This window comes from Melanostigma gelatinosum (assembly GCF_949748355.1).
Source record: "Melanostigma gelatinosum genome assembly, chromosome: 22".
Classification (NCBI taxonomy): Eukaryota; Metazoa; Chordata; class Actinopteri; order Perciformes; family Zoarcidae; genus Melanostigma; species Melanostigma gelatinosum.
The window spans coordinates 14,442,953-14,731,310 of NC_136655.1; the positions used below are offsets into that span (position 1 = coordinate 14,442,953).

The 288,358-nt window shown below is 45.0% G+C and overlaps 8 protein-coding genes and 1 long non-coding RNA gene across 16 annotated transcripts; 4 read left to right on the plus strand and 5 right to left on the minus strand.

The window, feature by feature from the left end:
* The first annotated feature begins 3,362 nt into the window (after window positions 1-3,362).
* LOC306795964 (NXPE family member 3-like) lies at window positions 3,363-12,648 on the plus strand. Of its 2 annotated transcripts, XM_079294704.1 has the most exons (7): window positions 3,363-3,415; window positions 5,960-6,070; window positions 6,705-7,151; window positions 7,389-7,687; window positions 9,208-9,278; window positions 10,301-10,504; window positions 10,587-12,648. In XM_079294704.1, the coding sequence occupies exons 2-7, from the start codon at window positions 5,969-5,971 to the stop codon at window positions 11,138-11,140; spliced, it is 1,677 nt and encodes a 558-aa protein (XP_079150830.1). In that variant the 5' UTR covers window positions 3,363-3,415; window positions 5,960-5,968; the 3' UTR covers window positions 11,141-12,648. The 2 variants fall into 2 exon arrangements, with proteins under 2 accessions (XP_079150830.1, XP_079150831.1); XM_079294705.1 differs by lacking the exons at window positions 3,363-3,415; window positions 10,301-10,504 and adding an exon at window positions 4,611-4,751.
* Window positions 12,649-30,921: 18,273 nt separating this feature from the next.
* Window positions 30,922-42,218, plus strand: LOC306795626 (NXPE family member 3-like). 4 transcript variants are annotated; one of them, XM_079294189.1, is made up of 7 exons: window positions 30,922-30,974; window positions 33,345-33,455; window positions 34,090-34,536; window positions 34,774-35,072; window positions 37,006-37,070; window positions 40,118-40,321; window positions 40,404-42,218. In XM_079294189.1, the coding sequence occupies exons 2-7, from the start codon at window positions 33,354-33,356 to the stop codon at window positions 40,946-40,948; spliced, it is 1,662 nt and encodes a 553-aa protein (XP_079150315.1). In that variant the 5' UTR covers window positions 30,922-30,974; window positions 33,345-33,353; the 3' UTR covers window positions 40,949-42,218. The 4 variants fall into 4 exon arrangements, with proteins under 4 accessions (XP_079150315.1, XP_079150314.1, XP_079150313.1 ...); XM_079294188.1 differs by lacking the exon at window positions 30,922-30,974 and adding an exon at window positions 31,747-31,834; XM_079294187.1 differs by lacking the exon at window positions 30,922-30,974 and adding an exon at window positions 31,996-32,136.
* Window positions 42,219-42,559: 341 nt separating this feature from the next.
* LOC306795790 (uncharacterized protein) lies at window positions 42,560-50,623 on the plus strand. 4 transcript variants are annotated; one of them, XM_079294419.1, is made up of 9 exons: window positions 42,560-42,852; window positions 43,488-43,690; window positions 43,810-43,908; window positions 44,094-44,189; window positions 44,296-44,406; window positions 47,203-47,326; window positions 47,431-48,571; window positions 48,722-48,816; window positions 49,165-50,623. In XM_079294419.1, exons 1-9 carry the CDS (start codon window positions 42,819-42,821, stop codon window positions 50,430-50,432), a joined length of 3,171 nt encoding a protein of 1,056 aa, XP_079150545.1. In that variant the 5' UTR covers window positions 42,560-42,818; the 3' UTR covers window positions 50,433-50,623. The 4 variants fall into 4 exon arrangements, with proteins under 4 accessions (XP_079150545.1, XP_079150546.1, XP_079150547.1 ...); XM_079294420.1 differs by having other exon boundaries at window positions 48,722-48,774; XM_079294421.1 differs by having other exon boundaries at window positions 47,479-48,571.
* A 62-nt stretch (window positions 50,624-50,685) lies between these two features.
* Window positions 50,686-53,944, minus strand: apex1 (APEX nuclease (multifunctional DNA repair enzyme) 1). The gene is made up of 5 exons (XM_079294423.1): window positions 53,841-53,944; window positions 52,625-52,756; window positions 52,346-52,509; window positions 52,057-52,249; window positions 50,686-51,640 (listed from the first exon to the last, which is right to left on the minus strand). Exons 2-5 carry the CDS (start codon window positions 52,683-52,685, stop codon window positions 51,126-51,128), a joined length of 933 nt encoding a protein of 310 aa, XP_079150549.1. The 5' UTR covers window positions 52,686-52,756; window positions 53,841-53,944; the 3' UTR covers window positions 50,686-51,125.
* A 206-nt stretch (window positions 53,945-54,150) lies between these two features.
* On the plus strand, window positions 54,151-60,306 carry osgep (O-sialoglycoprotein endopeptidase). Its single transcript, XM_079294417.1, has 12 exons — window positions 54,151-54,275; window positions 55,323-55,442; window positions 55,538-55,657; window positions 56,123-56,298; window positions 56,427-56,522; window positions 56,624-56,673; window positions 56,748-56,826; window positions 57,018-57,083; window positions 57,590-57,680; window positions 58,921-58,996; window positions 59,606-59,704; window positions 59,974-60,306. Exons 2-12 carry the CDS (start codon window positions 55,328-55,330, stop codon window positions 60,011-60,013), a joined length of 1,008 nt encoding a protein of 335 aa, XP_079150543.1. The 5' UTR covers window positions 54,151-54,275; window positions 55,323-55,327; the 3' UTR covers window positions 60,014-60,306.
* On the minus strand, window positions 60,208-64,454 carry LOC306795788 (uncharacterized protein). Its single transcript, XM_079294418.1, has 4 exons — window positions 64,330-64,454; window positions 62,633-63,412; window positions 62,492-62,524; window positions 60,208-61,064 (listed from the first exon to the last, which is right to left on the minus strand). The coding sequence occupies exons 1-4, from the start codon at window positions 64,343-64,345 to the stop codon at window positions 61,015-61,017; spliced, it is 879 nt and encodes a 292-aa protein (XP_079150544.1). The 5' UTR covers window positions 64,346-64,454; the 3' UTR covers window positions 60,208-61,014.
* Window positions 64,455-65,682: 1,228 nt separating this feature from the next.
* Window positions 65,683-66,949, minus strand: LOC306796126 (uncharacterized protein; the record flags this gene model as incomplete). Its single annotated transcript, XM_079294901.1, has 1 exon — window positions 65,683-66,949. Exon 1 carries the CDS (start codon window positions 66,745-66,747, stop codon window positions 65,683-65,685), a length of 1,065 nt encoding a protein of 354 aa, XP_079151027.1. The 5' UTR covers window positions 66,748-66,949.
* A 9-nt stretch (window positions 66,950-66,958) lies between these two features.
* On the minus strand, window positions 66,959-68,897 carry LOC306795789. Its single transcript, XR_013773009.1, has 3 exons — window positions 68,787-68,897; window positions 68,050-68,173; window positions 66,959-67,144 (listed from the first exon to the last, which is right to left on the minus strand). It is a non-coding gene; the product is annotated as an uncharacterized lncRNA (long non-coding RNA).
* Window positions 68,898-71,182: 2,285 nt separating this feature from the next.
* Window positions 71,183-201,332, minus strand: nav3 (neuron navigator 3; the record flags this gene model as incomplete). The annotated part of the gene is made up of 41 exons (XM_079294902.1): window positions 71,183-75,285; window positions 76,431-76,634; window positions 77,718-77,836; window positions 78,029-78,225; window positions 78,771-78,842; window positions 79,033-79,187; window positions 80,478-80,713; window positions 80,935-81,103; window positions 81,798-81,893; window positions 81,995-82,092; window positions 83,747-83,933; window positions 84,781-84,934; window positions 85,497-85,583; window positions 85,804-85,970; window positions 86,382-86,405; window positions 88,720-88,844; window positions 89,585-89,696; window positions 90,757-90,840; window positions 101,327-101,404; window positions 101,584-101,607; window positions 103,084-103,107; window positions 104,401-104,453; window positions 104,887-105,081; window positions 105,590-105,747; window positions 108,478-108,519; window positions 109,312-109,737; window positions 110,931-111,714; window positions 111,989-112,307; window positions 113,761-113,884; window positions 128,476-128,592; window positions 130,540-130,947; window positions 137,819-137,927; window positions 145,483-145,598; window positions 149,597-150,707; window positions 158,555-158,697; window positions 164,635-164,703; window positions 172,381-172,555; window positions 177,307-177,379; window positions 198,564-198,616; window positions 201,059-201,176; window positions 201,327-201,332. The coding sequence occupies 41 exons, from the start codon at window positions 201,330-201,332 to the stop codon at window positions 75,166-75,168; spliced, it is 7,131 nt and encodes a 2,376-aa protein (XP_079151028.1). The 3' UTR covers window positions 71,183-75,165.
* Window positions 201,333-288,358: the final 87,026 nt, after the last annotated feature.

The following is a 288,358-nucleotide window of genomic DNA, read 5'->3' on the forward strand; positions in this document are numbered from 1 at the left end:
CACCGGAAAAAATCGTTGGTTTTTGGTCACCTTTTATGAAAAATGAAGACAATAACATCGAAAATTATCCGGTTCAAACTACAATCATTGTTGGAAACTGCATCCTGTCTGCTTGTGAACTGTTTCCTGTAGAAGGGGGGTCAATCCACCATGGGCGAGTGGTCAGACTTCCGGCGAACGGAAATTTACGCTCGGGGAGACAGTTCTTGCAACTTTACTCGCTGAAACTTCTGTCAATCAACACCCGCTTCGACGCCAGCCTTCCTGAGACTCTGACGCGTCGAAGGCGGGCTCATTGACTGAAATGCACCGATGATAGGCTGAGCTACAGCCCCATACACACACAGGAACTGAGAAAATGCTATGGATGACAGCCAGAAACAGGCTCTGAGCGCACCCTTGCTGTCAAAATGATTTATAACGGCTGTATTTGGATGTATTGAATAATATGAGTGATAAAAAAGTGAAATATATAGTTATATAGCATATAAAAGTACAATGTAAGAGCTGCAACAGCTGGTTCGAAAATTATGACCTTGCGTCACCTCTCTGTACTAAAGCCTCTTATTCTTCACTTTATCCCAGCCAACCTTTGTTCAACAACTTCTGATTGGTTGTGCTATGATTTGGGAGAGTTGTTAGGCAGCCAGCTGCATTATTTCAAAAACATAATATCAATAAAAGTGCTTTTTTTTCCAGGCGAACCTGATTATTTTCAATTTGAGCTGCTGTGTAATATCTTCATGCACTATATTAACCAGCAACATATACACAATATTTACCCATCTGAACAATCTCAAAGTGTTGTCTGATTATAGCATCAACAATTATTAAAATAGACCTTGTAGTAACAGAACTGTGGTCTCCTTAGTATGGGTATGCCATTTTCGAGCAGAGGCCTACAAATAGGGCCCGAGCTTAAGAGGTTAATTGTTGGAATGCTGTTAAGCATTCCAACAAGCTACAGAAACCTAAGCTACAGAAACCGTTCAACTATTAAAATGTGCAGCTCTTTCACCAGAGGTGTGCTATGACTTTTTATATTGCTAACCTTTAAACTTTTTGAATCATTAAACCTTTCATTTTTTCAATAGGATCTCTATGGAGAATATTTTCAAATGGCTTCAGGCACACAGGTGTTCGCGATTAAGCCAATTAGTGATGTTGATAAACACACAGACTCACAGACACACGCGCACATACACTCCTCTCTCTCTCTCTCTGTGTCTCTCTCTCATACAGTCATTCAGGTCTTAGGGATCTTCAGAGGTCGTTACCCCCTCCTCCACCCCCCCCCCCACACACACACCCACCCACCCCATTTTAAAATAAAAGCCGCACACACATGATTTGTTGCAGCTGTTACATGTTACAGCTCGGCCAATCAAATATGAGGATTCTGATAAGTTTCCTGATTCGAGTGACATTTACACACACCGCGCCACAAGAGGGAGAGACGAGGAAAGACATGGCAGAGCAGGACAATAGTCATGTAAGCTGTAAAAGATAAAACATAGTACAATCTCCAAATGAGAAAGTTTGCCTCCTCTCCCTCTCTCCCTCTCTGTGTCTCTCATACAGTCATTCAGGTCTTGGGGATCTTTAGAGGTCTTTCACCCTCCACCCCCCCCCCCCCCCCCCCCACACACACACACACCATTTTAAAATAAAGCCCCACAGAATGAATCCTAACTGAAATGCTTGTGATGAGCCTGTCATTTAATAACCGGTTTGTGTTTATCTAACATTATGATTCTGTCTCCTCTCCCCTTCTTCACTAATTCCCCCTCTCTCTCTCTCTCTCTCTCTCTCTCTCTCTCTCTCTCTCTCACTAATTCTTTCCCCTCTCTCTCTCTCTCTCTCTCTCTCTCTCACTAATTCTTTCCCCTCTCTCTCTCTCTCTCTCTCTCGCTCGCTCTCTCTCTCGAGCTTCAACATTTTTCAAACACATAGTCTCCCATTTCTTAATTTTCAGCAATTTTTTCACAATTAATTTCAGCTTTCAGCATTCCAACGCATTTTCAGCAGGAAATGCTTTTTCTAGTTAAACTCTAGTTTTATATTTGATTCGTTTTCTGATTCACCATCTGGTTTAAATATATGTTCATTGCAGGTCGAAATAACAAAAGGACCACAAACAACTTTCTTAATTTGTTAGAAAGATTTGTCTTGTCATGATCTGTTATTTCCCTCAATAACTTGTATTATGGATATTATGGATATTATGGATTATGGATTATGGATTATGGATTAAAAGTCAGAAAGAGCTTTTTACATCATTTATCATCATTTCATTCAGTCACGTGAGGCTGATCATTCCTGAGTGTCGGGTTTGATGAGTTATATAATTTCAATTTAACCTGAAAAATGAAGCCTAATAAATACATTCCAGTATTATAATTCGCAAGTAATTCATAAATAAATGAATCGCATTCCGTCGGTAGAAATCGATCCTGCACTTATAAACAGGACAGTTTGTTAAAGAGGTAACAGGCTACAGAGAGAAACACCTCTACAGTGATGATTACTGTGTCTTCATTAGTTATTAGTATTATTAGTTACTATTATAGGCTGAGGTGATCATGTGTACAGACACAAACTTCTCAAAAGTCTCTGCAGCTGTTAAAGCCGACTGACAGCTGTGATCAGCGGCCGCCGTCATCAGAAACAGACGTCGCTTCATTTGACGCAACTGAGGAAAGGACGTCTCATAGTCATATCTCTTAAAACATATTTCCTCGTTTCCTCGCATGGAAAGGACGCAAGTGAGGGAAACGGGGAACGAAGAGACTTTGGATGTAGTCTGCAGAAATGCTGATTTACGGAAAGGGTTCATAAAGGGATTAAAATGTCTGCGAGAGAGCCCTCAAACACTCGATGATTTGACAGTGGGACAGCCTTAAACCCTCACAGATTTTGCGAGAGCACGCCTCAAAGTCCGTGAGTTTGCTGTAGCGCGTCTCAAACTCAAAGTCCGTCGGTCAGTGAGTGTGGAGATTGGGATTGGGCTGTGGACAGCATTCTTTTTTTCTTACATATAATAATGATTTTTTTTTGTCTCAGTAAATAAATGTTTTTTTCATGAATTTCATCAAATGACATGAATTTTCAATTAAACTTTACTATTAAAATGTTTCTTATTTGTATTTTATTTTTCATTTACAGCCTGTAAAAGACACTCTGGGGCAGCTCTTCCGGCACATGAGTGTTAACAGAAATTAGCTCATCAACATCCTGAGTTACTGTTTGTTTGATTCAAACGGATTCAGGATACAGTGCTGTGGGTGGTAGCCACCCTTAAATACAAAACCTGGAAGTCAAACAATGAGAACACAGCTTCCAGTAAACCAGAGAGGGATAAAGTGACGGATCACACTGAGATTTCATCACTGTGATACAATGAATCTCTGCTGAGGTAAGACACATGAAACACTTCAACTAAGTTTATTTCAATTTTCATTTAAAAATGAAAACTAAATGTTGCCAGTAACCATTCGAATATACTGTACATGTGTACAATTTTGAGGTACTTGTATTTTACTTCTACTACTTCTGCTTCATGCTGTACTCCATTACTACTTTGTACTCCATCACATTTACTCGACTGTAGTTACTGGATACTTTGTTGATTACATCAAGTTAAAAACATGATCAGTCTATAAAAGGCAGGTCAACGTGCAAAAGTATCAGCGTCATGATATACTTCAAGTAACTAAAGTAGAAGTAGGCCTACGCATTGTGCAGAATAATTCTATATTTCTGAGTTATATTTTCAGTATCTGAAAGCTGAACTAAACTGAACTTCATCCGTCTGTTTGTTCTTGGCACATCGCCATAGTTTAACAGTTTAACAGGACATTTTTCACAAGATTTGGGATTTACAAAGAAATTGTATATATATCTATATATATCTATATATGTGTGTATCAGGCAATGAGATGATAAACTGGTGCCTTTAATACAACCCCAACGACTGCATTACAGGTGAAAATGGGAGAAATGAGAAATAAGAAGAACTCAGTTAACATTGAATTGTTACAGGGCCACCGTAAAGAGCACCCAACACAGGACACTTTAAAACCTTGCTGGGAAAAGGAGAGGAGGGAGACAAGAAGCTTTTGGATGCACAAAAAAAGTAACAGAACTTAACATTAAATGTCAGTCCTAAAGTTCCAATGGCAGCGATAGCACCGTGGATACTTCCTGGTGCAAAATAAGACTTTTTATTTTTTAAATGGGGGAAAAAGATAGAGGGGTTATTTCCGTATGTTGACATTAACCACACTTACTGTATGTCCGGGTTCTCAGATGTATCAAAGAGTTCCGCAAACAAGGTAGGAGTAGCAGTTATTGTTGCACAATTTAATGTCAAAATAGTTTAAATGATTCACGGGGAAAATGCTGGCAATAAGGTTAGATTTATAGTGGATAGAGGACTCAAGACCATCGAGGGTAATGGTTTCTTAAGATTCAAGTTCTTCATTAGCCATCTTCAGACATCCCTGTTTCTGCACGACACACATACAGAATTCAAACAGACGCGTTGCTAACGCGGCGCCGGCTCCGGGTGTGGCTGTGTCAAAGGAAATGAACTGGGAGATAAAGCGGCACTCATTTTGCAGTCCGCTTCAGTGCATCATAGACCAAAAGCAATATTTAACGGAGGTCGAAAGGAAAAGTGGCGGATGCAATAGGAGGAAGAAAGAAAAGCGAGAAGGTTTAACCGAGTCCAGAGGAAACGAGGGAAATGAGTGAGCGAAGTTAAAGTATAACGTTATCATGATGTGTTCACATGTAATCTCGTAAAATGTAGTGTTGGTGAGAAACTTGTCTGAATGCGCTTGTATGAAGGAGACGTTTTCACAACAATATAAATAGATATTCGAGATGAATTATGAGCTATTTGACTTCCTAACACCAGCTCCAGGCAGCGTATAATACATCATTACAATTTGTTTAAACCAAACATACAATCTTTTATTTCCTTTCTTTTATTATCATTTGCATTATGTGTTTTTATGAAGAAAAAAACCTCACTATAAATTACTACAACAGAGTAAAGGGATAACATTTAGAATTTGTGGTGGTTTACACTGACTTCAGAGTCGTTGAAATGAACTTCCTTCTCTGTGCAGAGTAGGGCTTAAAACTCCGACTCTGCTTCTTTAATAAAAGTGAAACTGATATTTTTCAAATAATAATTGGAAAGCTGGCGGTGTCACAATAGTTGTATTGAGATGACTTCACAATGGAGTTCAAGTTTTAACAAATAATATTATTTAGCATTACAAGGTGCCAGCTACCCCTTTGTTTTTTTACTTTCTTTTTTAATTTAGTGGTAGAAAATGATTTTACCCGCTGTTGAGTCTTTTTAAACTGAAATATAGAATATCGTCAAACAGAACTTCTCTTTTAAAAGTAATTATTCTTGCAAGAAGAGGCACAGTTACACAGAGTCACAGAGTCACAGAGAGTCTGTAGAAGTGTGCGCTACCACGTTAATGTCGCACAGAGTTATAAAGAGAGTGATCAGGCGTGGGGGCCTGTGTACTGCAACATCCTGTTTCAGGCCATCAAGGCTGTGGCAGTTAATCTAGTTATCTATGTAGACACACAGATACATATCTTGTATCCTTGGAGCATAGAACATGTGACTTTATACTTGTTCTCCAACACAGAGAAGAAGAGGATATGTGTGCAGGCAGTCAGCTGCTGCATGGATCACAAGTTACATGATGCAAGCTTATGATATCTTGCTGGAAAACAAGTTGTACAACAGTTTACTGATAAGAATATAAAATACTTATAAGAATATTTCCATTACCCAACAGCAAGATACATTTGAGCATGTATGTTAACACAAAGGGTGAAGGTGGACTGAGTTCAGAGCAAAAGTACAAGTGATTATAGGCATTTACACACGTAGAAATATATACTAAGTATAAATTTACCATTACAGTACCAGATCATGAAGGCCACAGCTTGTTTAAGAAGGGAGTACGGCGCCCTCCTCCTCTGTCTGGCTGCCTTTGTCGTCATCTTTGTGCTACGATACATGGACAATCTGGAGGTGAGAACTTTTAAGTTTTAGTGGGATCTGATTGAAGGGTGGACCCTGTTTGAAATGTTTGATATTCGTCTGTTTCTGGATATTTTCAAATCCAATGGAGCCTGGCAAGTTAATGCAGTTAAATGATGTTGTCAATCTCAATCCTGCATCTCCTCCAGTTAAAGGATAAAGCTGGCAGTATTCTATACTTTACACAACCTGCTTCCCATTCGTTCTTACTGAAGACCTAAAGACCTTAAGAAATGGGTCGCAAATAGTTTATAAAAAGCCACGAGATGCCCCAAAACAGCTGGCCACTAAAGGGAGGACTTTGAGGTTTAATGGCTTGAATTCTCTCATCAGTGGTGTTTGTGACACGACTAATTGTCTCTTTTGTACCGTTAGTGGTTCAATCCATTTTATATGCATTAATTATTCAATACATCTTTCCGCTATGAAAGTATTCCACTGTATTGTTACACCATTGGGCATGAAACATCCTCAAGTGCTTCTTGGCCAATGACACAACATATCCCAAAATATGAATTTCATTTAAAAAGACCTTGAAAACCTTGAAGATTTTGCACTTTTGCTGCATTTAGTTAATTACTTGTTGCATCTTTGACACCATCTGTCTCTCTCAACCCCCTGCCAGTTTCAGCCTAAATCCACCATCATCATGGTGGATCATCAGCCAGTCTCCACTCATCCTCAAATGAATCGCAGCTTCTGCACCTTCCAGCCACTGTCCCCTGAGGACGCTCTGGAGGAACGTCTCATACTGGACTCCACTGCTTGGCCTGAAACTCCACTTTTGCCAGCTCCTATTTCCCTGGAGCAGATCAGTGATCCAGCTCACAGCAACTTCACCATTCTACCAGGGAGGAAAGGGGGAGAGTGGCATGTAGGGGATCAGCTGGAGGTCATGATACAAACCTCTGACTTCCAGGGTCGTCCCAAGAAGTCTGGGGGGGACTTCCTACTCGCCCGGCTGCACAACCGGAAGCTTGAAGCAGGTGTGGTTGGGCAAGTGGTGGATCATCTGAATGGGAGCTACGCTGCTGTATTCTCTTTACTCTGGGAAGGAGACGCACAGGTTGAGGTACCGAGATGTTTCAAACGTTTTTTTTACTGATTGTCCGTGAAGCCCCGCCCACCTTTAGTTAGTTCAGAGGAGTGTTTAAGTGAATGGAAAATTCTCCAGCGATTATTCTCTGCGATTTATCTGGTTCACGACTTGAAGACGTGAACCTTTAAAAGTGTGGCGCTTCAAGTAGTATTACTGATATGACTGAACATGATTGGACTTGGTGAAAACTCTGGTTCTCTGTCCAATCAGGTGACTCTGGTTCACCCTGGTGAGGCCATCTCAGTGCTGAACAGGCTGAACAGAGAACAGCCCGACAGGATGTACTACAAGAGCCTCTTCCGCTCAGGCTCACTCTCTGAAACCACCCTCTGTCACGTCTGCCTACGGCCAACCCCGCAGCTGCTGTGCAACTACACTGACCTCCGTACAGGCGAGCCGTGGTTCTGCTACAAGCCAAAGAAACTGAGCTGTGATGCCAGGATCAACCACTTCAGAGCAGGATCCAAAGAAAACTTGCTTAATGCCAATGAGGAGAAGCTCTTTCAAAGGTGAGGAGGCAGAGAGACTGGAATTTTGTGTGACTTCTAAATATGCAGATCCAGTGTTACCTTTGTATCTCCTTGGTGGAATGTTTCTGAAGTTTGTAACTACATGCAGTTAAGATTGAATATAAAGATCATTTAAAGGTAATGCAAATCAAACAAACCGGTCTGAATCATGGTTCATTTTTGTTTTATTGTAAATTCATTGTGATGTCATATTATTTTAGTTGTAGTTTTTTCCTAAACTTAAAGATGCACACTTATTATTTTATTATATGATCACCTTGTAAAGTAGATATGGCTAAAATGTGAGCAAACACATTTGCATTCATTTGGACTTGTGTCATATATTTCTTCTCCTTTTAGCTGTATTTTGGTCTTCACCAACTCCAGAGGGAAATATCTGCTTTAATCTAAATGTGGTGGTTTGGTCAACCTGCTGGTCGCTAACATTGTCTGCCTGCTGTTTAGTGGTTTTTAATGCACAATTGACCCTTCACTTAGCCCCGCCCCCCCGCTGATACAAAATGTCAGAGCTACCATGGAGCCCACACTGTCACTAACTGCACTCACTGAATACATAATATCAAATTTTTGCAATATGTGTTTGAAGGATGTATCAGGATGCAGAGTGAATCAGCAGTAAAACTGTTTAGAAAGATAAATATATAAGCTAAAGCCTACAGATCACAGTGTAGAAGTGGAAATTAAGTACATTAAGGTACAGCACTGTTCCTGTATAGCTAGGTATGTTGTTATTCAAAGTTGCAATCATTACAAAGCAAAAGCAGCATGTGTATACATTCAGTTAACCTTTAGTAGCTAGCATAGCGTATGTAGTAACCCGAGTTAATGATGTGCTAAACTACTCTGCTGTTGTTAGCTCCACACGTTTTAATGTAGAAACGTGACATTTTAGAAATGCGTATCTCCTTTCAACTTCTCCAGGCAACGAGTTTCACTATTACCCAACGTTTAACCAGGACTAGCTCCAGATCCACTATAGCCTACCAGCCTGACAATAAAGTAAATCTGAAAGGTTTGCATTAGAGTTTATATAGCCGGATAGTTGTCAGACCCTGGTCAGAGTTGGCCAAACCTACACTTTGATTGACCAGTCTGCGTTGGATTGGCAGGACTAACCAACGGGTCAATTAGTTCATCAGCTTTCCGGCATGAAACAGCTGCATCCATAAAATATGTTGATGAGAACAATGAGACTCAACCAAAACATTTTAGTTTGCCAGCCATAAAACCAAAACGATGAAATTAAAGATGCTAAAATGTTCTGTAGATAGTATAGTATCTCTGGGTTCATCACTGCCAGTGGCACCTTGCACCTTATACAGTTATTGGACCCATTGCTTATATGAACATTTGAATTGGTGCCATTGAATTTAAAAAGTGGATTTGCAGTTCTTCCCATTTTTGTGCTTGAGTTTGATTAATTTATTTCAAATGTTTGTTCTCTTGTATCTATGTCCTTTAATGTTTAGCTGTATTGAAGAGATATGTTGTGTCTTCAGCGGTGTTAACTTGAAAGTCTACATTTGGGCATCAGGACCTACTAATGTCACTGTGTTGCCACAAAAAGAAGGTAAAGCATGATATTGAATTTTAATTTATTACTGTTACTGCCACCACTGTCTAACAATAATTCAAATCAGAATGTATTTCAGACAATGGTCCTCATGCAAGAACCACTTGTACAGATTTGTTCTTTAGTGGCTTGTACGAGTTTATGTTCAACAGTGTCCCAGACCTGTCGTCAATATTGAGTCTTAAATACCTGTATAAATTACACTTAATAATTATGTTAACATTTTACTCTGCGATTTTAAATTATAGGCTAATATAGTTCTAAATGTATTCATACAGCATAACTATATCATCATTCATTTGTACTGGTTTTTGATGCTATTGTATAACTCTCCATTATCAATGTGACCATCTCACACTGCAAAACAACGTAAATTATTTGACCCCTTCCCGTTGCAGTCTCGCTGTGGTGGGACATTTCTCATGTGGAATAATGTTTTCTTTATTTCAGTCACACTGCGACCCTCAGGTGACACGGCAATGACATTAATCTTTATTGTTCTCCATCCCTTGACTTTAGCAGGTCCTTTAATTCCGCTGCTGACTCTGTTAAAAATTAGAGACTTTTCTTTGTGGATCTCTGAATGCAGGACTTCAATATAGGACATATGAGACAGGACACGCAGCCCTATGGTATTATTGGGGTTACTTATGCTAATTTCAAATTATCATGAATGCACACTCATTTATGCATAGGTGGCATTCATCATGTTTACACTAGTGCGTTTGCTGAATCTGTTGTGGCACACTCGTACGCGTTTACCAATCGAAGAAAAGTAAGAGAAAAAGCGTACTACATTCTTCCGTTCTCCGGAAGAGAGATTAACAGTATTCAGCCAAATTTCAAAACAGAGCTGGGAGCATGCAGCACTAGGCTAAAAGTTCATGAATGTTGCTCTTCCTATATTTATAGTCTCTCAGGAGTAAGGATAATACTGAAGAGGTTCATACAATCACTTTATACCTTGGTTTTGTTTTTTCATGGGATAACCCCAACCTTATTCTTTAACTTCCTCTCAGGTCAACCACAGGTGAAGAACAGCAATGTGACATCTGGACCCTCTGGTTATTACTACCAGGGTGTGTGGCGAGCACTAGGTGGCACCACAGTCCACAAATTCAATGCGTCTGCCATCAGTCAGTGTCTGAAAGGCAAGGTGGTCCACATGTATGGAGACTCCACCATCAGGCAGTGGTTTGAATTCCTCAACGCAACTCTACCAGGTAGCTGATCCACAGGGATTTCTGGCAACAGATGATTTTGTTCCCACTGCAGCTTAATGTGTTCCCCCTGTCATACTTTCAGGTCTTAAGGAGTTTGACCTGCACAGCCTGAAGAGAAGTGGACCTTACATGTCCTTGAACAATGCAAACAACATGTTGGTGACGTACCGCTGCCACGGTCCTCCTATCTATTTTCACCCCATCTCAACTAGAGAGCTTCGTTACATTGCTAATGAGCTAGATGACTTAGTGGGAGGCCCCAACACTGTCGTAGTCCTTGGCATCTGGGCTCACTTCTGCACTTTCCCCATGGAGATCTACATCAGGAGGCTGCAGAGCATCCGCAAGGCGGTGGTGCGGCTGCTGGACAGGGCTCCAGACACGCTGGTCGTCATCCGGACAGGGAACCCCAGAGCTTTAAACCTTTTTGTGTCGCTAACCAACAGCGACTGGCACACGCTGCAGTTTAACAAGGTGCTCAGAGCCATGTTCAAAGGACTGAATGTTCATCTGATCGATGCCTGGGAAATGACCCTGGCCCACCATCTGCCACATGACATCCACCCACCACCTCCCATTATTAGGAATATGATAAACCATGTAGTGTCCTCCATATGTCCTCAAAATGGCGGCTAGATGTTTGTGTCTTGGGGGAGAGGAATGTGGATTCAAGCACACGTTGAGTTTACATGTTATGTATGTGTTTCCACCAAGTGCTGCATTTTTCCTTCAGCAGTCCATGTTCAGACCAGACTAACAAGCTATTTCTAAAAAAAAAAATTTTAGGAGCTGCCATTGTTTAGATCAAAAACTCCCCTCTCACACTTAACCAACTCTGTTAGAAAAATTCACTCGAGACTGGTGTAAAAATCATTCATCATTCATCATACTAATTAGTCATTTTGATTTTTCCCAACAAACTCCCATAGCTGCCAATAGCTGCTTACAGGATGCTGATTGGTTTGTGCTCTGGCACACAAACACCTTAACATTAATCTATACCCTTACCTTAACAGCCATATATTTATGAAATTCTCCCTCAAGATAAATAAATGTGTTTAATGGCTCAAAAGAACGGAAACCATGATCATTTCTATCATGTAACAATAATATGTCAACTTTTGATATGAAGTTTACAAGGGTATTGATGCCACACATTGTTTACAGAAAGGTCCTCATGTAGTAATGAAGTGTACTCATTGTTAATCAAATGGTGGGATTTTCTGTCAGGAATTTTAAAAAAAATACACAAATCAGGGGTTCTGCAAACAAATATGTACCGTACTTTTCGGACTATAAGCCGCTACTTTTTACCCCACGCTTTGAGGCGTCGGCTTATAGTCCGGTGCGCTTTATATATGGATTTTTCCTTAGCTTTTCTCCGCCACAACAACAACCGCAACTTCCGGTTCCGGTCTAACAGCAGCAAGCCAGTTAGCCGTAAATGCTATTCAGAGCTATGAGCAGAGAAGATCAGCTTTTTCTCAAGTCTGCCAGTGGATCCTAACAGCTCGGAACAGTGTGAAAGAATCCACCTTCACCAACGGGTTCAGAAAGTCTGGGATAGTACGAGATGAAGGGGACAGCGCAATGAGGAGGACAACACAAGCTCAGGGGCGGATTTGCCCCGGTTCATGATGTGGTGTGTTCAACTACCCAAATGCAGACTCGTTTTTTTTTTTTTCCAGTTTGTTTTTTCCAGTTCTACAAAACTTGTTCTACAAAACTTGTTCAAGAGTTTTTTTGTGTGCGTGTTTTTGAGTGAGAGAAATAAATGTTTTGTATGATCTTAGTTCATGTATAATTGTGTTTACAATGGCTGGTATGATGATGTTGCGCGGCCTTTTTTTTCTGGAAGATATCTAGAAGATTTGCCACAATTGTGGCCAACAATCTACGAACTATGATCGCTGTATGGCGCCGTCTCACCACGGCGCATATGGGGGATGAATACATAACACACCTGTATTCGCACTGGGCGGAGCCGATCGCACACGGCGGATGAATGCATGCTCGTGATTTGACCCCGGACGGATAAAAGCGTGTCCAGCCACTGTGAGTTTTATTCATTCCACGCATCTCGCCATGGAGAAAACCGGTACACGAAGAAATGCGTATGATGCTGCTTTTAAGTTAAAAGCGATCCGCCTGGCTGTCGAAGAAGGAAATAGAGCTTCTGCACATTCGCTCGGCGTCAGTGAATTGATGGTGAGACGCTGGAGACGCCAGGCCGAAGAACTGAGCTGCTGCAAAAAGACGACAAATCCTTCAGAGGCAGGAAAAGCAGGTGGCCTGATCTTGAAAACACTCTTGAGGATTGGGTGAACACACAGAGAGCAGACGGTCGAGGTGTTTCCACCGTGCAAATCCGACTGAAGGCTAAAGCCCTCACCACCGAAAAGAACATTGGAGATTTCAGAGGTGGACCGTCTTGGTGTTTCAGATTCATGCAACGAAAGGGCCTGTCGATTAGAACACGGACGACCGCTGGTCAGCAACTCCCTCCCGACTTCAAGGAAAAAATGACAAACTTCAGCGAATACACGCAAAGACATATAACCGAAAATTCCATTGGACCAGACGACATCATAAATATGGACGAAGTACCTTTGACGTTTGACCTCCCTCTCACTAGGACTGTTAACAGAAAGGGTGAGTCTTCCATCACGCTCAAAACAACTGGCCATGAGAGAACGCATTTCACGTGTGTTCTGGGCTGCACAGCATCCGGACAAAAGCTTCCACCCATGGTGATTTTTAAGCGGATGACAATGCAGAAAGAAAAATTCCCGAAAGGAATCGCCGTGAAAGTGAACAAGAAAGGGTGGATGATAGGAAGCGTAATGAAGGAATGGCTGACGGAATGCTACGCGAAGCGAACAGGGGGATTTTTTTCACAGAGAAACGGCATTGCTAGTTTTGGACAGCATGAGAGCCCACATAACGGATTCTGTTAAAGCAGCCATCAAGACGACAAACTCTATTCTAGCTGTGATTCCTGGGGGCACAACAAAGTATTTGCAGCCCCTTGACATTAGTGTGAACCGTTCATTTAAGTTGGCACTCCGAGTTCAGTGGGAGGCTTGGATGACTGACGGAGAGAAATCCTTCACAAAAACTGGCCGCATGCGAAGAGCAACTTTCTCTCAAGTCTGCCAGTGGATCCTAACAGCGTGGAGCAGTGTGAAAGAATCCACTATCACCAACGGCTTCCGAAAGGCTGGACCACTGCGAGAAGATGACAGCGCAAGGGCGGATTTGCCTCGGGAGCAAAGTGACACTGACAAAAGATTGACTGAAAGCACGAACGAAGCAATTCTGAGGCTGTTCAATTCCGACACTGAAGAAGATGACTTTGATGGTTTTAGTGCACAGGAGGACGAAGGCGACAGCGACAGCGATCAATAGCGATCCTGTGTATCCAGCCACTTTCCGGCTCGGATCAGAGGGATTACCGTAAGCCACTTCCCGGCTTGGACCTGTGCAGAGCACGTGGAGACGCCTCCTAGTTGACTTACGGTAGTACAGTTTTTTCCAGTTTTTTTTTTTTTTTACAGTTCTACAAAACTTGTTCCAAGAGTTTTTGTGTGTGCGTGTTTGAGTGAGAAATAAATCATCTTGGTTTGCAATAGAACTCTGCTGTCCTGCGTCTGCATTTGGGTCCTTCAACACACCACATCATGAAACTGTAGGTACCGTACATGTCCGACTTGCTAGCTTCTAAGCTAATTTTAACATTACGGCCAATGGGGAAATGCTAACCGCGATTAGCATTAGCGAATATAATATATCTTCGTACATCTTTTCATGCAGACATACTTACAGACTAAGGTCTCTCAAGGCTACCAAACAGAAGAAGTGAAACGAAGCAGCGTGTCTTCTTATTAGAATCTAAAAGCAACGAGGCAATAACTTGTTTCTCGTAGCAGTCAGCCGTAAATGCTATTCAGAGCTATGAGCAACGTAGACACGCACGCTGCATGAGAAGATCAGCTTTTTCTCAAGTCTGCCAGTGCAGCGCGGAACAGTGTGACAGAATCCACCATCACCAAGGGCTTCCGAAAGTCTGGGATAGTACTAGATTAAGGGGACAGCGTAATGCGTGTTTTTGTGTACGTGTTTTTGAGGTTTGCAATATAACTGCTGTCCGGAGTCTGCATTTGGGTCCTTGAACACACCACATCATGTAACGTTACCGGTACCTTCATGGCTGAATAACAACGAATGGCTGAGATAAAGCAGACTATGAAAACACACATATTACTCGCATGCTGTGGGGTGGGGGGGGGGGGGGGGGTACAGTTAGGACAATGTTTAGAAAAGTGTAGCATTCAGTGTGTTGTTGAAATCATTTGTCACGTGACAAATGCTTTCAACAACACGCTGAGAGACAGATAACATACTACAAACCTAAAGCCCCCCACCTAAGCCTGCCAGACGAGCTGAACGAGTTCTACTGTTGCTATGAAAGCCAATGGGACAGTACTGACCCATCCCCCATGGCTTCATCAACCGGCCTTCTTGGAGTCGGTGGGAGGGGTCCTGGAAAGGGCGCCGCCTACCGACTCCATAGTTCTGCTGGGGGACTTCAACGCTCACGTGGGCAATGACAGAGAAACCTGGCAGGGGGTGATTGGGCGGAACGGCTTGCCCGATCTGAACCCGAGTGGTGTCTCATTATGGACTTCTGTGCTAGTCACATTTCGAACATAAGGTGGCTCATAAGTGTGCCTGGTACCAGAACACCTTAGGCCGGAGATCAATGATCGACTTTGTAATGTTGAACACGGTGGAGGTTTTGCGAAGTCGTGATGTCTCTACCAGCAAAGCCGTTGTTTAAATCAGGCATATGACTCTGAGGCTCTGAGGCGGTGAAGATTGCACCGGTTAGACAGACAGGCTTCTGTTGTCCAAAACCCTCCGTTGCACTGAAGTGTACGGTGGGACACATACACACATACACACATACACACACACACACACACCCTCACCCCCCAGGCGTGCTTCTTGGTTCATGGGAAGTCCAAGAGTTGAGTCAGCAAATTTACACAAAGAACAAAGATGGCGGCTTGGAATTCCCCGGGAGATGAAGGAGGGGGGGGGGGGCAGCCATCGCACCCCCGTGAAGTCCGGGAAGCCGGAGGCGGTGTGAGCCATGAGAATAGAGGTCATTAGTCTAGAGAAGAAAGAAGGGAACTTCCAGACAAAGTCAAAAAGACCGAGTCAGCAGTTCTAGGAAGCTGGTAGGGCGTTAAGGTCATTAATTAAGCCTCGGGGTACATATAAATAAACCTACCCTTGACAGTGGCGTCGCTAAGGATGCTGAGGAGCTCATATGGACCACGAAGGCAGACCTGGCTTTCAAAGATTACGCTGAAGTAAGGGTTTTTGTGTCATCAATCAAGTGATATGTAGGAATCCGTTTGAAGTCAGAGATCTGAGCCCCGGACGAGTATATAGGGGCAGTTTTGAAACAGCAGAAGAGTTCTGAGTTGAAGTTGGGAGGAGTTGGAGTTCGGAGTTGGAAGGAGTCTCGAACCCCGTGCGGGCTTCTGCCTGCACGGAGGTGAAACTTTAACTTTTTGCAGAATCTCCGGACTTTGAGAGTCAGAGTTTTTAAGAATACTTAGAAGATTTTTTGAAGTCAAGTCAGGAGAGAAAGCTTACTCTGTCCAGTCCTGCGCTGGGTGAATCATTAACTTTTTCCTCCGTAGGCTATACAGCCAGCCCTTCTGCTGGCTGAGTCAGTGCTTTTTAAGATCCTTTGTCTGTAAACTACTCTGAAGGGGTTTTTGAATACTTAAGTGATTTTTTCGTATATTTTTCAGTTAACGATTTTTTCTCTGTATTTTGGACCAAGAGACTACACTTTGATTTCAATGCAAATAAATAAATAACGAATTAGTTTCTTCGACCAAGTCCTTTTCTTCATATTTTCATGAGAAGCCAGCCCTGGAGAGGGGTTACGCCTCAGCAGATCCCCTTCAGCCCCTGAGGTAAGTTGTGTTTGATCCAGCTCGGTACATTACTGATGGCATTCTTTACATGCTCCAAACCACACTGATACTTATTCTAATAATAAAAATAAAAAAAATTAAATTAATTAATTAATTTTTCAATTTTTTTTATTATCGAATTAAAAATCGTGAGGGGTCACCCCCCAGATATCACGTAACAGTAATCGTATCATCTGATTTGCGGCCGTATGTCTTTGACAGCAGAGCTGTCAACTGATCACCACCTGGTGGTGAGTTGGATCAGATGGCGGGGGAACCGGTTGGAAAGACCTGGCAAGCCCAAACGTGTAGTGAGGGTGAACTGGGAACATCTGGCAGAGGACCCTGTCCGGGAGGTCTTTAACTCCCACCTCCGGAAGAACTTCTCACACATCCCGAAGGAGGTTGGGGACATGGAATCCGAATGGACCATGTTCAAAGCCTCTATTGTGGATGCTGCCACTAGGAGCTGTGGCCGGAAGGTCATCGGTGCCTGTCGTGCCAGCAACCCGAGAACCTGGTGCTGGACACCGGCGGTGAGGGAAGCCGTCAAGCTGAAGAAGGAGACCTTCAAGGCCTGGTTGGCCCAGGGTTCCAGCTGAGGTCCTAAATCTGACCAACATGTCCTCTGCAGAAGAGGCAGCACCTGAAGACCTACGGCGGGGTGCACCCATATCCCTGGCAGAGGCCGCTAAGGTAGTTAAAAAGCTCCTTGGTGGCAAGGCGTCGGGGGTGGATGAGATCCGCCCTGAGATGCTGAAGGTGCTGGACACGGTTGAGCTGTCTTGGCTGACACGCCTCTTCAATGTCGCATGGGGGTCAGGATCAGTGCCCTTTGACTGGCAGACCGGAGTGGTGGTTCCCATCTTCAAAAAGGGGGGCCGGAGAGTGTGCTCGAATTACCGGGGTATCACACTACTCAGCCTCCCGGGGAAGGCTTATGCCAGGGTGCTGGAAAGGAGGCTCCGACCGTTTGTCGAACCTCAGATTCAAGAGGAGCAATGCGGATTCCGTCCCAGCCGTGGAACAGTGGACCAGCTCCTTACCCTCGCAAGACTACTGGAGGGGTTCTGGGAGTTTCCCCAACCAGTCTCCATGTGCTTTGTGGACTTGAAGAAGGCTTTCGACCGGGTCCCTCTGGGTTCTTGTGGGAGTATGGGGTGCCGGACCCGTTGCAACGGGCGATCCGGTCTCTGTACGACTGCAGTAGGAGCTGTGTCCGCAGTCTCAGCAATAAGTCAGACACGTTCCCGGTGGGTGTTGGCCTCCGCCAGCTCTGCCCTTTGTCACCGGTCCTGTTTGTGACTTTCATGGACAGGATATCTAGGTGCAGCCTGGGGGCAGAGAACGTCAAGTTCGGGGGTCTCGGATCGCCTCTCTGCTGTTTGCAGATGATGTGGTCCTGTTAGCCTCCTCGGATCGTGATCTCCAGCATTCACTGGGGCGGTTTTCAGCCGAGTGTGAAGCGGCGGGGATGAGAGTTAGCGCGACCAAATCTGAGGCCATGGCGCTCTGCCAGAAACCGGTGGATTGCTCCATCCAGGTGGGGATGGAGTACCTACCTCAAGCGAAGGAGTTCAAGTATCTCGGGGTCTTGTTCACGAGTGAGGGTAAGATGGAGCGGGAGATCGACAGGTGGATCGGTGCGGCTGCAGCAGTAAAGCAGGCGCTGCACCGGAACCGTCTTGGTGAAGAGGGAGCTGACCCGGAAGGCGAAGCTCTCAATTTACTGGTCGGTCTACGTTCCTACCCTCACCTATGGTCACGAACTCTGGGTCATGACCGAAAGGACAAGGTCGTGGCTACAAGCGGCCGAAATGAGTTTTGCTCCGTAGGGTGGCCGGGCTCAGCCTTAGAGATAGGGTAAGGAGCTCGGTCATCAGGAGGGAACTTGGAGTCGAGCCGCTACTCCTTCGCATTGAAAGGAGTCAGCTGAGGTGGTTCGGGCATCTAATTAGGATGCCTCCTGGACACCTCCCACTGGAGGTTTTCCAGGCATGTCCAACTGGGAAGAGACCACGGGGAAGACCCAGAACACGCTGGAGGGATTATATCTCCCAGCTGGCCTGGGAATGCCTCGGGATGCCCCAGAATGAGCTGGAACATGTTGCCGGGGAGAGGGAAGTCTGGGTCAGCCTGCTTGGCCTGCTACCACCGCGACCCGCCCCCAGATAAGCGGAGGAAAATGGATGGATGGAAGCAGCCGGCCCAAACTCTGTTTCCCCTCCAACCTGAAGCATTGTGCTGATCAGCTGTCTCTGGTGTTCACTGACATTTTCAACACCTCCCTGTGGTCATGAAGTCTTTTGAATGCCTGGTCCTGTCCCACCTCAAAATCCTCACTGACCCACTCCTGGAACCCCTGCAGTTCGCCTACAGAGCCAACAGGACTGTAGACGACGCAGTCAACATGGCCCTTCACTTCATCCTCCAGCATCTGGACTCCTCGGGCCTGGTGATTTATTAGGTTGATCATTTGTTATCTCTAGGATCCTGATTGTGGACTTCAGCTCTGCTTTCAACATCCCGTCTCTGCTACATGTCAAGCTCTCTCAGCTGCATGTGCCTGACTCCACCTGCAAGTGGATCACAGACTTCCTGTCTGACAGGAAGCAGCACGTGAAGCTGGGAAAACACATCTCAGCACCGATTCCCCCCAAGGCTGCGTTCTTTCCCCTCTGCTCTTCTCCCTGTACACGAACAGCTGCACCTCCAGTCACCAGTCCGTCAAGCTTCTGAAGTTTGCGGATGACACCACCCTCATTGGACTCATCTCTGGTGGGGATGAGTCTGCCTACAGGTGGGAGATTGACACTCTTGTGACCTGGAGCTCAATGCTCTAACGACAGTGGAGATGGTTGTGGATTTCCGGAAGAATGCACCAATACCTGCCCCTATCACCCTGTGTGACTCCCCCGTCGATGCTGTGGAGTCCTTCCGCTTCCTGGGCTCGACCATAACCCAGGACCTCAAGTGGGAGTTTAACATCAGCTCCATCCATCTGTTGATTGCTGTTGAATGTTATGCACCTCCCGTCATGTCAAATTCCTTGTATGTTCAACATACCATGGCAATAAACGGTTCCGATTCTGATTCTGATCACCAAGAAGGCTCAGCAGATGATGTACTTCCTGAGGCAGGTGAAGAAGTTCAACCTGCCAAAGACAATGATGGTGCACTGTTATGGGAAAATATGTCAGTCTACTGCTTTAGGGTTAAAGAATGTAAGTTTTAGAAGTGCAGGTACTAAACCTTGTTTATCTTGTTATCTGTTTGTTCCTGTGCATTGTTTCTGTCTTTAAAGACGGGGAAACACACAGAGGCCTTGATTGCGGTATTTCCCTTGATGGGCATCAGTTGAAGGGCATGACCCTCTGCAGGCATATATGATGGGTGATGATTCACAGGCTTATTCCGTCTCTGCAATACTGTGACTTAACTCTTTGACCAGGTCACAGTGACATCAAAGGACGCATCTGGCTGGGTGTATCCATGGTTTATTGTGGGGCAAACTGATAACAAAGGGATTTGTAAACAGGCCATAAAAGCGCCTTCAGGTTATCGGAAAGACAGGACACTGTGCTTCAAAGAAAAACATCTGCCTTGACTGGTTTCCTTCTTCTGTTTATTCTTGTTTGCGAACCAAGATAACAGCATGCTGGCTGGGTATAAATGTCCATGCATTTGAATGTGTCGTCAGAGCACCTCTTGCAGATGACGGTGATGTATCTGTGAGACTGTGTTCTCTTTGCTTGCAAGCAAATAAATTGACTATTACAACTTTGATCGTTCATCCAGACTCTGTTTCATTTGATTTCATTTGATTTGATAACACTTTGACACTCTTCTCCCGACTATTCATAGAAATATTCCACAACAATTTGGCGTTGTCGGCAGGATTCGCTGACTGTATATCAGAGCTCCAGAGGGACTGACCGGGGGAAAGAGGCCTCTCCCAGGAATCCACAACTGAAGTTTCCTGTCTTATACCTCATTAGACAAGAGAGAGAGAGAACTGGCAGACGTAAGGGAGTTTCTGATTGACGGCACGCGAATCCAACGAAAAAGAATTCATTTCTACAAACTGGTAAGAAAGTTAAAATTCCAATTGTAAAAGTAATGGTAAAATTATACGAGGGCGGATTGATCATCACCACGAAAAGGAAGGTAAAATCACAGGCACCGGGCGAAGGAGATCCCCGGTTAGTACAGACCCCTGTATGGATCTTTGACATTGTTTGAAACGGCATTGCGCTGTACACGCAGCAGTGGGCTGCTCTGAGGATTATACTGTATCGCATTCAAGTCTTTGTCGATTGTGTGGACTTTCTATAACTTCATGCACATCGAAGGAAAATATTAAAGCTCCACTTTCCATGTGATCACGAGTGTGTTGTGTGGACAAACAGGCTGTGCGCACGCTCTCAACATAGTGCAGCACAAGTGGAAGCGCCTCTCATAAAATGCTAAATCTGAGTGCCAAGACGACATTAATCCTGCAGACAGTGTGTCTAATGTGTCAAGCAAAAGGTCAAGCAGAAGAAATAAAAGTAAATCATCTGTTTCAAGTGTTTCTTCTGCATGTATAAAGGCAAAGGCAGAGAAAGCAGCTTTAATTGAGCAAGTTGCTGCTCTGCAAAAGAGACATGACCTAGAGGCACAAGAGGAGAAACTCAGACTAGAAAAAGACAAGCTGAGGAAAATGAAGGAACAACTGGAGCTCGATACACAGATAGCCGCTGCTGCTGCAAGACTTTCTGTGTTGGAAGGCAGTGATGTTGGAGGAAAGGCCCATTCAAATGGAATGAGTTCCTATGTGAGCAAAGGACTAAAAGAGCAAAGACTTGAATTCAAATGCATTTGTGCCAAAAATGAACACTCTGACTTCGGATCAAGACTCAAGAGCGCCACCTTTTTCATCTACACGTGTTGCGTTACCAAAAGTAAATATACAAACAGATTTACAGGACCAAGTACAACGGCATGGAACCTCACAAACAAAGGACATCACTCCCAGGCTACAGTCGCAACCAAATACCGGACTGTCCCACACAAGTACTCTTAGGCAGGAGCCTCAGAATGTGTACACAGCCTCCACAGCTGCATCACTCAGAACGGTAGCTACGCAGGAACAAGATCTACGCAGGCTTCTATCTGCACAGAACACTTCACCAGTGCAACATACAGTTGACCAGGATGCAATTTGTGAAATCATGCAAAGGCAGAATGAAATCACCACAATGCCTGTGCAACAGCAAATGTCAGCTTTACCACAAAGACACATAATCATATTTGATGATGATCTGTTGAAGTATATTTCCTTCATTAGAACTTTTGAACATTGTATTGAAGAGAGAACCAGCAGTTATCAATATTGCTTGTATTTTCTGGACCAGGGGTCAGCCTAGAGAGCTGGTGCGAAGCTGCCTACATATGACACCACAACAAGGATATCAAAGAGCAAAATAACTTTTGAAAGAACACTTTGGCAATGAACACAGAATAGCAACAGCTTATATGGACAAAGCATTTGGATGGCCTGTTGTTAAGACTGAGAATGTCCAGACACTGCAGGAATTTGCGCTGTTTCTAAGAGGGTGCTGCAACGCTATGACGGAGATAAAATACATGGAGGAGATGAACATTCCATCAAATATGAGGCACGTCATAATGAAGTGGCCATATAAACTAGATGAAGATTAAGGTCTGCAGCTTGCAAGATAGAAGAATGACAAGGTTACAGATATGGTGATTTTTCTGGAGAAGCAAGTCAAAATCTTGTCTCATCCACTTTTTGGCGATATTTCCGATGCACGACCAAACACCTTAATAACGGCTATAAATAGGAGCAAATTGCTACCCGGGGATGACATCAAAAGAAGCAGCTTTGCAACAACCATCACAGCTACCAACCAAACTGTAACTCCGAAACCCATAGTGCATGGTGTAAATACGAATGGGACTTTGCTGCAACATATCATCTTTCCATGACAACATAAAACCATTTATGTATAACTGTGGGTATTTATTTGATACTTTTTATTACCTGATTTGAATGTCTTCCAGGCTCCTTCCTCACAAGATGAGAGATAATTTCATATCATCTATTTACTCATTTTTGTCAAAAAAGCTTCAATGACAAAATTAAATATTTGATGAATAAATAAATAAATATCATCCTCCTTTTTTTTGGTTCCATCTTTAACCATTAATGTTTCTGAATACATTTAATATGACGGGCTGAACACACGTGAGCCGTCCTCTTTGCGTGTTGGTGTTGTGAAGGCCGTTTTATGCCTGTCATCCTCATGTACTGCAACCTGATGGTACCCGCTACTAGCAAGGTCGATAGTCGAAAATAATCTCGCACCGTCTGGGCATCAAAACATTCGTCAATGCGAGGCAAAGGAAAAGCGTCACGTCGGGTCTTTGAGTTTAATTTCCTGTAGTCCACACATAGCCGTAGACTACCATCAGATTTTCTGACTCAAACCACTGGTGAAACATATGCACTTGTGGTTTCATGGGTAACACCCTGCTTTAGAAGCTTAGTGATGTGCTCCCTGACCTCGCTATACTGTGTAGGGGGTATACGGCGGGAGGGCTGTGCTACGGGTATGTCATCTACCAGATGGATCTCATGTTTAACCCGGTCTGTGTAACCTAGGTCCTCATCCTGGAAAGCAAACACTTCTGCATACTGAGCTAAGAGCATGGCTAGCTTAGCCTGCTCTTCCTCTGTACCACCTATGTGTATAGACTGTGGCAACAGAACCAGCTGGTACGTGTCTGTAGCTGCAGACATTTTCTCTGCTACCTCACATGTCTGTGCACGCTGAAATACTTCCCTCCAGTCTGGATCAAGCTCTCCCCTAAGCTTAGGTGCGGGGAACATATCCTAGGTGCTGCCTGAAGAGGGATTACGAAATAGTGCTAACCTGACTCCCTGTACCTGTCAACTTCGCGGGAGCACGCCTCAAAGTCCATGAGTCCGTAAGTTTGGAGATGTAAAAATAAGGGTAAACAAAGAGGACGGCTCACGTGTGTTCAGCCTGGAATATTAAATGTACTCAGAAACATTAAGGGTTAAATATGGAACAAAACAACACATGAAATCAGAGGATATTTATTTATTCATTCATCAAATATTTGATTTTGTCATTGAAGCTGATTTGACAAAAACGAGTAAATAGATTACATGAAGTTACCTCTCATCTCGTGAGAAAATAGCCTGGAAGACTTTCAAATCCTCGCAGTCTCCTCGCAGTCTCTGACACTCAACCACTTACCACGTGACGTCAGTAAGTCCCTGAGGGTTCAGGGTTTGAAGCTTTAGGGGGGACATTGGGATTGGGCCAAAGTCTCTTGTTCGTCATTTCCTCGATCCTCACTTGAACTGAAAGTTGTTCTGCACCGCCATATTGACGGCCGTCCCAAAGCTCTTATTTCTGATCTGAGGAGCGAGGATCGAGAATCTCCGAGGGATCTCTGAGGAGCCATGAGCAAGGACGCACGAGAACAGCATTCCAGGAAGTGTTTTTATGGCCAACACGCCCCCTCATTGTTCATCAGTTATGTGATTGGACGCTGCAGACGATCAGACTGACTGACTGGAGTTTCATACCAGATTGAAGACAGACGACGCCCCCGAATTTGGGGGCTCTCGGGCTCAGCACCCCTGAAAATATTGTTCGGAAAATGGCCTTATTCTTCGGTAATATTGTGGATTTGTACATTTGTTTTACTGGATTAAACAGCAACGTATGGGCAACACTATCATATAACTCACTTTTTACACACTCCAAACACAACTATAGACTACTAATATAAGCATCTAGAAAATGTGGCATAAAAGCATGAAATCCTGGGCAAAAACGCCGTTATGTGTACTGCAAATCAATATTCCATCACGAAGCTAGTGGCTATGCGGCTAATCCGCATAGCATTAGCATTAGCACATTAGCATTCGACACAGAACGCATAAATACCTTCGGTTTTTCTCTTCGTGAAATCAGTAGAAAGCTGTGAGTGGACAACGGTACCATGGCAGTGCCCTTCACCGGAAAAAATTGTTGGTTTTTGGTCACCTTTTATGAAAAATGAAGACAATAACATCGAAAATTATCCGGTTCAAAGCTACAATGATTGTTGGCAACTGCATTCTGTCTGCTTGTGAACTGTTTCCTGTAGAAGGGGGGTCAATCCACCATGGGCGAGTGGTCAGACTTCCGGCGAACGGAAATTTACGCTCGGGGAGACAGTTCTTGCAACTTTACTCGCTGAAACTTCTGTCAATCAACACCCGCTTCGACGCCAGCCTTCCTGAGACTCTGACGCGTCGAAGGCGGGCTCATTGACTGAAATGCACCGATGATAGGCTGAGCTACAGCCCCATACACACACAGGAACTGAGAAAATGCTATGGATGACAGCCAGAAACAGGCTCTGAGCGCACCCTTGCTGTCAAAATGATTTCTAACGGCTGTATTTGGATGTATTGAATAATATGAGTGATAAAAAAGTGAAATATATAGTTATATAGTATATAAAAGTACAATGTAAGAGCTGCAACAGCTGGTTCGAAAATTATGACCTTGCGTCACCTCTCTGTACTAAAGCCTCTTATTCTTCACTTTATCCCAGCCAACCTTTGTTCAACAACTTCTGATTGGTTGTGCTATGATTTGGGAGAGTTGTTAGGCAGCCAGCTGCATTATTTCAAAAACATAATATCAATAAAAGTGCTTTTTTTTCCAGGCGAACCTGATTATTTTCAATTTGAGCTGCCGTGTAATATCTTCATGCACTATATTAACCAGCAACATATACACAATATTTACCCATCTGAACAATCTCAAAGTGTTGTCTGATTATAGCATCAACAATTATTAAAATAGACCTTGTAGTAACAGAACTATGGTCTCCTTAGTATGGGTATGCCATTTTCGAGCAGAGGCCTACAAATAGGGCCCGAGCTTAAGAGGTTAATTATTGGAATGCTGTTAAGCATTCCAACAAGCTACAGAAACCTAAGCTACAGAAACCGTTCAACTATTAAAATGTTCAGCTCTTTCACCAGAGGTGTGCTATAACTTTTTATATTGCTAACCTTTAAACTTTTTGAATCATTAAACTTTTCATTTTTTCAATAGGATCTCTATGGAGAATATTTTCAAATGGCTTCAGGCACACAGGTGTTCGCGATTAAGCCAATTAGTGATGTTGATAAACACAGACTCACAGACACACGCGCACATACACTCCTCTCCCTCTCTCTCTGTGTCTCTCATACAGTCATTCAGGTCTTAGGGATCTTCAGAGGTCTTTACCCCCTCCTCCACCCCACCCCACCCCCCCCACACACACACATACACACACACACCCACCCCATTTTAAAATAAAAGCCGCACACACATGATTTGTTGCAGCTGTTACATGTTACAGCTCGGCCAATCAGATATGAGGATTCTGATAAGTTTCCTGATTCGAGTGACATTTACACACACCGCGCCACAAGAGGGAGAGACGAGGAAAGACATGGCAGAGCAGGACAACAGTCATGTAAGCTGTGAAAGATAAAACAGTACATTCTCCAAATGAGAAAGTTTGCCTCCTCTCTCTCTCTCTCTCTCTCTCTCTCTCTCTCTCTCTCTCTCTCTCTCTCTCTCTCTCTCTGTGTGTGTCTCTCATACAGTCATTCAGGTCTTGGGGATCTTTAGATCCCCCCTCCTCCTCCACACACACACCATTTTAAAATAAAAGCCCCACAGAAAGAATCCTAACTGAAATGCTTGTGATGAGCCTGTCATTTAATAACCGGTTTGTGTTCAGCTAACATTATGATTCTGTCTCCTCTCCCCTTCTCCCCCACACCCCATTTCAAAATAAAAGCTAAATGAAACAAAAGAATGTCATCACGCCGACTTGTTCGCTTCTTTGTGTATACTCATGCAACAAGGGTGTAGTTTGTTAAAAACGTTATAGGCGTTTTACTTTCTGGTAAACATCCATTGTCTTCTTGTACAGGGAGGGATCCAGTGGATGCCTACTTCCTGGCTCGCCTAAAAGTGTGTCATCTTTTTGGGAACCACACCTTTTGTTATTCTCAAAAAACAATCGTAGCATTGTATCAATGACACACAGACCAGGTAAACATAATTGCAATGCCAGGCAACATCTTGGATTTAACATTGTGGACTGTAAATGATGACAATCTGGACTTTAAACACCTGTACTGTGTGCATTAGGCTGATACAACTGCATCCACCTTACTGTTAGGCTCTATACTCAAAAATATAATATTCCTTTATTTGTAAGCAACTAGCAGAGGCCATTAGATCGTCTGCTCTGCAGTTCTGTATGCTGAATTCTCTTAGTGATCGTATAATTGTAATCTGTTGTCTGTATCAGCATCCATTCTGTGTAAATGATGAGAAAATCAATACTAAGAAACTGCACTTCCCTCCCACGTGTCTAATAATTGAAAAAGCAGCAAAACAACGTCTGATGAAAATCAATCCAAAGGGTTGAGGTTTAAAAGTTGTAGTTTGCAACAAATGCAATGATGATAAAACTGTATTTTTGTGTGGATCGGCTGAGCTTCTGTTTCTGAGATTAAACGAGTAGAAAGCAGCTTTCAAAACTGTCCCTGACTACTGCTGGTTTTCTGTCCTTCCACTCACTTAATTACCGTTAATTACAGTTAATTGCAGTTGTTTGGGATCACCTTGTGTACATCACTCCCTGATGAGAACCAGCAGGACTCCCGACTCCCGATTATTGAATCCGATAGTGACTCATACCAGTTCAAACACTTTCTGTGCACTTTTAAAATCGACAGAGACTAAATTGTTTTGTATTTGGAAAGATAATGCATCGTTTTTTGATAGGTGGCATTTAAAAAATCTAATTCAATGGTTAGTAAACCTTATTAACAGAATAAGTAGTGTGTCAGCGGAGTGATACCTGTATGATTGAATTTGACACACATCGTTGAGCAATATATCAGATATTAAAGCAATATATCGATCAATTAAGTATAGAAGAGAGAGCTCTGACTCGCACTGTTTAATAAAAAAAAGACTAACACTGCACAAGCTGTTGAGACACAGTCAAATCTTCTTTCAAGTTCCTGCAAACCATTTTAAAATACAAAATTCAGACAAGACATCGCGTTCTGTGACATTGCACAGCTTACTGAACCTGGGGTGCGACAATCACTTTCCAGAGATCTTCTGAATCATGTGAGATGAAGCAGGGTAAAAGCCCTTCGTGGCTTCATGCACTTTCAGTTCCCTTGTCTCAAAGTCAGTGTTTTTGTTTTAATCTATTTTTGGTTACATGAAATAAAATCTTTGGTTAATACAAGCTTAAGAAATGCTACCCTTTTTTTCTATGATATAAAATAAATACCCTTCTCATGAATTTTGAAGCCTCTTGAGTCTTAAAGATGCGGTTTCTGTCAAGTGCCGCAATGAAACAAAAGAATGTCATCACGCCGACTTGTTCGCTTCCTTGTGTATACTCATGCAACAAGAATGTAGTTTGTTAAAAACATTTTAGGCGTTTTACTTTCTGGTAAACATCCATTGTCTTCTTGTACAGGGAGGGATCCAGTGGATGCCTACTTCCTGGCTCACCTAAAAGTGTGTCATCTTTTTGGGAACCACACCTTTTTTTATTCTCAAAAAACAATCGTAGCATTGTATCAATGACACACAGACCAGATAAACATAATTGCAATGCCAGGTAACATCTTGGATTTAACATTGTGGCCTGTAAATGATGACAATCTGGACTTTAAACACCTGTACTGTGTGCATTAGGCTGATACAACTGCATCCACCTTACTGTTAGGCTCTATACTCAAAAATATAATATTCCTTTATTTGTAAGCAACTAGCAGAGGCCATTAGATATTCTGTTCTGCAGTTCTGTATGCTGAATTCTCCTAGTGCTGTTAATGCTGTTAAGCCGTTAATTGAGAGGAAAACCAACTTTCTGCTCCATAGAGACCAATGTTAAATTTTGCTTCAAAAACATCTTCCACAGAACACGGTACCCCATTTCTAGATCGCCAGTTAAGCCACATTTTTTACACTACAGACACAATTTTTACAGGATCTGTTTCTCAAGTCATCCTTCCTCTCAATTATTAACATCGGAGCAATAGGAGCTACGGTTATGGGAGTTTTGATGATTTGTTTGAGAGGTGTTTCCCTGTTTTATCTCCATGAAATGGCTTCAGGCACACAGGTGTTCGCGATTGAGCCAATTAGTGATGTTGATAAACACACAGACTCACAGACACACGCGCACATACACTCCTCTCCCTCTCTCTCTCTCTGTGTCTCTCTCTCATACAGTCATTCAGGTCTTAGGGATCTTCAGAGGTCTTTACCCCCTCCTCCACCCCCCCCCCCCCCACACACACACACACACACACCCCATTTTAAAATAAAAGCCGCACACACATTCTGATTCTGATAAGTTTCCTGAATCGAGTGACATTTACACACACCGTGACACAAGAGGGAGAGACGAGGAAAGACATGGCAGAGCAGGACAACAGTCATGTAAGCTGTAAATGATAAAACATAGTACAATCTCCAAATGAGAAAGTTTGCCCCCTCTCTCTCTCTGTGTGTCTCTCATACAGTCATTCAGGTCTTAGGGCTCTTTAGAGGTCTTTCACCCACCCCCCCCCCCCCCCCCCACACACACACCATTTTAAAATAAAAGCCCCACAGAATGAATCCTAACTGAAATGCTTGTGATGAGCCTGTCATTTAATAACCGGTTTGTGTTTATCTAACATTATGATTCTGTCTCCTCTCCCCTTCTTCACTAATTCGATCCCCTCTCTCTCTCGCTCTCTCGCTCTCTCTCTCTCTCTCTCACTAATTCTTTCCCCTCTCTCTCTCTCTCTCACTAATTCTTTCCCCCCTCTCTCTCTCGCTCTCTCTCTCGAGCTTCAACATTTTTCAAACAGATAGTCTCCCATTTCTTAATTTTCAGCAATTTTTTCACAATTAATTTCAGCTTTCAGCATTCCAACGCATTTTCAGCAGGAAATGCTTTTTCTAGTTAAACTCTAGTTTTATATTTGATTCGTTTTCTGATTCACCATCTGGTTTAAATATATGTTCATTGCAGGTCGAAATAACAAAAGGACCACAAACAACTTTCTTAATTTGTTAGAAAGATTTGTCTTTTCATGATCTGTTATTTCCCTCAATAACTTGTATTATGGATATTATGGATATTATGGATTATGGATTATGGATTAAAAGTCAGAAAGAGCTTTTTACATCATTTATCATCATTTCATTCAGTCACGTGAGGCTGATCATTCCTGAGTGTCGGGTTTGATGAGTTATATAATTTCAATTTAACCTGAAAAATGAAGCCTAATAAATACATTCCAGTATTATAATTCGCAAGTAATTCATAAATAAATGAATCGCATTCCCTCGGTAGAAATCGATCCTGCACTTATAAACAGGACAGTTTGTTAAAGAGGTAACAGGCTACAGAGAGAAACACCTCTACAGTGATGAATACTGTGTCTTCATTAGTTATTAGTATTATTAGTTACTATTATAGGCTACAGTGATCATGTGTACAGACACAAACTTCTCAAAAGTCTCTGCAGCTGTTAAAGCCGACTGACAGCTGTGATCAGCGGCCGCCGTCATCAGAAACAGACGTCGCTTCATTTGACGCAACTGAGGAAAGGACGTCTCATAGTCATATCTCTTAAAACATATTTCCTCGTTTCCTCGCATGGAAAGGACGCAAGTGAGGGAAACGGGGAACGAAGAGACTTTGGATGTAGTCTGCAGAAATGCTGATTTACGGAAAGGGTTCATAAAGGGATTAAAATGTCTGCGAGAGAGCCCTCAAACACTCGATGATTTGACAGTGGGACAGCCTTAAACCCTCACCGATTTTGCGAGAGCACGCCTCAAAGTCCGCGAGTTTGCGAGAGCACGCCTCAAAGTCCGTGAGTTTGCTGTAGCGCGTCTCAAACTCAAAATCCGTCGGTCAGTGAGTGTGGAGATTGGGATTGGGCTGTGGACAGCATTCTTTTTTTCTTACATATAATAATGATTTTTTTTTTTTGTCTCAGTAAATAAATGTTTTTTTCATGAATTTCATCAAATGACATGAATTTTCAATTAAACTTTACTATTAAAATGTTTCTTATTTGTATTTTATTTTTCATTTACAGCCTGTAAAAGACACTCTGGGGCAGCACATGAGTGTTAACAGAAATTAGCTCATCAACATCCTGAGTTACTGTTTGTTTGATTCAAACGGATTCAGGATACAGTGCTGTGGGTGGTAGCCACCCTTAAATACAAAACCTGGAAGTCAAACAATGAGAACACAGCTTCCAGTAAACCAGAGAGGGATAAAGTGACGGATCACACTGAGATTTCATCACTGTGATACAATGAATCTCTGCTGAGGTAAGACACATGAAACACTTCAACTAAGTTTATTTCAATTTTCATTTAATAATGAAAACTAAATGTTGCCAGTAACCATTCGAATATACTGTACATGTGTACAATTTTGAGGTACTTGTATTTTACTTCTACTACTTCTGCTTCATGCTGTACTCCATTACTACTTTGTACTCCATCACATTTACTCGACTGTAGTTACTGGATACTTTGTTGATTACATCAAGTTAAAAACATGATCAGTCTATAAAAGGCAGGTAAACGTGCAAAAGTATCAGCGTCATGATATACTTCAAGTAACTAAAGTAGAAGTAGGCCTACGCATTGTGCAGAATAATTCTATATTTCTGAGTTATATTTTCAGTATCTGAAAGCTGAACTAAACTGAACTTCATCCGTCTGTTTGTTCTTGGCACATCGCCATAGTTTAACAGTTTAACAGGACATTTTTCACAAGATTTGGGATTTACAAAGAAATTGTATATGTATATATATATATATATATCTATATATATATATATATATCTATATATATATATATCTATATATATCTATAGATATCTATAGATATATATCTATATATATATATATATATATATATATATATATATATATATATATATGGCAGCGATAGCACCGTGGATACTTCCTGGTGCAAAATAAGACTTTTTATTTTTTAAATGGGGGAAAAAGATAGAGGGTTTTTTTCCGTATATTGACATTAACCACACCATGTCCGGGTTCTCAGATGTATCAAAGAGTTGCGCAAACAAGGTAGGAGTAGCAGTTATAAATGATTCACGGGGAAAATGCTGGCAATAAGGTTAGATTTATAGTGGATAGAGGCCTCAAGACCATCGAGGGTAATGATTTCTTAAGATTCAAGTTCTTCATTAGCCATCTTCAGACATCCCTGTTTCTACACGACACACATTATACAGAATTCAAACAGACGCGTTGCTAACGCGGCGCCGTCTCCGGGTGTGGCTGTGTCAAAGGAAATGAACTGGGAGATAAAGCGGCACTCATTTTGCAGTCCGCTTCAGTGCATCATAGACCAAAAGCAATATTTAACGGAGGTCGAAAGGAAAAGTGGCGGATGCAATAGGAGGAAGAAAGAAAAGCGAGAAGGTTTAACCGAGTCCAGAGGAAACGAGGGAAATGAGTGAGCGAAGTTAAAGTATAACGTTATCATGATGTGTTCACATGTAATCTCGTAAAATGTAGTGTTGGTGAGAAACTTGTCTGAATGCACTTGTATGAAGGAGACGTTTTCACAACAATATAAATAGATATTCGAGATGAATTATGAGCTATTTGACTTCCTAACACCAGCTCCAGGCAGCGTATAATACATCATTACAATTTGTTTAAACCAAACATACAATCTTTTATTTCCTTTCTTTTATTATCATTTGCATTATGTGTTTTTATGAAGAAAAAAACCTCACTATAAATTACTACAACAGAGTAAAGGGATAACATTTAGAATTTGTGGTGGTTTACACTGACTTCAGAGTCGTTGAAATGAACTTCCTTCTCTGTGCAGAGTAGGGCTTAAAACTCCGACTCTGCTTCTTTAATAAAAGTGAAACTGATATTTTTCAAATAATAATTGGAAAGCTGGCGGTGTCACAATATTTGTATTGAGATGACTTCACAATGGAGTTCAAGTTTTAACAAATAATATTATTTAGCATTACAAGGTGCCAGCTACCCCTTTGTTTTTTTACTTTCTTTTTTAATTTAGTGGTAGAAAATGATTTTACCCGCTGTTGAGTCTTTTTAAACTGAAATATAGAATATCGTCAAACAGAACTTCTCTTTTAAAAGTAATTATTCTTGCAAGAAGAGGCACAGTTACACAGAGTCACAGAGTCACAGAGAGTCTGTAGAAGTGTGCGCTACCACGTTAATGTCGCACAGAGTTATAAAGAGAGTGATCAGGCGTGGGGGCCTGTGTACTGCAACATCCTGTTTCAGGCCATGAAGGCTGTGGCAGTTAATCTAGTTATCTATGTAGACACACAGATACATATCTTGTATCCTTGGAGCATAGAACATGTGACTTTATACTTGTTATCCAACACAGAGAAGAAGAGGATATGTGTGCAGGCAGTCAGCTGCTGCATGGATCACAAGTTACATGATGCAAGCTTATGATATCTTGCTGGAAAACAAGTTGTACAACAGTTTACTGATAAGAATATAAAATACTTATAAGAATATTTCCATTACCCAACAGCAAGATACATTTGAGCATGTATGTTAACACAAAGGGTGAAGGTGGACTGAGTTCAGAGCAAAAGTACAAGTGATTATAGGCATTTACACACGTAGAAATATATACTAAGTATAAATTTACCATTACAGTACCAGATCATGAAGGCCACAGCTTGTTTAAGAAGGGAGTACGGCGCCCTCCTCCTCTGTCTGGCTGCCTTTGTCGTCATCTTTGTGCTACGATACATGGACAATCTGGAGGTGAGAACTTTTAAGTTTTAGTGGGATCTGATTGAAGGGTGGACCCTGTTTGAAATGTTTGATATTCGTCTGTTTCTGGATATTTTCAAATCCAATGGAGCCTGGCAAGTTAATGCAGTTAAATGATGTTGTCAATCTCAATCCTGCATCTCCTCCAGTTAAAGGATAAAGCTGGCAGTATTCTATACTTTACACAACCTGCTTCCCATTCGTTCTTACTGAAGACCTAAAGACCTTAAGAAATGGGTCGCAAATAGTTTATAAAAAGCCACGAGATGCCCCAAAACAGCTGGCCACTAAAGGGAGGACTTTGAGGTTTAATGGCTTGAATTCTCTCATCAGTGGTGTTTGTGACACGACTAATTGTCTCTTTTGTACCGTTAGTGGTTCAATCCATTTTATATGCATTAATTATTCAATACATCTTTCCGCTATGAAAGTATTCCACTGTATTGTTACACCATTGGGCATGAAACATCCTCAAGTGCTTCTTGGCCAAAGACACAACATATCCCAAAATATGAATTTCATTTAAAAAGACCTTGAAAACCTTGAAGATTTTGCACTTTTGCTGCATTTAGTTAATTACTTGTTGCATCTTTGACACCATCTGTCTCTCTCAACCCCCTGCCAGTTTCAGCCTAAATCCACCATCATCATGGTGGATCATCAGCCAGTCTCCACTCATCCTCAAATGAATCGCAGCTTCTGCACCTTCCAGCCACTGTCCCCTGAGGACGCTCTGGAGGAACGTCTCATACTGGACTCCACTGCTTGGCCTGAAACTCCACTTTTGCCAGCTCCTATTTTCCTGGAGCAGACCAGTGATCCAGCTCACAGCAACTTCACCATTCTACCAGGGATGAAAGGGGGAGAGTGGCATGTAGGGGATCAGCTGGAGGTCATGATACAAACCTCTGACTTCCAGGGTCGTCCCAAGAAGTCTGGGGGGGACTTCCTACTCGCCCGGCTGCACAACCGGAAGCTTGAAGCAGGTGTGGCTGGGCAAGTGGTGGATCATCTGAATGGGAGCTACTCTGCTGTATTCTCTTTACTCTGGGAAGGAGACGCACAGGTTGAGGTACCGAGATGTTTCAAACGTTTTTTTTACTGATTGTCCGTGAAGCCCCGCCCACCTTTAGTTAGTTCAGAGGAGTGTTTAAGTGAATGGAAAATTCTCCAGCGATTATTCTCTGCGATTTATCTGGTTCACGACTTGAAGACGTGAACCTTTAAAAGTGTGGCGCTTCAAGTAGTATTACTGATATGACTGAACATGATTGGACTTGGTGAAAACTCTGGTTCTCTGTCCAATCAGGTGACTCTGGTTCACCCTGGTGAGGCCATCTCAGTGCTGAACAGGCTGAACAGAGAACAGCCCGACAGGATTTACTTCAAGAGCCTCTTCCGCTCAGGCTCACTCTCTGAAACCACCCTCTGTGACGTCTGCCTACGGCCAACCCCGCAGCTGCTGTGCAACTACACTGACCTCCGTACAGGCGAGCCGTGGTTCTGCTACAAGCCAAAGAACCTGAGCTGTGATGCCAGGATCAACCACTACATGGGAGGATCCAAAGCAAACTTGCTCAATGCCAATGAGGAGAAGCTCTTTCAAAGGTGAGGGAGCAGAGAGACTGGGATTTTGTGTGACTTCTAAATACGTACATCCAGTGTTACCTTTGTATCTCCTTGGTGGAATGTTTCAGAAGTTTGTAACTACATGCAGTTAAGATTAAATATGAAAATGTTTTAAAGGTAATGCAAATCAAACAAACCAGTCTGAAACATACTAGTTGACTTTCATTTGGAACATTAGATAGTATTTGCTGTTTGACTTTAAATTGAATTATTGTAAAGTCATTTTATTTTGGATGTCGTCTTTTCTAAACTTTCAGATGCACACTTATTATTTTTTGCCACTTGGAGGCAGCACAACAAGCTATTATTATGCACCTTGTAAAGTGGATATGGCTAAAATGTGAGCAAACACTGGCCTATTTGATACCAGTTGACATGGAGGCACATTAACATTCATTTGGTCTTGTGTCGTATAATTCTTCTCCTTTTAGCTGTATTTTGGTCTTCGCCAACGTCAGAGGGAAATATCTGCTTTAATCTAAATGTGGCGCTTTGTTCAACCTGCTTGTCGCTGATATTGTCTGTTTGCTGTTTAGTGGTTGGTAGAGCACAATTGACCCTTCACTTAGCCCCGCCCCCCGCTGATACTCCGTCAAAATGTCAGAGCTACCATGGAGCCCACACTGTCACTAACTGCACTCACTGAATACATAATATCACATTTTTGGGAAAACAGAGACAGACGACGAAGTATATTCACTGTTACAATCATTAAAAAAAACAAAAGCAGCATATATATACCTTGAGTGTCTAGCGTAGCAAAGAAGTTGTAACGCTATGATGTGCTAACGTACTCTGCTAATGTCAGCCCCACAGGTTTTCTCATGGAAATGTAACGTTTAAACATAAATCTCCTTTCAACTTCTTCAGGCAACGAGTTTCACTATTCCACAACATTTAACCAGGACTAGCTCCAGATCCCCAAAACTAGCCTGAAAATGAAGTAAATCTGAAAGGTTTGCATTGGAGTTTATATAGCCGGATAGTTGTCAGACCCTGGTTAGAGTTGGCCAAAGCTACACTTTGATTGACCAGTCTGCGTTGGAGTGGCAGGACTAACTAACGGTTCAATTCGTTCATCAGCTTTCCGGCATGAAACAGCTGCAGCAATAAAATATGTTGATGAGAACGGTGAGGCTCAACCAAAACAGTTTAGTTTGCCGGCCGTAAAACCAAGAATATGAACTGAAAGATGCTAAAATGTTCTGTAGATAGTAATCATTATCTCTGGGTTCATCACTGCGAGTGGCACCTTGCACATTACGCAGTCATTGGACCCATTGCTTATATGACAATTATATAAATTAGTGCTGCTTTAATTCACAAAATGTATTTTTAGGGGTTACGTTTTTTGTGATGTTGAATGAACTTTCAAGCAGTTGTTTCTCTTTTTAGGGCTAGATTTTTCTAATTTTAATTTCATTCCAACTATTGTCATCCTGTTTCTTTATTGTTGGAATGCTGTTAAAATACTACGACCACTACTACAGCTATTACTACGACGACTGATACTACTACTTCTTCTAATTACTAATACTTCTACTACTACTGCTACTACAAATATCACTACTGCTACAGCTAGTACTTATTCAAATGCTACTAATACTTATACTGCTAATAATACTTTTACTACAACTTCTACTACTACTACAACAAATATCACTGCTGCTGGAATTCTTTTAAGCTACAGAAACTGTTCGAATCTCAAAATGTTCAGCTCTTTCAGGAGAGGGGTGACATGACTTCATATTTGTAATCTTTCAACTTTTTGAATTATTAAGCTTTTTGCAATTTTTTAAAAATTGGATATCTATTTTCAGCAATGTTTTTGAGATTAATTTCAGCTTTCAGCATTCCAACGCATTTTCAGCAGGAAATGCATTTTCTCTTTACTGTGTGTGCTTTTCTTCAGGGGTGTTAACTTGAAAGTCTCCATTCGGGCGTCAGGACCTGCTCGTGTCACCGTGTTGCCACAAGGTAGATCACAACATTTTATTTGATATGTATGACTAAAACTAACTAGAGCGAGACTTTTTTTATATGGAACCATTTCTTCTTTATTTCAGTGGCCGTGCAATTACATCATTCTTTATTGTTCCCCATCCCTTGACTTTAGCAGGTCCTTTAATTCTGTTGCTGACTCTTGTGATGGCTAATTTCCACTGGACTTATCTATCTGTTTTTATTGTCTGACCACTCAGTATTTTGACCCGTTTGACGGCAGTAAAAATACCCTAAATGTCATTCTTTTAGCCTGAAATTTGATGACTTTTCCTAAAGTGACCCAAAATACACAAAGATTTAACATTTTAAAATGTTACACTTTTGTACATGGTGCTACAAGTTTTTATAGACTGAGGCTGTTTTGGGTCAAATTTGACCCGTATCTATTGAGATGGATTTTAAATCTACCAGTGTGGGTCAAATTAAGGAAAATTGTGGTTTTAGGAAATCTTGAAACTGTGAAACTGTACAGGCCATGTTTGTGTGTATTTGTTATGGGACTGAGTTCAAGGGCGACCTCGACACTGTCACGAGAACTGTCTGTGTTCCACCAACACTTGCGTTCCACCAACACTTGCCCAGGTTCCCGCAGTGACAGACACCTGCTGGTCTTTGAAGGGGCATGGGGGAATCTCGAAACAGTGAAATAGTAAAAGAGCACAGGAGTGATCATGGTGCACAAAGGGGTCAGAGGGTGCCTTGTCACAGACACAAGATCTGCACCTGCAAGGTGGTGGTCGGGGGGGGGGGGGGTCATAACATTATTATCATTGACTAGTTTATAATAAGCATTTTATTATGTAATGTTTTGTGTTCTAAGAGGTAAATGTTGAATTAATATTGATAATTATGATTTCTTATGATATAGCAGTGAGGGCAGCGTTTAATGGTTGCAATGATTAAACATCGTTATATTATCAATTCCAACACTTCCAGAATGTTCATGCCATTTTCAAATTCAAAACAAAATATTTAAATCATTATGGCTTTAATGTTGTTGTGTCTTATGTAAAACAGGACATGATAATGTGTAATAGTCGATGTTTTTCTCCAAAAACAAATGTAAAACATAAAAAATACACTCTCCCTGCTCTCTGAAACATTTATTATGGATTAATCATACATTTATTACTGAGGCATGGGCTATTTAGACATTCTAAATAGAATTGTAGTTTAAAATTAGGTATAGACAATTACTATGAGGGAATTCTTGGTCTGGGTCAAAATATAAACAGTATGTAAGGGTTAACAAAGTTAATCAATGTCAGACATGGTGAGTGAGGGTCCACTCAAGTTGAGTAATATTGTGTGTGTGGGTGTGTGGGGGGTTAATCAAGGTCAAGGACATGACATTGTCAACTTAGATAAGGGGCTGAATGGGGATGCAGTCGGTGGACCAATCACTGATTAACCATTCAATGGTTAATCAGTGAATGGCAACTGTTGTCCAGATGTCCTCGTGATGAACTACCCCACCATGTGCTCAATGCCTTTATAAGTCGTACACAACCAACACTCTGGGTTCTTCCTCCTTCCTGCAGAAAGCTGCAGCTGATTCAGAACGCTGCAGCTCGAGTCCTCACTAAGACCAGGAGGGTGGATCACATCACTCCAGTTCTGAGGTCTTTGCACTGGCTTCCTGTCCAACAAAGAATTGACTTTAAAATCCTGCTGTTGGTTTACAAAGCACTGAATGGTTTAGGGCCAAAATACATCTCTGATCTGCTGCTACCTTATGAACCATCCCGACCCCTCAGGTCGTCTGGGACCGGTCTACTTTCTGTTCCCAGAGTCAGAACTAAACATGGAGAAGCAGCGTTCAGTTTTTCTGCTCCACATATCTGGAACAAAGTCCCAGAAAGCTGCAGGTCTGCTGAGACCCTCAGCTCATTTAAATCAAGATTGAAGACTTTTCTGTTTGCTGCTGCCTTTAATTGAACCACATTCAATTCATATATTCATCAATTTCCTGCATTTCTGCATTTTACTACTGCATTTTATTTCTTACACTGTTCTTAATTGCTGTTAAATCTCCTTTTCTTTTGCCTTATGTTTTGATGCTTTTAATGGTTTTAAAAGGACTGCACAATATATCGCCATTTCCTCCGGGACCGAGTTCGTGCAAGGCGTACACTATAAAACGCAGATCGGCAGAGATCTTTTCCAGACGTGGTTTGTGTGCGAGTAGTTGCGGAGTTGCGGCAGTGTATGGTTGATTGCATGCAGCGTAATGTCTCAGGGAGACATCAATTATTGTTTCAATGTATGTTTTAAATCTCCTTTACTTTTGCCTTTATGCTTTTAATGGTTTCATGTGAAGCACTTTGAATTACCTTGTTGTTGAAATGTGCTATACAAATAAACTTGCCTTGCCTTGCCTTCAGACCGCATTGCATTCTGTATGACGATTGAACCTTCTCTGCGCAGAGAATGAATACTTTAAAGACAAACTTGTTTTCTCAATGTTTCTTAATTTCAGTATCATAGGACTCACTCGGTACGATTGAATCGTTTTTTTCCACCACACTGTTAAAAATTAGAGACTTTTCTTTATGGATCTCTGAAAGCAGGACTTCAATATAGGACATAATGAGGCAGGACGCTTAGCCTTATATGGTGTTATTGGGGTTACTTGTGCTAATTTATAATGATGATGAACGTACGCTCATTTGTGCACAGGTGACATTCATCATCACGCTGGTCATTTACAGTCATCTGAAGTTAGGAGCGTTTGCTGAATCTGAAGTGGCTCCCTTGTACGATTCCACCGAACGAAACAAAAGTTGAGATAAGAATATGAAAATATCATTGCATGAGGTCCACTGAGGTCCTTTCTGGCGTTCTCCTGAAGAGAGATTAACTGTATTCAGCCCAAAAGAGTGCTGGGAGCATGGAGCACAAGGCTAAAAGTTCATGAGAGTTGCTCTTCCTGTTAGCAGTGTTTATAGTATACAATCCCTTTATAGCTTGGTTTTGTTTTTTCATGGGATAACTCCAACCTTATTCTTTAACTTCCTCAGGTCAGCTAAAGGTGAAGAGCAGCACTGTGACATCTGGACCCTCTGGTTACTACTACCAGGGTGTGTGGCGAGCACTAGCTGGCACCACAGTCCACGAATTCAATGCGTCTGCCATCAGTCAGTGTCTGAAAGGCAAGGTGGTCCACATGTATGGAGACTCCACCGTCAGGCAGTGGTTTGAATTCCTCAACGCAGCTCTACCAGGTAGCTGATCCACAGGGATTTCTGGCAACAGATGATTTTGTTACCACTGCTGCTTAATGTGTTCCCCCTGTCATACTTTCAGGTCTTAAGGAGTTTGACCTGCACAGCCCGAAGCAAGCTGGACCTTACATGTCCTTGGACAATGCAAACAACATATTGTTGACGTCCCGCTTCCACGGCCCTCCAATCCGGATTGTCGTTGTCTCGACCAGCGAGCTTCGTTACATTGCTAATGAGCTAGATGGCTTAATCGGAGGCCCCGACATTGTCGTCGTTTTTGGCATCTGGGCTCACTTCGGCACTTTCCCCATGGAGATCTACATCAGGAGGCTGCAGAGCATCCGCAGGGCGGTGGTGCGGCTGCTGGACAGGGCTCCAGGCACGCTGGTCGTCATCCGGACAGGGAACCCCAAAGATTTAAACCTTTTTGCGTCGCTAACCAACAGCGACTGGCACTCGCTGCAGTGTAACAAGGTGCTCAGAGCCATGTTCAAAGGACTGAATGTTCATCTGATAGATGCCTGGGAAATGACCCTGGCCCACCACTTGCCGCATAACCTCCACCCACCACCTCCCATTATTAAGAATATGGTAAACCATCTATTGTCTTACATATGTCCTCAATAAGGTGGGTGCATTTTTTCGTTCAGCAGTCCATACTCAGACTAGACTAAGTACTTTTTTTTTCAACATCAGGCAATGTTGAGTGAACGCAAAAGAAACGGGACTTGATTGAAAGCGGCTCCAAGCCCACTTGGGTATTAAAAACTGCTGAATGATCACACTGAATGCAACTTCATGACCCGTGTCTTGGGATTGTCTCGCAGAATTGCAGGAGACGATCATTGCCTGATAAACATCATTTTCAACTCGTCACACTTTCCATCTGCAGTCTGACATCTGATTTGATTTTTGCGAACCAATCAGGAGAGACCAAAGTATCCGCCTGAATCTAACGTAATGTTAAGTCGAAATCAGTCCTCAGGTTGACACAAGCACGTGTTACATTTTTTGGGGGGGGGTCAATTTGTTGATAACTTCTAAATAAATACAAAATAATACACACCAACACCGGAAGAAATTAAAATGAGTCAATATGTTGATCGCATTACTTTATTTCAGTACAGTGGTGTCTAGAAAGTTTCTTAAATTATTTGAACTGTGTGAACGGGTATCCTGGCTTTCAGTTTAAGTTTGAATTAAATGAGTTTGGATGCAAGGATGCACTCTTGACACTTTTCCCTGTCGTGCCATGGATATACTGTCATCATCTGAAGTCTTGATGATGTGCATGAACCTTTGTAGGAGGCTTGATCTCCTCAGACTACGGGTGCAGGATCTCCTGGGGTCTGGCACTTATATGGAGAGGTCACCCACTGCAAGAAGTTAGCCGCGTGGCTTTTAAAGTCCTCTTCAGATACATAGCAAGATGGAGAAAATGGACCAAATATTTGTCAGAACAAGAAATTTGGCTGGTGACTTGCCCTCCTTAACCTCACACAGGTGTTTTGACTCTGTTCAGTGTTGATGCTCATTATCTTTTAAGAAGACAGCTACTCTCTTCAAACAGGATGCTACTGTGCAAATCTCAATCCCAGCATAAATAATACTGTGTACAGAACCCTTCGAATATGTTTTTTTGATATCTGATGTTGGGCTGAAATTATGGTTGACATGAGTGACGGACAACGTTGTTGGCGTGTTGAATGGTTGTTTTGATGTATTTTGTTTTTGTTTTTTCTCTTATTTAAACTTAGTTTATTTATAACCTTTTTTGTAACATTTCTGCTTCTTAGATAAATATGTGTTTATTGTAAACATATTGTTGTTATTGGTCTGGCAACAAGTGTATTAAGACAACTCAGGAGGTTTGTAATATGTGTCATCTTTATGCCCTTATTGCAGATTAAAGAAACACAAGAAGAGGAAGTAGCGGTTAACTTTCTTGAGTTGATCCAGACTCTGCTCAGTCTGGAAATGCTCGAATTTGCTTCCTTCTTGAATGTCACATGAAACAAATTACACAACTTTCACAACCTGTTTAATATGAAGCTGAAGCCAAGAGATGGTTAGTTTATTTTATTTTAGCATAAAGACTGGAAACTGGGAAACAGCTCGTCTGATTCTGTTGAAGGTGGGTGCAGTGCGAAGAAGCTCCAGCAGGTGGCGGTAACAACAATATAAATGTCAGCTTCCGTAAAATAAAAATGGAGAAGAAGAGCGCTTTGACAACAAATCGACTTCCCCATGTAGCGGGAGCGTTAACTAACCCAACTGATTGTTTTGAGTATTTTACGTTCAATCGAAATGTATATCTTATTTAGAGGGGACGTTTAGTAGCTTCAGCTGGATAACTAACGTTACCTCAGTCCCATCTTTGTCATTCAGTTTCTACCAATACCAGCCAACTGTTGCTGGGTAGCTGGCTAACGTTAGCTGGATCACAGCAGCTAACCTCAGCTAGCGTTACTAACATTTTTAAAAACTGTGTGAGAAGATGGACTCAAGTGTCTTCACGGCTATTTCTAAAGGTTTGTTTACAGGAAAACCGAGAACGATTAAAAGCAAAGTGGGGAAAGGTTCAGCTGGTGATAGTTGAGCTAATGTTGACTTTTATCAGTGCTTTAACTCTAGCCCGGTTAGCTTAGTAACCATTACCGGGAACTTACATTCGGATAGCAACGTTACCTTGACGTTTTTTATTGTATAGCATTTTGCATGCATATTGTCACATGAGTGAGTGCTGTACTGTTTCAACTTGGCAAATGGCTAACCGTGTTTAAGCAACATTGTGGTTATTGAACATGCACTAGTGAAGTTGCATTGAAAACACATCGCTGTTCCTATAGGGGTTAGCTAATGCACAAAAGCACCTACATGGGCAACATAGCTATTCACTGTCCTCACATTCCTGGTGTTTTTATGTTGTGAATACATCACTTTGTTGTGTAATTAAAACCAATTATTTTGCCCTAATTGATCCCAGAATGACCTCAGGAATAACTACATAATAGTGCCAGTCTGACACCCTATCATCGTACAGTCTGATCATTAATTTGACAAATGTGATTTTGCCTTTTGTAGACAGATAACATATCAGATAGTTGATTTAGGATAAACAGTCAGCTGCATTCACTTTCCGTCTGGATGCTTTTCTATTTTTCAGGTGACCCCTTACCTCTGGCGTCGCTGCGCCTCCTGGTCCCACCTTTCCAGCTTATGGCAGCCTCCATGTGGCAGGTCCTGAGGAAACAAGATGTCTTGAACTACTGGAAAGTGGCAGAGTTTGTCTCTTTGGTGATGGACATGGTCCCAGAGCTGCTAATATACAAGCATGGGACGCAACTTAATTTGGGATTGAGAGCCAGGGTGGGTACCAGTGGAGGACACGAGGCTTTCAACCCTATTGTCTTTTTTATTTTTTGGATGGAAAGTTATTGACAGAAAAAGATGTGTTAACTGTATTGTGAACAATATCTCCTCATCAGTATATTCTTGAGTTGTGCCGAAGCGAACAGCCCGTGGAACCGGACTTCATCATGTCCATCTTGAACCAGATTAAACCGCGACACCCCATCCTGAATGATGTAAGTGTCATTCTAGATTTGTTTATTTCTAACCTTTTTTTGTAACATTTCTGCTTCTTAGATCAATATGTGTTTATTGTAAACATATTGTTGTTATTGTCATGGCAACAAGTGTATTAACACAACTCAGGAGGTTTTCCGGTAGTGAACTTGTAATATGTGTCATCTTTATGCCCTCATTGCAGATTAAAGAAACACAAGAAGAGGAAGTAGCGGTTAACTTTCTTGAGTTGATCCAGACTCTGCTCAAAGATCCCGAAGAGAGACAAGATTTTTTCTTGGTGAGGCGGTTTCACTTCCAGTGAAACAAAACAAAGCCAATGCTGATACCTGATTTTGGTGGTGTCTGTGCGATGCAGTAAAATTGACTCTTTGTGTCTTTCAAAGGAGGTCTTCCCTGCTGAGTATGGACCTCAGTATGACAGCGACTTGCAGATGCTGTTTTGGGAGTTCCTCTGTCGACTGGCTCAGCTGTTGCCAGTTCCTGACCTCGAGCAGGTGAGAGGTGTCATTTTGTCATCATTTTTAATGAAAAGTTAAAAGTATCTCCCCATCAAAGAATAACTTAAACTACCAAACTAAGTCTATACGGTTTAACTTCTTTGCAGAAACGGTAGACAACAGCGGCAATTTCAAAAGTCCCTGATGGTGTGCAATGATGGTGGACATTGGTATTTGCCAGAGAATATGTCAATAATGTCAGGGATATGATATCAGTCAATCAACCTTTATATATTTAGCATATTTCATACAGTGGCTGTTGTACATTGTGCTGCATGTGACCGAAAGACAATTTCAACAAAATGGGTTCCCCCTATACCAGAATGATAATGTGTGGAGCAAGACCTTTCTTTAGCACTGACTGACGGAGATATGTCTGGCTATGCAAGTCTATAAATAGACTAAAGTTACAATATATAAATAGTAATATTGTGGCCTCCAGTACAGTGGCACATGACATTACCTTACTGCTAATCAAAGAAACAAATGAGTGTAAATGGTTTATAGAAAGGTCTGACAAATGTAGCTCAGAATGTGTAATGGTCTTATCCAGTGGCGGCTGGTCAATAGAGCCACACAAAAAAGGAAAAAAATAAAATTATAATAATCATAAATTATACAAATTGTCAATATTTGTGTTTTTGAACTATGGAATGTACCCAGTAATGTGTGTAAAATATGATATCTGCGCAAAATATATTATTTTCCTGCTCGTCCTCTGCGCCTGTGTGCTCTCTGCTCGTCCTCTCTGTCTGTGTGCACGACACTCTGAGAACGCGCAGCTTGGGGGGTCTAATCGTTTTGGCCCAAAAGAGGCGGGTCTATGAAGCAGTTTAGCCAATTGCTGATTCAAGATATAAATAAGTGACATACAATTTAGCCAATCAGTGCCCTCAAATAGATTCAGCTTGGGGTCAGAACGATCAGGCCCATAGCTGCGCGTTCTCGTCAGGAGAAGTCTCTACAGGCGAGCACTCCTCCTCCAAGACCCGTTTGAGAGGAGAACTTTGAGGAGATTCTGCAGCCAAAGAGCTGATATCAGATCAGCCTGACCTCACAATCAGACAGCAGACTCGCGGGAAAGGGAAGCAGTAGACAGGTTTGGCTAGCTGGATGATGTCATGCTAATAACTTATTTAGCTTTTTAAAACAACGGGGACGGATCCAGCACGGACAGTTACGGGAGTGAGGGATGAGGAGGTAAGGAAACATGAGAACACCAGGGTAGGGAGTGAGGGATGAGGAGGTAAGGAAACATGAGAACACCAGGGTAGGGAGTGAGGGATGAGGAGGTAAGGAAACATGAGAACACCAGGACACACATGGAGAACTCTGTCAAGCTACATATGAGACAAAGTGAACATCTTTTCTTCTACATAGCCTCAGTCTCATCTGCTTAACTTGGTCATGGAGGCATCAACATGTAATAGAGATGTTAAATTAACAGTGAAAACTCATCATAGCTTAATTTAACATCAGTATTCATAATTACACTTCATGTTTACTTATCCTGATATTTACCTCCTATAACAAGGTCCATAGGGGCATCTCAATAAATAAACATGTTATATTATATTATATAAGTGTTATTTACTGATTGTTTTCATGTTGGAATACATGTTAAATATTTAACTGCAACGTAATAATGCGTGTTTGATACTTACATTTTTTTGCATTAAATCATACCCCATCTCCTGAAGTCCGCAACCTGGGTGTCATCCTGGACTCCACCCTTTCCTTCAAGTCCCACATCAAGTCCGTCACCAAAACTGCCTTTTTCCATCTCCGGAACATTGCCAGACTCCGACCGTCACTCTCGGAGTCTGTTGCTGAAACCCTGGTCCATGCATTTGTCACCTCCCGCTTGGACTACTGCAATGGTGTCCTGTTCTGGGTACCCAACAATACAGGCTCCAGTATGTACAAAACTCTGCCGCCAGGGTTCTCACTCACACAAAGCCCTGGCAGCACATCACCCCCACCCTCATCAACCTCCACTGGCTCCCGGTCAAGTCCCGCATCTCATACAAGATCCTCCTCCTCACCTACAAGTCCCTCCATGCCCATGCCCCCCAGTACCTATCGGACCTCCTCCGCCCACATGCCCCTCCCCGGAACCTGCGGTCTTCAGACTCTGGCCTGCTTGCCACCACCCGCACCAAACTGCGAACCTTCGGGGACAGAGCTTTCAGTGTGGCAGCCCCCACCCTCTGGAACTCTCTCCCTGCGGTGATCCGCAACATCTCCACTCTGGACGCCTTCAAAAGGGCCCTCAAGTCCCATCTGTTCGCCAAGGCTTTCGGCCCCTAGTTTACTTGTTCTGTTTTTCTGACTGTTTGTCTAAACTGTTTTTGTCTAAACTGTTACTCTTGTAAAGCGGCCTTGGGTCCCCTGAAAGGCGCTATATAAATTAAAGTTATTATTATTATATTATTATTATACTGGGATGTTTGCTGAAATTGATAGGATGGCCCGACCTAGAACATTTTCCACCAGCCGCCACTGGTCTTATCTTTACAATATCATTACAAGTCTGTGTATGTGTCGTCAAACGAATTTTAGATAAGAGTGTAGATAAGATTGCATACCATATATAGCAATAATGGCTATGTGCTCTGTTAGGAACTGTCTGGAACTGCGAGTGTAGACTAAATGAGGCTACGCACAATGTCAGAGGTCATTGTTGGTCAGAAATGTGTTTTACAGGGTTTTTAATCAGCAAGTCTCATGTCTTGAGATGAAATGTTTAGATTGGATTTGGTGTTTATGTGTGTTTTCATGCATCTCCCACAGACTGTTTCCTGGCTTGGAGCCGAACGCTCTGTGTTGGAGGATTGTGTGCATTTAGTCTCGGAGCCTACGGACCTGAACATTTTGCTCCAGCACCACAAACACCTCGGGCATTTGGAGCAGCACGGTGAGTTACTTCCCATCTCCACTGCCGCTGTGTTTCTCTGACGCAGCTCTACGACAATAACGTCTGTGTCGCCCTTGTCCTGTTTTTTTTTTTCGTTGGTGCAGTTCCACCCTCCAGCATGGGTGACAGCATCCTGTCCTCCCTCTCCGCAGCGCCGTCCAGCAGAGCGGCCAGACCCACGGAACATCCCGACCAATCGGATACACAGCAAGGCCTCTGCGATGACGCACACACCGCATCATTCGTGGACGACATAGCGGTTGAAATCGTCGCAGTGACCGACTACGCAGAGGTGGAGTTGGACGCACGCACCGGCTTCGAGGTGGCAACGGGAGAAAACTGCTTTGAAGGAACCGACGTCTGCGCCGACGATTCGCTGGTAGTGCTTCCTGAAGAGGCGGCCATGGAGGAAGACGTGGGTGAAGCAGGGGAAGAGGCAACCCAGGACAAAGCCGCGAGCGGTTCGGCCGACATCATCCATCCAGAGGTTAGCGCGGACGACTTGGCGTCCTCCCAAGAAAAAGTCTCCACGGGACCTCATGACTGCCCGGACTGCGAGAAGAAATTCAAGTTTGCCTCCTCGCTGATCGCCCACAGGGTCATCCACACCGGGGAGCGCCCCCACCGGTGCAACGACTGCGGTCGCTGCTTCTCGTTCAGGCAGTCCCTCGACAGGCACAGGCACACGCACAGAACCGGACGCAAGTACAGCTGCGTCGTCTGCAGGGAGACCTTCCACTCCTTGTCTGCCCGCACGGAGCACAAGCTCACGCACATGGAAGACGGCGTTTACGCCTGTCATCGGTGCGACAAGAAATTTAACTGTGAGCTGGCGCTTGCAAGGCACCTAAAAACTCACGTTGATGATCACAACGCCAGCATGCCCACAGCGAGCCGTGAGGATGGGCAAGAGGCGGTTATAGGTGATGAAAATATCAGCGACGCTCCCGTTGCACCTGCCGAACCCGACAGCCAGCTGCAGGCGGATGATGATGATGATGATGATGTTGATCCGGAGAACGCGGCGGTTCAGAGCTGTGAGCGTCCCACCTCTGAGCCTGAATGCACCGTGCCCGAACTTGACACGGGGGTCGTTTCCCCGGTGAAGGTTCGAACAAGTGGGCGAAAACGCAAACCGACCATGAAGATCCAGGTGATAAATTTACAGAAGCGCATGGGCACTAAACGAAGGAAGGAGATCACCAAGGCCAACCCTCTGGAGCTGAAGCCTTTGCCCTTCCATTGGTAAAAACGTCTCGTCTCACAAACTGTTTTGTTTATTTCAGTTTCTTTCATCCTGGTTCTATTACAGGGTTACTACATAGAAATATAACGTGATATTTTATGTTGAGTTGAATATTGCGAGGCTGTTGATTTCTGCTTTCTCGTTAACAGTGCAGAGCATTCTTATGGCTCGCCCATGGTCTCTGCAAAGGACGGTGAAGAGAGTGAGTTGTTTGATCTTTCGCACTACAGTTACAGAATCAGAGGTAAGGGAACTTAGAGATTACAATATATTATAAAAATAAAGGCAGGTCAAAAATCTGATCGAAATCACAGACCAGAAAGAATTGCCAAGTTGGGCCTATACCTCCTTAAATGCCTTGACAGGCACCGTTATTATTTTATAATTACAACTTAAAACTGCAGTTTAATTAGTTATGGGCAAATTGTGTGGTCATTTATTTTCAACCTGTAATTTGGAGGGTTAAGGAGTATCCCTTATTTGCTCTTCCAACCATAAAAGTCCAAAATGCAAGCACACGTTTTTACCATTTCTGAGAATAATGTTAGTTTCTCGCTCCAGTCTCAGATGTGTTTTTTGTTTCTTCCTGAAGGTTCTGTTGCAGATGGCTCATCAGCTGCTTTCTCCTGTCCTGAGTGCTCCTGCCACCACTCGGAGGAAGCCCAGGTCCAGCAGCACATTGACACGGTCCACTCCCTTGAGACAGAGGATGACGAGCCGTCCTCTCGGCCCCTTGCAGATGAGGAGGGCCGCTTCAGCTGCCCAGACTGTGAGAAGAGCTTCAAGTTCCAGTCCTTACTAAAAGCCCACCAGCGCATCCACACAGGCGAGCAGCCCTTCCTGTGCTCTCAGTGCGGACGGCGGTTCTCCTTCAAACAGTCGCTGGAGAGGCACAGGCAGACGCACAAAACCGGGCGCAAGTACGAGTGCCTGATCTGCGGGGAGTTCTTCAAGTCCCTGGCAGCTCAGAGGGAGCACAAGAGCACCCACATGGAGAACGGCGAGTACCTGTGTTCGGAGTGCGGCCGGGCGTTCGCCTGGAAGTCCGCACTGGTGAGACACCTGAAGACCCATGGCGAGGATGCGGAGAAGGGGGGGCGTCCTTACAAATGCCCCCGCTGTGACCTGGGCTTCAGCTGTGCCAGCTATCTCAACAGGCACCTCCAGACTCACCAGGAAGAGAGAGTGCACACCTGCAACTGCGGGAAGAGCTTCGCCTACCGGGCGGCCCTCACTGCGCACCAGCGCATCCACCAGAAGGAGCGGCCGCACACGTGCACGCAGTGCGGCAAGGGATTCCTCTACAAGGGGGGTTTGCTGAGCCACATGAAGATCCACTCCGAGGAGATGCCCTTCATGTGTTCTTTCTGCGGCAAGAGCTTCAAGAGGGAGCGCAACATGAAGAAGCACGAGCGCTGCCACACCCGGGAGGACGTCTTCAGCTGCTCGCAGTGCGACAAGAGCTTCGTCTACAAGGCCACCCTGATCCGCCACGAGCTGACTCATTCGGGCGAGCGGCCGTACCTCTGCTCCGACTGCGGGAAGGGCTTCTTCTCCCACGCAGAGCTCCTGAAGCACGAGCGTTTCCACACGGGCCACAAGCCCTTCCAGTGCCCCCACTGTGGCAAGAAGTTCACTCAGTCCTGCTACCTGACCATCCACCTGCGCTACCACACGGGAGTCCGGCCGTACTCCTGCGGCGAGTGCGACAAGAGCTTCCTAAGTGCCAACCGCCTGAAGAGACACCAGCGAACGCATTCGGGGGAGAAACCGTACCTCTGCGTGGAATGCGGGAAGGGATTCAGGCAGTCATATAATCTGAAAATGCATCAACGGACACACACTATGAAGATTAAATAGTCGAGACTTTAACTATTGATCTGGAGATTAATATTTTGGAAATTAAAATAGATTAATTTAGAGTGGGACAAAATCTCCTATGCAATTGGAGTGAACTGTTTCTAGTACAGAAACTTGCTCTAGGAAGAGGGTCATGTTGAATGTTTTCCATTACACTGAATGAATTTGATTCCCAGGTTGTGTTGCGATTAAAGCAGTGTTTTTCAGATGCAATTTCTTTTTCGTCATCTAGTCTTCAAATAATGAACAAAAGGAAGGTACATAAATCCAGGATTTTATTGTGAGCATGTTCTACAACAGACACTGCATTGGAAAAAGAGGCTTAAATCAAACGTTACATATTCTTATGAGCAGTGGTTTTAAATTCAGACAATAACAAACACGTACTGCAAGCTCTGTGACATGGAGGCTTTCCTCATATCAGCAGTAGTACAGACAACAGATACAGTTCCACAGCCAGTCGCGGGTCATTGTTGAAAAATCAGCAGACATCGTACACCACTGGGTTTACTGACAAACGTCAATTGGATGAAGAGGATAAACGGCAGTATGAATTGTGCTTGTCATTTAATGGCAGTTTAATTTGAAAACTGAAACCGTTAAAAGTACGAGACAACCTACGCTACTGCAGAGCCGGAAAGGTAGCACTATGAAACCAGTGAGGACTGTGTAAAGCCCTGGTCAGACGGTGACCTACACGGCCATGTGCAGAGTGATGGGGCAGTGGTCGCTTCCCAGGGGCTTGTTGCGGATCTTGCTGTCGCACAGGCCCGGCAGCAGGCTGGACGACAGCAGGAAGTAATCGAGCCTCCAGCCCACGTTCTTTCCGCGGGAGTTCATCATGTAGGTCCAGAAGGTGTAGGCGTTGGCCTGCTCCGGGTAGAGCTCACGGAAGCTGTCGGTGAAACCGGACTCCAGCAGCTGGCTGATGCCCTCGCGCTCCTCTGGGGTGAATCCTGCGCTTCTCTTGTTCCCCTTCGGGTTCTTCAGGTCGATATCCTGGTGTGCGACGTTGAGGTCGCCGCACAGCACCAGGGGCTTCTGCATGTCCAGCTCGCTCAGGTATGCCCGGAAGTCCACGTCCCACGTTTTGCGGTAATCTAGGCGCACAAGGCCTCTGCCGGAGTTCGGCACGTAGGCGGTCACCAGGTAGAAGCTGGGGAACTCCGCGGTGATGACGCGGCCCTCCTTGTCATGCTCTTCTTTGCCTGGAGCGTTTGGAAGGTAAGGAGCAGTTAGGAATGGAATATCTTCACCGGGATTCAAAGTTCAATAACTTATTGTGTAGGTTTGTGTTCACAAACAAATTGTAGGGTAATAAAAAAAACTCAATTCACTCAGTTCTGACAATATGCTCATTCCTTTTCTTGAGACATGTGTACAGTAAATGTGAAGCGACAGTCAGCAGCCACTTAGCTTAGCATAAAAACTAGAAACTAGATGTACTTAAAAAAATAATCACTCTTTTCATGCAATTTCCAAACGCTTAAAAGTCAATCAATTTGAAGCTGTACTTCACAAATTTGCTTGACAAAATGATGCCCTCGTATTGTTATTTACAGCCACCAGTGCAGGTTCAATGACAGAGGTCTGCTGTACAGGTCCAGTAGAAGACACCACTCACCAATGCCATAGGTGACTTTGAGGGGTTCAGTCTTGCACAGCATGGCCACACCACTGTAACCCTCCTTCTCATCGGACACGGCCCAGTACTTGTGAGGGTACTCGGGCATCGAGATGATGGCAGCGGGGAGGGATTTCTCTGCACACTTTGTCTCCTGCAGGCACAAAACATCTGGAGCCTCCTCACGTACCCACTGGGAGGAAGAACACAAGCGTTGGACCGTTAAAACTGCTCTCAGAACATAACTTGGCAAATCACTCACGTTGCATTTCGGTCACCGCAAACGCACATCCAGGCCGTTCTTTTTCACCCAGGCCCTCAGGCCGTCAACGTTCCAGGAGGTGATCTTCATGTTGGCAGCGCGTCCATCTTTGCTGGTCATTTTGTCAGGAGGATCTTCGTACAATATCGGGGCCTCTGGTTCCTTGGCCTTCTTGGTTCTCTTTGCCGAAGCTGGGAGGTGAAAGTGGTTGATCACACACACGTTTCAGTTTAAAAGATGAATTTAAAAGTTGTTCGATATGCCGTAGAACAGAAAGTGTTTGTGCATTGGTGCATGCTGTCTCACCAGAGCCCATGTCATTCTCCCCGTCCGCGGCTGCCTCTTCTGCCTTCTTGCCTCTCTTCATGCTTGAATTGGCTCTGACTGCAAACACACCTCGCAGACACACAGCACGCACACACAACAGCACACACGCCGCTGGGGAAAACAGAGGAGCAATTATTGTGACGCGTTTCTCTAGAAACTCATCATTCAATACAAGAGTTTCACTAAGCCATTAAGGCTGAATCATCAGCATGTTTTTACTGGAGTGCAATCACATCCACTGCTGGTTGATAAAACTAAAAAAATACTTGAAGATGTCACCTGAGCATTTTTTCCTGGCATTTTGTAGGCTAACAAATTGTTTGAGAAAAATGATGAAAATAGTTGCATTAATTCTAATTCAATATATTTGAGGTTTTACGTCAATAAGCACAATGGTTGAGAACTGATGTTGCGTAATACAGCACCGTTTTTGTTTACTAACAATATTTTACAACAATTTAAGAAAAATGAATCTGCTGTACTGAGCGTAACATGTTTGTAGTTAAATAATACTTGTCAGGGCTCTCGGTTGGACGAATTTTTTTTTAAAGAGCTCAAACATATTTGTCATTTATGTACTGCACTTTGTTAATCTGCAAATATTTACAATAGTAAGTCTGAAAACTTGAGTGCGGACTAACACTCGAATAGATGCACATCAACACCAGTATCGCACTATCGAGTGTTGGCTGAGATACCATAGTGTCCTCATAATGAAAAATCCCTCCGATTTAAACGCCATTTGTTTAAAATAGTGTGCTTGTAAAGGCAAGTAAATCCTCTAACTGGGAGCAAGCGATACGTTTATTTTGATGCAAGTCGTTGCTGTGAAGAAGCTTATAGCCGAGCACATTAAACACAAAACATGAATACATTTCTAGCCCACTGGATGCACAATTAACAGCATGCACGGAGAAGACGCAAAACCCTAAAAAAAAACTAGCTAAGCTGCTTTAACGCGTTACACAACAGGTTTTGTGGCCAGCTATGCTAACACTAGCTTGTCCTCCGTGACAAAGAGAACAGAGCCAGCAGCAGACGGCCTGCCCTGAGAATGAATGGAGCCAGCTAGCTTAATTAGCTTGAGATGCATCTTATTTGATTAATCTACAAATGCAAATGCGGTAAAACAACGCACGTGATTTCATTTCAACCAGCAACACGTTTCAGAAAAAGTAGATGCAAATAATCTTACTTGCACTTTCACAACAGGATGCAAAGACGAGGTGAGTACTTCTTTTGTCACTTCCCCCAAACCAAACTCACAATGCAGTGCAAAGATTTCTCACCACGTGCTTGATGCACTTACTGAATGCCTAAACGTATGCCTGACAGAAATGACAAATAACACGTTTTTATCACGTCTTTTTAAATTGAAAAACGAAATACACATCTGTAGCTGATATGACACATATTACATTATCTTGACTTGTTGCTGAAGTAAAACTTTACTGAGACAATGTTTTTTGGTGAGGCCATCTCTAGAGCTCTCATTGTTTGGGACCATTTAGGACCTCTTTCAATGGAGGAGTTGAAGTGAAGAAGTTAGCCGAGGCAGTATAATTATTCGTTTAAAAGTTGAACTGGCACGAATTTGGATTCATTTGAATCACCGGAAGAAAGTGTAAAGGTAGGTACACTTATTTTTAAATTTAATGCAGCGTTAATGTATCGTTAAGCTAGTTTTACGGATACGGAGTGCCGTCACTCACTGCTATCTTAACAGCAACACAGCTGTGCAGAGTGGTGTAATTGGGGTTTTCGCGCTAGCTAGACATGTACAGTATGTAACGTTATACTATATTGTTGCATTTTTTACGTTTTATGTGTCGGGAGGTGAGTGTAATATTTCTATAAATGTCACATAGTGTTACATGTAATAGTACAATTAAAATGGTGGCATTTAAAGCTTCTCACCAAAACCTAACGTTCATTAAATATAAATTCCCAGTTAGAATATATTTGTCGATTCAGCCAGGTCTTTTAAAAAAAGAATGGGTTATAGACTATTTTTATTCACTTATTATATTATATTTAAATTGTAAACACCTATTCTATTTTAGTTTAATTTGTATTAATTACTCAACCTATCGTATTTAAGTTATAAAACGATATTATATTTTATTAACGTAATTATTGTTTCATGTTGTTTAACTACTATAACTGTTATTTTAGCTTTTATTTCTATTTGATTACGTTTTATTGGCATGGGTGTATTGGTCTCATATTGGCAAATATTTTGTTTTTATGGTCTACACTTGTCCCGTATTATTTTCATCTCTGATACAGTTTGAACTAAACTAACATGTAAGATACAAATATAGTTTGAAGAGATGTACCTCCCAGTCAAACTGTGTGAATATACAGTCTATAGACAATGTAACAACAGCTAACTACAGCCATCTGCACTAACCAGTGGACCTGGCAACTACCAATATTAGACCAAATGTAATGTGTAAAATTGGTGCCGTATCCCCATAATATCTTATATTTTGCACTTCATCATCATGATTATTTTATCATTCCTCATTATTCATGTTTGGCGTCAAGGAGAGATGAAATAATTCTGTAGGGAATACACTTTAAAATAGATACTTTCCCTCTGTAACCATACCCTTCTTGGCTTTCCATGCAAAAACAATACTTTTTTATTTCCTGTTTTTTTTTTTTTTTTTAGCTACCATGACTGTAGTAATTGGATTTGAGGGCAGTGCCAATAAGATCGGCATCGGAATCATCAAGGATGGTGAAGTGCTGTCCAACCCTAGACGGACCTACATTACCCCCCCTGGTCAAGGCAAGTCAGTAAGGACACTTTCGCTTCACCGGCGATATGTCAAAGTCTTAACTAGCTTGCATGTGTAGTTGACAACATGTTGTTTTACCCATCAGGGTTCATGCCTAGTGACACTGCCAGGCACCACCGTGCTGTCATACTGACTGTCCTGAAGGAGGCACTGGAGCAAGCAGGGCTGAAGCCTGCAGACATCGACTGTGTGGCGTACACAAAAGGTAACAAAACCTCCTGGGCATTCACCTAGGTAGAGTAAGATTTCAACCATCCAGATGTTTGTCAGAACGAGGCATCATTTTTCAATTTTTAATGATTTAAACTTTTGTTCTCTAATTTCACCCACAAGTACTGAACGGCACACGGGAGAAGTTTTCCTTCAGGGCTTTGATCTGTTACCAAACATAACCAAGTACCGTAGGTAGAGTTCTGGCAGAAAGCCCTGACGACAAACTTCTCGCATGTGCTGAGAGAGAAGATGAATTAAATGGAAGGTGAATTATTACTGGTGCAGCATATGACAGATACCATGATCATCCATAAAACATGTTATGTTCATGGATGCCTGCAAGGCATCATCAAACTAATGTGATGTTCTCTCTCAAACAAGGATATGATGTATTCTATATCACTTCGACGTGACAAACACCGCTCTTTCTCTCTTTGTTTTCCTCCTCCTCATTCAGGTCCTGGGATGGGTGCCCCCTTGGTGACGGTGGCTCTGGTGGCTCGTACAGTCGCACAGCTTTGGGGGAAGCCGCTCCTCGGTGTCAACCACTGTATTGGACACATTGAGATGGGCCGACTCATCACACAAGCAAACAACCCCATCGTGCTTTATGTCAGTGGAGGGAACACACAGGTTGGTTTGTGAATGCCTCGCTCCTGAGGGGAAGCTATGAGTCTGTTGGCGGAGCTGCTACATACACTTACACATTAAGTACACAGTTTTAGGTTCATCGGGTACAAATGTATACTCTTCCTGTGCAGGTGATTGCATACTCAGAGCGGCGGTACAGAATATTTGGGGAGACCATTGACATCGCAGTTGGCAACTGTCTTGACAGGTTTGCCAGAGTTATAAAGGTCTGTGCCATTCTGGTCTTTTTTATTTAGCAACTATTTGCCTTTTACTGTATGTGATAGGTGTTTGTTAATTCTTAGTGCGGAACTGTTTCTTCACTCAGATTTCCAATGACCCCAGTCCAGGCTACAACATAGAGCAGATGGCCAAAAAGTGAGTGAGAGCCACTAAGTAGCTTCATTGTTGTGTGCTTAATACTAATATTTGCTTCTTATCCATGGTGTTAGAGGGAGTCAGTATGTGGAGCTGCCATATGCAGTAAAAGGAATGGACGTCTCATTTTCTGGGATTTTATCCTATATTGAGGTGAGTGGTGTGCTTGCCCGTTAAACTATTTATCGATAAGAAATGCCGTCATCCTCTCTGTTGTCCTTTGACATGATGTAGATATTAATGAGGCAAATCTCAAAGATGATACTCAAGGTTACACTTGATGCCTACTTCATCATTCTTTTGGTTCATGATCCTAAAAGTTGTTTACTATTTTTGTTCCATAGGAAGCTTCTCATAAGATGCTGAGCTCTGGTCAGTGTGCATCAGAGGACCTGTGCTTCTCCCTACAGGTACAAAGAACTATCGGTTCAATCCTGGAACCCATCTGCGATCGGTCTGATGACGATTGAGCCTCTTGGGATAATGGCCAGTATTTCTGGCAATCCAGAAGTCTCGGTCAAGATTTGGTCTTCCATGCGGTGGCCAATTATTCACTGTACAATTAGCAGCTTGAGACACGAGAATGGAGTTGAGAGATGATGTGTACGACCAGATTAATTAATAAGTAGCTGACAATAATTATTTTGGATACATTTTCTTCTGATGACAGCCGATGGGTTCCGAGATTGCACTTCATCCAATGCTATCTGCCTCTTTTGCTTTTCACATGGATTGTTTACCTGCATTCAACCATAACACGCTCAATTGTGATTTGTCAAAACTACCCCGACTACAAACGGAGTCTGTTAATGTGATGCTGCCCCACATGGTGGATGTGTAGCTCAGTTAAAAAGCTCTCTTGAGCCATTTGAGATGTTGTCTTTATTGCCCAACACGAATGCCTTTGTCTTTGCAGGAGACCGTGTTCTCCATGCTGGTAGAGATCACAGAGAGGGCCATGGCTCACTGCGGCTCCCAAGAGGTCCTCATTGTGGGGGGTGTTGGCTGTAAGTACATCACATTTTAGAAGTTCATCAGTCTTACATGGCCGTATGTACAATATAGGAGTCAGAGAGATTGTGTATGATATTGTATTGTACACTGTTTCTACAGTTGTAAAATGTTTCCCTTTGAAATGGTGCCACATTTGTGGGATGACTACTATACTCTCTTTATTCAATATTATTCTAAATCTTCTGACATATTATTTTACTTCTTTGTGACTCGTATGACATACTATGACTGACTTTTTTATTTCATACTATACTGTAACTTTTTTGGCATATCATACTATTACTTTATATCATTTTTTATGACAAATTATTCTCTGACCTTTTAGGGCATTCTGTTGGTTTTTTTTTATGGCTAACTTTAAAATTCATTTCTAATGACTTACAGAAAGGGTTCATAAAGGGCTCAAACTGTCAGTCCTCAAACACTGCCCAAGGGAATTACCCATAATTCATTTCTATGGGATGTTAAACACGGGGTAACCATTGAATGGTAAACAAAGAGGAAGGCACAGGTGTGTTCAGCCCGTCATATTAAACTTACACAGAAACATTAAAGATGGAACAAAAACACATTAAATCAGAGGATATTTCTTTATTCATCAAATATTTCATTTAGTCATCAAAGCTGATTTGACAAGTAAATAGATAATCTGACATTACCTCATCTTGTGAGGAAAGAGCCTGGAAGACGTATAATATAAATACCCACAATGTACATCATATCTTTTGACATTGTCATGGTAATGTTATGTTGCAGCAAAGTGCTGTCCCATTCATATTTAAACCATTTCAAGCCCTTAAAGTCTCTCACACTCAGTGATTTAACAGGTGACGTCCCTGAGGGTTCAGTGTTTGAGGCTTTAGGGGGACACTGGGATTGGGCCTTTATATCTTGAACCACACCAGGCTCAGGTGGGGTTCATCAGCTGATCAACATCCTGAAAGATACAACAGCCAGCAAACAGGACACAGACCCCTCGTGGAAACAGTATGTCAAACGTTTAAAAAAAGTCATAGTATTCATTCCGAATATTCTTAACTACTGCTTTTTAATGCATCGCAGTCACAATTGCCAGAAGGAAGGCCTCAGTTGCCTGAAACGTGAACGTAAATTTAAACTATATACTCTAATCATAATTTTAAAAAAGGGATCGAGTACCAATCGGGAATCAAGGAAGCCTCACATTTTATTCACCAGAAGATTTTAACCTGTGAGACCTCGTTTCGTCTGCAGGTAACATGCGCTTGCAGGAGATGATGGGGGTGATGTGCAAGGAGAGAGGAGCCAAGCTGTTTGCCACAGATGAACAGTAAACCAGACATTCATTTACTCTCTATTGACGATAGGTTAGATTTCTTGGGACCAAACCACAAGTACTGCTAATCAGTTTTCAATGCATGCCTTGTTTTAGAATGAGCTTGAAGCTTGTGTTTTTCAGCACCGAGGTGCTATTCTTTCATGGCAATATACAAGTCCTGCACCTCTATAGAAACATAGCTAGAAGTAATCACGTTTGTTCAAGTTCGTCGGAAAGAGGAAGATCTGATCAGCTTCTGGCTGTGAACGATGTAGTTTTGGCAAATGTTTAAAGAAAATGCTATTCCATCCTCCGGGCAGGTTTTGGGGTTCAGAGGGTTATGTACTGAAGATCCATTATAATAAACATGTTTTCAAACATAAGTTATTGGATGATAATGCATTTTAAGTACAGTGAAAAGTATGGCATGCTTTGTTAAACAGTATGAGTAGTGGTAAATTATCTAGACACAAAGCACTCAAGTGGCCCCTATCAAACTTTAGTTTGAATGTGACAAAAGAGCCGTTGTCATTTCACTTGGCCTCACTGCTAAGTTGCTACAATAGTCTGTCACAACACTGCTGCACGTTCAATCAAAACAATGTTCACTTTGTGCCACAGGTTCTGCATCGACAACGGAGCAATGATTGCTCAAGCGGGCTGGGAGATGTTTAGGTCCGGTCAAGTGACGGCGCTGGAAGACTCGTGGATTACACAAAGGTAGCCTTCACGTTACTAGTTCAGTTTCTTTGTACTGCATCTGTCTTTTAGGAAATCATGGAAATGCTAAGTGGTACTGGGATTTAGTAGTCTTTACAATTGGATACACGGTGCCACTATAGATTTAACTAGACTCAATAAGCCAGGGTGAATAGTATTTCTGGATTAGCGCTCCCAAAATGTAGGAGACAAATAGATGTTATATTGCTACCTTGCTGTCATTCCTTGTTATCTGTCCATGTTGATCACGACCATGTTTCCTGTCGTAGGTACAGAACAGATGAAGTGGAGGTAACGTGGAGAGACTGATGACCTGACCGCTTGGTGCTACGTATGATGGCTGGTCTAGTACTCCAGTGAGGGGACCAACATTTTTCTGTACTTTTACATTGAACCCCATTTTCATGCAGCCAATTTGGCATTAAAGATTTAGGGTTTGTTTGCAGTTACAATGACTTGTTAGTGCAAAATCAAACCTGAACTTTAAATAAAAATAGGGAACGTTTCAAGTTCATTCATTTTTATTAAGCAATACTGTTCACTTACATTCCTCTTCTCCAGTGTAAATTTTTTTTATTCAATAAATTCTTTTCAAAAATCAACATACTGAACATGGTAAGATCCCTTATGGATTTATGAGTAACAGTCACCCGATTGGGGAACCAAATAAAAACAAAAAGGGACAGCATTAAGATCTGATGGGTAAAGGGTGAACTCTACTGTGCCTTTGACTACACCCTTCTGTAAACTGAAGACACAGGATACACAAGTCCTCTGCATACATTAACCATAAAACTCTAGCAGGTACAAGACATTCTTCTGTTTCTAATTGAAGGAGGGGAAAAAAAGAAGAAAATAATTCGCTATGGTGAGGGTTTCTCGCACACTGATTGGTCACAACAGATTTTTTTAACAAAGTGCTTGATTGACCACTCGCTTTACAGAAGACAAAAAAAACAGCGATAAAACTGACTGCAGCTTCCAAAAGGGGGAAAAATTAAATTACAGCTCAGCATAGATTGTTTAAAACAAATGACCAGCTCTACACATACAAGCTAAAAAGGTAATGAGGCGATGAAAACAGGTCTGATTAATTAAGGCAGGCTTTCTGTAAGGCGTTAAAAAAGTCCATTGCTGTAAGATCTCAAAGGAGTTAGTCCAAAGTGTCTCAGTGTGGCTTTGCGTGAAGACATCATCCTGAGTGCAGTGTGTGTGAACGGGACTCATACATTTGTCCATCTTTATGTGTTTAAATGTGCATGTAGGTGTGTTGTGTACGTGTCTGTATATACTTTTGGTGTCTCACACTGCTAGGCCGGGTGCTCCTGGGTCTCCTTGTACCAGACCACCTTTTTTGGAACTGCAAAACAGGAAAACAACAAAACAATGTCAGGGAGAAGTCTGGAAAAACAGAAGAAAAGAAAAAATAGAATTTACAATAAATTTGTATAGATTATAATATATAAAATCAATAACATTTGAGTGTCTTGTAACCCTAACCAGGCAATAAATGGTTAGAAACTAGGGGTGTGTCATATATTGTTAGTCATAATACCGGTATAATTTATCGGATTATACACACCGAGCATTGCTGAAAGCTAAATCGCTTCACTTTGGATGAGTTAGTTTAAAAAGGAAGCTAAAGACTTTGGTAGTTTTGGCCCGAGGATACAAACGGGACGTATTGGGAAGCTAGTTTACTGGTGGTTAGCATACCCGGAATTAATGATGATCCTCAGTCTCTCATCCACAACTGCTGCGTCACACAAACACACTGCTCTCACTCCGCTAATAGCTAATTGTTACAAACAAGTGCAAGTTATTTTGTGGAGCTGCCTCATAGCGAAGGCTCTGAATGACTTACGTTCCCTCTAGTAACTATGCAGTGTTCCAGTGTGTGTGTCTGGGGATTTTACTGTTAACGAGGCCAGAGTAATAAAGTTGATGCCGTCTTGGTTGCAGACTATTATTTTATTACCATCATAAAGTATAAGGGCAATATAACCTGCAGGCAGTGAATCACATCAACACATCAATTAGGGTTAGGAGGACCGATACAACAGTTGTTTCCAGTGAGAGATATTAAAGAGTTTAAATGGCGACTCTGCTGTTAACATTACTGTTTAACTAACTTCCCTGGAAACAATATTAGGCATAGTTATATTTGAAATGTATATTCAATTCTAATCCCATTATGAATTCATTACCAGGCTGGCATAGGAAATGAACAGCTAATATGCACACTTCAATATTTGTTGCAAGCAAACACGTCGTACAGATCTAATGCTTTGTAACATGACAGCTGGTCAACACAAATGCAGGTCTGAGTATGTAACTCAAGTTAAGCAGGAAGAGTAAAGGATGATAATAAATATTTGATAGGCTAAAGACAATATTGTGTCATATCGGTAATCACAGACACACCCAGAGAGGTCATATTATTTTAGGGCCGTATTTCCCACCGCTATAAGAAATGATTCATGCTCCCAATTGGCCAAATGCATGGTTCCATCTGATATATAAACATTTTACAAGCTGGGCAGCTCATTGTAGAATCAAATGTGCCGTTTTTAACTCATCAATGAGGTGTGTGACACCGTAGTAAAGACACTCTGGTTCAAAGAGCACATATCTACATAATGCAATGACAGTGATATAACTAACAATTCAGGTTGTTTCCAAAATAGACATAACTACTAAATATTGTCACGACACGTTAACATATTTAAGGAGCTAAAGCAAATAGGCCACACCCCTAGAAACAAGCATAGCGTTGATCCAACGTACCTTTTTTCTGTTTGTTGCACATAGCGTTCCATTCTGAGAGGACAAAAAGAGGGTCATTGTTAGAATGAATTCTCTGAAACGAAAGTGCTCAAAAACAAATATCTGGCAGGACAATGTCTTAAAGCACATTCCAATTCTCACCTCTACTGTGATAGTTCAAAGCCTCCATTAGATGGCGACAACTCAGCAGCAGCTTCCCGTTGCTTGCGTCCACCTCTGGGTGCGTGGTGGGGGGGGCAGAGGTAGCGACTGGAACAGGCGTGTCCCCCGGAGGCTGTACTGTGAGAACTGTCTCGAACTGTAGGTCTGCCGACTGTGCGGCGTCTGTGGGCTGAGGAGGGAGGGCGTTGGCAGCGGGTCGGGGGCCGGAGGCTTCGCTGATAAAACTGAGACCCCACTGGTTCTGTAGCAGCACGCCGATGGCAGGGCGGTCCTCCTCCAGCCCCCCACTGGCCGCTCCCGCCTTCACCTTGGACGCGTAGCTGACGGCAGGCTGCAGCTTGGCGGGGCTGTCCTGCACTGGGAAGGCAGGTGGGGGCTTGAGCAGCGACAGACTGTCCTCCACCCACCTCTCCTTCTGGTTAACCTTTTGTGGCCGCTCGCTTACTCGGCCGACCCCTTTCTGACTTTCCCTGCGGAGGCTGCGCCCTTTGTGCTGCTGGCCCTTGCGCTCCTTTTCCCTGCGGAAGCTGAAGGCGTGCGCGTGGCCGGGTCCGATCAGGACGACTTCGGGTGAAAGCTGCCGGGGCTGTTGGTCACCCCCAGATATGCAGCCTCCGCCTCCACCACCTCCACAGTTTCCTGAGCCGGGAGACAGGCGGCGGTTGCGAATGTGAGGCTCGGAGTTGGTGGCTGCAACGAGGACTGCTGGATCACACAGGGTATCGGACTCACACACTGTGTTGCTGGCTTCCCATGTACCTGAAAGAGACGTTGACAAGTTGTAGTTGAAATAAACAATTACCAAATAACTGTAATTTAGAAAGTAATATCTCTCTTCTTCGGAAACAAAATATTGAAATTCTGATTAAAATCAATGAATGTGATCAATGAATGATTGTTAACTTTGTATTGACGGGGAGGTTAATTTATATTAGTTCAAGTTTAGCCATTTTCTGGCCATGTGACACGCGACAGACAGACAAACATTGCCGCCCGCTGTTTCTAAAGGCATGGCGGCGGGTGCTTTGTATTGTTACTTAACTTGTGTGGTCACAAATGTCGATGAAGCACGCCAACACGATTAGGAAAATGATACACACGGCCCGAATAGCGTGCCCGCTCTGAAGCGCCACAATTCAACTAAACTGGAGCGGTGACGTTAGTTTTCCAATCCAGAGAGCTCCCGACGAACTAGCTGCCCGTATTCCAGTCTCCGGTTAAAAATAGTAAATTGACCACTTTATATACTAGTATCTTCCGATACAACATGCTATGATCCGTGTGTGCGGTGGTGGCCGCTAACAAGACGGCGAGTCAGCACTGGTGTTAGCTAACTTTAATTAGCAGCGTCATGGTGGTGCGGCGACTTAAACTCGACGGTTTTTATTCATCTGCCGTCACTGCATGGTACATGTAAGTTAGTTCAACACTGTCTCAAAAACAACAGTTGTCGCAAAAGAGAGGGCCATAGTGTCTTACCATATCATGTAATTAACAGCTAGCTAGCATGTTAGCCGAACTCAAAGTTTCGTAACCCCCCCCCCCCCATTCAAAGCGGCGAGCTGGCTGCTATCGACGCCGATAGCATAGTTGCTAACACCACCGACAGGACTACAAAATAGCTTCTGAAAGTGAAGAATTTCGGTCAGATATGTCAGAAAGTTGTATAAACTTACCTGTTTTGATATGCATGTCTTTTCGTTTAGCGTGTTGTGGAAGCTTAACCGTTTAGTAACTTTTGTTTACAGCGTTAGGATATCGACGGCTCGCTGGTTGAGTCTTGTGTGGCCACCCGGAAGCGACACGAGAATGTAGGTGGGACAGGAAGTCCCTGCACATAAGGGGTCCGGCGGGAAACTTGGAGGGAATTTTATATTCAAACCTGTGTATGACGACAACCCATGTGATAACCACGTGGTGTCATCTAGACGACAGTGACAGATGACACATTAATGTACTTACATAAGTATGATATAACAATAGCAAACGCAAGCAAATAAAATGGTGTCTATTTGTATGGGGAAGGAAACTTTGCTCTGCCAAAGTAAAAGTTGGTGTTGTCTCTCTAACCTTCGTTTTTCTTGAAAAGTAAGAGATGTTCAGGCCTCTATCAATTAAGGGAACAAGAAGGATATCACAAGAGGAACTTCTCACAGCTTTTCGGCATATGAGAGAAAATAAAGTAGACTTATACATAATGGTCTGTTTTGACCATTTCCAGTTCCCACACTCACAAAACTGGGGGGTCTAAATGCTTTTGAGATTTTGATTCGCAAGATTCATTAACTGTAACAACCTGTTTACCTCTCTATATATTTGTGTCAAGATGGATCTAAACAATCATACGAAACAAATAATGTAGGCATACTCGCGTCTGATCCTTTGCTCGGCTTTATCGCTGTTCCCTCTCTCCACTGTCCTCCAGATTCCTCCTCTCTTTGATAATTTACCTTTTGAAATGTCCTTAAAATGACCCTACATGTTACCTACAATCGCTGTCTTCTATCTCCTTTAACACATTTGAAGTATTCCTTTAACAAAACTAAAACCTCATTCTTAGATTGTTAATTGGCATCATCAACATCCTCCTAACATTCTCTCAAGCTGCCCCCACAACTAAGGCAGAACACACGTAGCTTATCATGAATTAAACTGAATATAATAAAATTAATAGACTAAATACATGAGCCACCTCAACTAGTTGGCATATGCCACCATTTTTGTTTGGGAGGGATACTCTTATACGATTTGATGACATCTAGTTCTCGTCCAACAAAGGTTGAACACACTTAAGACATTTTGAACGAAAGCATGTAGCTGTCTGTTTGACTCGTATCCTGATTATATCAGCATGTACCAAAAAAAGTTCCTTTGTTCACAAAACCAGACAACTATATTTTCCCAAAGATGGTTCTCATGCATCATATTGTCACCACATGAAAAAAAAGAAAATTGATTATAGTTTTTATTTAAAATGAGAAATCAGCGATTGGCATCTTCTAATACATGCATCATTGGCTCCTGGCAGCTCAAAGACTAAAGGACTCCACTGCTACTCCCTTCTCCATGTGTGTGCGTACGTGTCTCTTCAGCCTCGCAGAGGTGGAGAAACTCTTCTTACAGAACTGGCAGCTGTGTGGCTTCTCCCCGGTGTGTGTTCGGACGTGCATGTTGAGGTTGGAGGAGCACCTGAACCTCCTCTCACAGTGGGAGCAGGAGTAAGGCCTCTCTCCAGTGTGGAAGTGCTTGTGGAGGAGGAGCTCGCCAGAGGTAAGGAAGGTCTTCCCGCACTGGGAGCACTGGTGGGGCCGCTCCCCCGTGTGAGTCAGGTTATGTCGGACGAGCGAGGTCGACTTGGCGAACCTCTTGCCGCAATGGGTGCACGCAAATGGACGCTCCCCCGTGTGCGCGTTGAGGTGTTCGCTCTGAGCTCGCTTGGTCTTAAAGCTCTTCGGGCACTGCGGACAAGCGTACGGCCTGAGGTTGCTGTGGCTGCGCTGGTGCCTCGCCAGCTCTCCGTGCATGAGGAACGTCTTCTCGCAGGTGGTGCAGAGGTACGGCCTCTCGCCCGTGTGGGTTCTTTCGTGGCGCGTGAGGCTGGCCAGCTGGGTGAAGCTCTTCTCACAGCGGGAGCACTCGAAGGGTCGCTGGCCGTTGTGCGTCAGGCGGTGCCAGTTCAGGATCTGGAGCTGCGTGAAGCTCTTTCCACACTCCGCGCAGGGGTGCACACGATCCCTGGTGTGGATCTGCTGGTGCTTGTTCAGGAGCCACACGTGCGTGAAGCTTTTCCCGCACTCGCAGGCGAACGGCCGCTCGCCGGTGTGCTTCATCTGGTGTCTCTTGAGGTCGGACGCTCGGCTGTATATCTTCTCACACATGGAGCATTTGAACTGATGCCTGACCACGTGTCTCTGCCTGTGCCTCATCCGCTCCAGGATGCTGCTGAAGCTCTCGCCACATTTCTGGCATTTGTACCGACCGCCCCCTTTCTCCGGCGTCTCCTCCGCTGCCACGACCTCCGTGGTGAACTCGACGGGAGGGTTGCACCTCTGGCTGCAGGCGGTTCGCTGTAAATGCAGCTGGAGCAGCCCCATCTGTGTGAACCGCTTGCCACACTGGGAGCAGAGGAAGGGTCGCTCTCCGGTGTGAATGCGCTGATGCCGGGTCAGATCCCAAGAGTTCTTGAAGCCCTTCTTACATACCTCGCAGGTGTACGGGCGCTCGCCCGTGTGCGTCCGCTAGTGACGAGTCACGTCCGAGGCGCGCATGAACGTTTTTCCACACTCCTGGCACGTATGAGGGTTGGGCCGGTCGTGAATGGGGAAAGGCGATGGGAACTCTGGACGCCGGGCGTCCAGAGTTTGCGCTGGAGTTTGCTGTACTGCTCAGGGTGACTGTGCTCAATGTGCTGCAGCAGGTAGGACTCCTGCATGTGGAAGAAGGGACACTCTGAGCAGGCGAAGACCTGGGTGGACATCTCCACAGTGGTACCTGTGCAAAACACAGAAAATATACGTAGTTGTTCTATGTTTTGCTTAAATGGGGGAAACCGTTTGTTTGGAGTCCTTTGGCCTACAACTTTGCTGCTTTCTCGCCCTTCTCATCTAAGTGTCCCATGTGCCTTATTTTCCAATATAACTACAATAAACTGGATAAAACACGAGTGGGTCCCAGAATCATTTCATAGAGATCTCCATCCAAACAATAATACCTGAAGGACAACAGTAGAACAAGTCTCACTGTCGTGTTTCGTCTGTCAGCATCTCCACCAACATGTGCTCGACAGTCTGGTTACTCTGCTGAGTCTCAGCTCATTCAATGTCTGTTCAGTGTCCAACGCTGTTTTCATTTGTATCTGTTTTCTCTTTCTGTTGTCAGAGAACTGATCATGGATGGATTGCTGAACAGGCCTACCAGGCACACGAACAGGGGTCCTAAAGTGTCAGGGGCCCTCCTGGCCTTCACCTGCAAAATGTCACTCGAAGAGACACTTACTGACCACAACGATTTAAAAGAACCACAAAGAGACACAAATGACTACAAAAAGAGACAAAACGACGAAGAAAATACACAAAGAGACACAAAATGGCCAAAAGAGAAACAAAATGACCACAAAAAGATGCACCTCGACTACAAAGAGACGTAAAACAGAAAGAGGCAAACGCATCACAAAGACTGTGTCTTGACAGGTTGTGGGCCCATTGTCTCATAATGAGCCCATGCAGCTGAATGAGTAACATTTTTAATACCGAAATTGGTCTATGGCTTTAAAATTCCTTGTGCATGAGAAATTCCATTAAACTGTAAAGTCATGCATCACATTATTACAGCCTGCTGCTGTGGCATAGTCATGGAACAGCGAGTTCTAACATGCAGACGGGGAGCTGGAGGCTTACCCTGTGTTCCGAGGTGCTCGAGGCATTTGTGGTGCTGCAGGAGAGACCTCAGGTCGTCGGGATTGGAGAGCGCTTGCAAGCAGTCCTTCAGGACGGAGGGGGCGGACGTCAGCCACGACACAGTCTGTTTAGGGACAGAAAAACAGCCTCGTCAGCAAGAATGAGCTGATCAGTGCAGGGTAAATAAAAAGTGACAAAACGTAAAACACATAACTCTGGTACTACTACTCCTGAAAATGATAACCATCGCTACCAAAGCTAATAGGGATTTCATTCCACCCAACACTGCTTATTATTTTTTGTATATACACATGCAGGGTTGTAACTATCAAAAGTATATTTTTTAATAATCATAGAAGCCATTAACTTTAAATCAGAAATATAAAAACTCAGGATCATAGCACGACTGCAGCTGAACACACATTTTAACAGTGGGATTTAGCTTTGTTAGCCAGTGGGAAAAGTGGCTAAGTTACAAGCAACTGGTTTACAGTTTGTCGTAATCACGAAGGACACTTCAGACTGTCGTTTACAAAAGGGAAACTCTTAAGCTGTTTCGTAAAGTACATGTTGCCCTAGTTGCATGTTTTGGAGTGTTTACATTCCGTGTGTTGAGTTAGCTAGCATCGTTGCTGTTAGCCGGGGCTAAGTGATAATGCGAGATAACGACACTATGCGAGTTAGCGTTTAAATGCAACCATTATTATTAAATTCTTAAACACTCCAAGAAACCGGACCTGTGTTTTCCACTTGGCCGGAACCACCAGTCGTTTCCATGGTTAAGGGGACGTAAAGTCACTTTTAAAAGTCTTCCATGAGCTTGCAAGCCATTTGTTGTTAGCGCCTCACGGACCGGAAACACGTGTCGTAAACTTTCAAAATAAGAGCGTAAAGTAATAAACAGTAAATGCTGAGTTACATTGTAGCTATTCAAATTACTTGTCATTAACCGTACCAGCTGGTTATATGCAGAGTGCTTTTATATAATAAGAGATGTTTAATGTGTGTGGAATGGGGATATCAGCAGTGCTAAACAAGAAAGAAATTGTCACCATTTAGCAGGTAGGTAAAACGTTTTATTTGCAGTGTATTCCACATGAACACTTTCAAGATTTAAGTTTGCTGGAATTATATTCCTCAATATAAATTTTTTCTTCATAATTTACAAGTAAAAGCTCTGCTGTCATCACAGCCCCCACACTGGATCATCATTGTCACTTATTTATTAAAAGGTTTGTCTCTTCCCCACAGCAACAACGTGAATCCATCCATGCAGAAAGACAGTCCAAGCCAACAGGTCACCGAGGGAAGAGGCTTTGTGGGATCAAATCTCTGTCAAAGCAGGACGCCACAAGTATACAACTTGCAGTTCCATGGTCCAAGCCATGGCAACTTGGGATGTGACATCCAATAAAGTGGTGTTAAATGTCAGTCAAAGCTGGGTTAGCATTCCTGACAGCAGGACAGGACGAACACTCCATGTCTTCAGGCTCCAGAGTCCTTTCAACAAAAGTAAAATGTTAGATCCCGGCAAAAAAGAAAAAAAGGTACAGATGAATACAGTGATTTGACGAGTAGACTACAACAACTTTATTGAATTGAAGGACAGGATGTATTCAAATGTCGTCAGCGGTTATACAAGCAGTTCATACAAATGTAAGCACAAATATTACTGAAAGAACAGTTTTCAGCTAAACCTACATCAGACTTTATGTTTATGATTCAATATTTGAATACAATCAGTGGTTAGTTAATTTCCTAAAAAAACCCGACATAATTTAAACAAAAGGAACACGTCAAACTAATCATCAGTCATTTAAAGGTCCCAATCAGGGCACGGTGCCATGGACATTTACATGTACTGCTGTAGTAAAGATAGTGATGAAGGGTCGGTTAGCCAAATTCATTAGTGGGTCGACAGAGACGAACAGAAAATAAACATTAAATTGCTGAATTGTGGAATTCTCCTGACACAAACACTAAACATTTGCTTTGTACACCTTTCATTATATGTCTTGACAGTTATACGAGAGTAAACTGGGCAGTGTCTACAACAATGTATTTACGACTGTGGTTGCTTACGCAGTAACTTAAGACAGTTCTAGTATTTGAATGGGCAAACCTAAATGGTCAGTGGTTAACTTGAGTAACGTTACTTAAAATATTAAAGCTTCTGGGCTTGGGTAAGTTTAACTGAAATGCAACTGTGTTAGTGACAAATAAAAAGCTTGACGAAAAATATCTATCAATTCACATTGTGTTAACAAGACTAACTTAGCTCAGTACCGTTACGTTAGCTTAGCAACTTCCGTAGCCTCCCTCTCTAATACAAAACTTCTCCCACTTACCTTACTACGGGACGATGTAATACATGACGAGGAAAAACACGACGTCAAAGACCACGAACAACCAGCAGTCGTACCAGTAAGAATGTTTCGGTAAAGATATCGAAGCTCCGTTAGTTTTAGACATTTTAAGGTATTTTTCTGACTCAGTCACGGGGGTCGAGTCTTGTCCCATGCTTGCTTGGGCTACAGCTGGCAGCTGCGTGCAACCCGGAAAAGCACACACATCTGAAGTAGTCCTTCAAAATAAAACAAAAGTTCCTTTCTAAATTTTGAAAGCTGTGATTACTGGTAATTTATTTGTAATATTACCCATTGAAAACATGATTTTGTAATGTCAATACAATTAATTCTTCAGTCTTTTGAATCTTGTATCCTGTGAAAACATATTGGTTACTCTTTTTAGCTCATTTGTATTGTCAACAGATGTCAAAAGGCCATCACCAAAAACGTGTTACCCTATGGGCTCTAGCAGTCTGTCTTTCTATCTGACTACACATTAAAGGTATCACCAACAGAGAAATTCACACAGGTAACAGTCACTTTGGCTAAGATAATATCACTTGGGACCATCTACATTGTGGCCAGTGAGTACATTTAAGATGTGATTTATCAAGTGTACTAAATGTTTTTTGTTTTTGGTATCGTCTCAATGTAAAAGGAAACATCTTGATACTCTCAATATTCACTTTCAAATACTCACCCCTGATGCCTTTACCCTCCGCTCCATAAACTGGCCATAAACAGAGCACACACAAAAAAAAAGCTCAGCATGCCGTTTGCTCGTGTGACACCAAATACCATTTATTAGGGCTTTACAAAGACTACAAAATCCTCCAGATGAGTTAAATCACTGTCTCTGTCTATTTACATGATATGTTACATACAAATGTACAAAATATAAAACATTTAAGGACAAATGTTTCACCCAAAACAACAGAAGAAAACTTTCCCTCAAACCAGAGTAAATGCTATAGTTTTCCAACTGAGATGTAACCGCAAAGTGTTGGGTGGGAAACACGACCAGCTGATCATCAACACTATGGCGCACACTGTTAACGGTGTCAGTCTTCTGCTGGCTCAGGAACTCATGGCCTACAACAGGAGTGTAGAGCAGCTGAGAGGGTGAATTGTGGGAGATTGAAGCTCAGGTTTGATGCATGGGTGCAACTGTAGGTAAGGAGCAACCTGTTACCCGTGGTAACTACCCCCTTATCATGCAACTACATACCCTTGCAGGTATATGTGCGAAACCATCAGAGGCTTGGCCGCAGAGACACGTGTGAAGCTGAGCACAGGTAGGATTGTAGAGGGTATAGGATTGTCCTGAGGTTGTGACAACATGACTTCTTGGTCTCTGGTGGGCTTTGACTGAGCAGTAGCACCTGTTGGTTGTTGGTAAATGTATACAGTACGCAGTCAAGTTCAGCTTCAGTGCCTCGGACAGCCGGCAAAGCCTAACGTGGCGGTAAGCTTGGGTGAAAATATCCAGAGAGGAAGTGCATCTAAGGAACAACAGGCATTCCTAAAGATGGAGAGGATCCAGAGAATATTACGGCAGGAGGGGAGGGGGGGGGGGGGGGGCTGGAAACGTGCCAATTTGTTTGTTCTCAGTCTGTGATTTTAGTGAGTTAAAAACATTTTCTTACTGTACACCTTGTGCCTTGGGCAAAGACATCCAATCACCACAAGACAGACACCTTTTCGACAGCGTGTTGAGTTTTTGCACTCCCTTTTCCCTCTCTCTCTCTGTTCTCAAAGTACAATAATTTACTCAGCGAGTTAAGCATATTGTAACAACAGGGAAGAATGCATCTTTGATTCACTGTGCAAGACTGAAGTATATACAACCCACCCCGACCTCAAAGTGTGCAAAACCAACCCGCTCATTAAACAGAGGACAATCAAAATTCAAAATGGCTTCCGTCCAATACACGCATACATAACGGTAAAGGTCTCCCCTCAATGCATCCCCTTTAAAAAGCTTTAAAACATGCTCGTCAGGCTAGAAAACCCAAAAACTGTTTGGTTGTGCTCCTGTCAGTTCAAGTGAGCCCAGCTCAACTGGGCGAGAAAACAACAAAAAAATACCCAACCCCCTTTTTAAATGTTCTTTTTTTCCTTTACAATATTGGTCAGTTTTAAATTCAAATACATCAATTCCTTTATACTTTGACTGTCAGAAACAAGAAAGGGCGGTTTGGAGGAAGAGGGAGCAACCAAAAAAACAACAAAAAAGGCTGTTTTTCCGACTACAAGCAGCTTCTTTGACGTAGCAGGAAGCAGATCATCATCAACCGACATCGTCTCTTTTTCTCACTCGAGAGCAGAGGATGCCTCCCGAACGTTTGCACATCTGAGGCAGTGAGAAAGCACCAGTATCTTTGCTCCCCTATTCCGCTCTTGGGCCGATCTGGTTGACTTGCATTTCAAAACACTTTGGATTCTGTTTTTGGTACCTCATGGGTCCCAGAGGGGTGCAGATGCTGAACAAGGCAAGTCAAATGAGTGCCTGAAAGCTCCAAGCAGGACACTGTCAGCTTGCATCACTCAATTCAATGCTACTGACACTGTGTTGATTGATCAGCTCTGATTCATATTTGTTGGAGTGAAAGTCAGTCTCCTGCTTTCCTGTTACTTTGCCCTGTTGCAGCAAAGCCCCACCCGCTTGGTTCTCCATGCAGGGTCACGCAAATGTCACAAGTATTCAGCTTTTTGCAATTAACCTTTGGCTAAGCCACGCCCCCCCTCCGCAATTCCGTTCTCGCACCTATGCAGTGTGCAAAGACAACGATTGCATATTTGCCACTGAATCACATTTTATCAACTGTAGCTAGATAGCTGATTGAGCTAATGTTGGACTTCTTTAAAATGTTTTAAAATGATAATCTTGTATATGGGTCTTCAATGTGCACTTGATGCCTACATGCATGATCTCAGGCTAAAAGACGAATAAACATGTCCCGGGTAAACAGGCAGCAACCAATCAGTTGCTGGTCCACGTGGAAGTAAAGAAAAAAAAGCATCGTTCTTGTCTCTAGTGAGACCAGACTGCTATTTCATTCGAGCATAACTCTGTTTGGCTGCTTCGCTTGCATACTTTTTCATATACTGTATGTATGTTCTCACTTGTCAACGATACATGGGGAAAGGCTCTTAGGATGGTGACTAAGCTATGTGTTCGGCTAATGCTATCTCACTACTGTAAGTAGTAACCATGTCAGCCCATCGTGCTAACATTTGCAACTGACCTTCCGAACTACATATCCATGTTCAGCACCATTTAACTTGAGAAGGCTTGACAGGGTTGCCAAGTCATGGGTGCTACTGATAGGACAATCGCTGTTTAAGGGAGGGGTTTAGAGGGACGGCGAATAAGGACAGCTCTGTGAGCACCCACAGAAAGTGCTGCCTGCCGTTCACGTGACGCGTTGTAAGCTGTGGAGTGACACGGAAGGCCAAGAACAACCTAATCTAAGTTTACAACCATGGCCAGTTGTGCCTTGTGTTGTTAAGTCTCGATGTGTGTGCGGTTGTGTGTGTGTAAATGGCAGTAAATCAAAGGGAAACATTGGCACTTGTCCGTTTTCTTTCTCCTTCACAGTAGCAATGTGGCTGGATGACACGCAGACAATGGCGCTTTCCTTGTGCTCGTTGTTGGCGTGCCGGGGGCAGCGAGTGGCGGCTTGGTAGTGCCCGTCACCGAGGAGGCTCAGGGCGGGAGACCAGCACCGTGACACTCAACTGGGAGACTGAGCAGGAGGGGTCGCGTGTGTCGCAGTGCCCTCAGCTCAGCAATCAAACCTAAAATTAGCAACTTGCGAGGAGCCACTTTAGTTGAACAGCTGGTCGCTGACATTGTTGAAGCACAAAATCAATCTGATGGATCTGATTTGTGTGTATCGAAAATCAGTCGTCTGCCAGTGTTTCGACAGCTCAGAGCCTCCACTTTGGCCAGCAGGGGGCACTACATCACCTGTAAACACTCAACAGTATTCTCGTACTTGATTCCTATCATAAGTGGAGTCAGAGATGAGGGTCCCAGGGTGGAATAAACAGTGCCTTGCTCAAAGGACACTTTGGCAGGCTGGATTGTTGGTCACACGGGGGGGGGGGGGGGGGGGGGGCTTCAACCAATCAAAGCCTCTGATTAAAGGACAGTGTCCTTTAATCTGCTGTGTGTGAGCATATGTGTGTGTGTGTGTGTGTGTGTGTGTGAAGCACCTCTGTAAACAAGAAAAGACATAAACAACAGAACTCCCCCCCACATTGTAAACATCTGAAGATATATCTGGGATAAAAACAAACAAAAAGAAGAACAATCCAGTTGAAATACTTGGCTTTCTCTTTTCTTCTGACACGTCTGCGATCTGTGGGTTGTCACGGCTGAGCACAAATGTGATTTACTCCTTGAAAGTCAACTTCAGAGGAAGAGCTGTCCCTCGTCAGACCCGTCCTGCCTCCACATATATGAAAAGTTGTATTCTCAAATGTTATACATCCGTTAAAAAATGACGAGCTGACCTGCCTATCTGATGTGATTAAAATATATATGGATCCAACTTGCATGATTGTTCATCACTTTGATCACTGAGAGCTATGTTGGCCGCTGCTCTTGAAAACATACAATAAGTTGATTTGAATATTGCACCATTGTAATGTAAAAATATGGGGTGATCTTTCAAATGGCGGGTATACCATTTTGGATAATAAAACATTTCATACATCCTACATCTGTGCACTATCGGAGGTGTCCGGCGGGCTCTGGGTCTCATAGCGCCGACTCCAGCGAGGAGTCCAGCTGGTCGTCATGGTGACTGGTGCTGTCGCTGTCGTAGCTCTGCGTGCTGGAGTAGTTGGCTGCCTCCTGCAGCCGCAGCAACATGTTCATCTGAAAACACAGCACACAGACGAAGCCTCAGTGATATGGAGATATGTACGCAATAAAGTACGCAGTATTTCAGATAATGCACGCACTGGCATACTGAATTTAAAAAACAGAGTTTCCAAAGTGCTTCGACGGAGAAAGCAAAGCAAAAGCAGGGACACAAGGCAACTTCACAACAGAGAGCCAAACAGTACCAGTGAAAGGATACCGAGTGAGCTGGCGTGATCTTTAAAACACCCATTATAAACTTAGGTCTAATGACTCACAAACTTTGTCTCTATACTTTACATGTGGTATAAGGCACTTTTTAAATCCTTGCGGTAAATCACCACAATAAAACTGCAGAACTTCTCATCCTTGCACCTGAGCTAATGGACTAAATGATGCAGAAGTGCTGCTGCATCTGGCACATTACCTCAAGTGTTCCTGAAATGAGTTTAGGCACACCTGCACTAGAACTGGTCTCGCTTGGATGGACCACACACACGGACGCACACACACACACGCACGCACACACACACACACACGGACGCACACACACACACACACGGACGCACACACACACACGCACGCACACACACACACACACGCACGCACACACACACACACACGGACGCACACACACACACGCACGCACTGGCTAAATCGTTGTTTTTGGATCACTACCCTTTAATTTCTCTTGGGCTGCAAGAACCCATCAAATGGAAATTCATTCTCTCTCTCTCTCCCTCTCTCTCTCTGTCTCTCTCTCTATCCTCCCTGAATAGTTCCTCCTGTGTGTGTGTGTGTGCCAAGGTTGTGTTCAGGAGCCTAGCTACGTTCCTAGCTTCTCTTTGTGTTTTGTTTGTTGTTTGGTAAAAGCCAAGTTAACACTCATCCCAAGTTCCTCTGGAAACAGCCATCATTGAACTTTACTTTATGGATCTGCATCATGTGCTGTATCACCGTGGTCCCAGTTCATCGGGGAGAATGATCTTTTCTGTTCCCATCTTTTTTTAAGTGGTGACACATGCAGCTAACATCACTCAGCTCAGATTCCTCTCCTGCAGTTTGATTTCTTACATTTGAGCTATTTTAATTGACTTTAAATATATTTGTATGAATCAAGTCCTTCCATATCTCTCTGTGTTGGTACTTGTCTTCCTCACCAGTGGGTCTCCCTCTGTGTCACTCTGGGACACCTGCTTGGACGAGGCTCCCTCCTTGGACGAGCTGTAGCCGTCGTAGCCCACGTCCTCCGGCCTCAGTTGGAGCAGCGACTGGCCGTCCTGCTGCAGCGAGGCGGCGTTCCACGGATACGTGTCGTTCACCCACTTGGAAGGATCCTCCCACGCCGCTCTTTTGCCGTACAGCTGCAGGTGTGTCAGAGGGAGGGGGGGTGTGAGCGATGCGGGAGAACGGACAAATTGAGGAGTCCCAGCTCACCTGCTGTTGTTTTTCATATTCAGTCGACTTTATGTGCCTCTTGTGACATAAAATCAGAGACTGTGGTGAATATCATTATCTTCTCAGCTTCATTATCATTTAAAACAGCTATGCCAGTCACAGTGGTGCATGAAGAAAATGGCCCAACGCTTCAGTAAAAGTACAGAAGTACTGGCAACTAAATGAGTAAAAGCACTTGTTATGTAGAATGACAGTTCATGGTTCCAAATTCTCAAACATGAAGATTTGCTGATTTTCCTGAATTCAAATAAAACAAATAAATAAATAAAACATTGTGAAGTTATCACTGTGGGTTGTGGCTAATTGTGAAGGCCTTTCCCACTATTTTCAGAGTTATAAATCACACGAATCCACTCATGACGAAAATAATTAGCCAATGAATCCATCATGAAAATGATCATTAGTTAATAGTTTTAGCTGTCGTGAGCATAACCTCCACCAACAACAACAGTCCTGCCTTTACTGTTCACTTCAGTAACAACAATCTAATCTCAGCAGACATTACTTTGCTTTGAGTACATTCTCTGAACTACACTTACATACTTTTACCGACGTAACATTTTGAATGCAAAACATTTGATCTTAACTGAGTATTTTTAAGTGGTGTCACCACTTTTACTTAAGTAAAGAGTTGAATATTTTCTCGTCCACTGCTTTTGGATAGTTTAATCTGTAGCAATGCATCATCATTTATAAACTGATCACATGTTTTGTATTTGAAAAGTAACTGGTAGCGATAGCTGTCAAATAAATGTAATCAGGTGAAAAGTCCAATATTTCCTGTTTTTAAATGTAGTGGAGTAAACCTATACTTGTATATAAAGTCCAAGTACTTCACAACTGTACTTAGGTACAGTAGTTGAGCCTTGAGTTACTTTTCACTTCTAGAAGTGGGAAAATATCTTTTGTCCTGGAGGTTTAGAACGCAGGTTTAAAATGTTGTAGGCTGGTGATCCAGAGAGCTCATGTCACGGGTTGCCAGGACGTACCTGCAGCCCTTCCCTGACAGCCTCCAGCAGGTAGGGCACCAAAGAGTAGTTCCACAGGTCGGTGAACCAAACCCGGGAGCCTTCTACGTCCATGGGACAGGACAGGAAGAGACGGGGGCCTGCCGGGGACAATAGAGCCCAGGGGATGAGTGTTCGTTGAATGGAAGGCGGAAAAGACAAAAGACACACAGAGCAGACTCTGAACACAAACACGCTGATAAAGAGTGGAGGCACAAGCTAACACTCACTCACTGGCTTCGGTATCCTAACAGTACAGGTGGCCAGAGAGAGAGAGAGAGAGAGAGACTGACCTATGGTGACATCGGAGGAGCTGTGTGCCTCCAGGAAGCCGTTGAGGTGCTGCCAGGTCTTGGGGATCCAGTCGATGATCTTAATCAGGTCATTGCTGCGCATGCTCTTATCGATCTCCGTCTCTATCAGCTTCCGCCGCAGGAAACGGCCCAGGAAGCCTTTGACCGGCTCGGTGTGGTTGGTGCACAGCACCCACCTGCGACAGGACAGACGATCGATGGTGAAACAGAAGCGGAGGAGCTGATAACTCAAGCTCAAGAGGAACCCACATCTCTCATCGAAGCAGCTCAGAGGTTTCAGCTCATTCCACTTTACCACAATATAATCGTATTAAATGTCTGGCCCATGACGGGCTCTCCCTCATGACTTTATATTTGCCAAATCATCAGCTAGTCAAACATGCCGAGCAGAAATGATTCTCACTCAGAACCTGCATAATGTTCCAATCATTTCCATCTAACGAGGGTAATTATCTGAGCGATGTAATGACAGCGCTCTCCGTGGAAGAATGCCTTTAGTTTACGATCTGTGAGAAATAACATGTTGACGGAGGGCTGAAATCAAACACATTATCCGACAGGTGAGACGACGCAAAGCCAATAAAACCACGAGCCGATAACATCCGTGCACATTACAAACATCACAATGTGATGAGTAACTTCACCGACGCCGTCACCTTTTCAGCGACAGCGTTAGAGTTCAGTAGAAGTCGAGCTGGTGGTTAACGTGCGTGTCACAAACCTGAAGTTGTGGTGTAGCTCAAGGTTAGGAGAAGAGGAAACCCCCTGGTTCATGGTCCCGATAACATAAGGGCTGGATGGAGACACACATAATTATTAACAGTCACAACCAAGATGCGTCACTAAATGTAGATTTTAAAAAACAACGCTAAATTATGTTGCTGTTGGACCAGCCATTTCTAAAAATGTGTTATTTCTGCCATTATAGTTCTTTTAGGTCATATTGTATTGTTTAAATATAATACATCGCATATCTGACTCACCATTTGTGGTACTTGCAGTTGAGGAAGCCGTTGAATATGTCGCTGAGGGAGCCAATATGGTGGAGGTTGTCCAGGATCACCACAGTGGGGAGCTCTGTGTCCGTCTCCTCGGAGTTACACTGCTCCGCCAGGTTGGACAGATACTGACGCAGGGCCTGGGCAACAAAGCATTACCAGACAGGTTTTCATTTGGACACAAGATTTCGAACGCAAAAGGATCTGAGTCCCTTTTTCCCCATTTATGTTGAACTCTAGTTATTTATACGAAAGCCAACCTCTACCGCTTACAAGTCCGTATGCTCACTCCTGCCCGGGGCTTTCTCCCGCTGGACAAACTTTCACTGCAGATGAAATGTCTGCTACTAGTGACGCTGGTCACATTCTGGAGCCCATTATCTAAATGCTGGTATATTTTGCTGCTGCTGAAGGATGACGAAAAACATCAGAGGAAACTGTCAGGTTGTGGAGCCAGTCCATCAGAGTCACAGCGTAAAGGACATTTTCTAGAGATTCGGTTTGGTACCAGCCTTCAGTACGCAAGTATGATCAAACAGGGAGGAAAGCCATCGTAGAAGAGGCAGAGAGACCAATTTGTGCACCAGAATGACAATCAAATGCATACATATTGCAGATCTGTTGAAAGGATAGTTTGGATGGGTTGTACAAGGTACCTCTCCATAGTCAGAGTATACTGTAGATGGAGTATCGGCACGGGAGCAGCAGCACAATGTATTTTAGCCAACGAAAGAAATCGGTTTAAGTACATACGCTATATCTACAATATTTTCACCGCTTTGGTCTAACGCTGCCTTGATTGGTTACTTTATGTTATTGTGTGACTTTGGTGTTTTAAGGGGTTAGTTCGGACTCACCAAAGTCACACAATAACACAACAAACAAACTGATCGAGGCAGCGGTAGACAAGCAAATTCTGTCTTCTGAGCGGTAAAATGACAGTTTTTTTGTCCATAGCTAACGGCTTCAGTTTCCCCCTTTAGAAATGTCTGTCTGACAGCAAAATAAAGCACTGGAAATATTCTAAATATAGCCTACACTTCAATTGTATTGATTTCTTCAGGTGTTTAAAATCTGTTTTGCTGCTGGCCCTGTCCACAGCAGTACATTGCTTTGCTCCCGTGCTGGTACTTCTGTCTGTTTCTCAATACATCTACTGTAGGTAATACGCTAACTGTGGATCAGTACCTCATACAACCACACTTCAAAAAATCCCTTTCATTTTTGCCTTCCCATGTCTGGATCGCCTCTAACGTGCACATATCATCAGAATCTTCTCTTGGTGTAGGAAGGCATTCTGGGAGATGTGGGAGTTACTAAACTGAAACGTAAGTAATGTAGATGAGGTAGACTGGGTGGGAGGGAAGACTCAAGACTTTAGATTTGGATCCAAAGAAAAATCGCTGCCTTGTTGGAATTCCTCTTCCTACCTTGCTGGAATTCTGGTCCACGTTGAAGCTGGCCACGTTGTGCTCGGTCACCGGCTGCCCCATCTGGGAGATGATGTACTCGGCCAGCTTGGCAGCCATGAAGGATTTGCCGGTGCCGCTGGGTCCTGAGAGGATGATGCGACGATGCTCCATCAGCAGGTTGAGGTACCGCTGGATGATGGGCTTCGGGATCAGCGTGTCAAACACCAGGCTGTCTATACTGTTCTCCCTCACACCTAGGAAGAGGATGGGAGGGAGGAAGGAAGGAGGGAATAAGATGGAAAGAAAGAAGAAAAGAAAATCAAAACATATGCAGTTACATTTTTTATTTCATTAAATGCGGTTCAAGTTAATATTTCTTTCTCTACTCCAGAACACTTTCCTTGCCAATTCAAAGCTGGCTTCAACATCAGCCGTGATGCTGAAATAGAAACTCCTCATTTCCTCGCTGCCGTACCTTTGAGGTTGACCTTGATGACGTTGTTGTCGCCCACCAGGTAGCCGCAAGGCAGCAGCTCAGGCACTTCGGAGGTGTGGGAGCGAACCACCTCGCCTATCCTGTAGGAGACGATGCTGTCTGAGCTGAGACCCAGGCTGGTCAGAGGGTCCACCCGAAACACATACTCCTGCAGGGAGGGAGGGGTTAGAGGAACAGCGGGAAATAAAGAACTGCACTATTGATTATGCTTAAATACAGGCTGTTCTTCTAACTGACAGTGGAGCTTGTTGTGTGCACCTGTGAATCTATAATCACAGCAACACAGACAGTGTGCAGGATTGTCTCTTCTTCTTTCATTTTTGCACCTGCCACACACATTGAGGTGTGGAGAGATTTTGACCATGTTTTTTTTGTAGGTTTATAATTAACTTCAGAAGAGGACAAAGTATGCCTTCGTCCATGGGTAGGGTGGAGCAAACTAAATACAATTCCATGCAACCAAAGTGGATTAAAAGTGCTTCAATAAATATGTCCACTGTCTCGGCAGATAGCATTTGTAATAACAGCACATGCATCACTCTCTTTTTCCAATTAGTTTCATTTCAAAAAGCATCTTCAATTAAATGAATTCATTAAATCCTCTTATTAGAATAGGCACATGACAAATCATCTATTCTACACCACATATACAAACCAGAGGGATCCAACTGCCGTGAAATATTTGGATAAACATTTCTTCGTGACATTTTGACAAACTAAATGGAACAGAACCATCATGAATGTAACTAGTCATGTGTGTGCATATCCTGCCATGACAAGTCAAAGTGTGCGTCGTGTGCCTAAATAACTGACCGGAACCTCTGAGCAATGGGCGCGTTTACCTTGAAGAGGCGTCGGATGACCCCATCCAGGACGTCCCACTTGGTTTTCCCACTCACACCTATAGACCCAATCAGGTACGCCTGGCCTACCTTTCCCTGGAGAGTTGGCAGATGAATCAAAGCAACAGGAGTCAGAACCAATAAGACCAATACAGTGGTTTAAGCTGGAGGAGAAAGGGGAAAGAACGTCCACTAACCTTGGTGGTATATGGCCCGCGGCTGATGGTGACCACTATTCGCACACTCCGGCCGTCTTTGCGCAGATTGCCCTCGTAGCCGTCATCCAGCAGAATATCTGAAAAACAGAACTTTTCTGTTAGGAAACACAATCAACTTGATTCATTACAAACAAACTCTCACTCTGCCCGCTGGCAAGTTAGAGCTGGAAATGGACGAACAGACTAAAGTAAAAAAAATGGGTTTCTTTCGTGTGGTAATTACTTTTACATTCAATCAATGTTTCCATACAGAACTTTTTCTAGTGAGTGCACAGAATGATAATTTAAGAACGACTACGTGTTTTGAAATGAAATCTAAGGGAGAGAAACAAATAAGATCATTCAAAAGGAAGAGGTTTATATGAGCTATTTGTTGAGAGTTGAACGTTAAGTCAGTGAGAGGATGGGGACTGTGACATCATTGGGACAAAATCATTAAATAATAAGTCATAAGAAATGACAGCTGTTCGAAGACATAAATGACTCATGATTTATCAACCTGCCAATGTGTGTAGAGAAGTAGAAGCCACTAACGTCAGCTTACAGCAACAATCAGACACCCAGCACCTCTCAGACTCTCCACCGACAGCAACGCAGCTGTGTTCACTAGCTAGCTAATAACTTTGTCTATCTGTCATGTAAAGTTAGAACTTTTTCTCTGAAAAACATTTGGCTGCGTCTGCCATGAACAGTGCGATGACACTCACCCGAAACAGTGAAGTTATAAAAGCCACAACAATGAGCTGGTTGCTCTCTAAGGGTTTGTCACAATGATCAACAGCTTTAACATACAAGTCGTCATGTGATCCAGTGTTAATCAAAAACAAATATTATAGCAGCTTTAACTATTAGGGACCACTACTAGCACAGAGCGCACAATGACAAACAATACAAAACTGCAGGAATTAGTATTTTACTTTGTGCAAGTTTGACTAATTTGTTAGTTTCCCGCCACCTCTAACCTTTGACAACGACCACGCCGCTAACAACTCCAAGTCTCTCTCTTCATTCTCTTTTTTCCCAGAGTCCATTTTTTGGACAGGGTACTTTGTATTCGGCTGGCCTCCCTTAGCTGAGGGCTCTGTGCTGGGCTGATAACAGCCCGTTGGCCCACTCGTCTTCCCACGCGTCACTGCTCTCGGCTCATCCCCCCCCCCCCATCAATTAATGAAGGCCCGAGTCCTCGGAGAGAGCTGCGCCTTCTATGTTAATTACAGGACAAGTGAGAGAGGGACAGAACTCTTTCACTTCTCCAATGCATCGGGCCTGGAGATATTTTCAGCATGTTCTTGTGTGTGTGTGTGTGTGTGTTACAGGCTCCTGCTGCGTTAACCAGCCCTCGCAGTAGAGAGAGCAGCTATTTCTTCATTTCCCGCGGGGCTCCTCCGGATCATTTCTCTCCGTAAACACAGTTCTCTCACATTTATCGAGGCGAGTGTGGAGGGAGCTAATCCAGCTTCATTCCCTAAGAGTTGCTGCAGACCATAGAGTGTGTCCTACGGCTTAACTAGACAAAAAAACATGGCGCTGACATGACTGAGGTTTAATTCTTTATAGCTCAATACACCTGCCGACAGTTTTGAAATGTAAAAAAAAGGACTATCGAAGTCGATTTGGCTCACTACCACCACCCTCACACTTCTCACTTCTGAGGAACAACTGCAGGCTGCTAGCGCCGATGGTCAAAAACACTTCCGATGGACAACGCTTGGCGGCTGACACTGAACCGACCTGACATGATGGTGTCAGTGATGTTGAGGTTGCTGAGCGACAGCCCCAGGGACTGACGGGAGGAGGACGAGGACGTGCTGGAGGTCTCGGAGGGCGGCCGGGTCGTCTTGGCGGGCGTGGTCGTCGGCGTGGCGTTGCCGCTGGTCTTGAGGCGATCGTTCTCCGCTTTCAGCGCCTCGATCTCGTTCTGTTTGTGCACAAACAAATGAGAATGAGACAAAACCCTGACAGAAGTTGAATTCAAAGACTCATATTCCTGCATTCAGGCTGGCCACTGTTGTGATATGGAATCTGTATTGTTGGCGTTTGATCTTCAAGGCTCTCTTTGTGCTGAAGGGTAAGTCTCACATAAGGCGCCTTACATGATCCCCAGATCTGAGAGGAGACTATGGGCTTCTACAGACGAGGCAATCCACATCCACAAAGAGCCACTTAACACTGGAGACATTTATGGTGATATCCTTTGAACATGTGCTCCTCGTTTGAACTGATGGGTGGCGTTTCATTGCAACACTTCAATGGGAATGACATCAACTAATCAAATATGTGTACTTGCGGGGGGGGGGGGACTGTCACTTTGCATCACTTTATTCAGCTGCATGGGGAAATGAAACAGTTCCATTCCGCCTCTCTGAGGCATGTTTACCGTGACAGCTCATTTAAATGACATGTCATTTGTTAATTGCTAGTTTTGGAGGTGATGCAGCATGCCGGCTCACCGTGATAGCTGGAAAGCCACAGTATCCAATCTTCCCCTAGTCTTTTATTTCCTTGTATTGCTCTAAAAATGTTCTGACTTTCAGACTTGAGGAATAGTTGTTGAATGAAGCAATATCATGAACTACAATGTAATAGCGGACAGAGCGAAGAGTCTGAGCCTTCTGCGAAAAAAAGAAAAAGAACTGTAGAACAACTAAAAGTGCTTCTTTCTCCATGAGATGCCTCTATCTGCGTTTGGCAAACAGAACTAAAGCCTATTTGATACCTAGAGTTGAGTCCATCACCCACAGGTCACCCAGCACTCAGGATCTCACCTGCATGCGGTTCATGGCCTCTCGGATCTGGTCCAGGTGGTGGGCGGAGCTGAGCGCCTCCAGGCGGATGTCCGTCAGCTTGAGCTCCTTCTCCCTCAGCTCGTTCTTCAGCAGGAGGATGGTTTCTGCCTCGGCTTCGGTGCATTCGCAGAGTCTGCGACCGGGGGTTACACACAGGAAGGTGGAGGGGGGGGGGGGGGGGGGGGGGGGGGGTCGGTTACCTCGAGGGTTATACCAAACACACAAACACACATAATCTAGAGCGAAAAATTGCACACATTAAAGGAAAGTTCAGAGGGAAGCTGGAGTCAGTGGCGGAGATGTGGGACATGCTAGTTTGCTCAAAGTCAAAAACACAACAAGAATAAGTCTATAACTGACGCCAGCACATACTTGCCGACGTCAAACTCCTTAAAAAGGAAGTCATCTCACCAGCTGCCACAGGTGCACAGTACCTGCATGCTGGTTGCCGGTCGGCAAAATGGCCTTTTGTACTAACGGCATAGAACCAATTTGCTCGGGTGCGAGATCATCCGTCTCACCCTTTATTCAGCCTACTGCTACTTCTCCTGAGCCGGACGCTTCAGAGAGACCATCACCTCCGACATGCCGAGGTGCTCACGGCACCGAGATGCAGAGGAAAAGTCACGCCAACACAACCCCACGGCACACACACACACACACTCCCTGGGAGCACGCTGCGCAGCGCCTATTACCGGGATCGGTGCTTGTAGACCACGTGACCGTTTTGCCTTTTCTTTGGCGTCCAAATGGGGGAGTACTTGCTATCGCAAAAGCACTTGCTACAGCAGGAGGGGCGTTCAAGAAAAGGATGAACAGAGAGGTCAGAAAAGAAAAAGCGTGGTGAGGATTAACAGACGTTTGTGAGAAGGAAAATTTTTTTAAAAAAACTGAAAAGAATTTAGTCGATTTGTATGCAAGGAAGCGTGTCCGAGTGGAGAGCTACCTGTGTGTATACGTTATGTGTGTAACAGCGGATGCATGCGCAAACGCAAAACTCACTCGGTGGTGGAGGGCGAAGAATGCAGCGTGGCGATGCTGCCCTGCCTGTTGTCGTGCTGCAGTTTGGGCGAGGACGGCAGCGAGTCGATCATCTCCTCCATCTCGTCGTGCGACGACTGGGATTTGGATTTCTTCTTGCTGAACGCCTGTTTGAAGGAGCTGCGCAACTGCAAGACAGAAAACACAAACATGCCGGCGTCAGTTCCCTGAGAGATCAGGGGGCTGGTGACATCACACCTTGCCAGATCAGGAAGTCACTCTGTGTTGTTTCCCAAGCAGTGGGCACTGTCTGGTTTAGGTAAAGAGAAGGGGGCAAAAAGCAAGACCGTAAGTAGAGATGGAATGAGAGATGGGGGGGGACCAGGCTTTGAACAGGCAATCCAAATGAACAAGGGAGCAGGAAAACGAGTAGGGAGGAATAAGGGGGGACTTATGCCATGCCGACTGTTCCAGAGAAGGGAAAGAAGAGGTTGATCTGAGGGGGGAAGGAGGAAGAAAGAAGGGGGGCGAGAAGAGGATGGAGAATAGCCACAGCACACACACACACACACACAGAGGACACTCTGGGAGCCACTGACCTGAGCCGGGATGGAATCGGCCACCTGAAGATGCAGAACACACCCAAAGTTAAGCCGCGCAAACACACACACACACACACACACACACACACACACACACACACACACACACACACACACACACACACACACACACACACACACACACACACACAAACCCCCCTCTGCTTGACTAAAGATAAACGCCATTCGTGCATCTGATTCACAGAGCACTTTGTCCTCAGCAAATACAGTTCATGCTGTTGCGAGGGGGATGATAATGAAGTCGATGTATATTATGATTGCGTAGCGTTCATCTTCCTGTTATCTGATTGGCGGCCATGTTTGTCCCTAGGCTGGAAGCACGTAGTACAAGATGTTGCATGAAATCCACGGGACCCTAATCATGCTAAACAGAACACACCAACACAGCACATCCGTTCGATTAAAGTTCACGTGAACGGCTTTAAACATTTTGCAATGCCGCCCAGTGCATTCTGGGAAAGGCTCCAGCCTCCCTGTTACCCTATAGAAAAAGAGGAATGGATTGGATGGATTTCGACACATTTCCACACACTTGGCCAGTCATGTTAGTGAGCCAGTGGACAGCCCTGATGCTTAAAGAATGTCCTCTGTGGGGCCGGTGTTTGCCACCTTCCACAGGGAGGCTCCTGTCCTGCTTGAAGCTACTTCAGCAGGTCAGCAGCTTGCTTGCTGGCACAAAGCCGCTGCCCTAATGAAAGGCACCCTACCAATTTATTATGACAACCATTTCTTTTTTTTGCCTTTCTGTTAGCATGATCTGCTGCTTTTGTGCAAGTTCAATGTGTGCACCGAGGCAGGATCTATGCAAATGAATAATGAATTGCTGCTTAAGTAAGGGATTGATTTGTATTCATGAGCCTGAATTTCTTTGGGGGGGGGGGTCTCACTTAATGTAGCAGATTTGGGTGTTACTCTCAGCGGTGAACTTTTGGGCTGTAAGCGTGTATTTCATTTCAAGGGCAGGCGTTTTGCATTGCAGCAGAGAGTGAACACTGGCTCTGCGCTCTTTGGCTGAGACGGAACTTCTCATATGTCACCCGTCTGACTCAGGGGGCTGCAGCAAATAACAGATCTCCAGCCATGGACACTGAGCCGCTATTGCACAGTGAAGCAAAGAACAGAAACATCTGAAAGAGAGGGAGAGAGAGAGAGAGAGAGGGAGAGGAGAGAGCTTCATGGGCATTTCTAGATAACTCGGCTTTTTTCTTGATCTGTGGGTATTTGTGGACCTCAGTAGAAAGGACACGCCCCATGGGAGGTGAAAGTACAACTTGGACACTTAAGCAAACTGAGCCATCAAAGGAACAAGGTTTCTGTCTTCCCAATACAAGAGACAGAAGTTAAAGAGAACTTTGTGGATGACTTTTGAGTCTTTCCAGACCATCACACCTGACCAAGTCCCGTTGAGCACCTGGGGGATTAAGAGCCCTTCTCAAAAGTACTGTGGGAAGTGAGAGTGTTTCTCACTTCCACCCACTTGACTCAGATATTCAACCCGCACTTCTCTAACCTCTGGGCAGCTATCGCCGTGGTGTAAAGCTGAACTTCAGTAACCATGACGTTAGCGGCCACTCCGCCTCTTTACCAACCTAATTTGCATGCTGCTGGTCACTGTCTGTGAGATTCAAAGTGCGCCTTGAACAATAATTGCGTGGCGGTTTGACTCTGCTCGACCCCTTCTGTTGGCCCTCGCCGCCGGATGCTACCTCAGCCACTCAGCTGACACCATCTCACTGTAACCTAGCAACGGGGATATGATGGTAGGGTGCCGTTAAGCACGGGTTTTAGGGTATTATTGCAGGTTACCAATGAGAATCTGCCTCCGAAATCAGAGAAGTTTCCAAGCACGAGAAGGTAAGTGGTGATTTGACCACAAGCAGCGACTGGTTTGAAATTGGAAGTCATCCGGAGGTCATGATTAGGTCGAGCTACTGTATATGCAGGTACACCCAGAATATTAGCTGATTTTGAAGCTCTTTCAGTGTGTGCAACAGTAGAATAAGCTTTATTCCACAAAACTGCCTTCATCTATGTAAGGAAGACATTTAACCTTTCAATGCGGGCTTTATGAGTATATGTGAAATAGATTAACTGCCACTGAATAATTCATATGTGTCTTTCACTATTTAAACCACCCCCGGGCCTAAACAATGACTAGGAAACTGAATGTAAAATATACATCATTTTGTGCAGAAGAGCAGTTGAGCGGATCGTGTCTGAGATTTCCTCCCTTTTTTTTTTTTTTTTGACAATTTCCCCACTCAACCTTTCTTTGCTGCTTCCGTCTCACAATGACGACAGTTTCTACACCTACCCAGCTCTTCTTCTTCTTCTTTTTGTCCTCGGCGTCCTTGCCCAGACTGCCCATGCTGGAGTGACTGGCTGCGCTGTTGATGCTGGACATGCTCTCCGACGAGTGCTGCCGTCTAATCCGCAGGTCTGCAAGTGACGGACAAAATCGTACTTAGTGCTCCAGAAAAGACGGGTCACAATGTAATGCTGATCCATGTACCAAAACATTCTTCAAGCTTCTCTTTAAACTTATAATCCATTACATTTGAGTCCCGGTTGATAGTGATGGTTACTGGTGGTATCAGATATTTAAGTTAAATACCACAGCCAACACTTGTTGAATGGCTACCTTGTCGGAAATGCAGCTCAGCCTAACAAACTAACGTTATTTTAAATGAAGAAGTCAGAAGTTAAAAGATCAGATTTCACGTGATTGTGCTGTTCACACTGTTACAAAAAACAGGGATATCATTGAGATAAAATGAACCTGCTTACACGCATGGATTGCCTCCTCTGAATGCCTCGAGCATGTAAAGGCAATTTGTAGGCAATGAATTGCTTTTGCTGCAAAATATGGACCATAAATTGTATCAAAATCTGAGTTTTTAAATTATAACTTATAATAACTTTTTATCAGTCAGCTATGTTGGGCTCAGCTTGTCTCCAATAATCAGCTATGAGGAGTTTTGATACTTGAAATGAAAATTGATCACACAACTGATTCAGGTTGTTTCTAGGACTAAACAACGGACCTATACAGCACAAAACACTTCATTTACTAGGGGCTGGATTGCCCTTGTGGCCAATCAGGCTTAAAAAAAATGTATCGACTCATGGAACACTGATGCAGCCGTCATCATGATCGCGCCTGCTGGCTCCCTCATTACCTTTGTGCAGGTGGTCAGGGCCGTTGAGCGCCACCTGGATGGCGGTCTGCGCGTCGGTGTTCTGGGTCTTCAGCGAATCGATTGTTTCCCTCAACTCCACCAACTCGGACTCCTGGACAGAGACACGGTTGTTAAAACGAAGGGTGACGCACCGAAAAGCAGTTCCTCGTTCGGCCAAATGTGTGGAGCTTCGTCACTGGAAACAAATTCCTAAATTTGGCATTGGCGTAGCTTTTAGTGGAAGCGAATGAGAGAATGCGGAGGATAGGAGTCTCCCTGCGGATTTGCCCCAATCCCGCACCACCTGCTTAGAATTTAAAACAAGAAAATGCTCCACTCTGTTGAACCAACACGATCAGATAGAAGGAGTCTCCTATTCTGCCATTCCCGAAAAAAAAAACCCACTGAGGGCTGAAGATAGGGTTTCCACTTTAATTAAAAGTTGGGACGGCCTTGTTTAACAAAGACATCCCACCAGATCCCAGTCTGCTTTAATTTATAGAGGATTAAAAAATGCTGCCAGGGCTCTTCAGAATTCTGTGTGTGTAATATGTGTGTGTGTGTGTGTGTGAACAGAGGGAAGTATTCATAATTTGTGGTAGGGATATATCTTTGAGCATATTGCTGGTGCTGTGTGATCAGTGTTTCGTTGCAATTCAAGCTCTTTTCAAACCTCCCGTCGGTCAAGAAAGTCGACTTGTATGAAGATGGAGAGAAATAGAGGCAGGAGCAGATGAATGCTGGAGGATACACTGGTTTTAAATGGGTTTGTGGGCCTTAGGATCAGGGAATACGCTGAACCCTTGCATGTTGGGCCAAAATCGGGCACTTTCACCTTCAAGTGAAGCAAACATGTTTTACTTCAGACAAGCGAGTCAATCACCTTGGTTAAGGTTAGAAGTAAAGTTAGAGAGAAATTCAGGCAACATTCAGGCAACAACTAAAACTTTTTGACGAAAACTCCAAAAGAAACTTTTCAAGTGCTCCGGGAACTGAACCTGAAGATAAAACATATCCATTAATGCGCAACCGCCGACCTCTACACTCTGTGGTTTCACTAATTCATTTCAATGTCAAACCGTAGACGGTTTCTAATCATTTTCCCTCTCTGTAATCCCTTCGCCATCCATTCACTCGCAGCATATTTCAAACTCAGGACTGAGCTCGTGTACCTTTTGTTCGGCCGTCATGGTGAGGCTCTGCAGGCGGCCGGTCATGTTACTCAGGCTCTTCTCGAAGGCCGCCACCAGGTGAGCCTGCAGACACACAGAGAGACACATATTACAGGCTGGAGTGCAGGATAACATTTAGTTTACCACAGGCAACCTATAAGAACTATGTTCAAACTGTTTCATTCTCTTTCGAATATGAAAACTAAAGAACTCAAAACCGAGGAATGAGTCAAAATAAGCTCAGTCAAAATGTACGCTACGCTAAAGATAACCTATCACTTGTCTATGCATACATCAATATTCATGAATGTTTTTGAAAAACATTGAAGAAAAAGCCCATGCAGAGAATGAATACGTCGGTCTGCTGGCTGGCGACGACAGCTTTCAAGTGAGTTATTTTGCTCGAGCCAAACAGGACGTGGCGTGGAAGGTTTGCCCTTCTGAAGAGGTTCCCTGTACCCTGTGAAGAACTGCTGCTGGGATATCTAGCTTTAAAATACCAACAAACAGCAAAGACACGTTGAGTCACTCTCAAATTTCAAGGGCAAGTTGACACGATGCATATTGAGAACGATTTATTTGAGCTTGTTAGGAGCGTTTCATTTGCAGTTTGCACTTTGCAGAATGTTGTGAATTAACCATTATGGATGTCAGCATGCTCCGAAATCCTCTTTCTGGAATAATAACACCAAGAAAATAGTGAAAGAAAAGATGGATCCCACAGAGGCACACAGATCGATGACCCCCCCTCCCCCCGACTTCATCTGTCACCCGGAGATGCAGAGGCGACGCACTTAGGGATGGCAAATGTATCGTCGGCGTCACGCCATCTGCTCCGCTGAACCTGTGGGTTGTGTATGCATGTGTCTGCATGTGTAACTGGATTTGCTTGAGCAGGTGTGAGTTGTTTTTTCTCTATACATGTTTGCATCTGAATGTCTGGTGAAGCCTTATTTTCACGGCTGTGCAAATGTGAGTCTGCAAAATCGGCGCTTGTTCTGCCAGCTCATCCTCCCGTCCTTAGCTAGAGACCTTGAGACACCTGTCAGGCCTGGTGTGTCACACGGAGGTGGGCAGCGTGCCCAGGCACATCAGACAATCTCTGCTTAACACGCACACACGCACACGCACACACACACACACACACACACACACACACACACACTTGCATTTTTATACATTCAAGGACTTTCATTATGAATTTAACAGCTTTTGTGTTCCAAAATGTGAGATCCAGCTCTTTTGAAAAAGGGATAAATAATCATCTTTCTATCCTTGTGATGACTTACGGTCCCCGTAAAACCAGAAATAAACAGACACACACACACACACGCACACACAAGCACACTATGCTGCCTCCTCCACTCTGTGTCCCTGGCTGAATCAGCAAAGGTCTTGACCTTTTGAAATGCCACCTGCTCCGACTCATCTCTCCAACTCCACCTGTGAGCTCCGACTCAACAGCCCTCCCCCCCCGCCCACCTGTCCACCACGGAGGGGGCGCCGATCAAACTCTGACGCGTCCTGTGGCTGAACCGTCTGTCCTGCTCATGGGGCCTGGCCCCGGCTGACACACTTGTGCGCCGGACACCCTGTTTGTCGGACCGCCGTGCCAATCCTGGGGTCTGGTGTAGAGGTTGACGGTGGGCCAAACCAGTGAACTGGATGTAGAGAAGTCTTATGGGGCTAGAGTTGCCAGACGACATCACAAGGAGGACAGTCACGACTACAGCGGTCCAAGCCAGCACCTGCTGCTCGGCTACCTTCTCTAAACACTACAGCATAAAGGGGAGGTGATGAATGGGAGGGAGGGAGGGAGGGAAGGGGATGATAAGGGAGAATACGGCCAATATAGGGAGGAAGAATAACAGAATAGAGAGTGATAGGGAGGGGGAACCTTTCCTGGCTGAGCAGAAAGGGAGAGGCGACAAGGTTAGGGTGACACAGTGACGGGTGAGTAGAAAGGGGAAGGGGGATTGAGAGGGGGGGGAGGGGTTCCTGTGTAAACTCTTAAACCAGAGTAAATATCAGTCGAGGCAGGAAAACGTATCCCCTCCACCGGCTGAAAGGTGGTACAATACTTCACCAGTTTGGCAGCATTTGCTCTTCTTAATCCCTTTGACAGGATGTTGGTTTTACTACTGACCTACTGACCTTGATGAGAGAGTGCAGTCGCTTTGCTGCTTGCTCTTGCCTCTGCACCTCTGCTTGCATTTTCTTGCTTCAATTTGCCAGATATATCACATATATCACTCTTCAACGTTTGAGTGAAGACAAATCCGTCGGAAAGTCGTCGAGCTATTTGGATTGTTGGCTAATGCTAACTAGCAGCTAAGTTAAAGCTAAGTAGCAGCAAGATGCCTCCCTTCTCCACGGATGACTACTACAAACTCCTACAGAAGATTGCAGTCTTGGAAACAAAAATCGACCGACTAGAAGTAAACGTGGCAGTAAATGGACTGTGTGGGAATGATACCACTCTACCATGGACTCAAAACACTGGACAAACGCTAGCTAAGACACAGCTAACTAGCAGAACCAGGCCTACCAAGAAACAGGAGGGGAGAGCAGATAATGAATCTTCAAATGGTAGTCCTCCCTGGAACTCTCTCGGTGCAAAGCCGAAGAGAAAATATGTGGGAGGACGACTAACAGGCAGAGCCCAGCGCCCTGAGATTTGTGATGCGACTGGCTGGCCTGCACTAGCACACAGGCAGAACTCCTCCTCAACCCCTGCACCCAGACGGACAAAGCCAAGGACAGCTAAGAAAAGTAAAACCTGCAAAACACCTCCACAAGAACCAAGCCTACAACTTCAAAACAGATTTGCTCCATTGTCGCAGGATCCTAAATCTCCATCTGATGACCTGGATAAGCAGCTATCTCCTCAAAGCGGGGTAAGAACTGAGAGTAAATGTGAGAAAAGGCCGCAGGCAAAGCTAGTGACTGGGCCTGAGACTCTGATTGTTGGTGACTATGCTGTAAAAGATGTCAGAAAACTACAGCAAGAACACCAAAATACTCTGCTTTCCGAAAGATATGGTGAGAGATGGGATATATGAGAGACAAAATTCTGGACTATCCCACAGCGAAAAACATCATCGTGCATACAGGAAGCTGTGATATTGTGAAACAACAGTCTGAAGTTCTGAAGCGAGACTTTATTGATCTGTTAAACACAGTCAGCTCTGTCAAGGCTGAGGTGTTTATCAGTGGCCCTCTTCCACCAGTCAGAGGAGGAGATGAAGGATTCAGCAGGCTGTTTGCACTGAACAAATGGCTGTCAACTGCATGTACTGACCATTCAGTACATTTTATCAACAATTTCTACCTTTTCTGGGAGCGCAGACATCTTTTTACAGCGCATGGAGTTTGCCTAAACAGGTCAGGGGTAAAACTGTTTACCTCAAACCTGTTTTTCTCCCTGCGTCACCCGTCTGTCCCTACTGCCAAGGACAAGATACAAGAGGAGTCTAAACACAAGATAACCACACAGCATCGCCATGGAGACCTTACGGGAAGGATGCCCCCGCCTAACGACAGCCAAAAGGAGGAGTCTCCAACCTCATCATCAGGGACCGCCTCCGATCTCCCACTTTCCCTACCCTTCCTAGACGCGGAGTCTTTACCTCCCTCCCCAGCACCTACTTCAGGTCCATACTTTGGACTGCAACTCCCACTTTCCCCACCCTTACCTCCCTCCCCAGCACCTACTTCAGGTCCATACTTTGGATCGCAAGCCTCTCTCACACTCTCCCCATCCTCCCCCCACCTGGAGTTCACTGACCACATGAAAGAGCTGGTCATTGCTGGAACCAAACACACTCCTCTCCCCACTCCTCGACGGTACTACAACCATCCTCTGTCTCCCCTAAATAATTGATATCTTCTGGGTCCAGGCTACAAGGCTAATGATACCAATGACTCTCTCCAGGAAAAGTCGGGGCCCTGTATGCAGTTAGCCGTTTCAATTCCTGTCCTGCAAGTTTATAGAAAAAGAAAGGTGAGGCTGCGAAGAAACAATAGTAAACATGCAAACATATCAAACTTAGCATACATTCCTCATCAGCCTGTCCAAATAAATTGGGCAAAGAAAGCTTTAACCACATTAAACTTAGCTTTATTAAATGTCAGGTCTCTGTCAGGAAAAACATTTTTAATCAATGATTTTATTATTTGGCACAAACTGGACATTTTGTTTTTAACTGAAACTTGGTTAAATCAAGATAACAGTGCAGCTGTTCTTATTGAATCAACACCTCCCAACTTCAGTTTCATGAGCGAAACAAGAGCGCATAAGAAAGGAGGTGGAGTTGCTGTTTTATTTAATGATTCTCTTCAATGCAAGCAGATGTCCTTTGGTCATTTTAGTTCTTTTGAATATGTGGCTCTGAATTCCACACTCTGGACCTAATCATCACCAAAGGTGTAAACAAGGTCCAAGGTTGCTGTGACTGATGTTGCACTCTCTGATCATTTCTGTGTTTTCTTTGAGAGTGCAATCTCCTTGCACACAAATGTCCAAACCAAGGTTGTGACAAAGCGTTACATCTCTGAAAACACCAGTGAACTATTTATTCAGAAGTTCTCCTCCACACCAGCCCTCTCTTGCCTCTCAGTCAATGAGCTTGTAGATGGCTTCAATTTTAAAGTAAAAAATATTATTGATGCCATTGCACCCACTAAAGTGAAGGTTGTCTCGGGTAAGCAAAGATCTCCTTGGAGAAATGCTACGCTGGTCAAAATAGAGAAACGAGAGTGTCGGAAAGCTGAGCGCAGGTGGCGAAAAACTAATCTCCAGGTTCACTGTGACATCTATAAAGAGAGACTTCGCAATTATAATTTGGAACTTAGAAATGCAAGGCAGTCATTCTTCTCTGACATCATAACCAAAAACAAGAACAATACACGCGCCTTATTTGCTACTGTCGACAGGCTAATAAACCCTCCAGTGTCGGTAGCTGCTGAACTCCAATCCACCTGGGCATGCAATCAATTTGCCTCCTTTTTTACTGACAAAATTCAGAAAATTAGACAAGCAGTCAGTGCCTCCACATCAACCACAGGATATGTGTTGTCCCGATCTCTGAATAACATCCATTCAAATATCATGACACAATTTCATTCAATCGACCGTAGAAGCCTAGAAGACATTATACAACATCTGAAGTCATCCTCCTGCTGCTTGGATATTCTACCAACACACTTTTTCAAAAATATTTCAAACTGCATGACCACTGATCTTTTACAAATTGTAAACACATCCCTTCTCTCAGATGTCTTCCCACAAGCCCTAAAAACTGCAGTTATTAAACCACTCCTAAAGAAGGTTAGTTTAGACTCCGCAACGATGAAAAATTATAGGCCAATATCAAACCTCCCATTTTTAAGTAAAATAATTGAAAAAGCGGTTTTCCAACAGCTGACCAACTTCTTGACCGTAAATAACTGCTTTGATGTTTTCCAGTCAGGCTTTCGACAGCACCACAGTACTGAAACTGCTCTTGTTAAGGTTTTCAACGACATCCACTTAAACATAGACAATGGCAGAAGTTCAGTCTTAGTGTTACTGGATCTCAGTGCTGCATTCGACACGGTCGACCATGCCATACTCCTAGAAAGACTAAACATCTGGGTGGGACTCTCTGGCACAGCACTTAACTGGTTTGAATCCTACTTGAAGGGCCGAGAATACTTTGTGTCTGTAGCTGATTACACATCAGAGCTGACTAAAATGACATGTGGTGTTCCCCAAGGTTAAATACTGGGGCCTCTTCTGTTCAACATCTACATGCTTCCACTAGCTCAGATTATGGAAAACAACAAAGTGTGTTATCATAATTATGCAGACGACACACAAATCTACATAACTATGTCACCAGGGGACTATAATCCCATACAAGGGCTGGGTAACTGCATTGAACAAATCAACAACTGGATGTGCCAGAATTTTCTTCAATTAAACAAAGATAAAACAGAAGTAATTGTTTTTGGTACCAAGGACGAACAATTGAAAAACACCGCTCAGCTTCAGTCACTGATGTTAAAACCCACAAACCAAGCCAGAAATCTAGGTGTAGTTATGGATTCAGACCTCAACCTGAACAGCCATATCAAGACAATTACAAAATCAGCCTACTATCACCTGAATAATATATCAAGGATTAGAGGACTTATGTCTCAACAGGATTTGGAAAAACTTGTCCACGCATTTATCTTCAGCAGACTGGACTACTGTAACGGTGTGTTTACAGGTCTCTGTAAAAAGTCCGTCAGAAAGCTGCAGCTGATTCAGAACGCTGCAGCTCGAGTCCTCACTAAGACCAGGAGGGTGGATCACATCACCCCAGTTCTGATGTCTTTGCACTGGCTTCCTGTCCAACAAAGAATTGACTTTAAAATCCTGCTGTTGGTTTACAAAGCACTGAATGGTTTAGGGCCAAAATACATCTCTGATCTGCTGCTACCTTATGAACCATTCCAACCCCTCAGGTCATCTGGGACCGGTCTACTTTCTGTTCCCAGAGTCAGAACTAAACATGGAGAAGCAGCGTTCAGTTTTTCTGCTCCACATATCTGGAACAAAGTCCCAGAAAGCTGCAGGTCTGCTGAGACCCTCAGCTCATTTAAATCAAGATTGAAGACTTTTCTGTTTGCTGCTGCCTTTAATTGAACCACATTCAATTAATATATTAATCAATTTCCTGCATTTCTGCATTTTACTACTGAATTTTATTTCTTACACTGTTTCTTTCATTGTTTTTAAATCTCCTTTTCTTTTGCCTTATGTTTTGATGCTTTTAATGGTTTTATGTGAAGCACTTTGAATTACCTTGTTGTTGAAATGTGCTATACAAATAAACTTGCCTTGCCTTACTAATTCTGCTCCATTTTGAACAAATAACACCAAAAACAAACGGTTAATTAAAAACGACGTGTGTGGGGTGTTCTTAATCCAGCGTGACCGCGCTGCGGCAAATATGTTTTCAATGTGAGAGTCGGCATGCGTGACCGAGGGCATTGACACCTCCCCTAGAATTCTATTCAAGATCCAAATTCAATTTCCCGCACAAAAGAAACCCAGAAAATGATAATAATTCTAATGATGTATGCAGTGGCACAGCAGAAGCCAAGATCAGATGACCTCAATCATGGAAAAATCTCCTCTGTGGCTCTCTGGTGAAAAGACAGGAGATGAAATTAAAATGCATTCAGCCAATGCAGGACGACACAATGGAGGCAACTGTTTTGCAAATCGGTTCCCCACAAATAAAACCCCTCTCACTAACCTTAAAATATACATTTTATATTATACATTTTGGGGATTTTTATGGCTAAACTCGTAACGTTCCTCTTCTGATTGACAAAAGTAGACGTAGGATGATTGATGCACTTTCGAAAACCACAAGTTACGGTCAAATATGCATTAAATTGAGGTCACAACCAAATTGAAATGCCCTTATAGTATACACACCATATTAAAGGATAGATGGCGAAGAAATTAGTGCTACAAGGAAGCAAGTTATCCTCAAAATACTGTTTCAAAATGACAAAAAAAAAGGTTCTGTCTTTTTCAACATTTTGGAAATACCAGTCTCTCTCTCTGTACGAACAATACGAAACACCCACCAATGTTTAGGTTTCCTGTTCATTTCCATGTATTTCTACATGCGTTCCAGGAATATACACGATTAAGCGACGTGTCTTGCACACGGCACAGTGAGCGTTTCATTTTGGACAGTGGGTGGGCGGCATGTCGGGGCTGCTAAGGCTGACGTATCCGTGTCAGGTCACACTCCCCATTGAGAGGATAACACAAGCTCATAGCACCATCGACTCACCGCGCTGTCATGTGGATACAGTGTGATGCAGCTCCAGTAAAACACCAGGGGTGTTGGTTTTTTTCACCATTTTTATTTTTTAAATCCCAAGCCTCTAACCTGAGAGTGGGAGATGTAAAGCACATGTGGGTGTTTGCATATGGCTTGGCACAGTTCGGCTTTTTTCACTACCGTTTTATATGCTAAGCGACCCTGTTAATGGCCACTGAACATCAACACATATGTATATGTTTTTAAATGTTTTTTTGCTGCACGAAGCCACGGCAACATACGGTCAAAAAAATATACGCCGCTAATAATTTGGCCCCTGCAAAGTGTAAAAATGTTTCTTCTCACCCAGCCATACTTGATAAGTTTTTGACTGTTTTTTTTCCTGCTTCATATTGTTGAAGCATCTCTTTCTCACTGCAGGGTGATCACAATCCTACCAGTAGCTTTTGAAACCAGCTTGTGTCAAATACTGTACGAGATGATGCCGCATCAGCAGGCGCTTACTGAACATGCTAAACTGTAAAGAAATTGTGAGAATTCTCTGTTTGCAATGTACACATGAAATGTGAGCGCGAGCCACCCACTACTACAGCTGTGGCATCGACCAGCGACGGGGAATTGTCTCTACTATAATCCGAGGCTCCAAAGTGGCTTCACTGCTGGTGCCCCGAGGTGATGACACGTGTTATGTGGCCTGTAAACGCGCCACACTTTGAAGTACAGCCTAAGCTGAGTGGACGCTGTCTCATGTGTGAGTCATGCTGGCGACACTGACAAACACGGTGTTGGGCAAGCGACTTGCAAAATACATGTTACATTTTTCTTATTACTGTACTAAATCCTCAACAGCAAAAGTCTTGTTTTTTTACATCACTCGTTAATGTTACTTTAGTTTTGTTACACAGCCAAGCGCCGTCACAGGTGCATTTAATTAAACAACCCTAAGGCTGTCACATGCCAAAATATTATTTCAGTTATATGACAATAAGTATGAAGTGGTTTTATGTGTATTACAAATGTGTATGAATAGAAAATTAGTTATTATGGTTAAAAAGCAGTCAATCTATGTTTTGGCGGTATTTGCTGACCGTCAACAGCTAGCTTAACTTTAGCCCCAATGACTACGCACGACAAGCGTATAACGGTACCAAGCTAGCTAAAAAGCCACAATATGTAAACAACACAACTTTGGAGTTAGCAGTAGCATTTCTCTTCTTTTGGGAGAAGGTTAGTAGCCTCCCCACAACTTGTGAACCTGTGTCAAGCTAACGCGTACATGACCAGTTTGTCAAGCCATCAACTAAACTATAATACCAAGTCCTTTGCTACGCTACGTACAAGGTCTTCACGGGTCCACCCGGACCCTAGGACGCGAGACCCAACCCAGGACACATACAGGTTTGGATTCATGGTTTATACAGTCAATCAGTTCCTGTTCTATAGCCCTGGGTCCCTGAACTGTTTAGCATTATGTGCATTACCCAACTGGATCCGAGAGATAGATCATGATAGAAAATTACCAATGCCAACATTAGCAGCTATTGCAACGAGCAATCGTTATTATAGTTAAAAAGTGCAAACAGTCAAAGTTATCTTTATTATGCTTGATGCAAGGAAGCTGCAAAGATGATGCTGAATGAGTTCCAATTGTCATCCATCCCCGTGACAGCAAGTGGACTTTTAAGATGTGAAAACAAGTGGATTCGCTATGCGAATCAGCAAGTGAGGAATAACAGAAAACCTGGATGTATCCAAACAACTGTCTTGTCAAGGAGGACGGATTATATGCGTCACGGCCAGGCACATGGGAGAGGGCTATCGGGTGACGTTAAGGAGTTAAGTTTTGTTTCATTTAAGAGTTAAATGTTGAACTAACTTTAACCTGTTCATAGCAATTAGCAGTAAAATTAGTGACAGTCACCTGTAAACAGACTTTGATATCTAAAATCGGTGAAGTTCCCCTTTCAGAGTATTCAAATGTGAAGCTTCATATATCAAGTCATTTCACATGACCCAAACAAACCAGTAGTGTTCTGACTGTCCCTACAGAACTCTTTTACAAAGGCATGTCTCCCTCTTCCATTCGGCAACTTTCCCTGCTGTTTAGCCTTCAGTTTCAGCTCGGCACAACTTTGTGATCAAAGCGTCAGACCGAAGCGAAGACCCCCTCTGCCTCCACGCTTGATCAGGCACTTGGCATTGAGGGTGGAGCGGCTGAGCTGAGTCGGGCGCTGAAGTTTGTCGATCTATCAGCACAAAGACAGGCTCCATCTGGGGGTTGGAGGTCTCTGCATCTTGCTCTTGTTTCACCCACACGTGACGTCTAGATTCACATATCCCCGTCTCTCCCGTTCTCTCTCCTGCGCCCGTCTATCTCTTATTTGATTCTTCCTGCTCGGTTGAATCTGGGCGAGGCTCCTGTTCTCACTGAAAACCCCCCGCCGGCTGAGACAAAGGCAAGGAGGCAATCCTAGCTGTGCCGCAGGTACACAAACACGCACAAGAAAACATCCCGTCTTAAGGACAAGCGCACAGAAAACACACACGAAAAATCAAACAAGCAAAAGCTTAAATACAAGCACCTGGCTTCAAAAACAGAGATAAGGAATTAGTGGGCGTCTGAAAGATTTACAGTGTATTCCTTCCAGGGCCTTGATAGGCAACGCTCCCCACAAAAAGCTCTCCGACAGACCTTTGTCATGCAAATGAGCCGGCTGTTCTGAAGTAAACTAACTCACGTTGGTAGACAGCTGAGACGTCAGGGTCGCCACCTTCTCCTGAGAGGCGTCCAGCTCCCGACGCAGCTTTCTGATTTGCTGTTTGGGGGGGAAGAGAGAGCAAAGAGGCGTAGTTAGCGCTGCTGAAAAACACAAAGACAGTAAGAACTTTGAACTGTGCAACTCCCGTGCTGATAACTTTGATGTAAAAACTGTGCAGTATTACTGTGCAAAAAAGACACTGGGGTAAAGTGTGAACACAAAGTGTGCGGGATTACCGTGGAATTTTGGACTGTTTGGCCCTTGATTGAAAAGAGAAGAGTAAATATTAACACTATGTTGCATGCCTCCACCAAACAGCATGTACTGACGTGGCTGGAGAGATAGAGGTTATCACAAGCCACAGCACTGCTTTTCTCAAGGTAACACTTTGAGCAGCGCAGCAGGAGAAAGTATTCCTGACCTGGGTCAAAAAACATTTGCAAATACCTGATATTGTTTCTTACATAATAAGATAAGTGACAGATGTGTCAGTTTACCAAAGTGGACGACACAAGGACAACAAAGTTTTGCTTTCTTTCACAAATTGTTGTCAATATCAGAATTTTGGATCACTGTTTGTCTGTTTTTTGGATATAATCCATATGAAAAAAGACATGTTTCCCTCTCCTTTCCAACACATTGACAGTTTTGACATTTTAGGAGGATTTTCAATTTTTCCTCGTTTGAGAATTCTCCAAAAAATACCAAGCGAGTCCCTTTTATGATTTCTTTTCATTGCCGTTACTCATCCCCAATGCCAAAGCTGCGTAGCCAAGTTGCTGTTGTGCCAACATGACAGCAAACGTCTCAAGTAAATGATGATAAATTGGAGTCATGTGCAGGTCACCTGTCTCAGGGTCTGAAAGTGGAAAACGTCAAATGTTGATGTGAAGGAAGGAAAAAAGAACCGGGATGGTGGTGCTGCACTGTGACTGAGCATTATTGACGGTTTGTACCTCATGAGCTCTCCGCAAATGCTAAACTCCACCCATCTGGCAGGGTCAAAACCAACACCACAGTGTATTTGCCACAATTTAGTTTGATCCAAACTTGAAGTAAAAGCTCTAATAAAGACACACGACACAGAGCAGGGATTCCAACAAAAGTCAGAAAATCAAACCATAAATCTACAAAAACCTCAAAGAAGAATCTGTGATAAACTGAACAGGATGGTTGAACAAAGGCCAAAGGGCGGCGCATGCACTACATATGTATAGTGTACGGTTTTGTAATATGTAAAGGATATAAGCTATGTAGCACTGTATGGTTGATGTAAATGAAAAATGCAAAAGATTTACTGATGCAAAAAGCAATGCAACATAGGGTTAAACTGCTTTGTTGTAGAACCTGATACCATTTTATCCACCATCACCGGAAACATATTTATGTGATTTCTGGCTCAAAATATTCATCATCAATAGGCCAAATTTAGTCGAGCAAATATCACTGTTTGTACTTTGATGAGACAGACAGACCCTCTCTGATATAGACGCAGTGCAACAGAAAAACACAAACGTAAAGAGGTGTAGATGCAGAAAAACTCCTGAAGGGCATAATCAAAACGAAATAAGATAAACTCCTTTGTTCTTCCTCACAGCTGCCTTTGAGGTGCTCATGACTTAACACCCGCCCGCATCTGCAGAGCAAGGTGTGAGCGTTTAACTGTCTGAATGTGAAGCAGGAAGGTGCTAAGGAGAAGCGGACATACAGACGGATGGATCATTACCCATCCTTACCTCTGAGTGTGCTTTCTCCTCCGTCTGTAAGGCAGAAAAATGAAAAAGATTATTGGCTCCGCGAGGTGTGTTTAATCAAGCATCTTTCAAAGAGTAAATGGCATTTTAATGTCAACGAAGAGAAGTTATGAAATGGCCAAAACACAGCCGAAGAGAATTAAACTCAACTTCAAATGAAATGAGATTCAAATAACAGAAAATAATCTACATCATCCTTCCAGCACTTTCCTCTGCAACCTAAAAACAACTCCGTTGACTGGAACGCTGCCTGTGCTGTTAGAAAACCCAACACTTGTCCGGAGTCTAATCTGCCAAAGTTAAATGAGAAGCACGCAATGATGGAAGGTTCTTTTTTTGGGCTCTACGGACACAGAAGGGACGAGATAGAAATAACGGAAGAAAGTGTACGTGAGATGTAATGCATCACTGGCAACAGCTGATGCATTTTTGAACTGTGCCGTCACATTTTTTTAAAATCTGGCTTCAAATGTGCACCAATAATGGAGCACAGGCAGTGCAGCTCTACACCTGCACTAACGTTTTTGGGCGGGAAACAAGTTGAAACACAACACTGACACGTTATATAAAGGTTTTACGGCAAACTTGTTGCATATTTACACATTTCACAGAGGCTAACCAACATTAGCATTCATTTGGAGTTGTGTGTCTGGCCACCCGGTGAATAAAAGTGCTTCATCCTTTTCGGTCTCCATTTGAGGGAAATATCTGTCTTTTTGGCTGCTAAATGCTCCACTTTTTCACAAGCTCGTCACCAACTTTGCTGTTTGGTGCTACGCCAAAACAATAAAACTGGTTGGAGAACTAAACCAATGACCGGAAAGAGGCTAAAACTCCACAGAGGTGAGTGGAAGTATCAAGTTGGATTGCTATTCAATCTGCGTTTGTCTCTACAAACTCGTTAAAATGCTAATATAAAAGTAGTGATTAGAGCAGTTTTGACGTGTTTTACATCAGGGGTCTATTTGATATGAATTGCCATTCTTTCCCCAACATTTTCAGGAATCACTTTACCATATCAACATTACACAAGCACGGTGCTATCATTATGAAAACATCCACATCCAACCCGACCATCCTTCAACCTTCTGCTTAGAAGGCAACGAGTACTAGCCAATCAGAGGCAGAGCAGGGCGGGTCTTTTCGGAATGCTGGAGCAATTGGTTAAGCTAGTGACACCTAAGGTTGCCTACTTCTAGTTTACATCATGCTTTACTAGTTTTACATGTACAGCACCTGACTTTAACTCTAGCTCTGAAAGCTGTAACTTTAGGAAAGAGAAGTTGGCCGGCTACTTACCGCGGAGTACAATGAAGACGTGCTGGAGACCAGAGACAATGAAGAGCCGTGGACTGTAAGCACATATGGAGAGTAATGAGTGACAAAAGTAATTCAAACAGGAATTAAAGAATGACTATGTGGCCATATAATATTCAAACCTTTTATATTAAATTTGACCAGGAGTCAGTTCTGTAATTGCTTATTTATGTATTTATTATAGCTGACTCAATAGCTATGGTAAGTCATTCAGATGATGTGCTCAGTTATACTAAGTGAGTGAGGCAGTGAAAAAAAAACATGATTTAGCCTGTTAAAAAGCTGACCTCTGTATGAATGCAATCACAGCCTCTTACATCTCTCACAAAAAAAGATCAGAACAGCCAAGAGCTCATTAAATCTGGTATTTAAGTCCTTGGTGACTGATGTGACTTTGCTTTGCTGAATGTGGCCCTTAAATGATCTATAATGGCTCCTCAGTAGGGAGCACGTTCGAGTGTGTCCTACCTTCGTCGGTGCTGTCCCTGAAGGAGCCGGAGCGGCTGATGCCCCGTGGGCGGTCCTCCAGGGAGGTTGCACTGCCACCCAGTGGATGGCCCTCCCCGTACAGGTCAAAGGAGTCATGGGCAGGGATGCTGTTGGAGCGGCTCATGCTGGTGCTGCCTGGTGGCAGGTTATACTGGCTGATGTTGGTGGGGCTCACTGCACGGAGGGCAAAAACACCAAGATCTGTGTTGATTATATTTCCCCATCGTTACATTTGTGCATATGTAAAAATCATCAGTGATCAACTGTTCATGCATGAAATAAGAACATATATACAGCTGGATATGATCGAAGAATGTTGCAGATGTGTCATGATTAGATATTCTTAAGCACAGCATGAAACAGACAGTTCAAACGATATCAAGTTGTGAAAAATCCTCCTCTGATTGTATTACTCACTTGACTGATTTATTTTTCACCATTTAGTTTGTTTGTATCTCGCTTTAAGTTGGCATAAAATGAAAGAGCATTCTGGACCATTAGTAATGGCTGGTGGCAAGTTGTACAGGCTATCACAGACTCTTGGCTGTGAGAAATGACATCATATTAACACATGAAAATAACTGGGAGCAAATACAAAAACCGGACATTCACTGCCTATGGACATGTTGTAACTCTGATCTATTCCAGATGTGCTACAATGAGTTCGTTCCTGTAGACTTACGCAGGTTGGAGTAGTGGTATTTTCCAGTGTTCGTGCAGGAAGCTCCCGGAGGAGACAGTGGGGACTGGCTGCCTGTGTCCTGAAGTCCCCCTGTTGAATGGGACCTCAACCACTCCTTCCCTTCCTCATGGGACGTCTGCCGGGAGGACGGAGGGTACCTGAATCCCACAAAGACACAGTAAGCACGAGGCAAACAGAGACGTATTTGAAAGTCCAAGCAGTGGATATCTGTGGTGATGAAATGAGTGCAGAGCTGCATAATAGAAGCATGTGAGCAGATGGCGAAAAAACAACAACCACCATGCAGCCACACACACAGATGCTTACATGCATGCATCTACACACATTTAGTCGTTTATACACGCAGTGCGCCAAAGCTGCCAAACACACTGACACTGCCGTTCATCTCTTCTCTCCCCAGCTCCAAAGTGGCTCAGCAACAGAAGGCCCCCTTATCGCCGGCGTGACAATCGGCCATATTTAATCCTCTGACGATGATAATTGAGTTTTGCACTCATCCCTTTTCAGAGCCGCCTTCCTTCCGACGCCCCCATTACTACGCTTGTCACATCTGACCCTGCTCCGGCCCCCCACACCTGTGCTTCGTATTCCTCCCCCAGCGGGGATTGGGTGTCTGAGAGTACAGCAGCGTTCGACGCTCGCTGGTGTTGAAAGGGATCAGACTGAAATATCCAAGGGTCAGTGTTTGACACAGTATACTTGCAAAATGGCCATAAGCGGGACTAAACATGCTGAGTGATATGACTAAAGGGCTCAATTACTCGTCTGAGCTGCTCTTGTAGGAAATCTAAAGATCAGGCAAAATAAATGCTCCCTGGTTTAAGATGTGAACAGATGGCCGTAAAAAAAAAACTGTTGAGAAGAAAACACTGCAGTCTATACTGAACATCCCAACACACAGGCATACAGTGTAGAATAAGATCAGAGGCTTTTAAGGACAAAAAAGAGTGTCAGCACCAAATGCCATCGAAATGAAAGAATGTTTTGAAACCAGCAGGCACCATTCAACCCCTCTGCAGCACTGCTGTATAATTGGCTAGAGAGGTCGTTCCCTGCAGAGGTTGTGCCACTGTGATGAATGGGTTATGGTATTTCTGTCTCAGTCTCTTTACTCCCAGCTCAAATCAAAGTATCCATTCTACTTCTGCCCCTTCGGCTAGCACTGCAAATGTTATCAGGAGGTTTGGGGCCATACTAGGGAGCGGAGGAAGAACTGCTCTGTCATGGCGGCTGCGTTTGCCGCATTTCTAAATGATGGCAATCGGATGAAGATGCACACAGAGAAGCAGACATACAAACGGAGGGACTTAGGCAGCATTTACACTGCATCAGAAGATTTCGCGCCTCTTAAAGAGAGTTATAATCAAATTTGGACTTCAGGATCTGTGGTAAAAAATCTGATCCTGACACATGAGGAAGCATTTTCTGGAGGTGAAACAACAGGTCAGAATTTTAGACTTCATTTGGGTTTCACCAAAGCAAGAAAATATTAAATATTATATTTTCCTCTCTGCATTGTATTAAGTAAGGCATTCTCAAAATCCACAGCTAGTCTGATTTGTGCAGGAATGTAGTACTGCAGTGTAAATGCTGCAAAAGACAATCACAAAATATGCTGACCTGTAGTTCCCAACCTTTTTTCTCAATTATAGATAACTTTGAGCTAAATATTTTACCCGTTTATTCATTACTTTAAGCTAAAAATGTACCCGTATATTCATTACTTTAAGCTAAAAATGTACCCGTATATTCATTACTTTAAACTAAATATTTGACCCGTATATTCATTACTTTAAGCTAAATATTTTACCCGTACATTCAGTACTTTAAGCTAAATATTTTACCCGTACATTCATTACTTTAAACTAAATATTTGACCCGTATATTCATTACTTTAAGCTAAATATTTGACCCGTATATTCATTACTTTAAGCTAAATATTTTACCCGTACATTCAGTACTTTAAGCTAAATATTTTACCCGTACATTCATTACTTTAAACTAAATATTTGACCCGTATATTCATTACTTTAAGCTAAATATTTTACCCGTACATTCATTACTTTAAACTAAATATTTGACCCGTATATTCATTACTTTAAGCTAAATATTTCACCCGTATATTCATTACTTTAAGCTAAATATTTTACCCGTATATTCATTACTTTAAACTAAATATTTGACCCGTATATTCATTACTTTAAGCTAAATATTTTACCCGTATATTCATTACTTTAAGCTCAATATTTGACCCGTTTATTCATTACTTTAAGCTAAATATTGTACCCGTTTATTCATTACTTTAAGCTAAATATTTGACCCGTTTATTCATTACTTTAAGCTAAATATTTTACCCGTATATTCATTACTTTAAGCTCAATATTTGACCCGTTTATTCATTACTTTAAGCTAAATATTGTACCCGTTTATTCATTACTTTAAGCTAAATATTTGACCCGTTTATTCATTACTTTAAGCTAAATATTTTACCCGTTTATTCATTACTTTAAGCAAAATATTTTACCCGTTTATTCATTACTTTAAGCAAAATATTTTATCTGTTTATTCATTACTTTAAGCAAAATATTTTATCCGTTTATTCATTACTTTAAGCTAAATATTGTACCCGTATATTCATTACTTTAAGCTAAATATTTTACCCATCCATTACAAGAAACTCTGGTTGGGAATCACTGCTAAAGACGGTGTTTCATCGTGCCACCCACACATACAACACACATACAACAACGTGAAAAGTACAGTTGATATCAGAATGATTACTTTCATGCAAATGTATACTAATGATCTATGTTGGTGATTAAAAGAAGAACAGTTGAGAATGGGCTCTTGCTGCAGATGTGTTGTACCTCAGTCCCTTTTTGGGAAGCGTGTTTCTGTCAAGAGGCATGCTGTTAAAACACAAAGGATGAGTGAATTAGATGAACAACAGAAAACATTTTTGTTTGATATACATGAGAAAAAGACTCTGGTCACATTTTACAAACTTGACTTTTGACACACACACACACACACACATACACAAAGACACACACAATGAAGAAAACAAAGACACTACTAATGTATCACAGTACAGACACTAATATATAAACAGGCCGATCTAAATATTAATCAATTGTTTCATTTTTGAGACATACAGCTAAGCTAGTAAGGGAAAATAAACTACTATGATTACTCTTCATTCTGTTTATGTATTGCATGCACAGTATGTGGACAAAACAATGGAAACACCATGATAAAGACTTCTCATGGGAATGAGCGTCTGGAATGATCTTAATTTATTGTGGGACTTTTCTAGCATGGCTTCAGACCCACAAATAATAGTGTCTTGATTGTTTTAAATAGGTTGAATGATGATCCCAGAACCACTAAGATTGGTACCTGGTCAAGGCAATAGACTAACTGTGGAAAAGTTGGCATGTGAGGTGGGTCAGTGAGTAGTAAAAGGGTAAGACTCTGGAAAGAAGGATAATACCAAAACCATGCTGGAAAAAGAAACCTAAATCCAACCAAGCTTTGTGTTGGATGGGTCAATTTCTTCTTCTTCTTTTAATTATGTTGCTGAGGCTTCCTCTGCATTAATGTTTATATCTTAGGATAAAGAGATATACAGTACTTTTTGTCTCCGTTCTCAAATGAAACAATGAATACGATTCAGCCCAATCGTATTCCCCGTTACTCACCCCTCAGACAGGGTGGACTTGACACTGCCGGTTCGTGTAACCTTGGGCCCGTGGTGGCCCAGCGGGAGATCAATGGACTCAGAGCTGGTGTGCAGACTGGTCATGCTTTGGCAGCTCAGTGTGTCCTTGCTGCCAGCTGACGAGCTACAGGCCGGCCAGGGCCGAGCGTTGGAGGGCAGGGAGAGGCCAGAGGCCGGGCTGGACGCCGGGGAGTCGGTGCACAGGTCTGGGGTTTTACCGTATAGCGGGCTACTGCCACCACTCAGGCCGCAAGCGCTGCCCAGGCTCCCCGTGCCAGAGGAGGGCGAGTCCAGACTGGCCTGCCTCGCCAGCGTGCTGTGGGGGCTGCCAAGTATTGAGGGGCACTTGCCAGAGTCGGGAGTGCCCGGAGAGCTGGCCTTGCTGCTGGCTTTGGTGCCAAACAATCTGGGGGTAGAGAGGTGGGTGCAGACATTCAGAAATGCTCAAAGGACAAGTGATGAGCCTCTGCAAGATCCATACTGGAAAATGTATTCATTTTGGTACTTTGAGAAAGTGGATAACATTGAGGTTATCTAATGTATATTGCATTTGATATTGTATTACTGCAGTGGTGACAGGCATCAAGAAACTACGGCAACTCAAACATCCCCACATCTTTGTTGTAACACCAACATCAAACTACGGATAAAATACTGAGTACACTTCTCAACACATTTATCCCTCGCGGCAAACTCCAACTCGTTTCAGCGGCGGATCCTCAGTAACTTACATCGACACATCGGCTTTCACAGCTTTGCACGTTTCAGCCCTGTGACTTTTCAGAACCTAATCTGTTAGGCCACTCAACTCCGCTTGCCTCCCACATATGCTCAGACAGCCTGCTACTCATATTGCGCCTGTCCCAGTCTGTCATCGCAATCACATGAAATATAAAGGTGAAAAAAATATAGCAAGCTTGAAGGCATGCAGATGAAACGGGTCGGATCGGATAGGGACGAATGTCTGGCCACGCTGATGAGTCAGGGATCGGCGAGGCGAGAAACTCCTGTCTCCTGTCTGTTCTGATCAAGAACTGCTGAGCAGGATTTGGCTGAACCCGAATGAAAAGCCATCGCCCCTTCATCTGCGGGGTAAATATATGTTTCATCTGCAGTGGCTTATCGCCTACACCAGCGGACAATCTATGCGATGGCCCCATTGGCTGTGCGGCCGAGTGAACACGCTCAACCAATCTTCCTGTGGAGGCGCAGAAATGTGATTTATTAAATGTCATGTATTGATCTTGCGCATCAAAACAAATCTAAATTTGCCGGAGTACTTTTGGCGAGACAGACGAGGTCTTCAATAAATGCCCCCTATCTGTCTGCACCAGGAAATGATTATGAATGAAAACAGCCTTCAAATCCGAAATAGACAGAATCAGAATCACCTGAATCCAAAGTACAATCTAAGTACTGCAAGACCTGAACTTATATTGCAGCTAAAGGCGCGCTTGCTGTACTGAAAAAACAAACAAAACATCCCTTGTAGCTATTAACCAAATACAGCATGTGATGAAATGCTTGAGTCACGTAGAAACACACACGGCGAGGGACAAAGACAGAACGGAAGCCGCGTGCATGTTTTGTGTGTCTGACCTGCGGAACGTAGGGGAAGCGATATCGGGGTACTTGGAGCCCGGCTGCCTGAGGCCTGATTGGCCGGTTGAACTGGAGGTGGGGCTGGACTTGGGAGAGGTGGCTAGTCCTGCTGAGGCGTCCTGGTCTGACACCGCCACTTTCTCCTTGTCCGTCTGGTTGATGGTGATGGGACTGGAGCGGTCAGAACGGTCGGAGCCCACTTTTCCGTCCCTGCGCTTGGCGCCCGCTTGTGTCGCCGCCGCCGCAACCGCCCCAGCCGCAGCCGCCGCAGCCGCCGCAGCCGCCGCCCCCCCGGCTGACTTGCCGCTCACGTTCGAGTCGATGCTGCTGGAGCTGGAGCGGTGCCCGCCGCGCCCTGCTGCTGCTCCACTGGAGGATTTGGCCGGTCTGGGCAGAGAGCGGTACTGCAGGGTCACTTTGGAGGCGCTGCAGGTGAGCAGGACGCCGTCATCCTGGGGCTCTGAGCCGTCCAAGCTGGTCTTGCGCACACCACCGATGCCTGTGCCTTTGCCGAGGGCAGCTGAGGATTTGGGCGCCTTGCCCAGGGTGGCTGAGCCGCTGGCGAGCGTTGCCCCGCTGGAGGTGATTAGGGTACCACTGGCACCGGGGATCTTCTTGTATCCAAAAGACGCAGTGGTGGGTGGGCGTCCAATGCCAGAGGGAGGTTTCTTACCTTCATCTCCGCTACTCTTCCCGGCATCGGAGGGCGAGCGCTGGATGGCTGCTGAACTCTTGGAAGGCGCCTTGCCCTTCTCCGAGGCCTTAGCATCATCAGTTTTGCCTGTCAATTTGCATAAAGACTTATTAGCACAAATACAAAAAACATAACCCCCAGCAGATTCTTGGCCCAGCGCTTGTTTGTTCTTTCTGTGTACATTTTGGCCAGCAGCCAGAAGACTGTTTATCACAGCTCAGCTGCAGTGAAAAGCCACAAATATGCTGCAATTCGCAACTCTCCATCACAAAACATCTCCCAAAATGAATATTAAAAGCAAAGGCACATCTACTGTATTTCATTTCCACCTGTGGATTATAGATATTAAAACAACTCCCACCTGGTGTTTTGTGGGCAGCGGAGGTACCCTTGGTCCTGGGTGGCGTAATGCCCACCTGGGCCGTCATGCCCCGCCTCCACGAGCCCGTCTGAGACATCTGGGCCAGCGCGGCGGCCTTCTGACCGCCGTCCTCGTACTGACTCTGGGCTTGAGCGGAAGAGGAGGGCGAGGAGGACGAGGAGGGCTTCCAGCGGGAGGAGCCGCTGCCGGGGTCCATGCTCGCGTCTAGCTCCTCCTCCACCTTCTTCAGGTCCTCGGCTCCGGCCCAGCTGCTGCTCACCTCCTGCTCTGCATGTTTGGACCTGCTTCCTTTCTGGGACTGTGGGGGGGGGGGGGGGGTCAAAGAAAGCACATATAGATTATTCCGTAACAATGACAGCAGTACCTAAAAGAGTACGTGAGATCATACAGCCACCACAGCGAGATATAAGTCCCTGCACCAACGGAGCAGTGGGGTGTGTGTTTGTGTGTGAAGTCGTAGCTAACTCTGGAATCACCCGTGTCAAAATCCCCTCTTTTGGGACTTTGGCCCACACACACACACACACCAGTGATAAAGCCTACCTTGACAGATGGCCGGTCTCCCTAGCAACACCAGCGTCTCTTAAGAGCCCGGTCTGTTGAGTATTTCATGAGGGACCAAAGATACTTGGCAGAATACAGCTAACGCCTGCGAGGAGAGCTGAGCGGTGGCCTTCGGTTCACAGTTAATTCCCTCAGCTGTGATTTCAGAGCTCACACACAGCCTGGCCTTGGGTTTCATGCTAAACCAGCACGCTTGCAGCTCTGCATTTGATATAGATATTTAGTCAGATCTGGTAATTCAACCTTTTTATAGCACAAAAATGTGACTGATTTTCAGTCTTTTACAGTTCATTTTCTGTAACTGCTTTGGTCACTCAAAATCTGCCAAGATGTCACAACTTCACTTCCTGGTGTGGGTCAAGCTACAAACACAGTACCTACGTTTCCCGCGATGCAACCAAACAGCATCTTCCATTAAACCCTCCCTGCCAAGAGGACCGCTTTAAAACTGAAGTTGAAGTTGAGAGGCAACGTGTACGACCGGATTCTTTCACAAGTAGCCAGTTTAGAAGCTCATTTTAAACCAATGAAAATACGATAGCGGGTTCCCAGATTGGATTTCGGCCAATGAGCTCCGCCTCTTTTGCTCTCCACTCGGACAGTTTACCCGCATTCAACCAAAGCCTGCTCGAACGTGATTGGTCGATACTACCCGGACTACAAACATGAATGCAGAATCTGTTTCATAGAGGTAAAGCCCCGTGTGACCGGCAAACTGAACTTCTTGTGTAAAAGAAGAATACGCAATAAAAATCACACCACATAACGAGTTCTGGCTTGGAAGGTAATTACTGTACCACTGACGTCGATTAACTCCATCTACAAGCTGCTGTATAGCTAACAAGACATATAGCTACATGCTAGCAGCTCTGTGAGGCTGAACGTAGACACCGTGGTGCTTTGAGATAAATGCTCGCACGGCAACATGCTCACTATGACGATGCGAGCATGCAGATGTTTAGCATGTGTAATGCATATCATGTTCACCATCTTAGTTTCGGATGTTAGCATGAAACTGTTGCTAGTTAGCAGTAAACAGAAAGAACAGCTGAGGCTGATGGGAATGCCGTTAGTTTTGCAGATATTTTGGCGAAGAACCAAAGTATTGAAAATAACCCTTTTGACCTGATGGTGGCGCTAGAGGAAAGCTCAGGGCGTGACCGAGCGGTTCGTGCACGTGTCCTCACCTGCGCTCCTTTGCTTTTGCGCGATGAGCTGTCGGCGGAGTAGGTGGCCGTGTTCAGATCATCCGTGCTGATGTTGTCCAGAGTGTCGCTCAGGCCGCTGCTCACCGAGCTGCTGTCGTCCCAACTGCAGAAGGAGAAGAGCGGAGGTCGGTGAGGTCATTTTTCTAGTTCGTGTAGTCATTTCAGCGCGTGCAGCGGTGGCGACAGCCATTCTCAGACCAGGATGGACCGGTTTCCTCTGACCTTACACAGCGGTGCTCTGTGCTTTACTAACAAAGCGTGCGGCACATCTGCCACCTTCACCTTCTCACGCTATTGCAACTTCTAAATGTCACTGACTGAAGGTTTTTGCAGAATAAAAGATAATTTGTCTCTTCAAACAGTTGCGCTTCTTTTTTAGGGCCCCATTGAATTGTGGGCATGAGAGTTATTTTTTCTAAACCCCCCAACACACACAAAAAAGGCGTTGCCTCATTAATCGTGAAGCTTTTTATTGTGCGAAGGAATAAAAGGATCTTCACTGGCACGTTATCATTTAGCTGTTGTTGAAGGCTGACAAGAGCCCCCTAGACATGGAGCTTATGCATCCAACAGCGATCACTTACACACACACACACACACACACACACACACACACACACACACACACACACACACACACGCATCACAGGTGCGACGGCTCATATACACCTCACAGGTACCAACACTGCGTGCATGTGTGCCTTTATGTGTGTGTGTGTGTGGGTGTGTGTGTGTGTGTGTGTGAGAGAGAGAGAGAGAGAGTTTGCATGACAAATCTGATCAAAACATCCTTGAGAGTTTAATTTAAATCCAGAAGGAAAAATGACTGAGCAGCGCAGCAGACACACAGAGAGAGATGACAATCAATACGAGCAAAATGACTGTTAACACAATGGCATAACAGACAGATAACAAAAGAGCCAACTCGTTTCACACAAACAGATCCTTTCATCTGATGTGAATTTCCAGTCTGATGGATCGCAAACAACAGCCCGAGTTTGAAACTGTCTTTTTAAACAAAAAAAACACCAAAAAATACTTCCAGAAGCTAATTACACTTTTATCAACCAGTCAATTCGGGCTCGCCATCTATAATTCATGGCAGACCCGAAGGCGGAAAATGAGAGAATAATGACTCATTCTTTACAAAGGCTCACAATGGAGGGAGGGGATGGGGGATGGGGGGGGTTTGGAGACGTGCGGACCTGTTCAGTCGTTCTCCGGCGGAAGATAATGGCGTTATTGATTTTCTAAAGTTTGTTCCGAAAATCAATAACTATAAGAGTTGTTATGCTTAAAACGTATACATGAGCTGTATTGCATAATTTTATTAAATTACAGTGTTAACAGTCGCGAAATGAAAAAAGATAAACACTCTGGATCATGAATGTAAAGCAGCCTGTTGCTTGAGTCTACATGCAGAAATGAACGGGTGGTCTATTGACCTGCCACCTGAGAGCAGACAGCTTGCAACCCAGTTGCCCACTGGTGCAGTGTGAACTTGATTTGCTCTTATGACAGATTCAGAATGAGCAGCATTTATCCTCACGGCCAAAATCTGGCCGAGTCATAACCGCATAAAACTACAAACTGCAGCTTTAGCTCTGTATAATATGTTGTTATGCAGGCTTTTAGGCTGAAAAAAAAGAAATGTATAATAATGAAAATATATGTGAAAAAAACGTTTTGTATCGAAAAGGAGAAACCGTGAAAGGGACAACAGGCAATATGTCTTTGTGTTGTTGAGCATCATAACCAATTTCTCCTTTTACCATCCATGATCTCTCAGAGATTCAATTTTCCTTCAATTGAAAGCCATTCAAAAAAGAAGCCGTAGAGGAGGATGTTTAAAGAGCAGAGCAGCTTGTCATACGATACAATAAATGGCAATCTCGCTGTCAATCGGAGCTTTAGAGTTGTGTGTGTGTGTGTGTGTGTGTGTCCACAGTTTTACTGCAGTTCTTTAGTTAAGAAAAAAGGCCGCTGCCAAGCGCTGAGAGTGGAGCTCTGCTATCAGAAACGAGTGTGTTTGAGTAAGTGTTTCTACACACGCCGGGCTTTTGCAAACAAAGGCCGTGGAAATCAATGGCTTTGAAACACGGCCGGCTTGTTTCCCTTTAATCGGTTCCTCTCATCTGCACTTAAGCCCGTCTATGCTGATAACGTGTGCTTTGAGTTGAGGGCGGAGTCGTCTGACCGAAAGCCGACTGCTTGTGAAGAACTGTTTTAAAGAAGGCCACGGCGAGCGGAGGACCATACTTTGAGTGTCGAGGTTAAACGCGCGGCCTTTCGTCGAGGGGGGGTGCCGGTGACGGTGGCTGCCGGATCACCTTGATGATCTGATTCAAAGATTGTTCAGCTTTACAGCGACGGGGGAGTTGCAGTGCACTCTGCAGAGTCCTCTGAGACAAGCCTTCGGCGTGTGCCAAGACAGTGTGTGTGTGTGTGTGTGTGTGTGTGTGTGTGTGGGGGGGGGGGATTTAAAGCTCCCAACAAAATGAAGCAGTCCAAAGTGACTTGGCTGCACTCCAGAACAGACATACAGAAAGCCCTGTCTCTATAAACTATTATATTCATTTGTTGTAGAAAAAAGGAAAAGCTCGTAAGCATGAAATTGTCAGAGAGAAACTTGCTTTAGAGATGAGAATCAGGAGAGATCAAAGACACAGATGGTCTTTTTACAAGCACTGATTGCTCCTTATGACTAATTGCAGATCTCAAATATCATTCAGGCGCCTTTTTCCACATCGCCATTCATTTCCCCCAAACCGAGACAAATTGGACTTGATAACAAGACGTGCCGCACAGTCGCTTGGGTGGTACAGAAAGGAGAATGGCGAAACGGCGTTCGGAGGATGGTTCGCCTATCGTCGTAACATGCGGAGCAGAGGCAGATGGCAGCGAAGGAGCTCACTGACTTCCAGTTTTATCTAAACAGTGTGTAGCCTCCTTCCTCCTCGGGTGTCTCTCTAATACAATATTGAAAATCCTCTTTCTGGGCGAATCAGCCGGAGACCTGTGAGTAATATGATTCTAACTACGTGGTGGGTAATTCCCAATTAATTAACGCGATGAGTCACAGCGGAGAGCACTTGGAGTCCTCGTCACAAAGTAAAGATGCCCCGTAGCTTTTTGCATTCACTTCTGTCAATGCAATTCTTCAGGCACGTTTCTGTTAATTAACAGACTTGCACTGTTAGTATAATGGAGCACGATAAAAAAGCAGAACTTGCTGAATGATGAATGCAAACAATGGACATAGGTGAAGTTGTGAACATATTGGCCTCAGAGCTAGAGGTTAACATACAAGTACATGACTGGCTTCACAGCAACCATTGAGGTGCTGTGGGGGAAGGCAATGAAAGGAGCTTCAAGTACTCCATCTTTCTGATGATTATCATTTATTATCATTAATATGACATTGTTGTCCACAGTCCTTTATCAAGACGGAGAAAGGCTTTCAATGTGCCACATTAACGTTACAATACTTAAGAATTTATTAAAATAGAATATGCATGAATCTCAAACTAGAGAAAAGGATTTCTGAAAAACACATAGCGTGGTAATAGCTGAGTCATCGATGTTGATCAGCCACCCCATAAACCCTGCTGATAGTGCAGGGAAAAGCTTCACTATTGCACCCCTCAGTGCCCGGGCTGCTCCAGCGGAGCTTCTAAGCTAACAGTAATGGAGGACTCTGTTCGTCTTTGTCGATGGCAAGCTGGGGACCGACGCTGAGGAGGAGCATCCGTGCTCTGTGGATGTTTCCTGATGTAAAAAAGGGGGTTGATACAAGAAGAAGTGCAACAAAAAAGAAATTGCGCTTCCTCCTCCGGAGAAACCCGCCTGACTGTAACGGGCTGAATATTTCATCGGGCCGACTCCCTGGACCAGCTCCGACAGAGCAGAAACCTAGGCAAGCTCCTCCCCTCAGACCTGCACATGCATCACCTGCATCTCCAGCCGAACTTGATAACCGTACAGCATGGGCGGGAGAGACGGACTTTTGTGTCATAACTTCTTAAATTAACAATGAGCGACGATGTACAGAGCGGAATGCTGGAGAGGAGGCCACTGAGGAGAACGTTGCCTTCTCAGCTGCACAGATGGCACCAAACAAGTCACAGAATCCAAAACACACTGTATTTCCATTGTGAAAGTTCTTCTCATTAGAGGACTGCGATGCCTTGGATCGCAACGCCCTACGTAGCGCCGCCTTTTGTCGGTTGGTGTAAAACAGGTGGTATGGAATTGTATGATAACTGGAGCTATAAAAAGCTATGGCCTGATTTTCAAAACCCTCAACCTGTTGGGGAAATCTGGGGCGTCACACCAAACAGCCGGAGCAGAGCTTCTCACCAGCCAAAGGCAGCTACCTAGTAGATGGGGACTTAAAAACAAAGTGAATTGAATGAGGATGGAAACAGATGTCTGCCCTTCCAAATGTTTGCATTTCTTTGCAGATTCTACTGCAAATCCCTGATTTGCGCCCGCTGCTCCCGTGCTATGAACACACTGCTGTGGCTCCACTCAACCGCGCAGGCATCCCCTCATGCAATATTCAACAGGCTTGGTCTTGTTTCTTTTCAAAGACCCAGAGGACGAAATGCTATTAGCGGCACGAAAGGAAAAGGAATAACGTCGGTGATTACTCCGTTTCATGGAGATGAATGAGATGATGATGAGGGGGGTTGATAAATATTTGGGAGGAATGGTGTTGAAGGGAGTGGAGCTGGGACGTCCACAGAGGGGGAATGCAACGCGTACTCAAGGGGACTTCTTACGTAACGCTCATATGTAATGGTATTTGAAGACACCGGGACCCGAGGAATTAAAATTTAAAAAACAAAACACCTTACGAATTAATTCCTATTTCCTCCATCCTTTGATCGTTCCATCGTTCAATTGTTTGTGTACAAAGAATCAACTGTTTCTCAAAGCTGGAACCAAGGGAGGTGCTTTTTGCTGCTGCTTGGTTGACAGTAAACAGGAGGCTGAATGAGTGGGCTGACAATAATCCAACGAATGAATCACCTTTATCTACAACAGAGATGTTAGCTCTGAACTAAAGAGAACACCAAGGTTGAATAAAAGCCAAATACCTTCCTTCTTTTCTTCAAAAACCTTCTCATTAGCGATTCATGTCCTTTGTCTCAAGTAAAGTATTTCCTTAGGCACTTCCTGTGCTTGTTAGCGATGTTCGTACTGAAGTCTGCTTAAGTTCATTCACTGTCTATGGATCTTAGTCTATCATGCAGTCTAGAATGACTTCACCACACCCACAATATGAGCAACATCTGATGGTCAAAGAATACAGCAACGGGGAAAAAAGCAAAAATATAGGTTTGTTCAAGTTGGTCTAACATACATAAAGACATCGAATAAATCGGGCCTTGGGTCACAACTTTTAACGGTGTGTCATTGCGTTTGGTGGCTGCTCGCTTCAGGGACCATAATAAATCACTAACTGTACACACAGCTAGCCAGAGAGCTCAGAGAGGGAAACAGAAGAGCTGCAACAAAGACATCCTTTCTCCAAGCACCATAACTATCTGTGTCACACACAAAACTTTGAAATGCACGGTTTCTGTTCTTCCCACACACACACACACACACACACACACACAGAGAGCAGGGTTCTGCAATGTAAATGGAAAGCGCTCATCCTTCATTTGCCTGTGCCGTAATCCCAGTTAATGCCTCTGAGCCCTCGCAATTAAACATGAGAAAACACCAAGACATCCGCGCAAATGACTCTTCTCCTCTATGGGCCTCCAAAGCTGGCGAGGGTCTCACAGACTCTGATGGAGAGCACAAAGAGCCGGCCTATCGGAGCACATTAGGCAGTCTGACTCCACTCAAACGCCAGCACAAAGACGCATCAATGCGCTGTCTTGCAGGTTGTGCGGGTGGAAGAGTTTCTAGATATGCCGTCAACTCACCTCTCGTGGGATGGACGCCGCCCGTCCCCTTGTCACAGAACTCTCCCACTACCACGGGAGGAGAAACCCCACCTGACGGAGCGGCTAGAAGCTGTGAGACGACTGGGAGTCCGGAGATGAAATGGGAAGGAGAGACCAAGGAAGGAAGGAAGGGACTACCTCACTCTTCCACTTTCACCCCGGTGCTTTCTGCTGCTGTTGCTGCTGGCTGCCCCTCCTCTCTATCTCTCTCTCTCCCTCTCTCTATTCGTCTCCCCTCCCCTCCCCACCAAGATGGGCCTGTCAGCCCTCGGAGAGGAAATCGGACATGTCGTCAGCATCGGGGCTACCGAGGGTTAATCAAAGCGGGATGACAGTGCAGAATCTGACCAAATCAAGAAAGGAAGGGCTTTGTACCGGGGGCGAGAGCTTACTGTGCCTTAGCCTTGGCCGAAACCCGTCTGACTGGAAGTGATCTCATGCATAATACGTGAGACGCTCAGAAAAGTCAGCCCGGTGTTGGGACATTATTCATGACCCGCATGCAGCGTAATGGCGGGCAGCCGAGCAGGAGAAAAGGATGATGGAGTTGGTACATTTGTCTTTATTTATACAAGAAGACTCACATCAGTGCAGCAACGTCTTTATTTGCTGACGTCTGGTATCAGTCAACGGCAACCGCAGAGCCAGAAATCTCCTCCAAGAGATTCTATGAGCCATCCTGCTTCATCCTGTCTTTTGGGGTTTCCGCTCATGCTAACAACCCGATTCTGATTTCTATTACAATAGAACGTTTCGTCCCTGATGCTGGAAGTGTCATTGTACTCAGGAAAGAGCTGTAATGAACTGGATACAGGTTGAATCACCACCGGTGAAAGAAATAAGCAAAGCAGGATTATTAAGGTTTTGTCACAGGAAGAGAAAAAATATTTGATGAGACTTGATCGACTGTGGGATCCAATTCAGCTCAGCACAACTCGATTGAAGAAAAGGAACAGAGCGACCTTTGAGGGACGGGACGCTAATGTGTCCGTTGCCAAGCAGCGACGAACAGAGCTGATGGGCTGGTTAGAAACATCCAGGCTTCCTACCGCAGTGCAGTCAAAGACGACAACAAACTCGTTAGCCGCCCAGCAGTGAGAGGTCACCGTCGAGCTGGCGCAGCCCGGCAGGGGGTTTGTTTGAGGCAAACTGCTGGCAAGTGTGCAAACAAACAGCCAGCGTTAAGTGCTCGCGAGCCACCTCCGGCTCGACCTCAGACATCCTCCTCCTCCTCCGGTCAGAAAGGACATGAACTCACTAAACCATGTTTCAAATACACTGTAAAGTGCATTATTTTCTTCTGACATGTGAGGAAGACTGATCGATTACTTTAAACTATTAAAACGCATGAATAGGAGATGAGCTTCGACGCAGACTGAAACAACACAGCGATTAAACGAAGGGGAGAAAATTCATCAACAACAATTTTTGATAATGGATTCCTTGTTTGATCTTTTTTTTTTAGCAAATAGCTCATTCCAGTGTGACCTGTTTTCTGACTTTTCTATGATGGTAACAATGACGATCTCTGGAGTTTGGACTGCCGGTCAGACAAAAGCAAGCGATTCGAACACGTCATGGTGGGCTCTGGGAAGATGCGATGGGCAAACTGTTCACCACTAAACCCGGCACCATCTCCTGTTCATCCCTGTATCTTCCCAGGATCATGGCATTAGAACTTGACAGACAGCGGCAGCTCTCCCAAGCCCCTTCAGCCGAGGTTTGAATCCCACCACCGGCGATCCCGGCGCGCGTCCAGAAATCACTGATGAGCAACCGACATCGGACTGCCTCTCTCTGGGAAACACTTGACGGAGTTACAACAGTTAACAGTGTGTCAGATCTGTCAGCTCTTACCTCTTATATCGTGCTTTCATGTGCTCACCGGCAGGAAAGATAACCAACGATGATGAGGTCACGTGATGTATGTATGGGATATGGAATCTATTGATATTCAGTTCGGGTCATTACAGGTCATCTTTACAGGGGCACCGATCAAAAAAGACAACAATCGGTCGCGGTGCAGCTTCATAAATGTTTGACTGCCTTAATTACACCATAACGCTCGTCATCTAACCCGATTCCATTTTCATAATCCACAACAGACTCAGGCTCCATGGCTCTGAAGTGAATTAGCAGCGATGGGAACTTTGTCGATTCTTATCTTCACAAACTCATTAGGCCTGTCAGATAACGAATGGAGTCATATCCTCTGCAAATTTTCGACCACACGAAGTGGCGCGCCTGCAGCAGAGGTGCCCCGTAGCCTACTTATCCTAAAATCGATCTCCCATTAGCACGATATGAAGACGGATCTCTCACGTACCCTATTATCTACAGCCACATTAGGGTTCTGTCACACAAAACGCCACGACTGTTAAGACCATACTGCTGGCTGGGTGGATTCAGAAAGAATGATTTCAAATGCTGCATTTGCGAGTTATGAATAAAATGACAGGAAGCTGCTCAGATGAATGACACACAATACCCTGAAAGTGATAAGAAGAGCTCAACGCGAGTCTGTAAATCCAATGGTTGTTCTTCTTCTTTTGTTTTATCACAACTTGTTTCCGAAATGCGTCACAGAGAATGCGCGCTTTGAATCATAAAACATGCAATTCAATCCTGCAAAAAAGCTGCCGCTCTCTCCTCGGTAAACACTCGGCCCTTTTAACTACAGACAAACTTTATTTGATTAAAAGTTGGAAAAATCACCGGAGCGTTCCAGATATATCGGAAGCGTTGCGGGTAATGGCTGTCTTCCTAATGCTGCACTACATCACTGCGCAGTTAAGACCTACGGGGTCACCTTCCTGTTCCCTTCTAACATTACGTGATGTATCACGCACACACAGACGTTCATTTACATGTGGGACTGACAGACACATGACGATTTGAGGTAGAAATGTCTCAAATCTGAAGTCTGCCATTTGAGTGCGAGTTCCCAACATGCCGTGTCTGTTTGCCTTGAATCTTAAGAGGTCAGAATAAATATGACTGCATGGCATGGACATTATGTGGCTTCTTCAGCACATGCATTCTTCACTCGGGAGGGTTATGAATGTCTTATTACTCTTTTATGTCACGAGCTCAAGAAGGACACAACATAAAGACTCGTCGCTCAAACTGTGGTAATAACAGTAGCAGGCCAAAGCTTTTGAGAGATTTCATAATCATTACATTTTTCCTCTACTCTGTCAGAAGCCAAAACATGAGCAGAACAGTTGAGGAAATGGAGGAAAGTTAAGCATCGTAAGAAAGTGATTGGTGTGGGGAGTAAGGAGGGTTTTTGTTTTTGCCACAGGGAGGGTCATCTGACTTCTTTCATTTCTCCTCACTGTGATTTATGTTAACCTTCCGTACAAATCACACATTAACATTATCTCGTTTTTTTTCTTTATTGGAATTAGAATGTTAACGTTTTAACCGGCCTACATTAGATCATATTTTTATGCTTTGCATCTCTCAGTTGTTAAATGGTGAAACAAATTGCAAATGGAGGTTCCGAAGAAATATTTAAAACACTGCTGTGGGTTTTGCTTTTAAAAATAAATCTAAACATAAGGTTCAGCCTCCCTCCCCAGCCTAATGCTTTTCATACAGAAAAGAAATATGGCAGACATTGAGCCTGAAATGACCAATATTTCCTTCTGCTAAGCTATATGCTAACTGGCTGCAACTTCATATCTGTGTGTACTACTATGAGTGATATCAATACCAGCAATAAAGCACATTACCGTCAAACTACAGTTTTTAACCAATGACTTGGTGCTAAATTGTGGATCAAATGTAAAATCCTGTAGCTTTTTATTACTCGCAGCAGTTCATTCCTGGTGGCTTACACTGTCAACTATAATGGAGAGGTCGCCAGAAGCCACATATTTCTATAATATGGTGCCATTTATTTGCAGTTTTTGTGACAACATCTCAAGATGAATGATCTTGCGTTTAGCCACTGAGGGCCATGCTGTCTTTCACCTCTCAGCAGATAAATAAGCTGCCCGACAGACAGAACTCAGAGGGGCATATGGTCCAAAAGATCATCATGCTGAGAGTCAGCCTCAGACAAGGACGAGCTGCCATAACAGAGTATATTAACAGCACTCATCAAACATTTTACATCTGGGATACAGTACGTCAATTCTTGTCAATTTGTTCCAAAAGACAGGGCATTTAGGGGAATAATTATGGAGATATTTAAGCGTGCACAGATCAAACAAAGCAGCACGCTTTCACAAAGTAAAGCTGAGGTTGTGTAAAACAATATTGACTAAATTGGGAACTCATCTAAGGCTGAATTCAGACAAAAATGGATGCGTGATTGCTAAACGGGAAAGCTCGTATTTAGTGACACAGCACCTGTGGACATTTGGGGCTTGGAAGGGGACAATGGAACTACATTCATCCGAGTGTCGGTACTACAAAACTCACATTCAGAAAAACGAAGCGGGGCGGTGTGTCTTTTGGTTTCATTACTGCCCGTTCTGCAACTACTTGACCTCACTTATTAATTCACTGAGCAGAGTAATTAATGAGGATATCCAGCTTCCCCTGGAGGAAATGAAGAGAAATATTCAGATTCCTGACGAATAGAGGGAGAAGCATCCAGAATGAATCAACGCCAGAGAATAAGGAACAAGAGGATAACTTAGCCCCCCAAAAACGGAAACTTTCTCTTGAATGAATAGATGTTAATTTGTGCGTGTTTGTGCGGACCGCAATCTGCCTGTTTTTGAGAGGAAATATATCTGTATGCGAGCACCTGCACAAGTGAGGACACACACTTGCAGGAACACACACACACAAGGCAGACACAGCTGGGTACTCAAATTGGGCGATAAAACTTCATCCAATTACCATCACCCTTTGCTAAGTTTAGCCTGTGCTCGTCATTAAGGGGGGAAAGACTGAAAAAAGACAAGTGTCTGAGAGACTGACGAGTGCCAGAAAACTCGAAACAGCTGGAAAGCTGAGACGTCGAGGCGCTGCACTTTCAGGTGCGACGTGAGGGGATATTTTTCATCCTGAGCAGAGACGAACCACACAGGGACTTACACAGCGACAATCCCCCAAAAGCTTCAAATGACAACAACAAAAAAACGCTGAGCAAGCTGCCATAGTCCAGGCCTCAAACAAGAGGGTGAGAGAGGAAGAGAGCGATAGTGCCACACACACACACACACACACACACACACACACACACACACACACACACACACACACGCACACGAGAAACCAGGATGCTAAAAGCGAGGCCGCTTACTTATTCATGTCTCTGCTGAGGACGGGAAGAATGTCGGTGTCAAAACACTCTCCATGGGCGTCTTTTCTCGACAGTAGAGCCACGAGTATGCGCTCATCTATGTTGCATGACAGCAGGGTATTTTTAGAGAGGGGCCAAATTCACCATTGTTTTACCGATTGGAGGAGAGATCTGAGCTGTTGCTGTTCTGTTTGGCCACTCTGGGGCAGATGGTCAGTTTCAGGACTTTCTGCTGGATTCTTAGCACGAAAAACGTCAAAAAGCCGAAAGCAACTGTGTCTTTGACACTCTTTGTCACACTAATTAGGGCCTGTGTACAGACAGTTTTTATGCAGATATTTTCCTCAACGTTTAAAAAAATGAATTCTGTCTACACCACCTTCATTTTACAAATTATTTACATTCACACTGGAACACGAAAAACATTCCAAACACTCGCTGGGCTATAGGTGGCAATAAAGGCGATACTTGAAACACCAAAGAAGAAGATTTTGAGCTCATTGAGCTTATTTTCCAAAGAAAAAGCAAATAATTTCTTTATGTATACATACTCGCTGTTTGGTGCTATGGAAACTCAATTGGACTCATATGTGGACGGACGACGGCTCTGTTGGTTTGGGATGAAGCTGCCATGGGGGTTGTTATGGACGGAGCAAAGCATAACGAGCCTCGTGGGAGATCAGTTTGTGTACACAGACCACAAGTCTCTCTACTCCTGCCAGTGTGCTGGGAGAACTGGGGCGTGTATGCTCCCAATTACTGCTTATTCCAAGAGGTGGAAGAAAAATGCTCTGTAGCTTACTTTACTGATACAAAACAATGGTTGCAAAAATCCAAGATGGCGACGGCCAAAACGCAGAACTCAAAACGCGGAACTCAAAACGCAGAACTCAAAACGCAGAACTCAAAACGCGGAACTCAAAACGCAGAACTCAAAACGCAGAACTCAAAACGCAGAACTCAAAACGCAGAACTCAAAACGCAGAACTCAAAACGCAGAACTCAAAACGGCAGTCCACCAACCAATGGGTGACGGGCAGAATTACTGAACTAACTGCAGCATCCCAGCTCTGATTTCATGCTACTGGTATCGTTACTTTCTTCATTGATGTTTTTCAGTGAAATGTCCCTGTAGCTGTTCAATTATCCCAGAGGACAAACACACAGGACAGTAGTGTTGTGTGTTGTGGTTTGACTCTGAAAAGCTCTTGATAATCCACAACTGACCGTTCATATTCCTTCCCTGGGGATCCATTGGTTCAAGACATTCAATGAGATTTACATTTAAATGAGCCACTACATAATGAGTACAACATAAATATTAACTTCTATCAGAAAATCACGACTGAATGTCAGCAATTGAAGATACACTATCGGCCTTTTTTGCCTGCTTACTGCACACTAAAATGTTCTCTTGGGTAAGGGAGCAAAAAGAAAGCACTGGAGCAGACATACGAGCAGAAAGACGTCTACGATGTTGCCTGCGTTCCGGTTAGATTACAGTGACCATGAAGAAAGCTAATGTGACAGGAGGCAGGAGAAACTACACAATATTATATTCGACTCACTTACGATCTCAGAATAAATACTTTGCTGGTCGTTCCTAGAACGGCAGCTTGTGCATTTGAGGAGATGAAAAGTTCTTCAAAGTCGGCGAACAGATTGTTTGAACTTGGGCCTTATCCGCTACTCATTTCACTTAAAGCCGGGGGGGGGGGTTATGTGGAAAGGAAGGCGAATGCTTTGGCAGATCCCGTCCTACGGAGGCAGCTAAAGCCGGGCAATCGCTTCGGAAATGAATTCCCCCCCCCCCCCCCCCCAAGCTGTGTCGTGTGTCAGTGGGAAATGACAGTTCAGCTTCTGACAATCACACATGTCAGCGGGGAAGCATGAAAGCCATGTGTGCTTTTTTGTGTTTGTACACTCTCATAGTTTTGTCAGGGAAAATGGAGGAAAGGAGGAATGGAGAAAACAAAGTTCAAATTCTGCTCCATTCGGGAGTCTGATGCCTGCAGGCATCTTAAGGGGAAGAAGGCATCAATATTTCCTCATCGCCCCCTGAGGCCCCGAAGCGCTCACACAGACTTTGGCTGTGAAAAGCCGCAATTTTTTTCATGTCAAGGCAAGGTGAGGAACACGTTAGGCATAATATCCAAATCCAGAGATAAATTGTGAGCGGGGTGAGGCTGTGACTTGGCAAATGGAGGAGACGGTTCACGGGGTTCATACTTATTCTAATCCGATCCATCCCCTTTTCCCTCTGAGTGTCAAAGTCTGACAGGCAGACCAGCGTGAGACTGACAGGCGGGGCCAGTTAATCGCCCGGTCCGAGCCTCCCGGTCAGGTCTGGCGCATTGGGACGCTTGGCCGATCACAGATATGGTCGGACCGGCTCGACTGACTGTTTGTGACGGACCGCGCTCTTTGAGAGCGAGCACGTGGACCAGAAACAGAGGGGTCGACAGTTGGATTATTTAGACCGGTGGCACAAACTAACTCAGCAGGAACGAAAAATCACGAGCGAGTCTTCAAATCCTACCAGGTTAGAATTTGCCTTAACTGTGCACAATTAGCACATTAGCACACTGGCACCTAGAATGGGATCAATGAAGTGAGAGTCTTTAACAGCCCTTTACTGATTTAAAGCATTACAGCAAACTTGAGAGCCATATCTGATCGCTTTCCAGGCCTCGCACTCCTCTAAACACTGCCACTCATTAAAATCTTGGCAGAAGTTAGGAGTTGCGACGCTGGGAAATGTCAGCGGGTCGGTCGATTCCCAGCAGCCTCTCTGACGGCCTGTCATCATAATCTTGGCTTGACGGCCTTAAAGAAATCGATGGCACGTCTCTCCCTCTCGCCTCACTTAGTCTCGGATGTCCCTGCAGTGCCCTCTGAAGGACACAAACTTACCTCCTACTTTTTAAATTGTGGCTTTAAGTTTGTTTGTTTTTTCAGTATTTTTACATTTTATCATGTCAGCGCTCTCAAGCTACCTTTAGAGAGAGCAGCGGATCTCCACAGAATCCTCTTTGTAATTGGAGGTTGGAAGATTTTAGATGGCGGTAAAATCTGTATGATGATTCTTTTTACTACATGGGCGAACCAAACGCACCAGTTTGTTTATATTAGGGCTTCTTCTCCTTGTTAAGTAGCGGCCACAGGTTACCTGCCCACATTTGCCCTCGCAAACTTCCACCTGGCTTCGGCTGAAAGTGATCGGCGAGCCTCTGGAGCGCAAACCGTCCAACTCATCGCAAAGGGATCGGCTCAATGCCAAAAATGTAAAATGCAGACACTGTTGGCAAATTTGGGATTTTTAACAATTGCATTTTGCGTATCCAGCACGTCTGTGCGTGAATCGCAAGAACCTTGGAAGGTCAATCGAACCCGGGGTGCGGTCCACGGCGATGTCAAAACGCACACCAGGTAAAAGCGGGCAGGCTGATTGACGGACTGCATCCTTACCTGTCTATGTCGCCCTGCATGTCTTTGCTCCCTCTCTGGGATGCTTCTCGAGAAGAGGCGTCGGCGGCTCGGCCCGCGTTCCGCGCATACAGATGGAGGCCGCCGTCTGTGAGGTATCTGTGAGAGGGGAGTCAATTAGAGGAAGTAGATGTCGAAGAGGGCGTTGTATGCTGAGCACAGTTGTGAATGCGTGATATTGGGCTATGTAGATCAAACTGACCCGAATTGACATGTCCGGCCTCAGTTTGACATAAAAAGTCAGTTATTCAGTGTTTCTGGTTTTTTTTAATGAATAAAGAGCAACAGATTAATTAAACTAAACCAGTTGAGGAAATACAGCGTCTTGAAGGATACACTAATTAATGAGCACTGTTTAGGTTGTGTGTGCTTTTTTTTGTGAACTCCCAAAAAAACCCAGTTCATATGAATACGTGTGTGTGTGGCAGCGAGTAAATTGTAAGATTCCGAGGCTACTGCCAGAAAGCTATCAGACACGCCTGATAAGACATGGGGATCCTTAGTGTTGAGCTAATTAAGCTAATAACTCCGCTAATCACCTTCCCCTCCCGACGTGTTCTTACATTTTCTGTTCAGACACGTCTTGAATCCTGCGGCTGCTTTACTCCATCAGGCCTCGCTTTACTTCCCCCGACAGTTTGCCCTGCGCCCAACAAAGCCTCTTTTTTCGGGTAATCTGAAAGTGGGAGTGTGTGATCTTGTGCGGTGTGTGTTGAATGTGAATTGCTTGTGTTTTTTTCAACACAACTCCCACTCGCTGAAGGCATTTATCGCTATTGAGTGATTGAAGGTCAGAAGCCCACGCGCGCTCGTTGTCGTGATGTTTTGTGGAAGACACTGACTCATCTTTTTTCATTCGGGTAATCGTTCAGTGTATAGAGTGCCCTCGAGATTCACGCTCCCCTTTCAATGCATGACGAAGCTACGATGGCCTCGGGGCGTGTGAGCCGGCTATCTGTATTAATGTACACAGAGAGATGGACGAGGCCTTGGGCGACAGTATGAATACACCCCAGCAGGCTCTGAGACATTGAATGGAACTAGTCACTTGTCTGGATGATCCTTCAAAAAACAAAACGGCCTCTAAAGCAGCATTTAAGTTATAACTGATGCGGAGGGTCAACCCATATTCAAGCTTCTGGCAGTAAAGAGTACTCGTCTCACGTCATGTTATGAACATGGGCATGTTTTGAATATTTGTAAGTATGTTCAATGCATAAAAAGGAGGGGAAAAAACTAGCTAGTTAGCTTGCTGTTGCCGTTTGTGGATTATGAATTTATTGGAATTTCTTTGGGCTGTTTTAACATTGTGATCCCATGATTCAGAGGATTATTGCAGATATAGTATAGCGTATAGCGTTAGCCTTTTGCTTATTATTATGATATCCGAATCATGCGAAAACAATGACGGATCGCAGACTTCGCAAGCTATATAAGTCCCAAACCATTGCAACAACGTGCGTGGCCCGGCCGTGTGCATCACTTTTTAGTGTCCTCTGGAGACAGTTTTTGTTGTGTTGTGAGCTTCTTGCAGCACGTTGAAATGCTGCTCATGTGTCGTCACATGGAGCTTTTCTGTGTGCGTCAAGTTAGTGAAGATGCCGAGCTCTCGGAGCTGTCAAAAAATTTGAATGTACACATAAATATTCAGTCACGGATTCAAATATAAAGGCCCCACCACCAACATTCAAAACAAAGGTTTGGCAGCTGTTATTCATTTCAGAGAAGTTTAAATGTAAAGCCCCTAGCAGCGCTATGGAGTAAGGTTTTTGTTTTGCACAGATGGGATTCACATCCTACAGTCAATGTCATGCTATTCCTTTGGTCAGCAGTTGGTGGCGGTAATGTGCAAAGACACATAGCAATGCGCCAACAAAGAAGAACAGTGCTAGCAAGCAAATATGCTCGTAAACAATGCACATAAAGGATTATGTGAATAAACTTGAAATTCTTATGGTCAAACCATTGATTGGGCCTTTAAAGCAGGAATTTAGAATTAGTCAGTGCATCAGAGGAAGCTAACATGCTTAGCACTAGTCATCCTACCCGCTGGTGATCTCATCCATCCGGCCGTTCCTCCCTAGGATGTCCCCATCACTCACGTACCCTGCCATCTCCATCTGCTTCCCTCCTTCCAGCCCTCCTCCGCCTGCCCTTTCCCCCTGCTCCGCCCCCCTCGCCCCCGCGGCCGCTCGCCTCAGGGGGGCGCTGTACACAAACCTGGAGGGGTCCGAGTGGCCGCTGTAGCGCCCGGTGGTGGTGCCGGCGCTCGTCGTGCTCACCCTGGGCGCAGCATAGCTGCTGGGCATTGAGGGGGCATCGCCCGCCTGGAGGCGAGGAGTTTGGGATTGGCCCAGGCGCCAGGCCATGGGGGAGGAGCGTGTGGTGAGGGCTGGTAGGCTCCGCCCATTGACCTCTGTGGTCACCGTGGTGTCGAAGGTCGTTTCCAGTGTACTGTGGAGACAGAGGAAATAAGGGGTTAATTCTGCCGTCTTTGGAAAAGTGCCTTAAATGATCTCAAAAGCCAAGTCATCATATCAAGTGCACTCCTGTGCAAAGGGCAAATCATTCAGGTGAAAAGATCACATCTGAAGCAGAGAGCTGTCTCCATCCGTTGAGTGCCACTGCCTTCATGCCCCCGCGCTGTTTCTTGTAACGTTGCCTCATGTATGCGTGTGTATGGCTGTGTGACCTTCCCTAAAGTGCTGTTCCTTCCAGTGTGTTAACTTGAAGGCGGGGAGGAGAGGAGCGAGTGAAGGCACCCATGAGAGCGCACGTCAGACCATCACGGTACATCACATGGAGATGGGGAGAGGGAGACAGCTCTGTTTCCATCCAACTACCAAGTATGTTTCATAAACACAAAATATAAATCTGATCGATTTACACTAACTGGGCTGTTAGCAAGTAAATAAACCTCCGAAATGAAAGTTGGTAATGGCGAGGCTCTTTAAATGGAAGCTTCACGGGTCTTTACTGATTTGTCATTTCCAGATTTCTAAATGGTTTTATCACCATAAGCACATGAAATGCATGATGGCAATGCATTTAGACTAGAGGAAAGAGAACTCTTGTTTTGGAGAGAGACAAAGGTGTGAGTTTGAGAGGAAGTGAAATGTCAGCAAGCAAAAGCAGCCAAGACAAGGAATGGAAGCTGATTGAGGGAGACAAAGAGGGCTGACTCACTATCTTACCAATCCTCCATTAGCCCTGCAACAGCCAGCGCATCCTGTTTCTTGTCACTACTAATCATTTTTTTTAATTTGCAAACAGCAACAGGACTGTGAATACAGAAATAGCAGACTCATGTTCCACTCACACACCGAGCCCTGCAGCTTGATGAAGGAGCCAAGCGTGGCGGCAGTGGCACCTAGCTTGAGCTCTCTCTGCTGGGAAGAAGGGTGCACTACATACACAGGCTTCATCATATCTGAGTTACACATTATAAGGATATAATGTTGGTATGTTAATATAATGAAGTCGTATTAAATTGTAGCTTTGCCTGCGTATTCCTTTTCATGTAAATACCCGTATTGTGTACCAGTGCCCAATAAATGATGTCGATGTAGTTTGGTGCACATCTGCTGCAATATTGCCTTTAGAAATAATTACAAGGGCATACATGTAGATCATGATGCGGTTGCTGGACATGTGGGATGGGACGGCTCTTTGGATGCCCGCCTTCGTTAGGTGACACACAAAAAAAAAATGCAATGACATCTTAAAGCAGCGTCTCACACATGGCAGTGACAGAGGTGTGACAACAGATGTGTGTGTTTGTGTGTGATTGGGGAGAAAAAAGGGCGGACCGCTGCAACCCCGCCGCGATGCTAAGTTGCCGACATGACGGGGGCAGCGAGGCCAGCCATATCCGCAACACACCTCCCGATGTCTCCCAGATCAACACACACACACACAACCAGTGACACGCGCAGTGTCATGTCCGACAAGCCAAATTAAAGAAACATAACGACAACAGAAAAAGAAAAAAAACAGCTGCATAGCTGAAAAGCGATCACAGCAGATTGTGACGAGACAGAAATCAATTTGCCGCGGTATAGAAATCAAAATCATTTAACCATTGGTACACAATGTAGCTTGCTAAATCAGCCTATCTTCATCTCCAGGCAGCAGAGAGAGAGAGAGAGAGAGAGAGAGAGAAAAAGAAGAAGAAGAGAGGCAGATACACTGAGGGAGACGGTGTGGGTGTGTATGTGTTGAGATACATGAGCATGCAAAACCAAGGATATGGCTGAGCAGGAAGTAAAGGGAAAGGTGCCGAGATATTTAAGACCATCCACATATACATGTTCTAATAAAAAACACACACAATGTAATACATTCTAAAATGTACAATAAGAGACATGCATACATTATATTGTTACTTTATTACTAAAGCCTCATTTCCCATAAACCCTGCTGCTTTTTCACGATCTAGTATAAAGCAGAACCAAAAACCAAAATAAATCCGAACAGAGGGAGACTATTTTGTTTAGCCAAGAGCTCAGCAGGAGAAGGATCCATGTTGACAGCAGGGGATTGGTTATTGCTGAGCAATGCTGAATATAAATACACTGGAACTTTTCTCCTGCTAATGAGGTCTGAGAGTAGAACAGTTAAACGTGTATTTCTCCTGGCTCCTTCACCGATCTTGGTAAAAATTCTGCGGAACCACTTCAAAGGCTCTCAAATGTCATGTACAATATCAGCCACGGTAGTTTTTCATAGCGGCAGTTCTATTATTTGAGTTGAGTCAGGCCGACCCCTCGGATAAACACTGTTAGCTTTGTCAGCACTGTTGCCGTTGTTTGCGCTGTTAGCACCATGGACCGCAAGCTGCCGGCTCAGACGTCCTCATATTGAGAGCCGTGTGGAGGCAATAGATCTGCTCTGAGTTTTGAGTTTTGCACCTTTAAGAACAGGTGAAAAGGAATTGGTCAGGACCATTCTAAGTTCCTAAAATCCGTTGAAGAAGTGGGAAAAGAGGTTTCGCATGCAAAGATACTTATTCAACTGTATTTTCTTATACGTCTGTGAAAACAGGTGAATAAAAAGTACGACATTAGCCCATCTTCTAAACAGGACTAAAAGCATTCACGTTTTCTTCTCGTGAGAATTTGTCCATGCACTCAAAGAACAAGGTACATATAGTAAAAGTAAGTCTAATAATAAGTATAATAAAGGTAAATCAGTAAAATTGAAGGAACTTGGAAAGATTATCCTGGCTTTTATTCCACCTGTTCGTAAGAGCAACTGTTTCCCTTATTACGTGCCTCTCAGGGCTTCTTGTTCAAACTGGTAGGCTTGCATGAACATTCATGGTGGAGTTTAATCAGCCCTAAGGCAAGAGCTTATGAGTAGATTGTAAACCTCAAGTCTAGTTTATGATCGATACTTATTGAGTAATGGCAGGAGATTTCACTCCGGCAGTCATCTGCAGTCTGTCACATAACAATCCAATCCAGATCACCTAAAAAGTGAAATAGTATCAGACTCTAGACTCATTGAGATGAATATATTTTAGAAGAGTTTCGGTTTTACAGTGAAAGGATCCAAACTGTGTTTTTCTCTTCAGACAAAACTATTGCAGCTAAACACATCATAGCCTGCTTTATGGTCTATTTGACTCAACTGGACCATAACTTACTCAATGAACATCATGCTGTATTGAAGAAGACTTGAAACTAGAGATTAAGACCATAAACTCATGTTTACAATGTTTACTGAGGGAATAAATCAAGAGAGAAGTAGAGTCATTTTCTCATATGGATTTCCATACAACCAGACTTCTTTTTGCTGTGGATATCCAATATGCACATTGTAAGTTGGGAACGGATGCTTGCTGAGTTACTGCCCTTCAGCTTTGGCGGGGCAGAATGAAACTCACGCTTTATCATCTTCCATCATGGACTAAAAAACGTGTGTTACCTTCCTCCAGCAGAATCCCGTCGCTCCTCCACTCAGTCGGACTGCTCTCGCAGCAACATTGTCGGGGATTGAAAAGTGTCTCTGGCTTTGAAACATCATTACTGGTAGGAACTAGTCATTTTGGCAACTTTGGCCTCATTTCTGCGTTACGGTTGCAATCTTTGCAAATCGCTCGGTAATGTCAGCCAATTGTATATCTACAAAGAAAACCGTGCTCTCTGCAGAATCCCGTAGAAATAGTACCGACGGCTTTCTCCCGTTTTCAACCGGGTCAGTAACTTCAGGTAACATGAGCTGCCACCAATGCAATTTTTAGTTAGCTTCAATCTAAATGTTTATGAAGCTTGTGGAACTTCTGGCAGTAAAGTCTTTATGGAGCAGGGGAACGTAACAGAGAGCCCCGAGCATAATGATTGGTGAGCTCCATAACGTCGCAGTGAACCTCGGGCCGGGGCTGAAGACTAGAGTTGGTGTTTTGAGCTTGTATTTGCATTGAGCACGGGGGGGGGGGGCTAACATTGTGTTCACACTACGAGCAACAACACGGCCAGTGTTGCCAGCTACACTTTCAGCGAGTCTGCGCTAAATTGTTGCTCGGGCGCTCGTTGGCGTAGTTATGCGCGGTGAAACAAAAGTCATACGATTGGCCGACGCCTGACCACGTCATTGGAGCGCTGAAAGGGTTAGGGTTAGCCTGGTTGAGCCTGCTTTGTGCTGGCTGCAAGTGTCTGCCGCCAGTTTGTAGCCTCCATTGTACTTGTAGCTATTGCTGTGTGAAAACAGCACGAGGTGGTGACAAAGGACATAAAAAAGACGGTGAAGATCATAAAAAAAAAGTTATAATTGAAAAGTAGTGGGGCTCCCTGGTGACCTGGGTGTCAGGGGGGCGAACTCTGAATCGCGGTATCGCTGGTTCGCATCCAGTCGGGTACTTGTGCTACAAGTCATTCCACATAAAAGGCATACAAATGCCTCCATACAATTTAAAAATCCCCAAAATTATGAATGGAAAAATAAGTAAGTAAAACTTTCGGGATAACTCTATTTTAGCTAAATAAAGAACAATTTGAAAAGAAGAATCCTGATTACACCTTCACAAATATACTTTAATACGGAGCATACCACTTCTGCTCTTTTGAGGAGCATAGATGAGGACAATTTGTTATTCTATCTGTGACACGTAAAACAATCATCATGTTTCTACTAGCTCAGTGCTGTTACCCTGAAAGAAAGAGGGAACTATGGTGTCTGTTTCTGCGCTAGTGGACTCCGTCTCCATGTTGTGATGGCTCCAGCTGGCTCCTAAAACCCAGTGTGCATGAATGAGGTATAACCAGGTACGGAGAGCGAATCTCAAAGCGCTGAATATGACAGTCTTGTCTGCTCGAGCAGAGCGCCGATTAATTACTGAAGGTGCTTCAGAGCCGTTTCTCCTCCGTGGGAGAGATTAAGAATGTCCGGTCGGGCTTTTGTCACGGACAGGATTGGCATGCGGACTCTGAGACTATCCTTACATTGAAAATACAAACATGTCCGCAGAGGCTCACACACAGGAGAAAAAAAGTAGAAAACAAATGCACACACACAGACTGCCATCTGTCATGGCTGTCTGCAGCCCGGCCACCATCTTCCACTGCAAATGGGGCAAAACACACAAAATAATAGACTGAGGGAGAGGGAGAGAGGCAGAGCGGGGAGCTGCTGCCCGGGGGGAGCCGACACAAAGCAATGGTTATCATTTCGTCCTCGCCCGAGCCGCAGCTTCCACACTGTTTAGACTGTCCGCGTCGCCCCGTGGCTCACAGATGGGACGGCCTTTCAAGGTGCCGGTTGTCCATCAACTCCTGAAATGTCATTACATGTGCGCCAGCTGGTGAGGAAGGTGGCTCCTGTACTTTTCTAATTAAATCCAGAAAAAATCGCGGAGGAGAAGAAGGCATGGCAACAGAGGGAACATCGTTAACAGTTGGAGACGTTGGATCGGTGTGGTGAACTGAGTCAGAGATATCAAAATCTGAGCCGCTTCTGTTTTCCAAGGACAACGGACGCACAGGGAAACTTGCATAATAAGTGCTGGGATGGGAAAATGTGATCACAAAGGAAACTGGTTATTTTCACTGGTTATGGGTCGTGACTTTGGTGGGTCTCCTTCACAGTCTTTGGGGAAGCTGAACATTTCTCAGTCGGTGTGAAAATAGCCTCTGAAAACAGTAAAGCTGCTTCGACTAATAATTTCATATTTACAACGGATCAAATATGTAATGTGAAAGGGGGTCACTAGTAGTGACAACCCCTGAGAAATTCATCACCACCTCAGGTCTGTGGAGCGTGTTTGTTTTTGTTTTTAGCTTCTTGTAACTCACTGTTTTTGGTCCAGCCTTAAACTTTATTGTTTTGGTTCACTCTCAGCATCATCAGTGTTGTTTCCAGACGCAGCAGCCGGGCGTTCTGAGCCAAAGAGCTCTTAAAACCAACAGTACACCGCGTTTCCAGTCCCGAAAAAGCAGACAGACACTCAGCAGCATTTAGCAGCTAAAGAGCCAGATAATTCTAGGAGTTAGTGGGAAGCAGAGTTGGCCCGAACGAGCCGACCAACTTTTCTCATTGTTCAGACGGAAAGAGAACTTTAGATGTGACTGCATAATACCTCTCTCAAAAAGGTGGAAGTGTCTTAAAATAAACACTGGCAGCCAAATCCCTTTTCTCTGCATTTGGTTTACTTCTAAAACAGTGCCTGACTGAAGTGGGGGGTGAGTAAATGTTGCAGTGGTCGGACATAACACATGCAAGGTAACACTAATCTAACGCCAGCAAAAGTATAAATAACGAAGTGAGCCACCTAAGAAGCAGATGGGAACATTTATATTTGGGTTGTGAGAGATTTATGATCCTATTTGAGGTGCTACATTTCAGTATTGTCTCGGTTAAATAACACAGCGGCCTGAAGGCAACATTATTCACTTCAACCCTGAAACAACTCAATTTGGTTGACATTTTCAATTGCTTTAAAAAAATGTATTCTGATTTGTGGAGCTCATTTTAAACTTCATGAATAAAATGAAAGTGTAAAAGCAGATTACAACAGATTGACTTGAATAACTTTCAGACTGTGTTTTAGGAGTGAACTTCTGCGATAGTTACAGTCTCGTGAGTGTATGACTAGAGGCTTGATGGATTGAATCTGGCAATGAATCCTGGGAAATTGTGGCAAAGGGATATGAATGGGAAAATAACAATATTCTCCTTTCAGGAACCAATCTCTTGTTGTCCCTTATGCACACGGCCCTACAAATAAACGAGGCATTCATTGTCCGTATCCCTTTTCTTAACCAAAAACCAGACCAGAGTCATTTACTATCCCCAGTAAATAATGGGTCGTACCATCTGTGTGCCTTACCTGTGGCTGATCTGTGTCCCCCGTAGATTGGACATGGTTTCTTCCAGGTTCTGCCGCAGGTCGGCGATGTTCTTCACCGTCCTCATGCGTCTCGTCTCAGGGTCCTCTCCTAGAGACACGCATTTTTACATGATTTACTGAGAGGTTCGGAGACACACACACACACACAACCACAAAGGCTACACACGCAATACAAGAAGTGAGGAAGACATCTGACATGCAGCATTTTATTGAGCGTCTCCGTAGGGACACAAAATGACGACAGATCGCGGCGACAGACGGCAACGGGGGCCCGTCTCTGAAACCCCGTGCTGACAATTGGGAAGCCGTTCAATGAATCGGCCTGTCAGGCTGCGTCACACGCGTTCACTTTTAGTCTGAGAAGTGGATACATTGTTTTACGCAGCGCTGACATCTTTCCTTCAGGCCAATGCAGAAATGTCGTGCCGTGAAACCACGCGTGCTTCGTCTGTTAGCCTCACCCTACATCAGCATGCAGCTAAGAATCATATGTTTCATGTTCGTCTAAGTGCCATGTTTACAGAACTTCACTTAGGCCTATTCTACAGTGCTGCCATCAAGCACAGGGTGGGCAACACTTGGGGACTGCGAGGTGTGGGCGCAGACCAAAGTATCTGCTTGTCTGCTCCAGTCAAGCCTCTCTGTCCGCTCGTCAGGCTAGCCTATGTCCACGCCGGGTAATGGGTAAATGACGAGTGGCATGAGAGGTATAAATGGACGGTGGTCACACTGCTCTTCCGGGTTGCAAGGTGCCGCCGGAAGGCTCCGTGGTGGAGACGAATGAGCCAGCAGATCTGGTGCAACGAGCCGACAACACATGGTAAGACCAGCGAGGAGCATGTTGCTGTGATTACAGCGACCGGGACGAATGGGAGCGGCGGCGGGTTGGAGGTTTTTGAAAAAAAAAGGCCTCCAGCGACTTCTGTGGTGCAGCTCAGTGCCAGAGAGGAGAAGAAATGCTGAGGTGTTGATGCCGGATTATGATGCAGGTCCATGTTGGAAAGAAGCAAATCAGCTGAGCCAGTTTTCCCTGGATAAATGTATCAATCTCAGAGTTGCCCTCGAGGCATTTGGATAACTTTTCCAGCTCAAATGCAGACTGTATACATTTCATTCGAATAACAATTGTGCTCTGCATTATTTCTACAGCTCCTGTCTTTTTCCCGCCACACTGTAAAAAATTGATTGAAACAGACCAGCTCGACACTGCTGCCTATTTGACTTTGGTGTAGGCTGTGTGGCGGCACACAATGTTGGAGCCACCTTGTCCAGCACCGTGACACAGTCGCTTTCTTTTACATGCCGTGACTATCTGTCCTGTAGAAAGACCTTTTTAAATATAGGTGACGTCAACTGGACCTTTTTCTTCCTTTTACTGCAATCGTCTTTCTTTTTAAATGCTATAAAACTCCAACGGATAAGCTGAAAATGCTGGGAGGCCAGTAACCGTAGCAGAGCGGCTGCCAAAGACAGGATTTAATACCGGTTACCTTTGTCTCGGGTCACGTTGTTTGAAGACTTGTCGATTCAAACACTGTCTGCATTTTTTCCAAAATGAATTCAAGACATGACCTCAATTATTTCGTATCAAACTGTGTAATGACCTGGCATGAGTCTGGCATAATTGAGGTCATGCTTTGTCTTCGCGGAGCAAACAGACGGAAGATTGCGCGAGGTGGAGGTGGTGACCCATGCTCTTCACCTCCGACCCCGTATCAGATTTTCGCACTATATGGCCAGTAATTAGAAATCCGTGAGGCACCTCTGAGCTAAGGAATGTGTGTTGGCGGAAGCCCTGAATGAGTCCAGGCTCATCTAAAACAGAGCTGAGAGACGAATGATATGCTGTCATTCCCCAGCAGGTTGACGGATCTCTGCTGCCACAAACTCAAAGCACCCCTGTGATCTGATGTTCTCCAATTCTTCTTCCTTTTTTCTCCCGTCTTCCTTGCTTCTCCTCCTCCTCTCCTCCTCTCACCAGGGCCCCTTGGAGAAAGATCCAATTACGATCCCATTATGAAAGTGACATGAGGAGATGTGGCCCTGGAGTCGCCACCATGAACAGACACCTCATGCAACATTGAGAAGCGGCCAGAGGCGTGTGTGTGCATTTCTGCTTCTTTTTTTCCTGTGTGTGTGTGTGTGTGTGTGTGTGTGTACAATAATAGCAGTTGGTCCCAGCGCTTGTGTGCAGGAGCAGAGATCTCCCCTGCACGGTAGAGTAGAGGCCATCTGGGAATTTTCTGCAACGCAACTGCAGCCCCACACACAAACAAACATATGCACGCACGCATTGGTGTCAGAAACAATGGTGAGGAAGGAGAAGGAAACACACACACACACACACATGCACCTAGAAACACACATATGAGGTGCAGCACGAACGCTGCTCGAGAACAACTTGCAAACGACTGTAATTTGGGACCGACACATTTACGCACACTGAAGCAGCGGGTGCTGTAGCCAGTTCTCCCTCTCTCCCCCTCTCTCATTAAATAATGCATGGGATCTGGTGCCGATGCCCCCCGCTCTAGCTTGAATACTATTGGGGAACCATCCCAGTCCTCTAATTATACAAGCGCATGCCAACACACACACACACACACACACACACACATGTACAGACAAACGCACAAGTACACAGCTCTACCGTTGTTACAGCGGTTTGTCACAAATCAGCCTGAATGAAGCTTTGGCTGTCAGTCACTGGCGTGTCGCCATGGCAGCTCACTCACACACACACACACACACAGATAGACAGACGGATCGATGTATCCACACGCTATTTATTTAGTTTGTTTATTGCCCTGTTGCTGAATGTGTGTCTATGTCCTAACAGGCGTCGCATCATTAATGCGTATCAACGACAACGGCTCCCAGGGGGCCTGAAAGCTCAAACCGCCACATCAGCAGCTGGATACTTTGAGAGACAACTTTGACAGGGTGGACGTGTTCTTTAAGGATGGAAACGGCTTCTCAGATATCCGGACAGGATATCCCCGAAACACTCGTAGCAACACGCGTACAGAGGCATGCACCTGTATGCGTGAACAGAGTGCGGATAAACGCACACGCAGGTGTAATAATAAGCTATTGATTATGTTGGCTGCGTGAGTCACAGTTGGCGAGGGAGAGTGCAAGGAATACAAGCTGTGCTTTTTCAGTGGTTGTCGGTGTAGATCTTTTCTTCATCTCCATCTCAAGGTATTTCTTCTTCCTGCTGCATCATGCTGTGATCCCGCTTACAGGAAACCAGCAATCTGCCCACCGCCAAAGCTCTCCTTGCTCTGATGTGCGTTATACTTTTGCGTTGTCTGTAGAGTGACATAATCTGAGAGTGATATAATCTGTTGGAATAAACGCTCCATTTTATCAGCTGAACATCTCCCAAATCCCCTTCCCTCAAGCATCAAAGCCAGGTTTGTTACATGGGTGCTCTTTCCAGAATCACACTGGCGAGCTTGAAGTTAATTCACAGAACGACACTTAACAATGCTGCACATACACACACACATGGCAGAGAGCTGCATTTCCAGAGTGTGTCTGTGCGAGGATGTGATGTGATGTGATGAAGGATGTGTGCAAATCCGCCTGTGTCCATGACATGGAACTACTTGCTGCTTGTGTAAACCCTGTGGATGTTGGGTGAGTGTGTGCGTGTGAATTGCACGAGGGAGGGTGTGTGTCCCGGCCCCGTCTTACGAATTTCTTTTGAATATCTTAAAATGCTAATAGTGTGCCCTGAGAAATCGTCAAGAGGATTAAGAAAAGAACCGGCTTATTGAAGGCTTTTTCTGCTTTGACATTATAATATTCTGTCCAAGTTTGCATTTTTAAACTTAACCAAAACTTCACATTAACGGGAGTTTTTTTTACTTCCTGTACAAAGTTTCCAATTTCCGGTGTTGTCAAAGTAATCCTTGTTATTGCCTATGAATGTCCACATTCATGCTCACTTCCTGACCGTGTTGACTTACGTGGGCGGGGCTGTGTGTGCAGCACCTGCTCCAGGTCGCCCAGCATGGTGAGGATCAACTCTTTATCCAGCTGAGCCGTTCCCTCGCGAGGACCTCCCCCTGCAACCTCCTCCTCCGCCCAGTACCCGCCGTCCTTCTCCCTGCCTACCCGCTTCCCGCCAGGCCTGCCCGCCGCCGGCTCCTCGTCTGAGCGCCCGCTGCTGCCCTCTTCACCCGTTCCCCCGTCCCCCCTGGACGCCCGCGCCGGCTCCGTCCGTGGGAGGCCGCTGTACGACGCCCGCTGCGGTCGCCCGCCCGCGCCCGTGCACCGCCATGGGACCGGGATGAGGGAGTGCTCCGACTGAGAGAGCACCTTGGTGAGGGAGAGCGACAGGGATCGAGCCGTGGTGCCCTGCGCGCCTCCGCCCCTTGTGACCACCTCCTTCCTGGGGCTTCCCTGCAGGCTGCCTCCCGCCCGCTGTGTGCAGGACGAGTGCAGTGGCGAGCTCCGGGGTCGGGAAAGGAGAGGCGGCGGCTCGTCCAGCTCGAAGGAGTAAACCCGCTGCTCGCCGTCGCTGAGCAGGGTCAGGTTTGTGAGCGAGCGCTGCTTGATCCGCAGGTTGAGGTTGTCGGGGAGAGGCTGGGGAGGCCGTCGAGCCGGGCTGCCTCCCTGATAGACCGAGAACTCCGCTCCTCTCTTCATCTCCGGCTCACCGCTCCCTTTATCCGGCTTACCTTTCCGCCTCCGTGGGAGAAACTATATGCGAGTGGATCCACCTGTGCGCAGCGGTCCGCTTCACATCGTGGCCGCACTGTCACTGGGAGAGCCTGTGGAGTAAAGGAGGAACCAGGGGGGGGGGAGACGGAGGAGGCAGAGAGATGCGTCCCACGCCTCCCGACTGAGCTTTGGTGGGCTTGGTCGAAGATCAGAGAGGAAAGCTCCCTCTCAGGCATGCAGGTAGAATCCAGATCCATCCTTGAGTCGCTCCATGGTCACGGCGAGACGTCGAGCCGGACGCAAACACTTGTTCCTTCCACTCCGTCTCCCGTCCTCATGTCTTCTTCCTCCACCACGATCAGGGGCGTGGAGTCGCTACATCTCTCTCCCCTCACCAACGCGTCCTCTCTCCCTCCCCTCCCGCGCTCTCTTTATCTTTTCCCCCGATTAAACAACAGCCTCTTTTCGCTCACTCTTATCTCCCTCCCTGCGCCTTCTGTCTCTCCTTTAATTACCACCTCACCGCTACACTTCTGCTGCGCCCCCTTCCCTCTGACTCTCTGACAGTCCGTCTCTCCTCACAGCGGAGAACGGACGGGTGGTGAAGCCGGTCTGCTTGTTCGTTCCTGCGTGCAGCCTGCAGTACTCCCTCTCTCTCTCTCAACCCTCCTCTCTGCTCATCACCCTCTCTTCCTCCTAATCCTTCTTGTTCTCTCGCTTTTCTGCTCGCTCCCTTCCTCTTCCCAGCCCATGTCTTGTCCTCCCTCACACTATCCTCCACCCTCTCTCTTCTCTCCATCGCGATGTGACAGTGAGTTGTTTGGACAGCAGCACCTGTGAGCTCGCAGCCACGCCGGCCGGCCGACTTAATTAAATGCTGTCTCGAGGAGCGAAAGCAGCGAGCTGGCGGCTTATCGCGGATCAACAATGAGACCACAGAACCCACGTACCCCCATCAATCAGTGCAAGCCTTATTAGCCCTGTCGCCATTGCTCACAGCTGTCTTCCCCACATTGTTTAATCGTGGTTACCAATAGCTAGTAAGAGGTGGAAGCAGGCTGCCTCAGAAACCCTAATTAAGGTTTTCCTAATCGCATGTGCGACACTTAAAAATCAATTAAATTACTTCGGAAATGACTCGGCTGTTTTTACTTTCCTCGTCTCCCAATAATTTCACAAAAAGCTGAAATCAACGCGTGGATAACGAGCTTGTACAAGTAAACTGAGCAGGCCTGTCACGTGGTCGTTTGTGGTATTTGCATACACTGCATACACTTGAGTTTCCTTCCCAGGGACTCATTTCCGCCCCTCTGCGGGCCAAGAGTCGGGCAGTAAGCGTAGGATGTGAAACGGCCTTGAAACGCGTGACAGCAGAGAGCGGAACGTTTGAAATGGACCAAAGGGAACAAAGGGAACGGACCGCGTCACAGTCTAATTCTATCCTTCAAATGACGGGCTGCGGAAAAGCCGCGGCCGAAGGGAAATGTCCGGAATGTCGCAGCCAAACCTGACATCCCCGGAACCTGTAATCACACGCTGTTGTTTGTGCACGCTGCACTTTGAAGACGCTGAGAGTCTCTCCGGCTTCACTTTGAACTTGACGTCTTATTTTTTTTAATTATGTTTATTGCTTGTTTGATTCATCGTCCTCTGCTATTTCTGTTATTCTAAGTATGGAGTTTCATTCCATTTCATTCATTTTCAGTGATCTAACTCGATGACAAAATGCTTAAAACAGACAATACGGTGGATAATGGGGAATGTGCGGCAACGCAAACCTCTTTAATGTGAAGTGGGTTGCAGTGGTGACACTGAAGTCTTTCTTTTGCAAATGGCAAGATGCATTTGAATCAATGGAATGTGTCTGTGCCCGCGGTTTGTGTTTCCTGCTTTGAGCTCTCATCCTGTTCCTTTGTCAGAATTTGGAGTTTGTGGTTAGAAGCTGGTCAAATGTCCCTCGGCACCGACCTCTCGGCTGCAGAAGCTCAATTGCTCAGATGTCCACTGAGCGTAGTTAAAGGACGATAAAGATGTTGGGATTCATTGCAAACAAACTCTGTTCTGCCAGCAGCTTTCTGGTGCCGTTGAAAAGGATGATGAACTCAAATATAAATAATGTCCTTGGCTGCTACGTGTCCTATGCCGAAGTGTCCCTGAGCAAGACACTGAACCCCTAACTGCTCCCCGGGCGCCTCCCAGCTGCCCACTGCTCCCAATAAGCTAGGGATGGGTTAAATGCAGAGGACAAATTTTGTATATGTGTAAATGTATAAGACAATAAACTTAAATGAGCTTTCGATTAAAATTAAAAAAAACATCCATCAAATGTCAAGCAACTCTTTGCAAAAGCCATCCCTCTGCCGAGGCTGAAAACAATAACTGATGTGTACGTATCGATGATGATGCAGAGCTGGGATTTTAAAAACGCGACGATGGCATGCAAGAAACAGAAACAACGAAGAGCCGCAGATGCTCCCTGTGTCCTGACCTTTTCCCTTCACCACATGGAACCGGCGCGGAACAGGGATCCCCCCCCCCCGTAAACACGACTAACACACACACACCGAAAACACACTTACACACCAGCTGCACGACAACAGTACATTGTGCTATACACAGCAGTAGCCTTCAAAAAGTCTCCCATCCCGCAGCGACTCTTCAGCTATTCTGCATTAAAACGCCTGCAGCCTGCTCTCACTTAAATGTTATGTAGGCCAGCTAATCCATAATGGAATACAACAGCGTTAAAGTATGCAAAACCAATTGTTCTATTTCCTAAAGAGATGAAATGCATCCTAAACACACAGAGGAGCATTGCAGCAGGTCAACATGAGTTAAATATGGACGCTGAACAGCAGATGAAGGTTCAATCCTGACGGTGTATAACCAGTATTAGAGGAGACAAATGTGTAATGCACATGGCATTACACACCCACACGGACAAACATCAAGCATGCAGAGCCCTGTACCTGATATCTCCTCCAGGCACTGTTTGGCTGTCTTGCTGTAGACCAGCTCTCCCTTGGTGGGGCTGAGGCAAGGGTGAGATGGGGCCACCATGGTGCAGTCGTTTTCTGAGAATGTCCTGGAGGCACAGGAGAGAGAAAAACAACAACACGCAGCAGTTACAAAGGCGGGCTGAGATATCTGAGGAGCTCCACTGCAGCCGCTTCAAAAGGCTGAAAGAGGCGAGTGCTGCTGCGCTGTCTGGTATATTCAGTCACTGTCAAACAATGGGATCGTGTTGTTTCAATTCAGGTGAACATGTCGAAACTACTTCAGAACAAAACTATCTAAAGGAGTTCACCCCACAACAATATGAATTGTATATCGTACTGGCCTCCATAAAGAAATGGCGTACAGGAGAGCGGAGCACCCGGTGCAAACGAAAGACAGCAAAGGTTATAAAACGGCTGAAAAACTTCCAGAAGATTCCTGTGCAGCGTCACCGAAGTGTGGGCTCATGGAAATCCCCAAAAAACAATTTTGCTAAACTATTGCTAAACAAATCATTTTCGGATGATCCTCCCGTGAAGGAATGCATTGTGCATCTTCACTGGAACTGCTTTGTTCAGCAATAGTCCAGTGGAAATAGTTCAATTACTTTTGCTGTCTTTTGTTCATCCTCAAGTCTTTTTGCACTGACACACTTTCATTTTTTTGGGAATCTGCTCTCCTTTAATGCGACTCAATAGAGAAATGAGCTGGGAGCATAGAGAGGCTTGGGAGGCGAGTGCTTTACACCTTTTCCACCAAAATGAGCGAGTTTATGCAGGTTTTATTAAACGCAAGAAAACCCGCAAAAACTAGCCGATGGACTCCTGTCCCATTCCCAATAGATGAATCGCCTTTCTGGGTGTTTTTCGAGTGTGTCACGCTCAATTTCACAAATGCAATGGAAAACAGTGGAAGTAAACAGCTGGAAGCAGCATGGAGGCCAGTGAAGAACACTTATGCATATTACGCTATCCAAAACATAAGACCATATCTGTGTATATGTGCGTCAACTTTGCAAAGACAAAATCGTATCATGACTATCTCAAGAGGAGATGGTTTGAGATCGTCAGTTTGGCATAATTATTTCCAAGTTCCTTTTGTCCCATTAGCACCATTAGCTATTTATTTATGATGGAATAAATACGATTGTCACATTAAAAATGTAGCATCACATAAATACATATTTGTCCAAGAAAGACCAGTTCCTGAGAGATTCTAGTGGTGAGAGCAACAGCTAGAATCGTACCTTCCTTGCCTCCAGTCTGCTGTCTGTGTTTGTCGTGTTAAACAAGGAAAAGAGTCTGAATCTCTGAGTCCGTTTTTAGTCTCAGTCACATGAGCAACAGATGGACGGCTCTAAAGGGAGGAGGGGACGCGTTCTGTGAGGGCTTCAGAGTGTGCGTGCGCGTGGAAGGCGTGTTTGTGTGCAACTGCCTCTCCTCCTCGACCAGGAGCTGCAACACGCTCCGCCGTTTGTTTGCCGATGTGAAGAAACGAGGAGCGAGTCCAAACACCCTTCATGAGATAACAGTCCTACGCGCTCAACGAAAGGAAAAGCACGTATGTGTAAACAGTCGACAACAAACCAACGCACGAAATAAACCCGGTGACAGTTGATACACAATCAAATGCACGCACACACTCACACACACTCACACACACACACACAACGAAAAGCGTGCAAACTAACACTTGCAACCACGTGCACATGTAAACCCTGGAATACACACAGTACAGTTTGCATACAACAACACACAGACGGGTCTCAGCACAAGCTACTGTATAGTATTCATTCCCTGCCACACACACACACACACACACACACACACACACTCCGGGGACCACCACCACCACCACCTGCAGAGCTGCAGATAAAAATTGGCTTCCAATTGCAACAGCAGCATCAGCCTGTGACTTCAGCTCATGTGAGAAAAAAAGCTTCTTTTTCTTTCTTTTTTCTCTTCCTGCAAACTTCCCTCACCTCGGTGGATTCACAACATATAGACAGAGTTGTTCTCTACTACTTCTGCACACAACAGCCAGGGCCCAAAATAAGAAAGTCGATATATGGGGAAAAGGTAACAATTTCAGTTTTGACGAAAAAACGAAATTATTTCTAATTAAAAGAAAGGGTAACGTCACTGATATGGTTTACTCCTGGCTGTTGAATCGTGTTTCTATCATTCCTGATACTGTTTCTGAGCAGAGGAAGACACTGAGGGGGTGAACCCAAATCAATCCTGCACACTAACTGCGGCAAAGTCCTGCAACCACTCCGGTCTGTTAAACTTGGCAGAGACAACACCTTGAAGTGGGCTTAGAGGAGAAAGTGAACAAGACAAAGAAGCCTAATTGGGCTGAAAATGATGGTGAATTGCAGAACAGCGGGAGGCCTTTACGCTTGCTGTCTGCACACTGGGTGGAGGAAGAATATTTATAGCCAGAGAAGAGGAGGACAAAGATGAGGCTACAGAAATATGCTTGCAAGGAAGGAAATACCTGGGCAGAGTGGATAACGGTAAGGGGGGGGGGGGGGGCAATGAATCTGCATTGTAACTCAAAGGCAAGAGCAAACACAACCAGGGGGTTCGTTTTTAGTGCAATTCTAACAATCTGTGGAGTCCCCTGTGGGGCTGAACTAGATCTGCACTATTTGTTTTGCTGGCACAACTTTGATGAACTACAACGAACATGCAAGTGGCTGTTAGTAAGACAGACAGCTCGGAGAGGTTCCCCACTTTCAGGAACACTTGACTGATGTGATGTACAATTATAAAAACAAAATGCCATGGAGAGTAAACAGCCCAGTACAGAGAAACAAAGGAGAGCTATAACAGTTCACCAACTAGCCCTCTACACAGTCCCTTTGTCACCGATGCTCAACACAAGGGCGCGTGGATGAATTTCACTGTACCTGATTCTAATTGGCCGGAGCCTTAACAGCCCAACTGTCCATTGACTCTGTTGGCTGTCAAGACAGATACATCAGAGTTTTTAAATGTCAATAATCTGATATTATTGCAAATATGTGGTTTCTAATGGCCACTAGAAGCTCAAGCTGTACTGATGTGATTGAGGAAACCTCCAGCTTCTCTCCACACATGCAAATTGTGAATTAGTTCCCCAAGTCTCTTAATCGGCAATGTGTTTTTTGGTGTTGATTCATAAAAGCTTAGTGAACGGTAAAGCTGTACTGGTTGTTCCACATCAAATCGACTCGCTATGTCTCAATTTGGAACTCATCTTCCCCAATTAGCAAAAATGGCAGAAAGTGGTAAACTCAAGTCCAGGCCTCAAAATGTTCCTTCAGAAACCTGTGGCAGACAGATGGTACGCGCTTCTACACTTTCAGTTTTCTACCCTTCTTTCATAACTGACTATCACCCGCTATCGGCCCAGGACTGATGGTCGCAGCAGTTTAAACTTGCTAAACGCGTGGGATTAAAGTCATGCTAATGCTCGAAAGAGGCCCAGCTCAACGTGGCAAAGCTGACTGTGCACAACGGAGGAGGAAGACGAGAGGGAGAGAAGGGGTGAGGGATTAAGCCTTGTTTAATGGGATTCCTAACTCTCTTTCCCTCTGAGCACAAAGGCATCTCAGAGACTTTGGCGGCTCCACCATTTTCTCTCCCGCTGGATTACCTCTGCCGTCGTAAGAGAAAATCGGCCCTGCTGGGCAGATTTACCCACCTCGTGCACCTCTGATGGCAGCAACGAAAGGGAACCACGCGCCAGCTGCGAGCAACAAAACAACACCGATTGAAGGCAGAGAAGACGCTGCCGATGTCTGGGATCCCAGCATCAAAGATGAATCCCAGACAGTGAAATAATAGGCTTTGGCAAGCGTCAGGCAGAGGATGTTAATTTGTTCTGTAATGACTGTGAAGAGATGTGGAGGCGAGAGCAAGATGCAAAGTAGGGGAGCGCCAGCTGATCACTGGGAGTACTCCAGGAATATTCTGGGTGTGTGTCTGAGGATGTGTAGTTAGGATTTTAAGAAAAAGGGTCAAAATATTGACCTCTCTGTGGCGGAGTTATAAATAGAACACTTTGCTTGTGTATGGATGCAATACACACACGTCTCACCTGTACATGAAGGGGGCCACAGTGGCAGTATTGGGGTGGTTGTGCTGCTGCTGCTGGGGAAGCTGAACTACTCCGTTCCCTCCAAGAGCTCCTCCTCCACAACCCCCTCCCATTATCCCACTGGACCCAGACAGGGCTGAGGTGCTGGTGGAGGAGGTCATGCTGGTCCTTTTGCCCTCTGGGCCCCCACTGGGGCGCTGTATGTAGAAACTCCCACCCTGCCCTCCTTTCGTCAGCTTGGCTCGGTCCCCCTCTCCACCGCGCATGTTGCCGCTGCTGTTCAAGGCGCTCTGGCTCTGTGGCTTGGATGTCGTGGTGGTGGGAGCTTTAAGTCCCGGCTTGGGGATGCCGCTGGAAGCCGAGGAGGCACCGCCTTCTTTCTTCCCAGATGACGGCTTCCCTCCCTTGGGGATGAGGCTGGCAATTTTGGAGGTCTTCTTGGTGGAGTCGGCAAATGACTCGCGCTCCTCTTTGGGTGGAGAGCTGTCCTTAGAGGATTTCCCAGATCTGCTTTTGTCCTCCTTGTCTTTGGACGAGGCCATGGACCTGCTGCCGTTGGCAGACGCTTTTGAAGAGGAGGGGTTGGAAGAAGAGGGGGTCTTGCTTGGTGCAGCGAGGGACGGTGGGGTGGTCTTGGTAGACATCTGCTTGGCCGTAGCGCTGCTACTGCCGCTGCTGCACACCGACCCCGTGGGCGTCAATCCCTCCTCACCGTATTCCGACATGTCGTCTTCCTCCTGCAGAGACATCTCTGACACGGACGGAGACGCTCGTGAAGCTGATCTGGGGTTGATCAGGCGGAACTTCTCCAGCATGGACCTCTGGGGTCCGCCACCGCCGGCCGACCCTAATTTTGACCCATCGCCTCCGTGCGGCTGAAGGCCTTCAGAGGTCTGGGGTGAAAGGGTGGGGGAGGGCGAGTGCGTGGGGCTGGCCAGCATGGACGAAGTGGCGCTGTGCTTGAGGTTCATGGACTTGCTGCGCCAGGACTTGCCGGTGGTGGGTGAGGGGATGGCAGAGGCCAGCTGCTGCCCGCTGAGGCTGGTGGGGACCGTCCCACCAATACCGCTCCCATTCATCCCGCCTGGTACTGGGATACCCCTCACCGCTTCTGAACCAGGGAAGAAGAGACAAACAGGAATGATTTTTATTATTAAAAGTAGGGTTATTTGGTACATACAGTATGTCATATTTCCAATTCAAATAACTGAGCCACTGACGGATTCGATTAAAACTTTCAGTGTTACAAATTCAATTGCATTATATCTGTTTTAATTCTGTTCTGCATTCATAGTCACTGATATCTACTTTGAGGAAAATGTGACATAGTTGTAGTATCCACTGGAGTGACTCTGACAATGGTAAGGACCAACATTTGTTGGAGCAAACACTCAAGTTCTGACTGTGGCAAACTTTCACAGTCTTCCTGGATTTATCCGACATGAGAAACAACCTTTTCCAAAGTCACAGCTGAATACTCTGCTGTTGTTCCTCTATGGTTTCGCACATATTTAGCTCAAAAGTCAAGCAGGAATTGGAAACTTTCAGAGGATTTCAGTGTTCAGTCCCAGTTGGCAGAATATCTACGGCATGTTGGGTTCAAAAAAGAAAAAAAAAGAAGATTTCCCTGTTAGCATTACACTGGAGTCTCCAAGGAGTTTGCGCTGTAGCTTCGTGTTCAGACTTCCACTCTCCTGATTTACATTTGTATAAGAGGCTTGTCACAGCATGTTTGAAGGTGGATGACTGTGGATGATGTAACCGTGACAACAAAAGAGATCACAGCAGCTGGGTGACAATGGATGGAGAATTTCTTTCGGAGCACACCATTCACCCAGATTTACTGTTCAACATCATTAGATGATAGTACTCTAAGAGTTTGAGGAGCGACTTTTGAATTTAGTGTTTAGAATGGAACTACTTTTTATGTCAGAGTTTTCTACCTTTCCTCGAATTATGGGTCTAGAAAGTATGTCGATTGAAGTAAAAAGTGGGCACTTCTATCTCAACTCAAAAATGTCTACATATTGAGGATGCAGTGGGTGTAGAAAACCTGATGCCTGCCTCTGATCCGGGGATTTCTCCCTGTATGATTGTCCGTCGCTGGTAGAAAATGGCAGCTCAGTTAGAAAGCCCTCGCTCCTTGTGAGACTTCAAAACCAAAATCCCTGAAAAGCTGCTGGAAATAATGAGTCATCGTGTCATCCACGTTTAACCATTTATCTCCACATATAAGAGCATTCGTGAGATACACCACAGTGGATGGATTTCAGCTTAGATTTGTCATCCTGGGGATTTTTTTTTTTACCTCGAGTAGCGATATGGAGCAGTGCTTTGATTAGAAACGCTGAATTCAAACAGAGCACAAGTTTCCTGGTTGTGTACATTCACCTCTATTATGTGCAAATAAAGGGATTAGTGGCAGCAACGTTCACTGACATACAATACGAGGACAATGTGATTGGTATGTATTACATGTGGCGATTCATGAAAGATACGTCAAAGTCACAAATAATCATGTAATCGATGGCAAAAGTCTTTCATATTTGACCACTTATCGCATTCACTGGCATGTTTTACCATGACAGGACCAAATGGTGAGCTGCATTATGCATTACAAATGTGCTTACATCTTCCAGATCTACAGTTAAATGGTGCTAGACAAATATGACATGCATATACACCCGCACAGAGCACATAAACATCTGTCATGCGTGTAAAATAAACGTTTTTAAGAGTCCCGCATTGACCTTTACACACAGACACACACACACGCACACACATACACCCCCCCCTCCCCCCACACACACACACACACACACACACACCCTTTTCCTGGCTGGTTGACACCCCGACCATCAGCACTCCCCCCCTCTCTTACATGCATAGAGCATCCAGCAGCACCAGACAGATAAGTACAGTGTTTGAGGGAGATGGACACAAAAGAAGACGGGCAGGCGTGGACAGAAATGCATCAGAGTTTGAGGCCACTTCAGAGGGAAAGAGATGAAAGAAACCAAACGAGGAAAAGGCAGAATCAGGGATGTGGCGGGAATGAAGACAGGAAGGCGACGGAGTGACAGCATGAAGTTATGCACCATTAGAGCGAGTGTCTGTCTGGCTGTCAGTCAGCACAGCGAGCGGGGTTCAGCTGGCTGTGAGTCACCTCGAGTCTGCAGTTTAAAGCCCCTTCAGGCAGGCAGAGGGGAGGGGGTTCGGGTTCGGCTGTGGCTGAGAGGCTTTAACCGGCTTACACGTCTGACGACATTCTGTAAAACCTGAAAACGCCCCAGTGTACTGTGTCAGACCCAGAGTGTGTCGGGCTTTGCCAGAGACTCTTCTTTAAATTAGAAATGTGTCGCGTGCCGCCACTGAAAATACCTGTTCATTTACCTCCATGTCTTTATTCAAAACAACCAATTATTTCTGTTTGTTATTTCACAATATACCCGATAATAATTCACAGCAATATCTGTGAAACGTCTGGTTCCAGTATTTTTCATGAATGCATGATGATTTTTATGCTGCTTTTTTTAGGTCTGCGGTCGATCAGCAGGCGTAAAACTACTGCTGCTCATGCTGAGGTCATGAATCTCTTTCTGACATCATTTCAGGAAACAAGCTAACGAAAGCAGCCGGGTACTAAAACGTACTGGTCATCAGTTATGCAAGAAAGGCACCAATACACCGACTGACCGAAACACGCTGTGCAGAACCTCTTGCATGTCTACTCATTCTGTTCAAACCCGATATATTTCTGCACAGTTGCAGATAAAGATTTGACTAGACTGCTATCATGAGTACTGTAGGCTACTGATGTTTGCTCCCCAGCTTGCCGCACATAAAGGGAGGCACACACCTGTACAAATCATATCTATCACAGCAACAACTAAATCTATTTTCCAATCCTTTTTTTGGGGGGGGGGGGGTGTCGTGATAAAATTAGACGTCAGACATTCAAACCTTCACTTGAAAACCTCAATAGAAGCTTCCAATTAAAGAAGATCCGGTACCTCAGCTACTGTTAGTTATCTGGACACTTTGAAAACCGGATCTTTATTTAAATGTGAGCTGCAGAACAGAGAGGGGTCTTACTACAGAACTTCATCAAAAACACAAGTGTGGCCAATACTACTTATCACCCTCCTATAATTCTGAATATTGATTCTACTTAGTAGGTGTTTGTGTCATATTTGTGTGTGTGTGTGGACATGTGATTGTGTGTGTTTACACCTAAGCATGCACAGTTTTAAGATTCGAGCATGCAGAAAAGAGTGCATGTGGCTTGTCTGAAAGTGTTGTGGAGTTGTGGGAAAGTGTATTAGTACAATAGCAGAACCTCCTCTTGCCTGTAAAAGAACATTGTTTCTGCAGATCTCAAAGGTCAATGTTCTGGCAGACACTCTCGCAGGTTAGAAAGGTAGGATGAGTCGGAATACAGAAGGTTCTGATCTCAGATCAGCAGAGGCATAATTGGATTCGATTTTAACCATCAGATCCTCACAGCCCGGTCTCAAATACTCGCGCTTGGTCACGCCCTCTTCAAACCGACGCACAAGACTTATTCTGGCATCTGTATGAGATGCACGGGGCTTTTAACTTACTCCAATCTAAACCCATCCGCATCCATATAGGACGCTCAGAGAAACTGCTCCGATCAACATTAACCATCAAACAAACACAGGACTTTCACCCAGGAGACCGCTGTCTAGAGTCCCGTGTGAAACCAAAACTCTACGCTGACTTATGTTAAGTCACGTACGTAAGTTAACTTACATACGTGACGTAAAGTTACATCTCTGTCACGTAATGTACGTACCTTAAGTTACATAAAAAAACATGCTTATTTTAACCCAAACTGTGATCCTTTCCTGAACCTCACCAAGTAGTTTTCTTAACCTAAACCAGGGGTCGCCAAAATAAAGTAGTCTTTAATAATGAAAGGTCGTGCTTGATCTTCCTCTAAAATCTTCCTCTATAAACTCAAACAGACACATTTCGTGGAAAGTTCTATTTTTCAGACTTAGTTACAACGCTGCGGGTCTTGCTCTATCTCTCTCACATCACATTTACTTTAAAATGAACACTTACACATAAAAGTTTACTCGATGATGGATCAATAAATGAGGTCAACACACATCTGTCACTCGTAGCTCTGCTGGTGACTGAAGTCTCTGTCCTACTGGAGAGCAATCAATGTTTAGTTCCTTAATCGTTTATGTGTGTGGACTTCACAACGGTTAAGAAACAATAAGACGAAAAGGAAAGTCCTCCGTTAACCGTGACTTCAGAAGGCCGCTCCATAGGGCTGGTAACGCCGCTGGACACGCCACCAAAATAAAAAAATGTTTGAATAGTTTGTCAACTAAAATCTGTTACGTCGCTGTCAAGCGCCTTTCCCTGCAGGTGGTGATTATGATTTGCAGACCCCCGCCCTCGGTAAACTATTGTAAGCTATTATGTTGCGCACGTTAAGAGCTCTCTAGGAAGCAGTGTTCCTGTGTATGTGTTTGGTGCTTTTATCGTGAGACGGAAAGAGAAAAAGAGGTTCTGGTGAAGTGAATAAAGTTGCTACTGTCTTGGCGCAGATTATGGAGCCCTGTGTTTAGTATTTTATTATTAACATAAAGTATAGGCGCAACATTAACCCTCGGCTACACTATCGATGGATAAATCCCAAAAAAGAAAAGTCCTGGAGGAAAATAGAGTTGAATTCTGCGTGGACGTCTTCATTTGCTTTCACTGCCAACGATGCTGGTTTAACTGAGCAAGTCTTTTTTCTCCTCTTCATAAGAGTTTGATATTGTTATAACAGGTAAAATAGCAATTATTGTTCTATAATTTCATAAATACAACAAACTATAGTTTATATATAATATAACTATATATATAAAACTTTATAAGCTGTGATATCAAATAGCTTTTGCGGCTTCAGACAAATTTGATTTGGTGAAAAATAGGGCAAAATGGCTCTTTGGATGGTAAAGGTTGACCCCTGACCTAACCCTAACACCTGACGCCAAGGAGTCCTGACCAGATGTGCGAATGTGATGGAAAATCAGCCGGCATAAAGACAAGAAACCCTTAATGTGCTTGTCTTTCTGTGTGTGTGTGTGTGTGTGTCTAGACAGTCAGCTGATATACATGGGTGAGACAGCATCCATGCTTGTGTTCCTGTGTTTGTCTGTGTCCTCTATGTTACCCTTCATCTTTAAAGATAGTGCAGCGGCCCCCAAGGCAACTGTTAAATGTGAACGGAAGGGGGTTACAAACATCTGCGTGACTCTGTGTGTGTGTGTGTGTGTGTGTGGGCGTCTCTGCGTGTCCAGTCAATTAACCCTGTCTTTAGAGATCTCCCCCCCCCCCCCGCCCCTTCGCTTCCTCCATCACCAACCCGGAGGCGATTTTGCAGCGCCACACTTTTCACCATGCAGTGACTTGTCGTTGCCATGGCAACAGACTCCTTTTGTCTTGTTTTTTTGCCTCAGCGGCCGAGAAATGAAATGTCATTTCTCCTGGTCTGCCCACGAAATTGAACGCCTGGATTGAAGTGATACCGCCCATGTTTGGAATGACACATTCACACACACATGCACACAGACGCATGGATCGGTTAAAACCTGCAGCACGTGTTGCAGCAGTGACGTGTGTTCTCTCTTCCAAACCGCTGCTTCTTTTTATCACTCTGAGGTGAACGCTTCTCAACTCCAGCTGCTCCCCCTCCAACATCACTGTCAGACAGATAACACAGCAGCTTCTCCACCTTCGCCGAGTTTCAAAATGGCCTCCTCATCCTGATTCCGAACAACGAGCAGACCAATCACCAACTTGCTTTGGTCCAATATCACGGCATGCCCTTTCGCAGCTTCAATTCGGCTGAAGCTAATTAAATTGTTGCACGGCAGCAAGGGTGACGCAGCGCTCTTCGTGCCCTTTGAGCTGTTGTTCTGTTTGGTCAGAGCAACGCTGTGTATGCAGAGAAACACATGACTTCATTCTCCATGAGGCCAGACATATACATATAAAAAGTTATAGAAACAAGACTTTCACCCATGTAGCCCCTTTTCCTGGCCGATCAGCCACTGTTAGGGGTGTAACACTAAGCTCGTACCCTCATCTGTAAAAATCGGTGTATTTTCATACTATAACTGGTTTCTACTGCAATTTTTACTCCTTATATGTAGGTGCTTAGCTGCCAAAATACATAAATATGATTCTATTTTTATTAGAACACTACCTGAAAACAAAAAGTCTCAACTGAGTTAAAATAACAGCTGATAAGATGAGCACAACATCCACGTGGAAATGAATAGGCCCAGCAGAAATTAATATTGCATTTGGATCAACTGCATGTTATGTTCATTCCAAAACTGGATGTAATGAGGATGTGGTCTTGATGAATGAACATGATCAGGCTTTTGACAAAAATGGGGAAAGCTCTCAAGCTTTCCCCATTGTATGCACTGTTGAGATGATGCCTAACTTTAGCCAGGCGTCACTATCAGATCATGATGCACTGATCTGAGATCACCAGGTCTGCACAATTCAGATGCTGTTTGTGTCTTATCAGAACCTTTATCTGATCATATAAGAAAACAAAATCAAAGGATGTAAACCTAAAGGGAATGTGAAAGCGGGAAATGCAACTATAAACTCAAGAAGACCCTTCCTGTATCCGCTTCTGTCTTCTGTTGTCTCTGTTTCCCCAACAATTGATTTTTTCCCCTTTTACTTTTCTTCCCTTTAAAACCAAAAACATCACTGATTCATCTCCCCTGCAGTGAAGCTTCTTTTTGTCTTCTGGCAGGATTCAACCGCACTGTGTGAATGGTCCGGAATAGGACGCGTCCACCAATTGAAAAAAGTCAAACGAAAGCGATCGACTGAATCATTCGTAACTGTGTCTGCTGAAGGAGAAACCCAAACAAATAATTGATTTTTAAATTAAAGCAAATGAGAGTTCCTTCATCATTTACACTTTGCTCTCTTTTCAGCTCCAAAACACTTTTTGTGCACCTTGTGACCTTCATCACCTCTCACCATGCCCTCCCTCTTCCTCCCGTTGACGGGTTTGAGGTTTCAGAGAGAAGTCGTGAGGGTGAGTGCACATCCTGCGTGGACTTTTAGGATGCAGGTGAGAGAGACGGAATCAAATAGAGAAAAGCTCTTTTTTCTTTGCATCTCTCCTCCTCCACCTCCACCACCTTCTCCTGCTGATCCTCTCTCGACTCTACAGACTGAATCCCACAGTGATCTCATCATTTCATGATTACATACATTTCGAGCCAAAGCAAAAGGTTTGTTATTATAATGTCATAAACCCGCCGGGACTGGTTTTAATTATTAAAATGACTGTGAGCAGTGGGATCGATTTTATTCATCATCACTCTATGAGCCAGTGAGTCATGATAAATCTTCTGAATGAGCCAAAATCAAATCTTCAAGTTATTAGCGATACAGTTAGTGAGCCAATGTCAATGTAATTAAAGCCTTTACGAGCAGCTTATTTACTTTTGAACAGAAAGGCTGTAAAGGCAACCATTCATTTGTGAATAACCACTTCGGCATTAAATAAACTACCGCACACTTTAGCTCCACTGTGAGGCCCTTCTCTCGAAAACATAATCACTCTGATTAGCTTCGTCGCGCTCGGCAGAGCAGCTGTCTGAATTTGCGCCTTTCGGTCGGCCCTCAAACGGCTCTTTCCATGCTGGGAAAATGTGCCGCCGCCTCCACTCAGCGGCGTCCATTATAACTCTCTTGGAATGAAGAACTGGGGATTATTCAGCAGACTGGTGAGGACTGGTAGAGCGAGGGCCTCTCTGCAGCCTCGCCTGTCTGAGCCAGTGGTGCCACCAAGTGGCCAGGATGGGGAATGTGAAAATGGCCGCTCCGTCCTACCATCTGCTCCTACCGAGCTGCAGCTTTCTAACACGACCGGCAGCACGCCGCCCTCACCTCTGTCGTTGCCGCTGGCATACTGGAGGGGCTTGCTCTTGTCGATGCTGTTGAAGCTCTGGCTTCGGCGGTTGAGGTTGGACGAGCCCGGGCTCCTGGAGGCCCCGCTGCCTGCAGCAGGTACTCTGGAGGGGCCTGGCAACCTGCAAGAGAGGGGTTCGGATGTTTAGATGACATATTGGGAGTTTGAGGCAGAGCTCTGCATGACAATATTAATCAGCAGAAGAATAAGCAGAAACATTCAAAATGACTGTCATGGGATTTGACTTATTTTTGTCGAGAGAGAGAAGGAACTTCTGTGTTCAAAACCTGAAAAAATGTGAACCCATCCTTTAAATTTGAACGCTGGCTGGTGAGAGAAGCTGCCGGGAGCGGAAAACAAGTCTCACCCGGAACTCAAAGAGACAGACAAGAGACTCCGAGTGAGGCTTTGAGCTGTGCTGCACTACTCTACCACCTCATCAAGAGAAGCGAGGAAAGTTTCGACTCAATACGAGTTGGGAAAAAAAAGGTTCTCCCATCGTGTCATGATTACTGGCCCTGGGCTCGGCGTGCATCGAGTGACGTCGTGTGAGATGAAGAGAGATCAAGTGAGTGCTGTAAGACATTCTGTGCTCCCTCGTGGCTCGAGAAAGAAGGAGGCGTGAACTACAGAAGACAGTGAGAGGCGTATGATGGCCCTTTATTCCTCCATCGCTGTAACTCTGCTGACAGTACAACCAAGGCACTAACACCTACCATGGAGGTGTGTGTTTTCAGTCAGTCTCTGTAGCCCCTTACACCCACACACACACACACACACACACTTCGGCATAATCTTTCTCTCCCGACAGAGTCAAAGCTTGCCAGTGTCAAATGTTGATTTGCCACGCTGCAGCTGGAGGGTTGTCTCGACTCCCGCGAGGGCGCTAAAAGAATTACCTCATCAGAAACCTGTTGCTGCTGTACAATAACTTCACATTGCATTGTTTTATGCCAGATGTATGTAAGTTGTTCCAAAAGCAGATCTGCCATCTGGCACACAAATGGCAACACGATTTACTGCAACTTGGATAAACAGTATTTCTACCATTGATCTTCATCATCGTGGTTTGATGCGATTTTTATGAACCGATTTCAAAGGCTGCTTTTTACCTCACAGTTGAGTGGTCCGTACCACATATATTTCATATACATGTTCATCTTTTTAGATTGCTTGTTTGCACTCGACTGCGGGCCAAGGTCAATCCAATCAAAATACGTCTGACAAGAGAAAGAAAGACGAGCAGCAGTCACAAAGTCTCCCAGCTGACAGGGTGGGAGCAGATTGTAATGCTGCGAAAAAGAAAAAGAAACAGGCACTAAGAGACGACCTCGCTTGCATCACAGGGGCCGTGGGTGTTTCCATTCATAGCCTGGTCTTTCTAAAGAAATAACAACAAAAAAACCTTGAATAGATTCTAACAACTTGGTGTCTTTCTGCCTCCGTGCATGAAGGCTGCCCTGATGTCCTTTAGCAAAGATAATCGATTTACTACGCGAATATGTCACTCGCGTCTGTATCGCACATGGAGCCGAGATGTCGGGGGGGGAATTCTTTTTGAAGGGTGGAATCCTGAAGTGGTCAAAAAAAACTGGGGGTTGTGGAAACAACATATTTCATATGCTCCATTTTGCCTTTAAAGCCTTCACATAATAAAACTAAACTATTTACGAGCTCATCAGACGAACCATCCCTTGCATTTTGTGATGCAACGAGGAAACACAGTTGAAGGAAAGATCCTAGTTTACTTTGGGTGTCTCACTTAAAAGAGGCTCAGCGACTAAGCAAGCAGCACGACGCGTAGTCGGAAAACAAAACTGCCTGATAAGTCAGTCCATGTGCTGAACAATGCAAACATTGTTTTATACAGGCACTTGTGCAAAAATAAAATGTGCTCAAGTGCAAAAAAAAACTAAAACTGACATTGAGAAGCAGCAAATGTGCTGACATTCAGTTCCTCTAAATGTCTTAGATCCTGAAAAGATCCGACTGTGACGAGACGAGCAGACTTTATTCTGTTTAGAGATGCTGATCCAGGTCTGAGAGCAGAGACTTGCACTGAGCTGAAGAGGTGGTCCGACAGAAGGACTGGTACATTAGCAGCCCCATCATAGAGTGAGAGAGAGACAGAGACAGAGAGACAGAGAGAGAGAGCGAGAGAGAGACAGAGACAGAGAGACAGAGAGAGAGAGCGAGAGAGCGACAGAGAGAGAGACAGAGACAGAGAGACAGAGAGAGAGAGAGAGAGAGAGAGAGAGAGACAGAGAGAGACAGAGAGACAGAGAGAGAGAGAGAGACAGAGAGAGAGAGAGAGACAGAGACAGAGAGACAGAGACAGAGAGACAGAGAGAGAGAGAGAGAGAGAGAGAGAGAGAGAGACAGAGAGAGACAGAGACAGAGAGACAGAGAGAGAGAGAGACCGAGAGAGAGAGCGAGAGAGAGAGACAGAGAGGGAAGGAACAGAAGAGAGTGAGAGACCAAAACAATGAAGAGATGGAAAAAAACTAAGAAGACATGAAAAAGAACAAAGGAGAGAGTTGAGAGAATGGGAGTGAGAGGGAGATGGATGCAGATAGTGTAGCTGCAAGAGAAAATGAGAGATAAACAGTGGGAAAATGAGAGTGAGATTGAAGCAATTCAGATGGAAATTTAGAAGGAAGTCCCTTTTATCATGAGATTCTTTCATCTTCCAAAATACATGTTTGATTATGCAGTGAGGAAGGGGCCATTGGTCCCCTCACTTTAGGCCCCTAGCACAATTTGGCGTTGCAGCCCGTGTGATCTCATCACAAGACGGTCTCTAGTTTAAATCCACATTTTCTACTAATCCAGGATGCCATTGAGTGGTACTACAGTCTGTATTTCATGAAAATCAATGAGCAGACTGTTGAATCATTGACAAAAATGACTGCAGACTTTACGCTGATGGATTACACAAGCGTCAAAGAGTGCGTTGATTGAGTTTGTACGAAAATGAATGGAAATCAATGGCCGATAATTTGTAGTTAAGGAGCTAAACCTACCTCGACCTCACTGCAGCTTTCGACACCATCAAACCACAACATCCTTCTCTCCCGCCTCAAATCCTCCCTCAATATCACCGGAACTGCTCTCTCCTGGCTTAAATCATATCTTACAAACAGACAACAGTTCATCAGCATCAACAATTGCACCTCCTCCACTGCTCCTCTGTCTCAAGGCGTCCCCCAGGGTTCGGTGCTTGGTCCTCTTCTGTTCATCCTCTACTTGCTCCCTCTTGGAAATATCATACGTCAACATGGTCTCCACTTCCACTCCTACGCTGATGATGTCAGCTCTACATCTCCACAAAGGCCATCACCACTGCTACTCACTCCACTCTCACCAACTGCCTCACTGACATTAAATCATGGATGCAAACCAACTTCATCAAACTCCACTGTGATAAATCTGACATGATCATCATCGGCCCCACATCTCTCACGAAAACCAGTCACAACTTCTGCCTCACCATCGACAACTCCACTCTGTCTCCCTCACACATCCGCAACCTCGGAGTCATGTTTGACAGCAACCTCTCCTTTGAACACCACGTCAACCAAATCACCAGAACTGCCTTTTTCCACTTACAAAACATCGCCCGTCTCCGCCCATCACTCTCCTTATCTGCTGCTGAAACATTGATCCACGCCTTCATCACCTCCAGAATCGACTACTGCAACAGCATTCTTTACGGCACATCATCCAAAATCCTAAATAAACTCCAGTACATCCAGAACTCTGCTGCTCGCCTGCTCACCCACTCCCGTGATCACATCACCCCTGTTCTCCAGAATCTCCACTGGCTCCCCGTCCCACAACGAATCCATTACAAAGTCCTTCTCCTCACTCATAAAGCCCTCCACAATCAGGCCCCCTCCTACCTCACGACCTGCTTCACCACCACACTCCATCCCGCTGGCTCCGCTCCTCTGATGCCAACCTCCTGTCCCTTCCGCTCAGGACCAAGCACCGGACATGGGGCGACAGAGCCTTCTCCATAGCTGCCCCCTCCCTCTGGAACTCTCTCCCCAAACACATCCGAGACTGCACCGATCGTTCCATGTTCAAATCCCAAATCAAAACTCGCCTTTTCAGAACTGCTTTTAATGTGTGACCAATGTTGTGTGTTTTACGTTTTTAGTGTATAGCTTTTTTACATGATGATTTCAAATGTAATGTGTAATGTAAATGTGTCTTTGAGTATTCTGAATCGTGCTCAATAAATAAAAATAAATAAATGTATTACTAAAGCTTGCAAACAGCTATGGTCCTTTAAAGGCATTCAATTTGCCCAACAGTGCACAGCTGTCCTCATAAAATAGGACCACAGAGCGGTTCATCGGAGAGAAAAAAATGAGTTCCAACAAGAGGAAGCAACACAATTCGGAAGTGTAGAAATGGACGAGAAGTGGCACCAATAATCACCAGTTACTCATCCTTGGAAAGCCAAGCGTAAAACACACCACACACAAAAATTCAGTGGACGTGTTTCCGCCCGTGTTTAGAACAATGAAAGTAATTTACTGTATATGAGTACAGTTGTTGCTGTTGTGGGTAGTTCCTTTAGCTCTAGCTAACAAGTTCAATGTCTCCAAAAGAGCTTAAGAAACAGTAAAAACTCCAGCGCCTTGAGGGGAACGTTCTTTCAGCCGCATTCAGCACAGTATGTGGGAGAGACTTAAATTGTTGTCCCATTGTAGGAGCGCTTAAACTTCCTCGCTTCAGAGATAGAAGAGGAGACAGTTCATGGTGATTAAAAATGACTTCTCAAATGGCAAGAAAGCAAAAGAAAGTGGTAATCACGCTTGCACGAATGAGGATCGGATGGCAGCGGGGCAATGGTTACAATATCACCATTGTGTTGTGTGTGTGTGTGTGTGCACATTCATATTTGTGCGGAAACGAAAGAGCTATTTCTGCAAAGCAGCAGCATTGAGGTTGTGATGTGAGCGGGCCGATTACCACCCACAGGCCCGGAGCTGCTGGCTACAGCATTTTTGCCATTGCTCAGTGGCGGCTGGAGAGGAATTATTTGCCAACGTTTCCCACTGCCCCCGAGCTGGAACTAATGCTGCGAGCATCAGCCAACTGGACTCTGGAGTGTGTGTACGTACAGTATGTGTGGCTCTCACATGTGTGAGAGCCTCAATGCTTATGTTAACGAGACGAGAGGAAGGTCAGTGGCCTTGTGCGGGTTTGATAGGTTTACCAGCTCACGTGACACCGAAAAGAGTAGCTGAAGCCTGTGGTTCCCTGAATGCTGGCTGCAGCCTCGAGCCTGGCAACACAAAGAGTGTCATTATAATGTCTGGTGGCTGATTTAGCAGCAGCTTCTTCTGCCAAGACGTGTAAAAGGGGTATTCCCAGAGGACACACCACACAGAAGAAGACTTCTCAAGTGGTGAAAGCGCTGGACTGAGGACAGATATTAAGTGCAAGTCAATTTTTTGAGTGAACACTTTGCAGGGATCCTGGATTTTCTTTGTTTTTGTGTGATTCTAGTGACCTTTTTTTGGTGCAAAGGTTCATCCACTCAGCTCCTCAGCGGCCACTGGCCATTCAAATCATGTGGTCAATGTTTTTTTACATAAAGTTGGTCCTAGTTTTGGTGCGAGTCATTTCAAATGAGATACTGTCATCCATTCTTCTTACTGACTGAATATTTGCTTGCTTGCGGAATACTGGTTTGGAGGGAAATTATGTACAAGCACCGAGTTTAATTATACCGAACCACCTGTGAAAAGGTAACAGATTGTTATAATGAATATGTAGCACGTCTTTTCACTGTGAGGCAAGCCGCCATGAGGCCCGTCTACGCCCTGCTGCAGTATCCTTGAGCCAAACACTGAATCCCTACCAGCTGCTCTGTAGCTGACCCTGACCTTTGACCTCCCTGAGGTGGTAACACAATATCACAAAAGCATTAAGCAAAATGTAAAAATGAGGGCATGCAGGTCATGCAAAAAGCACTTCAAAAACACAGACAACAAAGAATCCATAAACTGAAGGCGGTACATGAAGTGTCTGCCATATTTACCTTGTGTTTTTCTTCTGTGGGGACCCTATTCCACTGTGGCCTGGAGGACTTGCATATCGCGCCGTGAGACTGAAGAGAGAGCAGATGACAGAGGGACCGTTAACATGGTTAGAGGAGGAATGAGTCCAGCGTCTTGCTGGAATTGTCTTAATCCATGCCTTAATGTAATAATGTGCGTGAGAGGAGTCGTTCAGCAGAGGAGATAACTAGGGGGGGGGGGGGGGGGGAAGAAGAATCGCATACCGCATGCTGTACTGTAGCACGCCAGAGCACATTTCAGTTCTTTTGCACATGATGGCTCACATATGTTTATTACCACGCGCGTATGACTAAGCCAACAACATCTCCAGCCATTTATACATAAAACAGCTCGAGACACTTTCACAAACGAGAATTTCACTGTGGCATCGTTTGAAGAAAAACCCCAAGACCCACTACGCACGAGGCATAGGCGAAAGGAAATGCCCACGGTACCAGTCATGGTTTACAACCCAACACTCACTGTTAGTCATTCACGGAGACGGGGAATCAAGGCGGGCTGCCCCTCCGTTTGTGTTTGACAGGAAGTAGTTAAGCTACTTGTGGAGTGATTCATGAACAAAGACATGCCTTTAATCATCGTGCCTACACCCTGTAAACAATGTAAAGTGGCGGCCAGGTGGCGGGGCTGCTGTTTATTCCTGCGTGTAAATGTTCTGAGTGTAACGTCCTGTGCGAACAGTGTGACTCACAAACCATGTGAGAGTTTCTCACTTGTTGTTATAAACTGTGAACTGAGCCTCTAGTCGAAGCTTATATCTTCTTATTTTTCCAGCTTAAATACCTCATATAACAACACATTGTTTGTGGCTGGCTTTATTAAAAAGCAAGCAAGTGAACCGCCCACTCTAAGCAATAGCATCATTTTAACTTAAAAAACAATGCTAACAATGCTAACTGCACCTCAGTTAGCATTGAAACACATGTGTCCTCTTCTGCTGTTTTTTCACTCTTTTGTCAAAGAAAACTGCATTTTTTTACAAAGAAGTTCTGAAAATAAACACCATCAAACATAGAAAAAAAGCCAAAATATGATGTTGACAGCAGTGTTGAGGCAGGCAGGCTTAGCTAATGGCCAATAACATTATTAGCTTAACCGACTCAGTTTGTTTACAAGTGTTCCATTGTACATAGAAAACTCTACATAAAAAGAGTTCTAATTTAAAGAAACAAATGTGATATAGCACATATAGCAAATAACTAGCACACAACAAGGTCCACCTTCAAGTAGTTTTGAATATTACAAGCAATTTCTTCTTGACTGTTAAATATTACAAATAAATCAGTTTATAGAGAATTCCAGACTTGTATTCATACCTTTCACAGGCTGACCCGAGACAGAAGCCTGAGTTTTCCAATCGGTCCCTTTTGAGGAGGGAGTCACAAAGCCGCAGAAACTGTCCTCTACAATGACCGGAGCAGCGATGTGCCTCAGTTGGAGGACAGACAACCAACACCAGCAGCCTGTTTTAGACTTCCGTCTTCTCTGACAACGAGGAACAACTCATCCTCTGTTTTGCGATTGTGGGCCGCTGGTTTGGCATTGGTGACTGAAAGTGGACCGAGACAATAAACCACCTATACTGGGTTGGCTGACTGACTCAGTGCAGTCATCTTATTTTCTGCTCTGACTGCTTTTGCCGTGCAGTTCTCAACTTTGCATGAAACTGAATATGAATGAATGCCAACGGACTTTTACATTTTAGCACTTAATTAAGCTGGCTCTGTGACCCGATTTGAATAACCAATTCCAGAGAACCAACAGTACAAGTGACTCATAACATTGCTTTGAGTATAAAATGATCACAGGGACAAGAAATTCAAAGAAATATGATTTAATATATGAAAAGAATCGCACGCCCCAGATATACCACCAGACACTGGTATCACAAGGCACAGGGTTCAGCACAAACACTGGCCATGACTTTTATAAAAAAATCTGTAATTTCCTCTCATGCAGAAGTACAACAAAAGGACTGCTGCAGAAGTTTCAGGGCTTGCTGAGGTGATTTTCAGTCAATATCATTTTCATCATTCTGTGAAATCAAATCAGCCGTGACAGAGCGAGCCATCTAACTCTCTTAAAGTGTGTCTCTGGGTTCCTATTCTCCGTGACACACATTCCCATTCCTCGTCTGCAGATGCACACAGCCTCTCCAACACACGCAGTCCTTCTGTATTTACACCTCGCTTTTAAACCACCCGCGATAACGCGCCGAGTCCCTGTACATTGCCAATTGACCTTGCAGGGTTTGCATGACGCGGCGTTATGCTAACGAGCTCCGGAGCAGACAGCAGAACAGAGGGGGAACAAGTTCAGGTTAGTTTCCCATTATGGCAGTGAGCGCCTTCGCGTCATGTCATTAATTAACTCTGTGATACATGACACGTTGGTTAATGGTGTCTGTCGACGAAATATGTTCTTCTTCGTTCTCCAAAGCCCCCCCACCCCCCCCCACGGCCTGCACCACATGTCATCTCCCTGTGGTATGTTTTGTGCTCTATTAAATAACCTAAATGGCACTTAGCACACAGACAGGACCTGCTTAGACAGAGATTAATGGAGCCTGTCACACTCTAAAACGCCTTTTCAGCATTTCGTTGGAAAAAGGGGTCGAGCTCAAACTTGTGCATCACATTCCTCTTGAAGCAAAGCTACTGTGCTTTCTCTCTATTTCTTCTGTTTGTTTTTGTTCGTACTCAGAGGGGTTAGCGAGGGTCGTCTTTAAGGGCGAAAAAGGCCGCAGAAGTTTGAGGGAAGGTAATGTAAGTGAAGCTCATGTAGAGGCAGCCCACAGTTGTTTATGACAGCGTGGTTCATTTTTCCACCACAAGGCCTGTCCTTACCCCCCCCCCCCCCCCCCCCCCCCCCTCACCTCCAGCTTTATGAAATGCAATGAAACATGAAGGCAATGGTATAGAGTCCCCAGTCTGGCGTGCTCATCCAACCCACAGCATTTAAGATCTTTCCAATGTGGAAAAAGAGACACCAGAACACATGAGGGGGCATGATTTAGGACTGGGGAAAGGGGATGGGGTGGAGGTGAAGACGTGTGGGGGGGAGGGGGGTGTTACAGTCTGTCACGTTTGATCCAATACAACATACATCAACAGGGCCTCCGTTTAATAGCCCACGACACTGCGGTGCACATGCGAGCGATATTGGACGCCTTCGCTGTCAGTTTCAGCTTGATTGTAGCCGCAGCCCTGAGGGCAGACACAAACTGGTGGGGTTGATATCCAAAATGGCGTGCGCTCAGCCACTACAGGCCAACGTGATGACAGCAGGTAATGAGATGTCATCCGACCTTCGTGTCGGGGGGGGGGGGGGGGGGCACACTGGACACACAGACTCACACATGAAGTCACATATCCACTCAAACTCAAATAGCTAATGTGTACTGATGCTTGATATGAATTGGTCTTCATGCATTTACAGTATGCTGCATCTCACCAGCATTAACTGGTGTACACAGAAGAATCCACAGCAGTCAAAGCTCTTGTATTCATCTTGCACCTATCATGTGACCAATATAAGTCGGCCAAACTTAACTTCCAAAAACAGGTCATTTTGGAGTGTCCTAGTGTTCTCAGGGTTTAAGGTGCCAACAGTAAAACCACAACATCCCGAGTGTTAAGTAGAGATCCCACCCCATTTCAACCAATAACATCATGGCAATCTAAAACCTTCAGCGGCAATAGAGGTGTGTGTGGAGCCACAGTCCTCTGTTGCTCCGTATCAAGCTCACACACTAAGCCCAACATAGAAAACGACAGTCGGGGAAAGATCATGCTTCTAAGAAACAGTGACCGTTTGCAGGACATCGGATGCAAACAGCGGTGACTTTGTCGTCGAAGTGAAACGGTTTGTACGCCAATCCAACCTGACCTGTGAGGTTTTGATGTATTTTTCAGATGAGAGCACTTTCCAGGACGCATTAGAACATGAAGTGTTGCAATACAAACACATAACTAAAATGTACCAAGCAAGTATCAAGCAACGTAACGAGAGTGTCAACGCAAGCACGCACATGCAGCACAGAAATGGGTATTTATTGTGTTTTACTAAGACTTCACCCTGACAGTATCCCACGACAAAGATCAGGAAAATATCCATATCTATGCATTGACAACCTATGACAGCTTAACACATATCAATGAAAACAGCACAAGTGGAACCAAACCATTTACCAGTTCATGATGCCACCGGCACTAATCCGTCCTCCTCATATCAAGCTAGAACAGTACCTAGGAGACGAGTCGGGCTTGGCCAGGCTGTTGGCTCTCCCGTAGGGCAAACGACTCTTCCTGTCGCGGGACACGGCGGTCGGCAGTCGTGAGGAGCGCCGCACCAGGGGGTCAACTTGTTCGCCCCGGGACATGGCGAGTTAAAGAGGGAAGTTTTGGCTGCGCCCTGCCAGTGCCCGGGCCCCACTGCCTTCTAGAGCACCGACAACCTCCCGTGGCTCCGGGCTGTCGCGATCTGTCCAATGGGGAGTTCCCCTCGGACACACACACACACACACACACACACACACACACACAGTCCCATACATCCCCTGCCCCAGAGAAACCAGTCAGGCCAGCAGGTGCTGTCTATAGAAAGCTCTCCCATATCCCCGCTGTAGATGCGCACTAGGCCAAATATGTGTGTGTGTGTGTGTGTTAGGGCGTGTGTCTCCGCCTCTGTGAAGCTGCGAGGCAGATAATTTGATCATTTAAAAAGCTTAACATTTTGAATTTGAAAACATCCATTCTCCTGGCTTATCTGATAGCTTATGATGTTACTCAGAAATGCTTAATCTTCGGGGTCGACCGGGCCACGCAGGAATTCATCACCGTGGAAAATTGGAATTAAAAAAGATCTTTTTTTTTAATGACTACATTTAATTACATTTCAGTGCTTCCAAAAGTGGGTGAAAAGCAGAGGGAGTGTGCGCACCAGCCAGGCGTGAGGCCTCAAACAAAAGGAACCTCACAAATCTTTTAAATGATTTGGAGTTGACGGCGCGACAGGAAAAGTGCAGAGAAACTTGGACAACAGACATATCATCACTTTGTGCAGTAGTTCGATGCTACTTTACATTAAGGAGATTCTTCAGACAAACTCAATTCGACACAGTCTGAGTGAGACAAGCAGCATACATTGCTCAAGCAAATATGAACCTATTATTTTTTACTTACGCTGAAATATTGATTGGAAACAACTTATTCCACACTGTCTGACAGCATCATATATAGTCTGTATCAACTTCTTCCTGCTATTCAGTAAAGCTATATAATCTTTACAATGTGTGAAATATTCAAACCCAAGATTACATGGCTGCGTCGTTCCATGATATTGAAGTATTCTGAAATATTCGATTTCTTTCTGCTTTGGAAAACTCTGTGATCTCCGCTAGAATTCAAAATAGACTTCTGTGGGTTTAAATGATGTCTGACGGCACAGCATGAGTTTGTGATGACTGACTGTACCAGTGAGTCAGTTGCGTTTAGGAGGTCAAGTCATCTCAGAATCTGTTGAGGATGGATTCATTTTCCCTTGTGTGTCAAAAGTGCAGCAGTAACACTGCATAATAAGAGCTTCTCAGAACAACTCAAAACTCTGCATCTCATGAGAACCGTTCATCCGAACTACTTCACACTTGGCGGGTGTATTGATGGGGACTCAACGGCGTGCAGAGACACATTTGGTTCAGTTTGGACATGCGACTCGTCCAATATTAACAAATTTGTGCAGCAGCGGGGGCGGAGCTTCAGGGTCGAGCGTGTCCTCCGCAGCGGGCCTTTAAAGCTTGCGGGTCATTGACTGCAGTTCAGCGCCTCTGCTGGATGCTGGATGCACTAAAGGTACAACCAAACTCTTCTTCGCTTCGGGTGAGAGGGTGAATGGCGCGGACGTCCCCAAAAGCTCACAGATGAATGGCTCACTCTAACGCTGACGGACAAGGGCTGATCCTCTGACCTCCGCTGTGGCCTCCGGCATTCAGACGTGATTAACTTATCAGCCCCGGGGGGAGGGAGACTTTACTGGGGCCACGGGCGGCGAGGGCAGAGGGGTCTGTTTGGAAATGAACTGAACCACTTCATAGGAAAGTCTTTTTCCGCCATGAATATATATGTTCTCCCATCTCATCGAATAAAACCTCAAGTGTCTCTCAACCAACTTGTTATCGGACTCGACCTCGTATTTTGTGATGGTGAACTCCTGTAACGGCTTTAACGGTATGTGTGTGTGCTTTCCAGGACTGGACTGTGTGCTTCGAACTTCACTGTTTGCCGTGTACAGTATGTGTGTGCGAGAGGGCTCTCCACCTGTTGTGGTGGGGGGAGTGTGGGAATGGGAGGCAGCTGTGCCCCTAATAACCCCTTCCCACACACACACACACACACACACACACACACACACACACACACACACACACACACACCCGATACACCGACCCCATCGCTACCACCTCCTAACTTGTCCAAACAGGGGCCAAAGCGATCGACGATATCATCTTACCCACATGCCCCTTTCCTCAAGCGCTGGGACTAACTGCTATTATTGTACACACACACACACACACACACACACACACACACACACACACGCACACACACACACACACACACACACACACACCATTGCCAAACAGAGCGGCCGTGCAGCAACTCGAGCCGGTCAGAGGGAGTGCTGCTCATGTGTGGCATGTCAGGCCTTCCTTTAGATGCTCTTCTGGGCCTGTTCTGTCTATTTACATCACACAGGGTCAGGCCTCCTTTGCTTTTACTGCATTTTAGTGCTTAGCTGCCTGTTTGACCAAGACTTCCAGTTCACCGTGCACGTCTTCATATGATGAAGTTCCACTGCCAAAACTCAACATCCCTTTAAAAGAGTGCTCCGCAGATTGCACTACAGCCACATTGAGAAATGTTGAAAAATTGTTGCGAAGAACCAGTGACAAGAGTCGGGTTTTCGTGCAAATTTATTGCACATTTGAACAGAAAATCCAGAAAATCAGCAAAAAACAATGCAATATGAATGCTTGTTACCATCCACTGTCCTATGCAACTATTAGGAGTTGGTTTCATGGAGATATGCAGTAGGTGGTGCCAATTCTCCATGCGGGAAACCATTTTACTATTGCAGAAGAAGAAGGCGCAACAAGACGACGTAATTTAAAGAACGCCAGTCAAACCTAGCCGTTTCCCCCTGCTTACAGTCTTTATGCTAAGCTAAGCTAACAGGCTGTAGCTTTGTTTTTAACAGACAGATGAGAGCCATATTGATCTTCTAACTAGCTGTCAACCAAAGAGTGAATAAGCAACTATGCATACACTGTGAGGCTAGGACTGCATTCTAAATCGAATGTGAATCTGTCCGTTAGTCAGCTTGAGTCCTCCGAGTCAAACCTTCCATATGGAGCTGACGCAGCAGAAACACTGATGAGAAACATGTTCCATGAAGGCTGTTATTCATTTCACACTGAGAGACGGTCATATCCAACAAATTCCTGTTTACAAAACCTCTAACTGGACCGAATTAAGCATCCAAAAGAGACAAGTCGACCCCTCTGCCAGCAGAGATCCTAAAAAAAAAGAATTGGTCTGCTAATTCAAAACAGTGACATTAACCAAAACTTCTGGGCTCCATCTGCCTCAGACATGAGACCCAAGCCGACAACAAACTACTGCAATGCAACTGTGCGGAGCGCAGCGTACCTGGACTGCATCTCCTGCGTCTTGAGGCAGCCGGCGGACGGCGCGCTGCTGCTGGTCTGCTGGCTGAGCTCCACCAGGGACTGGTAGTACTGCTGCTGCTGCTGCTGCTGCTGCTTGTAGCGCGACAGGATGAAGAAGAGGCCCAGGATGCTCTTCAGGTTGCCATTCCTGATCTCTGCGGGGGCGAGACAGGGAGGGAAATGTTAGTGATGTGCCATGGTACTTATGGTGCTGCTCCACCATGTACCTCCACCATCTTTACCCTGCATGGAACAAATGCATCTTCTTGGTGTGTAGCCATTTCTGCGAGTGAAAGTAGTGCAGGACTTTTGTTTTTTTATCCGTCTGGAACGAAAGCAGTGTCCCGTGACGCTTCAAATGAATATTTTCCAAACCATTTATTGTATCTTTCAAACACTGTAAAGTGAACACGTTTTTAAAAAAGCCACTTGGGGATAGAGCGGCAAGTGCAGCTGCTGTGCAGCAGGCTTATGAGTTTATGAGTAATTATACACTGGCTTTAACTGGAAGAGATACTGATGTGCTGTATAGAATATGCAGAGTTATAGCACTTAATTATATATAGCACGAGGTAACACTTACTGTGTGTTGCAACAGTTTAGGCCGCGGCTCACGTCCGGTCTAAAGCGTCTGCTAACGCACAGCTGGTTCACTTAGGTGTGAAGCTCAGCATGGGAACTGCTGCACTGGTGTTTAACTGGCTGACGTCTGGTGTGAGGGCACGTTTGAGCAGCCAGACATATACGACGGGAACTTCAATTACGCTTCTGCTTTTGCAACGAAATGAGGAACTGACATTTTTTTGGTGCAGTGAAATGATATAAATGGATGATACAAATTAGAAATGATACCAGCTGACTTGGACTTCACTCCATAAATGACAACTGAAAAGAAACTAGCACGGATAAGGGGCGAAAAGACAGATAAAACACAATAACACAAAACACATCAATATTTAAAAAATGAACTCAAGTGTAAGAGGGAGATTGAATTCATTATTGTTGATCCAGCAGAAACTGCAGCCCTGCAGATAAAGTTACATTAAAAAAAATGCTGAGCTGGCAACAAACAGCGAGGGAAAAAGCCCCTAATCGATGGGCGGCTCTGTCTGAGGTGTTCATGTTGATCATCAACAGCTCCTGAGTCAGAACTCACACACGCAGCCGTGGTGGGATCCAGCAGTCGCAGAGGCGGACGAATTGATTGCTGTGGCTAACGCACCCATTTGTGAAATGGACTTTTCGGATCAAAACCCTCAGTGGGAGCTGGCACGAGGAGGGACAGCGGCGGCTGACGCAGGCTTTTTCGCTCCATTTTTCAATTTGGCGAAGCTCAGGCGTTCTCCCCGGCCATCCGTGGCTAGTGTGCCGTTTGCAAGCTGTGAAAGTTAGAGACGATTAATCTCTCTGGATTTTTTTCTTTTGCATTTTCTAACACCATGAGGCGGTAATTTATACGGGGCCTTAGAGAGTCTGAACAGCAGCATTTTGCTGGGCTTTAGGGAGAGACTTTGTTGCAGATTCAGCCGCCCCAAGGGGGCTGAAACTACTGGCAACTGGTAAAAAGTAACAGAAAGGACAATGATGATGATGCTACTTCATCCATCGCAAAGGGGAAGTTGCCCTGGACGGTCAGGGTCAGAACAGAACAGCACATTTGCGTCAGTTGACCTGCTGTCACCTGATCTTAGAGCCACCTTTTGATGTTCCTACTACATGTAGAATGGTGTTATTGTCAGAATAACTGCTGTTTTATATTGTGATATGCAGGATTTATGCATGAAAAGGGACTTTGAGAAGTTAAGCATGAAGTGACTTTCTGCCTAAACTTCAAGCACCACACTGTCCTTTTCCTCCAAGAAGGATGTAGGAGAGCCACAAGCACTTTGGATGCTTTTTCCACAAGGTTTCACCTTTTGCACCCTTTTTCAACTTCCTGAGAGTTTTTGGGGAGAAGTTGTGACAGTCCGTGAGACTGCGATAGGCTATTGCTAAGGCTGCCACAGACCTTTCATCCCCTGAACGGAGGAGGGCTCTTGCCGCTCTGGTGTGCTGCGGAGGACAAGTGTTTCTGCTTGGCCCCCGCTCAGTGAAAATGTGCCTTTGCCGCTGGAGGCCTTTTAAGTGGCTGCAGTGGTTTTATTCAATCTTTTTTTAATTATTTTTTGGAGAGGTTAGTTATTTCATTAGTCACAGAGGACTTTGGAGGAGGAGAAGGAGAAGTTCTAGCATGGTCGGGTAATAGGAAGAAGACTACAAATACCGTGTGAGCATTTATGACTACATATTCTGTCATTACCTTCTTTAATCAGCCTTTCTTTGGGTTTAATCCCCAGACAATACACATTCAGACAGGGCCTCTCCTTACAACTCCACAGCTGGTCGCATCTTTGCTTCCTCCGCTGCCCTCCGATTTCTCTGTGTAAACTTGCTTTTAATTCATTTGTTTGGCTTCCATTTATTTCCCAATTCGGTCTTCAAACAACTATCGTTGCAGTGTTATGTTTTACACTAATTACACAGCCAGTTTTTTTTTTTTGCAGCTAGAAAGTATCAGCGATACACTGGAGCTTTTCTGGTCAGAGACCAAGTGCGCACCCCCTGCTGACCCCCAGCACAGTGGCCCTAATGAAATCAGACCCACTTCAAAAAAAGAAATGGACCCACTGAGATCAAGCAGGAGGGCCTTTATTGCGGTGAGCAGGTCATTCTGTGGGCTGCCCTCTGGCTCTACAACCAATAAGAGGCTGTTCTGCTATGGCAGAGACCCTTCAGTGGGAAGAGGTTTTAATGACCTGCTGGGAGGACCCCTCACTGTCACCCATTATCAGATGCAGGAAATGTGTGTTTTGGAGCTTTACACCTGCTTTTTAAGGCTGGTAATGGCAGACTGAACTTCCTGACGATAATTATCACATTTCAAGTAGTAGAACTTTTCTTTGCTTTGGGGCCAAATGGGAGTTTAACTTGCTTTTTCAAGAGTCTAGAGCCACACTAGTGGCCCTGCTGTACTTGTACAGAGCGGTGCTTCGTTTCACAATGACAACCTCTCTGTAGGGTTACGTTCTGTTCTTGCATTGGAAAAAAACAACAACTGTGCCTCGTTTTCATTATGGCCTGTAACCTCCCTCAGCGGAAACGTCTGAGGGGGAACCATAACGCTCTTCAGCATGATGGGTTGTTCCGGAGCTTCGGTTTACAGCCTCCCAACCGGAGAGATGCAAGGCAACTTCTAGAGAGGTTATTACAATAAGTAGGCTCTCTGAGGAGAAGGAAAAAAAAAACATGTGCCTGTATGCACATCAAACATTCCACTTTGAGTTTCAAACCCACGCCTTGTAAAAAGATAATAAAGGCCACATATGCCAGCCAACAGACTCTGGAGAGCAAGCACAGCCTACAGAGAAAGAGGCCGAGGGACAGGGAGCGATGGAGAGAGAGACGGGCAGAGGGAAGTGAGTGATGACACACGGCAGCAACAGTGATGGACAGAGTAACCCAACAGCCCATATATTTACAGCGAGTCACCCTTGCTGCTTTTAGTGCTGCAGGATTTAGAGCTGTCGGTCAGTGTGTCAGCCTCTCAGGCTATTTCTGCTGCTGGAGAGGTCAAGGACACGCCCACCTCTTTAAGCTTTTAAAGGGGAGCAGAAACAACATGGGGTCTGCGGGTTCTAAATAACAGCTGGGGACATTCTCGGTGGGTATACTTGAGACACGCTTGTACTGGTTCTCAGATTGCTCTATATTTGTATCAAGCATTTTTACACTGTAAACTGTACAAAACATTTGTGCCTCTTTGAATCAAGATACGCCACTAGGTTCCCCTTCGACACGTGTCAAAGCTCCAGAGAAGCAGCATTTGTTTCACATGTTGACCCTGTGGGTGTGTGTGGTTGAGCGACGGAGAGAGAGAGAGCCAGGTGGATGTGCTCTGAGCTGATCAGCTGCTGGCACCGCGGCAGAGAAGAAATTTGTGTCGCGTTAATTCACGTGCAGAGTCTCACACACACATACGCACTTCCTGGCGGGGATGATGAGTTTACTGCTTCCTGTTGAATTGAATGCGTGAGAGACGGAGGACGCGTACCAAGCAACCTCACGGAAAATACATCGCTACCAAGTTGGTAAATGGGCTAAGATGATGGGAAGTTGACATTTGGAGATCCGTGGTTTTCACAGGACAGAAACTATTTGCTCTCCAGTGTGGGCCGAAGCTAGCTAATGTATGACATGTCAGGTGTGGCCTACGGGTGTCGAATGGGACACGTCACACGATGTAATGCCACACGCAACACTTTCCATAAGCTCCTTGCATGCAGTGAAAAAAACAACTGACTGCAGTTGGATTCATTTAGGAACTTTGAGGGAACCTCGAGTTCCTCCTCGTGAGTCCAAATCAAGTGTAAAAACTAAATCACAACAGACGTTTGGTAACTTAACTGTAATTTCAGCCCTGGCCTTGTGAGACAATTTTTAGCTTATCGTTCAATTTGACATGATCCGTGTTCTGTACACCCTGATGGTCGGGGCGACGAATCCCCTCGCTGGAGTTGTTTTTGTATCCTCCCACAATCCACTTTGATGCCCTAATGATTGCCTACACTGCCGTAGTGAAAGCTGGAGATGGAGAAACTGTGCACCCTGTCATGAGACCAACATGGTAAATTCCACTGCCGTGAAGTTTAATAGTGTGTCTTGGAAAGGAGCTTCAACCAGCTTTTCTCGAAGGTATTCGGTCCTGTGGAGAAATGGAAAGCTCCCCGCAGAAGGTCGGTCGGCGCTGGAGCCGAGTGAATTTTCCAGGTCTAGAGATACAACATGGAGATCCGTCTTGTGCCGTTCCCTGCTGATTTAATTAAGAGTTTAATCAGGCCTTGAATGATGCGTTGGTTATTCGTCTTACCTTCTGCCGAGAGCCCTTGCACGTTCACTCCTCTGGCGTCCAGGAAACTGAGGCAGGCGTCCACATTCTCGATCTGTGGAGGAAGACGGCAGACACAGTCAGCACAAAAGGACACACACGGCGAGAATGTGACCATGCTTAACATTCAGCGAGCCTAAATGTCTCGGGGCGGAGGGCCCCGAAAAGGACGTGGACCGTCAGCCGTACCCGCCCATAAAGCCCACCATTGTGTGGCTATTGCCCGACCCCCCCGCTCCACCATGGGACCCTGTTAGCGTGGCATACTGACTGCAGTGTGTCGCCACCTACACAGCCGGCTTTTGCATATCTCACACACGCCCATATATATATATATATGTACAGAGGCAGACATACATGAATTCACATCCACACACAAACTATAGAAACACACAGAAAACAATGCACACATTTGCACATAAACACAGGTCGTGCGGGTCAGCGGGGCCCACTTGAGGCCTTTAACAGCGTAGTCAACATGTCACCTCGCAGCCTGGATTCAGTTTCACAAAGTCGCACTGAGGTCGCACTTGTAAGGGGGATTTTTTTGCTTTCGTCGACGGCGGCTTGAGGGTGGCTTCATTAGCATGTCGGCGAGCCGCCATCGGCCCCACAGGAGCTCCTTTATGACGAGGTCAAAGGTCGGAGCGCTCCCAGTCAGCGCAGTGTGCCAGGGCCACACAAAGGACAGGCCGGGCAACGGGGCCAGAGATCCTGCGGGAATGATGATTCATGAGCTGTGACTCTCTCTCTCTCTCTCTCTCTCTCTCTTAGCGACTTATAGCAGCACTACGGTAATGAGTCATATCAGCACACGGGATGTTTGGATGCTCTACTGATTCGTCTTTCACTCCTGATATCATGAAGTTTGTTTTCTCATACAACATAACAATTATCCCAATGCTGGCACTATTGAAGGACATGAATCAATGCATTTTCTCCTGGAAAGAAAATGATGCAGCTGATTCAGCTGCAAATTGATGGAAAGATGTGAAAGTGCTTTTCACCAAACTATTTTACTATCACTTCACACCGTTTGACGTGTTTTTCTCCCTCTCAACATATTAAATGTCCAAATTTGTCCTTTAACGTCGAGGCTTTCAGGGGAGCTGCGTGGCGATGGGATTGGTGCCTACACATGCACCCGTCTGCACACCGCCCAGTGCAGCCACATCCTCGGATCCTTTGCATCAAGGGCAACCAAACAAGTTGCTGAAGAAGAGCTCTTCCCCTCCCTGTCACGCAGACTGATGTGTTTACCCTGGTCGTATCAGCGGGGAGCCCCTGCGGGACAAGAATCCCGACACGGAGCTCCTCCATCTGCCTGACAACACTCGCGACACCGCGTGCATCCTCCCAGCAGGCTCACCCCTTACATGTGGGCCTCCGTCTCTTCTCTCTCCCCACACACCAGACGCTGACACATGTGTGTGCCCTCTGCACTCTCAGAAGTTCGCATTTTGGGGAGACATGTGCCGAGCAGCGTTTTGTGAGGGCTCATTACGACGCTCTTAATTAGACCGAGCACCGGGACAACGTGGGACGCAAACTTTGTTTTTTACAGTGCAACCGCCTGCCAAACATGCACAGCCCGCAGGCACGGACGTATGTAACCGACAATATTTGCACGGTAACGCCATTTTCGCCAAGCGACTTCTCAAATCGGCTCAGTCAGTCAAGCTTTGGGAGGCCTCGCTGAAGAATGGTCTGCTCCGCAGGCAGCATGTGCGTGCTTGAAGGCTGCTTTAAGAGCTGATAAAGACCAAAAAGGAGTGAACTCATAAACGGTAAATCTCTCCATTTGGAGACAGACCTCTGTCTGCAGGCGGGCGGGCGGGCAAGGCCGACGAAACCCGCGTCCTCTTCCAACGAAGCTCTTTAGACGCGAAACCGCAGTTAGCTTTTAGTCGGCCTTAACTCCGGAATGACGTAAACGAGCGGAATGATGATTGATGATGATCTTAAACGACCTTGATGAGAGAGTGCAGTCGCTTTGCTGCTTGCTCTTGCCTCTGCTTGCCTCTGCTTGCATTTTCTTGCATTTTCTTGCTTCAAATTTGCCAGATATATCACATATATCTTGCCAGATATATCACATATATCACTCTTCAACGTTTGAGTGAAGACAAATCCAGAAAGTCGTCGAGCGGAAGTAAATGGACTGTGTGGGAATGATACCACTCTACCATGGACTCAAAACATTGGACAAAAGCAAGCTAATACACAGCTAACTAGCATAACCAGGCCTACCAAGAAACAGGAGGAGAGCGCATATAATGAATCTTATGCGACTGACTGGCCTGCACTAGCACACGGGCAGAACTCCTCCTCAACCCCTGCACCCAGACGGACAAAGCCAAGGACAGCTAAGGAAAGTAAAACCAGCAAAATACCTCCACAACAACCAAGCCTACAACTTCAAAACAGATTTGCTCCATTGTCGCAGGATCCTAAATCTCCATCTGATGACCTGGATAAGCAGCTATCTCCTCAAAGCGGGGTAAGAACTGAGAGTAAATGTGAGAAAAGGCCGCAGGCAAAGCTAGTGACTGGGCCTGAGACTCTGATTGTTGGTGACTATGCTGTAAAAGATGTCAGAAAACTGTGCAGCAAGAACACCAAAATACTCTGCTTTCCGAAAGATATGGTCTCTGACATGAGAGACAAATTCCTGGACATCGTGGCTGACTATCCCACAGCGAAAAACATCATCGTGCATACAGGAAGCTGTGATATTGTGAAACAACAGTCTGAAGTTCTGAAGCGAGACTTTATTGATCTGTTAAACACAGTCAGCTCTGTCAAGGCTGAGGTGTTCATCAGTGGCCCTCTTCCACCAGTCAGAGGAGGAGATGAAGGATTCAGCAGGCTGTTTGCACTGAACAGATGGCTGTCAACTGCATGTGCTGACCATTCAGTACATTTTATCAACAATTTCTACCTTTTCTGGGAGCGCAGACATCTTTTTGCAGCGCATGGAATTTGCCTGAACAAGTCAGGGGTAAAACTGTTTACCTCTAACCTATTTTTCTCCCTGCGTCACCCGTCTGTCCCTACTGCCAAGGACAAGATACAAGAGGAGTCTAAACACAAGATAACCACACAGCATCGCCATGGAGACCTTACGGGAAGGATGCCCCCGCCTAATGACAGCCAAAAGGAGGAGTCTCCAACCTCATCATCAGAGACCGCCTCCGATCTTCCACTTTCCCTACCCTTCCTAGACGCGGAGTCTTTACCTCCCTCCCCAGCACCTACTTCTATTTCGGGTCCATACTTTGGATCGCAATCCTCTCTCACACTCTCCCCATCCTCCCCCCACCTGGAGTTCACTGACCACATGGAAAAGCTGGTCATTGCTGGAACCAAACACACTCCTCTCCCCACTCCTCAACGGTACCACAATTGATATCTTCTGGGTCCAGGCTACAAGGCTAATGATACCAATGACTCTCTCCAGGAAAAGTCGGGGCCCTGTATGCAGGTAGCCGTCTCAATTCCTGTCCTGCAAGTTTATAGAAAAAGAAAGGTGAGGCTGCGAAGAAACAATAGTAAACATGCTAACTTATCAAACTTAGCATACATTCCTCGTCAGCCTGTCCAAATAAATTGGGCAAAGAAAGCTTTAACCACATTAAACCTAGCTTTATTAAATGTCAGGTCTCTGTCAGGAAAAACATTTTTAATCAATGATTTTATTGTTAGGCACAAACTGGAGATTTTGTTTTTAACTGAAACTTGGTTAAATCAAGATAACAGTGCAGCTGTTCTTATTGAATCAACACCTCACAACTTCAGTTTCATGAGTGAAACAAGAGCGCATAAGAAAGGAGGTGGAGCTGCTGTTTTATTTAATGATTCTCTTCAATGCAAGCAGATGTCCTTTGGTCATTTTAGTTATTTTGAATATGTGGCTCTGAATTCCACTCAAGCTTTATTCCTAAACATTTACAGACCGCCTAAATACTGTGCAACCTTCTTTGATGAGTTTACTGAACTGCTGTCTGTAATCTGTATTGATTTTGACTGTGTTGTTATTGTTGGTGATTTTAATATCCATGTTGATAATCCCCAGGACAGAGAGTCTATAGAACTATGTGGTGTCCTTGATAACTATGATCTGACTCAGCATGCGACAGGACCCACCCACAACAGGGGGCACACTCTGGACCTAATCATCACCAAAGGTGTAAACATTTCCAAGGTTGCTGTGACTGATGTTGCACTCTCTGATCATTTCTGTGTTTTCTTTGAGAGTGCAATCTCCTTGCACACGAATGTCCAAACCAAGGTTGTGACAAAGCGTTACATCTCTGAAAACACCAGTGAACTATTTATTCAGAAGTTCTCCTCCACACCAGCCCTCTCTTGCCTCTCAGTCAATGAGCTTGTAGATGGCTTCAATTTAAAAGTTAAAAATATTATTGATGCCATTGCACCCACTAAAGTGAAGGTTGTCTCGGGTAAGCAAAGATCTCTATCTCTAGAATGCTACGCTGGTCAAAATGGAGAAACGAGAGTGTCGGAAAGCTGAGCGCAGGTGGCGAAAAACTAATCTCCAGGTTCACTGTGACATCTATAAAGAGAGACTTCGCAATTATAATTTGGAACTTAGAAATGCAAGGCAGTCATTCTTCTCTGACATCATAACCAAAAGCAAGAACAATAGACGCGCCTTATTTGCTACCGTCGACAGGCTAACAAACCCTCCAGTGTCAGTAGCTGCTGAACTCCAATCCACCTGGGCATGCAATCAATTTGCCTCCTTTTTTACTGACAAAATTCAGAAAATTAGACAAGCAGTCAGTGCCTCCACACCAACCACAGGATATGTGTTGTCCCGATCTCTGAATAACATCCATTCAAATATCATGACACAATTTAATTCAATCGACCGTAGAAGCCTAGAAGACATTATACAACATCTGAAGTCATCCTCCTGCTGCTTGGATATTCTACCAACACACGTTTTCATAAATATTTCAAACTGCATGACCACTGATCTCTTACAAATTGTAAACACATCCCTTCTCTCAGGTGTCTTCCCACAAGCCATAAAAACTGCAGTTATTAAACCACTCCTAAAGAAGGTTAGTTTAGACTCCGCAACGATGAAAAATTATAGGCCAATATCAAACCTCCCATTTTTGAGTAAAATAATTGAAAAAGCGGTTTTCCAACAGCTGACCAACTTCTTGACCGTAAATAACTGCTTTGATGTTTTCCAGTCAGGCTTTCGACAGCACCACAGCACTGAAACTGCTCTTGTTAAGGTTTTCAACGACATCCACTTAAACATAGACAATGGCAGAAGTTCAGTCTGAGTCTTACTAGATCTCAGTGCTGCATTCGACACGGTCGACCATGCCATACTCCTAGAAAGACTAAAAATCTGGGTGGGACTCTCTGGCACAGCACTGGTTTGGTTTTAACTGGTTTGAATCCTACTTGAAGGGCCGAGAATACTTTGTGTCTGTGGCTCATTACACATCAGAGCTGACTAAAATGACATGTGGTGTTCCCCAAGGTTCAATACTGGGGCCTCTTCTGTTCAACATCTACATGCTTCCACTAGCTCAGATTATGGAAAACAACAAAGTGTGTTATCATAATTATGCAGACGACACACAAATCTACATAACTATGTCACGAGGGGACTATAATCCCATACAAGGGCTGGGTAACTGCATTGAACAAATCAACAACTGGATGTGCCTGAATTTTCTTCAATTAAACAAAGATAAAACAGAAGTAATTGTTTTTGGTACCAAGGACGAACAATTGAAAATCACCGGTCAGCTTCAGTCACTGATGTTAAAACCCACAAACCAAGCCAGAAATCTAGGTGTAGTTATGGATTCAGACCTCAACCTGAACAGCCATATCAAGACAATTACAAAATCAGCCTACTATCACCTGAAGAATATATCAAGGATTAGAGGACTTATGTCTCAACAGGATTTGGAAAAACTTGTCCACGCATTTATCTTCAGCAGACTGGACTACTGTAACGGTGTGTTTACAGGTCTCTGTAAAAAGTCCGTCAGAAAGCTGCAGCTGATTCAGAACGCTGCAGCTCGAGTCCTCACTAAGACCAGGAGGGTGGATCACATCACCCCAGTTCTGATGTCTTTGCACTGGCTTCCTGTCCAACAAAGAATTTACTTTAAAATCCTGCTGTTGGTTTACAAAGCACTGAATGGTTTAGGGCCAAAATACATCTCTGATCTGCTGCTACCTTATGAACCATCCCGACCCCTCAGGTCGTCTGGGACCGGTCTACTTTCTGTTCCCAGAGTCAGAACTAAACCTGGAGAAGCAGCGTTTAGTTTTTCTGCTCCACATATCTGGAACAAAGTCCCAGAACCCTCAGCTCATTTAAATCAAGATTGAAGACTTTTCTGTTTGCTGCTGCCTTTAATTGAACCACGTTCAATTAATATATTAATCAATTTCCTGCATTTCTGCATTTTACTACTGCATTTTATTTCTTGCACTGTTTTTTAATGTTTTAATGAATGTTCTTAATTGTTTTTAAATCTCCTTTTCTTTTGCCTTATGTTTTGATGCTTTTAATGGTTTTATGTGAAGCACTTTGAATTACCTTGGTGTTGAAATGTGCTATACAAATAAACTTGCCTTGCCTTGCCTTGCCTTGAAGGCGTTGATGACGGCCGGGGCATTAATGTTCCGCAGGGTTTCTGGCGTTGTTTAACTGCTCGTTTGGTGGGCGCGCTGGCTTTGCGGCATCCTGTGACAGCTTCTCGGAAAACCGACATCGTTTACTTTTCCGATGCGGGCTGGCATCAGACAGATCCACGCGAGCCATTAAAAGCAATTTGGAAAAGGGCATTTTTGATGAGGCGCACTTTGCCCAATCATGAAGCACTTACAGCAGGGGGAGCATATTTTTGTGAGAGATGACAGGAGGGCACGTGTGGGGAAGGAGACTCACCACTAAGCCTGGAAGAATGATGGGGGGGGGGGCTGTTAAGTTTCTGTGATAATCTGTTTCAAATGTGCGATGTTGCCTTTACAGAGCCGCACCACAAATCTAAATGTCATGTTCCAACTGACACAGGCAGCAGAGCGGAGGAAAGTTTGTGTCATGGCTGGCAGACAAGAGGAAAAACCAGAATCCCTGATTCAACCTGTCCTCCACAGTCTCCTCGCTGATGAGTTCGCACCTCTACCGTAAACCATCCTGTACAGAACACACATACTCTATATTGGCTTAGAATTGAATTAACTAAAAAAACTACATTTTTCATACAGTTCTTCATGGGTAAATGTGGCTGAAAGCTTCAAAGACACCCTGTAAGTGGGCCATGCGATGGTAACGTTTTGGTCATATTGCATTTCTAAGGTCAAGAATGAACCCTTATTTGACTATATAACTGGTTAAAGGATCAGGCCAGTGTTTTTGGAAGTTGTACCTGCTTTACTTCCACTTTTTCAATGCACACTTATTTTCTTCTGTTCAAAGCTTTTATTCATTAGCAAACAACAATCTCTCTGCATTTTAACTTCACCATCACCCAGTGATATAGTATCTTTAACAAATACAAATTCAGACGTGAAGTACACACATAACACAATTACTCTCAAGAATGCGTTCATTGATTTTTATTTTTATTTTTACCAGAGAGAAATTTATGGAAACCAAGAAGGAAATACCAAAATGTGTATAAAAACACCCTGGTTTGGTTAACTATGATGTGAAGCATGTGCGATTTTTTTTCTTATTGCACTTTTTGAGTAAATGGCTCATGATGCAATGGTTTTGAGCAGCTGTAATTTGGCCATTTGTGGTTCCACCAGCAGTCAACAAGAAACAAACACTGTATACTCGCTTTAATTTGCTTTTACGCTTTTTCTTCTTTTCTTTCTTCCTCACTTGAAAGACAAGTGTGAACTTTTAAAGCTGCACGAGGAAGATCTGATGTAAGAATGGTCTTTGTGAAAAACGAAAAAAAAGTGCACTTAAAACGTCCCTTTGGTAAACTGTTGTTAAATCTTTACTGCAGCGTTCCTACGGTACTTTAGTGCATTGTGATACTCTTTCCACTCCTGGTAAGAAGGAGACATGGTGAGACACAAGAGGAGACGGTGGCTACATCTGCTTGTTCGCAGCTTAATTCTCTCACGTCCCTATAGCCTTGTGAAAAGTGTCCTGGGGCACGCTGGGCCTCTCCAAACATATCAAGTGACTGATGCATGATGGTTGGATTTGGAAAGTGTTATCCCTTAGATGCAACTGTCAAGTACAAATGGGCCAACACTTTAATTACCGCTTCCTACGGGGGACAGAAAACAACCTCCTTCAAGACGGGACTGGAAAACCAGGCGTGAGCGCTTTTACAGCACATGAGAAAGGCTCGATAATTGGAGGGTTTTAGTCCAGAATGCTACATATCCAGTGGAAAAAATCACGCCACCTTAAATCCCTAAGTCAGTATTTCAAAAACACAGATGACTTGAGCTCTGCAAACAAAGCCATTTTGTGAGTAAGAGTTGGGGCTCAGCTGACTTCTAGTTTTCCTTTCCAATGTGTATCACCGTCGACGCAGTGGTTACTTTCTGAACGCTGTCAGTGTTTATCAATTCATTTCAAATCTCGTCCTGGTTGTGGAACCTGAATCACCAGTGGGGCCATCAAGGGCTCTGTGTAGAAAACCAAAGCGGCAGAGAGCTGATTGGCTTTTGTAGCATCCCTGTCTTTTGCTTAAGGCAGGAGTCAAAGTCCAGTGATGAGTCAGGGGAATCTAAGTAAACAAAAATCCCCCACGTAGAAACCACTGTGTCATCGTTTTAAGCCAGCAGATCAAAATCGATACCAGCCAACAAAAAAAATGAGTTTGTCCTCAGACACCCCTGTATAAACATTTGCTTTTTCTTCTTCCACTCAGGGCACCTGGCAGAAAGTTGACAAGATGAATACGCACTTCTTTTGCACCTATTAATTCCTCTTGGCACTGGACGCCTAATGAGGCAGAGCTCATCACTGAGGCGACACATAACTGGGATGTCTCTTGCAGCAGGAGTATACTTTATTAATCATTGCCGCTGAGCGGAGCTGCTCTGAAAGCCAAACAAGTCCCTCTGCTCACTGCAGCTGAGTTGTGGCCCAGAGGTCTTGAAAATGTGAGTTCTTTGTTTTTCCCGAGCTGTTCTCTCTCCCGCTGACGGTGGCCCTCGCCATCTGATACCCTTTAGACGTAGCACGCTTTCATGACTCCAATGTCAACCCATTACTGGACGCTTAGAGCAACTGATTTAGAACGAAAAGTGAGAGCGTCCGAGTAGAGTGGGTGGGTCAAACAAACACAGGACTTTCACTCAGGAGACAGTTGTTCGCATCCTGTGACAAGCCAAGTCTACGTTGACTTTACCTTAGTTTTATTGTAATTTTGTTACGTAACTTCCACACTTTACAAATGCCAGCCTGTATGTAACATTGCACATCGTCCCTGAGTCCAAAAGTGACTCTTGAGGGTTACCTAGAGCGCTGGCCACTGACCAAGCTGTGGTATTTGACGAGCTGGGATTGAGAACACGTTGTTTTTTCCCCATGAGAAGCCAGGACCTGAAGGACATGGCGGCTTAGAGTACTAACACTACACTGTCAGAATCTGAAGTCTTCATTTTACCAAACAAAGCACTGCTCCAGTTGTCCATCACCTCTCCGTCAAACTCTCCTCCTCAGACCGGGGGTCTGACCCCGTCTCTTCCCCAACACTCCATTGATTCCTCTTTCGCCCGGCCCTATTGCTCTGAACGCATCCAAAGCAGACAGCTGCTGACAGGCGACGAATCAGAATGGATCGAATGGGACGGAGCTTTATGGCGCCTGATGGGCAGAGGGTCGGCTGGGTCAAAAGATCCTGTCTCATAATCCGGGGATCATCGCTCATCACGTCAAAACCCAAAGTAAAGAAACATTTTCTCATCTGGCACCGGCGCGGGAACTGTTTTATGCAATATTGATCACAGTGGCAGCCCCATAATTCCTTGCCCTGATTGAAATCTTTCATGGTTTGTCTTTCCTAAAAATCGATGAAAAAGTGGTAATTGCTCATTTTTAGAAACACCATGAGAACTTCACACTGAACCTCCTAAACCCAGATCTATCTGGCCTGCTGGGGCTGACAAAGACGATGTTTGCTTTCATAGCAGCCTAAATGTTATGAAACTGAACGCCATAAAACTTTCTAGAACGCAAGAAAACCGAGCAAAGATGATTCAATTCAAGCAGCCCCGGCTCCTGGAGACAAAACAAGCCCCTCGCTGATTTTTATCACACCATGCCTCATATTTGCGTAAATACAACAATCATTTTCTCTAAGGATTTTACTGGCTGTGACGTTGCCAGTTCTTTAAGAAGCTGCAGTACTAGCTCAGTCAGCATATATACACACATGATGTATAATCAACGCGCTCTGCATGGCAACACAGGCCTACATCCGCGGATGTGTCAATGACATATGGGGGTTCAATTTCAAATGTGTACAGCATCAAATAGCTCAGAGGGCCTCCATGTGGCTTTGCGCATCTGCTGCACAGACAGTGTGTGTGTGTGTGTGGGGGGGGGGGGTCCACAAGTGTGTGTTGGCTGTGTGAACGAGTGGCAGGGAGCGAGAGAGACAGTCAAACAAAGATGTCTCATGGTTGACAAAGACCAAGAAGTCACCTCATCAATCTCTGGGGTTAATCTTTCCACTGCACGAGTCAGCTCTGATTAACACTTCTGTTGATGGCGCCGTTTCAACGGCTGCCAATATTTCACATCAAAACATTTGACACCGGCAGCGATGCCAACCTATGACAGTTGCAACACTTTTTCATTTAAAGGTTTGAATAGATCCGTGCAGGCAGAGGATCAACTATTATTGACCCAGAGCAGCGTCTGGCAGTCTGTCTGAGGTGAACCGTACAGCCTAAACTACTGGATATTATATTGAATTTCCTTCAACAAAATGCTCTGAGTGAATTATACTCTGGTAAACAATTACGCAGGGTATATGTCTAGGGCTTTTATTGTGAAAGGTAAGAACGGAAAAGGACTGGATCTGGTCTGCGATGCCTTTGTCAAGGTTTTAAGGAGTAATAAAGTTTGCCGTCTTGGTTCGGACTACGGAACCTCAGCTTTGTTGTCCTCTATAGTACGTGTTTTGAAAATGTCCGTTCCGCACAATGTGATTGGTCGATGTCTTTTCTCGCAATACTCGCGTTTTCTGTGAAAGTATATGTCTAAAACTTCAATTCAATTCAATTTGAACTTCAGTTCAAAAACAGATACTGAGAAAATGCCCCCGATGTGTAAAGCTATGTGTAATTCAACAACAGCAAAATGATGAGTGTCTCTGTAAATGTCCACAAAAATATGTTAATCCACTTTTGGAAATGGCTGTGCCATTAAAGTGGTACTCCAGCCATTTAGTGATTTGCATAAGGTTGAGGGACACACTTTTAAAATATGGTCAAAGTCAAATGTCAATGTAAAATCCCTTTAAGGATCAATGTTAAACAACCGGGAGACAAGCTAGAAAACTGATCTTGGTTAACCTCCTCTCGGTTGATGGTTTTGTAAGTAAACATAAAACAAAGAGCTGAAAGAAGATGTCGAGGCGTTATTATCAATCTTCGCACCAGAGCACATCAGAGTGAGTATGCGGAGGAGGATAAATGAGCGGCAGATGTTTTTCAGAGGACCACAGCACGGCTGGGGTAATGACTCGGCAGTGTCACGTACACACTGTTACAGTCTGCGTAGGTAGACATCGCCAACATGATGGACAGCATTACTGTTGACAGGCGACAAATCCGCCTGTCAGCCCTTGTCTGGGGCTGCTTCTCCCCAAAAGGGTCAGTGGGGTTAAGCTGCTGACTCTCAAGGGGTCTGTGTGCGTAACCTGCTGACCGGCGATGACGCACGGTGAAAAATACCTCCATGGTTCTCAACCTCTCTGTCCTACTGTATCTTACTGCAGCCGTTTACGGCGTGTAGGGTTTAAAGTGCAAAGAGCTATAATGCAACGTGGCTTTTGAGGGGATCTCCTAACGTGACAGGAACAACAGGTCATACGTTAACTGCTGTGAGCCTGTGATACCAGGGATGGAGGCTAATACGGGGGCCACGGTCCACCAAGCACTTCAATGTTTTAGTGGCCCAAATGTAACGTGGCGCAGATGAACACAGACCTCCTTAAATGTGACAGGGAAATAAATGAAGAGACATCAACAAGAATAAAACTAGGCAAAGAAAATACTATCTCAGCTAAAAAACTGAACAGTGCAATAATAAACAGCTCGTAGTGTCTGCTTAAAGAGTAAAGCTCTTAGAGAGTCAGCTGCAAAATTTAGCGTCACTTTAAATATTTTCATGTTTTTTATCGAGACTACAGATTAAATCGAGTTCATCAGATTGTTTATTTTCATCCGATGCTGGACTGTCAACAACGGAGCGCATAAAACGGTGTTTTCCTGTTTGTGAATGTGGAGAATTGGTTTCAGAGACGACACTTTTGGAGCTGCATTCATCCTGCAGGAGGGAGGCTATACTGTGTGTGAGGAGACGTCACTAATGGCCTGATGTCAGCACTGATGGATGGGTTATGATACAAAAATTGTGTAAAAAAGCTTTTCGCAGCTAACGGATAAAACAAATGAAATGTAATGGGCCTATTTAGTATCATTGGCTGCTTGGATCATAACACACCTGACTGAAACTGCTGTGTCAATAAAAGTCAGGAAAATGAATCAGAGTTGATAAATTAGTTCGTCACATTACTATTTCGTCTTGTGTTATGGTAAAGCAACTTCATCACGCACCTTTAGAATTTGCTGCAGCAGTCTTGTGGCCACTGCAGACGCTCAGTCACTGACCATTTGTACTCGTCTCTCTCTCTCTCTCTCTCGCGCTCTCTCTCTTACTTTCTGTTCAAACCTGCCATAGTCTCTCACCGTCTGTGTGTGACCGATGCAACAGTGAGGACAGGTTGTGCACCAGCTTTTCCCCAGATGTTGGATGTCAGATGCTGCAGCGGTCAGTCAGAAGTGATATGTTTTCATTACCTCCTCAGCGCAGTAGGGCCAGCAACGTGGCAACTTGGGTTTAGTCCTTTAGTTAGTAAGTAAGTGCAACTTTCTCAAAAAGCGGTGCAGTCCTGTTTCCTGAAAGTTAACATTCACATACAATGAAACCGCATGGCGAATTACGCTTTGAGGGGAAATATATTTTGTCGAGGATTACGTTTGCTTTTGTCGTATCATATATAAGTTTCAATGGAGTTGGAAGTCCACAAATGAAGAAGTGAGCTGGATGGGAACAAACACAGAGCTTTCACCCAGGAGACCGTGTTCATGTCCAGTGTGAACCGAGTACTTTTGTTGCCTAAACATAACCAAGTCGTTTTGTCGATAAACTGTCTTCTTCAAAAGAGTCAACAAATGGGCGGCCGTGGCTCATTGGATAGAGAGGGTCGTCCGGCAACCGCAAGGTCGGCGGTTCGATCCTTGACTCCTGTGCCGAAGTGTCCCTGAGCAAGACACGAAACCCCTAACCGCTCCCCGGGTGCTTCTCAGCAGCCCACTGCTCCCAATAAGCTAGGGATGGGTAAATGCAGAAGTTACATTTCATGTATGTACCAAATGTATATGACGACTACAATACAATTGCATGTCATTTTTTTGGGAGTTAGCGTTCAAAATGAATCCAAACTAATTCTTTGGTTTTGGGCAGTGAGGGATGAGAGTGGCGCTCAGCGATCACTTGAAGCCGTGACACTCGCCGTGTCGAGTCGCGGGTGGCTCTGAGGGGAGCCAGGCGGGTTGGGGTTTACTGAGGCCCAGGGAGGCTGGAGAGGGAAGCCGGCAGCACCAGCCATAGAAAGAAGAAGCCGATAAAGGACAAAGAGAATCCAGCTCTCCTTAGTATGCTTGTTTGTAAGATGTGGAGGATGCAGGGAATTTGTAAAAAGACTGATTTATACTTTAGTAGGTGTGAATGAGAAAAGGTTCAGAATAGTAAAGAGAGACTGCAGCTGGTGCTTCACAGTCCAACAAGATCAAAGGTTACCAGTCCTCCACTGCACCCGCTTTAACAAGCCAGCTCATCGCTCCGTTAACAGAACATCTGCCATTGCCATTCAGTTATAATGAGTGATTAAAAGCTTCCAATTGAGCTACAAGTGAGCCTGTAAAGAGCCCCCCGGTGCTCAGTCAGTGCTGCTGAACTGGCTGCCATACGAGGGGGTCGGCCTGTGCACCAGAACACACACGTCTCGCAGTAAAAAGCAAATTGTCACTTTTGCAGAGAGCAGCAAATAAAAAGACCCCAAAAGAAGTTTCACAAGAGTCGGGGAGCGCGATGCTCACGCACTGTGAGAGCAGAACAGCTGCTGAGGCACTTGAGCAGCCATACCTTACGAAACCCGGATCGCACTCCAAGTCCTTGGTACTGCCTCCAGACATCCTAATTCGGAGCATCACGCATTCATCATGCACCCCCTTTCAACGCCCGTCGCACGAATACAAAAAACGCTGACACAGGATATCTTGCTCTTTGACTGTCTGCTGTGCTGAAAGCAAGACAAACGTGCGTCGGTCCAAACAAGACATGCATGCATTGGCAACAACCTCCTTTTCAATATGGAGATAAAATATGAAGACGGATTAACACCAACTGGTCCTGTTGAAGGTATATACTGATGATCCATACTGCATTCATAGTGCAATATCAAATGGAAACAAATGATTGAATACCAGCTCCAGCTTCTCTCAACCAGCTCTCTTTAACATCTGGCAGATAAAATGAGGCGAGTGCATGTTTCTTCATCTGATTAAGGGTACTCTGATCGATGGGCCAGAGAGGCATTCTAAATACTTTGATCATTGGTCTCTATGAAGGCCAATCAGAAGAGACTCTCTAAAGCCCCTTTTACACGCCGACTACTTCAACTTGTGTAGTCTATGGCTGTAGGGAATCACTTACTGAAGTGCATTTGATTTGATTTACATTGTGAATCCAAGACGTCTACAGTTGGAGTCGTGTTTTTAACGGACGGATGTTAGTCTGTGTTTTGGGGCTCCACTAACTCCAGAGAAAAATATCCGGCCCAATGCTCCACTGTGTTCATCATCAGCTAATCACGAACATCGCCTGGGCAGGTGGTCTAGAGTTCTTCATGGTATTGAATGTTTTGGAACTAAACAAAGGTTTCCCATCTGACAAAGGATTTGAACTTAAAACCTTCAGGTCCCAAACTCCCGCTCTTCCATTACGGCATCCAGACTGTGAGCAAGAAGAGAGAATGAATGATACTTCCTGCATAGCTATAGTGTCAGCAGTCCGAACAGGCCATCTGCCTCTGCACTACGTTGGCCACTCGCTGCCAATCGCTGGGCACGCACAATGACATCAGGGATGTTTCAGAAGCCCACAGTTCCCATCATCCGTTTGTCTGCGTATATCCAGACCGACCAACTCTCATTACGGGTGAGTAGACTGACAGCCAGGGCTAGTGTACTCAAATCAACGACCTGAGGAAGAGTGTCACGCAGATGCCAGTTGGTTTGGCCTTGCAGGAACCCGGGCCAGGTGCTTAAATTAGGAACACAGGATCAATTAGGGGCTGAGATTAATGGCGAGCTGTGCTGATGATGAAGTATCCGGCCGGTGAGGATGATACTGCCGAGTGGCTCGTGCCATTTGTCCTCTTGTCTGGCTGGTGTGCAGGCTGCCAACAGATGGGGCCCAGATGACACTGGTGGGGTTGTACAGTCTCCAAGAAACCCAAGACTCAATTAGACCTTAAAGGCAGCACACAGTCCAAACCTGCTTCTACTGCCAAAATACTGAGCGGTGGTACTTTTCTAGTATAAGTAGAAATGACTTATCATTTTGCCATTTCCAAGAGGTTTGTTGAGTTAAGTTCAGTTGAAAGATTAACAGTCACTGCATATGGGGTTGGCATATGAACATCATGCTGTATTGAAGAAAACTTGAAACTAGAGATTGAGACCATGAACTCATGTTTACGATGTTTACTGAGGGAATAAATCAAGTGAGAAGTTTAGTCATCATAGACTTCTATACAATCTCTACTTCTTTTTCAACCAGAGGAGTCGCCCCCTGACGGCCATGAGAATGCAAATTTAGGGCACTTAAGTGTTGGCTTTGCTTTTCAGACCCAGAGGTTGCCGCTTGATTACACCATGATGTTTCAGAGCTCCTCTTTAGCTCAACCTTTTGTTGGTTTCCTTTTTCTGTCCGTTTAGTACAAAACTAGAAATGTTAAAGATTGCAGCTCAGCAAGCACCTATCGGCTCCACCGCTAAAAGCTACTGATTTGGTCAATGACACTGAGGATTCAGTATTTCAGTTGCAGATTCATTGTTTAACATTTGTCTGTTAATGGTCCGAAGAATATTTTACATGGGAATAAAAAACACCACCTATCTCTGAATCACAGCATTTTCCCTTCAGTTTGAAGTAGACAGATATTCTATTATGCAACAGCATCACTCAGCATTCATTTATTTTTCCGTTTAACTTCTATCATAAGACCTACGTAGAGTTTCTTCATCATCTCGGAAACTTATTACTTCTGACAGCAGTATCATTCATTACAAATGTATTCAGAAAAATCTTTCATTTTCTAAATTATTACATATTTAAAACACAAAAATCACAGCAATGTGACATTTTCCTGTTCACGTCGTCCTGGACATGGTGCAATGTAACATAAACTCATTTACCTTGAAATATGTGGTGCACTAAAAGTTGACTAATTGTATCGCAACTTCACACAAACGCTCCCTCACCGCAAATCAACAGCCAAAGAAATAAAATTGTAAAATGAAACTGGATTGGGGCGAGAGCCAAGGCTGCATATAATCGATCCAAGTATGATCCACGACACACTTTCAAAGCCAACACCACAAAGGAGAAGCAGCGAGAAAGAGTTGACTTCAGAACGTTGAGATGTGTGATGTAATCTCTCGGCTCTGATCTGCTGACAGATGTTTGCATCTCTGCATCTCTGCATTCATGTAACATTTTGACGGTGTTTGTTCTTCCCTGCCATCCTTTGCTGAAGTCACTAAACACACACACACACACACAGAAAGCAAAACTGCACAGTCATGCACAGTTTGCTAATGATGTCTGTCTATAATGAGGAGGATTAGTGCTGCGAGGCTTTAATATTTTCTGCTGAATGGGCCTCTTCTGGTTCCCTCGCCCGCCATTCTCATGTTTGAGCATGACTCTTCTGAGGAATTAAGAATGTAAACAAAATCCTTCACTCCGCTCAAAAGCCTGGGTGCGCACATAACGCCATTGGTTGTCTCCACAATTACGGGAAAATGCACCGTCAGGTTTGGGTGAGAGAGACATCGCAGAGTGCACTGTGAGGTGGAGTGAGAGATTTGGAAGGCTTCACACAAACACCGTGTGAGATCCTCAACCCAAGGAAAGCGTCTGTAGTTTTACACCACATGTATTTAGCTGACACATTTATCTAAATCCCTTTCATTGCAAGTGGACTAGTAATCTAGAAAGGGTGAGGACCATAGTGCGGGATGTGATAGGAGAAGGCATTAAAGGGCAGGTCCATCCGTATTCTTTTTGGTTTTCTTCAAATGAAATACACTCAGTCGATAGCAATAAAACAGTCAAAAGAAGACATGCTCAATCTTAGGGAAAGAAACAGAACCAGTCTGTGCTGAGTTAAAAGCCCCTCCTACCACACTCCTGTCATTTCTTATCCTCATCATCTTCAGCGGCTCGCTCAGCAGGTTTCAGACGATTCCTTCCGAGACCAAACATTCGGGACACGGTTCTGTAGACAAGCCTCCTGCTCGTCCCAGCAATCATTATCTCCGACACAAATAAATCCACCTGAAACTATTCCCCCGAAACACGCCGGCCACAAGCTGTTCGCAATTCGGTCCAGTCTGACCACGGGGAGCGTCTGGCCTCAAATGTGCGGAATATCATTTGCATTAACGACGTAGATGTGTCGACATGAAATAAGGCCTCCGGGAAATGCAAAAGAAAAATACTGATTCTCTTCTGAAAGCGACTACTGCACAGCACGGATGCGGCCAAAGCGCACGTCTGACGTCTTGTTGTGGAGTCGCTGCACGTTTGCTCGAACCTCAAGAGAAACATTAAGAACAGAAACCTGTCCTCATTTTTCAAAGTAGTACGACCAGAGATTCTGAGAGCGGAGTTAGTTCAAGGCTGGAAGTCTTTTTTTAGGAGTTTATATGACGGCAATTTTAAAAAGCTGGAGCATTGCACCTTCTCAACCAAATGACCAAAGTTTGACCTTTTGTACTACACACTATGAATGAACTGTATCAGACAGGAGATCAAAGGTCAGACTCTTTCACTTATTGTTCCTGAAGAGCGCAAATTAGATCAATATTCTTCTGGAGAAGAAGAGTGCATTATGTGAGTAGATTATCCGTAAAAAGCTCGCAGATTCCAGCAGCTGCTCCGTTGGCCTCGGTCCACTCACCGGGCCGGCAGCGCTTGGACACTCACCACTTGGACAAAACTGCCTTGTGCCTGCAGGATTACCGTTTCAAGTCCCAAGTGGGGAAAAAAGAGAAATCTGTGCAGGGGAAGTGAATCAGACTCGTCTGCCACTGACAGCTGCTACTGCGATGTCTCTGGCCGAGGAGCTTAAGCTCCAGGTGCTAGAGAAGGTGGCCAGTGGCAGGTTTTCAATAGTTACGTCTCAAGTTGTCAATATGTGGCCAAAAGTTTTAAAAATGAGTTATTCTCAAGACGGGGGGGGGGACGGGGGACGGGGGGGGGGAGGTTGTCTGTAAATAACGAATGTTTCATTTGATCACCGTGTTCCAGCCCGAGGGATAAACAAGTCCAACAAATTAGTGCTGCACTTGGAGAGCAGTACGTTCATGTGTCATCACCGTGGTCTCTTTGGGGGGTTTAGCTCATTCGGTCCGGCCAAGGAGAAAAAAACCTACATCATTGTTTTATAATTCTGACCCGGTTCCTGTTCCTGACTCTTTTTTAGAACAAACAGAGATCGGTGCACATTAAGTCACATGGACTGAAAGGTGAGGCATCGATTGGGCAGTTTTGGCAGCTGTCGTCTGACCCGCATCGTCGACGTGGCGTGGATGCAAGTTTGTGGTTTATTCATACAGTATTCGCTGGCCTCAGTTCATAACGAAACAGTGGACTGATTGTATGAATAATTATGACGAAAAACAGAAAAAAATAGGTTATTGTAACAATCATGTTCATAACAAAATCACAATACATTGCTGATAGAGACACGATCGCGTCCCCGACAGTTCACGATTTGATCCAAACAGTATGATCTGCTCGCCGGCTCCTTCTCTCTGGATGTTATGTGTGCTGGTTTGTGTCAGATGTCCCCCCCCCACACACACACACACACACTCCCCTTTTTGCAGCCACGCCATAAGCAACCGTGCTTTCTCAAAACAGTTTTCCCAAGCTGGCCCTCTGTGGTCAGAGCAGGTGGTGGATCAATGGGCTTAGTAAGTCACTGAGACGAAGAGCAAGCCACACACACACACACACACACACACAGAAGTCAGAAGTCGTCCTTCGCTACCGGTGCATCAGTCCGGACCAGAATCATTTCATGTGACAACAAATAAATAAATGAATGCTGGAGAGTTTATCTTTCCAGAGCTGCTTTGGACACATTACGCTCACACGCTGACGTTGAGGGTCACCAGGACTCACATTACATGACCTTGACATTTCCGTCCTTCCTGCTTCTTTAGTGTTGTTTTGCTAACCGAGTGCCTCCATTGCAGCCGCAGGAAGACCTGCGATGGACGTGTGAAACCAGTTGTAAACCAGTAATGAAGCCCTCGTGGAAAGAATCCTCAGATACTCCTCAGGATTCTACTGACTTCTCTACTAAGTACCGGACATGCTCTCACACATGAGGACACAATATATGGTGCAGAGAGTGCTGCACAGTGAGCTCTGCATATACAAAAACACAGCTTTAAAGAAAGAGGCACAAGGACCGACACACAGCACTCCTCGCCCGCAGCAGCTAAACAGCCTTCGTCACTTTTAATGGAAGGACGGCCGATACCAGGGCCAAACCAGCGCTGCATAAACACTTAGTCAACTCCAGTTAAAGTGAGGGGCAATCATCTCCCAGTGACGACAATCAGCGGTTAAGCAGCCAGTCATCTCGTTAAAAACAGAGAGGGTGGGGAGGGGGGGGGGGGGGGGGACACACCGCCAGCATCGCTCAGCCAGATCACACAGATTATTATCGTCGAGTGTGTTGGAATTTCTTCAGGTTAAGTGGCCATGCGGTTACTGCAGTCATCGCCATCTTTCTGAAGAATAAAGATGATGTCGGTTTGTGACCTGAGCGGTTACGCTTGGCCACTTGGAATCATGGAGTGAAATCAAGACGCAGAGCAACAAGTGGCAAGTTTGTCTTTGGGAGAAACGTGACTTTGCATAATCGTCACATTAGTGAGCGTGCGTGGCAGGTGGTGGAAGAAGTATTCAGATCCTTTACTTCAGGAAAAGTACCGATACAGAAAGGGAAAAAACAAATAGACTTACATGCACTCAAACTCATACAGAAGTACTCAGCTTGCTGGGAAATGTGATATCCATGTGTGCTACGTTACTGGATTGTTAATACTGAAGCATTAATGGCATTCTAACGATGTAGCTGCTCGAGGTGGAGCTGATTTGAACTACTTTATCTGATTGGGTATCTTTGCCCAGTGGTTCTCAACCTAGGGGCCGGCCCCCTCCAAAGAGCCGCAGGATGAATCTGAAGTCCATCATCTTTTGCTTTTTTTTATGAAATATCAAATAATTTGACATCTTTGGGCCTCAAATTCAAAAGAAGCCATCTGAGAAGTCTAGGGGACAAATGTCTCTTTGGTGGAACTGCCAATAACGTATACATCTGAAATATCATGAAGAAGACGTTGCTTTCTGAGGAGACACGAGCCAAAAAGGTCGGGGTTCACTGGTTAAACAATGCATAGTGTTTTAGAAGCTCATCTTGTGGATTCTATTATCTGAATCTGAGCAGTCTCAACAGCTGTCAAACAAGTGTAGTGGAGTAAAAAGCACAATATAGCCCTCTGAAAGTATAAAGTAGCCTCAGATGTTCCTCTTAAAGATCATTCTCAGGGCGTTAAAGATAGATCAAGTGGAATATAAAAGTTGTAACACTCACCATTTGCGACTGGCTCCTGGGGCTGCCATTGATATCTTCCACCTTCTCATTTGCTGCGGGACAGAAGGAATGAAGAAACGAGATGCTTACTGTCCTCCCATTTACCGAACTTTAACATCGCGACGTCCAGTGACTTTTGAGCTCAGGTGCACAAGTCCAGCAGGAAACCTCTGCTGAGTTTAGCAAAGGAGAGTGTGTGTGTGTGTGTGTGTGTGTGTGTGTGTGTGTGTGTGTGTGTGTGTGTGTGTGTGTGTGTGTGTGTGTTGAGGTGCAGAGCGACGCAGGAAAAGGTCTGGGAAGCAAAGCTGCCTAATTCGTCAGCTGCCGCCAGAGAATTACTGACAGGCCAGCTTGGCCTCATTGTCTGTTGGGGGGCGAGCAGGGAGGGTAAAGTTTCAATCCAACGGAGAGAGAGAGAGAGAGAGAGAGAGAGAGAGAGAGAGAGAGGGAGAGAGAGAGGGAGAGGGGGCGAGAGAGGGAGAGAGAGAGAAAGCGAGAGGGAGAAGGAGAAAGAGAGAGAGCAAGAGAGAGGGAGAGAGAGTGGTAGAGAGAGTGAGACGGGTTAAAAAAAAAGAGAGATTTAGGGAGGCAGACGTTATCTGTGAGAAAGGCAGCATATGAAATAGAGAGGAAAATGTGTTTGTGAGTGTTGGAGTGTGATAAACACAAGGAGTCCCAGGAAGAGAGAGGCTCAGTAACAGAGACACAAAGAAAAAGAGAGAGCGAGGGAGAGACAGAGAGGGGGGGAGAGAGAGAGAGAGAGAGAGGGGGGGGAGAGAGAGAGAGAGAGAGGGGGGGAGAGAGAGAGAGAGAGAGAGAGAGAGTGGGGGGGGAGAGAGAGAGAGAGAGAGAGAGAGAGGGGGAGAGAGAGAGAGAGGGGGGGGGAGAGAGAGAGAGAGAGAGAGAGAGGGGAGAGAGAGAGAGAGAGAGAGAGAGAGAGGGAGAGAGAGCAAAGACAGTGGACATAAGAAGTAGAAGAAAAAGAATGTGTGAGCGCCGGCGCTGAGAGAGTTGCTTCAAAATCACTCATTATTTGTCCTGCTGTGATTAACGGCGGGTTCAACAGGAAGTCAGTGGTGGCCACCGTTAATAGACCACATGACCGTTGTCTGACCTGGCGTGCTGACCACAATGTATACTGTTGATTCAGGGTTTGATTAAAAAGTAGTTATGTATGGTTGAGGAAATGACACCTGCATGCTACTCAGTGCTACAGTGTTAGTGCCTCCTCTTCAATCCTACTTGGATCTTCGTCAGGTCAAAGCGGTGTGTCCTTATTTCCTCATGATGCCGTTCTACGTGATGTGCGTATAATAACTCTTCTTCAACGGGGAGATATTGTAACCATAGACGAATGAAACAACATTGACCGTCGGTTAGATGGGAACCGTGAAGAGGAGAGGACCGTCTTGAAGGTGACACATGTTTCTCTTCTGGCGTTCGTGATAGTCTCCTCCCACGCACCACGCTAACGCATCCCCACCCAAGCACAACACCATCAATCTACCCCCATCCATCACTCTCCTGATGAGACGTCAGAAAAAGCTATCAAAGAAACAGGGTTACGGAGATGAGTCACTGCAATGCCATCTGTAATGCGTAATACTGTAATGCGTCAGTCAGACCAAATGTGTTACGGCCCAACACTGGTAAGAGCAAGTCGGGAGGAGAAAAAGAGAAAGTGAGATCAGAGGGAGGAATGAGGGGACAAAGAGAGAGAGAGCGAGAGAGAGAGAGAGAGAGACGAAGAGAAGCGGAGCACCAGAGAGGGAGACGCAGAGACCCAATAAAGGGGGAGCCACAGAGAGACAGAGGGGTAAACTCTCTCCGGGGTACAATGGGAGACACATGCCTACTGCACCCCAGGGTGTCAGAGAGCCCATAGATCTGTGCTGCTGCAGCTCACCCTGCCACCCAAAAACAAGAGAGAGCTGCTGAGATTTGGCCCAAATATCAGACTGAGGAACCGCTTCCCTGCAACTCACCACAACAAAGACCAAACAGAGTGTGAGTGCCTGCGTGTGAGAGCGTGTGAGAGCGTGTGTGTGTGTGTGTGTGAGTGTGGGTGTGTGTGTGTGTGAGTGTGTGTGTGTGTGTGTGTGTGAGTGTGGGTGGCTTCATCTACCAGACAGAATGAATTATAGGCACACGCAGTGTTTTATTACTGCTGATAACACCGATTTATTCATCTTTGCTCTGTTGATATTATTTTTAAGCACTGAAACAGACGCTCTGTCACGGTAATTATGTAATAACAGTAATACTTATTGCAGTTGAATTAACCTCAGGTGTGAGCTTAATCACTTGAGCAGAAAGAGAAAGAGAAAGCTGTAGAAGGAAGACGAGAGACGGATGATAGAGTAAAAGACACAGCAGCAGATACCAGAGGAAAGACACGTGTGTGTGTGTGTGTGTGTGTGTGTGTGTGTGTGTGTGTGTGTGTGTGTGTGTGTGTGTGTGTGTGTGTGTGTGTGTGTGTGTGAGCGGATGCCGACCTATGATCTGGATGATCTGTGCCAGCAGGACTCCATCGGTGACGTCCTGGCTCAGGTCCTTGATGAGGCGCTGACAGCCAGACTTGGCCAGGTAGTGGTTGGCCCAGTCCGTGTAAATCTGCAAAGACACAACAGGACGTCCTGTCAATGTTTCTCTATGTGTGTGGTGTGTGTGTGTGTGGGGGGGGGACAGAGAGGAGGAGTGTGTGTGTGTGTGAGTGTGTGACAACGTTTTAAAGGTTTTACAATTGGCAAAGAGTGAGCTCACATGCATTTTCTCGAAACATAGCGTACGTTTGACGGTGTAAGGGAAGGAAAGGCCAGTTTCTGGCTTTCCCCCTGAAGTCTAGTCGTAAACATTAACATAGATGAGATGGGTGTTAATGTGACAGCCTGCACCAGCAAATACACAATGTCCTCTTTTTAATAGAGTACTTTGAAGAACCCGAAAACAGATGGGAAAACGACGAAGAACCAAACGAACTACGTTTTCATAAGATGAAGTCTTAATGAAGACGTGCGCTGTAACAGATTCTCCTTCCCCGAGGTGTGCCTCTGAAACCGGAAGATGTCGGATAATCTTTTGTATTGTCACCGAAACCTCTTAGCGGCCGCTTCGTCTGTCATCAGAGCCCGTGAGCCGGCCGATAAGCGGCGCTTTGTCCGGGCCAGTCGACAGACTGATCTCGACAGCTGCTGCGGTTTCACCGGGCTCCGAAAGACGTGAACCACATTTTGGCCCTGTGGACCCCGGCATCTACTTGTGTGCGGATGCTTCCATTTTCCACACGTGACCTTGAGGGTCGAAGCAGCTGCTTTCAAGGTTGAAGGGCCATCCTCCGTCCTGGTTACGCTGGTTCAAGCAGCCCAAAGTAGCTTTCTATACCCTAAAGGTTTGAAGTTTTGTCCCTCTAATCGCCTTCCTTCCAGACCTCTCTCACTGAGAACCAGACCCGGGAAATGACGAGAACTAGAAAGGGGAGCGGTTCAGACGGCTGTGGAGGAACATCTTTCTTCCTGCTCGGCCTGAATTGAGATTCTGGGAACAAACGAAAAGCTGCACCAGCCCATAAAAAGACCCTAACTGCTGCTCCGCTGCTTCTGGAAACTTTTCTTGTTATCCCCGGATAAGAAAAATAAGAAAAAGTAGCGCAGGCGTGAAGAGCTTTGAACGGTGAAAATCCCCTCAGAAATGTGAGATCTTCCATAAAGTGCGGGGGTGTTAAAATAAGAATTAATTCAGATGTATTATACTTCCTGTCTGTCAAACTGTGTGGTGGGACTCTAACGTCTCTGTCCGCAGATGAAGTCTCTATAAACACAACAGCCTCCTCAGCACTTCGGATGGTCGCCATTTCCAGAGGAATCCCCCTCATGAAATGTGTTTGTCACGATGAAATGATGCCGTTTTCCCCTCGTTTACCTCACGCCGCCCCGTAATTACGAGCCTTCCTCTCCCGCTCTTTTTCTCTTTCTTGGAAGAGCTCCTTTTGAAAGACGGCGCCTCTCAGAACTTTGCATCTGCTGTGGTTTCCCTCGGCCACTTTCTCCGTGATGAGAAGTCGTAAAGTCGAGAGAAAAACAAGAACCCCAAAAAAATGCACATGCATACAAATAAACACACACACGCGAGGGGCTCACGCACACACACACACACACACAGGAAAACACACACACACACACACTGCAAATGCAAACCGCATCCCTTGGGGGGGGGGGGGGGGGGGAGGAAACAGAAGGGCAGGAGGATGGAGAAAGTGGGGAGGAATTAAGAGTGTATGTGCTGCTGCTCCTGCTGACAGTCACATATCAGGCTGCAGGCTAGTCCACCAAGGCTTGAAGACAGACTGGAGAACAAGGTGGGTTTTGATGGAAAGGCACTTCAGTCACGTCTCTGGGAAAAATCAGAGAGGCCTTTCGATCACTTCCTCCAGAGGAGGCGGGGAGCGGGCCAGATACCCCGACGGATGAATTCAATCTGGGCTAATTTGTGGCTAAAATAGCCAGCTGCCTGAGCATCTGCTGCAGCTCCTGGAGGGATCTCACTCCGATAGACACACATCTCCAGGGCTCGGCGCTCTCTGTGCTGTCTAGCACGGAGGTCAAAAAGTTTGCTATCTTGCGGCGAAACAAAGCTAGCTTCACACAGAATGACAATCACAGGAAGGTACACTGAGGCCACTTTAAAATCCCGCTTTGAGCAAACACTCTGTCTGCAAACACTCGTCTCATTGAATGGAACAAAGCCTCCGTAAAGAATCTAAAAGGATCACACGGGCATCTGAAGGTGTTTCACAAAACGTCGGTGACATCCAACAAAGACGTACTCCACCATGTTCTGACAAGTGACCTTTAAGAGTCCCATCACAGAATGTTAAAGTTCACAACAGTTAAACCCTGTTTACCAGACTTTCTGACAGCTGAGCTCTTTGACCCCTTTCTGGTTGCTTTATTGCTGTAAAAAACCACAGTCTGCTCTCTTGATTCATATTTCTTCTCTATTGTTGCCGGTTAATCTGAATAAATCTGCCTTTAAACCACCAACGTCTAGATCTGGATGTTTTTCTGAACTCCAGTTTGAAACATTGCGAGAAAAAGAGTCAATAGAGCTCCTGTGATTAAGAATCTCTTCGGAGCATGCAAGTGCGATGTCCTGGGTTTGAACCTGACCTGGGACCTCTTGCCCCCCCCATCACTCACTCACTCTCTGGTCATCTCTTCTCCCTCAGCTTTCTGACAAAGCACAGACATCAAAAGCATCCTTTTCCCACGGAGCGGCGACTCACTGATCCGCTCTCTTCGCGACTCCTCAGTGATGCTCGGAGTTTCAGTCTGTCATCAGCCTCCTGCACCCGTTAACCTCTCTCTCTCTCCTCTCCCTCCCTCCCTCTCTCTCTCTCCCTCAATCCCAGTCTACAACACAGCTTCAACGCCAACCTCCAGCTGTGATGACTGAGGCGACTGACATCATGCTGGATGAGACAAAGCGCACAGACAATCGATACACATTTAACAGCTACTCATACACAAGCAAACACACAAACACACACTCTCCACTTGCCCCTTTCTGTCTTTCCGCAGAAAGCATCAATCAGCAGAAGTCCGGTCTCTCAGCTGATGTTATCCTTATTGATGAAGTATCTCTTCCTCTCCTCCGCCTTGCAGATCTCGCCCCCCCTTCAGCACCGCTCACAACAAAACAGCTCTCACCCCGGAGTCGATAAACTGCCTCCAACAGTCCTGATCACAATGCAGTGACTACTGCTACGCAGGTGTTTTTGGCAGAGGCTGCAGTGGCGCCGGTGTGCCTCCGGGGGGAGTTGGGTGAAAGGAGGGAGAGAGGGAGGGAGAGACAGAGAGAGAGAGACAGAGAGAGAGAGAGAGAGAGAGAGAGAGAGAGGCTGAGAGGAGGAGGAAGTCAAACTGTTCAGGACTCCGTGTGTTCATCAATGTGCCTCCACTGAGTGACTGCTGATGTATGGGCTCTTTAATCAGGGCTTCGTTCCAACACAGTCTAATGAATTAAGAGCTTAAACGCTTTCAAGGGGTTTCTGCATGGATACAATTGCTGGGAGGACGTTTAGCTGTGCAGTGCTGTTTTAAAAAACCAAGAGGGACGTCTTCTATGTGGCTGCACCGCTCGGAAAACAAACCCAGACTTGGCACGGGTGGCGCGCCGCTCCCGCGTGGGTCCTAAATGTAATTAAATACGGCGTAAAAGCTGCGTTAACTTAAAAAAACAAACAAGCGACGAGCCGAATCGATGGAGCTGTGATGTGATGGAGCGTCCTCCCTGATTCTCCTCCTCGTCTTCCTCGTCTCTCGTCTCCGGGGTCATGACAAACCAGGAGTGATGGAGAAGGGGATGGAGGCAGACAGGATGGGATGGCATGAAGTTTTATGGAAGGGTATAGAGAGAGAAAAATTATTTTAAAAAAGATGCGCACAGGAAGTGAAGCTCAACAGAAAATCTGTTCTGGTGTTTGGGGAAAACCACAGAAGTAAAAAAAACAAACTTTTCGCCAATTGTTTTTTATGGATGCACGAAAGAAAAATGATTCCTGCATGACAACAACAAAGTACAGGTTGGTATCGACGTGAATAATACAGTAAAAGGCCCGCTGTCACATAAACATACTGCTTTGAATATCAGTGTGTGATTTCAGATGTTATTGTTATTATGTCGGCCTCCAAAGTTGCACAAAGTCAACGCTCAGATCTCAGGTTCAGCACACTGACGGTGAAATCAGCATTCTAGCATCAAACTCCGCATTCTGCAACAGTGAAGGTCACACATTCAAGCAGCAATATGCAAAAGGCATTTTTAAGTGGAGCGGAGGCTTTGAATGATAGCGTTGAAGTTAAACTATCAGGCTTGACAGTTGGGTAGATCATCCACGTTGCGGGTCAAGGCCTTGTGCTACTTTGTAAATTGGGAGCCAGTGAAGGACTGTGATGGGCTGCTGAGTTCTTAAATAAAAGTAAAGCTGGTGTAACTGGACAGCTGAGCATCAAATAGAAAACTGTGGTGAAAACAAAAGCGTGGATGCGTTCCTCTTGGGTCAGTACAACAGATGAGTTGCCTCATGGTGGAGATATCTTACTGTGAGCATCTGCTGCTTCCAGTGCGTCCAGTGAAGAAGAGGTCAGGGATGGGGCGGGGCACAAAACTGTCAGTGTCCCGCTACATTATGAGAGCACCTGGAAGCCATTCCCACAATATAAACCTTTTCTGGTGTTTCCTGGGATAAGTTTGACACATCTCTGTTCCCTTTAGAAACCATCATTATCTTGTCCTGGGGGCGGAGAAGAGAGGCCTCCTCTCAAACCCACCTAATCCTGAGGTAATGGCAGCAGGCAGCTGTCCAACGTGTGGCCCCACTCCAATCTCGCAAACACCCGAGCGGGGAGTTTACGCCACTTGATATACAAATCACACACTCCAAGTTTCCCTTCGCGGCCTGGCGCCGGCGAGGAGGGATCAAGAGTAAGAACTCTATTTACGTGACAGCATTATCCACAACTATTGGTTTTTGTTTTTAAGAGGCAGCGATGGACTGCAAATCTGGAGGGATGTGAGTGCGATGAGCAGCGAGCCCGTTAGTTGCCGTGCCAGCTGTCTAGTGTTCGGCTACAGATCCGTCCGGTTGTGTTTACAGCCGCGATGAAGCACACAGTGATAAAACACTAATCAAACGCAACAAACAGATGGAACGTAGAATGAATGGATGTGAGCAATCAATTAATGCACGTTAGGATTAAAGCGTGGCACACCCATTCACTCTGATTTCTCTTTCCAGAAGAAAGCTCCTTTGACTCCAGAGCCAAACTCTTACTCACTGTTTCCTGAGAGCCTATTAAGTGTTTGGCTTATTTCTTCCAAGGAAAACGGATCATCATGCTGCCTTCAAGGTCCTGCTGCACACATTTGTAAAACTGATACGTCATTGAGCAGCTCCGGACAAGCAGGTGCCTTGCCCGTGGGCAATCGAGGAGCTGTTCTGTCGGATTTAAACCAGCGCCTTCTAGCATCCAGGCTGGTCTCAGGCCAAATGACTCCGCTAAGATCAGCCGATAGCAGGAGGGGGAAGCTCACGCTGCTAAAAGCTGACAGATTTGCTCGCGCCCTCGCTCTGCCAAAGCCACTTCGTGCTCTCAGGGGAAATCCCTGAGCAGAAAATTACATAATTGCACGTCGGGGAGAAGTTTGGACACACGAGCCGTGTTGGACGCGCTCGCACGCGTCAGTCAACGCAAGAGACCGAAGGCCAAAGAGTGAGGAGAGGGGGAAAGAAAGAGGGGACGGTCAGAGAGAGAGAGAGAGAGAGCGAGAGAGAGGGAAAAAAAGAAAAGAAATGACAGCTCCAAAACAGTTAGAAGACATACGAGCAGAGGACAACTTGGAGACAGACAGCAGCAGGCAGACAGGAATGAAAGACAGATGTGTTTGTTGAACGTCAGTGGTTACAAGTGGCAATTACAATCGTTTGCCACAGCAGCAACATTTTTAAGATAGCACACAGAAGAACAATTGCATGTAGCAGCTTTCCATTATTTTACTACGAACTACACAAGTACTTTGTAACCTGACGACTGTGAACGTCAGCATCAGCGCCTCAATTTCCCGCTGACCTCAAACCTGCTCAATGAAGATGTACGGAGCAGGGTTGGAGTTCAGCGTCTGGTTTCTGTTCATGTGATGCACAACCTCCAAACACACATCCTCAAATCCCCGACCCCAAACCGGAAGGCCAGAGGACGTAGACCGCCTCTAGGTCCAACGGGTCATTTAGGGTACATCCCAAGTCTCTTATCTGTCGTTTCCTCGCTCCTCGATCCTCACTTGAACCGAAAGTTGTTCTGCGCCGCCATATTGACGGCCGTTCCAAAGCTCTTATTTCTGATCTGAGGATCGAGGAGCCATGAGCGAGGACGCACGAGAACAGCCTTCCAGGAAGTGTTTTAACGGCCGACACACCCCCTCATTGGTCATCAGTTATGTGATTGGACGCTGCAGCTGATCGGACTGACTGACTGGAGTTTCATACGTGAGTGCTTTGGGGCGGCGGAGGGGCTCACGGCAGCACCCGCTGCTCGTTCACAACAGTGCAGAGCGGTACGTGCTTTCACGTCAGAGTCAAAACACCAGAAAAGTCTCCAACACCGGAACAAGTGGCTCGATTTGTCACTAGTAGCTTTTGACAAAAAAAAGTCGCCATGAGGGTTCGGAAAGTCACCAGATTTAGCGAGAAAGTCGCCAAGTTGGCAACACTGGCACCGGCTAAATATGTCTCCAGAGCAACATTGGACGTAACAATAGTTCCTATCACATATAAAACCAAACAAAAATCCATCTTCATAAAAACAAGTTGAACAAATAATATATAAACAAGCATATTAAAGCTACTGCAGATGTAAAAACAAACGCAGTTGATTTACCAAATGCTGTTCACTTAAAGACAAACTCCATCCTCCTTTCTTTGTTGACAAAGAGTTTAATCCCACGGTTAAATCCCAACTCACGAATACATTTCTCCTCCTTCAGCGATTGAGTGTTAAAAAAACAAAGCTAGGTAAAAAAAAAAAAAATGTATTGCGAGTACATTGAAGACTACTTTAAACGTGGCTTTACAACACATGAAATCCTTCATGTGTTTTGCAAACGCACCCTTGAAAGGATTTTAAGCTTTGAACAAAGTTATTGTAATAACTTGTGTTTGATATTTGTCTTTGATATTTTCTTCAATAGTTTGATCTTTGATAGAGGAATGTGGGTTTCTTAACCCTCAATTAAAAGGATTTAAGTTATAACATAAATGTGCTTAAATATATTTGTATGTACAATATTTTACCACTTGAATAAACAACAATCAAATGCAGAGAGTTATTTCACAATATGTTACGAGTAGTTACATTTACAACCGGCCCTTTGTAATCAATGATTTTATTGTTCGGCACAAACTGGACATTTTGTTTTTAACTGAAACTTGGTTAAATCAAGATAACAGTGCAGCTGTTCTTATTGAATCAACACCTCCCAACTTCAGTTTCATGAGCGAAACAAGAGCGCATAATAAAGGAGGTGGAGTTGCTGTTTTATTTAATGATTCTCTTCAATGCAAGCAGATGTCCTTTGGTCATTTTAGTTATTTTGAATATGTGGCTCTTAATTCCTCTCAAGCTTTATTCCTAAACATTTACAGACCGCCTAAATACTGTGCAACCTTCTTTGATGAGTTTACTGAACTGCTGTCTGTAATCTGTATTGATTTTGACTGTGTTGTTATTGTTGGTGATTTTAATATCCATGTTGATAATCCCCAGGAAAGAGAGTCTATAGAACTATGTGGTGTCCTTGATAACTATGATCTGACTCAGCATGTGACAGGACCCACCCACAACAGGGGGCACACTCTGGACCTAATCATCACCAAAGGTGTAAACATTTCCAAGGTTGCTGTGACTGATGTTGCACTCTCTGATCATTTCTGTGTTTTCTTTGAGAGTGCAATCTCCTTGCACACAAATGTCCAAACCAAGGTTGTGACAAAGCGTTACATCTCTGAAAACACCAGTGAACTATTTATTCAGAAGTTCTCCTCCACACCAGCCCTCTCTTGCCTCTCAGTCAATGAGCTTGTAGATGGCTTCAATTTTAAAGTTAAACATATTATTGATGCCATTGCACCCACTAAAGTGAAGGTTGTCTCGGGTAAGCAAAGATCTCTCCAGAACGCTGCAGCTCGAGTCCTCACTAAGACCAGGAGGGTGGATCACATCACCCCAGTTCTGAGGTCTTTGCACTGGCTTCCTGTCCAACAAAGAATTTACTTTAAAATCCTGCTGTTGGTTTACAAAGCACTGAATGGTTTAGGGCCAAAATACATCTCTGATCTGCTGCTACCTTATGAACCATCCGACCCCTCAGGTCGTCTGGGACCGGTCTACTTTCTGTTCCCAGAGTCAGAACTAAACATGGAGAAGCAGCGTTCAGTTTTTCTGCTCCACATATCTGGAACAAAGTCCCAGAAAGCTGCAGGTCTGCTGAGACCCTCAGCTCATTTAAATCAAGATTGAAGACCTTTCTGTTTGCTGCTGCCTTTAATTGAACCACATTCAATTCATATATTAATCAATTTCTGCATTTTACAACTGTATTTTATTCCTTACACTGTTCGTAATTGCTGCTAAATCTCCTTTTCTTTTGCCTTATGTTTTGATGCTTTTAATGGTTTTAAAAGGACTGCACAATATATCGCCATTTCATCCGGGACCGAGTTCGTGCAAGGCGTACACTATAAAACGCAGATCGGCAGAGATCTTTTCCAGACGTGGTTTGTGTGCGAGTAATTGCAGAATTGCGGCAGTGTATGGTTGATTGCGTGCAGCGTAATGTCTCAGGGAGACATCGATTATTGTTTCAATGTATGTTTTAAATCTCCTTTACTTTTGCCTTTATGCTTTTAATGGTTTCATGTGAAGCACTTTGAATTACCTTGTTGTTGAAATGTGCTATACAAATAAACTTGCCTTGCCTTTGTGGGCGACCATGATGCTGATGTGGCCCGGAGTGAAAATGAGTTTGAGACCCCTGACTTAAACTGATGAATTCTGATTGGATAAAAGCTCTGTTTAAAACAAGCTGCACAGGAAGCAGAGCAACTGAGGAAGACAGTAGCTGTGCAATGAGAAAATAAGATAATGGGAAAAATATTTTTATACATTACAATACATGTTGTGTATTTATGAATAATTATTTTGTAAATTGTTTTTACAGATTATGTAATATTGTTTATCATGACAGTTTTGAACAAATGTTTCATCGTTACCCTCAGAGTGCTTTATATCATGTCAGCATTACCTCATAAAATATCAATCATGAAGTGATATTTACAATGTGTTCAAGTTCAAGCATGAATGCCTTTATCTTGTAGGAATAAAGGCATTTGGCAATGCGCTTGTCCACGTCTCATTCATGTCTTTAATCTATACTGTGCTCTAAATAAAGATCTGTCATACATATTTCATCATGTATAAACTTTCTTTTCATCATTTCATTCTGTCACTGTTATTTAATGTCCTCCCCTCTACAGGATGTTTCATCACCGAGATAAAATATTAGAACTCCCATAAACCACAGCAGTGTGTTCAAACGATCATGTCTGTCCTCATAGAACAGACATGTAGACTGCAGCAGATGCTCAATCAGTCACACACACACACACACACCCACACACACACTGCATCCACACAGCGAGGTTTACGAGACTTTTGCAGCATCTCACCTCACCATGGTAACCACAGCATGTGAGGCAGCGTCTGGGTCGCTGTGGCCCGTGAGCCAGGCGCTGCCTCCACGCTGCTGGTGAGGAGCGAGCGCATAGACACTGCTCGCCACACACAACCTCGCAACACTCTCACACCCAAAATCTCGATATAGAAAAAAACAACAACAGAATAACAAGTTATGATCTCAGACCTAGCTCTGCTCTGGCCACTTGAAATAAAGAAAAGAGAAAGACATGTAGCTCGAGCAGCTAATAGCCAGCAGATATTTGTGTGACATTCAAACGACCAGAGGAGCCTGTGGAGAGCCCCGTGCTAATTAGCCACAAGATGAGCTCCTTCCACAGCCTCAGATCACACACTGCATCGCCTCGCTGTAACCTCTCTTGCTCGGAGGCCTTAACAAGCACCCCTGACAGAACTGCACGGTCGGTTACGGATGCACACAAAACAAGTCATTATCATTGGAAATATTTTCCAAAACCGATTCCAACTAAAAAACCAAATTGCGAGGACACTGACTCACCGGCGGCCTGCACGGGTCAGTCACACTTCCTCACAGCATCCGCCTGGCTTGCTGTTCATTATATCAGGATGAGTCAGCTGCTCGGTTTGAGTCGTTGTGGTTCTGTTCTACAGACCGGGCCGCAGTTGAGGCTGATTTGGAGGCACTTTCACTCACAGCAGCGGCTGTTACTTTTGCCACAATAAGCCGCCCTCTCTGGACAGTCGTGCTGATGAACTAGATTTCATTTGCAGTGCAACGACCTTTTTATCAAATGTATATAACAGAGAAATGAGAACACGATGGTTGTAATCAGGCCTATGCAGCGTTTCGTCGCTAAAATACTCATATTTACAGCCTGAGCTTCTGGCAAACACTGTGTTCTAACTAAGCCCACAAAGCTATCAGCGGCTCGCCAACGGCTACGACCCTGATCAGTATCAGTCCCTTTGAGTGTATTTGTTGTTTGTGTAAAAGAAGCCCATCTATATGCGGTGCACAGCACATGTCTGTTTGGTTTCAATCGTCTTCTGCCATCTGTTTGTTGAGAAACAAATGAATGGAGATCGCTAGATTAATGGGTTTTTGATTGGGTGCCAGCCAGACTGCCAGGAGCCTGAGACGCGTTTTTTTCTTGTCTTATTACGAATCCTCTCAGAGGCCGAGGACAGGCCAGCGACGCTCCGCAGCCGCTTCACTGCTGCTTGCTGTGGTACACTACTGATGAGCTGCTGCTTGACCGGGAGAGGGTGTCGTCTGTTTCAAGGGGTTTGGTTTTTACTTTCGATGGAAGTCCTTTTGTGAAGTCCGTGAAATCGATCATCCGGTCTCCTTTATTTATCAGTTTAGATGTTTGTTTGTTCTATGAAGTTTTGTCCAGTTCTACCTGATCAACACTCTTGTTGATTGTTAAAGAGGCGCTCAAGTTGTATGATGATGTTGTTGTTTTTGTAGTTTTGGACAGTTTCTATTGTGTCAATAAAGTTAAGATTTAAGTATTTATTTCATTAGTTTTTTTATTATAAGGTGCTAAACATGCCCCAAGTCACGTTACCCTCACATGTATTAATGCCCTGTGTTTTCTCTAACTGGTGTTTATGCAGTGATGTGATACATATGCCAGAGGTTATATGATCCAATAGGGGAGAATGTGAGAGAGCTACTTTAAGATGGCCTGCCCGGTACTGGGCTTCGTCAGCCTTGAGACAGCAGAGGACACTTGCTCATCTACTCTGAATGAAATGCTCTTCCACACGGCGACCAGCAGAGGGCTCTACCACACTGACCAGTCACAGTACCAATGACTTAATGAGTCATCCGAACATCATCTGTGACTTGCTGTTTGAGAGCGAAAGCCAGAGCGGCCGGCCACTTCAAATGCAGAGCGGCTTTGGCTCTTTGGTTAGTAATGAGGCATATTTCCCTGTGTTCTCTGCAGCCATAATCTATAAACGAGCCCTTAAAGGAACACATTACTGACAGTCACAACGAAGGAAATGCCCCTTTAAAGGCGTTCATTACTCCCTTTTAGAGATAGTTCTAACGCTGCACAAAACTCAAGATAGAGATTTAGAATATTGAAAAAAAAAAGTTAATGAAAGGGTGTCACCATCAATTTTACACATCACTATTAAATTACTCGTCATAAAGGGTATTATTCAGACTGTGATTGGGTCATCATGTGGTCTGTGGTTCTGGGAAATAATCTCAGTCAAGTCTGGAAAAAGTAACTCTGATGACGTCAACGAGGTTGGCATGAAGTTTGAAAGATGTGGGCATTTACCATCCAGGGAGGGTCTAAGAAACGGACTGTGTTGAGTTGAATTATGGGAAATGTAGGGTCCATACCAGGGACGAACGTTGAAAACACATCAGGCAATAATTACATTTTTCTGCGACCGGGAGGCGTGTTCATGTGTTTCAGGCGAGAATAAATTCTTTGTAACTCAGGTCAGTGTTGAATCCGCATTTCGCTGCAAAAAAATAAACTACAGCCAACTTTGAGCTTGACCGCACCTCGCTGCAGAATAAGAACGGCTGCACTTCACCGCTGCTCTGGTGTGTTTTCAGATCTGAAGTCAGTATATTTCGGCCTCCTACAATCATCCCAACTTTATGAAAGTGCAATAGCAATCCTCTTTTGTGCCCCTTCAACTTAATGCTTCTCACATTGTTACACGACCAAACGAGGTTGGGTCGCGGTCACGGCTCGGTGAAAGGTAAAAGCAGAGGGCAGGAAGGGGTTGGACTTATAGAAGGCGGCCGTTCTGCTACAACAAAGCATGTGGCATTCATTTCAAGCAACAAGTGCTACGCATACCTAATGAGGACGGTAGTCAATGGGAATACAATTGTATTAGGAGGAGATATTTTAACCAAAACAATTTTCTTAATCAACTCCACAATAATTCAGAGTTTATGACCACACCTGGTACATTTAAGGCCTCAGACACACTAAGTCACATTTAGAAACCATTTCTCTTCTCTCGTATGCTCTCCTCCACAGAGTTATGGAAACCAGACTCTTCCTATCAGTAACCATATAAATCATTGTGTTCACCGCTTCATGGCAGATAAGTCTGGCTCATCACACCCCTGTCTCCCCTACTGTTCACCCCCCCCCCCCCCCCCCCTGTGGGAGAGAGTCATCTAACGCTGTCTGCACACTGCACTGTCCTCTGTGCCCTCATCAAACCCATCTACACTCACCATTTCATTTAACAGCAGCATACAGAAGAGGTGACCTCAGTGGAGGCAACAGGAGGTGTGTGTGTGTGTGTGTGTGTGTGTGTGTGTGTGTGTGTGTGTGTGTGTGTGTGTGTGTGTGTGTGTGTGTGTGTGTGTGTGTGTGTGTGAACCAGTCAGGGGGAGATTGGGGTCCTGACCCTCAGGGGTTGGGGACTGAATGAACCTCATTGGCTGTCTAATGGTGCTGTCATGGGGGTCAGACCTTCACTTCACTGAAGGTCTTCTTCAATGTCAGTATGTGCAGAGCTCCGTGGTATCACTAATAGCTTTTTTACACAAATCAATACGTGCCTTCACGTGTTTCTTTAAACACCTTAAAATAAAAGTTGAACTCAATTTAAGCAAAGCATGAAGTCGGAACACATCAAAAGAATCCAGCAGAAAGTAAAACTTCTGCAGAATCATAGAAACACATGGATACGTGGGATGCCAAGTAGAGGGGCACGTTGCCAGACTCCCACACAAACCCATTTCACAACCTAAACCGTCATCCACCAGCAAATAAAAGCCCCACGCCATGCCACAGCATCATGGTTACCAGCCAGGGCTGGGTTGCCAGTTCTGTGCCTGCACCAGTAGAGGGACCTGCAGACCAGAAAAAAATGTGCTTGATCATTAATTGACTTATTGAAGTGATAGTGCCATTAATCCCCCAGGGTGTTTACTGTGGCTCTACCAGCTCAGACAAATCGGATCCCTCTGTGTTTATGAGTCGTCCTCAATCATGAATCTGATGTCACTGTGCACGACAGCAGCATACCTAGCTGCTAATTGCAGGCTGATGATGAGCCACTACCTGAGCTATACGCAGGATAACCATTGTATCCCAGCAGGGTTCTGAAAACTGGAGCCAATGTTATAGTGCATTAAAGCTGCATTCTCTCTAATGGCTATCAGGAGGCACCACCTCTGGTTGCAAAAACAAGTCTGATTGTATAGAAGTCAATAAATGTACTTGATTTATTCCCTCAGTAAACATTGTAAACATGAGTTTATGTCTCAATCTCTAGTTTCAAGTCTTCTTCAATACAGCATGATGTTCATTGAGTAAATGATGGTCCATTCAGAGTCACACAGACCATAAAGCACTTGTGATTGACAGGTCACTACCACAGTGTTGTCCAGTCTGGGTGTTGTCTGTGTTTTCGTCTCATAACATTTTCAGTTCATGAAAGGTAATTGCAAAATTTTGGTCGCCTACAAATGTCTTTGCACTCAGCTCCAACCTCTCCTGTCACTTCTGGTTGCAAAAAACCAAGAAGGCAATTTACAAAATGCCAAACTCGAGGCATCAAACCCGCAGACCACAAACCAATGGGTGACGTCACGGTGACCACGTCCACTTCTTATACACAGTCTATTGGTGTATCCTGATCTAAAATCATTCACCGAATCTGTCATTTCATTTCATTTACCTTTTTTGAACCGCAGGAGAAATGAAATGAAAAGCTGGTAAAAAGTACTCGGTTATGAACAATTACAAACGATCCTCTCCAGACTCACCTCCGCCAGCAGACAGGGAGTTCCAGTACCTTATGCAACACACCAAACGCAATGTCAAAATGACGGCGCGGTGAGCTTGGCCGCTTACACCCCGTCAGCCCCGGCATTTACTGTAATTGTGATGCCGATGTGCTGAACATCTGGGGCCCTGGGTCTGTGACTCGGCCCTGAATCACAGGTGACTGCTGCTGAGTCACGGGGTCCACAGAGTGTGGCTTCACTGCGTGTGTCTTCTCTTTTTCGCCTGCTAACAGACTGCGAGTCGCTCATTCTTGCCTTGTGTGTCACTGTGGCCATTGGTCCTGTGTTCTGTTGATTGATTGCGCCTTCATACTGTATGTGTTGCTTGTTTTTTGTGTTGAGATGAGGCTATTACTCAAGGACTACTTCTATTTCTGTACACATACAAGGGCTGCAACTAACACCTATTTTTATTGATCAATACATGAATGTTCTGGCCTATAGAGTGTCAGAAAAAAGTGAAAAAATGCTGTATCATTGATTCAACTGAGCTTTCTCTTTTGTTTTCACTGCTGTCCGTCCTGACTCTCTGAGCAGGCTGTAATATGCAGCTGTTGCAACAGAGGCTAGAGTTCATTCAGTCAGCGCTCTGTCAGGATTTCCTTCTTTTGCTTTTCAACCCGAGAAGCTGCCTCGGCCGAGCAGGAAATAGCCCCGTCCTGACAGATGCGTGGCGACCGGGCACAGCCAGAAACGTACACACACACACACACACACACACACACACACACACACACACACACACACACACACACACACACACACACACACACACACACACACACACACAGCTACAAAAACAAGTGTGCGCAAATGTGTGTGTGTTCAAGAGGAGAAAATGATTTTCTAAGTCACAAGACACCTCTAAATCTCCACACATGGTCCGCTAAAGGCATCACTCATCTGAAACACATCTTCAATAATAACACCATGGTTTCATTCCCTCACTTGGTTCAGAAGTACGGCATCAGGAGCAATCCATTTTTGGAATATCTGCAACTCAAATCATCCGTTCAATCCAAACTTAACATTAAGGCCACTAACCTAGAATTACCCCCCTCAACCTCAGAATTGATTAATATCCCTTCTTCAAAAAGTTAATCTCAAAAATAAGTAGAGTAATATCACAGTCTGACAAAACATCATCCATGCCATCAAGAAAATAGGAATCAGACCTATCCATCACTCCTGATGCTGATTTCTGGACCCAAATCTGCAATAACATCTACTTCATGACTAAAAATGCCAATTTACAACTAATACAGTATAAAATACTTCACAGAATTCATTACACCGGGCAAAAAATGTTTCAAATGGGATTCACGTCAGGTATCTGTCCACATTGCACTCAAAACAGCCCGGATAGCTTTGTTCACGCCACCTGGCACTGCACACCAGTTCATCACTTTTGGAAAGAAATAACTGAGTCACTGTCTGTCTTCCTGGGCTGCCTCGTCCCTTTATCCCCTTCACTGTGCTTACTAGGAGACGTCTCAACAATACAGCTGAGTAAAACAAACCGCTAATTACTCCTTGTGGCCCTAACTATCGCCAAGAAAACTATCCGCATGAACTGGAAATCAAGGAATAACACACACATCGCACACTGGAGAAACTTAATGACAGAATATATTTCAATGGAAAATCTAACCTCATCCATCATATACAATACAACAGAACACCATTCCACCTGGTCATCCCTCACTATGTTTCTGCAAACGTGACACCACCCATTCTATTCATATTGAAATATGTATAGTATATATCCCGGTGTACCTATATATATATTTTTTTTTGTGTATTTTTTACGATTATTGATTTCTGTTTTGTTTTTCTTGCCGGACAACCAATTGAAACCCACGTACATGCATACATGAACATCCATATGCACACATACTTACCTGTTTTTCATTTTTTCATTTATTTTTTTGGTTTGGTTTTTTAAATTATTATTAATATATGTATATATATATATATATATATATTTTTTTTCCCTCCATCTCGAAAGGCTCAAGGACATTCTCACACACACACACACACACATACACACACACTGACTATATGATATTTGCTGGCTTTTATCCCACTGTTCTTGTCATCCTCTTGTTGTTATGTCTATGTATTGTCTTAATATTGTCTCGTGTCTTTCAATAAAATTTTTTAAAAATAAAAATAAAAAGAGGAGAAAATGAGGCAAGAGGTAACCAAAAAACGAGTAGTGTTAGTGACTAAAACAGGGAACGAAGAGGTTTTAAACTCCAGACTATAGTGTAGGAGACCCATGAGAATCTCGGCAAACAAAAAAAGTTCAAGTTGGGATTTTGAAAACATCTGTATTAGAACCACGACCGCGTACAAACACCTGCTGTCAGACGGACTGCGGTGTCGTGCTGGGGAGAGACCCGGATGAAGGAAAACAGAGGGAAGGTGAACCTGCAGGACTTCCAGTCGGGGCAAAAAGAAAACACGAACAGCTATTTTTGACCCGAGTCAAGTTGACAAATGGCCCCGGACTTTCCAATTCCCTACGACTTTGTTCCTTACGCTCCTGAGTGCTATTGTTTGGCACTGACATGGGGCAGAAAAAGAAGAAGGAAAAAAAAACAACAAACTGCAAGGTCGAGGCCGACCCTGCCACTTTGCAGTGTGCATTCAATGGAGCTCAGAGTGCGAGGAGCGGCTTTGTACCCAGGAAGAAGAAACGTCGCCCGAAGAGAGACTTGTCAAGATCAGTGACCTTTTTTCCCTCTCTTTCCCCGACAGCCTTTTGTTGTCGGGAGGGGAACATGAGACGATGCGTTGACGGGGAGGCTGCAGGAACGTTTCTACAATCATATCATGCTCGGAATGCTCCTTCATCGCAGCTCTTCTAAATGCTCTTTTTAAGCTGAACATCAGCAGCACCTCTGTGAGCTGGGCGCCTATTAACTTCCATAATTAACACGGAACTTCCAACTAGGGAGAAATGAAGGGGGGGGGGCAGGGGTGAGAGACAGTGAGCTCAGGTTACAAGAACACCAGCGGCTGACAACTGTATTTGTGACCCATTCCTAATGGATTTGGAGTGACAGCAGTTTCAGCCCACTGGCAGGGTCAAAGGCAGAGACAACAGAGAGCTAATGGCATGACGGTGACGGGTCGCTTTGTAACCGACCCCATTTGGGTTAAGGGGGTGGAGGGGGCTCTGACAATTGGAAAAGAACAAGAAGGAAGAAGGGTAGGGGGGGAGGGGGGGGACTTGTCCTCTCTCCGAGGAAGCGAGAGTGATGGAGAGAGATGTGTCTGGGGACAAGACAGTGAGTCGTTTTTCCAGTCTACTTGCACTGCGTCTAGACCTAGAGTCAACGGGACAGGCCAATAAAGAAGGCTGGATATTGGAGGGCAGAGACCGGGTTAGACGGAGTCCAAAAATACAGACGAAAGGCTGCACTGTGGAGGAGCCGAGGACACTGAACTCCAGTGAGAACCATCAAGAAAACTCGCCCATCCTCCGAAAAACTCGCCTCTAGCACTGGATTCTCATCTGACAGCTGAAAAGAGAATCAGAATTTCTGTAGCAAACCTGTGAGACCTGAACTTTGCAGGTGGACTTGGGAGGTAACGCTAGCTACAGTGCAGTAAACAATCATCCGCTTGCTTCCATCAAATAGGGCAATTACAAGTCTGAAGCAGCGCCGAGAGGTTTCCTGAATCCTGTCCAAGGGATAAATACATAAATGAAACATCAAATTTTGGGTGCTAAGTACATTGTAGGAGTGTTTGATGTACTTTGATGTACTTTGATGAGGCACGGATTGAAATGTGCATATTTAAAAGGAGGTTCAGTGTGTGTGTTCTGACGCTGATTAATGTGCAGCGAGTTTTGGCCTTCCGTTGGGTAATCAGCGTCCCATGATCAAGAGGGCGGTTGGACCGTCGCCCTCTGTGCCGTCGGAGGAGCGTGACCACGGGCCTCCTGTTCACTGTCCTCAACTCCAAGGGGTGAGGGGTTCACTTCCCACCGGGGCATTATGGAGAAACTTAGAAAATAACCATATAATAACCAGCTCTGGCAATTTTCACGTCATGTCAAAAGAGGGATTACATGCTTCCTTTTGGGGGTTGAGAAGTGACTCCACCCTCCACCTTGAGCTTTGCATTGGTTAAACTAAAATAAAGAAGCACTGTCATCAAGGCTCTGGAAGTGTACGGGAGAGAGAAATTACACGCACACACCTGCCAGGTCACCGCTCCTCTGGCTCAAGAGAGAGTCAGCACAGTTACAGTCAGTCCCCGCGCTAAACACTGATTGATTTGTTTTCCCTTATTTAGCTCGAAAAACCCCTCCAAAACCCCCAAGAGCTGCAGAGCGCCGACCAGACACCGACGAAGCAATCTGGCTTCTCGCTCCCAGAGCACACGGCAGCACACTCTGTCTGGAGAGCCCAGGGCTTTGGTGTGCTTGTAGATCGATTGTTTGCCTTGCAGAGAGAGCAAATGATAAAAAATGACCGTGTGTGTGTGTGTGTGTGTGTTTGCTGTGGATGTAAAAATGGCTGTGTGGGTGTAAGAGTTTATGTACCGCATATTCACTGCTTTACAGAAGGCTCTTTTCCCCCGACTACCTACAAACTTTCTTGCATTTAAAAACAATTAGAAAGTGCAGAATTCACAGATTTTGTTCCGTTTGCAGGTGAATTCTGTAATAGCCTCATTTGTAACAGACACACATACTTAATGTGTCGGCTGTAGAGAGGTTTTTCAACATCAATATGCAGCGCAGAGCATTGACAAACATGAGACCTCGGAGTTCTGCGGTGCCAGCAGAGTCATTAGAAAAGCATTCAGTCCAACGCGCTTCCACTTTGTTTGTCGGACATTATGAGAAAGGCCTGAAAGAGTTCAGATTTCAAGTGTGGGTGGCAGATGGAGATGAAGCGTCAAGAACAGCAAATAAAATGTATGAAAGCCTTTCTACAACTCATTTAATGTTTGTGGAATAATAACGTCTGTGGAATAATAACTTTCTCAGCTGACTCGAGACTGGACTTGGACCTGTCCGACTTAAAAACAAGACTTCTGTCAATACACGCAATGTATTCACACTAAACATCAGCTACATGTTCACATTCACCAGCAACATCGAAAATGAACTAAACGCCTCACAGTTGTACGCCTCCGCCAGTCAAGTTGCAGTTTAACGTCTGTCCAAAATGTCATCACATCATCATTTTATCCTACTAGACATTTGTGTAAAATTGTCTTGATTAGCATATTCAGTCACAGAGATCTTTGACCACAACATTCGTATCACTCCCTCCGCGAGTCCAAGTGAACGTTCGTGCCAAATTTGAGGACATTCCCTCAGAGCGTTCCTGAGATATTGCGTTCACGAGCATGGTACACACATAAGGTCCCAGTGACCTTTGACCTTTGACGACCAAAATCATATCACTCTTGTGCCAAAGTTGAAGAAATTCCCTCAAAGCGTTCCTTGAGATATATTGCGTCTTGGAGAACGGGACGGACAGACGTAGATATGGAAGGACAGACAACTCGGAATCATAATGGCGGCCATTGCTGCAGCCTAGCACGGCTGTCGCCGGCTATCATCAGCGGCATAATAAAACACGAGCGAGCGACCAGCGGAATGAATATGTGGAAGAAGGATGGAGGGATACAGTAAGGACAGGAAGCAATAATGAATGCCTGTGCTGAAGTAATAACCTGTCTCTTAGAGCGGCCTGCAGTTTAGCAGATAAAGTGTGCCATTCAGGAGTGCTTCAGGAGTTAAGAAAAAAAAATCATTATCTCAAGTTCATTATTCAGCAAAGTGGGGAAATATCCAGCTGGTGCATGCAATATGATTTTGTCTGTTTTGAAGCAACGTTGTCAAACAAAGTGTTTTAATCCTGTAGAAGCTTGTGAATGAGTGAATTAGTTTATCAACTGAACCTGCCATGTTGCTACATAATCTATGTCTGGTGAAGGCCTCCGGCTGCTTTGATTTGAGGACTGACCTTTTCTCTGCAGTCTCAGAAGCAAAACGGATCACCATGTTGTATTCTCAGCTAAAAAAAACAACTCGTCTATTTTCTTGTATCAGGGGCCTCGATGACCCAACATAACTTGCAGGAGAATGGATTAACCTTTCTTCTCACAGGCCTGCTGTTAAAGTGGGCTGTGCTGTTGATTCTTGAAGTTGGTGTCTGGATTGGTTTTGTTTATTCACATTTTTGTCAGATCTAGATTGTATATTTGAACTTGTATGTACAACTACTAGTCTAGATACTACCTTCTACAGCTCCACCTGTATTTCTCTGATTGGTCCATCCAGCTGTCAGGCTGTGCTGTAGCCTACCAAGCCACACTGAATCGCACAAATAGATGTAACAGGGCACACTGTCGGGCAGTCGCTCTACAAAGCCGCTCATAGAGTTAACCTGAGTTGTACACAAAAACCCAAAAATAGATGCAGACCCTCCAATTGTTTTACGGAAGACATTTGTACTTGTCATGACGAGAAAAGACCAGGTCAAACAGATGGACCTTTGCCATGGAGATTTGGTTTGTTTATCAGCAGGATTACGGAAAAACTGTGGACCCGATTTTCATGAAACTCATTGGAAGTGTATAGCATGGGCCAAGGAACAACCCCATTACATTTTGGAACGGATCTGAATCAAGAGGCAGATACACACATTACTTTCCCTTTTGTTAACATTGCGAGCTAGTACAGGCATTGGCAGAGGTCTGTGCTCTCCGATGTCTGCTGTGAGAAAAAGTCTATTTGGGTGTCGGAAAGGCGAAAGATGGTTTCAGGCATTCTGCAGACACACTTTGTTTGCGGCACACTGAATCCTTGAAAGTGATAATTACTGTATCGTAAGGCCGTAGACTAAAAATAGAACCATTATTAATACCTCCGCAAAGGAGGTCATGTTTTCAGTCAGTTTTTTTGCGGGATTACGGAAAAACTACGAGCCCGAGTTTGACGATATTTGGTGAAAAGGTGTAACATGGGCCAAGGCCATTACATTTTGGAGTGGATTGGCCTTCTAGTTCCATTTCATGCTATTGTGCTATAAAAGAACGCATTCTTTCAAAACGGATTTGCATCAAATACTACTGCATACTTGCATACTTGGGACCAAAGCATCACGTATGGTAGTACTGGTCGGTTTCTGGGGGTTGTGTAGTCTGCACTGTCCATAATGGGAACGACTTGGCCATAAAGACGACTTGGCACCGACACGAGGCACAGAGAGTGGGAGGAATGGCGGGTCAGTGGGTTATGTTTGCCCCGAAGTGCGCTTGGGCAAACATACTTACTACACTGTTTGAATGACAGGTGATCGGCAAGCACTGAGCACCACAAATGGGGAAATATATATAAAATAACAAATATAATGACTGTGTAATGACGTTGTTGCAAAAATGTTGCAAAACCCTCGTTTGAACGTACCATCACAGGAGTTACATCAGAACCCCTCCTCTCTGCTTTTAACATCCACTGCTGGCTGTTGACATTGTCCCTCTCTCCTCCCTTATCTCCCCCCGTCTCCTACTTCTTCTCCTCCCTCCACCTCTTCTCCCATTTCTCTCCCATTTTCACCTTCCTTCCAGTACTTTCTCGCACATTAGTCTTTCGTTGCCATTACATCCTCTGTCTTCTCTCTATCCGCTATTATTCCTGTGATCACAAAGCCGTGCGTGTACCCTGGTGGGATACTGAGGGAGAGAAGTCTGGTCTCTCACATGAGACAGAGGGAGATGATGAGAGAATCAGGTACTTTGTCTGGATGACATAATGCGACTGAATGCAAAGTTTCACAGCCTTAAACTCTGCAATATACACGTCCCTGCCTCTCTCTTCCCCTTTTTTTCTCTGTGAAACTGTCTCATTTCATTCTTTTCATTGTCCCTTAGACCTTCACGTATAGAATCACCCTCTCTTCTTCCTTTCGTCATCTCCTCTCGCTCTTCACCCCTTCCCTTGTGTCTCCGTTCGGGCTAACGTGAATGAAGAAGATATTCCACGAGGTTTGGTTTCGACATCTCAGAGAGTAACAACTCAACAAGAGGCAACAGGGGAGATCCAGGGGTGTGTCTGTGATTTACCTCCCCAATATAATGTGGCCGGCCCAGAGGCTTCTGGGAACAGACAGCAACTCATTTCGCTCACGGATGGATTCTAGATCGAGACCCTGAGCTCCTCCTCGCTGCAGCTGTACATTTGACATATAAATATACAGTATAACTTATGCCATTTGTTGGAGGCTATAATCCAAAGTGCTTTTCAGTATGGAGGGTGGGGATCCAGCGGGAGTCAAACCCCCAACCACGTAAATCTGCAGGCAGTTTGGATTTCTCAAAATGAAAACAACCTTACCCATAAACCTCTGGCCTTGCTCAGTTTGTTTTTAAGAGCAAAGAGAAGTATAAGAGCTGACAAGAAACTGCGATATAGGCCAAAATACACTCTATCAGGTCAGACAATGTGAGCTTTTAGTTCTGGAAGTCTCGTCAAACAGTGACATCCAAGGTAAAATGCAGATGAGATTCTGGTTGCGGATGATGAACCTTTTATAGGTAATGTTTTCTGTGTTTTCTGCATAATCTGCTTTATTTAAACAATTCATTTAGATACAGTATGTATAGCTTTTTTCATTTCTTTACTCAAGTTATTACTCAGATGAAACAAATGAGATACAGGGTGTTGATTGGTTAGAAGTTGTTGTTTGTTCAATTTGGACCAAGCCTCCTGGAGCGCCGGGCTTTGAAGAAAACTTTACATCGTTGCCAAACGGGGGAATTACAACTTCCGGGTCGGTCACGTGACGCCATTGGACCTAAAAAGACTTCTTGAGGTTCATCAACTTCCCAGTAAGAACACTTGAATGGCCCCTATTTTAATCATCAGGCCTACAAGTTGTAAAATTCACTAATAGCTGAATCTATAGTTGTTTTAACTCCTCCGTTCATCTGAATGAGCCCGAAACAAAGGCTGGACTGAGGACTGGGAGGCGGGGTTAAAGGAAACGCTAGCACGCTTGCTCTATGGACAATTTAATCCAAATTTAATACTCAGAAGTCTTTTTTTGTTTCATGCCTTATTGAGTATGTTTCATAGGAACGGGGCCGCACCTCCAACACTGTATCCAGTTCTCTTACATATCCATGCTTTGGACAGTGCCAGGCTAGCTGTTTCCGGTCTCGTGCTAAGCGAAGCTAACAAACACATTTTTCTGCAAGAAAGCAAACAAGTGCATTTCCCAAAATGTCAAACTATTCCTTCAAAGAGTAACTCCACCAAGCTCTAATCTTGCTCTGTCCACAGTGCTACATGTACCTCCTCCTTTTCATTTTGAACTCTTTATTTTCCAAGCAAAGAAATAACTCGCAGCTTGTAAATGGCACTGAGCTGCACTGCACCTTGTCGCGGTTTCTCTGCAGCTGATCAGATCACAGGTCACACTTGTGCTTCTTGACAGCCCGTCTCTCTGTCTGCTGCCTCCGTAGTGTGTGCAGTGTGAAACAGCAGCACACAGTGTCTGTGGCTCGAGGTAGAAGTGTGACTCTGTGTGTGCAGGCGTGTGTTTGAGACAGAGTCCCTGCTGTGTCTGGCTTTCGCAGCAGTTAATCCTAACAGTCATGGTGTGTGCGTGCAGGTCAATTGCAATTTAAAGTGAGTGGCTTCATGTAGTGTAGTTGAAGTATTAAAGGCAGAACATACTGTTATGAGGATACAAAACTTTTCAAACCAATATCTTGATTGATCCCGAATTAGGACTGAATTGTTACCAAATCAAAACATTACAACACAACCAAAAATTTGAACATTTACCAATGGCAGTTTTACATTACCTACATATCGTAGATACAAAAGGGCACATATTTTCAAGAATTTGCCCACTTCCAAACTAAATTACTTGAGTCTTGTATGAACTGGCTGTTTTTACTATGAGCTCCTTTCTGTCCTTGTCCTTCTGTGCCTTTTCCATACCATCCATCATCCACTGTGGTCACAGCGGACGAGGATTTCAACTGAAATATTCTTGGCATCACAAAAAAAAGGCAGAAAAAAAAATCAATCATCAGGGCAAAATTTGAACTGGCTTTGATGGGGACGCGAAGGAAGGAAAAATCTGCTTTTGCAAGAGATTTTTTTTTTTTTAAGAATATGGGCTACCCCTTAATTATCGCTAAAACCCAGAATGTTCCATATGCTTTGAGGCCACGTGACGCCAAGACGTCTCTCTTCAAATGAGACAAAATCATAAAACAAAAAACAGTGATTCATTTTCACCTATAAAAAGTGCTATCCCGGGGAAAGCTCTGTAAACGATACGCTCCTCTCCGATGGATGGTTTTGAATGCGTGGACCCTTGAAACCTTAGACCACAGGGCCACTTGGTTTTTGTGGAGCGTGTCAGTAAACCCCCCCCCCCCCCCCCATCAGGGAGAAAGCGATATTTTGCAGCGACAGGGGAATTACCCATCACCACAAACCTCATCTCAATACCCTAATATTCAAAGGACCTAGTGAGAGGGGAGGGGGGAGATGAAATGAGAAATGAAGTGAGTTATATCAAATGAAGCGACTCTCCATCAAAGGCAGCTCACAAATCGGTTTGTAAGGACAGAGAGGGAACAAAGCCAGCTGCCCTGTGCACTCACACGCACTCTATCTCTAAATGCCTCCCCTTGTTATTTGTCAGCAGGGTCAGTGGCTCTGATTGAAGTGGAATTGGATCCACGCTGGTTGATCTGGTGACCAGTGCCCCCGCTGGAAGCAACATCTGGCAGGATTGGTTTTAACCTTGACTGCCCTTTTCCGTCCTGTCTTGCTTCACTGAGAAACAATACCTCGGTAATCAGCTCTGCTACAAACATTGTTCATACTTGTACTGCTTCTGAGTTATCTCAGACCCGACCAGGACATGAGTCAAAAAATGTCAAGCGTGGCAGAAAAAGTCAGATTTGATGGAGGTTGCTGGTTAGAAAATGGTTACGTTCACATTAAGTCTGTAGCATGGCTGGTTTGTAGGATGGTAATACTTCCAGTTTGCTGTTCATCCTACACATCTGTATATATTTACACATGTGTTGTAAAAAAAGCAAGTTATAGAATGGCAGTAGCTCAGAGTATAAAAATAAATGTACACACAAGGAAAGTAAAGATAAGCGTCAGAGTGTCTTTGAACAAGGTACCTTACACTCAAAAGTGCAAATGTTCGGCACTGGTAAGCTTCTTATATCTGCTAATAATTCAGAGTCAAGTGCTCTCTTCGTATCTAAATCCAAAGTTCCGGTGAACACGTCCTCTCACATTGTGCCTCTGAACGCTCACATTTTCAGGGATGTGCATCACCTCCAGTTCCTGCAATACCTAACAAGTGTTGGAGGTAGTTCCCACAGCCAGAGTGACCTCAGACTGGACAGGTAAACACCCGCTGACCCTCAGTAAACAAAGCCAGCTATTTGGTGAACACAGGGCTCCTTATCTCAGGAACCTGTCCCGGGTCTTTTAAAGTTTGGAGTACGAAAGCATGAGCACGCTCCTCGAATGGCACCTTTAGTCATTAGAGCATCTGGAACTGCAATTAGACCACCAATGGACACTGAAGCCCCATAGTATATACTATAATAGTGAAGATGCTAAATTAAATAATCTAAAACACATCTGGCCCTCTAATATAACTACTGAATTGGAGTGTATTATCTATTCTATCTTCTAAAAGAAAGTCAACACCTTTATTCACTTTTACCATGGAGGGATCATTTTCATATCAGAAATCGTGACACTGTGCGGTTGACACATCCAATTTTCCACACGAGTAACTGAAATTTTTGCAAGAACCCGCAAACCTCAACAAGGAAATCAGATGTCAGTTTTGCATGGCTCCAGCTCACCATCACCGCTCGGACACAGTCAAGCTGTCAGTCAGAGGTTTGTCTGAAAGTGTGTCTGAAAGCTTCCAGGAGCTGTGCCAGCATAAAGTCCTCGGGGGTCGACCTTTGCCCCCGACCATTTGTCAAACAAACAAGTAGTAATGCGTCTCTGGGACTGGAAAGCTACCTCACCTTACCCCGAGCCCCGGAGGAATGCGACAGCCGGCATGTTGGAAGGCTGTGCAACAGTGAAGCAACATCAAAAGCTGATATGGTCAATTAGGTCTGCAACGACTGAGGGAGAATCAGAGTGCTGGGCTTTGCGACGGGGGGCTTGGTGGGGTTTTAGAGGCTAACGTGAGAAGTGACTTGCAGACAGTCAATGTCCCAGCGCTCGTGGAAGTAACGGGAATACAATTGTGCAACTACGGCTGATTGATGATCATTGCATCGATCACAAATAACCATTGCTTTGCATTTATTTTTCTTGCCTGCTGTTTTACCCACGTTTGAAGGGCAATTTATCTCCAGTGGCACAAAATGACAATAATATATCTGCAGGGAGCTAAACGGACTGTTGATCGATACCAATGACTCAATGATTCAGAAGCAGAGAGAGAGAGAGAGAGAGAGAGAGAGAGAGAGAGAGAGAGAGAGAGAGAGAGAGAGAGAGAGAGAGAGAGAGCGAGAGAGAGAGAGAGCGAGAGAGAGAGAGAGAGAGGCGGTGAGTGTTTTGTCTCTGAACATCAGTGCATCCTTTTCAATCCATACAGACTCAATGTTCAAACCAAAGCTTCAGCCAGTCCCAGGCGGATCATTCCTTTCCTCCCTCACTCACTACTTGATTAGTTCCAAGTCATTTAAGGTAATAAGAGAACAAGGGATAGGGAGGAAGAAAGCAGAGTGCATTTCTAACAAAAACACAAATGCGGATTTGATTCATTCTGCCTTTGGGGAGATACAGCAGGGTCCTGTTGGCTCTGTTTTAAATAGTGGTTTAAAAGTTTTGGCCACAATCAGACTCACTTTGTCCCCTGAGAATAATGAATACAGGTAAATATGCCTCGGTGGCATCGGTGCAAAATCATTTCAAAAGTCATTTTGTGGCAGAAAATGGTGGCGATTAGATTATCACTGTTTTCATACATTCACGGTCAAACGAAGCCCTCCAACCGTTGATGGGTGTGATCTGTGTACTCCCGATTCCTAGAACTGGGAAGGACGTTTCCTGTTAGCAAACAACACGGCACACACAAGTCTTTTGGCTTTGCGTTTGACGATATAGTCCGATGACAAGCACACTTCGCCGCCGGTAGCTCTTTTTCAGGGTTCGCCTTGAGGATCAAACCACCAGCTGGCCTGAGTGTGCTGCGACAGGAGGACAGAGCCTCCTCGGGAGAAGCCAAGCTTGCTTGTTTACAGCATGACTGAAAGGAGCCAGCAAACAAGCCTCCATGACCGCTGGTAAACACAATTAGCATGCCATAAAAGATGAATGGCGTGTCTGTGTAATTGTCAAAAGGAATTATGCGCTGGGAACAAACCGGAGAAATCTTTGCAGAGGGGAGACGCTGTCGAACTAATTACGGTTTGACAGTAGTCATCCTGTTTTCTGTTCCCTTCCTTGCATATTGAACAAAGCAGAGGCTCGAGTAAGCGTGTTTGTTACACATCATTAACCACTGTATCATGTTACATTGCCACTAATGCGCCGAGACAAATCTCCTTCCCTCCAATGTCCCTGATAAGCTCCCTCTCTCTCTTATCTCGCCTCCTGAAGAGTATCAAACATTTGCCTCATTAGGATATCAAAGTCTTAATAAAGGCTCTTTATCTCGTCCCAGCCAGACCCAGCTAATTGAATCCAGAGCCAGATAGCGATCTAGTAAGTGTGTCAGTGGATTAGTAGGGCCTGTCACCATGGTAACCCAGGAGGAGGTGGAGGACTGAAGTTGCTTCCTGGGTTTTTTGCCTCCAAATGACTCTGCAGAGCGTCCTCGCTCAATATCCGCCTGATAACGCTTCCTTCCGGAGGCGAGCGCCGCGATCCCTCATCTTTCTCAACATGCGTCAAGCAGGAAATGAGACCAGATGTAAAACATGACAGTTCACTGACTTGAGACCTCCTTGTTGCCAGGCCATTGTCAGCTTGTATATCTGATGAAAACAAGAAACTTTTCATTTGGAAAAGAAAAGACGAACCCCAGGGTGTCCCTGTCTCTTTGTGAAGCTTTCATACCCTCCTTTTATTAAGTTCTGTTTGCTCCCTTGATATGCCAATCTCAACCCCCTCCCCTTATGTTTGTGTGTCCTACATTCTTGTTTGCCTTTCTTTTATTTGCTCCTCCGTTCTGGATCGGAGGATGTGAAATCATTCGGCGCCGTGCAGCGGTTTGCTGGCTGCCTCGGTTTGCCAAGGACCTTGAAATGTGGGGAGAGTAACTTTGACACAAAGTCGTGCGGCGTGCCGAGATCAGGACCTTGAGAAAATCGAGATGTTGCGGTGAGACGCAACACTCGACTGCTTCTGGTCACGAGGCGTGGCGGCGGCCTTGTCTGGGGTGTTGGCCTTAACTGGCCACAAACACCAATGTATGGTCAGAGAGATGGTCAACATAAACGGCTTCATGAGGCATGTTTTTCCTTGGGCTCTTGGTGTTGGATTTTCTGTTTGGTGGCTTTAATTCGTTCTGCAACTACCCAAAAACTTCTTCCCTTCATTTCAAAGATATTAGACAGATACGGAAATGTAAAAGGCATCATTTTTGTGCACTAAAGGATTTTTCACTCCAGGAAAAACTATCAGACACGGAGGATTTTTAATTTTTTAATTTTAATTTTTTAATTTTAAATTTTTTGAATAACATCGATTTACTGGAGGAAAGATATATTTTGAAGTAAATGTTTTTACTTTCACTATTCATTGCTGCTTGATTCTGGACTTCTGTCGAATCACAAAAATCCCTGCAAATCATTAACTCTCTAATCCCTGCCAGTCCTCTCTCTTCCCAACATTTCCTTTCTCATGAACTCCCACAGTGTCAACTCCTGCTTCTCCCAGGGGCATCTTCCTCTTCCTCCTCCTCCTCCTACTCCTTTGTCTTGTGAGAAATGGGCTTCTCCATGCTCAGAGAACGGTTACAACACAGGAACTACTGCTGGCCGAGGCAATCCCGCCTGGATATCATGTCAGTGGTTGCTCAACTGTGGAAGTGCATCTTGGGAATGTGCTCAACGGGTGAATCTGGAGGCCCAGAGACAAGGAGGATAAGCTAGAGGCTGGTTTGTAGTCTTCATTGGAAGCAAGTCTTATAGATTAGACAATTAGTGCCTATTTCCGGTTTTCAAATTTGCTAAATTTAAAGAAAAATGCAATTGTTTTGCATATTAAGCCAAAACAAGTGTGCAGAAAGTGCCTTTAGTGATTCATCTTTACACACCATCTACCCTCAGCTGCCGTGTCGAGCCGTCTTAACTGGGATAAGCACACAACAAGCCAGGTTTGCTCAGCGCTGAACTGGATACAAGCCTAAAATACATGAAAAGGCTACGGCGGGGAGGTGATTTGAAACGAGCCGGGCGGAGCTGGAGAGCTTCCAAACAGGTGCTGCTGAGCCGGCGTCCCAACAGGAGGCTGTAGACGAGTCAGACAGTGTGTGTGTGTGTGTGTGTGGGGGGGGGGGGGGGGGGGGTGGGGGCTGGAGGAAGGTTTTTATGCTTATTATATTATCTTATCCTCTTGGGAACCTGTTCCTGATCTGCTGCTTCCTGCTTCGGGGGAAGATAAAGGACAGAGTTGGACAGATAAATGTGGCCTAGTCAAAGTGATTGTGTGTGTGTGTGTGTTTAGACAGGAGTTATGTCTCAAATGATCATAATACACTTTTGAAATTTTGCCGAAGTAAAATGGGAATCCACGTGTTTCCATCGATTACTTTTGTGGCTATAAAAACATGACACGATTACTTAATTAATCAAACCCCAATAACTGATGATGGTAATTCTGTTGCAGCCTCCCACTTGAGTGGGCAAAAGACCGCTTCTGTTTGTGCGTTTCTGGAATCTGGTCGAAAAAACCTCTCAGAGAGACACACACTTCAAGCAGCGAGGTGGTTTGAAGCGTCACAGGGGGACTGACAGGTATGGATGGGCGAGTTATTGTCGGCGGTGCTTTGCGTTGCAGGTGGGATTCTGAGGAACCCAAGCCGACCACTGGAGGAGACTTCAGAGGAAAATGTCAACATCGACGGCCTCTCAGACAGACACACATACACACACACACATGTGATTGACACAAATGTTAAACTCGCCTTTGAGGTTTAACAGGGATGTTTTGCCGCCAGTGCACTCACACACCCACAATCACTCCAAGTGACGGGATTGTCTTTGAGGTGTATCTTATTTTGTCCGCTAGCTCTCACATAACACATACACACACACACACACACACACACACACACACACACACTCACACACAGTACATAGGATAAATCCAAGTGACACGGTTGTCTTTGTGGAATATCTTATTTCACCTGTTAGCACTCACACAGCTTCAACTGCTCTGTTTGCCTTTGTTGCATATCTCATTTCATCTGCAGCTCACACACTAACACACACACACACACACAAACACACACTCCAGAGGCTGCGGCTGTCTTTGAGATACACCTCCAGACTCTTCTCAGCAAAAGACAGAAAGTCTTTTCTCAGAGTTCTGGGCTGAGCGAGGCTGCCTGTAAACTCTGGTAGCATCACAGTGTGACTTCAAACGCAGACGTCAGACGGCTCTCAGTGCATGCAGTGTTGAGACTGAGGCTCCAGAGGAAAGACACTCAATCACACACACAAACACACACAGGTTAAATAAAGCTAAATGGAACAGTTGTCTCATTTGACTTTTTTCTGCAAAACAAACGGTACAGAAATACTAAATACTAGGAATGTCTTTCATTGAAAGAAGCCTGTGGTAGTGGGTCACTGAAACCTTTTCCCAGCCCTCTAGATGTTGTGCATTTGAATGTGCCTGCAACAGAGCCAAGGAACTTTACTCTTCTTCCTTCCTCTGATAACAGCGAGTTTGAAGGTTATCTTTCAGCCAGATCCGAATTGAAAAGGCACTTCTAGTTGTGTCTGTGCGACAAACAAGCCGGCCAGACGCTGTCCTCCTCGGTCATTCCTGTCGCTTCCTGCTGGGGCGAGCCTCGACCTCGCAACATCAAAGCAGAGATGAGCTCCTGTATCGCCGGGGCCAAGGCTTTTTCTCTCTCAGCTGATAGGAAGGATAAGTCTGGTTGTCTACTTGAGACAAATTGTGGCCCAAACATTTGGCCCAGATGTATGTATATGTCTAAGTGCATTTAAAATGTACTAAATACCAGTAACATATTTATTGAGCGATTTTAAAAGAGAATATTGCAGAATGCTCAAGAAAGATTATTATGAGAACCTTAAATACTCTTTCAAAACAAACCACTGAAAATAAGGTTGAGGTTGAGCTTGAACAATCACAGAGAAGTCATATCATGTAGAACTGATTAAAACAAAACTGAATAAAAAAACAACAGAGAAAGAGGTATTCTTTCTTTCATCAGAGCAGCCGGCGGAGGACGATATGAGAGACGAGAGAGCAATGTCACAGAAAGGAAAACATCACAACACTACATTAAGCAGGAGACTTCTCCAGCCACGCAGTAACAAAATAGGCTGCTATTATCATGATGAACTGCTGAGCTTATGAATCTCATAAGCGCCTGCAAATATCGCCAAACGGCACAGATACTGAGACGGGCGGAAAAAACTGGCTTAATTATACATTTCTATTCCTCGCTGGGTTTTGTTGCCACGGGCCAGAGAAGAGCTCTCGTCTTAGTCACTGCGTCTCGCCATTCGTCTGTTTGCCCATTTTTGTCCACCAACTATAAACGCTAGGACAGAAAGAAACAGCAGCTTAGCGCAAAATGAACAGGGGAGAACGAGGAAAGAAGCCGTAAGAAGCTGCTACATGACCTGCGTCTTAATCAGCCTGTTAAGGGTCTTATTTTCCAGGAACAATTATCCTCGTCTTCATTTTCCTGCCCTCTCTCCCGTCACCATTTGCAAGATAACTCTTTACGGTTCATGAGTATTTTCCTTTCCCTTATAGGTTTATTGCAACTTGGTCTCTGGATTTGCAGTTTTGGCGATCTTTTCATTTAGCTATGACGAACACTGGCGTACCAAAGTGGTTGCTGAGGTCTGGGATCATGGCAACGCTACCGCAAAGTCTGATGGGGCGAGAAACCCTAGAGGCCAGATGATGAGACAGGTTGTAGACATGCTTACAGTTGAGCCAATTTATCTCGTTTACTGTATTTGAAGGTCAAACTGGAACTGGCCAAACCTGAAATATTCCTTATTGCACAGGAAGACTTGGTTTTGTGCCTGTTTATAGACCTTTTTAGCAACATTGCCATGTTCTGAGATCTCAGGAGCTAGTTTGGCGCAAATAGTACACAATTACGTTTCCAATCAACTAAACTGCACTCTCAATTACGTTTTAAAGGAAATGCGTTTTTTCCTGGATTTGAAACACGTGATTCAATTTTGTAAATTTAAATAAAACAAAAAATTAAACGCTACAAAACGACTTAGTTAGGTTTAGACAACAAAACTATTGGTATACTACTATTACAACTGTTAGGTTTAGTAAAACATGTTTTGGCTTAAAATGACTACAAAACTGAGATAAAACGAAACAAAAACATAGCAACAATCTCACGTGGGACACAAACGGCAGGGTGAAACAGTGTTTTTTGTGATTCTGTGATTTGGAGTAAGTTGTATGGGAACATGATTTTTAGGAGACAGGGCTGCATGTTGAGTACAATGCCAGTATTATTCCCCCGCTTTGGAGAGTAGCTAACGCCAATGCATGCGCTAAACAGCTATGTTTGTATAAGTACCGGTATTCCCTCTCGAAGTTTGATTGCTTCATTTGCATATGTGTTTACATGTTAAATCAATATTATGCATCGATGAGGAATGTTTCACAGCAGTAAAACCAGCTATTTATCCCCCATCTGGTCTCATCAGCCCATGTTTGTGATTTGTTGTCTTTTATTAAATTCATTCCTCATTGAGAACGGAACTGAACTTTGAAGTGGATCAGAGCTGGTCAGAGAGCCAAGTCAACAGTTGATTTCTCTCCATGTGAAATATATGCGAACTGGCAATCGAGGTCCTCTCACATTCCCGCTATAAAAAACCGGACCACTGAAACAATTACGACCGCATCTAAATTAGCCCCGCTGCACCCTCCCTAAAAAACACAATCCATCAAGAAATGTGAGGGAGAGCTGCGGCCTGCATTTCCTCACTGCTTAATGAAATGCCTGGGTACAGTCTGAAACAGCTTTCAGCTTCCCAGAGGAAAAGAAAATCTACAGAAGGCTATCAGACAGAGGTCACTTTGCTTTGCACAATCTCCACACATCAGCGGCGTTTCCTCACAGATGTCCTCCTCAAATATTCCAATTAAAATTACACAAATCAATGCCCTTGTCTCAATCTCACTATACAACAGGCCTGTGGAAAAATAAAAAAACTCCCTCAGCATTCTTGCGCGGTCTGCAAACTGACAGAACGTCTGTACCGGTGCCATATGCTTTATGATATGGGCTCGAAATGTAGTCAAGACTGTTGCTGTTTATTATGCTGCTATGAAACCGTTTCCAAGTAAGCACTGTGTCAAATGTGCCTCTGGCTGTAAAGACAAGTCCTTTGAGGTGCTGGATTTTCTTAGTTAACCTGAAAACTTGCAATATAACGATGGAACCAGATTGAGGGAACACGATTGTTGCGGACGTATCCTTGAAAATAGTAAATCCCAATTCGGTTCAGGGGGTTCCTACAAATTGGCAACTAGAAGGGTGTGTTGCAAATGTAAACATACCGGATGGTATGCAACAATCTTAGCAACTTCTGAGTACAAACAAGAGTCTACAGCTAGCATCTATGTCAAGCTGTACTTGGGCACAACGGGGTTTACTATTGCCCCAATACATTTGTAAGCTTTCCAGGACCGTGGTACAGAGAATAGACTGCGGGCATTGAGATCATTTTGCAATTCAAGAAACTAGAAATGTGATGGAGTTTTTTGTGTTGCATTTGAGAGCTAATTTCTAAGGACATTTAGTTCACTTGTTGCCATATCATTCCTAATGACTCCTAAAGAAAGCCCCCCCTGAACTTGTGTGTTTACAGCATGCACGGAGTCTAAGGACGTGAAGCAAAACCTCTTTGTTACTTACCCGTGCCTCCCTATCTCTCTCCCTCTCTCTCTCTCTCTCTCACTCCCTCTGATAGTCTCTAATGCTCTCTCACCCACTCTTTCAGTACTTTGCTGACAGCTTCAAGGCCCTGCTCTCTGAACTGAGCGGGCCTTGATGCTGCTAATGTTCCGTGTATCTGCCGGACCAAACTCACAGTGTCTTGTCTGTGTGAGTGAGCGTGTTGGAAATTCTGACTTCTTAAAATGAATAATACAATGGAGCAGGCCTCAAAGTGATTATTTCAAGGAGGAAACTGTCTCCACCCCAACTTTCCTCAAATTTGACACAACACAAAAGCGCATTATTCATTACTTGAATATATTGCTAAAAGTAACAAGTCTTCCATGCCGAGCGAGCCAAAGTTCCCAAATACTATTGGCATATGGTGGTGTGGGTGAAAGGATTTCTTATGGTGTCTATGTTTCCCTGCTCTTTTTTTCTGAACTGGTCCAAAAGAACATACAGAGGTTGCAACTACGAGCCACTGGCTGATCATTTCCAGCTTCTGTCTCAAAATAGAAGGGCAACAAGACACAGAACAGCAGCTCCTCTAGCAACTACAGCACATTCAGGATGAGGGAGCAGTATTATGGACAGACAGCCGCTGAGCTTCCAGATAATGTGTGCAGTGTTTACGAGGCTGCGCACAAGGGGTCTGAGGCTCCCGGCAGCTGATCGGTGTAAACAACCCCTATCAGCTGACACCAGCCTGTTGGGGCACAGAGCAGGCGACCACCTTTGAGATTTTCTACGATCCTCTAAGTTCCAGACGTTTAGAAAAGCCTGATGTTTGTGTCTCTGGGCCTGAGAGATAAACAAAAAAATAAAAAGAACATTGCTGAAAAAAGACGGCTTTTGAATTTTTGTGATTTACAGCGAAAACATGTTGCACCATAAAAAAGCGGCTCTCGGGCCATGACGTGTTTGCAGCGGGCCGCGAGGAAGATTGGATCTAAGTCTGGATTTTGAAACGTTTTTATTTATCCAGGGAAGGTTGACTTAGCGTGCAGCAGCTCCTTACTTCATACTCACAATGTTCCACGCTTTCATGTCTGAAGTCCTCATCTGTTGGCTGCTGACTGTTGACGTCCAGTGCCTTCCTCAAGTGCACTTATGCAGACTTAAAAGCTTTTTCATTTAAATTCCCCCATCCCACATTGAAACCACAGTACTTCTGTGACCTCTGGACTGCCTTCTTTCTCAAAGCTTCAGCGACTGAATGAAGACACTAGCTGTAGAACGTGTGTTTGTGTGTTTGTGTGTGTGTGTGTGTGTGCGAGAGGATGGTTGCGTGGTGGAAACTGAAGGTGGAGTGGAGGACAAACAGAGAAAAAAAAGAAATCTGCTCTTTCACAGTGAAATCTCCAAGTTAAAAGCTTAAGAGGAGGCTGTTGACCGGATGCCAGGGAGTAAAATCAGGAAGAAACGCCAACTCCTAACTGCCTCAGGGTGAGTGTGACTTATCGAAGCATGCAAAGAGTATTGACACTGAAAAAAGAAAACGTGCCACCAGTCGGCTTTGCTGACGGAGACTTTGTGCGATTTTTCCACTGAGGACAGATGGAGGCTCGCCGCTAAAGAGAACTCACTGGGAAGCCTGTGCAGTCGTGACGCAAGAGGGAACATAATTCTACATGTCACAGGGCATCAATAAATATGTTAAAATATTTTAACAGATTTCCCCTAATTACACCCCTTCTGACCTCTGGATGCCATGCTGCCTTTGGGCCGACCACTTCAGGCTTGTGTTGAAACAACCGCAGGGTAATTCCTCACGTCGAGCATCCAAGTTCGCCCGGGATAGTTTTATACGGCCTCACCGGCTCAGCAGCCACTTCCAAGGCAAACATACTTTCACCCAGTGCGGCTAATGCTCCGGCCCAAAACGTCAGCTGAGGTGTCTTGTGCTGAGGACAGACGGAGTGCAGCCACTAAGTAAGCTGGCTGCTGTCTCGGCTCGGTGTTTGAGCTTGGCAGGCTTGAGGACAGCGGTGGAAAATGTACCCATAATTCCCTCCTAATGTTCCACCCACCTCTTGATACACCGACTGTCTGCTGACAAAATGACTCATTTCGGCTTAAATGTCCCTCTTTCCTCTAACCACCTTGTCTCTTCTTGGTGGTGACAGCTCCAACTAAAGCAAAACACTTAATAATGTTAAACATTACTTGTATAGTTATTACACGTTAAGATTGATTTATTCTGATGAACTCAGACAAATGGAAATCTCTGGCTCCGCTAGTCCATGTCGTTGTGTCCTTGGGCAAGACACTTAGTCCTGATGGGCAGGTGGCACCTTGCATAGTCTTCCCTGCCATCAGTGGATGAATGGGTGATTGATGACATGTAGTGTTAAAGTGCTTTTGTTGGTTATAAGACTAGAAAAACGCTCAATGAGACAAAAAAAGACAGAAGCAGGGCCATGGTTTGACTTCAGGAAATACTGCAGTTGTGAACACCATGTCAACACACTCGCACACACACACAAACCCTATCAAACTGATAGTTTTTTCCCACTGCTCCATTTGGAACCGTTATCCTTTCACAAGATGAAAAGTTTAAGAGAGCGTGCGATGCGAGGCCTGCTGCTGCTGCAGCCAAACATTGGAAATGTCAACTTCCTGGCAAGCACTGATCACCTTTAATCATCATATTGTAACAGCACTTTCCCTTCAGGCTTGAGCGGCATAATGGTAGTGCTGGTGAAGCCTTCGCCGCTGCTGCGATATTAATACAATGCATACCGCAATACCTCTTGTGTTGCTCTCCAGATAAAGCTAGCAAATTGCCTCTGTAAGTCACTGCCAAGGTTTGGGGTCTTGTTTTCACCAGGGCCACCCATGCTAACGCTACAGTGTGCTCCGAGGCGCTGCTTTGACATTTTCACTGGAACATCTGTGAAAATGTCAGACATAAAATGGAATAATCTTCAAATCCTGTGGAATGCTAGCACCTAGCCCTTTGAAGGGTAACTGTGGTTTGTGGGGTCGTTTGCAGCAGTTAACTGTATGTATGTGGGCAAATACAAAGCAAGCCGGTCATTATATCATGACCACTTACACATTGGGGTTTTGACTTGACCGGTCGGAGCCTATTTTGCAATAATGAGTGGCTTACTGGACATTAGCCTGCTGCTACACAGCTACTGGATAAATAGACTGAACACATTGGAACTCTTCCTTACTAACGATTTTCATACATGATAAAGAAATCTACAACGTCCGCAGGATTGCAGCATCTGGAGCTAGCACCCACAGGCTACAGTAAATTGTCAACGAAATGTAACCATGGCAGCATAAGCAGACATACACAGTATACACACACACTGTGAGCAACCTGTTGAGTTTACAGAAGGAGCTAAGCGCTATGATCAAGCGTTTGGCAGTTCCAAAGTTTGATTGCATAACCTGCAGTTATAAAAATACACACACTCGAACTATTGGGCCATAAGATCCGTTAACAAGATGGGTGTTGAGCATACTAAGCTGTAAAAATGTCTACATGCTGCTTTGCCAAAGGCAGAGGAACCCTCCCAAAATGGGGGTGAAGTGGGTTGGTATTAAGAGTAAACAACTGTGTTATTAAAGAGTTACAGCCCGGGCTTTCAGCGCCAAGTGCTACGCCAGAGTGGAGACCTGGGAAAAGGAGGCTCACACACACACCCACACATAAAAGGCAATCGCACGATCCTCTCTCTTTTTCACACACTCACAATCTACTCACAGTGAATACACATGCACACATACAAATGTACACAAAAAGAGAGGCTGACACGTGCTTTCATTTCATACACATGTATGCATGCTAATTGATAGCATGGAGTTTATAAAAGATAAAAGCTGCAGTCCAAGTTCCTCCTAAGACGTTTTACAAGAACCTGCAGCAACCAACAGTTTAACTTTCCAGCCTGTTTGAGACACATGTAAATATTAAGACTATCGGGCCTTATCATGCGACTATCAGGCCTCACCTGAAATCAATGAAAACTCAGTAACCGAAAGAGTAAGTGGACAAATGTGAGCAAGCTTTACAAGGTGCACACCACCAAAAGAGGAACTTTCTACAGAGCAGTAGTTACAGTCAGAATCATTTCGCTTTGTCTAGCGATGCACCTATACGTGCTGATATCAGTCCTATACTGACTCAAACAACCGGATCGGGTATCGGCTACAATGGGCTGAGCTGGTATCTGATACCATTGTTTTATTATCTCACAATTGAGCCTACCTATATCCATGAATTTATTTGTTACACTCTGTTTTACAAAGTTAAGAAAGCAATGTTTATCTGAAGTTAGATGTTGCCTTACACAAAAAGCAACAATCCCAGATGCCTACAGCTTATAAATGAAACACTGGTATTGGATTAGCGGTATTAGCCTAAACCCAAAACCCAGGTATCCCAAGTATCGGGGGGCAAAAAAGTTGGATTGGTGTATCCCTAGCTTTGTCCCAGTACTCACCATTAACTCTCATGAACTCTCATCAACCTTTGGTTTCTTCTGGCCCTCCTAAAATACCTCTACAATGAGAAGTAGTGAAGCAATTCCCCTACTGAATTACATTACCGTCTAAATAATCTTTATACTTGAGCGATCACAAGTTGCTGTAGGTAGTTTCTGCTTGGAGGGAAAGCTGAACAGTCTTTTAACCAAGCAACGTTTTGTACTGGAACACCACTAGGCCAATCCGAAGGAGAAATGAGGAAATGGGATGCCAGCTTTATCAGCACACACCTTGGGGTTTTCTATTCCGCCCTACCATCTTTGTCCGGGTCGGGTCAGAGCAACGGATATCCTGTTAAATTAAGCCCTGGATTTTTATGTCAAGTCTGTCAAGCAGTTTGTGAGTACCAATTAACCAAGTCAATCCTGCTGAACACCCACTGTTCTCAATGTTTTCCAGCAACCTTCATGGTGAGAGAGTGAGAGGAAGGGACTGCTGGGTGGGAGTGTAGCCGCTGCTGGACCGACCCAGATATCAGTCATCGAGTGGAGGTTTGTTGGATGTGGGAGAGGACATTACCTTTCAACCCAAAGGCCCTATCTCGCTCACACTTTCTCTTGTGTGTGCCGGGGAAGAAATGCTGTATGGGATTGAGGAGCAGCCAGCCAGAAGGCCCACTGAGACCAGCCCTTCCTGCTCCTGCTCATTCAACACATCTGAGCAGTACAGCCATCACGAGGATAACTCAAACATCCTGGTGAACAGTACAGTCAGCACAAAGACCGGACCCTGCGGCCTTAGTTAGTGTAGCCAGTCTGCTGGTACCCAACATGAAGGCCCTCCTCCAGGTGCTTCGTACAAATAGCCCCATCAGATACATGGGAACAACACAACGAATCAAGCTTGAATGTTCACACTGTGAAGTAGGTGTCAACTTTGTGTAAATCCAACATAATAACAAGCCCAGCTAATAGCAACTATGAAGTATTCACATTCAAAGCCCTTAAACAGCTCTTCTACTGGCTGAGAAAGACGTTTCATCTTTCCCACACTTCCATTACTGTGTGTCCAACAGCTTCTCCCTCTCTGCCTCTCCTCCCTCTCTGTGGTCTGGGCTATTCTATAACACACACTGTGTATGCTGCTACCTGTGCCAGAGGCTCCTTACCCCCTAAACGCTGTTACTCAAGCCTCCTCCCCAAGACTAATGGTCCCTGTCAAGCTCACGGAAATTAATATCAACTAACGCTGATCTGACGACAACAAGGGAAGAAGGGGCTATGTTTGCTGGTTTCCGTACTTCCATAAACCTGCTCACACTCATCCAGACGCTCCTCTGTGATTCCCTGTGCATGGCTCGATGGATGGAATGATTGTGGGTGGGATCCAATGTTGGTCAAAAAGGAATACACTCCAAGTCAGTGGGGCCCCAAGGATCCTTGCGTATTACAAATTTCCAAAGAATGGTCCGAATTGTATCTCTGTAGGTTATCCTGTACATGAAGCACCTGGCCCACAATGCACCACCTCCCGACCCTATAAGATCAGCCTGGAATATGCTATTAGACTTTTACCCTCAATCCACTTCCTCTCCTTCTTTGTCTCTCTCTTTCGCTACTTAATTAAAATGCTTTGACTCCAACTGTAACCTAAAGATTAATAGAGAGAGAATATGTAGCTCCTTAAATCATGGCGCACGGCAGTGTCTCTGATACAACTACCACTCTTTGTCCTCTCCCTTCAGGATCACACTTTTCCTTCCCACTGTCCAAATGTCCTCCCCCCTCCGCCCTCTTGGTATCTTACCTTCAGTTGTCATATCCACAAGGCCACGAGGAGGGAGCCAGATGCAGAGAGCGATTAAGGTTTTAAACTTGAATGAGGTGCCTGCATCTGCTTCCAATCCAGAGGGAAGCTAACTCCTACCATCCCCATCTTCTTTGAATAAATACTGAATAATAAAAGAAACCCTCCCTTCTCTTGAGTGGCCATCCGTCTGCCTGATTGCTTTCAACCCTCGTACTTCCTGGTTCGACAAGGGTAGAATGACCTTCCCTCTCCAGTTAGGACAACAGAGTCATGGGCAAGTCATCTTCTGGTAAAGTACCGTGCATCAGCCTCTCCACATGAATCATATCCTCTTGGCTCCCTCTAATTGCCCTCAAATTATATTTTTCCATCCCTCTCCTTGACTGTTCTCCCCAGTGCATGTTCCCCCCTTTAAGTTATAATTGTCTACAAATTATTCTTCAGTGCTGGCAATTAACTGTGGCATTAACCACTGCAATACTTATATTTTTTGTTAATATTGTTTGTTTCAAGAGCATGACTCAAAATGAAGCTTAGGTAGTCAAGAGGTATAAGGTACCCACCATGGGCTATATTGTCCCTGGTTCAAATCCAGCAGTGGACCTTCATTGCATGTCATTCCCCAACTCTCTCCCCCCATTTCCTGTCAGCTCCCTAGTACTGACTCTCTAATAAAAGCATAAAATGCACTAAAAATAATAAAACAACAAATAAAAGAAGCTGACATGTTGATAGAGTTGGACAATGTCTACAAAAGAAAGAAATCTTACACATAACCTGTCTTCGTTTTGCTCTAGATAGAGGCTTGCAGCTGAACTTTGTGAACTGCTTGTAGACATCTGCATAGGAAAGTAGCGCGGAGCTTTACAAAAGCCTCTTGTCGTTTATCTCCGATGGGGCAGCTGGCTTTGGTCGGACAAGCTGTTGGCATGTGGCCCGCTAGCACGTGAACCCTGGTGGCTGCTACAAGGAACCTCTTGTCCTCTTATTACGACTCCAGTAATGAGTCTCTTCAGTCCAAGATGGCCGACAGCCCTTCCTCATCATAAAGGGATTATGAGGGAAAATGTTTGCTCGTTTGCACAAGCTTTCTGGACCACCACAAATCTGCCTTACAGGCCAATGTTTGACCTGAACCCTCAACCTATGAACCCATCACTGAGGCAATGGCCTTCCAGTGCTGGCAGAGACAAAGATTCTCTGTGTATGCAATTCACCTCCTGTGATGAGGGCCATTACACCATTTAGAAGAGTATGCCAAAACAATATAGAGTCTTAAGAGTGAGTGCTAGTCATCAGCAGCAATATAGAATAAATAGAACTGCGTGGCAGGGGGGAAAGAGATCACAGGTTAACAGACTCCCATTGGTTGTAAGCTTTGGCAATACCACTGTCCTCGTTGAGGATGCAATTCAAAAGACCCACTGCTTGTTTAAGTGACAACAATCAAGGCCGATGGGTTTGGAGAGGAAATGAGCAGAGCTCCGAAAAAGCCTCAGAGGATGCATCAACAAAAAACCGAGCAGTTGTTAAAAGTGAGAGTATAAGCTTTCACGTGGGAGCAACAACAACAGCAGCCAGTAAATAAAACCAAACTCCAATGTGTGCCTGGAGACTGTGAGAAAAGTTGCCCTGGCCCAAACAGCAGAGCTTTGTTGGCCATGTGTGGAGGCCAATGGAGGGAGGAGGGAGGGGAGAGGGAAAAGAGGAAGGGGTGGGTGGAATTAGGCTTCAACTCTCCATCTCTGGAGACTGTGTCAAGGGTCGCTAGTTCATGCTGAACACTCATTAATGGCAGAGTTAACACACTTTATGGGCAAACTTAATACAGTGGAATGGCAGCGGCAATAGGGTTGTGATGTTGAGGCGGAAATTACTTTTTTTTAATGGAGGGGTGCTTTGCACTTTGGTGGAAAAGAGGCCCACCTGCAGCCCAAAGGAAGAGCAATATCAAGACATCATTTCGTTCTATTCCGTTTTTATTGACGCAGACATGCAGAGACAGACAGGCACCCACAAGGCTCCAGTTGCAGCTTCGCAACATGCAGTTTCACACTCGATTTACCGCCACCAAAAGGCCACAGACACATCAAATGCTGCCACGCTGCTCTGCAGACGGGCCAGAGGCTGGATGGGTCACGCACCACTGCGTCAGCCTATGACCTCATGACTACATTGGACCTGCACGATGTTTCCGCTACTGTAAACCTCCGAGAGCCATGTCTCAGTGCGTCCAGTATCGCACCAACACTGCCAGGTTAACACGAGAAAAGGCCAATTGACATCTGCCTTGCATTTCGGAAATATAATCTCCCGGGTCTCCAAACATTGCGCCATAACCACATTCTGAATTCAGACTAGGAAATAGTTCCTAAAACTAATTGGACTAAAAAGTTTTATTCACATTAAAAACAAGTTGTGCCAAAGGATGATTGCCAATGCGGTTTTTTTGGGTGCTTTGTTAAGCCTTTAAAGATGTGTCTTCTTTTTTGCCCTGATTTAATTTACCACCTGCAGCAGATGATATGACCTTTTCTAAGACGAGTTAAATCCACTGTGAGGGTCAGGGTTTTGACTTTCAAGGCAATTTGAACCAACACCAAATGCACATAAAATAATCCCTTTACAGCTTGCTGCTCAGATTAAACAAACAGAAATATATGAGAAACCATAACAATTTCCATTTGACATTTAATTGCCGCTTACATATGCCCTGCAGAGACAAAATGCAGAAAGTTGAAAAAAACTGACATGTCTGGATTGAAAAGAAAAGTGGAAAAATAATGAGAGCATAGATGCTGGTTGAGGGTAATGATGATTCTAAATGTGAGGGCTAACCGCTCCAAAAAAACATGTGTGCTCGCTCTGTTAAGCGCCTCGTAAAAGGTCGTGCCAAGGGAGGGTACAGCAATGAACCACCACCCAGAATCCCACCAGAGCCAGCTTTTTCATCAAGCCATCTGCGTCTGCGGGTCGGTTTGTGTTTTCTATTTATTTATCAAAAACAACCAACAGTCGACCCGCAAATGTGGCCCATTGCTGGATGATTGATGCTGTTTTTCAGCAGCTTTCTGTTTCACATTCAAACTGCAACAAACATTCACACCTGGGAACTACCAACTCAAACCACACGTTTTTACTGGAGATGACGTTTTGGGTTTCAAACTAGCATTTAACTAGCATTTAACTGCATGTCTATATAGTCACAGTTACTCCCCGTCCGGAGCACCGCTCTTCACCCCAGGTGCCTCTGAAGAGCCGCAGTTGACCGCGTTGATAGTCGGTGATCTGCCGCAGCCGCTGTGTGAGCCGTGAGTCGATACCACAGAGACCGCTCATAACATCAGCAATCATTCTCCGTGCATGCCTACAAACAACACATCCGCAGAGCCAGGGCCCATGCTAGCATGTGCTACGGGATGTGTTCGGGTGTTTGCTCCCTGTCCATGCTTGTTGTTGTTGTCTCTCCCAGATGTTTCCCTGCTGCTGCCTGGGTCACCGCTAGACATACTGCACAGAGAGAGACGTATAACAAGGGTTTAAAGAGGGAGAGGAGAGGAGAGGAGAGGAGAGGAGAGGAGAGGAGAGGAGAGGAGGAGAGTGACCTATTGGTTCAGCTAAGGAAAGGTGATCTGTGACAGCTGGAGAGACAGAACTGGGCCAGGTGTGTGTTAACTGTCTCCTGCTGCTTTTTGCATCAACAATATCACAGAGGAAAGGATAGAAAGGGAGAGAGAAGGCTGGAGGAAAAGATGATGGGGGGAGGGTGAAACAAAAATAATATGACTTAGAAGTAGCGGGGGGGGGGGGGGGGGGGGTTAAACGGAAAATACCAGTAAGTGATTTGGAGGTAGCAGAGTAAGAGAAAAACTCCAGCAAGGAGGGACAGATAAATGAGGTCTCCGGGAGGAATGCTGGGAATGGGAAAGAGCAGAAAGACGACGACAGGAGACGGAGTGTGGAAAAAAAAGAAGAAACAAGTGCCGGGAAGATGTGAAAAGAAGGGATTGAGGGAGGATAAAGGACAGAGAGGAGAGGACGCTAAGACAACACAGCAGACAGAGAGACTGCTGACAGACAGCTGGAGACAGACAAACTGAGGGGAAATCTGAGGTGGAGGTAAAGATGATCTGCCACCGCACCGCGATGAAAAGTGTGCATGACCTCGTAGTAACCTCACATGTGAGCATCAAGTGGGTAAAGTGTTCCGCACAAACACAGTTCATTCACCTAAACAACAAGATCAGATAGACACAACATATATCGTGTACAATGTGTGTCTCCGTCTCCAAGCACGCTCCATTCACTTCCCCACATTTCTTCTTTTATGGCATTAAACTACAAACAAGCGCCCCGTCCCTCTTGGATCATTTAGCGAGCCTACCTACACTGTCCTGCCCCCCCCCCCCCATCAGAGAGAACATCAGAGACATTGAAAGTGCGTTGGGAGGCTTTGTTCACTTTAATCTCACTTATTAGTTGAATTATGGGACAAAGAGAGAGAGAGAGTGTGTCTGCCGAAGTGTCCTACAGCAAGGCACTGCATTTGTAATAGCTCTAACTTTGTGGCGTAATAATCAATTCAAGGGTCAGAATGGGTCATCTTTTCATCCATACAAAACTCCCATTGAAAGAAGGCATTCTTTTTGCTCATTCATACCTCTGGTAAACAGGTACGAAGCCTCGGCCATCTACCTAAAAAAGGCTCCACTGCTGTACTCGGGCACTTGAGCTTGTTGTGAGTCCCACTTCTCTTGGTGTTGTGGAGCGAACGCTGTGACTGTACTTCCAGGGGAGGGTATTTCTAACCGGTGTGGCTGCACTGTAAACACCAGCCGCTCTGTGTGTTCTCACTCCAAGATTTAAACACGGCGGCCCACAACAGGCTCCCCGCCGCACGAAAGCCAATGAAATACTGTGTGAGACAAAACGCACGGGGAGGCGGAGAGAGAGAGAGAGAGAGAGAGAGAGAGAGAGAGTGTTGGAAAGCATAATATCGTCTTGCATTATTCCGACCCCGGGGTTCATTAAGGAATCTCATCAGTGTGGGGAATTATACAGAAGTGGACAGGCTGATACAAAAACATGTGAGTGAATCCCCTTTGTGGTAGTGATTCAGCTGTGACATATGTTAACCCACTTTTTTATTTTTCTATTTCCTCATCTTACGGTTGAAAAATCACGTGTTAGACCAAAAATCACTGCCATGTTTCCAACTTGGATGAGGCCAAGTGAGCTGGGGTGGACTCTCCTGTTCACACATTATTTCTGATTGGCTGAACAGACCACAGAGTGTTGACCTTCGTCCTGCTAATGCTACTAAAGTTGCAGGGACAAACTGCTGTGCTGCAGAGCGGCAGCAACAGAGATCATGACAGAAACTGGCCAACTCAGGCCAACTCTCATGTCATTCTATACTTAAGTTCAAGAAGTTGTGGTTCCCTTTTTAAAGAATGCAATTTAGAATCAATGTGAGAATCAATTGTGTTTCAAAGATCCAATCGCCGGCCTCGCTGACGTGCAAACATAGCAGCGCTCCTCCCGCTCGTTAGCGTTCACATTCACCCTCACGACGACGCCGTCTCTTCCAGATATGGAGTCCGGCACACGGCGAGTCAGACCACCCATGACTAGGACACATTCAGACACCCCCCCCCCCCCCAAGAACCAACCCATCCAACCCCCTCCCTCGGCTAGAACAAGTTGGCCCCCTCTCGCTTCCGTCTGTTCTCTCTGTTGTTTCAGCGGTGTCTCGAGTGGAGAAGAGCGAGAGCAAGAAAAGATGGAGGGAGAGCGCTTCGACCGGCGATGTGCTGGACAAAAAAAACATGGTGAAATATGTTTCCTATTCAAAGTCTTCCTTTACATCACTACAAATGTTGACAGCAGATGTCACTGTAATGGAGCTAATAAACAAAAATGTTCACATGTGTCTGTGATGGCAGTACTTAGTACAAATGTTCCCATGCATATGAACACATGAAAGCAGTCTGTTTAGTTGTATGTACAACATGTATTAGGGATATACATATTACAGGCTACATGGATGGTACGATCAAGTCGTGCAAGTCTACGAATGTTTATGTATGTAACATGTAACCTGAATCAGTAAGGAAGATATCACTCTAAAAATACCCAGCAAAGAGCTTGTTTGCTTTTTGGAGAGTTAGCAATCATTCATTTGCATGCAGACACTGAAAACTGAAGAAACAATTGTGGGCGCGATACAAAAAAAAAAAAAGAACAGAAAAAGAGAGAGAAGGAGGACAAGAGAAACAGACAGTGGCAGGCCCACCCAGAGAAAGAGGCAGAGGTTTGTTTACAATCTGCTCGCTCACTCAAACTCACTGGACCCCGACATCGGTCCCTGGGGCACTCCACCTCTCTTTACTACTTTGAACCCACCCATGAGCGGCAGATGCACCAAACAAGAAAAAATATGCAGAGACACATCCTGATTATTCTCCTCAGTACGCACACACGGACGCACGCATGCACACACACACACACACACACACGCACACACACCTACACACACACACACACACACACACACACACACACACACACACACACACACACACACAAAGAGACCCAACAGGATGTTTTTTGTTCTCTAAGTGAGCGAGTGTGTCTGGCTCTCGTCCGCACTTCCGGCAAACACTTGTGTACTTATTCTTGAGGAACAACATTCACTGACATCAGAGGCCGGCAAAAATAGAGGCTGCGACGGTCTCTGGCTGGTGTGTACAGTGAGCTGCATTTCTGAGATAACGACACGTTCACCATATACAGCATGACTCTGTTCTGTTGACACAAGAGAGGGCATGTCAGTGTAGACTGACAGCAAAAGAATATAACTTTAGGATATACAGGAGGTACTACTGCTATTGTAAATACCCCATTTGTGCATTTTTACTGCACCCAATCACTTCTACTGTGGCTGTGCAATTGTACAGCAATTGTAATTTTAACATAAAGCTCTATGTTTTTAAAAAGAAAAGGGTTGTGAGACCTGTAAAAGGAAGGCACAACTTGAGTCTCTTAAACAGTTTTGCTCCTGGGAATGGAGCGAGTAAGTGTGCGATAAAAAGGGCACTACGTGGTAACTCTAAATGCTAAATGAATTGGCATTTGGAAGCTGAAATAACCAGGTTTTCTTCATACTAGGGAGCTTGATTCAGTAATTGGCTGCATTCTCAGGGTCAAGACCAAAACAGGCTGAGATCAGAGGAGCGAGCTCGTCACAGGTACGTCATTACTTTATATCTGCAGCAGAGTTATTAAAAACATTTCACTCAAATCATTTGCTGGGAAGCAAAGTGAGGATGAATCCCATCCGCACCCACGCATTTCTTCAAGGATGAACAGAGATGGATCCAATCAACATCATTTCTTCTGCTGCCGTGCTGTAGATCTAATCGAAAGAAGTGACGCAATTTCCAGTTCCACCACAAAAGGGACTCACTAAATAAGTCCCGGGGCTGTGTGATTTGGACACCAGCCCAAAAACTCTTGATGCACAAGATAACTCCACCCTTCATCAACGCCCGGTCGACTCAGATGAGCCCTTTATTCCAGCTCGTCATCCTGCGGCGCCGGAGGCAGCGGAGTACGACAGGAAGAGCAAACGTCTCACCTTGTCCTCATCTCCAGGGTGCAGGGGGAATGAGAGTCCTCTACAGCCCTGGAGCCGTAGATTAAGACTGGGGGGGGGGGGGGGGCCAGGAAGAGGGCAGGTGGTAAAATGAAGCAAATGCAGTCAAAAGCCAAGGCAATATGCAGACGGCCCGACAGCCGTGTTCTGTAAAGCCCCGCGGTATCCACGACAACTCAAGACCTGTGCACAGACAGAAACACACAAATGCAGACGCGACTCGCCGACGCTCCTATGAAAGTGGTGGAGAAGAGCTGAGGGATTATCGATCACACAATACATGCAGACTGGACTTATACAGAGAGATTAGCTGCAACAAATTCTGAATGCTGATCAGATTTGAGCTTATCTTTCACTTGTACGGGATTCTTTTGGACTTCCTGCTTGGCTTTGCTCAAAACAAAATGAATAAATAAATGTGTCATGGGTCAAATACTCTGAACCTCTTTGTTGACCAGACAGGAGGAATTTTCCACCAACAACACACTGCATTCTTGAAATAGAGAAAAAAAACACGTTCCTGCTTTGGCAAACACCACCCAGGTTAGGATAAGTTTAACCTCGGGCAAACAAGCCAACACATGCTGACTATTGTATACACATGGGGCTTTGCATGTGCACAAACAAGCATGCAGTCAAGCACTGCACACACACACACACACACACAGTCCTACGCTTGATCCCGCTTGATAATAGTGCTCCAAATTAAACAAGGAGTGTTGGTGAATGTGAAGGAGTAATGACAGCATTCACTCCACCTTCTCTCCCCTTTTTTCTCCCCCCTCTGAAAGCCTGGATAGTTAAGCTCTTAAGGGACAACACAACACAATTAGACAGACTAATTACCCCCTCCATACCACCCATTCCTCACCCACACCGACAGGCTGAGGCAGGAGTTCTGTCTGCCTACGAGCTTCCCAAGGACAGGGCCTATATGCACTGATTGGACATTTTAAGGCAATTCAGCGGGGCCTCTATCAACAGGAAGGCAAGCGCAAATCTTATGAACCACCACACAAGAAGGGCAAAGGTCAGAGCCACAGAAAACTGACAGCATTTCGGTTCCAGAACAGCTTGAAGATATAAGTTAAAGTTACTGCAAGCTTGCATTAAGGGTTGCTTTTTGAGAATGTGATGGGAGATGGATGCTGACACAAGTCAAATCAGCCTTCAGCATTCATCCTCTTCAAACCCAGATAAAACGCAACTCTAAGAACCGCTTTTAAAGGAGCAAGCGAGAGGCTTGTAAGAAACCGGTTGTGTTAACAAGCTGAAAGTCAAGCTGAAGCTGCCAGTTCAGCGGCAGGTTAATGATGAGCGTAGTCACCCTGCAGGCGATTTGGACTCGGCCACGGACACGCTGGAAGGATTTAGGGGCAGGGGAGTGCTGACCCACTCTTTGATGTCTCCTGCCCATATTTCCTCTGGGTCACGAGGAAAATCAGCAGCTTTGTACAATATCAGAAAAAGGGTCAGGGAGTCCGAGCATTTTTCGTTTTTTGTCTTTGTCGGGAAGTTTTGTAACGGTAGAAAGAGAGGCGGAGGAGAGATCAACCGGCCAAACAGGAAAGTTTCACTTTGTGCTCTGACAGTTGTGGATGTGGGACGGGCCGAGGCACCGCTGAAACTATTTGGCGGGGAGTTTTGAAAACTCCTTCTTCCTTGAGGACGGGGCCAACCCCGCTTCCTCCCTTGCAGCCTGAGAAAGTGAGCCAAAACTTCCTGTGAGAAGGAAAGGACTCTGGCACGGCCTGTGTTTAGTATGGTGAACCGCTTCATGATCTCTGTGCATTATGTAACTTTGTTCTCGCCATTGGGGGTATTAGGAATATACTAAGGGGGGGGGGGGGGGGGGGGGGGGAGTGTGTTCAGACCATGTTCCCCTTAATCTTTGGGGCTTCTCAGGTAGCTCCCATTACCCGTGGATTAGTTTCCCTCCCTATAGAAGAGCAGACACCGTTCACTTCCCAGGTAGGGATCTGTATAGTCCTGACTAAATACACACACACACACACACACACACACACACACACACACACACTGATTAGTAAATCATGTGCAGACTGAACGGGCAGCCAGATGAGACAACTCACTGACAGCGATGCATTACTCATCTGGTTTCCCCTCTTAGTTGATGACCAAAAGCCGGCGACATCATCCCACCATAGCGCACATGACTCACCACCATGTGCCTGAGCTCTGCTTCAGAGCTACACCTGCTTAGATGAGCCAAGATGGGAAAGGAGAGCGTGACAGATACTGAGAGAAAGAGAGAGACACCTGCGGAGTGTCACCATGCTGCCTGCGGAGCCACCACCACTGACCTTGCAGATCTTGCTCTCCTCCGTCTCTGCTCTGGACCTCCCCTCAGGTGGCCTCTGGTACCCGGACTTGATGGACAGCTGGCAGGAGAGCCCCGGGGCGCCCTCGCCCGCATCGAGCTCCTGCTGCCGGGCAGCGTAGCCCTGTGAGGCGGCCACCCTGACCGTGCTGGGGATGGGGAGTGCAGTATGCACCGGCTTGCTGCCCACCGTGGAGGGTTGCCTGAGCTTGGAGGCTACGCCGACCACTGGCATGGTGCTCCCCCCCCCCCGGACACAGAAATAACAACACAGGAGTGGGTCCGAAAAGGTACGGCGAGGAAAGGGGAGACAATTCGGTTGTGACTCCTTCTGATGTCTGCACAGCAGAGGAAGGAAAAACTAAAAAAGAAAAGAAAAAGGAAAAAACAAATACAGCAGTCGCCTCTCAGACCGAGAGGAGAGCAACTGTGCTCATTCTGTAGCCTACAGCGAGCAGGACTGGCAGAAACTGAGAGAGCTTCTCCTCCCTCCAGTTCACTCCCTCCTCCTTCTCCTCCCACAAGCAACACTCCTCCCTCTCCTTACTCTCTCTCTCTCTTTCAGAAGTGTCCCACAAAGTCAGCCAAAACAGTTCAAGGGGGCGTGAACTCCTCTGGAAGGTACAACCACCACTGGCAAAACCCTGATGGCTCAGACCTGGCTGAGTGTGTGTCTGTCAGAACAGCTCTCTCTCTCTCTCCCTCTCTCTCTCTCTCTCTGAACACCAGAAATAGACACACTCTCACTGTCTACATCTGGAGCTTCCCCTTCCTTTGATGAGAGAAATAGTGGAAAAGTGAGAGGGGGAAAAAGTTATACAAAATATGGAAATCGAAAAAAATAAAAAGGTTTGAGGGGTGAAATTAGAAAGAAAAAGTAGAATTCCAGTATGAACAGCTGTTGGAAGCTCTTTGTGAGAAATAACTTAAGGGAAAAAAAGTTAATCAGGTACCAGATTGCAAGTTGCTCGACTGGTTTCTACTGCTGAGCCTCTCACACTACTCTCTCACAGTAACTCTCTCACAGTATTCTTCCTGAATGGAAACAATGACACTTAAACAAAAATAGCCTCACTAAGTGATCTTAAATATCTAATTGTTTTTTTGTGATTCAGTATTTAGAATTATGAATCAGTACCCCTTCAGCAGGTGCCAGACATCTTATAGTTCAACAGGACTGTTGTGGCAGCAGTGGCTCCAATACACACGAATGAATCCTGAACCCTGGAGACCTTCGGTCATGTTTTGGCCTCCGTATGCTTCAAACTAAGTTGTGACAAAGTTGCTTGGGAGACGGTTATTCCAATACACGGGATTCGTCTGCTAGTCTTTATTTGCTGTTACAATCATTCAAAAGCAAAAATAGCATTTGTATACGTCCAGTATAACTTCACTAGCTAGCATAGCATAGACGTGCTAATGCTAGTTCATGAAGCGGAACATTTTAGAAACGTATATATCTCCATCCAACCTCTCCGGGTAACAAATATCACAATTACACAATGTTTGACCGTGACGAGCTCCAAATCTACTGAAATCTAAAAAATCTAAAACCATTGCATGAGAGTCTACGCAGCAGAGCTGATTGGTAGTAGGAACCTGGTCAGAGCTGGCTGATGCTACGCTATGATTGGTCAGTCTGGGTTTGAAGGGCGGGACTTAGCGAAGGGTCAATTGGTTAAATTTCTTTAAACAGTAAGAGGGCTCAATCCTCAGCTGAGCATTTAGAAATCTATGGTTGTTGTATGTTATCGCCTACTGTATGTAGCTTTTCAAAGTGCAGGCAGTATTGATTCTTGGATTGGGTCTGTCAGAATGTGTATAGCTGGCATATGCTCAGTAGTACAACCCTCATGCATTAATATAATATGCTGGCTTTTGGCTGCTTTTCTATAACAAGAAACAGAGTTTGCATTAGTGTCCAATGTATATCACTGTTGTGGAGAACAGGAGGCTGACAGCATCACTCACAAACATTCTCCTCTGGCCATTCAGATATCATGAATATCAAGTCTATCCAAGATTTTTACTTTTTCATTTCTCAGATGGTTTCAGCAAGACTTTTGTGTTCCAGTTTTTGATATTACAGAAAGGACAGCAGAGTTAATGCAGCGCAGATAGAAATCCGAGAGTGAGGAAACTACATATCAAGCGCTTCATTGGTTGGTGAGAGACAGATGAGTCAGTACTGCATTTGGACTGCATCAACCGGACACAATATGACATGTAGCAGGTTTGTGTTCCCCCTCCTTTTATATAAAAGGGAGTGAAAGTTTTATATGGAAAGGCTCCATCTGGTTCAGGTTAGGGAGGTGAGGAGATGTGCTGGAATCAGAGGGGCATATTGCAGTGTCACGGCAAACCGGAACTCTTTAACACGGCATCGTCTAATAAAAAAAGAGCAGGGGGAAGGTGAGTGGAAACCAAAAAACGCAGGGCTCGTCTCACAAATGTGTCCTTACCACAAAAAGCACAACAGCTCAAATGTAACTCCCTCCATGAGGCCTTCTGTTTCACCCTTTTTTTGTTTTGAGTTTGACTCGTACAAAAAGGTCAATGTAAAAAGTTCTTAAAAGTGCGACATGATTACTTTACACGCCGCTGCTTCCACTTCTACTCACTTTCATACCACCGCAATGCCTCTGACAGTCAATTGCCTTAATAGGGACGCTGCTTGCCCCGGCCCCAGAATAGCACCGGCTGCTCCAGCATGTTTTCAATCATGCACCAGGAGCGATGATGACAAGCCTAAAACAACAGGATACCACGTGAATGAATGGCACAAGTCCAACCTCGACTTCTGCTGCCGCTGCCTGCCGAGCAGCACGAACCGGAGCGTGTACTTGGCAGGATCCAACCTCGCCTGGATCTGTCGGGAAACCCGTCTCTGACGAGGCTCCCTACCCGGGGGTTTGCAGAGACGAAACGAGCTCACGCCAAACCTCAGAGAGGTCTTAAGAAAACCCTCTCACTTCCCGCAGGTTGTTCTGGAGGTGATCATCCTACGCTGCAAAATGTTTCCGCTATCTGCAGGTGATGAGGCCACCGCTGAAAGGTTCCTCGTTTCTCAACAGCGCAACGCTCCAAAGTCAACAGTGGCAAAGCAGATCTTAGATTCACTTCCATCCTCACACACGGCGTTGGGGAGGTCAGCATCCTTATGTTTGGCTACCGGGGCCAACCTAAAAATAGTACGACGCCAACTGTGTCACGGTTGGAATGTGGAGGGAGCGGAGTGCGGCGAACACTGGATTTCACTGATGGGAAGATGTTGACAAAAAGGAGTGAAATGATCGCGCTGTGTTGCTGAATTGCTCAACTTTTGTTTTTGTTTTTGATTAATATTTCAGAATATGTGGCAGGCCAGACTGCAAAGCAATCAGTGGAGCTGAAGTCAAGACCACCTCGTTGAGTCCAGGTCCATTCCAAGAATAGGATCCTGTCAAATTTATAAACTGAGTCTGAGCGATTGGTCACAACTAAGACAAGAAAAACATCACAGCAGACCAAACATGAAGGAAAAATGAAAAACTTGGAACAAAGATGTGTAACATATGTGCAGGAGTGCAACCCCTTCAGCATCCAAGTAACTGATGTGTAAAATTCTGACCATATTTATCTGAAAGGTGAAGACAAAGGCAGCTGAAGATAACCTCTCATTGACATGCCTTCGTCTTGTTTTGGCACGGACATGAAAAAGACCTCACCGCACCTACATTTAAAGCTCCGGTGACTATTCCTGTGACGGCTGCCCAGCAAAGCTTCCCTGGGTTTCCGGCAAAACCACCACTAAATATCTGGTGGAGAGGGAACGCATTCCAGCGGAGGGGAGGGGGAAGGTGGAGGTGGCGTTTGAGGAGGGAGGGATGGAAGCTGGGAGGTTGGCACGCTTGACAAGTGCTCCACAATAATTCCCTGCTAAACGTGACTGGCCCTAAAACACACTGCAGGGCACGTTAATATATTTTTGGAACCGCTTAGTCATGAATACTCAAACAGAGCCCTTCACATAGAATACTCGCGGCCGAGTATGTCATGTGTTCGTGTTGTCTATTTGTAACGCCGCCAGTCTAGGACTGTCATGACCGAAGGAAATCTGAGTCGACTAGCACTCATACGATGTTGTCGACTAATCGTTTAATTGATTTAATGGACAGATCAGTAAAAATGGAAAATGCATTCCCACTGGTTAAAGTTGGTGCCACCTTTGTGACGCTCATATCCATGTTCTGTGGTTTGGATGCTGTTGGAAAACAAAACAATCTAATAGCAGTTCAGTCAGTTAGAATATCAGATATTTTTGGCTCATGGAATCAATAATATCATGTGTCTATTATCTGTTCCTGGCAGATGGCTGGTAACCTGCACTGGTGTGTGTGTGTGTGTGTGTGTGTGTGTGTGTGTGTGTGTGTGGTTTATATGAAAAATACCGCCCAGGGTCACATGACGTCAGCACTGAGGTTGTGTTGTAGCTGTGAAAACAAACACGCTGGGGTGCTGGAGATAAGAGAGGGTCAAACACCTTACAACCTCCCGGCGTACACACACACACATACACACACACAAACACAAACACAGAGTCTAACCCCCCCGGGATACGAGATAGTCACGCAGCTGGATCTGTCAGCGCTCTGAATGCTATCAGTCAACCACACGTCAGGCAACATGGGAAATAAAACACACACACACACACACACACACACAACAAAGAGGTGCCCGAGCATTCGGAGGCATGCACGGCGGCTCGGTGAACACAGGCATGTGCCAATACCATACATCAAGCGTGACCCGGGTGGACGTAAACATGCACTCACTTTCATCTTCTCCCTGGTTCAGGATTCACAGATAGATTCCTGCTCCTCAGTCAACCTTTGGCTTCTCCGCGCTCAACCACCCACGCAAAAAACACGCATTCATCCACAACACATCGGAGGAAAGCTGTTCTCCACTCACACAGGCTGTGGTTCACATCGCAGGTGTTCGTATTCTGTTCAAGATGTCTGCGTATGTGAAATGTTTTCAATGGCTTTAGGTATTCTAGGATGTAGACAACGTAGAGACCTTCTGTGTCGGGCAAATATCAAGTCAGAGAATCAGCACAATAAAAATGTCACCTTAAGGCAGCGGTTCCCAAACGTTTTAGGCCACGCACCCCCTTCTACATCCCCACCGGGTTCACGCACCCCCTAAAACTCTTCCTGCACCGTGCCTTCGAAAAGGTAACGGACGTACACCAGAAGAGTGGCCAGATTGGCCACATCTGTAGGCTCGTCTACTTGCAGAGAGTAAAACTCACTCTTCTTCACGCGACCGACTAATGTAGCCAGGATGTCTTCGGACAAAGCATCGATGCGCGCGACAGTGTTGTTGGACGCGGGATCACGTCCAACTTGTTTGCTTCTCTCTCTCCAATCATACATTCCACCATCTCTTTAACATCTTTTTCCCTCTCCACCACCGCCTCTCCTTCTCCCTATTACGCGGTCAGAATACTACCACAACACGCCGCCTGTCAGAAATGCGCTCATACACACACGCACCTCCCCAGCAACGAGGCACATCACCCGGTCACAATACCTCCAGAATGTCCCCCGGGTGAAATCCGGGACTTGGTTTTATGGTTCCGAGTGGCGCGCGCTCACCCGTTGGCGCCGGGACGCGAGGTCTCCAGCCGTCCCGCCGCGAGGCACCTGATCGTCAGGTCTGTCAGCCCTCGGAACAGGCCGCGGGTCAACAACTCGTGGGTGGCGGGGTAGAGGCGAGGCAGATCACAGAAAAATAATAAAGACCAGAGTATGGTAAAGATATGTTGATGAGAAACGTATTTGTAATACGTCAAACACAAACGTAATCAGGGAGAAAATACGTTTGTGGTCAAACGTAATCACTCAACATTTAATCATATATCCTGATGAGCATGGAACCCTAAACCTCACCCCCAACCCTTTTCTTGCTTTAAGACCATTACCGGTCTGGATCGCTATTTGACCTATATGTGTGCCGCCAGTGTTAGTAATACAGCTTTACGTTGACTGTTTCTCCTTTATTTATTCATTGACTTACATTTGCATTTGCTCCCTCCCTTATTCCCACCTCCACTTACTTCCTTGTGCACTCAGTCATTGGTAAACGTATGTTGTTCTTGCTATCTTTACGTTTGACTTTCATTCGTATTTCAGCACTTCTACCTCTTTCCAACTCTCTCCCTCTCCACTGCAGGAGCTCAGGTACTAAATAGCTCCTTCACCCTTTCACTTGGATATTTTCCCCTTCTGTCGCTCCGTCGTCCTCTCTTTGATAGCAAAGTCCCCCAGCTCGTATTACAAGTGAAATAATGCGCCACTTCTGGGGTCGGAACTTGGATCCAGAATTACGGCGAGAATGTTCGGGAGTGTCGAGAGAGTCGTTTGGATTTCCATCCCGTTGTGTTGGAGGGGTGAAAACAAAACAAAACACATCACTCCTGTTCTATGACACAAGGATAAAACGATTCTCCAAAGGGGGGGTGAGGGACGACAGGGCTATGACAATACATCATTTTCACCGCAGCTTCTACATGGTGCGATGCTTGTAACTGCTCTCCAGTTTATCAGTGACATGATTCTATTACAGAGAGATGATCTACCGTATAGAACGCAGTTTCGGATGACATTTGAAGCAGCAGAGTACCCCTCAAAGCCAGCTCTTACAAATCATGACGACTGCTCGTTGTTCTGTCAAATCTAGACACCCAGCTCAGCCCTCCATCGCAATACATTGCTTTATAGGCTCCACTGTCAGAGCTTTCTTCACTTCCCCGTCGTAAAAAACACTGCACTTTTACACTTGACGCATCGCAAAGGCCACCGACTTTGATTCCTCGCGGCCCTGCCGGCGTCAATCAATTCCCATTCACGACCCTTGCATTCCTTTTCACTACGGCCTTCCCCACATCCACCCCATACCGCGACGTTTCCGCTCTTGTGAAACACTGGTGTCCTCTGCGAATCTCTGATTTCACAGCTGGAGTTGATAAAGTGCTGAAGTGCTGAATGGGACTCTTCCCCTCAAAAACAACAAGCAGGAGAGGGAATGTGGAGGGAATGTGGAGTTGTCCTGAAGTTTGGGCGATCTATTGTAATAAAGGCAAAAATAATTCACAATTACTGCTTTAAAGGCATTGATCCAATCGGTCTCTGCAACCTAATCGTGACAATAAACATCACTAACTGCTTCAATTACACTGCTGTTATGTGCAAAATGAAAGGAATGGTCACAATGCCATTGTTCCGACGGCCCATAATTCTGAAACCCACATTTTTTGAAAAACGTCCCATTAGAAAGAAAGCTCATTTGTCAAACAGCCTGTTGACCCTCCATGAAACAAACATGGCTGATTATGAGGCAGAATGAGGGCGAAGGCATGACTCTGCCTCAGGTTGGCTTATCTGATTATCTTACCCCAAACGAATCAATCTCACTCCTCATGGCTAAATCGAACCAACAAAAGCAACACGTAATAAGAGCGTGGGAACAAAGCAATGTACTGCTACAGAAAGGGGCAGCAGGAAAAAGAAAGGCTGATCATTGATAACTATGGCGTCTTGTGGCTTTAAGGAGAGTATAGATACGTTTCACTTATCCAACTTACCCAAACTATCCTTTCAATAACAAAGAAACCTGCTTATCCAGTTTCCTTTACACACTATTGTTATTTCAAAAGTCTACAGGGAGCTGCAGTTGAAAATGCTGATTAATTGTAGAGTTAGCTGCTAAAGCGCATTCATCTGTGACAATATACACACGGTCTGCCCCGAAATGCTGGAGCGTCCCAACACAACATCAATCACCACAGACAAGTACTAATCCTGTGGGAATCACGAGTTACACCTCGAGTCCACAGGCTGTCCATTTCCTCTCAACGCGCTCATCCTCCAAGGTTTCTGCACACATGCATCACGATATGACGACAACTAAACCGATTCGGAGGCTCACGTTGAAATGTTTCATTCACTGCGAGTGCACCTGAAAATGAAAACCACCATGTGGGGGGGGGGGGGCGAGATGGAGACAAACTCAACTCAAAAGGTCACAGTCAGTCAGCTCTGCGGGAGACAGACTGCAGGAAACTCTGCGTCAGCCGGCAGGAAGACATGTCACCACCTCTTGTATCGTGTCTCCACTGGGGACAAATGTATCGTGCTGTATTCATAGAGTGACAGCAAGTTTAACAATGAAAACCGATGTGCAACAAGAACATCAATTCAATGCATCATTCAATTAAAGCTTTGTATTCGATCTGATGGATAGAAAAATAACTCTTTTATTATCACTATGGTCAACACCTTGATAATACCAACAAAGACGGTGTTTGAACCGCATAAGCTCTTGCCAAACAACAGACAAGTGCTCTTCATCCCCTGAGTAACCAGCTTAAGCCTCATTACTTTTGAATGTGCGTTAAGGCACAGCTTTTAACCCCCCCCCCCCCCCCCCCCCCCCCCCGTGGGCTGGAAAACAGGGCGAGCTTGTTGTTTGCTCATCTGATAAACACATATTGGTGTCATCTGTGGCTGGCCCCGGGGTTTGCTTTGACTCGGCCTCATTAGCGGCGATGCTCATGCACAATGGCCGCTTTAACGCCGTCTGATTAAAGAAGAGGGTTGAAGGTCGGACCCCTGGAAGCTGGCTCGCTGTCAACGTGTCCAGATGTGAGGGTGATGCTGAGCACATGTGCCTCTCATATATAGATATATATATATGAAAATACTGTACGCACAGAAGAGTCGCTCGCAACATTGCATGATAACAGCCTGCATTCCCCGTACAACATCTCATTATGTTTAACGTCCACTCGACAGCACCAGCTTGTTAAGGATGCCTTTACACACGGCCGCGGCGCTGTGCTGTACATGCTCACTGTCTTGTAAACTACACGCGGTCGTTGCATAAGCTTCAAAGAAAAAAAGCACAGCTGGCGGGCGTCTCTCCTCTGTTTTGATTTATGTTGCGGTGAGGGAGGGAGGAGTGAGGACAGTCATCTAATTGGTACGCTCTGACCTACGGGTGCAACAACTCAAGAGGGTTTATTTCTGAAAGATGCAGGTCCAGCTTCAACAGCTGAGTCGCCGTGAGCAGGACGACCGTTCTCTCCGCTGTTCCTCTTCGCTTATCTTCCTTCCCTCTTGCTTTCTCCATCAATCAGTGAGAGGCCGCCAAAGCCTCGCAGGCCGTACAGTGTAAAGTGTGCGCGGAGCACAAAATACAGGGGGGAAAAAAGGTGAAAGTAAAAGAGAAGCGAGCATTGCTTACTCTCTGTGTATGTGTGAGATACAGACAGAGATAGTAAATAGTGTTTACTCCTGTGTGTGTGTGTGTGTGTGTGTGTGTGTGTGTGTGTGTGTGTGTGTGTGTGTGTGTGTGTGTGTGTGTGTGTGTGTGTGTGTGTGTGTGTGTGTGTGTGAGTGAGTATCTAAGGCAACTAGCCGGTGTGATTACACGTGAGGCTCTTCTCTGTTCGATGACAGCTGGTGAAAGCTTAATGGTGCTCCGAGTCGCCCCGGAACCCTGGTTATTACAGGATCCTGTTGCAGGTAAACAGAGACCTACGCACTGTTTTTAGATTTTCTGGACCAGGTTAAAAAATACATACGACACAATGCTTAGCGTGTGGACCATCAGGGTTGAAGAAGGTCTGAATCTAAAGCGTATTTCTGTCGAGTTCAGCAATCGTGACATATACCGAGTACTGTCAGCCAACCCTTCAGATTAGCCATTTCTAAACCGCTCTATCTGGTGGTATGCAGCACTTGGAGACTAGTGCAGACGGAGAATAAATGAACTTCATAGTTTCTCCTGTTGCAGAGGGGTGCAACAGGTGAGGATTTTACTGGCAGCTGAGTTTTGGATTGAATAGGGAAAGCAAATGATATCCAAACCTGCTTGTGTTATATTTCTGCATTTTCACCTCGTTTGTTTTACCGTGGAACCAAATGAATGTATTGTTACATCAACACACCATCTGGATTCTTATAGGTCTTTATGAGGGTTTGGTTGTGTTGTCAATAGGCAGCTGTCGACAAGCTCTCAGACTTACTGTCAAGCTGTCAGCTGTTTCTGTTGCCCAAGTCTGCAGACAGGAAACGTTCATTTCACTCATCATCAGCGCTGCAGATGAATCCTTTCAGGTGCAAAATCACAGCAAAAGAAACAGGCCCATGCATGCACCTTATGAGCCTCTGTAAAGAGGAATCCAGGTCACTAAGCATTAGTGGTGTCAAACTCAAATTTTGTTAAACTACCAAATAATATATTTCCAGGATATGTTGGCCAACACTAAATTAGTATCAGAAAGATATATGTCATTCCCTCATGTTAAGTTGGCGCGCTAAATAGACAGGTTTCAAACCAGGTTTGTCCGCCCTTCATAAACTCTACTGAGGCCGTTTCTCCCAGAATCTGGTGTTTTGACACATTCACTGCAGTTGACAAGGTAGAGCATTAAACCAGCTGTGATTGCAGTAGGTAGGGCATGCTATTAATGCCCCCTGCATGGTACGCCTCAGCTCTACTCGACTCATTCTGGGACCAGGTCGCTCTCTCCAATTCATTTGCAACTGCAGACAGCCCCCCCCCCCCCCCCCCCCCCCCATTGTAGGTGGGATTCTCAGCTGGCCCACTACTCAGCGGTGCTGAGGTTGAACAGCTTGGCTTTTTAAAAATGGCGGTTTGGAAGATGTGCAGGACGTCCCGTCTAGTGACCAATCAGTGTTATGTCATGGTAACAATGCCTGAGAGTGAGAGGTCATATAGGTCCATCTGGCATGTAACAGATCTGAGAAATGTTTCATGTTTCATGATCTTATCATGTTTCAAGAGAAAGCACTGGGTCATACAGAACAACAGGCACGGCTACAGCCGCCAAGCATTCCTCTGGATGAGTCATTGACCAATCAGATGCTAAGACCAGAAGCCATCTCGTCAAAGTGATCTAGCAGTGGGGGAACTCATGATTTAGCAGCTGGAGCTACAATGTCCCAAACGTTACTGTGGATAACCACTGGCAAGAGTCAGTATCAACGCTCTTCCTTTACACAGACCCGGTGGCCACTTCCCTGTAAAAGTCACTGGCAGTGTAGTTACTGGTACCGTGATGTGATTAAAGGGCTAAATTGACTTTGAAATCATATCCCAGTGTAACACAGAATTCATTTTCGTCTCGCAGCAGTGGAAGTGAATCAAATCGAAGAGGAAAGAGCGAGGTTGCGGGGCTGCCATAAAACTTCTAATTCCTTTCGACTTCCCTTCGTTGGCTCCTTGCCTCCAGACAAACAGGAATCTCCATGTGCAGATCTGTCGGTTTGGCTCTCGCAGCGCTTAGACTTTGATGATTCCGGGAGTTAAAGAGTTCTTTTGCGGGGAGGGCGTATCTGAGGGCACAGACGGCTGGCTCGCAGCCAATCTCAGGTTGTGATTGGCAAGAACAGTCAGTGGTTAGTCTGTTTCCAGTCATCGATAGATAAGCACACTCACCTTTATCACATTTCCACCTCGCGCATTTTACCGTGAGTTACGTCGCCTCAACAATTGTGGGCAACTTTTTAGTTAGCAAGCTTTTCATTCAAATTCCTCCTTCTGATCAGGCAAAGCCTGAAAGGAAGAAGGATTTGCTCAAGCAAACCGCAGCTTGCCAGAATTCGTGGTGGTTATTGGTAGATCACCGCCACATGTAACAGTTTCCAATGTCTGTTGATCAACCAACTGACAGCAGCAATAAGTCACTGATATCTTTACCTCGCATTGACCCTCCGAAGTAGATGTGAGGACCAGCATTTTCCTCTCTTATCTACATTCTTTTTGTCAGATAGACGTAAAAGAGCAAGAGAGCACACTCACAAATCACTTTAACTGGTCACTGTGTTGGTGCAGTGCAGTGAGGATGAGGCTGTGGGCCTCTCTGTGGCTGCATGTGGCTAAGTGCTGAGAGCCCATTTCTCTTGCTCAAATCACTCTGATGAAAACCAAACGAGGGCTGGGAGAGGCCAACAGGCCAGCCATCCAGTCAGTAACCCCCCCCCCCACCACCACCACATGCGCATTGTCCAATTAAGGTATTCTACTCCCCGCTCTGTGCCCAGGCAGACTACCACAGGCTGCCAAGTCCCAAACAGTCTGGTCAGGGGAGTTAATCTGGCTCTCTGGGCCTGACGGGACCGGGTGTGTGATGCTGCCCGCTCTGACACTTCATCGTCAGTGGGTGGGCATTGGCACGTGGGCACAGGGCTATAAAAGGCCTGGAGGAGTCCGATCTATGGCCCCCTACCCCTCCTCGCGCTGTGTTTGGACCAACTGCCAGTCTGAGGAGAGTGTGCGGATGTGTGTTTGTTCGTGTGTGTGTATGTGTGTATGTGCCCTGGAGCGAGGGGGCCAGACTTTACACTTGCTGCAGGATTGTGAGCAGTGTTATAACATATTGCAGACTCCTGCCAGTGAACCATAACACTGAGCCGTGACTTAGCTTGAAATTAAATGACGCTCCGCTGTGAAAATGGCAAAGGCAAACGGGCTGTTAGGTTGGCGGCTGCTTAATGCCACTGGCTGTCTCTTGAACTTTTTGACTGAGTTATCTGTGTCAAGCAATTCTGCAGGGAGAGCCCCAAAACAGCACAAGAGAGTCAACTCAGAGAGTCAAACGAATTATTATCAAAATGTTCCAAAATGCTATTTCCATCCAAGCTCTTTGGATGGAGAGGTGGGGAGGCGAGGGGTGAATGGTGCCAGTTAAAAAGAATAGTTTGATGTTTTTGAGGATTACTCTTCTTTGGTTCCTCGCCAAAAGTTAGCCGTGAAGACACTTGCATAGTTTCAACATGAAGCTGTAGCCAGCAGCCTGTTAGCTTAGCTTAGCACAAAGACAGAGGGAGACAGCTAGCTTGTGCATCAACAAAGTCCACCTACTAGCACCTGCATGCTGTACCAACACCTACAAGAACCCAAGTGGAAAGGCAGAAGAGAAAGTCATATATTTTTTGACTGCAGTTTTGAAGCCTCGAGTTCGCCGTTTTGGCCGTCGCCATCTTGGCTTTTTGCAACCAAGATGGTTTTTGCAACCAGTGAAAAGAAATGACCATATTTGGACGGTGGAGGAGTGACATAGAGACGCGCTGTATATGGCTGTGGTAGCGGTAGCGACCTGTCAATCACAATTAGCCCGCCCTAAAGCATGCTCTGCTTTATGGTCTATCTGACTCTAAATGGACCATAATGTACTAAATGAACATCATGCTGTATTGAATAAGACTTGAAAGTAGAGATTGAGACATAAACTCATGTTTACAATGTTTACTGAGGTAATAAATCAAGAGAGAAGAAGAGTCATTTTCTCATAGACTTCTATACAATCAGACTTATTTTTGTAACCAGAGTCGCCCCCTGGTCACCAGTAGAGAGAGAGGAAGTTTAAGACACTTCCCCGTTGACATTACTTTTTTGAATTAGAGGCCTGGTCACTACAAGCAGCACTTTCACACTACATGCGTCATTCTTTTCAGGTGAGTGCCCCCATGCTGGCAAGTAGATAAGTTTAAGACACATTTGCTTCACTCCTAAGAGCTAAAGTTTGACCCCCGGAATGAAGTATTGCCTGATGTTTGAGCACATTTCCAACACGCAGGGCTCAAAACCGTAACAACCTAAAAGCACGAAACCAAACCCCAGAGTTTCACTCCTGAACGTGACAAAACAAGCTAATGCTCACCCCCTCCTAAAAAAGAACGTCATTAAATGAGAAAAATAATAATAATAACATAGCAATAGCTGCCGGCAGTTGTTTTTTATGTAATAACTCATATTCTTACAGAGTTCTTCAAGTTTAGGTGCAGTAATAAATGTTACACGTGTTTTTATTGCCATGCCAGTAAACTCGGTGCTGAAGGCAGTGGAAACAGCACTGCAGCAGTTGGGCAGATTTAAAAAAAAAAAAAAGTGTTGCTCACTTGCAGAGTGATTGATGCGGCTGTAGGGCCGACCTGAGGGAACAAATCACTCTTCCATTCTCGCCACAGACCAAATGCACGTGCTATCTCAACGCCAGCGGACCAGGGCAGGAGTGCTCTATTAGCAGATCACTTTGCAGCCATATAGAAAACGAGCCCATCTGATGAGCTAGTTCATGTTGCGTCAAAAGAAGATGCAAGCTCTCTTTAGTGGTATCTGATTTTGGATGTTTTACACTCTGTCCCGTGGAACAGAACGAACCACGTTCTCCGGTTTAATTTGACCACTGCACTGGCTCCAGACTTGACAACTCAATGAGACTGAAAGCAGCCTGCCTCAGGCATGACAAACACACTCAGCATCACTCTGCGCAATCGCAACCCGTTGCTGTAAATCTTTGAGATGCTGTCAGATAACGCATTGATCTCGGTCCGCCTCTTTGCTTTGCAGAGTTTCCTAAAAACCCTCAGAGAAAGCATGAAACGGGCTAGCGCCGCCAAGACCGGCCCCCGGAGAGGAAACACAGGATGAGGGCCAGCAGCGGACTCGCTGCTCTAACTTCTCGGCTGCCGCTTCAGGTTTTCATGGAGGGGAAGCGGCGGGAAAGACTTTTCCAGAAGTGACGGTGGTTGCTGGTATGTCACAGTCGGGTGCTGCAGTTTCCTACAGCCACTGTAATTAGATGACATGCATTTGCATGTACGGATGCGCGCACAGATATCAGTATCATAATATCTGCCATCAATAACGTTAACTATAGGCTTGGATTCCACACGGCCTGAGGAAGTGATTACTGACTCTGACCGAAGCCGTTTCACATGCAGGGAGACGGTGGAACAGGTTCCTCTCTACATTTAACGGTACAATGGTGCTGGTGGAGCCCAGTGGCTGCTGAGCTCCGTTTTTCCAACCAAACAAGTGACATCACAGCACCTGTCAGGACAAATAGCGCAGAGCTGAGAGGCTGAGCAGTGTGGCTAAATGAACATGCACACACTTGATATATCTAGTCTGCACACTTAATTAAGGAGAATGGAGAGAAACGGTGGGGCCATGAACAGTGTGGTTACTCTAAAAAAGGAGAGAAAATAAGGTGATGTTCAAGATGGGGTGACACAAACAACCAAGCCTCCTCAACTGCATGAAAAATTGATGCATCCAACCATCGACCCTTTATTGATCCTGAAATCCTTCTCTTATCCTGTAAAGGGCTAATATGCCCATTCCCACTGTCTTTAACAAACCAGAAAACTGTTACATGTCATTATAAAGGTGGCGGCAGGACAAATGCACATTGAAGCATGCTGTTCTGTTAGCAAGAACAGTCGTAGGACCCGAATAGTGCAATAAGTGGGGCCAATATTTATTTATCTTTCATGTTTACATGGAACAATTGTTAAAAGTCAGTATCACCTCATCAATGGCAGGGCTCCACCCAGGCACCCAGGCACATACAACTGCAGAATCCAGCTCCAACCAGGACTGTGCTGCCCACCGGATGCTAACAGCTCACGGTAACTCGCTCTCCTCCTGCCCATGACAAAACTATTTGTTGTTCACAATGTAGCATCATCAGGGATCAGCACCGAGAAAGCATTGATGGCGATCTCCCGATCGCATATTTTCACTGAATATCCGCCGATGCAAGATCACATTGATTTTTCACTTGCCGGACAACTGCACGAGACATCCCATTTCCCTGAACACAGAGTTCACTTGCTTCACCAATCGGTAACGTCGAGCCCTGTCAGCTAAACAGAATTGAAAGCTGCTGTGAGAATCCTGAGAGATTTCACGAGCAACATTGTATAAAAGAATATAAATCTGAAATAGCAGAGCCAAAATCATCGATTCATCAACAGCTTTCTTCTGCTAAAACATGTGGGAAACATAAGACATTGTGCTTTTGTCATGGCATGAGAACTAAATCCTGGATTGATCTGCTGCTATTGAGCCAGCGGGCGATGCGCTGTTCCCGAGATTATTAAGTTTCCTGGAGTGGAATAAAGTGCTTCACATGGTAGTTTATGAAATTGAACATCCCCGGCGCTGAGTCATGGGGAGGCCTGAGTGACTGCTCAATGAGTTGTAAAGATGTGTACGTGCTTTTATGTCTATATTTGTGCAAATGTAAGGAATTTGTTTGTCTTGCGTGGGGGTGCTAACCAGTTCATAACCTTTGACGGCTTTGTAATGACTCGGGAAAACTGGAGCTGAACCATAGCAGCGGTGGAGAGAGGGAGTCATATCCTCCCAGAATTAAATAAAAAACATTTGTTGTATTGCCCACTTTGAGAGCCGGGATAAACATTCACCACCAGACCGTTGTAGAATTTAATAGAACATAATATGTTCAGCATTAAGAGCTGATTTTACCACTGCAAATATTTCTCAGAGGCAGAGCTGCTGCAGGAGCAAAACTCACCTCATTGGCTGGGTTTAGTTTACCCGGTACCCTCTCTCTCATTAGATATAAACGATTTAAAGGTACGGGATTGGCTGACAGAAGTGGTAGTATCCCACTATGGTCATCCTACCCACCCAGCTGGAGACCGCTCCCTCGACTGCTGGACTGTGAAATTACCACAAACACGACGAGAGAAAACATTGAGGGCCAGAAATGTTAATTTCACAAACTCCCCTCCAGATTCTGCAACACGGAGATTGTGACATTAGCCTTTCTGCGGTTTCTGCACCGGGACAGAAAACAAATAAACTCCCCGAGTCGGAGAGACCAATTAGAAAACACAACAGAAGCTCGAGGCGAGAAGTCAGGTGGGAAAGGTGTGAGGAAATATCTGGCAGAGTTGGGAGCCGTCAATCAGGATTAAGAATTTTTTTTAAAAACAGAGGGTGGTGAATGAGTAACAAGCTGGATAATGCAGTTTGTCATTAAGCAGAGCTTTGTGGAGCACGCTGTGGACAACTGCACGTTGAAAACGGACACAGCAGCTGTAATTAAATGCATTTACATTCCCTCTTTTGGGGTTTTTTCTTTGGGGATGTTGTTTTTTCTTCCTGCTCCAAGACATATTCTTTGCACGCCCACTTGAGTGTGCGGTCAGGCGGTGAGAGAGGCCAGGTTTGGCTGAGTGCTCGCGGCTGGGACGGTGGGAAACCATCTCCCTCCTCATGGCTAATAACCCCGCTGGAGACAGCCCGAGATGGGGATGAGACGAGCGGACGCTGTTGGCCCGAAGCAGGGCAGGCGATGGGCTTCTGAATATTTGCACAAACGGGTCGGGAGCCCACCTACTCATTATGGTAATAGCCAGCTCTTAAAGGCTGACGTATGGACAAATGGCTGTGGTGGTGAACGGGCGAAGGTCACAGAGTGCGTCCGCAGGATGGAGGAATCCACTGCGTGTCCTGATATGACCTCTTTATTCCATAGCAGTCATTTGGGGTTTACCCCCTCATTCCTTCCCTCCTCTCCCTCGCCCCAAAGAACAATTTCGCAAATCACCTATAGAGGGATTACGTTCCCTCTAATTGTGTTTACCTGAGCGGGCTGTCTACAGCTGGAGAAAGGCGTGAATCCGCTTCTTTTCCCCTTGTCTTCCATCTTTCTCGTCATTGGAGTGATACCAACGAGGGTGATGGGTATGACGATGGCGCAGCGGAGTGAGTACACATATCGTCAGCATCACAGTTAAGAATGCACATGAGTGTGTTCTCAAAAGTGATTTGTGGAAACAACAATCCAAACCCCCCAAATATTCAATTTACATTTAATAATGTAAGAGCAAGAAGAACATCTAACTCGTACATTTAAACAGCTGGAACTGTCTGACATTTGACTTAAAAAATTATTATTAAACAATTATTCAATTATCAAACCGGCAGAGAAGTCCACACATCAAAGTAGTGCTGCCGTAAGCTGCTTCTGATGAAGTCACTGCATGGACTGCCCTGCTGCTCCCCGGACTGTGGGGTTTTTGTTCTCCGCTACTGCCTTTCTTTCTCTCTCACTTTCCTTACCCTGCCTTTCTATTTGACCCAAAGAAGAAGAAAGGGGTGTGTGGGGGGGGGGGGGGGGGGACATAAAAAGCCAGCCGTTCCAAAGGACACACATCCATCTTTAGTCTATAAAAGCTAATTGAACTCTTGGGGTGTTCTGACAACTTGGGTAAGGGGAAAGTTATCTTTTCAAATGTCCATTATCTATAATGAGAAAAAAGAAAAAGACAATTTTCCCAGCCGTGTCGGAAGAAGCTTTTGAAACAGCGTTCAGAGCATCATCGGACATTACGACTCATTCAGACCGGACCAGCTCAATTCTTTCAAGGTCGGCAGCTAGAAAAGGATTCGACGGCCACAAAGAACTTTAGGACTCAATAGGCATGAAGGCCAAATGTTTTATAAAGTGTAGCATTAATAAATGCTACACCAAACAGGTTTTACTACAGGTGGGTACAAACTTCAATATTTGATATTATTATTACTATAATGGCTAAAATGTGTCAGTATCACTGAGTGTGCTGGAAGTGAATGCTTGCCCAGCCTCTTTGCTTGTTGAGACAAAGCTCTTGTAAAAATGCCATTGTTCATATGTTCCTGTTTAGGCACAACGGCCGTGTTCTTAGTGGCCTCCGCTGTCGCTGAGGGAAAGAAATAGCTGCTTTGTGTGGTCTTCACATAGAAAAGTGCAATTAAATATGTCTCATTATCAATTAAAAGAAATTAAGTTCAAATGGCAGACAAATAAATGATGACGGATTATAGGACTTCATCCAACAAAATGACGGCCAAAGAGAAAGTCTAAGGAGACGACAACCACAGCTACGGGGATGAATTAGACAAAAAGTCCACAGAGGAGGAGATGATAGAAATAAAACCTGAAAAGACCTGCGAAAATAATAAGAAAAATCAGAAAGATGGAAGAAATCAAATGAACCCATCACAGCTGTACTTGCTGAGGTTTCCCAGTGTGTCCCAGAAGGGGGCATGCGTTGCAGACGGACTCGGCTTCGGTGCTGAGGAGGGAGTAAATGGATTAGTCTCAGCTGGAAGCCGTAGGATCAGCATGGAATTGGAAGCCGTTCTCATGAAGGAAAAAAGAAAAAAGAAGAAGACATCGAATGTGTCATTTATCCTCCAGCATGTCTAACAGTGATTAGAGCCTATATCGTGGTTCAGCAGTTACGCCGCTAATTTCTAATCTCGTCGCGGGACTGAGGTTCTACGCTAATGAGCCAAAAAACTAATCAGGGAGTCATTTTGATGCCTTGCTGCATTCTCCTCCTTCATTTACATTGCTATCACATAAAATCAAAAATATGTTGTTGGTACTTTTCCTCTCCCGTTTCTCCGAGCAAAGTAATTACGGCTGACTGGGAGGGGAGGAGGAGGCCAATGACCTTTTCTGCGGCGCCGCCATTTCACCGTCTCTGTCTGTCAGGCAGCTGATGTCTTTTCTGTTATCTCACTGTGGACAGTTAAAGGACGACTTTTTAAATGCATGAATCACTCAGCCATGAAACTCATTACTGCGTGCATGAGGAGTGTGTGTGTGTGTGTGTGAATGTGAGGGTACTGTAAGTGTGTGTTGGGGTGGTTTGGCCCCTGACTCTGGGCTCTTCCCAAACGATTGGAATATGGCCTGGTCACTAGAGCTAAGTGATGGGAATCATTTAGAAATCCACTCAGTGATTCTATCATTCCCGAAGGAGACAAAAAAAACGGATGGTAGGTTTTGAATGATCTGAATGCACAGAATAAAACAGAAAAAAACACGAAATTATAGAACATCCATCCTCCAAAAGCTCTGTCTCAATATATAAGGTCAGAGGTCACGGGCAGGGTTCAGATTTGACGTGGACATAAATATACTTGTAACTGCTTTTAAATGACAGACAGTTACGTTTCTCGTTCCTCTACAAATCTGTCAGAGCAGGAGACAAAGCTTAGAGGGATTCCTCTTGTTCTGTGGCTCGGCGCCGGACGCTCTAAGTATCTTATAATAACCACTTGGCCAACTCCTATATGATTCTGACTACGGTGCTTGGAGGCCGCTCTGTGTTTTGCTGTTCATCCAGGGCCAAACCTGTGTTTGCCAGCCCAAATAATGTCCACTTTGGTTGAATAGCACTGCATGAGAAAGTCCAGCGTTTCAGCCAGCAATGAGTGAACTCCTGCCGCTCTTCTTTTTTTTTCTTTTTTCACTTCCTTTGGCCCACATCCTTCTTAAATGTACATTTTTACATTCTGAGTGTTCAGAACACGGACTTCCTCAGACCGCCTTGCAATAATTACATGCTGCCAAATTAAAGGACAATTACAGTTTATTACAGCTCAAGTCTTATTTATGTCGAACCATTTCCACCAGCTCAGTCAGACCGCTCACATGGAACAGATTCCACGTGGCTGTAGATTACTTAGAGGGCTGATAACTGGTGTCTAGGCTCTGACCTCATCACTCCCCACAAGGAAACACAGCAGGGAGTGACCATTTGAATGGAACCACTGTCTGAACACCTGCTAACCGCAGGTTAGGCAGTCTGGTTAGGAATGCACCTTGTGATGTAATGTTTGATGAACCACCAGCTGGTCTAAGCAGAGTCATGTTTGAGGTTAGTATCGCTGACACCGTTAGCATCTTAGCATGCAAGTGTGATTCCTTGAGCTAGCTAGCGTTAGCCCACTTTGTTGATTCTAGGTCGCCAGCTTCAGTCTGCTAGCAAGCTAGTGAGCTAGTTCCAGTGTGGCCATGCTGGCCATCCAGTGGATCAGGAGAGAACCAGGCCGACTGCTGGGCCCAGGCAGGCGGAGGGCCAGGAGAACGCGGCGGTGTGGAAATGACAGAGCACCAGATTTGCAGAGAGCAACAGTGAGACAGCTTGTGTCAATATGTAACCGACTAGGCAAGGCAAGGCAAGGCAAGTTTATTTGTATAGCACATTTCAACAACAAGGTAATTCAAAGTGCTTCACATAAAACCATTAAAAGCATCAAAACATAAGGCAAAAGAAAAGGAGATTTAAAAACAATTAAAAAACAGTGTAAGAAATAAAATGCAGCAGTAAAATGCAGAAATGCAGGAAATTGATTAATATATTAATTGAATGTGGTTCAATTAAAGGCAGCAGCAAACAGAAAGGTCTTCAATCTTGATTTAAATGAGCTGAGGGTCTCAGCAGACCTGCAGCTTTCTGGGACTTTGTTCCAGATATGTGGAGCAGAAAAACTGAACGCTGCTTCTCCATGTTTAGTTCTGACTCTGGGAACAGAAAGTAGACCGGTCCCAGACGACCTGAGGGGTTGGAATGGTTCATAAGGTAGCAGCAGATCAGAGATGTATTTTGGCCCTAAACCATTCAGTGCTTTGTAAACCAACAGCAGGATTTTAAAGTCAATTCTTTGTTGGACAGGAAGCCAGTGCAAAGACATCAGAACTGGAGTGATGTGATCCACCCTCCTGGTCTTAGTGAGGACTCGAGCTGCAGCGTTCTGACGGACTTTTTACAGAGACCTGTAAACACACCGTTACAGTAGTCCAGTCTGCTGAAGATAAATGCGTGGACAAGTTTTTCCAAACCCTGTTGAGACATAAATCCTCTAATCCTTGATATATTCTTCAGGTGATAATAGGCTGATTTTGTAATTGTCTTGATATGGCTGTTCAGGTTGAGGTCTGAATACATAACTACACCTAGATTTCTGGCTTGGTTTGTGGGTTTTAACATCAGTGACTGAAGCTGAGCGGTGATTTTCAATTGTTCGTCCTTGGTACCAAAAACAATTACTTCAGTTTTATCTTTGTTTAATTGAAGAAAATTCTGGCACATCCAGTTGTTGATTTGTTCAATGCAGTTACCCAGCCCTTGTATGGGATTATAGTCCCCTGGTGACATAGTTATGTAGATTTGTGTGTCGTCTGCATAATTATGATAACACACTTTGTTGTTTTCCATAATCTGAGCTAGTGGAAGCATGTAGATGTTGAACAGAAGAGGCCCCAGTATTGAACCTTGGGGAACACCACATGTCATTTTAGTCAGTGCTTCTGGTTCCGTTACAAGGTCCTGCATTCAACATGAAGTTTGATTCTGTCGTTTACAACAGCTAGTTTGGGTAGTCATGTGCAGTTTCTTTATTCCAAATAAGCTTGGCTAAATTGGGGGTTTGTTTGAAATCTGTATGATTGTCTGACTGCTCATGTTTCTTTAACTTGTAATGTCACTGTAACCAATGGATGATGGCCAGAACTATGGAAATTTGTTTGAATAAATAAACTTCACTAAATCCTCAGGAAGTTTCAAAAGCAGAAGGGTGAAATGTCTCAGTTCAGCACTGGAAGACCAATGTAGGGAAAAAAAAGTGAGAGTTAACAGAGAGGTAGAAAGTTTTCCAAGGTGAGGGGCAAACTAAGGCCAGCGCAGGAGGAGAATGTGGAGGAGAGAGATACGATTCAGCAGTGAGAGGCTGACATGAGGAACAGCTGAAAGTCCACCGGTCCACCAATCAGGCGGGGATGGGAGATAGCGCACACATTGAGGTTTTTTTTTATTTAAATTTTTTATCCAAAATTAGTCTGCTTGTGGTTTTTTTTTCACGACTGTGAAAGCGCATAGGTGATGCAGTCGTGTTGGTTCTGGCATTTCAGCAATGACTCATCGAGGAAAGTGTTTGGAATTTCGCTGACAGGTTCCCAGCATCGTATTCACACATGAGCGAGGCGATTTCTTTCTCTGCAATCCCAGAAATAACACATTGCGTAACACTCTCTCCCCCTCCTGCTCCTCTCTAATATTTTGCTCCCAGTCTGCCTCGCTCCGTCTCTTTATACACGCAGAGGCTGTAGGTGGGATGTGACGTGTCCTGGATTCTGATGGAATTTGGAAGTGTTACTTTTTTTGTGTTGGGCCAGGCTGGAAAAGACTTCATTAAGGAGAGAGACCATGGAGTGATCTCTACTACCAGAACGGTAACAGTAGATGTCAAAAGCCTCTTAGCGCCAAAAAGACCACGTTGATACAAACTGAGCATTGGGAACAACAAAAGGTGGAGCCTGAGCATTACTTCCTGCAGCCAGATCATAAAAGTTCTTCACAAAAATAAAACTCAAATGCCAGTTTCATACCAAACAAATTGAACATGTTTGTGGGGAAAAGTCTGACATTACCATGGTAGCGGCAAAAATATGACCGATACAGCCTCAAATCCTGGATCACATATGGACGAGTGTCCGAGTCTATGCACTGATCCGATACCACGTTATCTTATCATTTACGCTACACAGGAGCAACAACAACACGCATTACTCGCCATCCAGTCCGTACAGCGCTGCCCATCATCATTTTGGGAGAAAATGATCACTGCGTCTGAAATCAATGATGGAAGTAGCTAAGGAGTGAGCCATCTCGCTTCTTTCTTGTCTCTGTTGAGGGTTGCACACGCGCAGTATACCAATCGGAGAGGTGCGCAAGTTCAGGTACCGGACTCGGGAAGGGAAGAAATATCATTGGAACATCTCTAAATGTTTAACGAGATCAAATATTTCTTTATTTGTTCAGACATGCATTCATATATTTTTGGCCACTTGGGAAGAAAAAGTTGAAAACAAATCGCTAACATACCATCACCTATCAAACATATTAATTTGATTCAATTAAATTATTCATATAGGAGAGGAGAGGAGGCTCAGAGAGCAAGTGACACTACGCAGCGGTGAAGAGAGAGACTGAGAGCTTGAGACAGAGAGATAGAGGGAGAGAAATGAGGACATTAGAGAGGAAGGTGTTGATAGAAATGAAGAGAAAGAGAGAGAGGTTAATAGGAAAGTCAATGGGGCTTCACACTGCCAGCACAGTCACTTCAGAGGCAGAGAGAGGAAGTCAATGGGGATTCATCAGCGGAACACTTGAGGCAGAGTGAGAAAATAAAGACTGATATAGAAAGTGAGTGATAGTCAATGGATAAACACAGCGAGACGAACCTCCTTTGGGTCCTTTTTGTAGGGAAATAATTGTTAATGTAACATTATTCAGCCTTTGACTCAACCCATTTTTACTTCCTCTACTACGCGACAGAAGGGAAGGAAGAGGAGGCGAGAGAGGGCAGGGAGAGGAGGGGAATTGAGACGGCAGATGGAGCGATGGGGCGCAGAAGCAGCTACTCTCGATGAAGGGAAAACGACAGAGGGGTGAGGGAGACAGAGCCGAGGAGGTCACCTGGTCTGTCTGAACAGAGACAGCGGAAGCATTCGTTCAGGGGGATTTGAGCAAACGGTGACATGAAAAGACACGTCATCCTTCCACTGGTTGGCTTCACACGTGCATCTGATGCCAGTGACCTTCACACATGTGACAGTAGAAGTCCCTGAAGTGAGTCAAAGTCATGCTAGTTTGCATTGTGCATTGTATCTTGTGTGCACTGTCCACTTTGCTGCTGTGATCCTGTAAATGTCCCCACTGCGGGACTAATAAAGGATTATCTCATCTTATCTTATCTCATATTACATATTTTCTAACAGTTAGCTAGACAGCGTGAGCAAGATTTAACCCAAGAGGTCAAGTACCACATGCCCCCGAGGAAACGGATAACGGGCACAAAATAAAGTGTGTGAGCCACTCACAGCCATAACGAGGTGTTACCGTATTGATCCGAAAGGCCTGAGGAGAAGGCTGAGAGGAGGATTAAGCAACGGTGCTAATAGCTGTGAGTCATTTATGGTACATTCATTGACCGGCACACAGCACACAGCTGTTGGGGACTTCCCTTCTTATCTGCCTGTGGCCTGATAATAGAGCCAAAGGGGCGAGTCAACGTCGAACCGTTGTTTCCGCTCCTCGTTCCTCACCTGAAACCTTTTCCCTCTGTTCCTCTACGAGATGAGGTTTCATTTGTTTCCATCTGTTGGTTCTCACATTGTTCTTTCTGAGTCAACTAAAGTCCTGCACTCTCTAAACTCTAGTTTTCACCTTGTTTATCTTTGGTTTCATCTTGGCTGCTGGTGCTAATGATTCGAAAGGTTTCGAAAGTACTCCTTGTAAATAGATCTGGGGAGAATGAGTTCAATTAAATTGTGGACAGGAAATGTTTCAGTTTCTCCCTGGCACCCTCTCTTCCATCTCCTCGGCTTCCGTCACCGTCTGCGGTTGCTTGAGAAAAGACACACCATCGCAGCCCCGACTCACTGGCTCTCCTGATTCCTAAAGACCGGATGATCGGGGCGCAACCCGCTCATCAATCACAGAGCCTCAGTCAGAGACATTCCCGCTGTAAATATTAGGTGATTCAATATTGCTCAGCCCTCATTATCTGCTATTAGGCTGGGAAGGAAACGCGCAAGTTGTGACTCCGTGCCCACCCCCACCACCAAAATCCTGCCTGGGCCCTGGACGAGGAGGTAATCACTCCGCTGCAGCGTCTGAACATTTTCAACACAAGCGAGGGCCAGCCAACCGCCGAAGCCGCGCCGGAATGAAAAGGAGCAATTAATGGGCATTGAGTTAGATAGTTGCTTTCAGCTGTTCCCATGCCTTTGTACCGCCCCCTGGGGTCATTTCGGAATGAGTCGACGCGCTCCTCCACATTTCAAATATCTGCTTTTGTGCGAGCATCGATTTGGACTGCGGTTTGCCATCGGTTCTGCTTGCACTTTGGGTTCGTACACCTGTAGTTTTTAATTTTACCAACACATGCCACCATTGGTTCGGTGGCACTATGGAGGAGTGTTAAAGGATGTAGGAAGGAAGGAAGGAGTTGTACTCGGGTGACTGTGCAGAAGGAATGAGTCACGCTTGCAATTTAGAAAGGAGTTGTGCAACACACACACAAACACTGAAGACGACATGTTTAGGGGTCATTCATCGGTGTGTCATGACTTTGCAGCCCCCGTGGTGCTTTCGTAATGAAGCGGCCCTCACTCATTAATATTTATGACAAATTGTATATGCGTGTATGCTCTAGACTAGAGAGAAACGAACGCGCACGTGCGGCAATTATTTCTTGCTGCTCCACCTCTGAGAGGAAGAACAACATGCAGAGTTCTCCAACATGAAGAATATGATATTCAACAACATCCGCTTTGAGACTGGGCTTTTGACAAAGGATCAGGCAGCAGGGGGCTTGCAGTGATATTGGATAGTTCCAGGATCAGTGCAGCATGGGGTCATTGTGAGGGATTAATACTACTACATGCACACATACACACACACACGCACATGACGACCCATTATTCTCCAACGTTGCTGCGCACTTCCTTTCCAACAGTATATCCGCGGATTCATGAGCGGACCTTGAGAACAGGTCGCTGATTATTTTGATTATGCTTGGATATAATGGGAGGTTTGCAACAGGAGGGAACAGGCTGCAGCTATTTCCACACCATGGCGCGGTGAAGCACTGATTCAGGCTCACTGTAAGCAAAGGGAAGCAGGACGTCCAAGCAAAACAAACTCATTCCTTGCTTCTCGTTTGCATTGCAGTGACAGTGATTTTGTGCAGGTCGCGTGCGCACACACACACATGAGAGCGCTGTCTCATCCGTTCACCGCAGCACTAGTTCTCATCTGATCAAAACCCGAGTCCAATTAGACAAATCGTAAAAATCAACAAAACAGGCAATCAAGGAGGAGACTCCTAGCCCAGTGAGGCGCATAAAAACGGCAGAAAGCCAACAGAGTTGATTGGGAAACCCTCAAGAAAATCAAGACCTGCTTCTGAGGTTGATTCAGCTTACCTGCTTGGCGTTTAGATCTGCCTTGGAGGCCATGCTGGGGCTGGCAGCCGGGGTCGCGGGGGCACTACGGCTGCCCCCGGACAGCATCGAGCGCACGGATGCCAGCCACTTCATGGCTGTGAGGGCGAAGCGGGGATTTCACCCCGACGTGCCCCAGAAAAGAGGTGTCCAGAAGGAGGGGGAAGCAAGAGTGGAACTGAGCCTGGAGGTGGATGGAGAGACCCGCGTGGAGAGACGTACGCCCGGCGTGTACTTCAGGGGGTTTTGTTCACCGGTTTGTTTCTGTCTAAGACCCATTCAGTCCCACAGATCCCTCCCTAACACACACACACACACACATTTACACACTGACACAGATCCAACGGGCAAGTGTGCACACATTTACAGTTTATACGAGAACACAAACACACTAATCCCACAAACATGCACACACATGGCTACATGTACACCCCCCCCCCCAACCTAGTGACACACAATCCTTTCCCCCATCACTCTGTCACCATCTGTCACTTTACCTGTTTCCCCTGCTCTCCAGCCACATTACTGTAGCCCTGACCAGCATTATTCATCCCCACTGACACACACACACACACACACACCTCCTGCTGTGTCCCATGGCCATCAGACACAGCAGAGACGGATGACTGGTGTAAGTCTGTCATTAATGCTTCCTGTGCAGGTTGAGATGTACATGTGTCTGTGATGGAACGAGTGATGGACAGATGGAGGGACTGGTGGTTGCTGCTGATCAATTTAGGTTGGGATGGGAGGATTTTTACAGAGCCGTGTAGTGATGTATATTTAGTAGCATCGGTTCTATCAGGACTGGAGAGTCTTTCTTCTTTAAAAGAGCAAAGATTGGCAGGAACGTTTTTTCTCTCTTGGCTTCGGCAAGACTTTGATCAACGGATGGTTCATCCAATCACGTGCCGTTTTTTTTTACAGTTTCCAATGACGGCTTCTGAGATGTTAAGTACAACAAACAATGTGGTGCGTCAAGTTAGCTTTAAAATAATTTGGATAAACGCTGCCTGGAATGTCTACTGTCTAAAACTTCATCCCTAAAAATGACTTTCCAGACAAAACCAAGGAGAAAAATATCAAATTCACTGTTTTAACAATGCAATACGTATTTCATTCATATGTCAAAATAAATAGTGTCTGGTGTGTTAACGAACCACCGCTTGGACTGAAAACGTTCAACAAAACTTAAAGGGACCCAGTGTTTGATCAAAACACGGCACCATAACGTCTCTATGGTCAACATTCCAAATAGTAAGGTCAACGTCCGCCCAATGAAAGTGGACAGCTGCTTCTTTAGGCCCGACACAAGCATGTCACTGGAGATGTGAATCAAGACTCGTCCTGTTACACCAGTAACACCAGAGCGGGTGTTTCTCGTGATGCTGGGTACGGCTGCATCAGGGATTTGGCTTCATCAAAGTGACTGCAATAATGGTGAAAATGTTCTTCACGATATCCAGGCTTTTATGCGGCGCTTATGCATGTATGTGTGCGGGATAAGTGAACAGAAACAGGAGGAGAGAAGAAAAGCAGCTCTCTGGTTTACATACGATTTGGTATATAGGAAGCAATGGGAATAATCTGAACAAATGGAATGCATGTTTGAGCCATCGCACCGAGTTAACTGTGCACTTATTCAAGTCCTTACGACTGAGCCTTTTTCTGAAAGCCACACTCTGATCCCACGAGACAGCGCTTCGTGTTTTTGAAGTGACAATCCTGGAGATCAGAAATAGCAGTGCGCGGTAGCAAATGTCAGTGCTGTACATTTTGAAAGAGGATAATCCACCGCAGGCTTTACAAGGGGCTGGGAGCTTTTATTGCTGGCTGGAAGACACCCTCCAGACGATACCTAGAGGGGGGTAGTGTGTGTGTTAGTGTGTGTCCGGCTCGGCTGGGAGGGACGCGGCCATACGCGGAAGGCCAGCCGTCCGTCTCTGTGTGATACTGGGCGAGGATTCGGCCAACGCTTCGACTTGATTCATCTCTTAATCCCCCGTCTCAGTGTGGCATCACATATGGCACGGGGTTGTCATGGAGACGCAGCAATCGACGGCACCTTCGGTCCCGAGACGAAAGCCAGTTTTGTGGAAGAGGGATGGGAATCAAGACGTGGGAGAGGATGTGCGGTGACAAGCATACCCTACTTCTGATGACTGCTGAATGGTGACTGAGTGTACGTGCATCCGTGTGTTTATAAGAGAGACCTCCAAACAAGGAACTGTGCCTCCAGGGAGACATCCGCTCCGTCTAATCCTGGTGACAAACACTGAATCATGCTAAAACATGTCACCAAGACATTGCACAGACTTATGCGCGATGCGTTAAAAAACGTCATATGATGACTTCGATGCTACAGAGGGAAGGATACAATTAAGCTTAAGATGAAACAAAAACCTAAAAATGGCTCTGACACGGATACAGCCGGAGGCAGAGTGGGATACGACGAGTGGCGTGCGTGTTTTGGGGTGGGAAATGAAAGCGGTGTCAGTTGTGGTTTGTGAATGAAGATGTTAGTGATGAATGGAGACAAAAAAGCAACCGTGATATTAAGTCATGGGTTCTTCGACAGCCATTAAATACTAGCAAATAGGACATTTTTCATGAAATCGGTTATAATGCTTTGCATATAACAATGTCTAACAAAAGATGAAGGACCATGTAAATTGTTGTGTTATTGATGCTCTTACCTTAGATTGACGTTTATTCCCCATCAACGAAACATGCTGTAGTGTTTTTATAGTCCTGAGATGATGTCTGTAGGGCTATGTGTAGCCTGACAGACAAAAGCCAGGGTCCCAGAAGTCCCTCTCTCTGCTTCTTAAGCTTATTGCAGGAAGGGCACTGTTTTAAGGGTGACCTACATGAAGATGAACGTATTAACGTTTCTATCAACTCAGAGCTTCTCCTATCTGGATTATGACAGTTGGACCTTTAAGGGGACACTTTTGAGAGAGATTGTAGAGACTAAATCAGGGTGCAAGTACAGGATTTAGATGTCCTTGAGTCAGGGGGAAGAACGGCTCTGCAGTGTCGCAGAACTTAAATCAAAGTGGACTTATCTTAAGAGGTCTCTTAAACAAGCAAACTTCTGTTCTTAACGTCTGTCCACAGCAGACTGAAACCATTTAATCTTTTGAGAAAACACTTCATCGGAGACTAGAGAACACATGGCCACAACTTTGTTCCAAACTTATAAACATCAATGTAAACCACACTCCATGGGAGGAGGATGGAAGGGGAAAGGATACTGAGGTAAGGACAGGAACAAATACTCATACAAGAAACCGACTGGATTTAAGAAAAAAATCATCTTTTAGCTTCATGTTTTGGCAACAACAGTCTTTCATGTGAGGCCAATGAAACTAATTTAACTGGAAGTGAGAGTGACAGATGAAGAGGAGGGAGGGGATAAAAAGTGGAGTTACGAGCGTTTGAGCGGCGAGCTTTGGAACTCCTCCACATTCCTTCCCCGCTCCCACAACCCTCCCACGTTTTTCAACGCTCACTCCGTGCTGAAATGCCCCAGTGGAGAAGGACGCTTTCATCCGGCTCCAGGAGGCCCGAGAGAAAATCAAGAGGGCTGTAAAAGTCTCAGGCGTGAGAGAGGCTTTCAAGCTAATTCTCTCAAGACAGAAAAGGGCTTTTCCCAAGCGGGCGGGACGGCACTGCGAACTGCACCCTGGGACATGGCATTGCTGCTGTACGGGGGGGCGGTTGTCACCTTTGAACCACATCTCTTGACACAGATGTGGCCTTTAGCTGATCCATCCTTTGCTTTTACGGAACAGAAGTTAATTTAATGTATCGGGAATCTTCATTGTCATTTTGTAGAATTTCAAATGATATCTGACTGCAACATCCACATTACAGATCTGGACAATGTGTTTGTCCCTGCCAGCACAAATACCTTTCCAAAAACCTAACAACAATATCAAGACCAGGGGCTCTATTCCTCTCAAGACAGGTATAACGTTGCCGTGGTAGAAAAATGCATCTTCCCTGCAGACTGTTGCTATTAGTACCTGTCAGACTGCGTTGCAGCCAGACTGTTACAGCGAGGAGTTAGAGAGAAGCAGAAAGAACAAAGTCAGGAAATCCCAGAGGGTCCAGAGAGCTGTTACTCGAAGACTGCATATATAGATGTATGACGCGTCTCCACTTCCTCCCGCTGTACAAAAGTGAAGCCAAAACATGCCGGATATTGCGAGCAGAGCGCGGCCGCAACTGGTGAGCGTGAGAGCCAGCTAGCTGCTACGTTAGCACCGCGGTAGCAGTTTTGGCTGGAAAGTCACAACGACGAACCATATTACCTCTAAAACTACATTCATGGTCCAATTGGCAGTCGTTCCATGACACAGACCCGTGATTTTACTCAAAACAGCTGTAAATCACAGATGTTAATCTTGACGTTGCAACCTTTTTGTCGCATCAAATAACCAATTAAAACCCTACTTATCAGAAAAAATGAACACTTGGGCATACATCAGCGCGATAAGAGCCTAAAATCACAGAAACCATCTTTGGGAAAAATGTATTTGACTTTTTGGTTTGTCCAATCCGCTTACAGGTTATGTGTTAGGTCGTTTGTGTGACTTTTTGCATCTGTGATTGAGTGAGTGTGCACCTCTCTGTCTGTCCACAGCTAATCTCTCATTCTGTTGCAGCAAACTGCACAATATTTTGGGTGCCCAGTTATTGCTGCATGTTGAAAGACCTGACATGGTTGTGGTGATTCTTTCTCAAGACATCTTGGAATACCTGTTTTATACTGCCATTGACAGCCTGCTCAGTCATCACTCTTGACCAACCTCCTGCTAGTAGGGTCATCACGGACCCCGAGGCGCTGCTCTGCGGCCAGAGACAGTGGGGCGGAAACAGGGTGTTTGTTTTGGATGGTGTTTTTGGCTAACAGCTAACAGAACTATCAGTCCACACACTGCTGTACCTCTCTGAGTACCTCTCGGACGATGCTCTGCAGCTCACTTTTATTTATTTTTTGGATGCTGTGTTTGGCGAACTGCTTCCGGAATTATCAGGACACACATTGCTGAGTACCTCTCGGACGCTGCTCTGCGGCTCATTTCTATTGTTTTTTTCGACAGTGTGGTTGGCTAACCACTAACGGCTAACGAAACTACCAGTGCACACACTGCTGTACCTCGCCGGCAGAAAGCTTGGTTGGTTTACCTTTGTGTTTTGGCACGATGATATGAAGTGTATTATCCGACGACTTGGAGCCCATTGCTTGTACAACGTTACATCGCTGCTAGCTTTTGAGTTTGCATGAAGAGTGTGTGACGACGCTTTACAGCACGATTCATTCAATCACCCTACAAACCAGGGGTTGTTGAAGGCCCACCTGGCGGAGATCCAGGCTGTTTTCACTCACTGTAGTCGGGTATAGTTTCTCTGGGCATGCTGGTATGATACATCCTGTAATTTAAATGACTCCATGACATTATGACTTTGAATGCAAACTGAGCAGACTAAAGTTAGACTGCATAGAAACAATTAGATGATTAGATGTTGTTTGTGCTGTTTCTCACTGCAGCTGAGTCAAATTTTGTGTCTGCCAGTGTTTCCGGAGACATTCATCACCTGTGTACGATAGTTTGCATTGCGAGGGTAAACAGCACCTCGCTCTCCTTTCCCAGTTTGTTTAATGGGCAATAAATCATCCACGTCACCTGAAGTAAAACGCAACCGGCCGCATCTTCCACATGTTCCAACAGACACGCCTACTCTATAATTATGGCTGCAAAACGGAGTGATCAACAACCCTCGTCTTACAGAGCAGCGCTGGAAGTAAGGCAGCACAGGTGGCTCTAGCTGGAAGATGACATAGAGCAGGGTCAGGACAGGCCACTGTCACACTGCACATGAATATTGAGATGGCGAAGCAGAAGCACTTTAAAAAAGACGTGGTGACCTTGATTGGACAAATTCACTTGGAGTGAGAGGACTGGTGTTGCTGCAGTGCAGTGCAGCTTGGCTGTAGTTTTGGATGGCCTCTCTCATCCTCTGCCAACGGATCCAGGGGCCAGCGGGGACTTTAGACGTTTTTGGAGGGCTTTTTTCCCCCCCCAGAAACAGCTTTTTTGGAATGAGGCAGATGTAAACAATTACTGAGCAAAACACTCATGACGGGGAGGAAACAGGGGGATGAGCTGAGTTTCATCTCCAGAGTTTTTGGCATTAATTGACACACAAGCAAAAGCACATTTTGGGTTGTTGTTTTTTTTAAATAGGAGGGAAAGGACCCCCCTTTCACATCCCGTCTTCAATTGTGTAGCCCACAGCTCCTGGCTCGGTCAGAAGCAGCACTGCCGAGCTCTGAGACCCCCCCCCCCCCCCAGTGAAAACAGTTTGAATCAGCGGTTTCTCTTCACTTGGGGGATTGTGTCAATCAAAGGGGAAAGGAACTGAGGACTTCGGTTGTGAATGTCACAGACGGAAAATCTAGCATTCGTGGAAAAACTCGGGGGTTACAGTCTGACATATCAGATGATTTCCCAACTTGATCCAACAGTAAATCCTTCTTGTTCATCCCTTGATGAAAGGGAGTAAAAAAAAAGTGGTGCACTGAGGCCAAAGAGGGAGAAAAGAAAGGCGCGTAGAAAGAGAGAAGAGGGGGTGAGAAAAAAGGAGAAAAAGAGAGAGACTTTAAGATAACCACGAGTGATGCAAGAACCCCTCAAACTATCCATGAACCTGGATATGAAATGCAGTTAAGCCTGTTGTTCATTGGGATCAGTAAAAACCTGAAGGTTAAACAAAAGGGCTTGTTGCCAGCAGGTTGCCACTCAAACACTGTAGCTGTAAAACAGAAGAAGTGCCCTGCCTGATTTATATATACTTGGTCAACATTCTCTGAATACACAGAAGTTACACAAAAAAAAAAATCGCAGGATTTCTTTCATCTCCTTAAGCGGTTGCTGAGCACAACGCGGTCCCAGAATAGATTTTGGGTCACGACTCCCCACACTGCCTGAATAATTTATCCCTCGCTTTCCCCTAGAATAAGGCCGGGAGGTTTCTGCCAAAAATAAAATCTCTAGTAAACACGAGCTCTTTAATATGTGTGTGTTTAAAAAAAAAAGAAGAAAGATAATAAGTGGGCATTACAGGGTAGAAATGCAGCCTGGCATTTTTGGCAAGCACATGTCTGGTTTATGACAGGGAAGAGGAGGCGAGGGAGGAGGCCACGAGGTGGACGACAGGCCTTACAAGTGGGACTCTGGAATGACTGACACTGTGCGTTTTGTACTCTAGGTGTGTGCTTGCAGAGTTTGAGAGATGAAGGAGGCATGCCAGGAATATTCGCATTCAGAAACACACACACACACAGGACGCAGGTGTGTGTGTGTACCAACTTACAGTCGGAGCTGTAGGCAACTCGGTGAGTGGCAACAGAAAGATGTTGTGTCAAAACAGAAGGTGAACAACACTGCTGCATTGTTTCATTGCCAACTTGGACTGGCGCACCGTGATGCTTTGACAGTAAATCTTTTTGTGAAGGCGACATCTCGTCAAACTGGTCGGCCCTCTTCGGATGACAAAAAGAAAATGCATTGATAAATTTAAGCTTGTATCTGACGATGGCAATAAACATGAAACTGCTTCCTCTGTGACTGAAATGTGATAAGAACGAGGAAGTACTGGCGTTTCAGGTTTCGGATTCGTAATCGAAGCAACCAACGGAAGCGCTTCACTGGCATTGAGGCTGCTTCTGGTGATGGTCTTGACCTTGACCTTTGACCTTTGTGGAGCAGTGAAAAGTGTGATTCTTGAGGCTTATTTTCTTCTTCGTCGAGGGACTTCCTTAAGGTAATTCAATATTTGTGTCAAACGAAGTTGTCTTTGGTTGTCTTTCTTGTTTTTTGGTTCTTGAAGGTTGTTCTTGCAGCTCTTTTATTATCTTCTCTGCACTTACTGTGGAAGTATCAGCGATGTCAATCTTTTCTACATCTCTGCTCATCCAGTTTTGATCACTTTGCAAATAAGCTGATTCTGGTGAGATACCGTGTCTCAGGGAGGACTGGGTTATGCTTGACTGGTTATTCCATACAGCTCAGGGATGATCTATCCTCATACCGTGCATTACAACCTAATTAATCATCGCGCAGCATGACAATTCAATTATTGTTCAGCTTGTCTCTCCATCCGGCCGATTGTTCCAGAGGCTGTTGTGAAAAGGTGTGCGGCGTTTTTAAGTTGACATGCCTGCTCTTTTCAGCAATGCCCTGTTTATTCACACATGAATAGTCTTGTCACCCGCAAACCACCAGATGTTATTCGTTGGAAGCATACGACCCCGCGGCTCTTTCCATTGTGTTGTGGGTGAGAAAGAAATTGAGTGAGGTTTATTTATTTATTTTTTGATCAGATAAAGAAAGAAATATGCAGCCTCAAGCCTCAGGCAGCAATACAAGTTGGCACCATGCAAGAAGCCAGCAAAAGAACAAAACATCACAGCATAACAAACCACCACATCACCAAAAAGTCAAGAAGCCAATGTCAAAAACAAAATCCACAAATAAGTGATGGTTGAAAGATGAACTGTTTGGGATAGAGGCTGGAAAACAGAACCATCTTCCTCTGAAAGGCCCTTAGACAGTTTCTAACAGGGGGAAAGACACATGCACAAACAGACACCAATTTAGCCTCATACACAAGCATGTGTGGTCCTCTGTTGACTTTCTTTTGTGTGTTGCTGTTTTCCTTCGAGGTAAAGTAGGCGTCCGCGGCAGCGAATTACTCTTTAAGTGGCTCTGGTGACTTCACGGGACAAACAAGCACCCAAAAACCTCAGACTGAGCTCCACACGGCAGGAATTTTGTTTTGGACGTTAGTTTCCTTTTGCTTTGTGCACCGATACTTAATCGAGTCGTTGCTCCTAAACCGAACATTGAGGGTTTGAACGGTTGATATCACCAGAAAAGCAGAAATATATTATTTTTGTTCCAAACATCGTTTTCCTGTTTCCCTCTGCTGACAGGAGGAACAAAATCCTCACCATATACTTAATTAGTAGGGTGAGCTTTCACTCATGCATTGTCTCTGAAAAGTCCATGCAACTCCGGGCAGCTGCCAATCGGTAATGAAGAACAAAAGCGGCACATCTGCTGTGGCTTTGGTGAGGGAGCACCAAGGCGGCCTCAAAGCAAACTCCGTCCTTTTATAAGAACCATAGAAAGACCGCACTCAGTGCTGGGATATTAAACAAGAAGGGGAAGGGAAAAAATCATAATAATAATCTGGGTAAACAAAATCTGCTGGCTGTACAGAAACACGCTCGAATGGAAAGTCGACGGTGCTCCGAGGCAACAAGAGGAAAACTATCGACGGGGCTGACTCAGAAGCCTTCCGACTGAGGAAACTGGACACCATCATTATATCCGCTGTATCAGCAGTTCTGGTAAGAAGGAAAACACGCAAACTAGACTATAGTCTTGGTGTTTGAAAACTCTGATGTGTCACAAACAGATATCGAGGGATGAGCAAGTCCAAAGAATGACAGCACATGAAGCTTCTGGGAGGTCAAAGGTCTTGGAGATGTGTGTTAGCCTATCGCAATAATTGGAAGTCCGAAAAATATTGCTGCCCATACTGTAG

What these genes read in the sequence shown, in the direction of transcription:
- LOC306795964 (XM_079294704.1), top strand. Translation starts at nt 5,969, where the DNA reads ATGAAGGCCACAGCTTGTTTAAGAAGGGAGTACGGCGCCCTCCTCCTC. An exon ending in TGTGTTGCCACAAAAAGAAG is followed by an intron (nt 9,279 to 10,300) that starts GTAAAGCATGAT and finishes ACTTCCTCTCAG; the next exon opens with GTCAACCACAGGTGAAGAAC. An exon ending in CCTCAACGCAACTCTACCAG is followed by an intron (nt 10,505 to 10,586) that starts GTAGCTGATCCA and finishes TCATACTTTCAG; the next exon opens with GTCTTAAGGAGTTTGACCTG.
- LOC306795626 (XM_079294189.1), top strand. Translation starts at nt 33,354, where the DNA reads ATGAAGGCCACAGCTTGTTTAAGAAGGGAGTACGGCGCCCTCCTCCTC. An exon ending in GAGGAGAAGCTCTTTCAAAG is followed by an intron (nt 35,073 to 37,005) that starts GTGAGGGAGCAG and finishes GCTTTTCTTCAG; the next exon opens with GGGTGTTAACTTGAAAGTCT. An exon ending in CCTCAACGCAGCTCTACCAG is followed by an intron (nt 40,322 to 40,403) that starts GTAGCTGATCCA and finishes TCATACTTTCAG; the next exon opens with GTCTTAAGGAGTTTGACCTG.
- LOC306795790 (XM_079294419.1), top strand. Translation starts at nt 42,819, where the DNA reads ATGGACTCAAGTGTCTTCACGGCTATTTCTAAAG. An exon ending in ATTTGGGATTGAGAGCCAGG is followed by an intron (nt 43,691 to 43,809) that starts GTGGGTACCAGT and finishes TCTCCTCATCAG; the next exon opens with TATATTCTTGAGTTGTGCCG. An exon ending in AAGCCTTTGCCCTTCCATTG is followed by an intron (nt 48,572 to 48,721) that starts GTAAAAACGTCT and finishes TCTCGTTAACAG; the next exon opens with TGCAGAGCATTCTTATGGCT.
- apex1 (XM_079294423.1), bottom strand. Translation starts at nt 52,685, where the DNA reads ATGAAGAGAGGCAAGAAGGCAGAAGAGGCAGCCGCGGACGGGGAGAAT. An exon ending in TGAAAAAGAACGGCCTGGAT is followed by an intron (nt 52,250 to 52,345) that starts GTGCGTTTGCGG and finishes TCTTCCTCCCAG; the next exon opens with TGGGTACGTGAGGAGGCTCC. An exon ending in CAAAGTCACCTATGGCATTG is followed by an intron (nt 51,641 to 52,056) that starts GTGAGTGGTGTC and finishes CAAACGCTCCAG; the next exon opens with GCAAAGAAGAGCATGACAAG.
- osgep (XM_079294417.1), top strand. Translation starts at nt 55,328, where the DNA reads ATGACTGTAGTAATTGGATTTGAGGGCAGTGCCAATAAGATCGGCATC. An exon ending in ACCTGTGCTTCTCCCTACAG is followed by an intron (nt 57,084 to 57,589) that starts GTACAAAGAACT and finishes TTGTCTTTGCAG; the next exon opens with GAGACCGTGTTCTCCATGCT. An exon ending in CTGTTTGCCACAGATGAACA is followed by an intron (nt 58,997 to 59,605) that starts GTAAACCAGACA and finishes TTTGTGCCACAG; the next exon opens with GTTCTGCATCGACAACGGAG.
- LOC306795788 (XM_079294418.1), bottom strand. An exon ending in TTTGAACTATCACAGTAGAG is followed by an intron (nt 62,525 to 62,632) that starts GTGAGAATTGGA and finishes TTGTCCTCTCAG; the next exon opens with AATGGAACGCTATGTGCAAC. An exon ending in GTGCAACAAACAGAAAAAAG is followed by an intron (nt 61,065 to 62,491) that starts GTACGTTGGATC and finishes CCTGTTTTGCAG; the next exon opens with TTCCAAAAAAGGTGGTCTGG.